This window comes from Cyanistes caeruleus, chromosome 4 (assembly GCF_971803275.1).
Source record: "Cyanistes caeruleus chromosome 4, bCyaCae1.hap1.1, whole genome shotgun sequence".
In the NCBI taxonomy this organism is placed as follows: domain Eukaryota; kingdom Metazoa; phylum Chordata; class Aves; order Passeriformes; family Paridae; genus Cyanistes; species Cyanistes caeruleus.
Window position 1 is genome coordinate 58,061,253 of NC_141704.1, and position 283,007 is coordinate 58,344,259.

General features: G+C 42.7%; 7 protein-coding genes and 5 long non-coding RNA genes across 33 annotated transcripts; 8 read left to right on the forward strand and 4 right to left on the reverse strand.

Annotated features, from left to right (window-relative positions):
- Window positions 1–947: 947 nt before the first annotated feature.
- On the forward strand, window positions 948–20,936 carry MKRN1 (makorin ring finger protein 1). Of its 6 annotated transcripts, XM_086884956.1 has the most exons (10): window positions 1,563–1,876; window positions 2,443–2,721; window positions 8,364–8,492; window positions 12,900–13,126; window positions 15,816–15,956; window positions 17,749–17,975; window positions 18,464–18,678; window positions 19,386–19,496; window positions 19,943–20,057; window positions 20,497–20,936. In XM_086884956.1, exons 3-10 carry the CDS (start codon window positions 8,371–8,373, stop codon window positions 20,707–20,709), a joined length of 1,371 nt encoding a protein of 456 aa, XP_086741082.1. In that variant the 5' UTR covers window positions 1,563–1,876; window positions 2,443–2,721; window positions 8,364–8,370; the 3' UTR covers window positions 20,710–20,936. The 6 variants fall into 6 exon arrangements, with proteins under 6 accessions (XP_086741079.1, XP_086741077.1, XP_086741078.1 ...); XM_086884951.1 differs by lacking the exons at window positions 1,563–1,876; window positions 2,443–2,721 and adding an exon at window positions 957–1,285 and having other exon boundaries at window positions 19,943–20,081; XM_086884952.1 differs by lacking the exons at window positions 1,563–1,876; window positions 2,443–2,721 and adding an exon at window positions 960–1,285.
- RAB19 (RAB19, member RAS oncogene family) lies at window positions 19,497–31,677 on the reverse strand. 2 transcript variants are annotated; one of them, XR_015285667.1, is made up of 4 exons: window positions 31,283–31,677; window positions 30,264–30,447; window positions 27,817–28,215; window positions 19,497–25,664 (listed from the first exon to the last, which is right to left on the reverse strand). XR_015285667.1 is itself a non-coding variant. In XM_023938110.2 (3 exons), the coding sequence occupies exons 1-3, from the start codon at window positions 31,475–31,477 to the stop codon at window positions 27,950–27,952; spliced, it is 645 nt and encodes a 214-aa protein (XP_023793878.1). In that variant the 5' UTR covers window positions 31,478–31,677; the 3' UTR covers window positions 26,460–27,949. The 2 variants fall into 2 exon arrangements, 1 of the variants encoding a protein (XP_023793878.1); XM_023938110.2 differs by lacking the exon at window positions 19,497–25,664 and having other exon boundaries at window positions 26,460–28,215.
- On the forward strand, window positions 31,672–53,839 carry SLC37A3 (solute carrier family 37 member 3). Of its 4 annotated transcripts, XM_086884957.1 has the most exons (16): window positions 31,711–31,761; window positions 31,805–31,940; window positions 35,113–35,287; window positions 35,390–35,504; window positions 37,518–37,610; window positions 38,047–38,130; window positions 39,322–39,467; window positions 40,029–40,125; window positions 41,172–41,256; window positions 42,315–42,499; window positions 44,896–45,037; window positions 46,213–46,314; window positions 47,909–47,956; window positions 48,684–48,835; window positions 50,545–50,610; window positions 51,411–53,839. In XM_086884957.1, the coding sequence occupies exons 3-16, from the start codon at window positions 35,187–35,189 to the stop codon at window positions 51,501–51,503; spliced, it is 1,509 nt and encodes a 502-aa protein (XP_086741083.1). In that variant the 5' UTR covers window positions 31,711–31,761; window positions 31,805–31,940; window positions 35,113–35,186; the 3' UTR covers window positions 51,504–53,839. The 4 variants fall into 4 exon arrangements, with proteins under 4 accessions (XP_086741084.1, XP_086741083.1, XP_023793890.1 ...); XM_086884958.1 differs by having other exon boundaries at window positions 31,672–31,940; window positions 35,120–35,287; XM_023938122.2 differs by lacking the exons at window positions 31,711–31,761; window positions 31,805–31,940 and adding an exon at window positions 32,013–32,287.
- A 297-nt stretch (window positions 53,840–54,136) lies between these two features.
- LOC111936968 (uncharacterized) lies at window positions 54,137–80,523 on the reverse strand. The gene is made up of 2 exons (XR_015285668.1): window positions 78,756–80,523; window positions 54,137–58,021 (listed from the first exon to the last, which is right to left on the reverse strand). It is a non-coding gene; the product is annotated as an uncharacterized LOC111936968 (long non-coding RNA).
- On the reverse strand, window positions 74,570–75,487 carry LOC147653669 (uncharacterized). The gene is made up of 2 exons (XR_015285669.1): window positions 75,404–75,487; window positions 74,570–74,696 (listed from the first exon to the last, which is right to left on the reverse strand). It is a non-coding gene; the product is annotated as an uncharacterized LOC147653669 (long non-coding RNA).
- A 352-nt stretch (window positions 80,524–80,875) lies between the features above and the next one.
- On the forward strand, window positions 80,876–142,565 carry KDM7A (lysine demethylase 7A). The gene is made up of 20 exons (XM_086884934.1): window positions 80,876–81,194; window positions 106,930–107,015; window positions 112,953–113,070; window positions 113,905–114,065; window positions 115,744–115,885; window positions 116,141–116,327; window positions 117,214–117,376; window positions 119,807–119,894; window positions 120,632–120,738; window positions 123,409–123,500; window positions 126,523–126,612; window positions 127,481–127,690; window positions 128,271–128,395; window positions 128,896–129,053; window positions 132,243–132,340; window positions 134,659–134,807; window positions 134,945–135,153; window positions 135,475–135,560; window positions 136,654–136,930; window positions 137,534–142,565. The coding sequence occupies exons 1-20, from the start codon at window positions 81,079–81,081 to the stop codon at window positions 137,626–137,628; spliced, it is 2,757 nt and encodes a 918-aa protein (XP_086741060.1). The 5' UTR covers window positions 80,876–81,078; the 3' UTR covers window positions 137,629–142,565.
- Window positions 142,566–164,050: 21,485 nt separating this feature from the next.
- On the forward strand, window positions 164,051–180,441 carry LOC111936979 (cystine/glutamate transporter-like). 6 transcript variants are annotated; one of them, XM_086884968.1, is made up of 15 exons: window positions 164,231–164,394; window positions 164,878–164,994; window positions 165,135–165,430; window positions 165,835–166,099; window positions 168,350–168,476; window positions 169,219–169,334; window positions 170,006–170,131; window positions 172,506–172,605; window positions 172,695–172,739; window positions 172,942–173,065; window positions 173,378–173,481; window positions 175,359–175,455; window positions 176,228–176,377; window positions 178,657–178,831; window positions 179,118–180,441. In XM_086884968.1, exons 4-15 carry the CDS (start codon window positions 165,907–165,909, stop codon window positions 179,180–179,182), a joined length of 1,422 nt encoding a protein of 473 aa, XP_086741094.1. In that variant the 5' UTR covers window positions 164,231–164,394; window positions 164,878–164,994; window positions 165,135–165,430; window positions 165,835–165,906; the 3' UTR covers window positions 179,183–180,441. The 6 variants fall into 6 exon arrangements, with proteins under 6 accessions (XP_086741091.1, XP_086741089.1, XP_023793945.1 ...); XM_086884966.1 differs by lacking the exon at window positions 164,231–164,394 and adding an exon at window positions 164,471–164,571; XM_086884965.1 differs by lacking the exons at window positions 164,231–164,394; window positions 165,135–165,430 and adding an exon at window positions 164,051–164,226.
- A 3,989-nt stretch (window positions 180,442–184,430) lies between these two features.
- On the forward strand, window positions 184,431–192,467 carry LOC111936992 (protein mono-ADP-ribosyltransferase PARP12-like). 6 transcript variants are annotated; one of them, XM_023938189.2, is made up of 9 exons: window positions 184,431–184,557; window positions 186,171–186,211; window positions 187,088–187,223; window positions 187,704–187,824; window positions 188,857–188,941; window positions 189,768–189,843; window positions 190,559–190,689; window positions 191,572–191,723; window positions 192,136–192,467. In XM_023938189.2, the coding sequence occupies exons 3-9, from the start codon at window positions 187,164–187,166 to the stop codon at window positions 192,414–192,416; spliced, it is 906 nt and encodes a 301-aa protein (XP_023793957.1). In that variant the 5' UTR covers window positions 184,431–184,557; window positions 186,171–186,211; window positions 187,088–187,163; the 3' UTR covers window positions 192,417–192,467. The 6 variants fall into 6 exon arrangements, with proteins under 6 accessions (XP_023793957.1, XP_086741095.1, XP_023793965.1 ...); XM_023938197.2 differs by having other exon boundaries at window positions 184,487–186,006; XM_086884969.1 differs by lacking the exon at window positions 187,088–187,223 and having other exon boundaries at window positions 184,436–184,557.
- A 6,839-nt stretch (window positions 192,468–199,306) lies between these two features.
- LOC147653670 (uncharacterized) lies at window positions 199,307–205,791 on the forward strand. Its single transcript, XR_015285674.1, has 3 exons — window positions 199,307–199,437; window positions 201,110–201,220; window positions 205,558–205,791. It is a non-coding gene; the product is annotated as an uncharacterized LOC147653670 (long non-coding RNA).
- An 18,361-nt stretch (window positions 205,792–224,152) lies between these two features.
- LOC147653671 (uncharacterized) lies at window positions 224,153–254,972 on the forward strand. 3 transcript variants are annotated; one of them, XR_015285671.1, is made up of 3 exons: window positions 224,180–224,484; window positions 227,787–227,884; window positions 252,050–253,906. It is a non-coding gene; the product is annotated as an uncharacterized LOC147653671 (long non-coding RNA). The 3 variants fall into 3 exon arrangements; XR_015285673.1 differs by lacking the exon at window positions 227,787–227,884 and having other exon boundaries at window positions 224,153–224,484; window positions 252,050–254,972; XR_015285672.1 differs by lacking the exons at window positions 224,180–224,484; window positions 227,787–227,884 and adding an exon at window positions 246,870–246,908 and having other exon boundaries at window positions 252,050–254,972.
- On the reverse strand, window positions 232,426–267,244 carry AKR1D1 (aldo-keto reductase family 1 member D1). The gene is made up of 9 exons (XM_023938234.2): window positions 266,895–267,244; window positions 250,562–250,729; window positions 246,130–246,246; window positions 241,649–241,726; window positions 239,216–239,338; window positions 237,395–237,504; window positions 236,750–236,915; window positions 235,902–235,984; window positions 232,426–232,587 (listed from the first exon to the last, which is right to left on the reverse strand). Exons 1-9 carry the CDS (start codon window positions 266,985–266,987, stop codon window positions 232,545–232,547), a joined length of 981 nt encoding a protein of 326 aa, XP_023794002.1. The 5' UTR covers window positions 266,988–267,244; the 3' UTR covers window positions 232,426–232,544.
- On the forward strand, window positions 267,244–275,619 carry LOC147653672 (uncharacterized). The gene is made up of 4 exons (XR_015285670.1): window positions 267,244–267,579; window positions 268,634–268,769; window positions 269,983–270,112; window positions 271,325–275,619. It is a non-coding gene; the product is annotated as an uncharacterized LOC147653672 (long non-coding RNA).
- The last annotated feature ends 7,388 nt before the right edge of the window (window positions 275,620–283,007 follow it).

Below are 283,007 nucleotides of genomic sequence, written 5' to 3' on the forward strand. Positions count from 1 at the left end.
TTTTGAAGCCTGTTAAAATCGATATGTATATTTCACCTCCTTTTAATTCAGAGCTGTGTTTCCCCAGGTCTGGATTCTGCATATTCCAGAAAATGCCAGCAAGCATTCCCATAGCCTCATCACTCAGGTAGTTTGAGGGCACTAAAGTAATTGTTTCAAGGAAACCTGAAAACAGAATTACCTCTTTATTCCTGTCTAGCACTCTTCCTACAGTGCAGCATTTTATGAGTACTGTCCTACTGCCTATGTTTAGAGCAAAGGCTTAATGTCAGTATTTTCTGGAGCGACTGACGGCTTGGATACGTTTGATTTATTAATATATTTTCAAGGAGAGAGGCAAATTATCAGTAACACTGCACTGACAGGCACCTTCACCTCGCCCCTGCACCCTGCACACCATCTTTCTGCAATGTGTTTAGTACTTGGCTGAAGGTTCTTGGCAGTAGGAAGCCGAGGGCACCATGTGGATCAGGCAAACAGTGGTTTCACAACCAGGATTTATTACAGAACCACGGAATAGGTCGGGCTGGCGGGACCGCAGTCTGGCCCAACCTCCCTGCTCACACAGGGTCGTCCTAGGGCACATGACAGAGGACTGCGTCCAGAGGGTTCTGCAATATCTGCAGTGAGGGAGATATTACAGCAGAAGGACGCGATGTTTCTCACCCCATTAGTGCAGCACTGGGTGGCTTAGCGCCAACTTTCGGGCTGGGCCTTTGCGGCGCCGCTGTCCCGTTTTGCTCCCCGCTCCCCGCCGGCGCCACGTTGCCGTTCCGTGTCGTTCCCTTCTGGAAAAGGCCCTTTCCCGCCGCCGGCCGATCCCGGCGGGGCGAGCCGGGCCCCATGCCTGAGCGCGGGGCCGCGCCGGGCGCGCTCCCGGCGGGGCCACGAGGGCGCGCGCGGCCGGCACGGTCCCTGCGGCCGCGCGAGGGCAGCACCGGCGCGGCCCCGCCCCCGCTGCGTTCGCGCGCGCCCGTCCCGCTTGGCCAATGGGAGCCGCCGCTCGGCCGGGGGGGCGGTGTCACGGCCGCGCCCCGCCCCGCCCGGCCGGAAGGATCCGCTCCCGGAAGTTCCGGCGCTGCCGCCGCTTTGCGGGATAAACAGTAATGGCGGAGGCGGTGGCGGCGCTGGAGACAACGGCGGGCGCGGCGGGCGCGGCGGCCGCGGCCCTGGGGTCACCCGCGGCGGCTGCGGGAGCGGCGGCCGTCGCCTTCGACTTCGCGGCCGTGCCGCCACCCTCTGCGGGGCCGGGGGGAGGCGGCTGGACCAAGCAGGTCACCTGCAGGTACGCGCCGTCCGCGGCGGGTGGGGAGGGGGAGGGAAGCGGGCGGGCGCGGCCGCCCTTCCCTGTCCTTTTCCTTTCCCTTTCCTTCTTCCCGCAGTGGTCCCCTTCCCTTCCCCCCCCCCCCCGGGGCTTTTTCCCTCACCGCCGCCGCCCCCCCCGCCCCTCCCCCCACGGTCACGTACGCGCCGCGCGCGCCCGCCCGCGGCGCGCCTCGGCCCCGCCCCGCGCGCGTCCCCGGGGGTGGCGAACGGCCCCGGCCCCGGGCGGGAGCGGCCCCGGGCGGGGCTACCGGCGGAGATGGCGCGGCCGCGGCGCCGTCAGCCGGGCCCGCCGGTGGGGGCGGTGCGGCCCGCGGCCTTTCTCCAGCCGCGGCCTCGTGTGAGGGTGTTCCCTGCGGCCTAGCGCCTGCGGCTGCCGGGCCCGGGGCGCCGGTAGCGCTCCCGCCGCCTCACCAGGAGCCGCGGGCCGCTCTTTATTGTGCGGGAGCGGGCCCGCAGTGCTCGGCGCCAAGGACGCCGTGTAAAAGGAAGTCCTGCAGCCGCGTTCCGCAAAGCGCGACAAAGCAGGAAATGCGACGTAGTTTAAAATCTTGTGCGTTTCAATCGAAATTAAAAATTGGGAATTAACTCGTGATTGACATAGCGAAAATTATTCATTAAAGCGGAGAACAGGAATAGGTCGTGACATATTGCAGAATGTGCGAAGTGGCCCTGCCTGTGTCACATCGAGGTTCTGTGTGCTGCGTCATTTCCTATCCGTGGTTTCCTTTAAACTGTATTTCTGATAAATCCTTTCTCTGGGGTTATGCGAGCCGTACTGCGTGTTTTAAAGCTTGCCAGATGCACTATTTTTAAACCTACACTGCTGGTAGGTTGGCAGGCAGAAAGGAATTTAAAACAGCGTTGGGAACGTAGGCATATATTAGTTAATATAAAAGTGATAATCCAAGATTAACATCGATGAGCGTCTCCCGACTTTTTAAAATTTACTCATATAAATAAATAAAATGACATTTCACGTGTTTGTGGGCACATAAATTCCAAGTCACTTGGAAGCAAAAAAGAACATCGCTTGGGTAGGTCGGAAGAGGCTCTAGATCTTAATGGAGTTTTTTAATATCTCTTCGGTTGCTTTTTTCCCCCCCATTTGTTTCAAAGGCAGATCGCAGCAGCAGCAGCAGCAGCATGAGGAGCCGCTGCTCGGCTCTCGCAGGGAGCTCGCTCGCTGTGGCTGTTTCGCGTGCCCTGCAGTGTTTAAAGCGTCCCTGCTCGCTCTTGCTCCACATCTGTTTTGGCTAATGCCCAGCTAACTGCTTCCCTTCGGGGCGCTGCTGCAGGCAGAGGGTTTTGCCTGCAAATCCCCGGGTTAATGTTTGATGCCGAAGATGAGGAAATGATCGGGAACCGTGCTTAGCTCAGCTTTAAGCGAGACGCAAGGTCAGTGCTCCCTCTATTGAAGTTTGCCTGGTAATTTCTGAAGATCGAAAGGCTCAATTAGGCAAATTGGATTCGTGAGACAGCTATAGAATAGGTATAGACGCAGGATCGATTTATCGAAGACAGCGACTGCCATAGTACAGAGGCAGTCAAGTTCATCAGTATCCTGCAGTGCAGAGAGTCTAGGGAACATATTTATTTGCAAACACACTCAGGCCAAGTGGGAAGCTAAAGCTACTCTTTTGTAATAGTTAACGTGCTTTAATTCGTGCTTAAACAATGGGATCTCGGCCTTGGATCTAATGAATGCCTCCATTCTTTGTTCTCTTTGGCTAATCCTGCTAGTTATCCCATTACTTGCTTTATTAATTTTTATGGGACCATTCAAGTTGGAAGGAGAATAGCTTTACTCAGGCTTTAAAATAAAATGAGCAATTTTGACTTGCCCTTCTGGGAACCTGTAATAAAAATTTTGTATTTCTAAGTTTGGTTTTGATAGGATATATTTATATTTAGGAAGATATGTTTCTTACTACTAAATTTTGTTCTACCTTTATAAATGAGCTGGTGGATTTAACAATGAGATGAAGGAGTTAAATTTCAAAATGCAGGTTTTTAGTGTAGGAGGTAGAGCAGTTTTTGTTTGAGTAATACTGCATAATTCTTTTTGTTCACGGGCTTTTTTAGTTGAATCATCAGACGGGTGACAGTAAATGCTGCCTGAAAAACTTTTGGGAGACAGTCCTTTCAGTATAAGAAGCTAGCATGTGATGGCTGGTGCAGAAATACCACTTTTTTTGTGGAAACTGGAAGGCTTAAAATTGGTACCATAAGTTCTTGTTCCTCCTTTGAATATCTGATACGATAAATAGGTTGATTAAAGAGTTTTAATATACCATTGTGATATCCTTGGGATGCATGATTAATATCTCAGAGTGAGAGACAAAGTGACTAAGATGAAGAACTTCGATTTCTCCTACACATACAGTTTTGCTCATGTTACCCTTCTGTTTTTCTTGCAGCTAAGGTTTAGAAGCCTCAGGGTAAAATATAGGAAATCATGTTTGCTAAGAGATGATGAAAAAAGTTGGTTTTTTTTACTTCTGTAAAAGTAAAAAAAAGTTTAGTAGTTTTCAAGGCTTGTGTTTTGTAAAAATTTGTAGTATTTTAATCTGGAATAAATAGCATGGTAACAAAGCTAATTCACAACTTGTTTAATATTATGACCTTTTTCACACTGATATGTTTGAAATAAAAAGAATGGTCATCCTTACCAGGTTCCTCAGTCCTTCCAGTTCAGATGGCTGCATGTTTTTATTGAGCAGTGCTATAGCCAATCTTTTTTTCCAAAGGCTTGGCACTGTTTGTTCTGTACTTGTGTTTTCCAGATGTCATGCGACATTAAAAGTCATCAAGTTGAGGTAAACAAATTATGTTTTACTTGTTTGTTTAAGAACTGAATGTAAATACAATCCATAGCAACTAAGTGGTGTACTTTGAGGGCTATTTATGTGTTTGTGCCTTGGCTGTTCTTCCTGAAAACCTGGATCGGTTTTTTTTTTTTGTTTCCATGTGAAGAGTGTGCATTAGTAAAGTAAGCACCAGGGATGAGGTGCAGGGCACAAACCTCCTGACAGCCTGCCTGAATTGCCCCTTTCATGGCTGCTCTGGTCTGCATCCCCTGATAATTTCTGAAGGAGGTTATGGAGAAGGGATGACAAGCTAAATACTGTTAAGATCAACTTTTTTTTTCCCATTTTACTAACTCCAGCAGAATTTCATTAGCCAGTAATGTGGCTGAACACCCAGGAGCTGTACTAGAGCAGTGTGCTTAGCCTCTTTGTGCTTAGCCTCTTTCCTGCTACCTTCTTCCCGGGAATTCTCGGTTTCTGTATGGCATTTGAAGAAGCTAATGATTGCAGATGGCTGTTATCCTGAGCTTCTCCATCTGCCAGTCATGGCAGTGTCTTGGGTTTGATGTTGATCGTAACTATCTAATTTAGCTGAAGCAGTAGTTTGATAAACAGATTAGCATTCCCTGAAAGCAGAAACCTGAAGAACAGAATATATCTGAATAAGGAAACACGTTGCAAGCTTCCAAAGCTATAGAAGGAAGCCTTGCCTATTGAGAAATACCCTCAAAAATCAGGATATCCTATTTTGATCAAGGCATTCATCACTAGACATGGATTGAACCTTTTTCAGTGATAAAATGCCAGTGCAGGCAATTATCAATTTTGTCTGGTTGTTCCATGTGTTGGTGTCACTCATGTTTTGTACAATCGTGCAGTGAACTGAACTGGGGAAATTATCTGGACTTGGACCCTGATGACTTCTCTGGTCTGGCTCCCCAAGCAGCTTAACCAAATTATGCTCGTATATTTGAATGGGAAGGAGAGAGGGCACTGCCAGAATAAGTGCTTTTTTGGATGACAGCATCACAGAGGCTCAGAGAAAATCCAATTATATACTTGTCTTGATCTAGTTTTATTTTTTCAGATTAAATTACATGTGTTCTCCAACTACTTGACCAAATGCAAATTTCAGATATCCTTCTACATGTCAATGTGTAAGACAGATAACTCATATTTCTCAGTTTTAAGGATGTTTTTTCCTATAACCAGAGTGAAAAGGTTGGTATCACTGTTGAGTAGGATTAAATTGAATACTCTGTGTGAGTAAAGATGCTCTCCAAAATAAATTTTGTTATCTTACCCCAAAAATAATGCACTCTATTTTTTTTTTTTTTTTTTTTTTTTTTACTTGGCCAAAGTGTGTTTTAGCCAAACACTGAAATTTGATATGTGCAGTGTTACATTCTTTGTGAACTTAATGTAAAAATGTTACCTTTTAGCGAACCTTTTAGGGTTGTGGAAGAAGTTGGGGTGTAATCCTAAGAGAAACACATTTTTTCCCCTCCCACTCCAGCCTTCTTCAAATAATGCTGAGTTTACTGCATAGGGTTGAAGGCCTTTAAAAGTGATGTGTGAGTTATAGCCTGGGAGTGGTTTTTGTTTATTTTCCCCTTTATAGCCTACCATTTCAATATAATAAATTGTGACAACTTTCATAATTACACAGAATCTGCATTTGCAGAGGATTTTCTGTCATAAACTAGGAAGGAAGGAAAGGGGTTTGGAACTTCATTTTCCTTATCATACAGTGGAAGAACCTAATTTTGGAGCTTAGGTACTTGGCATAAGTCATGTTGACCAAATAGTTTCTATCAGTTGTCTTCAGGCAGGAGCCTTTCTGTCAGTCACCTATTTCAGCTGTAGTGGTGTCCCAACCCTTTGTTGGCTCAAGGAGCAGAGCGGCTGTGCAGAGTGGTTGGGCAGTGATCTGATCCAGATTAAAAATAACCATGGGGGCAGCAAAAGGAATGTCAGGTTCCATGGCAGCCATTTCCTGGTCTGTGCCGGCTGGTGGCTGTGAAGTTGCTGCCCCAGCATATGGGGGAAGCGATGCTGTGTGGGGAAAAAGCAAAGGGTGGAGATAACATTTGTTAAAGAACAAACATTAAACAACCTGAAGTCTTTCCCCCCCGCCCCCCATCGGTGTGGCTTCCATTTCTTAAAAGCAATCAAGCCAGAAATTCCAGTTATATTCTCGTCCCATGACTTCGTGAGTGGTTGGGTTTGTTTTTTGTTTTGTTTTGGGGGCTTTTTTTGTTTGGGGAAGAGGGGAGGTTAAGTAGGTGTTTTGTGGTGGGTTTTTTTTTTTATGGTTTGTTTTTTTTTCCTTTTGAGGTGGGTCTTTGTAGGTGGGTTATGCTGGTGAATGCATGGATGTGAATTACAGGGGGTTTTGTGTGGTTTTTGTTCAGTGGTGAGTGCTGGTTGTATAGCAGGGATGAGTCTTGATTTGTTTTTGCAACACCGTATTCCTGCTGGCATGGCTGTTTGCACCTCCACCTCACCCTGCAAAGCCTCATATGGATCTTGTACTGCTTTTTTTTATGTAGGATCACATTTCTTGGTTAAGAAGCCATTTCTTGGTTACCTGATTAATTTGTCTACTGGTACAGACAGGGGATTTGGAGTGTGAATTTGAGTGTTTTGAGTGTGAATTGTAGCCTGATGGCAAGTGTCAGCTCGTGGTCTGTGAAGCTAGTTGAGGGTTTTCTTTTTTTATTGTTGATATGTTGAATACACCAGAGATGTTGCACATGAAGGGTTATCAGGTCTCTAAACACTCAACCTCGGATTTTAGTATTTCCCTAAAACTGGATTTCAGATGTAGCTCTACTTAGGTCATTTAGTGCATTGTTCACTGGCTTTATCTGACTTCTTAAAAATACAGTAGACTAAATAGCTAAGTAGAAGTGCATGCAGTTCAACATCTTATCACCTTTCCTGGCCAGGAATATAAGTGGAATCTACTGTTTTGTGAAGAGCTGTCCTAATCTTAGCTGTGGCTGCTGAAAGATGATCCCTGTCTCTTGTGCTGGCTGTGAGGCTGCACTCAACTGCTTGGATTGCCTGTTCCTCGGGCTGCACAAAGTGCTGAAAGTGTGCAACAGGAGGAGGGCAGGACTGCCCCATTCAGCAGCAATATGGGCTTAGCTGGGTGTAATCTGCTTCTCGGCCTTCCCTCAAGTGGTGTTTTGTACAAGACCTAAATCCTCACAAATTTTCTTGTTTACTAGGTCTTCATATTTCCAGTGAGTTCAGGGTTTGCAGCTTGTTATCTGGAGGCAATGTGGCTTCTTTCTAAACTGAAGTGTTGGTAAACGTTTATGGGTTCAGTTTTTACACAGGATTTTTTCCTTTTTTTCCTTTTTTTCTTGGTTAATACTTTCATGTGAATTGAAAAAGGTGTACTTGAACTTTTAAGTTTTAGTTTTGAACATACTGAATCTGAACATTTAAAGTGCATTGAATTTCTAGAAGCTTGTTCTTCTAAGTTAAAACTGAAAAAATCTTGAAAACCACTCTTCAGTTCTCTTGAATAACTGAATTGAAGATGCTAAATTAAAGTTGTTCTACTTGACATGCTAAAATTGATCAAACTGTCCTTAAAAGCTTTGAAATTGTCCAAGTTTTTCAAGACAAGTTGCACAGTATTGAAGTGGGTGCTTCAGTTTATTTGGCTCCTATCACAGGAGCTAATGTGTGTGTTTTGTCAGATGTAATTACCCATCACAATCATGTTTTTCATTCTTGAAGAGGAAATCACATTTGATTGAATTATTTATGAATCCAGAATAGATTTAAAACTTTGGGTGATTTAGGGTGTGTCTGGATTTGTTGGGTTTCTGTAAGGTTTTTGCTTGTCTCAGGACACAGGGGCTACAGGTAAAACTTAGTGCCAATCTGCATAGTCCAAGACTCTTTCCTCTTGGTGTCACAGCCCAGGATAACTTCGTTTTTACAGGTTTGGGTTTTTTTCCCCAGGCTTTTGTAAGAGCAAGTCCCTAAATGTGCGGCACAGTTTACTGGAGTAGAGTGAACTGCAGATGAAGCTGAGGCTTAATCTTTCCTCAGATGTTCTTATTTTTATGTTTATACTGGGGTAGGGTCCCGTGAATCTTTAGGGCTGTTCTTAATGCAGCATACCTTGATTTATGGAATAACAAGAGCATCCAAATACTTTTGCAACTTCAGTGCTTCTCCTTAACTCATTGTTATCTTCACTTACAGATACTTCATGCATGGAGTCTGCAAGGAAGGCGACAACTGCCGCTACTCCCATGACCTCTCCACCAGTCAGTCTACCATGGTGTGCAGGTATTACCAGCGAGGATGCTGTGCTTATGGAGATCATTGCAGGTAAAGAAATGTCCCTGGCCATCCTGCAGGAATCTTTTCACTCTGAATCCCTGAGGAGAGAGCTCAGGGAAGGGGACAGTAAATCTTAGTGCTTTCCCTTTCTGCTGCAAAGTCAGATACTTGTAAAAATAGCTTTTCACTGACTCTCTTGTGTTGCTAAATACCTGTGTTTGCTATGCAAATAAATGAGCAAAGGCAAGGTAATAACTGGTTTTTATAAAAGTGAGTTGTCAATGCAGTGAGTTTTCTGATTTTTTTATTGATAACATGAGTAGATTAATTGAAATCTGAGAGTACATTCAGACTAGCTAAATGGATGAAACTGAGTTAGACTGTTTAAGTGATCATAAAAGCCTGAACAGGTAAGAATTTTTTTTCCTTCATCTAGTCTCTTGAGGAATTGGTACACTGACACTGGAACTACCATTCTGGTTAAGTAACTGGAGTTTGTCATGTAAGTTTTAAAATGTTGCCTATGCAAAATAGCTTTCCTTTATCAAAACATACTATGAATTGATCTATACCCCTGCAATTGTAATAAAAAAATTGTGGTGAAGAAGAACAGATACTTTCCTAGTGGAACAAAGCTTTACAAGGATTTAGGAATGTTTCATCATTTGTTTTATTAAAACTTACTAGAAGTTTTAACATTCTGTCTTACTGCAGCTGTAATTGCTGTAATTTGTGATTAAACATTTGCATCATGATTTTATATGGTAGCTCATAGTTAGCTTTGCTTTCATGTTTAATAGAGGGTTACTATATCTAAGAAAAGTAATAAAGAAAGCCTCTCTATAGTCTTCTCTCTGCCAGGGTTGTTTTTTTTTGATTGTGTAGATCAGTGGTCTTCCAACTTTGGATCGTGCACCCCATCAATTCAATATTTTTGAGTTCCCACCAGCATACACATTTATTTATTGTTTATATGTATATATCTACATATATTACTGTACTAATGTTATGTACATTATAAAATATAACCCAAAACCAGAATTTTAAAAAGGGTGTCTCAAAGGTGAAATGAAAAATATTTAATAAATATTTTATAAGCAGTCCAAAGCAATTTTTACTGTCACTAAAAGCCTTACTAGTAATAATATTCTTTTACTGACAGTAATGTTGATTCAATGGACTTTCTTATTGTTTAAAATCTGTGTGTAACATTTTGTTACACGGTTGTTTGAAGGTCTCATTCTAAGTTCAGTTTATTTTAGTCCTTGGTTTTAATGGCAGTTGTAGCTGAAAAAGATCTTTCACAAAGATATACAGATCCAAAAGGAAGCGTATTGTTGGCTGCATGTACTAATGTATGATAAATTTAGCTAATGAGTTTCCACCTTCCCTGATGTCAATCAGCTATTAGCGCAGATTCACTGGAAGGTGTTGCATTTTTATATTTTTAGGAAATGAGTCCAAAATACACTGGAATTCTGAATTTGAAAGATTTTAAAACATGTTAAAGAAATAATTTTCCAAGTTTTTTAGGCATACAAGTTGTAAAAGGTTTTTTTGTTGTTGAAACACATGGGTAGTGTATGGCAATAAAATAACACAGTGGTGGAAATATTTCATTTTTGAAGTGTTGTCTCCATACCACAGATTTCCTTCAAAAGCAGTTATGTGTTCATTGAATGACTTTATCTTGGAGGGGCAGCTTGAATGTGGTTGGATTTAGTTGGTTTGGAATTGGTTTGGTTTTTTATTAATATCTGCTCAGCAGCATACTGGTGGCACTGACTTGTCATGACAGAAAAGGGCAGCAAGCTTGGAACACTTGCCTTTGTGAAATAAATGTGCATAACTCGATCTGTGACAATTTTTAAGTGCTTTACCATGAAATAATCAGCAAACACCTGTGTAGAACAGAAGATTTGCATGGGAGCTCTCCACCTGTTTTTACATCTTTGCTACAGTATCTTGCCTATGAACAATGCAGTGATGGGGTGGGGTGCTATCCCTGTTCCCTTACTCTGGAATCTCTTATTGTGGTCAGAGCAGCTGCTGCTTCAGTGGTTTTACTCGCACAGTTTTTTTCCATAAAGCACTGTTTTTATTAAAGTAATTGTTTACTATTGAGAAGATACCTCCTCCAGTGAATCTTTTTGTCTTTGTTAAAGCAGTAATTTGTTGAGAATGTTTCTCTACTGGTACATCTTTTCTTTGGTGTCTCACAAAAAGTAGTTCATTATTGAAACAGAATCTAGCAAGTATCATAAGCTGAGACATGTGAAAAACATCTGTACTTTTCCTTCTGCCATACAGCAAACTTCCCACACTGCAAAATTTGTTCTACTGCTTGTTCCTTCAAATCTCTAGCAGTGTTTTCTATGCGTTTCCCAACAGTATTGGCTGACAAAGGAATGCGTTTTACTTTGTCACCGTATTGTTTTCATGAGTTATTTCAGTCATTTTTACCACAGCAGGAAGAAAAAGTGGTCCAGTGGCATATGCCTTTTTGTCTTTCATTGTTATGTAACAAGCCTCAAAAGAGGTTTCTAAACCCTTATTGTGAAGTTCTGCAAAGTACTGGATTGAGTAGCATGTGATGTGAAACATCTTGGAAAAAATGGTGGGGGTTTGTCTTTGTGTTCTAGATGTTTTGATTTTCAATGCCTTGCTAATTGAGATGGCTTCATCCTTTGAGTAGCTAGTATCTCAAGGTACAGTATACATCAAGGGCACGGTTCTTCATTAAAAATTGTGAACGTAAATCCATACTTCAGATTGCCTTCTTGGTCACCTTGATCTCTTCTGTGGTTCCCCTCCCCCTGAGTTAAAGAGTTGATTAGGTTGGCATTGTTTTACTTTGTAGTGTGGCTGATGAAGAGTAGGAGTAGAAGTGTTAGCTCTGACATTTTCTTGTTGGCTTTTGCTCACATTATCAGTGTTGTCATGAGCCCACAGTTGTAGGCATCTTTTCAAGCCACTTGTTCACTTTGTCAGGGTTAGTTTAGGTAAAACAAGATCCCATAATCTGTTCATTCATTAAGTGAGTACTAGCAAACTGCAGTATGTCACAATATGCTGAAAGTGAGCAGACAAGAGGGGTGCCACTGTCAGCCCACAACCCAACTCCTCCTTCAGGGCACCTCACATATACCACACATGGGGCCTCTGAAGTATGGACTGTGAGGACACTGCCATCAACACGTATCTTAATAATAATAGTCATTTATTGTATTTTTAAAAGGGAAAAACCCCAGTAAGTTCTGGTATTTTCTTCCTGCATCCCATTGAGTTGCCTTGGGCACCTCGTATGGTGCACACACTTTGGAGGCCACAGATGTAGAGATCTGAAGGCTTCAGTTTTAAATTGGTGCTTCACAGGATTAGGATCTCTAAGCTGATATTTGGTTAGAAGCACCTCTTTAATATGCAGGAACTAACACTTCGTTATTCTTAATCTGACACAAGCTAAATGAATCACAGTCACTTCAAACTTCTGTATGATCTCAAAAAATTCCCTCCTGTTGTTCTTGAAATTAGTCAGCAAATATCTAAGACTACAACAGTATATTTGTCATTTATTTTCCCCATGTAGTCTCCCAGTTGCTGGAAGACAGATTTTTGAGGGAAATGGTGCCTTCCTATTTATTGTGGGTGGTAGGGCTCAAAGTGTTCTGACTATCATTTTCCACAGTGAGCTGAAAGAGACATTAGAAGTACTCAAATTCAGTGTAAAATCTGTATGAGGCAAGATGCTTAGACACAGGAAGATAATCATTTATGTTGGTAGGGATCTCTGAATCTGTGCCAGCTGAGGCCAGGTTGCCCAAGGCATGTCCAGTCAAGTTTTGAGTATCTGCAGGTGTGAAGATTGTGCACCTATTCTAGTGTTTAACTACTCTTACAGCAATTTTTTTTCCTGATATTCATAAGTGTAACTTCCCATTTTGGATTGGTGCCTACTGACTGTCATCATCACTGTACCTCTTAAGAAGACTCTGTCTGATCTTTCCTGTAGCTTCCTTGTGGAGTGGTTCGAGACAGCAGTGTCTGTCCTTAGTCTTCTCTTTATAAAGCTGAATTAACTCATTTATCTCATTCAGCAACATGACATAATACATAATTAAATATTATATAACATATATAATAATATAATGTATAATAGGTAACTGACTGGTTTGGGACATATTTCAAGATTGTTCTGTGTAAGTTAAGTAAGAATTGTGCTCTTTTTTCTCCAAAGTCACAGAGTATTTTGAGTTTTCTTGAGCAATGCTGACAGATTGCAAAAGTGGAAGCATTTCTCTATAAAGGGTCAGTGACTTTTTCTTCCTAGCCATTTCTGGGTCCTCCTTCCAGATACCATGTTCACATCTTCATTAGTTTATTTTCAATACATGGGGCTGCTGTCTGGAGGTATGTTTTTGTGGAAAGTTGACAAGATGTGTTTTAACTTTTTAGATATGAGCATACCAAGCCACTAATACAGGAAGAAGTGACTGATGTGAATCCAGAGGCAGAAATCTATCCATCAGTGTCCTCAGAGTTTGCATCACTTCCTGAAACAGTTGAAGAATTTATTGCTGAGATAGAAGATGAAAATACAGATCTGGCAGCAGCAGGAGTAGGAGCTGAAGACTGGGTGAATGCTGTGGAGTTTGTCCCTGGGCAGCCATACTGTGGACGTGGTAAGCTGATCATGGGATAACAGTGAATTTCCATCAGTGGAGTTCCAATGGCTCAACAGTTTCTATGTAGTGCATTTATTTTAAAGCTTTTGAGTACAGCTATTTATATTTATTGATCAGTTCAGGTAAGATTGGGATTTCCAATGTGAGTAATTGGACTGACTGTTCCATTCTGAAACCAGGTATATTTCAAGTCAGTCTCTGCATGACTGGCTTTTTCTTGCTACGTTTCTGAATGATTTGAGAATCTCCTTTGAAGTTTAGTTTGTATATAGGATGTGTGAGGAAATTAGTGGTGATAAAATTAATATTGCTACTCTGGAGAGATAATGTGCTACCTTTGTGTTTTGAGTTGGTTGATTAGGTTTGGGGTGGTTTTGCAGTCTTTCAAAGGTTTCTCAGTGGAGGTTCAGATTCCTATAGAAGGAATTGAAGCCTGATGCTTACTTTTGTGAATCTCATGACCAGAGGCTGAAAATTATTTATTCTAGTTAGCTTTCTGGACCTCAGCTTTCTAATACTGGGACAGATGACAATGAGAATGAGACTGAAGAAGCTCATCATATGGGACCAGACTATTTGAATCTCATACTTATCCATTTTTCCTGCCAAAATACAACAGTCTTCAAATTTAAGTGAAAACTAGGCTGACAGTGTTCACTTTAATATAATTTCTAATATTTGTCTCTCTAAGGCATGAGGAGGCTATGAGTACTTAAATAAATGTTTGAATTCAAAATGGACACCTTGAATCCGGAAGAGTTTGAAGAAATCATAGAGTGCTCAGATTATACTACTCCATCTCCACAGCATTGCTGAGATTCTCAGATTTGGAAAGAGAATGACTTCTCAGTATTACAGGGAGCTGCTTGGAGCCTCCTGCCATCCAGTTTGAGGAGGGTGAAGAGGAATGGTCAAGTGACACAGTTTGCTAGTGTTGTTGAGAAGTTTGATTATGGAATTGTGATCTATTATGCATAATAGATCTGTGACTTGAGTATATTCCAAAGGAGTGAAAACTTGACTACTACCTGTTAATGTGCCACCTTACTGTCATAAAAATACTTGTGAGACAAAGGATTTATTAATATTTTTAATCAGAATATAATATTTAGATAGGAAGGAGCCTCTGGATTTCATTTTGTTAATTTCCTGCTTTTGTTAATTTCCTGCCAGGGGCTTTGTTTAGTTTAATCTCTATCTTCAGAGATGTTCAAAGGCCCCTAACCTCTGGATATCCTTTGTGGTGTTTGACTCCTTTCACAAAGAAAGCCTCTTTGCTAGTATGTAATTGGATTTTTCCCTGCCTCAGCTTGCCTTATGTCTCTTGTCATTTGCACGTCTGAGAAGAGTCAGTCTCTCTTCTTGGGCGTCAGCCCCAATAATGACTGGCTGGCCCTCCACTGGAATCAATTCATTGCTAGTTTGAAGAGCCAGAGATCTTTTAAATACACACAGTCCTTAAATAAGAGCTGGTGCTTCTTTCTGAAGTCTGAAGTCATTACACAGTTAACTTAGTTTTACTAAAGCAATTTTTTTTCTAGGGGTTAGGCTTACTTTTCATGCAAACTTGTGTCAGATTAAGTTGAATAGTGGTCTCTTCTGTGAATCTTGTTCCAAATCTCTGTTTTATAGCCTTTGAAACGTGATGTATTTTAATGTACAAACACAGTCATCTGTTGCTGTTCTGAATAGTGCTACATAATGCTAATTCCCATGGTGACTTAAAAAAACTATAATTTTCTGAAGCAACTGTCTTTTGCTACAGAAATAAAAATGTGTGCAGTGTGTTCTGTAGTGTATGCCTTAAAGCAGATTTTTCTTGTCAAATTGCTGGAGAAAAGTACAGATACTTGGAAGTTTCAAAATGAAACCCTATTTGTCAAGGTCACCTAGAAGTCTGTCTGTTTAAAATTTTAAAAATTATAAAGATTCAAGTTTGGCAGTTTAACCATGCATAGCTGGGACTATAATGCTCACCTTTTACCACGATTCTCTGATTTGGGACTAAACCTGGTATCTTGAAGATGACTTCAGGACCTAGCTTAGAAAATAGTGATGATTCTTCAGTTATTCACTTGTTAGTTGTACAGATGTGCCACATTTCCATACTTGTTCTGCAGCTATTGCTGCTTGACATTCTGTAGTAATTGAGGAAGAGTAGACAGGCAGAAAGACAAGAAACACTAAATTGTGTGTCTGTTTCCTGTTACTGAAATATTAATGTGTTTAATGCTACAAAGTGTGTCCTGAAGTGCAGGCAGGAGTTGTGTGGATCAAAGGTAACAAACTGCTTTCTCCACTGGCATGAATTTAACCCTGTTGACTGGGAAGTGGGCAATGAGAAGGTGGGGCTTGGGTCCACCTACTGGTGAGCAGAGATTGGGAAAACAGCAAACAGAATCATAGAGAACAAATGTTACTCTGAGGGATGTTGAATTTGTAACTTGAGGCAGTGAAGTCCTCAGAATTTTTCTAATTGTGGTTTCAAAGAGGAAGTAAAACTGTAGCTGCTACAGTGCAGTAGCTGCAGAAGATATGCATGCTGTTCATGCCTCACAGTAAAGAGTTTCTTCTGAATATCTATTCTAAACCCACCCTCTTTCAGGTTGAATTTTAATTGAAACTGTTACCCCTTGTCTTATTACTACATGCCTTTGTAAAAAGTCCCTCTTCATCTTTCTTTTAGGCCCCCTTCAGGTCCTGGAAGGCTGCAGTAAGGTCACCCCGGAGCCTTCACTTCTCCAGGCCGAACAACCCCAACTCTCTGAGCCTTTCCTCATAGGAGAGGTGTTCCATCCCTCTAACCATCTTCATGGCCCTCAACTAGGTAAAAAAATCTGTGACAGCATTAACTGGAGCAAACACTGGCAAATGCAACTGTTGAGGGACTAGAAACTGAATGGTAGTTGTGATTTTTGTTACTTCCTGTGGAAGTGGAGACCATAGATTTCAAATGGGAGGGCAAGTGGGATTTCAGTAAGTAAGTACATATTTTCATGTTTTGCTGAGCTACCCAGGAGAGAATGTAGAGCCTAATGCATGGTTTCTTGTCACTTTTCTTGGTGCTGGTTCACTAAAACTCATGGGGAAGAAGAGATAATGAACATTCTTTGTTTGGGAATCGCTGACTGAAAATGAGCAGGTTGTCAGGTGACTTGTTACTCAGTTACTCAATTGCTTTGAAAAGTATGTTTCTAACAAACAGACTGCTCCAGGATTGCTGTGAGTGACCACTACAGTCAGAGATGGTTCAAGAAGCAGACCTTGAGACCTAATATTTTCTTACACTGATCTTCAATATTTGCTTATTCCTCAAAACTTAAGTCGCAGAGACCTGCATTTTCTTTTTCTTTGTCCTAAAACTAAGAGACTGGTACTTGCCTATTGTTATGTCTTTGCTCCATGGGGATGAAAACTCTGTGAGTGTGCAGCCTCTGATTAATTTTGAGGAGTCTGCCCTTCACTGATCCAATTATGTCTTTGGTAGTTTCTGCTTGCTTCTCCAAATCTAGTGCTTGAATAGCTTCTCAAAGTTACTTTCTTATGGCATTGATGACTCCTTTCTCTCGTAACAGCTTCTGGTTATGTAAATAAACTCTAGCTGCTGTTCTTCCTGGTGTTTACTCTGAATATAGTAATGCTTTATGTTTATCACATCTTCAGTTTCTCACTGACTGCTTTTGTCTTCTAACTCAGTCATCATCCTACTTATGTAACAATCTCAAAAGGCTGACTTGTGGTGAGGTAGGCAAGCATGTGTTTGAGGTACAGGGAGAAGTGTTCAGCAGTAGTTGTCTAAAAGGGGAAGAGAAATGATACAGATTTCAGATCAAATTAGAATTAGGTAAGGGAATTTACTTGTGATTCCACAAAATTTATGGCTAGCTTTTAAAATGTAGTTTAAATAGCCTAAATTTCAGTGTCTTAGGTTCATGTGGCTGGCTAATTGACCAGATGTCTGTTTAGGATAGGCTTTTTGGGAAATATGTAGAATGAAGTTAGTTTGGGAGATGTGGACACCACTTTCCTATCAATCCTAGAGATGCATGGGAATCCAGAAATGAAAGTTTGTTCAGGCTAAAGAACAGTGTGCTAATTAGCCTGCATACATGGAATTGCTGATGTGGTATTGCCACACTAGCATTTTGTTACACTGGATACACTTTCATTGCTTCAGCTGTGTGATTTCTGGGAAAAAACCTTTTAATTTCAGCTGATGTGAAAATTTTAGCTCAAGTGAAATTGATTCTAAAAGCAGTGAGAGATTTGTAGCCGTATTAAATGATTGCTGAACCAGAATCTGTGTAACAGTCTATTTAAGCTGCTGAGGACTAGGGCGATTTTTCTAGGTGGACTTACTAGCCTGTAAATGGATCTTCCCTGACCACTGAGACTTTGATAGTTTTCATCTTGTCTGGGTTGAAGGATGAAGAAATTGGTCTTGAAATTAATTGAATGGGGAAGATGATTTTTAGTTCAGGTTGAGGGTGTGTGAACTTGGACTGAAATGAACCTAGGTTGTTTTTATTATTCTGCTTGGGTAACCCTGAGTGTTCTTCTCCTTACAAGGGTGCTCAAAATCTGAATGGGCTGCTTACTGTTCTTAATTCTGTTCCCAGCTGCTCCTTTCTGTGCTGAAGCACCCTTGCAGGAAATGGTGATTGAAGAAGAATACGAGAAGCAGCAGGCAGATGTGGAGATGAAGAAGGAGCTGTGCCCCTATGCTGCATTAGGAGAATGTCGTTATGGAGAAAACTGCGTGTATATCCATGGGGACGTGTGTGATATGTGTGGCCTGCAGGTCTTGCATCCCATTGATGCTGCACAGAGATCTCAGCACATAAAGGTAAGCAAACAACTGTCTGGTGTTTAACAGCTCTAAGTTATTGCTTCCTAGCTCCCCTCAATCACTTGTTACTAATTCCCTTTCATTTGAAGGTGTGTGCAGGTCAGGCAGTGAATGAAATTCCGGTTGTAAACTGCACTGTTTCCTGCCAGGGCCATACTCAAAAGCAGCTGGATTCCCTTATCTGTTTTGGGAGAGCAGTCTGCTTAAAGATACTGAGGCTTTGTTCTTTGCCTAGTCAGACTGGGATGGTCTTTGAGATGGCCTTTTCATGTTTAGAAGCAGTGTCTGAAGGAATGAATTTGATCTCTGAATTGATTGTTCCCCAGTACTTGAACAATTTTTTTTTTTTTTTTGAGGATCAAGATTTTTTTCAGCCTAATCACTCTTCATGCATTATGCAAAACAGCATACCGAGTTTAAAAACCTGCTTAGACCTCACCAGGTGACTGGTTGTCTCTGTTGTTTTCTTTGTGTCTCCTTTTCAGTCTTGCATTGAAGCTCACGAGAAGGACATGGAGCTTTCCTTTGCCGTCCAGCGCAGCAAAGACATGGTGTGTGGGATCTGCATGGAGGTGGTGTATGAGAAAGCTAATCCCAGCGAGCGCCGCTTTGGGATCCTCTCCAACTGCAGCCACACTTACTGTCTCAAGTGCATCCGCAAGTGGAGGAGTGCTAAACAATTTGAGAGCAAGATTATAAAGTGAGGCACTTTCCCATTTCGATTGTGCTTTGTTACTGTGGAAGAACTTGGTAACTTGTGACAACTTGCAACAGACTTCCAGATGCAGACTGCACAGAGACTGCATTTAATGCATACTAACTTGTAGTTTAGGAGTGAAATAATTGTTAGGGATAACATTTACACCCTGATTTGGTTAATATGGGTTAAATTTGCAAAACTCAGTGGTAGTAAATACCTGTTGTTTATTTGGTAGCATGTTGTCCAGTGGTTACTGTTTGTGTCTTGGACACCTGGGCAGGAATCTGGAAACAGATTAACCACTTCAGAATGTATGCTGCTTAATTCATAACTGCCTTAGAGCATTACTCAGTTGGCAAAATATTTCTCCGTTTAAGGCTGTTCTAGAACCTACAAAGTTCCAATCAAATAAATATAGGAAAAATACCAAAATAAATTTATTTAATTCTAAAGAAAAAGGAGTCTGTGTGAAGTGTTTTTTCAAGCTTTTCTGAGACAAGCTGACCAGCTGCCATTGCCATTGAGTTCTTGAAGAAGAGAGTTTAGGTTAATTTCGTGTATAAGAGAATCTAGATTGAAAAGGTTGTACAGCAAGTATTTGAGTACAGTACCTCTTTAAAGATGGATATATGCCATGACTTGTTATATAGGAGAGAGAGAGCGCCCTGTAACGTGGAATTTTGCAGCACAGTCTGTTCATTTCCCAGGTCCTGCCCAGAATGCCGGATCACATCTAACTTTGTCATTCCAAGTGAGTACTGGGTGGAGGAGAAGGAAGAGAAGCAGAAACTCATTCAGAAATACAAGGAGGCAATGAGGTATGAGCAATGCAGCCTTTTATCAAATTGAGACTGCAGAGATAAAGGCACACAGGGAGAAGAAGGGTGTTGATGTAAAGCCCCTTTTCGCACCTCCTTTCCACTACCACGTGTGAAACGTGTCTTTGCCCATCTGCCCACAGATGCATGCACACAGTCCCAAAGCTATTCCTGTGTTCTTTCACCTCAGCCTTTCCCTTCTCTACACAAAACACTGGTGGTGTAGCCGTGAGGCAGCCCAAGCTCGTGCACTGCACAGCATTGGTGTCCCTCTGCATGCATCAGTCTACACGTTGTGTAATGATTCATTTCTGCATGTAGGTCTTTTTACTCATAAAATGCTTTCTGCTCCTGGTACCTGCAGGTACCTGGACTGCAGGTAAATGCAGTTCTGAAGTCTGATGGAGGTGTGCTGTCAGTAAGGGTTGCGGTATTTTCCTTTCCAGCAACAAGCCATGCAGGTATTTTGATGAAGGCCGTGGGAGCTGTCCATTTGGAGGGAACTGTTTTTACAAGCATGAATATCCTGATGGCCGCCAAGAGGAGCCACAAAGACCCAAAGTAGGAACCTCAAGTAGATATCGGGTTAGTGCTGCTGATTAATTGCCCTTTAAACAGACAGAGAGCACATGAGGGGTGTGCATTATATCTTCTGTCTTGATAAGAGGGTAGGGAAATATTGACTTCTCTTTTTTCCACTTCTGATAGACCTCTGTAATGGTGAATTTGAAGGAAGCAGTGCTGTAAAGTTTGTGAATGCTGGAGACCCAAGATGGAAATAATAAATTTAAAAAGCTTTCCTACAACATACTGAAGTAGAAATGTTGGGTGGCTTTAATAGGGGTGTGTAAGGGTAAATTCTGCTGGAGGTCAGTATCTCCCTGAAAGAGAAACATGATTTCTTGCATGTTGGAAAGTCACCAGGGGCATGTCAGCCTCTGGAAAGGCTCCTGCTTTGTACTGCGTGGTCACTGGGGAAATCCTTGTGTTCCATTTGCAGGCCCAGCGGAGGAATCGGTTCTGGGAGTTCATCGAGGAGCGAGAGAATGGTGATCCCTTTGAAACTGACGAGGATGAGGTGGTGACCTTTGAGCTCGGTGAGATGTTGCTGATGCTGTTGGCAGCCGGAGGTGATGATGAGCTAACAGATTCCGAGGATGAGTGGGACTTATTTCATGACGAGCTGGAAGATTATTATGATTTGGATCTATAGCACCTGTCAGTGGAGTGTGGACTGTTGTCTTGGCTTCAGGCAGTAGCTATTACCTGTGGTGTTGTGGCAGTGCCTGTGTTTCTCCTAGGCAGGCCGATCAATTCCAGGTGCTGTTGTAATAACTTTTACCCAGGGTCTGTCTCTTCCCTTCCCCTCCTCTCCCACCCCAGGAGTGTTGTTTTTCCTCTGTTTCAACAAATAACAAGAAATAAATCTTTAAAATGTTAGTTTTTGTAAAAATGAATTTAACTGTCAAACAGTTAGCTTAGGTTTGTTGCTTCATCTGTGTACCCAACAGAGTTCACCCAGTTCCAGGGTTAAAGTGTTTACAGGACTTCCACACTCATTTTGAAGAGCCCAGATACAAAAATGAGCAGTGGCCATGCAGTGGGGATGTAAATTGGCTGATGGCCTTTATTCTGTCTTTGTACCAATATTTCTGATTTCAGGCCAGATAAAAATATTCTTTCTGGAATCAGCTCCGTTCCAGCCCCCTCATGTACACGTCTTCATTTGTGACTTTTGGTCTCTGTTTACTTGCACATTACTATTACTACTGTGTAACCAGAACCAGGTGTGAACGTTCTGGATTTTTACTGTGTTTAGCATGAAAGGAAAATGTCTTTGTGAAAGGAGAACTCTCTATGTGTATATACAGATAAATGTAGAGTTGGACCTCAAGGATGGGGAGACTCTGTGTAAGTTAAAAATAACAAAACCATCTTTCACCCCCTCTTGGTGCATGAAGTCTTGTCTCCAATTGGACATGAAACTGGTCTAGTGGTCTCAGCCCAGACTGGGAAACGATCCTGACTATTGCTTAACTCGATAGATGGCACTCCCTAATACACCAGCTCTCTTTCATGTGTATGATTAGGGTTGTCCAGGAGCAGAAATCCGGTTAGCCAAGGTGGGGTCAGAGGAACACCAGAGAGGACCCTTTAGCTTTATCGCTCTGTAAGTTTTAGAACTTCATGTAAACACTTAAGCCGTGAGCTTTGCTAGAAACTCGCTGTGCCTCCCAGCTGCTTTGAGGTACTAGTGCCTCTCTGCAGCTGAGCTGGGCAGGTTGCCTGGTAAAGCTGTTCAGTTTATGTGAGTTACTGCTTACAAAGGCAGTCGTGCAGTTTCTGGCTGTAATTTGCATTGAGAAATTACTTTGCCACCAAAGCCCCAGCACAGGAATTTTAACCTTGCATTACATTATTGCTGTTTTTTATTGACTTGTGGATGCCCCGTGATCTGTTCTCCTGCTGCTCTTGTCCCCTAGACTGCCTCTCCTTTCACTTTTAAATGGAATGAGAAATTGTTCTGAGGTCTATAACGTATTGTTTTGCAGCTGCCTTTTGTAAGAAGCACTTTTCCCAAATAAAAAAAAGTAAAAAAAAATTAAACAAGAAGTCAGTCTGTTCTTTTTAAGTTTGGTGCTTCTGGTTTTTGACTTATTTTTGTGTGTGTTTCTGTAAATACAAAGGCATTTATGTCACTTACTCTTAACTCCTGCAGAACTGTGTTATGCATAATATAGAATTCCAGCATTGTTAAGAGCCTTTCCAGCAAAGAGCCTGTAATGCAAGGGAGACATTCCAAACAGACAGCTGATATATTGAAGGAATATCTGGGGCCATTAGTAAGAGCTGATGTGTATTGCTTTCTCAGAAGTCAGTCCTCCACTATTGTGTTAATTTTATTTGGACAAATGGACAACGCCAGATGCAGGACATACTCTTACCCATAGTTTCCTATTGTAATGCTATTTGGACAGCAAGTCCAAGCACTGCTACAAGCCACTTCCTGAGACTCCACATGTTTGTAGCCTGTGTGTGTTCAGATGGAAGCATTTTTTCTGCAGAAATACATGAAGGTGGAAGTAAACTTGCTAGAAGCATATTCAGATGCTGGAGAATATGATATAAAAAAAAAGTTAAAGTGAGCAGAGTAAATCCACTGCTGTTCAGTGTGGTGGTATTTTTTTTTCCCAGGGGCTAAGTAGCAGAGGGAGGAAAGGAATGTAATTTGAGCAAATGACACTTTAAACTGAAAAAAGGGAGAAAACAAAAAAGTTAAAGCCTCCCTGCCCTACATGGTGAACATAAGTTGTTACATCCTATTTGAAAACTTCATTCAAATGTGAGTTTGCAACAAAGCTGTGTTCTGGTAAGATGGAAGAAGGTAATGAACTTAGCAGCCAGAGCACACCCGTGAGCTTGCTTTCACAAGGGGTCAGGAGTGCTGTGCTTTACTCCCTGCCTGGCTGTAGGTGTGGCACCGTGGTGGCTGCTGGTGCATCTAAAGCTTCCTTCCTGTACATGTTACAGGAGAGGCTGAGAATACCCAGATGAGTGATTTGCTTTGGTGGAGCTGCCCGGGCGCTGCTGTGTTCACGTGCAGCATGACAAGCAGTTCTCTTGCTTTGAACTGAGCTGTGGTTCCTGTAGTGCAGGTTCAGGAAGTGCCTGTGTTTGTCCTCAGGCCAGCGCTGCTGGGCGCCACTTCCCGTCCGAACCGTGCTGTGCCAGGCTTGTTTCTGAGCTGGCTGCAGCATTGTGATTGCCACCCCCACCAACCCCAGACTGGGACAGCTGAAAATAGTAGGGCCTCTGAAATAAGTATGTTAGTAGGCTGCTATGTCTTTCCTCTGTGAGAACAGGAATAAAGGTAGTAGAATTAAGCTTATCATGTAAGAAAATGGAGGGTGACAACTTAGGCTGGGCTACATTCTCTTCACGGAAATCCTTAAAGGTACAGAAACTGAAGAGGTCAATGAGAGTAATGTCCAGATGGATGGTATAGTCTCCATAAACTTCCACCAGCACAATCTTAATTTCAAATCAGAAATCTTTAGAAAAAGATGGATGCTGTCACTTGAGGTGCCTTGACTTTACTCCCTAGGCCAGAATATATACATTTAGTTTGATACAGACCTTTGCCTCTTGTGGAAAGTGCAGAGTAAATGTGCTACCTGTTCTCACTGCTCTGAACTAATCATAGGAGGTAAGAGGACCTGTTACAACTTGTGCTGCTTTAGTTCAGCTGGCCTTTGTGGCCGAAGGTGGATTGTAATCTTCGAGGTTCATTTATGAAATACAAAGTAACTTTCCTGCTACTGCAGGTACAGAGGAGATTTGTTTTTGGAGGGTACAGGGTGTCTCATGTTTGGAACAAAACTCGTGTAGATGAAATTATTAATGCTGCAGCAACTTAAAATGAGGGAATCCACATGTAATCCTTTAGGATTGAGATACAATATAGGACTGTGCTGCAGGGATCAAGTAGCTACAAAGTCAGTTTAATTGGTAGGATCAGAAAGGCATTAAACTGTAGTTGTGGTGAGCCTCACTTCAGGTTAGCAAAACTAGACTTAGGAGTTAAAACTGTATAAGCAGTGACGTTCATGGACACAAGAGTAGAAAGAAAATGCAGGATTGTAAATATATGAAGTCTAGTTAACCATAGGTGTGCTGTTTGTCACTCACTGTCAAGCCAGCCAGCCCCTGCTTGGCAGCAGCTTGCTGCGACTGCATTGACAGAAGCTGTGCAGGAGCTGCATGAAGGTTGATTTACAACAGCAGCATTAGAAAAAGTGCCTTAAAAGATTTCTGAAAGCCCTGCCCATCTGAAACTGGATTCCTGTTTCAAGGTGAAGTACTCTTAAGACAAAGGGAAAGAGTGTGATATTCCAGCATTGCCTATTGGTGTAGTTCCAGTACTTAACACAGTTGCTTAAGAGTGGTGCTTGAAAATCATTTCAAGAGCCAGTTTGCTGAGCAGTGACTATTTGGGCACCTCACACAGACCTGCAGGCAAACGTGGGCTCTGGGAGCTGAGAGCCAGGAGAATGCGTGTTGGCAGCCACATGGGGAAGGGGCACCTGTTACAACAGTGCTGCTTTTGGAGCACTCACCTGGCTGGGGGAAACTTCACTTCCAGTTCCTTGTCCAAAACCACAGGCATGCATCTTCCTCCTGAAAGAAGGCTCCAGGACAGAGCGCTCCACCTCTGCTCAGCGTCTGAAAGTAGTCTTCCTTCCAACTATACTTAAACATTAACTAGAATGACTAGGTCAGAACCTCAGCCTTTGTAACTGAGAGCTTTCTCCTGCATATAAAGCAAAGCTGGACCACATAGGCAGTGCTGTGTGCCTTCCACATCACAGGGCTGCTGTTGTGTTGGCTTCTAACTAGCCAGCTTCTTCACTTTGGTATATTTTAAGATATTTCTATTTTTATTAGCCTGTTCCACCAATAGGTAATGCTGGTTCTCATCTGGCCTGGCTGTGACACCAGTGCAAGTAATGTGCCACAGCAAAAACTCAAATACTTCTCAGCAGATAAGAACTTAACAAATGAGCTCATCTTCAAGCTGATTGTGCAGCTCTTGAAACTCAAACCTGTGGGGCAGTAGTAGTTTTTAAAATAATGTTGTGAACAACTTTATAACCCTTTGTACAAATGCATTAATGATGTTGTCAGGAAGCACTTGGAATTTGCATATGATGCTGGGGAACAAGCCATTAACAGAAGGCTCCACAGCAGTTATTGCTGCTTTGCCTTGTCATAGCTGGGTGTTTCCATCTGCTCTCTGATGGGGAAAGGCAGAACCACAGAGATGCTGAGCTTGTGTAACCACACTGTAATCTAGTGGTTCTCACAGTCTAGAATAACAGGCTATATACTAAGAGGTTTTTAAAAACAAGTTCATGGCTTCAAGTATTACCTCATGAGTAACAGCGTTACCAATATACTCCGAAGAACCTTGTTAGCAAGTGCTGCTCTTCACTCTGGTGAGGACAGCTGGAAAAGCAACTCTGTGGAAACCATTCAGTGTAACTGCCCAAAGGCCTCATGGAAAATGCCAAACAGAACCAACCAAAAGAGGTCACGCTCCTGGTTTAGCTGCACAATGGGTAGGTGTCCAAGACTAAGTTTCTTGGAGGAGTAGGAAGCCTGTTAGACCTGTTAAAGGAAAGGGAACAATCACAAGCTTGTTCTCCCTGATCCTGTGTTGCACAGCTTTCTGCCAAGGTCTTGCTTTGCCAGTAGCTCTACATGTGCAGAAGGGAACAGCAAGAGCCCTGTAGCCTGGCAGTGCTGGGCACTCAGGATCACATCAGCCTGCAGGAGTCTCCCTACTGAGGGTAAGCAAAATAACTTCATACAGTAGTGGTTAATTAAGATGGTAAACCAAATGAACTGTGCAAAGTTAACACTGCTGGTACCATCCTTCCCCTAATTCTTGACCAATGAAAGATTGTAACTGAGATGAAAACAATACTTTTCTATTGCAGTCTTCGGGAAGATTGTCTTGGTTTGAAATGCAACCCAAGACAAAGATACAACAACAACAACAACAACAAAAAGTAAAAATTATGAATTACAAACTACTACCAGGAAAAGAAATATTAAGCTAACATTTGACTGCTCTTGTAGTGACAAGAGCTGTAGAAACTAGCTGTTTGGAAGCTGGCTTCCCACTTCGAAAGGCTATGGTATTTACTGTTGCTTAAATGTGCAAACCAAACTGCAAGTACTAGGCTAGTAAAAATGAAGAAGGAATAAATATTTTAAAAGTAATCATGAGAAGGAGGATGCCTGAAGATGAAGCTTTCTCCACAGCATGCTATAGCAAGAGGGTAGCATAGATTACACAGCTTACACAGAGCTGAATTAACCATTGCTCTTTGCATGTAATAGCAAAGAACCTGGGCACAGAAAGCATCAAGAGTATTAGAAATATTTCCAAGACTATTATTTAATGATTCATTCTCCTTTATTTTTTTGTGCTTCTCAGACAATATTTTCCAGCAATACTTGCTACATGTTTTTCCCTATTTTTCAAGGACTTAGGAAACAGGGACAACCAGCCATTGGGTAAGCTGGCAACACCCCAGCCTTCCCAAGGCTGCTTTACATGTAACACAAACTGTGTTTTATCATTGCAGACTTTGAATTGTAGTTCATAGCTTAACAGTAACTAAGTGATACACTTTGGTACATGTGGACTGCAGTCAAAGAAACCTCCTCTGATTTTTCTTTCCTCCTCCTCCCCTGTTTTCATCTACTGGGAAAGAAACTTGCAACAGAAAAAAAACCCAAAAAACCTCAAAACTCTCACCAAAAAAACCCAGCCCAAACCAATTCAAGTATACAGAAAAGCAAGCCCCAAGTAGCAGAGCTTGCAAGTGGGAGGAGCAATCCAAAACCTTCCATTGCTAGCACCATGTTCAGTCTCCACAGCAGCAGCAGGCATACTCACCTAGGGCAGCTCTCTGGTGCACTCCATACCATTGCCTTACTTCTCTAACACAATCTAAATTTTTAATTTTATACCTAATTTAAACTATCTCACCCCTTGCGGAGTTTTACAGGAGTTGCATCCATCCTTCACACTCCCTTGAAAATCTACAAGGATGCTCTCAAGCTGCCATTGGCCCATCACACAAGCTATAGAAGGCTTTTGGCTAATATCAGCACATCAAAAGCAAGCTGAGGTTGAAAAATGAAAAAAAAAAAAACAGTCCTTTCACTGGAAGCTTTGCTGCTTGCCAGCAAGTCCATGTAGCAAGATGGAGATCAGTGCTGGAAACAATCCTGACTATTACAAAGCAAAGTGAAAGGCAACTTTTCTCACCCCAGGAACAAGTGTATGATATTCTGCCTGCTATGCCACTCCAGGTTTGTCTGGTGAGGAACTCAGGGCAGATGTGAAATCCTGCACTCTTTCACAAATGTTATTAAGCTCCTTGGGATGGGTGGCTACCTGCCTGACATCAGGAGAGCCCTTAAATGAAAGTTTAGGCAGGAGTGGGTTAGTGCTGTCCAAGCAAGTGTCAGACTTTTTACAGCTACTGGCAGAGAGGAAAGTGCTTGTACTTAAAACCAGCAACACAGCTTAGAAGGGTCAGTGCAGAACTCTGGTGCAAATTTATCTTCTGACACAGCCAGAAAGACATGGAAGGAAATAATTAAAGGCAATGATTTTTATAGTTCTCTTTGGTTAAGGCAAGGGCTGGCAGCTTCCCAAGTCCTCTCATCTCAGAAGTTCACATTGCTATGTTCAAAGCAACCTGTGCTACCAACAGAAACAATGATCTCTGGAAATACTCACAAGCCAAACTGCAAGGTAGAAATATCAAGAGAGATGGCTTGAGGCCACATAGAACACTTTCATCAATTGAACAAAACTGAATCAAACAGCCTCAGAAGAATGGTAGTTTCCAAGTTCTCCTTGAAATCTCTCTTCAACAGGAGCACTGGGTCTTCTCCACACTTGGACTGGCAATCACTGGCCTGGAGTCAAGACTGAAGCTGTTTGGAGGGTTCTCCCCATGAAGCTGTAAGGTATTGCGGGCTATCAGCTCCTTAGCCATTAATGTGAACACCTCTTCTATGTTTTGAGCTTCTTTTGCTGATGTTTCCAGCACAGCCAAGAGCCCGTGCTTCTCTGCCAGGGTGCAGGCATCTTCAAACAGCACTTGGCGCTTGTCCAGAGAATCCGATTTGTTCCCTTGAAAGAAGGCAAAGAGATACTTCAATCACTTAGTCTTTCAAAAATTTATTTTTAAATGTGATGCATGAATTCAATTTTGTTAAACAACAGATTTATGTTAGGAGTAAGATTTACTGGATAGAACAAGATGTGAGTACATCAGAGCCACAAATACAGACTGTGATTTAAAACTGCAGGAAATAATATGATAGCAAATGAGATGAAATCCAAGAAAAAACTAAAAATCTGTGTTCATCTAATTACTTAGTGGAGGTAGTGGAGGTAAAGGATTATTTGGAAGCAACTGTTGGTCCTGTTCCCTAGTGGTTTTAAATGTTAAGTAGCGTTTAAGTTGAATATTTGAAAAAAGAAGTCTTTTAGAGTGATGTAAAAAGAAAGACAATAATTCAGATCAGATACCTTAATGCCTAAAATATATACTTAAGTTGTTTTTGCATGTATAAATTAAACTTTAACTTGCAGCACTTTAGTCAAAATCTATGATGAAACACCTCAGATAAAATACCTTTGAATGTTTAGGCAGTTGCAGCATATGTGGATTTATCAGTTCTAGTAGCTGGCTGAAGTCTGCATTTGTAGTTTCAAGACAACCCTTCATCAAATTCGTATCTTGAATATATAAACTAACTACCCTCCTATAAAGCCCCTTTTAGTATTTCTAAAAGAAAAAAAAACGAAAACCAAACAAAACCAACCTATCCCACAAAAAAAAAAACAAAAAACAAAACACACACCAAAAAACAAACAAAAAAAACCCAGCCAAAAAAACCCCGCCTTGAGGATTATTTGCCTTCTTAAAAGGAACTCACACACCTTTTCCTCCTTCAGTTCCAGATAGGAAATCTAGGTTTCTTAACTCCTGCTATAAAGGTGTATAACATGACTAAGTATAATTAAATGTATAACGACTTCTCCCAGTGTAAGTAAAACAAACCGCACGAGCTTTGGAAGAAAGCACCATGTTGGATCCTTAACAAAAGCTTTATTTTTACTAATTTTAGCACTTATCTCTCTAAAAAAAACAAACAAACCAACAACCACCACCATCCCCCACCACACAGAGATAAGTCAGTCTTTTTCTTTAGATTCATGACAGAACTTGGAAAAACCCGGCCAAAGCGCAGTGATTTACACCTTCCCTGCCCCCAGCTCCCCACACTGCGTTAGATGCAGGTCAGAACTTATCTTTTGTTCCTTCCAGAGGAAGGACAGGAGAAACCTCCGCAGCACAAGCACGGAAGGTGCTGGGAGCAGAGGCGGCAGCTCAGGGGCCCTGCCTGGGGCTCAGCGCTGCTCGCAGCACACTGCAACAGGCTCAGCCACGCCAATGGAAATTAGGGCAATAAAGGCTCCGGCGTTTCACCACACCCGTGCTCTCATTTTGCAGCTTCTTCCTTGGGCTCAGGAAGAGCAATAATAACCATGAAACCCAAGGGAAAGGAACCGCGGCTTCCTACCAGCTCCATTCCCGGCAATTCCCAGCCACCGCTTTCCTCAGAGGCAGTTTCCTGATGCTAGTGGAATGCAAGCAGACTACTCCACGCTCTGCAAAAGCCATCTCCCCATCTATTGTCTTACCTGCTCGGAATCCCATTACAGGGCAGTGCGCACGCATATCAAGAGAACAGAGAGGAAAGATGAGAACCAGGAGCCTGTGCATTCCCCTTCACCTTGAATTATTGAGCTGCTGCGTTCCTGTGCATCAGGAGTATAGGGTCAGCCTTACTGCAATTCTAACCGCAACAAAGTGGTTCCTGCCTCCAGCCTGGCAGCAAAGCTTGTTGTGTTATTCCAACAGGAAAGGAACATCTGAAAAAAAAGGCTTTGCTGTCTGCAATGGGTTTGGTCCCATCAGGACCAGACTATGACTTTCCAAATTTTTTTAAGCTTAGGCTGAATTGGCACACTTTGTGATCTTTAAATTAGAACTGAATTCTTCCTTAATGCACAGTGTATAGATGCTTCAAGTAGTGGTAGGAAACGAGGGAGATTCTATATTCATATTAAATATCTACATAACACAGTATTTAAAACCAAAATCCTACCAATTAACATCATGACCAAGTTTGCAGCACCATACTTTTCAATTTCATGAATCCAATGAGGAATGGATTCAAATGTGGACCTCCTAGTAAGGTCATAGGCAAGGATGGCCCCGTGGGCACTCCTGTAATAAGACTGGGTTATTGTCCGGAAGCGCTCTTGACCGGCTGTGTCCCACACTTGGATCTGTAAGAGAAAGGACAGAAGTTGTGAGGAGCAGTGAACACCACTTTCCTAGGTGCTTGCCCTCAGCATCTGATGCCCTTTGTCTAGAAGGCAGCCATTCCTGTCCCAGTTCACTCTATGACACCAGTGTGCTTTGCCCCTCTCCACATCTGAAAAGCCATTTACAAGCCTGGAGAGTCAATCTACATGGACCAAAGAGAAAGCTCCAAGGGTAAACTCTGCTTTGAAAAGAGGCCAAGAAACCCATTTTCAACAACTGTAGTAAAAGATACAGAACATAACAGCCTTTTAATAGCAAAAGAAGAAGAGCAAAGAACCCTAATACAGGACTGGGCAGAGTAAATCTATATATAAAGGCCAGGCATCCTGACTTTCATCTCCACACAGAGGAAAATTCTAGCTGACAATTTTTTCTGGTGCTTGCCTTGGAAGTCTTCTTCCCTTAAATTAAGCACACATCAAAGTGGAGCCTTTGCAGCTTTGGGGGTTTTCCCTCCTTGGTGTCCCAGCTCAAACCCCCCACATGTCTGGAGGGAAGAGACATCCCCCCCAAACTCTACAGCCGTCTTCCAAAGAACTCCCTGCAGGAAAAACACGAGCCAGCTCCACAAGTAGATACAGAGAAGCCACGAGAGCAAGCATGTACCCAAATTAGGGTGACTGCTTCCCCCAGGGCATCTTCCCGAGAGAAAGCTGCACTAGGAAACACCCCTGGTTTGAAAAGCTTTTGCCAGCTGCCTTCAGCAGGGCCGAGCAGGAGATGCCGTGCGTCCCGCAGCTTCCTGGCACCTGCACGGGAAGGACGGCACGGCCGAGGCGCTTTAAGGCCACCGACCTTCACTTTCTTGCCGTCGATATCCATCGAGCGAACGGTGAAGTCGACGCCGATGGTGTTCTGCTGCTTCTCGTTGTACTGCCCTGTCTTGAAGCGGTGCACCACGCACGTCTTCCCCACGTTGGAGTCGCCGATCAGGATGATCTTGAAGAGGTAGTCGAAGGCATCGTCCGCGCCGGAGCTGGGGAACGGCATCGCGGCTGCCGGGCGGGCCTGCGGCGAGGCGGGGAGGAGGAGGAGCCGCAGGCCCGAGGAAGGAGCCCCGTCGGGCGCTCACCTGCCGGGACAGGTAGCGCCGTGCTTCCGCGGAGCCGGCGGGAGCTGTAGTCCGGCCCCTGCCCTCCCTTCCCCTCCCTTCCCTTCCCTTCCCTTCCCCGCCGCCCCGCCCCGGGCTCGGCCGGGCCGCGGGGCCGGCGCCGCTCGCTCCCGCCCCGCACAGGGGGCGGGCAAGGCCCGGCGGCGGCCGCGGCCGGACCACAGCTCCCGGACTACAGCTCCCGGACCACAGCTCCCGGACTACAGCTCCCGGACTACAGCTCCCGGACCACAGCTCCCGGACCACAGCTCCCGGACTACAGCTCCCGGCGCTCCGCGGGGCCGCCCGGAAGAGCCGCCTCCTCCCGCCGACTTCCTCCGGCCGCGCTGGGCGCCGCGCACGGTACGCGGGGCCGGGCGGCTCCTCGGGGCGGCGGCTGAGGCGCGGAGCCGGGGCGGCGGCGGCGGCGGCGGAGGAGCCGGGCCCGGCCCTGCCCTGCCCGCTCGGCTCCGCTCCCCGCCCCGCCGAGGACGTGGCCCCAGCGCCGGGAGGGAGCCGCGTCCTCCTCATCGCCCCCTGCTCGGGCTGGGCTGGGCTGGGCTGGGCTGCCCGGGCCTCCCCGGCAGCCCGGATCGTTCTCGGAGCCTTCAGGTGCTCGGGGCAGCTCCTTGTCCTCCTTCCCGGCCAGCGTCCGGCTGGGCATCCGCGGTGACGGACGGTCTGCTTGTGCTGGCTGCGGAGGGCCCTGGGTGGGTTTGGGGTTGTGCCACTGTTCTTCTGTCTGTTTGGAGACATGGAGTGTCGGGGGTTATTGGTTTGGGTTTTCATGGCATTTTCTTTGTGGGTTTTTAAAAAATTATTACTATTTTGAAGAAAACCCGTCGTTTGTTTTGCACTTTGGGATGTTAAGGCTGCGCTTTCCTGCCGGCTTTGGAGGGCATTAAGAGTGTTTATTTTGAACTTAAGATGTCTTATTTTGACTTTAAGTGAAAGGATAAGGTAGGACAGCGAGGAGAGCTTAACAAATAAGGGTGAAAGCCTATCAAAAGCTTACTCAAAATACCGGCTTGCTGAAGGTAAATAGTGCTAAATAGTTAGGCAGGGCAGTCCAACACTCTAAAAGCACTCTTCTTCCTTTCTTAAAGGCATGTGCTTCACTGTCTTGAGTTCTTTGGGTCATCCTGCTGCTGAGCTTTTGTTCCTCCTCCACCACAAAGCTACTGTGGTGTTCTCATAATAATTAAAAACTAATTTTAAAGAAGAAACTGGTTACAGACTTTTCTAGCCTAGTAAAAAATGCCAGTTTTGAATATAGAAAGGGCAGGACGAAGAAAGAGGGAAAACAAGATCTTGCATGGTTATCTCAACACTGTGTAAGTGTCCGGTGCCAGGTCTAGAAAGATGGCTGAGATTGGGAAGCTCTGAGGAACAGATTGTTTCAATAGTAAATGCTGTTTAAAAAAAAAAAAGGTGACTTTAAGGTCAAACCAGGTCTTAACTTTAAAAGGACTTAGTATCTTGGACAAATAAGATCTATATATGCATATGTTGACATGAAGCAAGTAAATCTTGTGCTTTGGGCTGCAAACTGATTACCCAAGGAAGGAAACAGCACATTCCCCACAGCATTGCACAACTGGCAGTGTTTTGCTTTCCTCGGCACAGCTCTGTTATCTGCTGGTGGGAGGGGAGGGAGAGTCAAGGAAGCTGTTGTGTTTGACCAGCAGACCGTGTGGCTCACAGGCCTGTAAGGACCATGGAACTGGGACGCTGGAGTGCCTTGGCTTCCCTACTCTGTGTGGGGGGCAGCCCTGAGCTGTAGAGTTACTGCTGCCTGACAGGGAGTAGCGCTGTATGGCACTCGTGTGGGTGCTGTCTGCATTCACTGATGCTGAGAAATGGTCTGGTACCTCAGGTGAAGGTAGGTAGTATGGAGACTCCTTGCAAAGTTGCCTCTTCCAGGGCTGGTGTTGCCTTCTCACAGCTCCAGTTGTAGGCACTTTTTCTTCCTCTCTGTGAACCCAAGCAGCCTAGGCACCTGTCCCTACAAGGAGGTGCTGGCACACGAGGTGCTGTGTGCCAGCTGGAGCAGTGACAGCGTGGCTCAAGAGCTCCTGGGCTAGGTAGAGGCAGATGGTGCCAGGTCTTGTGCAGACTCGCTGCGTTTGTCCTGGATGAGAATGGAGGTGTTCAGGGGTGGTGTGGCATAAATGTGGCTCCAGTGTCTCAAGGCTGTCATAGCTGGGTCTGTGTTACTCAGAGGATCTCCACGCCACTCTCAGATGTGGTGTCAGTTTCCAGGGTGGTTCACGTGTCCAGCAGTAGCTGGGTATTGCTGTTGGTCAGGTGTGTGTCATCACTCAGAGAACAGGGAAGGGAGACTGCCTGCAGTGAAAGATGTCTTGATCAAACCTTTAAAAGGTGGAATAAAAAGTCGATGTGAAATAGAGGGTTTTCAGCAGCAGAAGTTTGTATGAAAGACTGTCTGGGCAGTGACTTCTACTTTCTCCAAGCACGGTTATGAAGCTGAAGTTGAAAAGTTTTCTGTCAGATGTGCAAATAATTACAAATAGTGCCTGTGGGTACAAAATGACACAAAGGCATTATATTCTGTTTTATTTCAGTGCTGATCCTTTGGGGGAACAGGGGTGGTGCTTTATTTTACCTCTCAGCATTCAGAATGTTTGTGGTGTTGGCATGTCTTCTGAAATGTGTGGAGAGATTCACCCCCTCACTGCCCAGTGGGGCTGTTTCCCAAAACCTGTTAGCAGACATTGTCCCTTGGCCATGCCAGCACAGCTGGGGGATTGGAGTGGTGTGATGTGGAGCAGCATGAGTAAACTGTGTGTCTGTCATGGCCTTCCTCCAGCACTGTTAGTTTCTATTTGTCTCGAGGTTGAGGCAGGTGTCACCCATGCCCTGCAGGTAGGAGCAGGAAGGTGTGACGTGTGTGCTGCACTAATGAGTTAGGGACAGATGGAGCTGTAATCTCAGGCTTGAGAATCCTTGAGAAGGATTCCAACTGCTGGATTTCAGCACTGTCCTCACAGTTACTTACCTTTTTCCATCTATGCAAGTCCTCTCCTGAGTTTATTCCTTCAACAGCGTCTTAGTGAGGCAGTTGGATCCCAAACCTTTCTCCAGCCATATCCGAATGCTGCTCTTGTGGCTTCATCACCTGCCTGTGTCCAGCTGGGTAGCAGCAGCAGCTACTCTGTAGTGCACCTTGTGTGTAAATGGTGCACAGTGGTCTCTAATGGGAGAATGCTGGAAGCTGGTAGATCCAGGGGGTGCTCCTTTGGTCCTGGGCACTGAAGAAGTGTCTGCTAGAAGAGAAACAAAAAAGAAGTGCCGTGAGGGAACTGGGAGAATGGGAATAACAAGACACCTTAAGCCATAGAAGTTGCTGAGGAGTGTACAACTGATGAGATGGGTAGTGGTGTGAAACAAGTTAGAAAGGCATGACATAGAGTTCCATTTGGATTCAAGCTGTGTGAGGAGCAGAGCTGTACTTCATACACCTGTTTGAATTCAACTATGTTTTCTCCTCCCTTTCCACCTTCTTCTCTTTCAGTGAGCAGAAAAATGACTTAATCACCATTCAGCCCTCGTGGCTAAGGCAGGAGCAGGGGTAGGGCTGCCAGGAACATGGCTGTGCCTGGAAGCTTACGGAGGCAGCCTGCCAACAGAGGCCTTGTGTCCCACTTCACCCACCATCATATTGTTGTGTTCCTGCTGACCTTCTTCAGGTAGGTTGAGTGTACCTCTGCTCAGATATTTGTGTTTCCACCCTTTCCTCCTTGACCTCCAGAGGAGATTGGGCCAACCTGTGTTTGTGTGTTTTCTGGCAGTTATTCCCTGCTCCATGCCTCCAGAAAGACATTCAGTAATGTCAAAGTCAGCATTTCCAACCAATGGACTCCTTCCTGCCTAAACAGCACGGCCCCCGAGCTCCGGCCATATGAGGTAAGGACACAAGGGAGAAGGAAGTGCTAGGAAAGGTGGGCAGCTGCCAGTGGGCTGAGCTTGTGGAGCTGAAGAGGCCCCTTTAGGTGTTCCTCTCTTCTCAGAATGTGAGTGGAAACTTCAGGTGTTGGCACTGTAGTTCTATGGATCACCAGGCAATGCTGAAATCTTCCCCAGTAGTGCCCAGAGAGAAACTTCTCAAGTAGCTAGAGTGTTCCAATGGAAATGGGGGGCCCAGAAGAGTCTGCAATAGCCAGTAGCATGGAGGAGGGAAAGAGGACTCTTCCTTTGAAGTGTTGGAGGCAATAAACCAAAGCAGTTAATGGGCTTACAGAGAATTCTGTGAAATCCTGGCTGTGTTTTCTCTGTGGCAGTGGTGTTGCTGCCATCCTCTTAAAAGGATAGCAGGACTAGGAGAGAAAGCTGTCTGACAGTGCTAGCTGTTTATCCTAAATTGATAATGAAGAATGACATTTTGTCTTGCATCTAAAAGGCCTGATTTCCATGCTAAACATCCAGTACCCCTTGTCTGTAAGATCCTGGTTTCAGTTAAAGCAGTGGGAGTTTTGGCAGTGCTTGCTTATAGGAAAGGAACTTCTAAACTGCTTGGTTCTCACAAATGGGAATGCAAGAACTACCTCCTGGTTCCTTCTCTGGGGTTTTTAGGGCTGGTTTTTTGTAGTGCTTTGTCCTGATGCTTTTGAGAAGTAGAAGAAATCTCACATTAAAAACTTGGTCACAGGCCATGAGATCTATTAGAGGTAGGAGTTCCAAGTCAGCTGCTGGAGCGTTGCCTGCATTAGAAATCATTATTTGTTTGAATGTTTGACAGAAGGAACAGAAGGATGATAAATGCAGACTTCTTGTGATGAGCAAAACCAGAAAATTTGGCTTGTAATGTGTTCAGGATTTTATAGTATGGCCAAAAGGAGTGAGCATCTCAGGCATGCTAAAATGAAATGCAAGTTGTTTATATTTTGTTCTTTAACTAACATTCAAACAGCTATTATATTTTGGAAGCTGCTTTGATTATTATTATTTTTTTTTTTTAATATATAGATGATTTGGTGTTTGCTGGATGATGAGATGCATGTGTCTGATCAAGAAAAATGGTCATACTGGTCCTTTAGGTATCCATTTAGGTTACATCTGTTAAACTAAATGGATGTATCATTAGTGTTGTCTGAACAGGATGTTCTCCTGGAGAGGTAGAATCAAGCTGAAACTAATGGCACATCTGTAGGTTGAGCTTGGATTGGGTTTGTTTGTTTTGTAATGGGGGCATGGTGGGAAGGGAATGATTAACTTTATTAATTCTTCAAGTAATCCTCAAAGCTTGCTATTTTTTTACCTGATGTCACTACTCTTTCTCTGGGGACAAGTGAGACTTTTTCCCCTTTTTTGATCATATTGAAACTAAAGTGAAACTCAGGGTAAGCACAAAACCCAACAACATTACTGATTGGAGTTTGTTGTAAATTATTTCCAACCAGTCTATTTCTTCCCCTTGTTCCTTTTGTGCTCTTTCTTTTCTGTTTGTTTCCTGTCATTTCTTATTTTGGCTGCTGTCACAAATACTTTAAGGGAATTATTAATTTAGTGAAGACAGCAAGAGAAGTACAGAAGAGATGCTGCACATAAAACAGAATATGCCTTAGTTGTATTATTCATTAAAATGCTCATCAGTGTTTCAGAGTAAGAAGCTGTCTAACAGCTGCATGCTAGTTAGAAGAAGGGTTTGTTTTGCCACTAATTTGTCTTGATCCAGGAGAAAGGAGCATTTTTCACTTCTGGTTTGCTAGCTTGCATTTTAGAAGTGAAGCAAAGTGTCAGTGGACGTTTTCTGCCAGAAGATAGTGCCAGAATTGTTCCTGATTTGATAACTGAAGTGTTGGAGAGATGGGAGCTTGCTTGGGCCAATGCTGTTCTGCTTTGGAGCGTGGGTTTCCATTGAAAAAGAGTAGAATGAGCTATGACTCTCCCTGTTTACCTGTCAAAATTTTCCCTCTGTAGCTCTGGAACAGCAGCCATTTATTTCCAAATGCAGAAGAAGCAACTCTCTTCCTGGGGACACTGGACACCATCTTTTTGTTTTCCTATGCTGTGGTGAGTAAAACTAACCCCAATCTGCTCAGCTTTGGTTGCCTCTTACTCACACCCACAATAAGAAACTTAGTTCAGAAGCAAACTCTTCACTCTTCCAGTTTCTGTTAGTTCTGCCCATGCCTGTCACCCATGTGAAGATGCTTGTTAACAAACACAAGTGAAATACTCTTACTTCAGAATTTCTTACACTTCTGTCACTGGGGAGAACTAGTTCTGTCTCTCCAAGAGTTCTCAGCTATTTCTTTTTTTTAAAAAAGAAATGTAATAGCAGCTACAATCAGGGTTTCTTTGGTGGCAGGAGAAGTGGTTATAATCAAACTGTAAGTTGGTGTAATAGCAGTGTTTGGATTAGTATGGCCTTTCTATGTAATTTTAATTCTTACAGCTGTAAGGTGCAAATCCTCTGGCTGTATTTAATGCTGTGTTTTGTTCTCAGGGTCTCTTTGTCAGCGGCATAGTTGGGGACCGCCTGAATTTACGCTGGGTTTTGTCTTTTGGCATGTGCTCCTCTGCTCTGGTGGTAAGCTGGAACATAATAGTGGGATTTAAAAATCTGCCTGAGGTTTTCTGGTTAGGGTTTATTTAATGCCTGAGGGTTTCTGGTTAGGGTTTTGCTGTATGGGAGAAGAGGCTCTGTTTCTGTGTGAGCTGTAGCTGTCCCTCAGTGTTCTCAAAGCCTGCAGGTCTAACTTGTTGCAGGGTGCAGGTACTTCACTGTCTAAAGCATTGAGCATAGAAGACTCTCCCTTTCCTGAAATGTCTAGCTCTGGACATTGTGTTAGAAGGAAATTCCTAAATTTGGGACACTGTTTAGAGACTTGATGAACAGCTTTTGTTCAAGATTGGTATATTTGGGCTTTGAGGGACTGATTTGTAGTATAACTTAGTCTCATGGACCATGTTTTTTGTTATCCAGGCTTTTGCTTCCAAACACAATCTTTGCTCTGTTCTTTAAAGGACATCCTAACAATACCAGGCACTCATTTACTTATTTTATGTAATTGCAAGGAGCGTATGTGTCAAAAAGAATGTCTGCTTTAAACAAAAGGTGTTTTGTGTTCAAGTTCAAGCCTTCTCAGATAAGTGTAAATCAGTTTTATCTCATGGTTTTCTGGTTATTAAAGCAGTGGTAAAATGTGTGGAGTGTGTTTTATTTACCCTGTGGCTACAAACCCCACTGTGCCCTATTGGGCTCTGCAGACACATGACTGCAATTGTGCATCAAGCACGCTGTGCCACAATGTGTCTTTATTTTGAGTTAGAGCACTTGGTAATTTGAGACCTGGCTGTAGCTTTTGTGTTAAATTGGTGAAGATACATGACCTGTGAGGGTTCTGTGTTCACAGAGAGCCTCACAGATTAGGGTGTCAGTACAACAGCAGATCAAAAGGCTGCTGTATTTTTAGTGTTGTCATTCAAACTATTTGTGTCATCTTCTCCTCTCCTGTTATAACTATGCTGTTTGGGGAGACAAAAGTCTTTTGGAGAGGAAGTGTCATGACAGCACATTTGTCTCTGGAGTCAGAGCTGTGCTGGCTCAGCAGAGGGTGCTGTGAGCCCTGTACTGTCTCAAACAATGCCAGCCTGGCCTCTGCCCTGGCCCCTGCATAGCTCCCTGAAAGCTTGTTCCTTTTTTTAGGACCCCACTCCTGCCTGTCTTTCAGCAGTAGCCTCAGGGTGTCTTCTCTGTTTTCCCTCTGCTCTTCTCTAGGTATTCTCCTTTGGCACACTCACAGAATGGTTGCATTTCTACAACAAGTGGTTCTACTGCTGTCTCTGGGTTGTGAATGGCTTGCTGCAGTCCACTGGCTGGCCCTGTGTGGTTGCTGTCATGGGAAATTGGTTTGGAAAAGCTGGGTAAGTTGAGTTTTCTTCAGTGACTCACTTATCTGACCTGCTGAGTCCCAGACTGAGCTGAAATTCTCAAACCAGAAAGGACAATTGTTAGATCGTAATTAAAATTAGGTAGAATGAAATATGCCGTACTTGCTCTCTCTTTCTCTCTTTCACTTTTTTCTGGAGACACAGGACAGCCTGGTGTGAACACAACTGTGTGTGTTAAAAGTACAACTTCAAACTTCAAAAATCCCATGGAGCAGAGTGACTGAATTTTAATTTTCATAGGCTCTACTCTCACCCTGGGGTATTGCAGATGAGCTCTAGTCATAGTTTGTAACCTTGTTGCCAGCTCACTCTGCTTTTACACAGATGTTTCAGGGTTCCTGGCTTATCTATTTGGCATCTCCAAGTTATTATGTGTTTTTTTTTAAATGAACTTCAAGTCTCTTTGAAGTGGTCAGGGAAAATAGTGTAACTTTATTCCTAAGTTAAAGTTCACTTAAATGTTTTGGTTTTGTCTTGTTCTTACTGCCATCTGTCCTCACACTGCCTGCTTCAAATCTTTTTTCCCTTCTGCAGGAGAGGCTTTGTCTTTGGACTCTGGAGTGCCTGTGCATCTGTGGGAAATATCCTTGGGGCATTCCTTGCTTCCTGCGTTCTCAAATACGGCTATGAGGTAGGTATTGCTACCTGGCTTCTAGCTACACCTGCATGTCTGAGTGGGTTATGAGACACTGGTTTCTTGTCCTGTCTTTGAGAGATAACAGCCTCATGTGTCCAATTTCATCTTCCTGAATTCTGTGGAAGTAAGCACTAGGCAGAATAGAAAGGCTCTTCCTTTCCTGACTCCTCCAAGCTGGGAGAAATGAGCCCCAGACTCCTCTCAGAGTAAAAGGGACTGATGTCATTGAGGAGCTCTAGTGTCACATTACACCTTCTTCAGATTTGGGTGGCTTCAAGTGCTCCTCAGAGTCATCCATCACAGCTTCTGAGTTGACCGGAGTCCCTGGAGCTGGAAGGGCATGGAGGCATAGCTACTGTTACTGGGAAGAGGCCAGGCTGTTGTGTGGCAGTGGACAGCTGAGAATGGGAGTGACCCAGCACATCTCATAGCACAGGGCCTCTGAGGACAGGCTGGAAGGGCTGAGCTGGTCACTCTGGACATGAGAAAGCTTAGAGTACCAAGAGCACCCTTCCAAAGCCTGGGGGAAGATTGCTGAGAAATCAGAGCCAGACTTTTTCCAGGACTACATTGTGAGAGAGCGAAAAAGCAGTGGGTATAAAGTGAAGCAGAGAAGGTTCCATTTGGATGTTTGGCAAACCATTTTCCTATGATGTACATTAAGCAGTGGAACAAGGGGACAGAGCCTGGACGATCTGTCTTTGGAGGATTTCAAGAATCTGATTGACCAAAGCTCTGAACAACCTTGTCTGAATTTGGTGCTTGACTCTTCTTTGAGCAGTCCCTTTCAGTAGAGTTGGATCTCTGGTTGTGTTGGCTCAGCTCCTTCCTCGCTGCTGTCACCTCAGTACAGATGGGCCTAGATAGGACCAAGTCTGTTCAGGAGATCACTTGTTTCCAAGTGTCATGGATGCAGACTGGGTTGTTGTAGCTGTGTTTGCTCTCTCATGAGATTGAAATGTAAAGAAACCCTCATTAGAGAGGAAGGTGTATGTGACTGAAAGTGCTTAAAAAAGAATGCTTTATTTATTTCTCCTCAGTATGCTTTCTTGGTGACTGCCTCAGTACAGTTTGCTGGAGGAGTCATTGTGTTCTTCGGGCTCCTGACATCGCCGAAGGAAGTGGGTGAGTGGAAGAGCTGTGCTGTTTCAGTCCCTTCATGGAAAGCAGATCTTCAGCCTCCCATGTAGTACTATTCATTCTGACAGCATTTATCCTCAGGGCTCTTATCAAATGGTGCTGCACCTTAGTGCATGTAATGGAGCAAATGCTTTGCTTGCCAAGATCACATTAAATGCTACCATGCATCACGTGAATAGGGTCTGGATATTTTTTAAAGCAAAATGAAACAGCCTGGCTCTAACATCTCCACTAGGATATGCCTCATTATCTGTTTTTCTTCACCTGAAACATCAGTATTTGTTAAAGAAAACAGCAGGCAAACTGATAACTGGCTATTGTAGGAGAAAACTAGGGCAAGCCTTAAGTGTGCGATGGGAAGGGAAAGTAATTTTGGTCTGCAGGTCTCCCACAGACAGATAAATAACTCTTGGGTTGGAGGTGTTTCTTCTCCGAGAAGGTGGCAGGCAAGTCAGAATGCAACAGGAAAACAAAAGAACTTTGGGGCTTTGACAGGGCCGTGGAGGAGGTTTCCCAGGTGCCTGCAAAGGCTGTAAAGTTGGGAGCTCTAAAGCTGCCATAAAGTGAGCTCGTAAGAGTGCTCTGCATCCCTGGAGGCACAGTGCAGTTCCCAGGCCTTCCATTCCAGCAGAGTCTTTAACAGGCAGCAGGTGTCTGAGACCCTGCTGCTACTCTCAGCCTCCACACTCAAGAGAGGTGGCACCCAGGAGCCAGGGCTGAGTATCCCAACCCCTCAGTAAGGGGGGAAATGCACTAATTTGTTGTGTCTTCCAACTAATGGCCAGACACTCAGAACAGACAAAGCCGACGCCAGGATCACACAGTACTTTCAAGAGCCCTAGAAGACAAAGGGTAGAAACTGGCGGCACTGCAGAACACCATCTAGAAGAGTTTCTAAGCCAAAGGAGGATGGAGGTATGGGAGAGCAAGGGAATTGCTAGAAGGTAGAATTGCTTAAAAGAAGCGAGCGTAGCTTTAGAGTGGGGAGAGGGTGAACAGGCTGTGGTCCGTTTTTCCTGTTGCTTATTCTTTGTAAAACTTAGGCCTCCCTGAGCTTGGAGCAGATGAAGATGAAGTCAGCGTGGAAGAAGATGCCAACAGACCCCTAATGGGCAATGATGATGGGGATGATGATGACCGGAATTACTCCATTCAAGCAAGTGACAATGACAACCATCCCAAGGCCATTGGCTTTTTCCAGGCTTGTTGCCTTCCTGGTGTAGTACTGGTGAGGACACAGATTCTTGAGTAAGAGCTGACTTACCTGTTGAACATAAAGCTGTCTTTTTGTATTAGCAGGATTTGCTCCCGTCACTGTTAATAAGTTGACCATATCTTGTAGTGGCTGACATCTGACGTGTCATGCTGTTAAAATGTTGGGTCTGTTATCCTTGTTTGCATGGATGGTGCTGTCTGGGTGTGTGGTGTGTGTTGTTCTTCCCATCTGCTTCATGGAGTGCATTTAATGAGTCAGTGAAGGGCAGCAGGGATCCTGCCCTTCCTGCTGTGAAGTTGCAAGCGAGGCCAGGAGCAAAGGTGGTTGTAGGATGCTTCCTTGGTAAGAGATGCTTGCCCTGAGGAGTGGGATTCTCACTCCTAACTGAGCATCACGCAGAGCTCTGTGGCACTGATACTGAGATTTGGAGGTTTTCGGTAATCTTAAAGAATAAAACTGGCCTGAAAAGCCTGAATCAGCATGATGTAACATCTGGCAAAGTGTGTAGGGTTTTTATGAACAACAGGAAACAAGGCCCGGTGATGCAGTTTCCACATATCCTTGTCTGTCCCTTGGAAACTTGTGGTTCTGTATCAGCAGTATTGCCCAATTCATGTTCAGCTGAAAAGTTAATCTGTCATTAAAAGCAATGTTAAGCTTCTGCACCAGTGGGCTGTGTGCCCCCTGAATACTAGAACCTGTACAAGAAAGGGGGCAGAGTGGCTGCTCAGCAGAACAGTGGGAGCTGCCTGGATTTGTCATGAAACAGAACTACTGAATGGGCAGTGTTGTCAGGTATCCTTAATGAGCAAAGCAGTTGGCTCTTGAGATTAAGGCAACAGAAAATCTAGAAGGGATGAGTGCATTGTCAGTGTGTTGAGTGCAGGACAACCACAGTCCCATTGTTAAGGCCTAAGCTGAGGGATGGCAAAAGAAAGCAAACCCATCTTGAGTTCTTTCCTGCTCTAGCTAAGTGCCTCACACAAAATGTTAGCGATGATGTCTGTCTCAGTTGATGTGTGGCTTTTTTCACTGGCCTGAGCAAAAGGAGATGGCAGCAACAGAGGTTGCTGGCTTTGAACTTTGGGTTTTGGGGACAAGTTCCACACCCTAATCCTGTGACCTGAACACCTCTGAGTTTTATCTGATGTCAGCTTAGTGCCCAGCTAAACAGGGATACCATGTCAGACTGGTGAGAAACCAAATACTGAAAGAATCTCCAAAGCCTTGTCAAGATTCTACAAAGAGTTTATTTGACATACTTTTTCTGTAGCTCTTCTCATCTCCTGCTGAGTGATATGGTGGAAGAGTTTTAGTACAGACAGCTTTCCCCTGAGCCTCTAGGAATTCAATGTTTAATCATTCAAGGCAATCTGGTAGACAGTTCCTTAGTGTGTTGTAATAAATATCACTTTGTACAGTGCACTTTTCGCACCCAGAGGCAGGAAAACCCTAACAAACATCCCCATGTCTTCCATGTATGGTGGAAATGAGTTTGTGTCCTGTAAAGAGTGAAAAAGCATTACTAATACAGCTAAGAAGTCTGTATCTAATAATATAAATTCAGAAGAGGTGATTTTGTGGAGTTTAATGTATAAAAATATCTGCTTTTTGAAATTCAAAGTCAAGTGTCCATGTGCACAGAGCCTCAAAGGCTGTGCTTTAACATCTTTGTCCTTGTTTGCCTCTTCTACTGGGTTCCTTGAACTGCTGTCTTTACTGAAATAGGGTGTCCTGTCCCTCTGCATGCTGGGCCAGCAGTCCCTGAGAACTGATCCTTGCCACACACATGAAGGCTCTGAAGGAGGAGATCTGCTAGCTAAGGACAAATTGAGCCCAGCAGCCAAAAGGTGGTTGTCTCAGCTGTTTGGTTTGGAAGCCTGAGCTCAGCTTTGGCCAAACCTTTCATCCTGTGTCCTGGAATACCTGCCTGGGGGATTATGAGTGAAGCTTTCTCTTCTGGTGCTGTAAGCAGATGAGCCTTCTGAGCAGCACAAGATAGCACAGAGGAAACACTTCATATAACTTTTCTCAGCATGATGCACAGATGACTAAATCTCAAGCTTGTTTCATGTCACGTGGCTGGCTCCCTTCTCTTCAGAAGGTGAATTAAATTTTCTTTGTTTTTTTGAAGCCTGGTGTCATTTCCTCTCAAGATTACACTGAAAGTGTTTTAACCCATTGCATTCAGTGATAAAAAAATAACCTCCTTGGCAGTGATTTTTTTGTATTCCTGGGTTCCCTTTGATGTTCAGCATTAAATTTTCATGATGCTGCCTTCTTACATGAAATTCAGAAGTGCTTTCCCCTGAAAGCTTTATCTGGATCCAGAGCTTTATGAGAATAAGCAGAAATGTTGTTTGCATTTCTCAAGTGCTAACTGCTCACTGGCCTTCTCTTTGTTCCAGTACTCCTTGGCCTATGCCTGCTTGAAGCTGGTGAATTACTCATTCTTCTTCTGGCTGCCCTTCTACCTCAGCAACAACTTTGGATGGAAAGAAGCAGAAGCTGACCAACTCTCAATCTGGTATGATGTGGGAGGAATCATAGGTGAGTGAGCAGGGGAGTGATGTCTTGCAGCTTCCTCCGTAGTGTTTGAGGATGAAAGACAGTGAATGCAGCCAGAGCAGTTGTATTCAGTGGGATCTAGCTGTTCACTGAATGTGGGAAAAGTCTAGATTTGTATGTGGCTGCTTGGCTTTTTTTACTTGAACACAAAGTGTATGACACTCTAAAGAGTTAACATATAACTGAAGGGCACTGCCATACTCTTGAAAATTACCCCCAGCTGGCATTTTTCTTCACTGGCTAGGACTTCTTGAGAAGTGCTGTGTGCAAAATGGGGCACCTGCTTGCTACTTCCTTTCTGACAAGTACCCTTGGGGAAGATTTAGATCTGGACTTCATGGGTTCTATACTGTCCAGTCTGCCCCGTGTTTCTAAGGACAGACTCATTGCACATCTCAGCAGAGCAGGCACTGTGTTATGTTCAGAAATTAAACATAATTGCTCTTATTTCTGCTGGCTGCAAAACCTGACCATCTTCCTCCAGAATGAAATAAACTTACTGTATATGTGTTAGACTTCCTCTCCTGTGCTCAGGTTCTAGCTTTATTCCCTTGTCCAGTTAATAGACATCCCTGTTTGGGTCCATTCAGGGTCTGTTTTTGCCTCTGTGGCCTTTTCTGCATTAGGCTTTCTCAGCATTCTGGCTTTTACCAGCAGAGCAGTTCCTGCAGAGGTACCAGTGGTACATAAGGTGATTTTTATTGGCCTTTGGCATTTGCTGCGTTCAGTTGCACCCACCCTAAGTAGGTGAGACAGCAGAGAATGTGAGGCCCCTGTGTGTTAATGTTTCCCCTGGGAGAAAGAGCTACCTTTTCTTGTACTTTCAGTTAAAGGAACCAGCCACAGTGTTCAGCTTGCTTAATCCAGGACTGTGGTGGTCCTGTAGGAGAAGGGAAAGGAAAGTAGAAGCATTGGCTAGAAATAATAAATTCCCAGTAAAACAGTATGAGTAGTTTTCTCTGCTTTATCTGAGACACTTTACTCTGTCTCTGTGTCTGGGGCAGTAAGGGCAGGAGGCTTAGCTCCCAGGATTTTAGAGGGAACGTGTATTGATGAGGAGGCCAGAGGCCACTGCACTTAGTGAAACAAGCTTTGTTCAAGGTATCAGCATCCTGGGCCTGACAGGGATTTTTTTTTATTATTATTTTTTTAAACAGGTGGGACCATCCAGGGCTTGATTTCTGATGTGCTGCAGAAGAGAGCCCCTGTGCTAGCAGTGAGCCTGCTCTTTGCTGTGGGCTCTCTCTTTGGATACAGCCGTGAGTACGCATGTGCTGCATGGGGATAAGAGGTTCATTCAGCACCTCCTGCAGAGAACCAGAGTACAGCCTGTTCTCATTATGTTTTCTGGTCTTGAAACTGCTTCTGGATCAGAATGGTGCCTTTTGGTCTATTTTGCTCAAGTGTGACACTGCCCAGGAAGAAATCTGTTCTCTGGTTAATGGGGTGGAAATGAATTCTATGAGTAGCTGGATTTCCCTGTAGCACTGAGTTGTGGTATTGATCCTTCTTCAGTGTCAGTGAGATTTTTGGCATTGTCATTGTGTCAACACCATAATTGGCAGAGCAAGAAATCTCAGGTGCTTCCCTATACTATAAGGAAGGAGAATCTGTGGACAGATCTGTGCTGGAGTATATATGCACTACTCAGAGACAGAAGCTCTTAGACTTCACTACGTACACTTCTGAAAATGGTGCAACTGGAGAGTTTCTGCCTCTTTTATGATATAGTTCTTGGTGTCCAGCTTTTGAAAGGAATCTTGGGAAAACAGAGTGTAAGAAGGTGGGAAGATGTAATTTCTGTGAAACTTCTATGAAGCACTTCTAGAGGTGACAGGTCTTCAGACAATGTCCTGTGGTACAGAGTGATTTGACTCACTGGGATGCCATTTCACTTCTCTGTGTGTTCCTCCAAAATGGGGCAGTGGTCCAGACAGACGATTATAGACCACTTTGAGATCTCTGGGTAGAAATCTCTGCTGGATCTGGACATAAAAAGCATGGCTTTTGGAAGCATGCAGGCTTACTCAGATAGTCTTGAAGTAAGGTCAGTAAGTTGTTACCGTTGAATAGCAAGGATTGGGTTTGGTGGTCTTTGTAGGCTCTTGTGCTAACTCATTGCTTTGAAAAGTGAATTGGAAGTAAACATGAAATTATTGCTGATGTGGTTTGAAGTTTGTGACTAGGCAGCAGAACAGCCAGAACCCCAGGTGCCTTATGCTTAACTCAGAAATGTGCTACTGTCCAAGCAGATACAGAAGCCTCAGGTGATCCCAAGTTCCTGTAGTGTGAAAATTCAGCGTCCCTCAGCCAAAACAGGAAACCTTATTATGCCCATAGTGTGTTGCACATAAGACTAATAATGGCCTGAGAATATGTGAAGAGTGTACACCTTGCTTTTTGCAATAACTTGCCATGTGTAGGCCCTGGGTGGAAGGGAGAGAGAGTTCAGGTGATGCCTGGAAGTGAGGAAAACCAGGGAAAAGTGTCTGAAAGGCACTGAGGGACTGTAATGGAAAACTAGCTGCATGTACATGTGCTGTTGGAAAGCCAAGGGGAACCTGTAGATGTTCAGACATGGCTCTGTAAGGAGGAATTAGGATATGGGGGTTTGCATGTTTTGCTTTATTACACAGCATTGTTTGGGAAGTTGCTGGGTTACTACCTCCAGGTCCAATCTCTGTACTTTAAAAAGAGTTTTAGAAAATGGAGAAAGAGTGAAAGGGTTGATTCAAGTGCTGAGTACTTTATGATGAGGGAGTTTGAGCTGAGTCTGACTTCCCCAGAGAGACAGATGAAGGATTCTCTTACTATTCAAGTTTTATTTACACTCACATGGACTTTCTCTTGCAGGTTCCCCAAACAGCAAGCCTATCAATGCTGTGATCATGGCAATTACAGGTAATTTCTCAAAATCCACTGTTATGCTGGTGGACATCTAAATCCATTGCAGAACAATCAGTAACACCAGCCAAGTGGTGGCAAGGTGTTAGTGTGTGCTGCCATCTCTACTGGTTTTGCAGAAAGAGTGAAAACTGGGTCCCAGTTTCTGTCACCTTTGGAAAACAGCTGTAGGAAAACTGCCTTATAGAGGCAGTTACAGAATACAGACTGTATAAAATAATGGCCTGGAGCTGAGGAGATCTGCCTTGGCTCAGTATGATGGAGGTGGATTGATGCAGTGATCTGGTATGTGAGGAAGTGGGTATATGACAGAGTCATGAACTGCAGCTCGAACTGGAGGGTGTTTGTCAGAATCCAAAATACCCTGTGTGCTGTGAGAAGTCACAGGCTTTTTGTGCTACCACACATACTGTGCTGTGTTATGGAGTTAGGCCTGCATGAATAGAGCCTTTCTTTCTAAATACTCTTACTTCAGAACTCTCTGTCCTGTTGTTGTGGGTATTTTTTTTTTTTTTTTGGCTGTTTCTGTGTGACTGCTCCAGATATTCGGGATGTTCCATGACTCTGTTTGATATATCCCTTCACCTGCAGTTAGTCTCTGAGCACTGTCCCTAGACTTAATTCTTGTCCTGAGCTTTCATGGTAGAAAATCTGTGTTTTGAAGATGTTTTGTTGAGAGTCTGTCTGAGTATTTTGCACCAAAGCTGTTTTCTTGTCACTTCAGGATTTTTCATCGGAGGCCCTTCTAACATGATCAGTTCTGCAATTTCTGCTGACCTGGGGCGTCAGGATCTGGTGAAAGGCAGCAGTGAGGCTCTGGCAACAGTCACAGGAATTGTGGATGGAACAGGCAGTATTGGTGCTGCTGTGGGCCAGGTGAGGGTACCAAAGGACAAGAGAGGTCTGGGGAAGGAAGAGAAGCATCTGTTGTGGTTACAGATGTTAGTGCATTCTTCAATCTGAAGTTGTGTGTGGGGAGAGAGAGAGGGTTGGGGGTTTTTAAAAATGATTACTTAAGAACCAACCAAGGGAACCTGTCTGTTTTAACAAAGTTTCCAGTGGAAACAATGTAATTAAGAATTAAACTAAGTATTCATAGTGCTAATGTTAAGGCACTTTGATAATTCAAGTGAATTTTACAGACTTTCATATCCTGACTTTCAGAAAACTTTGCAAGGAGTGAAAAAATATTTTGAAGTTTGAGATTTTTTGTTTTGAGGTGATAGGAAAACCTCTTACAGAAAAGTGTATCTGTATAACTGACTAAAATTTGAGTACCTGTTATGAATGTTACAGTGTTTATGAAGTGATGTAAAATTTGCTCTTATTTGTGCTTTCTCTTTTTATCTGTGGATGTCTTTTGCACCTTGTAAATCCAGCCCCACTTGCTTCAATAGTCCATACAGTGTGCTGCCAGAGGTCTGAGGAGTGGTGTGTTGCGGAGGAGGAAGCTGACAGTGTGCCCACTGGGGATGTTTTCTTCTCAGATACAAGTGTTAGCTACGTGAAAGAACGCAGTGGTGCTTTGGGGAGGATTTAGTAGAGAGATCTGAGCCAGTTCTACTCCAGACATCCCCAGTGGTGGTAAAATACCAAGGATGCAGGCAAGGCATGCGAGTTTCTTTTCCAGAAAGAGACTTGGGTTTCTGCTTGCCATTGATTGCCTGATAAATACAATCATTCAGTCAGTGTTTCGTAGGATAGATGCTGCTTATCTCCTCTGAACACGGAAAATTACAAGTGCTTTGAGGACAAATATCAGTGCACTGTTGCACTCTGTGTTCTTCTGGCATCATCTCAGTGTTTTTGTCTTCCCACACACATACCATCCAAACTCACGTCATCATAAAAAGTGGGTCTTTGGTTCTGAGAGATTCCACCTGCCTCCCCTCCCAACACTGCATTTATTCCAGCAGAGACAACCGCGACGTCATTCCGGGGGTGTGTGAATAACGGCAAACGCACAATGAGCATGTTAGAAATTCAGATCCTGTTTTGATGTACCCAGTACTGAAGAAGGGAGGCCCTTGTGCAACATCTGAATATAAATCTGCTTATAAGGGATGCATTTTCTTGTGTGGCCTGGACTACCCAATTGAGCCAGGGTGCAGCTCAGAACAGTGTAGGCTCAAGTGTCTTGCCTAGATGAAGGGTTAAGTATAAGTAGTTACTGGTTGCACAGCTCTTGGAAATGTGCCCTGTATAATTTATAAGCCATTCTAGAGCATTTAGTTCTCATGAGAGTACTTACATCCTCTTATGTCCCAGTGTTCCATGCAAAAACCTCATACTCAGCACAGTTTGTCACCCTTTGAAACTGTAGTTCAGTTCTGTCTTTGTGCTGTTCTGAGTTACTGTAAAGCTTCAGGATGGTGTCTCTGCTTTGCTGAAACTGTGGGTTTCATACAGAAAAAGGCTGCTGTCCTGAGTCATCTCTTCTGCCAGGAAAAGATCAGTTGGAAGATTTTGTCATCAGTTCTGTGTGGAGTGCCAACAGCCCACAAAGTCTAGAAAATGAAAGTGTCATGCCTGAAAGTCATGCTTATCTTCCCAGTTTGAATAATGTTTTTTTCATTTCTGTTTAGTATCTAGTGTCCTTGATCCAGGAGAACCTGGGATGGATGTGGGTCTTCTATTTCTTCATTTTAATGGTAAGAAATCACTTTTTAAAAAAAATTTAAAAATTCTTTGTCAAAGCTCTATTTGCCATAAGATGTTTTTGTGGGAACCTGAGAACTGTGACTTCTGATACCATTCTCAAAGTGGCCTGTAGTGTGGCTTTGCCTCAGGTGTCTAAGTCAAATAGGTTAATTTTGGATCCTTTAAAGTCACGTTATCTGACAGGAACTGAGATCGTAGCAGAGACACAAAAATACTTGCCCAAAAATACCTGTATGCATTTCCTGAAGCTCACACCACCTGACTTCCAAGGCAGGACTTCTCCCTCCTTCATCTTCATGATATGTAGTTTCTAATATTTTCAGAGAGCTGAAATTAAGCTGCTTGCTGGTTAGACAGTATTAGAACTAAACTGGAAATGCCTTGGCCCTGTTTTGCTGCTGGGGCAGAGAGCTGTTGAGGCCCTGATGTGCTCAGCATCACCACAGCGGTGAATGCTGCACAATTTACTTGGTCTTCTCTGCTGGAAGTGCCAGGAGATATCTTTGCATCTGTGCTGACAAGGGAGAAACCCACTTTGTTAACCAGCAGAGGTGGTGAAGAGGAAGGTCACTGAGGAGCTGGAGAGCTCATCTTTATGAAAAGGTGATTATGACAGCTGAAATTGTATGAGCTTTCGGGCAAGCTCAGTCCTTCCTCTGCTGTGCCACTCTCTCATTGCTTCTCTTAGCCTGTGTCTTCCTGGGGTGGCCTTGGATGCATGTTGGAGCAGGGGATGGCTGCAGCTCTGGTTTCTCTGTGCTAATTGTCCTGGATTTGCTTCTTTCCACAGACAAGTTCAACAATCCTATTCATTTCACCGTTGATCGTGAGGGAGATCAGGTTGCTGCTGCATGAGCGGCGCCTCCGAATGCTGGCAGAGTGACTTCTGCTCCCCTCTGCAAGGACTGCTATATGGAACTGACAGCTGGGACACTCATCAAAACTCTGGGAGACCTGTTTGTTGCATCCTCCAGGTTTGGACTGGTTCAAAACGACTCCACAAGGCTTGATTGACTCGCCTTGGGTGAGCTCAGTCGTGAAGCACCAAATACCTGTCCTGAAACCACCTGTATCACAGAGCTGCTGACCTAAGCCTGACAATGCATGGGACTGATGGATTGTCCCAGCCTCCCAGACTCTTCCAGCAGTCACACCAGGGTCTTCTGTTGGGTGTCTTATTCCTATACCTTTTCTTATTTATTTCTGGATGTGCTGACCAAAGTCAGCGGTTTGAAACTGACGGTTTTTAGGAGGCTGTCTTGCAATAGTGCTGGTAAAGTCATAGAGTGCAGTTCATGGATAGTCCTAAATTTCAGATCACCTTAGCTTTCAGAAAGGGCAAAAATAATTACTTGGGATTTATGCTGTCCAGTTGTTTAAAAACTGCTGTTGCTAAATCTCTTCACAGATGGACCTCTGCTATCCCCTGTCTCTTAACTGTTACATATTCCAGCAGTCACATGAAGAAGTTACCTCTGTATTTGTTTTTAACATTTTTTAATAATGTTACTAATCTCTGAGAAATGAGATTTCTTTTAACTGTTGAAGCAGACAAATAGTGTGCAATACTTTCCTGTAATCTCTGAAATAAGCCTTAATAGGTCCTTTGTGTCTAAAGGATCCTTGAGTGGCTTCAGGGATCAGTAATGGGACACAAATACTTTCACTACTTTGTTTATTGAACCTGACCAATACTGACCAAAATGGGTGTGAGGTGACCTTCTGAATGAAGCTAGTGTCACTGACTTCATACTCCTTGGGCAATTGCTCATCTCTAGCAAAGAAGGATCAGAATGGAATTAAAGGAATTTAAGGGACCTGGCTGCTCTCATACCCGGGCTTCCAGACAGGGACTGAAGTGTACTCATGGAGTAGCATTAAAGAGCAACTGCTGCTGTCTGGCCTCATGCTCCTGTGGCTATGGCTGCATAGGGGACCTCAAGCTCCAGGGTTTGGAAGCTTGAGTTGTACCTTGAAGGGAAAGGTAGATGCAGGTTTACCTGCAAGCACTAAAAACAAGTGGCTGTGCTTGGTGTGGTGGAGTTTGAGTGTTTTGCAGTACTGTGGTATAAATGGGGTGACCGACTGACACCTCTAACATCTGTTTGTGATCTTAATGGGATCACTGATTAACTTCGCAAAAAATTGATTTGTGTTTCTGCCTTGAGATGTTTCATTGTAATAGGTCTGTGTTAACCTGCAGAACTTGTGAGCAAGCACTCTGTCTAACTAGTCAGCAGTGCCTGGATGGAGGTGGGGAGCAGCGAAAGTGTTTGAGCTGAGAATTTGAAACTTTAAATAGAAACAGTTGCCTTTTCAAAATGTACATTAATTTTATTTTATTTTTTAATTGATGAATGTCAATTTTTAGCCATGTGTTGATTGTAATGAGTGGAACATCATTAGTGCCTTACGGTTTTACAGTTTTGAATGGTTGCTTGGTGATTGCTGCTTCTGTAGTTATGTCTCCATGCACAGCTTTGCTTAATGTGGAACTCAGTTGCCCCGTTTTATACTTTTTTTGAGTCTTTTTCTCTGAGTGGAGGTCACTGTTGCATCCTTTTACTACCCCTCAAAATATTTCAGTGCTTGAGGAAATGATGCCATTAAGCTGATATGGGACCTGAGTCCTTGACTCTTCCCATTCCCATTCCAATTTTTGCCTGTATAATTAGAGCAGGAGACTGAGAATCTATCATCCTGTTCTCACAATTATGCCCTGGGGTTAGTGTTCACATCCCAAGCTATTCATTAGCTCCTGTACAAATAGAATGAAAACTCCCTGAAATTTAGTTCTAAAATTGATGGTGGCACCGTTTGCCCCAGCCAAAGCGTCTGAGAATCTCTGGTTTCAAATTCCAACCTGGATGAACTTCTTGTCTGCCTCTCTGGGCAGCAGATAAGCTTCTGATGAAAGGTGGGGTGGGAAAGGGACGTTCCTGGGGTTGGGGGGAGGAGAAGCCAGCCCCTGTAACAAATGGCTTCCTGTAAACAGTTCTGTCCCCTCTTGAGAAGTGTCAGAAGTGATGGAGCGCCAAGCCCAGGGCGCTTTGGGGCCACCCCCAGTTAGTGAGGCGTGCCTAAGGCCTCGGGATTGCTGCTGTTGCTGTTGTCCTGGGTTTTCAGTTCTGTGTATTTCTCCAGGGTGCTCTGAGGGAGAAAGGTTTTCAAACTGGTCATGTCTGAACTGACCTCACATGAATAAACATACTTTGACTTGATCTGGGCTGGTTCTTCTGTGTGCTTTATTCCACTCTCCTCAGTGCAGTTCTGAGCATCCTCCTCTTCCTCACAGGTCTGGCTCTACCAGCTGCTTTTCACTCAGCTGCTGTGAAGACCTGAGCCCTTACTAGTGCTGAAACCATCCCAGCCTAAAAGGGGACCATGTTCCCAGGGCTGTAGTTTGGCACTCTTCCTGATCAGGCTCACAGGAAGTTGTGTGAGAGTTCCCTAACAGAGGTGCCTATAACGATGTAATTAATGGTCTTAAATAAAGGAATCAGACTGTCCATATGCTTGGTTTTATTAATTTATTTCTTTGTTGATCTGCATGTAAAAGTCAGGTGTTCTTCCCTTGGAATTAAGTGTGCCATGTGGCTGTGGGCCCTGCTGTGCCTTCTCTCCTGTGGCTTGTTCCATTAAACATGAACCCACGTCTTTGCTTAGCTGTGTTTAAATGGACACAGTGGGGAACATAGTAATTGTGTTTGTGTTTTATAGTTTATAATAAATTCTGAGTCAAGCACAATACCAGACCACTGGAGAAACTCCTGTGCCTGTGTGTTCTGGTCTCTCAACCCCAAGTATTTTGGTGGTGCTATAATGCTATTCCTCAAGGAAACTAACAGTTCATGTTTTTACCCCTTTTCTGTGACTTTTTTCCCCACCTACTCATCAGGAACTTTCCAACCTACTCTAGAAGTACTCTGAGGAAGGAGTAGAGCTTTGCTTGAGTATCTGAAAATGCTGACAGTACCAAACAGCATCACCATCACTGTGACTGTGATCTCCAGAGCAGAATGTGTGGACAAGCAAGAGTAGGAATTGCTTAACTTCAGAAGTGCAAAGGAAATGCATAAGGAATTGATCTCTGTTTCAGACTGAAAATCAGGATGTGACAGACTGACCAAAATGATACCAAAAGAAAATGTGTGCTTCAGCCCCATGACACTTGTCTGTATCAAGGAAGGGCCTTGCAATAGATGCCATACAAGCAATGCTGCTGTGTCCTGGTTTTCTTGGAAGTCTGGAACCCAAAAATTATGGATGTCTGCCTAGTAGGTACCACCATGCTCTCTAAGGCAGGGAAAATTGAACTTCTGCTCTAAGTGCTGGGCAGCCTTACAGAGCATGTGAGCTGCTTGTCCTCACCAAACCCAGGAGAGCAGCTTTCCCTTCTGCAGGAGAGTGGGAGGAGAAGCAGCAGTGTGTTTGAGGGGTTATTTTCTCTCAGAGATAGGAGAAAGTATTTTGAGGTAGCCCTACAGACCTCTCCAGTACAAGCAGTGGCTGCTCAGGGATGTTTTGGACACGCTGCTCTTTGGTTACTCTCCAGTAGTTTAACCCTCTATCCAGCTGTGTCCGAAGTGCTCTGCCAAACCTGTTTGAAATTTCTCCCCACTCTTGTTTTCTAGGTTCTTTTCTAACTGGAATTGCCTACAGGGATCTTTTGGGTTCTGTATTGCAAAAGTTTTCTAAGGCACAGCATGCCCACCTTCCTGCATCTTTGTCAAGCCTTATCTAATCCTTTTAGTAAACAGCCTCCCGCTCGCAGCAGCCTGTACATACAAGCTCTTAGGACTCTGTGTGAAGCTGGACTGGGGCTCCTTGTGCTATGTGCATGCCCATGAAAGCATCCCCCATCTCTGGAAGTGTTTAAGCCTGGGTTGGATGGGCTCTGAGCAACCTGGTCTAGTGGAAAGTGTTCCTGCTTACAGAAAGGGGGGGATTTGAACTAGATGAGCATTAAGGTCCTTTCTAACTCAAACCACTCAGTGATTCTATTAAAGCCTCTCTAAATGAGAGTTGCTTAGAAGACTATTTAGTACAAAGATTAATTTAGGCAATTACTGGAGACATTTATTTTGGTTCTCCTGCACTGGTGATGATATTTCTGTACATTTGGATCCCAGGAGGTTCTCTTGGAATGTCTCCTTTGACCAGGGCTATGACAGCACGCAGTTGCAATAGGCAAGTTGGAATCTACTGGAGCAGAGACAAGCTTTGTTACACTCTTGTAAAATTAGACTGCTTCCAGAAGACAGACTGCTGCTGAGAATAGAGAATTCCAGGTAAGCTATTTGGTGACAATCTATTTTGTTTGGGAATAGATTTTTAAATGGCTGATGACAGTTGGCAGACTTCTAGGTGAGTTGGTGAAATCCCTGTCATTTTGGTCTTCCCCCATTGGGAAGCAAAGAAAATCCCCACAACACCACCTCTTGACCTTGAGGGCCACATAAGTAACAACAGATTCAGAATGTGCCAGTGGAATGACACTGCTAAGGAGGAGCTTACACGTGCTAATTAAGTCTTCTTTCTTTATAATGCAGTTAGCAAAGTATTGGGGATTTAGGATGGGTTGATTTCTCTGGGCTCCTGGATCCCAGCACTAGCTCAGAGAACTCCTACACCAGGACACCTATGTCCTCACTCTTTTTCCTGTTTGTCAGGTGGGACCAGCTCACTCATCTGCTCTGGGGTGCATGGCAGAGAAAAGGATGTTGGGCTGACAAAAACTGGTGCTTGCCTGCAGCAAGTGTTAAAGATGACAAAGCAATTGGGTTTCAGCCTATGGCACTATCCAGCTGGCAGGATGGGAGTGTTTGAGAGGCAGCAGTTTCATCAGGACTGGCTCAACTATCCATTTACCTCTTCTTCAGCCTCCTTGCTCTCTGCTGTAACTCCTGCGTCCTTCTGGGAGTAAAAAAGTTTCCATTCTTCCAATCAGTAGCAGGCTCATCCCAGGACTGATAATCAAGTCATGGCAACAAGTAGGGCAGACAGCAACAAGCAGCTGCTTGTTCCTGTTGAATGCAAAGGAGCTGTTCCATGGGGATGGATGCAAAGCTGGGAGCAGTCCTGTGTCAGCATCAGGGACTTGGGAATCAGCCCACACCTCCAGAATGTCCGTGCTTGTGCAGGGCTGGGACAGCCTCTGCTGGAGAGAGCCTTGTCTCTGTTTATCTCTTAAGCCCCCCAGCCCATTTTAAAACCCTGGTTTGGTCCTGTGTGCTCAGGTGGCATCAGGGCTGGTTTCCCTGAGGGAAGGGGGAAGGGGAACACAGAGCTATGGCTCCAGCCAGCTGGGTGCCAGCCTGGTTGTGAGGGAATCTGGCCTTTGCTCCCGGATGGCAAAATCCCATCTGCCTTATGCACCTGTTTCCACTGCACTTTGTCACCTGCTTTGGTCACTGTTTTTCTCTCAGTTGGATATGGATCTCTGCCTGTCTTCAACCTTATTGAGGACAATTTTTTCAACTGCCTTCACTTACACAGAAAGGGAGCAGGGAGTTTTTTTGGAGGGTTTATCATAAGACAAAGACTGAGTTTTCTGACTCTTTTCTTTGCTCTTCTCTTCCTAATTCCACTATTTCACCTCAGTTTACCTGATTGACCTTGGATGTACAGGGCCATTCTTTTACTGCCCCCAGTCTTTGCTCCAGCCTTTGTGGTAGTTTGTCTCCAGAACTAGAGAAAGAGACGGTATTTTCTGTGCTAACAAAGTGAGCATTGTTGTAATGCTGTTGTAGAGTGGGTGGATGTGATTGCCGACAGATGTATTCCTTCTGCTAGGGTGTGGATTAAGGCTCAAGGTGACTTTGCTCCTTCATAAATACACTGACTTTCCCCAGGGAACTGAAGGAGCAGGACTGGGAGGGGAGAACGATGATAAATGAAAGTGTGGGAAAGAAATGCACTTACATAGGCCATGCTACCTAAGAACAAATGTGTGCTCTGTGAGGAGCTCTCACCTTTGCTTAAGGTACCACGCAGTGGGTTAAAAATCCCAGGAGGATGCTCAGCTGACAAGTTGAGCACGGCTCCCTGCAGGCTGCTCTCCCAGTGTAATTGCCTGGGTAAGTGGATTAGTGAGCAGCAGCGTGGCTTGTTCGGGGTTAGGCAGGCTCTGAGGGAGCCAGCAGAGCCCTGGCCCTCACAAGAGGACAAGATGCAGGCAGTGTTTGCCGTGTTGCTCTTTCCAGTCAGACCTGTTTGATTCCCAAAGCTGATGGTCATTGCAGGGGGCTTGCTGGGGAGAGTCCCATGGAAACAGTTCCTTTCAGAGCTATCACTTGTCCGTATCTGCCACAAGGTGGGTATGGTGACAGCAAATCACATCTTGGGACACTTCTTTGCCTTTGTTGCCATGGGAATCGGTGTCTTCCACAGCTCTGCCTTCTGTGAAAAAAAGAGGAGTATTGTTACCTCCCCTGGCTCACCCACCAAAATGTTCTGAGGACGAGAGGGGGGTTGTGGTCAGCCACAGAGCACCAGGAGGAAACCTCAGTGCTGGGGACAGGCTGCAAGGTCACTTTGCTTAAACTCTCAGCCGGCAGTTGCCACACCTGCGCTGTGGCATGGTGATGCAGAGCACAAAGTGAGGCACACTGGCCCAGGTGGCCCTGCTCCACCAGCCCTGGCTGTCAGATGCTATCAGACCTTGCCAGAGTAACAGGGTTGGGACCTGCCCCTGCATCCACTCCATGGTTAGATAGAAGAATCTGGGTCATGTCTGACGTGCCAAAACATGACATTGATTCAAAAGCCTGGCATGGCCCAGAGATTCAAGAATGGGAAGTCAGGTGGGGTCACCTGCCTTTGAGGGAGTTGTAGGGTATGGGCAGAGGTGTACCAGATTTGTAGGAAAGCTACTGTGTTTTGTTTCCCTTCCTGGGTGACTGAGTAGCCCCAGAGACGTGGGGGGCACGCAGCTGGTGCTTCTTTCACAACCAGGAGGTGATGGCGCCGCAGAGCCACTGAGGGGACCCAAGGACTTGCCACAAAGCAGGACCCCAGCTGGGTTCCTAACCCAGGATCTGCATCTCTCCTGTGCTTCAGTTCATGATCAAGCCCTGTTGAGTGCGGTAGGGAGCTCCCTGTGTTTGTACCATACATCTCATTCCTTCCTCATAGCCCACGCTTGTGTCATGTCTCTAGAATTGCAGCTGATCTCTATTTTAGTTACACCTCTGGTGTGGATTCCAATACCCATTGAAGAGGTGTTTATCTGCCCAAAACTCCTACGTAATACAGTGGTGGTGTTATTTCCCCAGTACTGAGGAACTGAGTCAGAGGAAGGCTAAATGACACATCTGAGGTTACCCAAAGGGGCTGAGCACTGCTGGGAACTACATCTGGAAGTTCCTCTCACTGCTGCCAGAGCCCTCACCCTCTTCTTATGTGGCACTGGATGTGGGGCATTGCCAGGCTCTGCCCCCAGCCTTTCATCTCAGCCTGAGCCCTTGGACTCTGAAATGAGCCATAAATACAATCAGCCCCTTTCAAGGGGAAGGAGTGATTTATCTCAAGCTCTAAACTTTTGGCAGTGGAACTAAAAGTAGTATTTGAACTAGTCTGTGCAAAAAACCCCACAATCACTATCAGGTGGTTTTGCTTAGACTTTGATGTTTGTGCTGCTTCATGCTATGCAAAGATACTTTTTAATGTTCAGCCATTCAAAGTAGATGTGGTTAAATGTAGAAATATAGATAAGAACTGTGGAAGTTCTCGAGCAGCAGGAAAATACCAAAGGAGTTTAACCTGGGATGAAAAGGAAACTTACAGCAAGTGTGTGCAAGTGCTATGTTTTTAAATATATATATCCATAAATACCTGTGTAATAAGCTGTCTTAAGAGAGTCATTCAAAAATGCAGGAAGTTTCAGTTTCTAGAGATCTAAGAGATGTGTGTTTCTGTATTTATTCTTTTGCATATGTATGAGTATATACACATGTATAAATACATTAAATGCTCACACTGTTGTAGCTCAGTTTTTCTATATTTTTCTCTCTCCAAATGGTGTTGCTTATTCTCTGAGGATATTCATCCCAAAATTCACTTTAACAGAAATGGGTTTCACTTACAACTTGAAGCTGTTTTTGTTGCCTTTGACCTCTGCTTGTGAAAAGGCTTTCTTGGAAGTAGTCAAGAATATTGCAATAAAATGACGGGATAAAAACATTGAATAATAGAGGGTGGGCAACTACTGAGTCACCATGAAATTCTGCCAATGGAGCTTGCTGAGCTCCAGCTTGGCTTGGTCTGGCTACCCATGTCTCACTGTTGAGTTCTTCAAAATGTGCCACTACAGACAGCTGATGCAGCCGGCTAACCACAGGGAAATGGTACAGCTTCAAAGCTCTGGGAATAATAAAAGTCATGTCTGCCTCTGTCTGCTTACTCACCCTTGAAACGAGCTGGTATGAAAGCAGCAGAGAGCAGTTTAGGCTCACAAACAGAACGACTTGTAGGCTGTGATGTGTTAGAAATTAGTCATGTTTCAGTCTGTGCTTCTGATTTTGCTCAGCAGTTGTCTGCAGAGCCTTGGTCTCTGCCTGCTGTCCTGGACATTGGGCAAGACAGGAAAGGTAGGGAGTGATGGGGACAAAGGGAGACCTCTGGAAAGGAAAACTAAGCCCTCTGATCTGGCCCACCACGTGTGGGGAGTGCACAGAGCAGCGCTGGTAAATGGCCCTCCATGCCAGCATCGCCGTGCCATTGCCTCTGGTCAGGGATTTGCACAGCAAGGACTAAGAATTCCTGGTGCTGCCAGCAGACAGCAGTGATGGAAGTTGGGAAGTGCGTGGATGTGGCGTTTCTAGGCACTAGGGGATGCTTTATTGGCATGGGGCTTCTTGTTCGGTGCCTTCCCCCCTGTGGGCACCTCTACAAGGTCTTTTACCTCTGCCAGAAAAAAGGAAGGGAAGGTTGCTCCATTGTTCTCAGGCTTCACACCAGGTTCCCCTCCCTGAAACTGTGGGGCCAGTGGGGGGCTGCTTTCTCTTTCATGAGTCTGAAGTGTGTTAGTTTGGTTTTCAAACACCTTCCTGCAGCCCTTCCTTATTGTACAGCCATATACCTCTGCTGGCAGGCAGTAAACCAGCAGTTAAACCCAAATCCCTTTCCGGTGGGCGCCGTGAGCCCCCTGTCCCCCCTCCCCACTGCCTGGGATCAGCCCTGCTGTGCTGCTTTTGAAGACAGGCCTACAGAGGTGCCTCCACCATGGCCTCAGGGCTTGCTGGAGGTGGGTTCTTGCTGGCTGCTGTGCCCAGAGCCCTGTTTACCCCTGAGTGCTGCAGACACCAAGGGACAAAGCCAAGCCTTTTCCTGCCCTTGTTCTGTCCCAGGAGCACATGAAGGCTGCTGCCATTTCCACTTGCTGTCCACATGAGCTCCATGAGGACCCATCACACGTGGGATACCAGCACTGAGGCGAAGTGCAGTGAAAAACAGATGAGGAAAATGAACCCAGAGTGGCACCTCATTGTCCTCACCCTACAAAACGTGGTGTTGAGTGCTCAAGGAGCACAACAATGTTGTGGTACTGCTGGTGCCACATGGGGAATGTAAGAGGCTGATGTGATATGAGGGATGTGCAGTGCTGTATTTTCCATGCACTATGGGTGTCCTGTGCTGTAAAGCCTGCTGAGACAGCTGGGTGCAGCTGGAGCCCAGTTCTTACCTAATGCTTTTTTTTTTTCTGCCCAGTACCAGGTGGCAGGGGACACAACCAGAGCAGTGTAACAGCAGCAGAGGGGATGCCCACCCACCTGGTGTGTTCCCCTGGCACATCAGCCAGCAGATGTGGTGCTGCACGATCCCACCTGCAGCTTGCAGCTGTCACAGCAAGCAAACCTGGCTTCCAAATAAGAGCTGAGCTACACTGACAAATCTGAGCAGAAGGGCAGTCCCGGTGCAGTGGCTGTGTTTAATCCATAAGAAACCACCTCCCAAGTGAGGGCAGCTCCCTGCCGTGGGAGCCTGCAAAGGGACCTCCACCTGGGGGGGACCCAGTGCTGCTGGCACAGCCCAGAGCCCTGTGTTGGGTTGGGACTGCTTTAATGTTTAACAGGCACAGGTGCACCTGTGCAGAACAGCAGGAGGCTGGTGGCAGTCAAAAGAGAAGGGGGGTTTTACAGCCTGTGCTGCAGGCACTTTCTGAAATGTTAATGTCACATCGTCTTGCTTCCACTTTTCTGAAACGGTAAAACCCAACTCGAGTAAAAATCTTCCTTTGGAGCTAATGAGAGTCACACGTGTCAGTTCTTTTCAGCAGCTGGGAATTAATACAGGATATTTTATCCTTTAAAATGCTGGGCAAACATTAACTAATCCTCTCAACACCCTTCTGGAATAGGTAAATATTGCTCTCTCCCAGGTGCAGAAACTAAAGAGGAAAAGTTATGTGATTTGCTTAAAGCCACAGAGGGAATCAGGTGGGGGTAGAGATGGGGGGAGCTTGTGTCTGTGCTCAGGTTCATTACAGGTGCTACCTCTCAGTGTTCTTTTATAAGCTCAGATGTAGTGGGGGGAAAAATATGCTGGTGTCCCCTTCACAGTACAAGAAGTGAACCAGCTGATGCATGAACATCCAGGATCTGTGAGGAGCGTGGGCAAAAGGAGGGGCTTTTGGAGACAGGGATTCCAGGGAGCGCATAGCTCTGTAAAAGCCATCTCACTGTGAAGGCAGTTAAGTTTCAGCCCATCACCATCAAGGCAGGACTTAAAACTTGTTTCTTCCAGGCCGAGTTTGCCATGGATGCAATGTGCCATGGATGCAATGTGCCATGGATGCAGTGTGCCCCTCAAGGGCTTAGTCCCAAGCCGCCTGTCTTTAAAGTGGGTGATAAATGTTGTCTGTAGAGCTGGACTTGTTATCTTTGGGATTTACATCCCCGATAGGGTGGCGGGACAGCCCGGTGTTTGCAGACCTGGAGGAAAGCTGAGTGCTCATGCCGAGGAGGGGGCTGCTGCCTGGGCTCAGCCTTCCCGCAGCGCCTGCTGCTGCCCCTCGGGTCAGGGCAAGGGTGTCTGTGGGGCAGCAGTGCCTGGTGCTCCACAGAACCACAGGACACATCCCTCCTTTTCTTCGCGATTTTTAATGGCCTTGTAGTGAGCAGCTTCTGTCTTTGTGCTTAATTGCACCACGCTAACCTCTCCCTACTCCCGTTCCCAGAGTGTGTTTGGCTCATCTCCTCCTTGCTTGTTTTCTCATCTCTGACCTGGCCAGGGCTTTAGTTTACGGTGACAGACAAAATTGAATGGAAATGTTTGTGTGTGAAGCTGCTCTTGCCTGCAAAGGTCACTTCTGTGCCTCCAAATAGTACTGGGGTTTACCAAGTGTTTGCCCATCAGACTGCAGCCACGGCCACTTCAGGGCAGTCGCCATCCGTGGGAAAGCCCTTGCTTGTTATCCCTGATCCTGTTTCAGATGCAGTCTGAGGTAAGGCCATGTAGTAGCGATCTATGTGATGGGTTGCCAGAGAAGGCTCCTGTCTCTACTGCCTTGTGCCTGGGCTCTTTTAATTAGAGACACATGGTTCATTATTTAAAAGAATACGCTTTGCTGGTTGTTTGTTAGGATCTTGTATCTGAGAGTGCTGCAGCTTGTGAGCCTTAAATAAAGCTGTAGGAAGGACACTGAGCACCTGGGGAAGGGGCTGCTGCAGAATCAGAGCCTATTGTTCTCTCCTTGAATTGTGGGGAAGCTCTTTCCTCATGCTGGCTTTTTACTCGGGAGCCAACTAATACACACGGCAGTTTGTTTCTCTCTCCATCTGTTCCAACTTCAGTTTATTCACGGCTCTGTAGGTATTGTACACTCAGCTGCTTTTTTTTTTCTTTTTCTTTTTCTTTTTTTTTTTTTTTTTTTTGGATGGGAGAGCCTCGTCTTTTCATGGTTCACTTACTCATTTTGTAGGTCTCTGGCTTCCTTGTCAAGATTTCTCTTTTGTTGTATTAATTGGTCTTAAATCTGTAGTCAGGTGCTGCACGCGTGCTTCCCGTGTACACCTTAACCATCTGCTGAGTTTCATCTCCATGGCACCCAGGCCAAATTCCAGCTCTGGCAATGACAACCTGCCTCCCTGCATTTTTCCTGTGCTTTTAATTGGCTTTAGCTCACTTATTTTCTGTTTTATTTTTTCCCCCTGTCCTAATGCACCCCTCCACTCTGTGGCACGGGGAGGTGGCCTGGGGTGGTGAGGGGCTCCAGGCTGCCAGCACCCACCTGGAGCCGAGATATCCAGCACCATGGAGGAGCAGCCGTGACACAACATGATGACTGGAGAGTGAAACGGAGAAAACATTGCACTGGAAACAAGATGCACATTTTCAGCACTGAAAGCAGTTGCATGACTTTCAGAGACACACAGTGCATTTTGCATCTCCCTAAAGTTCTTTCAGGGAGAGAATAGGTAGCTTTCTGAAACTGGCGCTGTTTCTTCCTGCCAGTCCTTCTGTCCAAACAGATCAGCTGTAGTCCCTGCAGGAGGGCAGAACAACAACTGATAATGTTTACCCTGGTCTTAACACTCCTAGATTCCGATACTTTCAGGATAAAAGCTGATGTGTCCGAGTGATCCCAGAACGTATTGAAGCTCCAGGAGTCTGGCTGGTGCTGTCGCCTGGCTTATCTGGCACTTTAATAGCACAGCAGCTGTTAGCTTTACAACCGGGTTTTGGGAAGACCAGACTGGTGTCTGTGTTTGGGAATTGCTCTGTGCAGTAATGTGGTTTTCTGGGAGAGAGCAGGTTCTTGCTACTATCTCCCTCCGCTTTTAAAAAAATACTTGAGTCTCATTTTTATTGAAAAGATTATCTAATGCTCAAAACTTGCTTAAAAGCATGGTCTGAACTCCTTATTCACTTTTTCTATTTCTTCCTAGCCTGGAAGCTTTCTCCTCTTTGGTAATCCTGTTGCTTCCAGTGACAGCCCCAGCCATGGGGGTGAACCACTGGCAGGGCCCTGACTCACCTGTGCTCTCCAACTGCAAGTCCTTACTGTCACAGCCTGGCTCCAGTTGTCACACTGAGAGCTGTCAGGGCACTCAGACAGGGGGATGGATGGATGGATGGATGGATGGATGGATGGATGGATGGATGGATGGACAGACATCCCAGAGCTGCCAGCACTCATTGAGAGGGTGGGTCCCTGCTGGGGATGGTAGAAATACCTGCCTCTTATCCAGCCTTTTATAGCAGGTAAAATCTTCCTGATTTAGGGCACAACAGTAGTAGAGACTGGATTGCAGGCAGGGCAATGATGAGCACCATTTTTTACTTCAGTGGGAAAACATTCATGGGATTTCAGATTCCTGGTGGAGGTTTCTGCAGCTTTGGAAATACCAAAGGAAGGATTTGGCATTTTGGGAATATTCAAGTGAGTACTGCCACATGAAGTTACATCCCCTTCTGGTCTTATGTAAGCCAGTGGAAGGGCTTGTCCTTGCAGAAGTCTTCTTGCCTGCCACAGATCTTCACTTGAAAGAGCATTAAGCTGCCTGTGTTCCCTTTCTCCTAGAATCACAGAATTGTTTTTGTTGGAAAAGATCTTTAAGATCATCAAGTGCAGCCATAAACCTAGCACTGCCAAGAGGATAAAGTACCTGTACCAAAGTCTGACCTAGCAAAGCAGCATTGAGCACGGAGGAAGAGTGGTTCTTATCAATGAGCGAAGCAGTCCAGCTAGCAATAAACCCAGGTTCACTGGAGAACCTGCAAGCCCAAATCCAACAAAGTCCTTGCAATATTATAATATTATTTGTCTTGTGAGGTCTTTGTGAAGATGATAGCCTGCTCAGCAGTGTTAGGCATGCACATATGTGCATATAGGAAAGTGTCAGCCCTGAAGTAGAATCCAATTCATTGAGGCAGGTGGAAGGGGCAGGAGAAAGGAAGGGCTGTGGATCCCATTTCCCTGAGAGGGCATAGGCTGATTATAACTTAGATTTTAACGGTATTTGGAAGCACAGAGATGTGGGGAGGATTCCCTAAATGCTGCTTGCTGGAATGCTTTGTAGCATGACCTTTGGTGCATCTCTGAGTGAATAAATGCCTTTAAGGATTTGGTCCTTTACTTGTGAGACCTGGGCCTTCAGCACTAACTCTTTGACCCTGAAATGGACTTTTAACCATGGCAGCATCCTTAATTTGCTACAAGGTAAGGCTTCTAGATCAGCAGTGGACAGGGTCAGCTTTGATTGTTTCAGATGTGTGGGTTGGTTTACCAGTGTAGTGGGTCAGCACTTCACCTGTGTGTATCCTGACACCCTATAGCTCTAATGTCTATAGTGATGGAACAGTTTGTGTACCCTAGCAGATCTATCACTGCTCCTGTGAGAGAGAGAACTGGGTTTTCAATTTTACAAGGAGGTGGCATGGCAATGAGGCTTTTAAACTCAGTGTCAGAGAAGGAGTTGGCATAGCTGTGAGTATTGTCCCAGGTGGGCAGCATCCTGCCTTCCCCATGGGGATGCCTACAGCAGTGTGCAGAGGTCCCCCCTGGTTAACAACTCTGTCAGTGCTCCCTTCTCCCTCCTCTTTCCCTGTTCCCACAGATCAGATCAGCCCTCTGTGCCACAGCCTGTCATCTGATTTATGGGAGCCATAAACTGCAGAGCAGAAAGAAATAAAAATACTAAACACTTAGTTTTTTAAAAGGCCAACAGCACATTGAAGTCTTGGTGATAATTTGCTCATAAAGAAATATTATGCTTCAGATCATAATCCCAGGCTGCAGATGGAGGCTGAGGTCTGGCCTGAGTCTCTCACGCTTAGGCTGTAAAAGGAAGGCAATGGGATGAAAAGAACCACATAACATGTGGGGATTCGGCTCTGTTCTCTTGCTGTCCATCACCTCCAATGCCTGGGAGGTCTTGTGGGGTAGTGCTGATGTTCTCCAGAAGAAGTCTATCCTCTGTTGGAAGGACAGTGGGCTCATGGAGGGGATGAGAGGCAAGAAAGGAGGGGAGAATAATAATCCAGGAGCAGCAGTCAAACAGCTGAGATTTATAGGCCGTGTGCAAGTGCTCAAGTGGTGAACTCAGGGCTGTTTCCCTTGGACTGTGCAGGAGGACTCACCTACATCACCTGTAGTACTGTCAGCATGGCCAGCCAAATGCTTGTTGCTGCTGCATGGGCAGCAGTTGCCTTTAAAATTGTTGTTGAACACTGATTTTTGATCAATGCAGATGAGTGTCTCAGTTTCCAGAGGTGAAAAGCAGCCCTCTGCCTGTAAGAGCAGAGAAGCAGTAGGTATGTGAGCAGGTGAGACCTTCACTGGTGTCGGTGTTTGACTACTAGAGAGGTCTCCCAGCTGCCCCAGGCAGGGGCCTTTTCTGGGTGGATGAAATTCCTTTCTGGTTTGGTTTCCTGCTACAAACACTGTCTGTGTCTGTTTACCCACTGAGCTTGCACTGGGGACAGGCACCTGGTGATTAAAAGCAATGCATTCTTCAAAGGAGATCAAGGATTCCATGGCCATTTCAGGGCATATTTTCTCCTATCTGATCTTCTCCACCTTATCCTGTCAAAACCACCTGTTAGTACACTGCATCTCAAAAGAATCTTGCTACAATGCTGGTAGGGTTGCAGGAGGGCAGGGAGGTTTTCAACCATGGGTTTTATTTTTCTTTTTTTCCTTCTGTCCTTTCCTTATGTTCTGCTGGCAGGAAGGCTGCTGGCAACACTGACTTGTGTCCTAGACAACACAGAGCTTAGTAGCCTTTCTCAGCTCTTCTTCCTACACAAAACTCTCCTTTGAAAAGAAACCTTTATTTCCCAGATACACTTCCTAAAATTTGGTGATGTAGGGACACTTATAAAGACATGGGAAGTGGGAGGAAATAGTAACTTATGGGTTTTTCCTTAGTTTTTTCCTCTAATAATAAAAATGAACAGATATTATAGGAATTCTATGAACTCTTTTCTGGGATTCATAACATTAATGAAGCCTGCTATTCCAGCTCTGTTCCAGATGCAGCCTTAGCAGTGTTGAACTATGCTCTCCCCAAGGCCTGCTGGCCATGCTGCCCCTGACACTGCCTGCTGTGCAGCTTGGGGTTTGCAGTGAGTACACGCTGCTAACTCACATGCTGCTTGGCAAGCCTGTAACTCCTTTTTCACTGGGCAATTACTTGGCCAGTCTGTTCCCAGCCCATGTGGATGCCTGTTCTTCCTCCTCCCCAGGGCCAAGCTTTGTACTCCCGTTCCTGTGAATCATGAGGCTGCTGTTGACCCAAAAGCTGAATTTCTCAGGGTTGTTTTGTAGCCTCAGTTGCTGAGAGTATGATCATTCTCCCAGGCTACATTTAAAAGGTTTTTATAACTCCTTGAGAACTACTGAGTTCAGCCTTGCTGCATCTCAAAGGCTTGCTGGCGGTCTCAGCAGACACATGTTAATAGTAACCAAAGGGGCAGGGTACTGCTTTTCAACAAGTACTTTCTTAATTAAAATAAGAAGGCTTTAACAAAAACAGATCCAAAGCATAAGTAGCCTGGTTGAAAAGGGAATCTGAAGTATTTAACTTCCCCCACAAAGATGGCACTCAGGCAGTTCTGGGGTGGTCCTGGGCTAAGCAACGCCTGTGCTCCAGTGGCAGGAGCTCCTGTGCTCCTCGTGCAAGCAGGAGGGCTTCAAACACTCTTCATCAAAGGCATGAGTCTAGTTTAACTCTCCCTGGGGAAAAAAAGAGTCACTTTTACCTTGTAAATTAATCCAGTCATGAGTGTTCCCTCCTCTGCAGCCCTTTAAAGTATTGAGTACAGCAAGTAAAATTCCAGGAGAGAGGGCTCACAAGCCATTTCTCCTCTAGCTGGAATAGGGAGTTTATTTTCTTGGGGAAATCAAAACTTCCAAAACTTCTGGCTGCCCCCATCTTCCCCCTAGTGTTTCCTGAAATATTTAACAGCATCCTCTTTGCATGTTTCCCAGAGACTGAGTTCCTCTTTGTGGTCAAGGTTTCTCTTCCCTCCTCCTTAGTCACTGAGAAGCAAGGACCTTGTTAATATATCTTTGCAGGGAAAACAGATGATCCTGGTGGCCAAAATGCATCATTTCCTCTGGTTAGTGGCTGCAGAAGTGGAACTTCATTCCTTTCTCCAATTGTATTTGCTTCTGCAAACATGAAGGAGAAGGGATGATTTCTACAACCAGACAAAACATCCATTTGTAAGTGTGGTGAGTGTTTAGTGATGTCTTGTAATAGCACACAGAAAGGAATCATCTCTGAACTTCCTTCCCACCAGCCCCTGCCTTTGATTAGAGATGACAGGTGATGTGTCTGTGCAGGTTTGGCACTAGGCACTGGTATCATGTGAACAGCAATGAACATCTCACTTCTAATAGGGCTGAAATAGTGGCCCTTTATGGGTCACAGTAAGCAATAGCAGAGTGTTCTCAGCTGATGCCAGAAGCGGTTGATAAATCACTGATTGCTCTGACAAAATGCTTAAAAATGAAGAATGCTTCCAGGAACTTTACTTGGGTGTTTTAAACTCTGACCTTCACAAGCATACATACTTACAAAGAACAATCCATAGATACTGTTCATTATAAAGTATGGACATAAATCCACTTTAAACAACAGAACTGAATGCTCTCTAGACATCTGACTTGGATAAGGAAGCAAGCACACCTGTGCATCATCCTGAAATTCTGTGTAGCCTTGTCTGTTGACAATCAGGCTCCATGCTGTTGCCCACTCTGGTTTGGGCAGTAGCTGAACAGCAAATGAAACCTGTTTGGCTCTTTTACTTGTGAGTCTGCAGGGAAGCTGAGGGTAGCAGAGGACCTTTGGTTGCTCTTCTGGTGGGGAGAGACTTATAATTGCTGTGTAGCCTCTTCTCACTGGGTAACTTGATCACTGCAACAGATGTATGCCAGGGTGGCAATCCCAGGCCAGGCAGGATTCAAAGCATGCCACCTGCTCAGAAACTCTTGATTTGATTTTGTTTCTGGTGCCATCCTGCCCAGTGATACCTTTGAAAGACTGCAGTCAGCTGCATCAGCATCAGCACTTCTCTCCCAGGTTTGATCAGCAGTGAGCTTCCACCTTCCTTTTCATTGTGTCCTTCTTGCAGGTCCTCTATGTGTATCCTCACTGCATCCAGTGGGGTGACTACGCTCCACATCTGCCAGGGTCACTTTTCCCTCCAAAGGAAAGGCCTGTCAGGAGCAGCAGATAGAAGACCAGCCCTGGGAACTCTGCATTTTTTGGAGGTGAGCTGGACTGTGTGGGTTTAATGGCCTTACAAGAGCAGCAGTCCCCCTGTACACAAGTCCCAGTGCTGGAAGATACAGCCCTGTTGCTCTCATCTGACTGTGTGCTGCCACACTGACTCCACTACCCATCTCTACTTGTCCAGTGGCAAAGTGATTAATTTTTCAAGTGACATCATGTATTGAGCACTTTCAGTTGGAGCACTGGAGGTGTAATTACATTAAAGTACAATTCCAGCTGTAGGAAAGACACTTAAAATGTGCAGTGTAATCTTCCTTCTTAACTGAGCATTTCCTCCTAAACCTGGGGACCCTTTTGAGCACCACTTGAGTGCAAAACTGTTTTGTCACAAGAGGAGGAAGGACCTTGATGGAGAGGGATGCAGTAGCTGAGCAGAGGTAGCTCCTCAGTCACGAGGTGGTGAAGGAAGCATGTCTCATGACCCAGAGAGGTGCAGTGGCTGTCTCTGAGCAGATGGGCAGTGGATGCTTTCTCTGCATGTCTCTTTTATTCCTAGGAAACCTGCACAATATGCTTTTCAAGTCTGCTGTTCCAGAAGAGCAACTAAACACGTGCTGAACTTTGAGCCTGTGAGTGTTGATATTAATAAGTTACAAACTGACCTGAATGCTTTGCAGGAGCCAAAGGCAGCCTGGGGGAAGTTCTCTGCTTTTCAGTAAGAGGCATTTCATCCCAATGCCACCAGTTTCATTAACTCAGGCAGCCCTTCCAAGCTTGGATTTCAAAATGGCTCTCGTATTAGTTCAGCTCTGGGCTGATGCAGCCAGTCCTCCAACTGCTGAAATGCCACTCTGCAGGAACACCAGCTTGGTGCTGGCTTGGGAGAAGAGAGCTGCTGTGTCCCTTTTTAGCCTGGGGAAACAGCAAGGGGTCATGGAGGAGGCATGGACAGAGGCCAGGAGCTCTGCCACCAACCTGCTGCCCAGCAGGTACTTCCCCTTTCTTTCCCAGGTATTTCCCCTTTCCGGCAGTCTTTCCATTTTCTCTGTCTTTTTGAAGATGAAGGCCTTTTGCCCCTATCTGGCTTTTTGCTTTATCTGCCCTCACAGTCTTCTCTGATTTAGTGGCTTTGGGAATGACTGTCTTGCTTCTACAACTTAGATGTTGCTGAGGATCTCTTGTCCATCAAACCCAGTATGACTCCTGCTTATAAAGCACAAATATACTTTACAAGATCTGCTGAGACTTCACTGTGAAGCAGGAAAACTCAAAGAAGGAAGTAATGCTGTTTAGATTCAAGGTTTCTAACTTTTTTTTTAAAGTAGGAATTTTAGACTTTTCTTTAGGAAAAATGTATTCCTGAACGAAGGTTGTCTGGAGACCTCCCTGTTGGTGTCCTTAGAAATTTTTTGCAAGAATTTATTTAGAATTTATTTAAAATATTCCAAATTTTCTCACCAAATAAGATGAGAAATTGCACTTTGGGTAGAGCTTTCCTCTTTAATGGCAATCCTTAGAACCAGAAAATGTCAGAAACTGTTTTCCCAGAAACAAGACTGAGAAATGGGCTTTTCAGTTGTATGTTGCCTCCTCACCATCCCTGTCCCTTGTGGACACCCTCAGGCTCCACTAGCAGCACCCCTACAGTGTCTTGGTTCTTGCTCCTGGACCCTGTTGCTCTCTGTGCCAGAGCTCTCAGCACTGTTGCCCCAACAGCGGAGCAGGAGCGTGCTGGGGCTCCTTTGCAGCCCTAGGCCGCGTCCCTCAGGAACAAGCTTTTCCCTCAGGTTTGGACCTTTTCTCTCTTTCTTTGCTTATGTTCCATTGGCCATATTGTTCAAATGACACCTGGATCATTGCAAGTATTTCTGTGCATGGCTGAGATTGGTTGTGTGAGCAGTGTCAGTGGAGAGGAGCGAGACAGCTGAGGGTGCTCGGGGCAGGGACTGCACAAGCCGGAGTGCTGAGTCCAGGTGAGCCATACCTGTGTGGGGCTCTCTCGCTGGAGCTGCTCCACGTGCTACAGCTGCCAAGGGACCAGGGAGAGCTTTGTCCTTTGGGCAGTGGCATGGGCACCACTGGGACATCCTGCTCCCTGCACTGGAGAGACCTGGCTTTCCCCTCCTCTCTGTCCTGGCCATTCCAATGCCGGTGTGCAGCGGCAGTGGGAGGAGAGCTACCAGTGCTGCAGCTGGGGACTGACCCCTCGGGAGCGCTTGGCAATTACAGCTCTGCCCTGAGACAGAGGGTAGAGGCAATCTGGATCCTGCCACCAGCCCTGTAGGACTTGGGGGGTCGCAATGCTGCAGCCACAGACGTGGCTCGCACAGGGGGTGCCACAGCTACTGCTTGACAAAGCATTGGAGGTTTGACAGAGGTGTCTGTGCTGCTCCTGAGGCTGGGAGGGATACAGGTGGTGTCACGGGTGGTCCGTGCTCCCAGATCTGCTTCCTCATTGTCCCCTCTAGCCAGCGGCACCAGCCCCCACCAGTGACGGGGGGCTAGGGCAGCCCTCACACTCCCTTCTGCAGGACCCGGTGACCATTCCCCATCTCCCAGGGGCACCACAGGGTCAGTCTCTGCAGGGAGAAAAAGGTGCTCAAGAAGGGGCCGCCGAGTGCCCCGTGTGCGTGGAGAATCCCCCGTGACCCGTCCATCTGTCCGCTCTGCTCTGCACCCCCTGCTCCCTACCTGTCCTCTGGGGCAGGAGCAGCGTGCCAGACGGGCACGTACGGCAGGGCCAGGGCAGGAAGCTTTCCGCGTTCGAGGGCTCCCTTCAACAAAGCCGTGTCTGTCCCGCTCCCACTGCTCCTGCCTGTGCGGTTGGGGACGGGGGTCTGGAGGAGCACAAAGGAGCCCAGACAATAGGGCGAGCGGGAGCATTCCTCACACCCATGGCGGCAGGCGAGCGGGCTTTGTGTGCAGCCGCTGCCTCCCTCGGCGGCGGGGGCAGGCGCTGCGGCCGCCCTGCGCCGCTCCTTTGTTCCCTCGCTGCCTGCCAGGGGTGAGACAGGCAGGTGAGCGCCGCGCCAGGCAGGGGGCTGGCGGCGTGCGGCGGCGGCCGCATATTAATGGATTTTTCCAGCCTGTCGCTGGATCTTCGACTTGATTCATGAGGCTCCTCCGTCGGATGCTGCCGGCAGGGAGAGAGAGCAGGGAGACAGCTATTGTCTGTCGGGCCTGGGGCCCTGCCGGTGCTGCTCCGGCTGCTGCCACAGCGCCAAAAGCTCTTCGCACCTTTGCCCCGCCGTCCTTCCCTGCCGCCGGGCTGTCCGTCTGTCCAGGCCGGTGCGCGGTGGGACTGTCTGGTACAGTCGTGTCCCTGCGAGGCGGAGCTGAGCTGGGGGGAAGGCAGGTGGGCAGCAGGCAGCTCTCCGAACACCCCGGAGTGCAAGGTGGCTGTGTCCAGGCACGGCTACATCCAAAGAGGGCTTGTGCAACTAAAACCACTTCCATCCGGTGCCTTAGTGACACCAGGAAAATGCTTTTGGTGGCTTTTTAAAATTATTATTATTATTTTTTCATGGCTGCTGTAGATGTCACGTTACATTTTATGGTTGGCTATAATTTTTGAACAAAGCAAACAGGCAGCTGGTGGACAGGTATAAACCAGGCAGCAGTCAGCCTGTCTTGAAAAGGCTGATTCAGGTACAGTATTTGGTAATGTTCATATGGGAAGGGCGTGGATGATAATCCCAGAGAAGAAAACAAACTGGACAAAGTGCACTCCATCTTGCTGACAAAGATCTGAATTGTACATGATGGGGTGCAAATAGGATTGTTTGCACATTCAGCTGACTCGCTCTTCTCTTTTCCCCATCCCTGAACATAGGTGGTGCCTGAGCTCCTTGGGGAGCTGTCTGAGTTAGGGGGACAAATGTGTATGGGGGAGGGGGGTAAAGGAGCATGTGGAGGAAGAATGAGAGCAGAGAGGGTGCTGATTTCAGGGGCTACAATAGAAAGGCCCTGGCTGATGGGGTAAATGCTCTGGGAATAGGGTTTATCGGACTGAATATAGGAAGCTACAGATAAGCTTGTCTGACACGTTTCCTTTTATATCCCTGATATGCAGTTTATCCCACTCTGAACTAGACATTGGTTCTCCAGAGCAAAATAAAGGTCCAAGGTCTGATTTCTTCCCCCCGCCTTCTTTCTTTTTCTCAGCTGTCAAGGAATAAAGCTGAACTGAGGTAGAAAGGAGCATTTATTCCCAGTGGGTAAAGAGAAGAAGGCTGAAATGAAGGGTTTTCTCCAATGATAGCACTCCCTGAGCAGCAAACTCCACCTCTGAGTTTCCAGTAAATCTATTGGGAGTACAAAGCAAACCAATCAAGAAACGTCAAGGTGTATTTACTGTCCTATTAACCTGGTGCCCCATTCCCTCTCTGGCACACAAAGGTGCATCCCGATGCTGTGTGCTGGGGAGGGAGCATGGCTGTGAGCCCAAATGGCTCCCGACTCCTGCTCTCCAGCCACCACAGCAGGGAAAGGAGGTACTGGAGGTGAGCCTGTTCTGGGAATAGTGGTGCTTGGGGGCTGTGCCAGTCCTTTGTGCTGTCTGCTCTCAACGAGGCAGAAATTTAATTCTTACAAGGAACTTGCACACGCTTATCTGAAGCTAAAGCCAGAGCAGCTTCTGTTAAAGATCACCTAGACTTGACTGCTGTCAAATACTGGCTGCAATACCGTATTTTACTGAATACCGTATTTTACTTGGTGACACATCTAGAACTTTCAGAAAGAGGTTTTTAAATATAAGTTTGTCTTTAAGGTTTTTGCAGGTGTCTTTTTTACTTTTTTTTTTTTTTTTCTTCTTGTAAAGAGAATTGGTCAATCATAGAATTTTGACAGAAGTTGCCTCTTATTCTCTTGCTTCATAGTCCATGGCCATCCTGAAGAATAAAGGAAATGCTGATAAATTAGGTATATTCCCCATCTAATGTTACTCTACACTGTCCTCATACATGTCCTGCCCCTAGTTGCTCTGTTAACTTGTCTCTGCTTATAACACTCGGTACATAAAACACAACTGGGCGCTTTTCGCTCTGATTAAAATCATGCTGTGCAATAGGAAATACAAATTAGCTCTGGCCTTTGGGCTCCTGACAAGTTTCCAGCGCTGCTTTCAACACCACAGAGATTGTGTAACTCCATCTGTGCGTGCTCTGTGTGGTGACGTCTCCCCCTCCGTCATGAGCTGGGCTGGCTGCCACTCATCCAGGTTCAGCTGTTAATACTTCAAGCAGCTTTTAGAACTGAAGGAGGAAGAGATGTTGCCAGCAGCTGGGTGAAATGCAGAAACCAGCTTTTCCTTGCCAGAGGACTATGTGGGCACGGTTAAAAGGAGGAGGATTTCCTAGGTAATTCCCCCAATCTTGATGTTTGTGCAAATTACCTCCCTTTTGAATGAATGACTGGGGAGCTCAGCACAGGAGAGCCAATGCTTCAGTACAAGATTAACCCCTGGAGGAAGAGCACAGTAGCCTCTTATTCAAACTACATCTTAAGTTTGTGCTGCCATGAAGCGCGCAGCACTTTCCTGCCTCCTCCAGAGATTCAAGCCAGGCATGCTGTGTTACATCATTTCAGCGTTGCTCACAGAAGGGCTGAGGCTCCAGCTATCGTGTCACGTTTTCAGCAGAAACCTTTTAAGTCTCGGCGACTTCCTCTGAAGATGCTGAAGCAAACAGTGCCCAGACCTGTGAGTGAATAAGTTGCAAATGACATCGCCTGTTTGAAATGGTGCGTGGGCACGACATGGGCGAATGTTCCCTGCACTGGGTGTTTTCTAAAGGTCTCTGAAGCATGAGGCATGACTGAATGACTTCTGTTTTCTTTAAATGATGAGTGGGAGAATTTTGAATCATTGGTCTACTTTTATTTTTGTTAAACGTGTGTGGGCTGACAACATGACTCAGTATTTTCTCTGCAGATGCAAAGATCATACTGCCAATTCTGGGTATATTTCAGACAGTTTCCTACAGAGAACTGGAACACTTTTTCAGTCCAGAGCTTTGCTTTTCAGCAGCCTTAAGCCTTGATGTGAAAGCTTCAATATTGATGTGAATATAAGTGATTTTTAAAATGATTGTTTTGCCAAAATGTACATAAATACACTAAAGAAATGACCAAACATGGGGAAAGTCCTTCTTGCCCCATGTTTTCCCAACAGTTTATCTATTTTTTTCATGGCTATCAATACCTAATTTTTCTTTCTGATTCTCCCTAGCCTGAGTTGCTGCTGGGCCAACTCTGTGCCTGCTGGATATCATCTCTGGTGTTTATTTGGCTGTCCATGCCCTGCTGAGTGACAGCCACCATCCTGTGATGGATGGTTGTGAGTTCTCCCCCGCTCCCAAGAGACAAACAGGCTCTTTTGTGGGTACCCGTATGTGGTTCAGCCACAAGTACCAGAAAACTCCCCTTGCTCCCCTTCTGACAAGCTCCCTGCCCTGTTCTCACTTCTTTATCCTCCCTTTATGCCATGTGCAGCGTATGGCATGTGCTCTGTGAGATACACAAAGCTTGGCATGGGTTTTGGATGTTTTTATTGTGCAACAATGAGTTCCCTCTTCTCCCATACCCTCTTCTCTACTAATGAGCAGTGTGCTTGCTTGTGGTTATGTCTTTGGTAAGAATATGTTTTTTGCTAAGACACTCACCTGTAGTCATAAGTCAGCATTCTAGAGCTACCACTAAACCACTCTTCCCTGCTGATAGCAGCCCTCAGCCCTGTGGACCTTGCTGAAGGTCTGTGAATGGCTAGAGAATAACTCATTAGTAGATGGAGGATGTTGCACAGCAAAGGTTGTCTGTGAAGATGATGTGCCAGTAGATTCATTCTGTAGGGCATGCAGAGTGAAATGAATCCCATCCAGTCTGCTTATTTGATTGCTAACTTCAATCACAGAAGAATTCCCACACTCAGCCCCTAGCAATGGCCTAATGTGACCTGTACTTAGCACCATGACCCAAACCCCACTATGATCCTGACTCCATACTGGCCCATACAACACTGAGTTGTACCTGACCTACATATGCACAAGCATGTATTGCAGTACTAGGCAATTTTATCATCTTCCTATCATTCTAGTTCCTCAGTCTTAAGATCTTCTTCCTATTCCTGGCATTTTCTCTACCACTGTACACCCATGGCAATATTTCAGCCCAAACTTAAGCATGAGCATCCATCATCCCTACAGAACTCATTGGAACTTTGCAGGTTTATCTCATGATAAGAAGCAGGTAGCATGCTTTATAATTTCTCCACAATCCTCACATTAATCAGGAAGAATCCTATACTTTAAGCCCTTTTTATTCTCATTCCAGCCTTAAGGATAAACTGTCATCCAGCATTCCTTCAATCACAAGCAAAAGTTCTGTGCATTACTGAGTACCAGCACCCAGGCTTGCCCTGAAGAGCAAGCAAAGAGGTGGTGCTCTTTAGTCCTTGGTGCCTCAGTCTCTAACCCTGACTTTAGTGTCTGAAGATCCAGTGCTTGTTACTTACAGTCCTGTACTTCTGAGTGCCAGAGCCACTCACCCCTGCCTGCCCCACATGACTGTACTTCTAACATTTTTGCTGGAATCCAGGCACGGAGATGGAGGCAGCCATTGAGACTTGCTGTACAAGCTGTAAGTTGTGTTTTGCAGAGGTTGGGCTTGATGGAGCAGAGCATGCTTTGGTGAATTTTAGGGTGGAAAGATTATATTTGGGCATGGCTTGAAGGACTAACTGGCTTGGTCAGCTGCTGAGGGGATGGTAGGCTGGGTACAAGATGGGGCATGGGGGAGTGTGCTAATGGGTGAGCAGGGTGTCATGGTCTGTGGCACTGATCACTCTCCTTTCCTAAAACAAGCTTCATTGTTCCCATCTTCTTAATTCTCACTGCCCTTCCACTGGTTCTTCATCACTATCTCCAGCCCTTTTCCTCCAGCCTTTGGATTTCCAGAGCTACCAGCTACTCTAGAGCTGGTTCTTCAGTCCTCCCCAGCCCTCTGTCATTTTTGCCTTGCCTGTTTTTGGCAGTCAGAGCTCAGCCAGAGGCCAAGCATATGAACCCTATGTTGCCTATTAGAAGGCAGTCTGCACACTTTATTTCACACTGGTATGTCTTGCTGGTTGGGTATACAAGAATTGAGAGTGCTACAGCCTCAGGTGTCTTCAGATATCATTGTGTAGCTGTGAATAATGAGCTTGTTTCTGAAGAATTTTTGGGATTGGCTTTTAAACTTGCTTCACTTCTTTACATTGAAGGTAAGTATTGCATTTTTTGTTTCTGAACTATGTTTGGTAAGATTGCCATAGAAAAGCTCTCCAAGTTTCTGGAAAGAATACTTATTCAAAGGGGTTTTGTAATTGTTATGGTGTGTGGTCCTCAGCTTTCCTGAACTTTTGCTGTGTTACATTCAAGTATAGTCTAGTGTTGTTTGAAAGAAAGGTTGGGAAGAGAAGAGTTGCCAGCAGGTCAGACTGAGTGTGATAGAGCTGGTTTATGACACTTTTTTTGCAACAGATGAAGTATTCCCCACCTGGTTAAGGTACAGCAGACTGAATCATTAACACACCTTGTTCTGAAATAAATCACCATGGCAAAAAGACATTGCTTGTGGCAGTAGGCAAAGTGCTTATTAAATAGCAAGCATTACTTTGCATGCTTAAGACCACAACTACTCTCTTTAAAAAACAAACAAATTACTTTTTTTTTTTTCCCTATAATGAAGGCCAGTGAAGGGCAGGTCCCCACAGGGTGCTGAGACCAGCCTGTTTCCTCATTCTTTGCACTCTCACTGCTTTCTTCTGTGTCAACTGAAAACTTCCTCACCCAGCCCGTGGCGCTGGACTCACCCTGAGCCCAGCCAGGTCTCCTCCCTATGTAGTGCACATCAGGCAGCCTCACCCTATCTCTCCCGGGAATACCCACCCAGTTCCCGTGTGCCTTATGCCTTACCAAGGTGTTCAGCAGGTTTGTCGTTTGCAGACACTTCCTGATACACAACAGGCGTGCGTTTTTACAGCCAATTCGGATAAAGACATCACTCCAGCTGGTAACTGCAGCTTCCAGATAAGACTGACCCCGTGACAATGTAAGAAACACCCAACTAAGGAGCAAGAAATTGTCCCTTCTCCAGAGCGGTTACATAGACCAACACTTTGTTGCACAAACACAGAATAACAACTATAACTGGAACAGTTCTCTTGGTAGTTGTTACATTATCTGTAGCTGATTCTGCAAGAGTTAGCAGGCCCCCCTACCATTAGAATGCAACTTCCTACCTGTGTCTTTGAATCAGATTAATAAATGGAAACAGTATTTTTAATGAAAAAAGCCTCTTGGTGTGTATTATTTCCTGAAATTCTGAAATTGTCGTTGTTGCCTTACTGATGTTTCTTGCCCCTAAAAATTTTTACATCAGATTTTTAGAAGACCGATGTGTCTGTGGACCCATTTTGAGTTGCTGAAATACTGAGGTGTGGAAAACCAGAGTATTGAAACATCCAGAAACAACATTTTTCAGGTCAGAATCTTCTGTACTTTCTAAATAGGTCAGGGTTTGGTTTGAGAATCTGGTATTTCTTGAAGATATCCTTTACACTTCCTTTATTTCTCTGTCTCATTCTCCAGTCACAGAGCCTGCATGCTGGATTTATTTGTTTTACATTTCTTTGCTGTCCACTTTGCTGCCAAATCATCATCTCGTGTTGCTTGTCTTATATAAATGTTAACATTAGCAAGCTTCACAATAACAGTCTGGGAAGGAAACATTTACTTCTGAGCTTCCCTCTGCCAAACAAACCTACGGCATTTGCTTTTTTGTGGCTACTGGTGGTTAAGGCCATGGGTTGTAAAATTATAATGCTGTAGGCAGTGTCTATTACAGTTACGATCACTCTGACATGCACTTCAACGTATTTATTGTTTTGCTTTTAAAAATGAGGACCAGGCTCTTAGTTCCCTCATACAGTGTAATCTTCAGAGGTCCTTGACGGGACCTTGCAGGGAAAAAAACCAATTCTGCTTTAACACCTACTTTTTTGTTATCGATGACACCTAATGAAAGCATCAGTGTTACTTTCGTGTCCTGAAAGAAAGGGTGATGGCACGGAAGGAAACAGTGATTATCACACAGGCAGGGAGCTTGACAAGAAATAAACCGCTGCAACCCCCAGCTGGGCAGCATGGAAGGACTGCCTGTCCAGGCTTCCTAAAATCAGATGTGCCTCTGCCCCGAGGTGCCTCCGGGAGAAAGCACCGCTGCACGTCCCCTAGCCATCCTCGTATGGAATTAGCTTGGTGAAAACATTTTTCAGAAACTGAAGCAAACGAACGCTAGGTCATTGATTGTCTGTGCCCCGCGCTGGGTCTTCAGGTGCTGAACCACATAGGGGAGAGTTCGGCAGGAGCCGAAGGAAGAGATCTGCATGGGCCGCCGTGCCGAGGCTGAGGCCCGGGGGGTCGGGAGGTGGCAGCACGGGCACTGCATGACCCTTGCTCTGAGGGAACTCTGCCGGCTCCTCAGAGGGGTCTCCGGGCCGGACGGCTCCGGACAGAGCAGGGCAGAACAGGAGAGGAGGGGACACGCCAGGCCGGGCCAGGCCAGGCCGCTCCGGCACCGCCGCCGCGCTCGTTACATAACTGAGGGGGGGGGGGGGGCCGGCGCGCGCCGCGTCCCGCGCCCGCCTCCTCCCGTGTCCTCGCGGCACCCCCGCCCCGCCCCCTCCCCGCGTGACTCTGTGGGGGGCGGAGCCCAGCGCGTGCCTCCCCGCGGCCCGCCTCCCAGGTGGGGCGGCACGTGCGCGCCCCGCCCCACCCCGCGCGCTCAACGGGGAAAATCGCTCTTTCCTCTCCCGGCCCGGCCGCGCACGCTCAGTCCCCGCCGCTTCGGGCGGAGCGGGGCGGGGCGCGGACTGTTCCGCGGGGCGCAGGCGCGGCGGGGACGGTCGCCGGGCGGGGCGGGTGGGGCGGTGCTTTCCCCCACCCCCCTCCCATCGCCGTCCCCATCCTCCTCCTCCTCCCGCCTCCACGGGGGCCGGGTGACGCACGTGCGCGCGCCCCCGCGCGCTGTTGTCCGCTCGCTCCCGTGCCGCCCGCCCCGTGCGCGTGCCAGCCGGCGGCGGGGGGCGCGCGCGGCGTGCGGGGCCGGCACGCGCGCTGTTGTTATTGGCGGCGCCGCCGCGGCCGCGGCGGAGGGAGCCGGGCGGGGGGGGGGGAACGGGACGGGACGGGGAGGAGCGGAGCGGGGCGGGCGGCTCAGTCAGGGAGTTCTTTAAAGATGGCCGGAGCGACGGCCGCCGCCGCGACCCCCGTGTACTGCGTGTGCCGCGAACCCTACGACGTGAGCCGCTTCATGATCGAGTGCGACATCTGCAAGGACTGGTTCCACGGCAGGTAAGGCGCCGGGAGCCGCGCCGGGGCCGGGCGGCGCGGCGGGGCAGCCGCCGGGCGGCACCGGGCACAGGCGGTGGCAGTCGCCTTACCCCCTCCCCCCGGGGGGGACAATGGCTGCGCGGCGGCAGCACGGGGGGAGCGGCGGGCGCTCGCCCGGACCGGCTCTCCCCCCGCCTCCCGCCGCGGGGACAGTGCCGGCGCCGGCGGCCGTCCCCGGGCACATGGGTCCGCGGCTGTGAGGGGGCGGTCGGGCCGGGCCAGGCGCGGGGGGGGGGGGGGCTGGTTACGAAAGAGCAACAGATGCGGGGCTGGCGGGGCCGGGGCCACCCCGAAGTTGTGCCGACTGTGCAGAGGCGTCGCGTGTCCCCCCGCGCCCCCGGGGGGGTCTCTCCCGGGACAGGGCGGTCTCCCGGCGGAGAAGTGCGGGCGCCGGGGCTGTCCCCGGCCGGCTGCGAGCTCCGGGCTGCCCGTGCGTTTTGTTCGGGGGCCGGCGGAGGAGGAGAAAGAGGGTCGCCCCGCGCCTCTCGCCGCTTTGACGTTTCCAGCCTGGTCCCGAGCGGCCGCCGCCGCCGCGCGTGTGTTTTGCGAGCAGAGCGTGTGAATAATAAAAGGCCCGTCGGCCGCCGCTGCGAGCGGGAGGAAGCGGCGGCGGCGGTGGGGATTCACGGGCAGTTAAACAAAGGAGCAAGTTGGGGGCCCGCGGCGGTGGCGGCGGCGGCTCGGCCGGGCCGGGGCTGCGGGGCCGCTCGGTGCCGCCCCCGCCGTGCGGGGAGCGCCGGGGAGCGCGCGGCGCCCGTGATTGACAGCCCGGCGTTTAAATACCCCGAGCGGCAACAACAACAGCGCCGGCCGCCCGCGCCGCGCCCCCTGCCGGCCAGGGCCCGCACCGCCCGCCCCCGACCCTGCCCGCCGGGCACGGCGCTCGCAGCGCCCCGGCGGGGGCCGTGTGCGGGGTCCCAGTTGTTTGGGTTTGTTTTTCCCGTATTTATTTTCCTATTTCTTCCCCTCAAGCGGCAAAAGACAAACGCCGACAAAAAGTAGGTTGCGTGTCTAGGTGTTACTTAACAGTAATTGTTACACACGGGTGTTTTCTTGCCACGTTTTAGGACGAAGGGAAGGCTCGCAGCATTTCGGATGTTTACTTGCGTGTAGGTCGAGGTGATTTGTTCTTTGTACATGGACTTCTCCTTGCTCGAACTGCAGTATAATAGAAAGTGCGAAATGGGCTTTGTAAACCATAAAAACCGGCAAAGCAGGATTGTTATACCTTAAAAACAACCTCTCATTAATATTTTTAACTAGACTGCCAGTACTGTTGTAGAGAGCAAGACACACAACAGCTCTTTTGGCTTACAGCAGCTTAATACAAGTTTGTCAGAACTCGGTCACTGCCTACAGTAAAGGTGCAGGCGTTGCCTGAAGTATTTGTGCAGTTACAGGTTCTTTTCTAAGTCTTTTTCTGATTTTGTGTGGTTGCTCTTTCAGAATGTCCTGGCAATTGCTCAGGTTCCATCCAGGCTTAACTTAAATGCCAGCCTTGTGCGTCAGTATTGCTGGGGTATGGGTGAACTAAATTTCTGAAATTGTTATGAGGAGGAAAGCGTTGCCTAATCCAGAGGTGGGACAGACCACTTGGTAGCTTTCTTGGATCTCGATCTGCAAAAAGCCCCACACTGGTTCCTGTGATTGAACTCTCCCATGTAATGGGTAGAAAAAGCCTGCTAGCACTGAATTGCCTTGATAGTCTGAAACCCTAAGAGTGGAAAATAAGCAAGCAAGAGATAGCAACAGCCATGCTGCTTTGGGATTTAGTTGCATGCTCATGCAGTCTCATGACTAAGGGGCAGGTTTTTGGGAGACGAGGTTGCCCCCTGCTAGCTGTGGTCTGCCCTGGGAGTGCCTTTCTCCTTGCTTTAAGAGTGTCTGAAGACTGTTATGTAGCTTGTGCAAGAAAACACACGCTCTCAAATCTTTAAGTTTTTGGTAAACTTCTTAGTTTCATGTTTTCTTGATTTTTTTTTTTCTTTTTTTTCTTTCCCTGGCCTGTGGAATGGGACTGATGTGTGTTCTATCTTAAGAAACATGTAAACCCAGGCTGCGGTGTGCTAGCATGGTACCAAGTGTGTATTACTGGATCATGGACTCTTCGCTGCCTTCCTGTGTATGGTCAAGAGAGCTCCTGAACAGTACAGTGGAGGCCATACAAAGTCTGTTCTGACAGATTGTTACTTCGTCCCTTTAAAATTTTGATGTGATTTTTTTTTTTTTTTTTTTTCCTGTGTGTTCTTGCACTCTGTTTTCAAATGATTTGTACTTTGGTTTGCTGTATCAATAGATTAGTATTATGAAACACGCATTTTATTGCTTTTGGCAAATATTTGTGTTAAAGCAAATGTTCTGTTGTGCCTGGCAAAGCTGCGAACCTGCATTGTGGGTTTCAGTTACTCTCTGAGTGGGCCTAACATCCAGTCACAGTCTGGTGTAATTACCCCTTCTGAACAAAAGAGCGTAACGCGGGTGCCTGTGTGCTGTTTGAGGCTTCGTCGCCTTCCTGAATGGCTTGTAAGTGTGCAGAGACTACAGAGCTTTAGATGTGACAAACTGTCAGAGCTTTCAGATGGGAAAATCCGTTTATATTTTAGACAATTTCTTGTGTTTTCCCCATCTTTTTTATCTGCTTTAAATGAAAATGTCACATTAAGCTGATTACCCCATTCTGACTTGTCTAGAATATACTCCAGCTAGGATGTAGCATAAGAAGTCCTTTATGCTTCTCTGTGTGGTCAACTTTTTCTTGGATGTGTTCTGCAGCTCTTGAAACCTCTTTAATTTCTCGGTTTCTTCTTCAAATTATATGTATCATTTTGTGATACTTCTTGTGCTATCTCTGCCTACCTTCGTTTTTTGATGCATTGTTTCAGTTAGGTTAACAACATGCTGTCATCTTTTCTTGTTTGTGTTTTTTGCTGTGATGTATTCTGTGCATAAGTTACATATCTTTTTTTAAACTGATTTTACAGTCAGCTCTGTTCTTGAAACATGTTTGTGATGTTTGCAGAAATCCTGTTGAAATTTTTGTCCTTTTTTCTGTCCATGATACATGTACTCAACTAGATTTATATGCATTGTATAGGTGTGACTTATTTCTGTAGACTAGATCTCAGGTCAGAACAAACTGAAGTTTAGGCATATAATTCAGTTTTTGTCTGCACAGTGTAATGTTGTCTGTGATATTTCAGGAGTAAAATACTGTAAAATTTGCCTTTTGCGGAGGTTGGCTTTGTAAAGCTGCACTGGTCCTGTACTAGTTGTAAAGGAGTTTGGAGAAGTCAGTCAGGTAAACTATGAATATATCCCTGTGAAGCCTTCTGTATTGCGCTTTTCCAGGGATGTTTTGTTTCTCAACAAACATACAGTGAACTTATAACATCTCAATGATGAATAGGTTAAGAAATTATCAAATGTGTGCATGTCAATTACAGATCTTTGCCTTTTGAAATGTCTGCAACCTTTCTAATCTTCTTTATATTACAAAAATATGTTTGTTTTTTTAGTTAAACAAAGGAAATGTTTTGCTCTTCAAAGTCAGAGTTTATGGGGCATAAGAAGGAGAAAGCATTTTTTTTTTTTTTTTTTTTTTTTAAATTCAAAATTAGCAGTTTACCTGAAAATTTCATAATGGTGTCAACTTGGTTGTCTTCCCCCTCAAGGAGGATATTTTTATGTTTACAGAAATAAATATTTAATTTGAGCAGCTTAGAGGGCAGTCAGGGAAATACAGCACTAATCTGTATGTAGTGTACGTATGTACATGTTTCTGTTGCAAAGCAAAGCCAAATTGATTAAATTTATATGGAATTGTTTTTAAATAGTTAGCTCTTGCTCTCAGGATTAGTTCTGTATTTTGTATAGTCTTAAAAGAATTAACTTTGCCCTTTCCTACAGCAGTTCATTGGTGGTATTTTGCCATTAGGTGTTTGATGTTTTTTACAGCTTTGTCGTTCTAAGAAAACATTTAATAACATCATTTGAAAAGAAAGGTGATTCGGGTACCGTTTGAAGATTATCATTTAAACTGCAGATGCCTTGAGGCCCTTTTTCCTCACATGGAGGAAAAATTCAGTGCCAAAGTCACATCTGAGCGTAATTCATGTAGAATGTATTTTTTCTGATATTGTATAGATTTGAACATGTCATTGTTTGGTCTCTGAAGAAACACAAAACTTCTCATCCACTCCTTAATATGATCTTGATGTAAAATCAAGGTTTCCCTCTTAGAGCTGTTAGGTTACGTGGTACAGGTCTGTCTGAACGCAGTCATTTGTACTCTGAAGGCAGACTTTCTCCTTAAGAAAAGAAGGAAATACATGTGCTATAGTGACTACTTTTCCTGAATTGGTTCTTTGTTTTGGAGCTTTATACATGAGGTTCTGCACGATGGGCTTTGCCAACTCTGCTGCTGAAAGAGGCTGTCCTGCTCCTGGCTGCATGCTACTATAATTCCTCTTTTGCTGGTTCAGTGCTTGCCTGATTGGTAAATCAACTCTGCTCAGAAAACTGACAGAACCCATTCTCTTGCTGGGTTAGCTTTTTGTTGTGCTACTGAGCCGAGTGGGCTTGTCAAAGGCTAGGATGAGTCCCAGAGTGTTGCAAAACACTTGAAGGAATGTGTTGTTGGAGATGATACTGGTGGGAAAAGACAGAAGAGTCACTCATTTTTCTTCCTCATTGCCCATTTTGGGATTGATAGTTCATCCCGTTTTGTAGAGCCCTGTTTTTGTGTCTCAGTCACTATGTGTGATTCTGCCCAGACCCAGTTGCTCGTCTAGTCCAAGGTCCAAGGGAATCGAGGCATTGCCAGTGCAGCTGCAGGAGCACAACCCCACAACATCATCTGTTTGCAGGCGTAGGTGAAGCTCTTTCATCTGTCTGGGAGTTAGAGGACAAGGCATGGTGATGCTCATGTCAGAGAATGTGGAGATTGCAGAGTCTGTTACAAATGTTTTCTGGTGCTGACCTCTTTACTGAAAATTAAGACCTTGTAGTTAGAAACATTCAGGGACCTGAACTGAATCAACAGAGCTTTGGTCTGGCACCAGAGAACTTTCAAGCTGACTTTCTGGCTCTTGTGATGTGTAAGCCTTAAATCCTTCATGTGGCAATTTGGTGGATCTTAGGGAAGTGTTTTAGACCTCAAGGGAAAGCTGATGTGTTTAATTTTACTTTTCCTTGGCTTAGCCATGTTTTCTCAGAAGTAAGATGGAAGTCTCAACTTCAGTCCAATGAGCTGTGTACCCTCTGCCAAAGTATTAAGTAACTTGAAGTGACCTCAAGCTCTTCTAACAATACAAAAGCTGAAACAGTTTTGGTTAGACTGAAAAGAAACTAGTTATAATAAGGATGCTAGACAAGCACTTGTGTGACTGGGTGTCTGTTTCCAATTCTTTTATAGTCTTCATTTGGACAAACCATTTTTTTCCTCTTGGTTCCCATCTCTGAAGTGGGAAGTCTTATTAATATATATTAAAGTTAGGTGTGTTCTGCCATAATAAACACCGAAGAGTTGCAAGTATTCAAATTGCTTCAATTTTTTGAAACTGCGTAATAACATGTAGAATAGTGTGCAAGTTTTTCTCTTTATAGTTAACTTGAAGAACTGGCTTTATTTGAAGTAGGTGTACTTTGAAAGTTAACACTCCTTTCCTTGAGATTGTAATTTCGTAATTTTTTTCATTTGTTCTGGAATAAAACATAATAGATGTTTTAGCTTATGCCTTCTGATAAAGTAACTAGGACAAGAAGAAAACATATTGTCCAATAAAAATCTGTAAGAGAACTGAATAGTACATGATTAAACTTTTTAAATTAGAGTCCAACAAGATTCTAGTGAGTTTCTAAACAGTTATTAAATGGTAATAGTTCTAATTTCTAAAGCAAAATTAATTATTACTTTTTCAGTGTTATTTAAAAGATAGAGGTTTAGATAGGTAATTTAAACACTACGTCTAATTTTCTGTAATATTATAGTTGACCTATATTTTTGGTCTAATTGCTTTTGTTTTGGCCATTCTTGACTGTGCAAATGAAGGCACTGTAAGTATTTGTGTAATTTTACTGTGAAATTTTATTGGTTAGTTAATTTATGATGATTTTATATTCCAGAATGTCATTTGTTGATGCTCCTGAAGCACTTCAATATCTTCCTTTCCCTTTATGTTTAATACATAAGTAATTTGAGGAATTAAAATGTTTTCAGAAGGCTACGTTTTGTGACTTCTGTGTCTAAAAACTGGAGAGGTGAGAAAAGTCTGGTTGGGGGATTGCTGCTTGGTACACCTAATTTCTGTATATACCTACTAGGTGTTACAGTGCAGAATGTGAAATATATTCTTTTTATTTTAAACTTATCTTTATCTGTTGATAATGATGAGTTCTCTTAGAGCAACACATTGGCAGTAAAATGGTTTAAGCCTTACAGTGGAGTATCACTCTGTTAACTGCCAGTGAGCAAAATCACATTAATTTTGTTTTCATTCTTCATTTGTGGTTTCTAGCTTTTCTTTTTGGGGATAGTTTTCATATTCATTAGCAGTTTTTTTTTTTATGATCAGTGCAGTTTCTATGCACTTTCTGCATCTTTTGAAAGATCACGCAATAATACAGTGTCTCCATTCTGTTCCCGTGACAGTTTGTACAAGTTGAACTTACACTCTTCATGTAACTATTTGTACTTTCCCTACATTACTGTGGAATAAAATACCATTGTCTCAAAACAACTCTGAGTAATCAGTAAAGATTTCTGTAGGTACAGTGCATATAAATGCTCCAATTTTACCTTTGTCTCATTGCTCAAGTATGAAAATTCAATTAACAGCATTGCTATTGCTTTATTATCAACATATGAGAGGTATTTTAGTGAAATATATAGCTTTTAAAGAAGCTAAGCTATTTTTCATTTTGTCAGTCCTTTCTAATGTATTATATCATTAGCTCATGAATACACAGAACTAAAAATCTATGGAGTATGAATCGTCTTGAGATGTTTGCTGTGTGGTGGTAATATGGATTTATGTGGCTGGTAACCCTCCTCAGGTCAATTCTGCTTTTGAATGGAATTAATATTTAATACTGTTTTCTCCATTACTTCAACATTAACTAAAGTAGACTTCAAAACTGGTGTTTCTGTTTGAAAATACTGAGTTCATTGTTGCTCAAGCAGGCATAAATACTGATGTTCGCCACAAAAGCAAGAAAGGTTTTTTTTTAAACCTTCCCACATTACTCTGTCTTAAAAGCCAGTTGGAGTATGTATGATTGGTCTAGATTTTTAATATATTGTGGTCTGAAATCTATTTATTTTCATCTGAAACTGTCAGCTGACATGGCAGCTAGGCTGGGAAATTAATTTCATAAATTTAATTGTGTTTGTTCCATTTGCATGAATACTTTATTCACTTAAAGGCTCTTAAAGGACTTCTCATGAAAACAAGTGCAAGGAAAGGTGACTCTCTGAGAAATGGAATCTTTGATATTGAAGATATGTGATTACTCTGATCTGTCATTCTTGCCACTTACTAGGCAGTATTTTCTAAAGAGAGTGACATTTTTCTTTTGGAATATTGATGCTTGCCAATAAATAAAGTCCAAATCAGATAAATGAAGAACAGCCAAAGAAATTGCTGTGTCTTATTACCCAATAGTACTTGTAAAACCTCTGGTTGTCTTGCTCAACATACAGATTTTTAATTTTGTTTCAATAACAAGAATATTTGGATCTTTTCACTAAAGGATTACATCATGCTGTTGCCTTGCAAAACCTGGTGTTAAGAACAAACAGAAGAAGAGAAGTGAGGTGCTGGAAGTTAACACAGAGTTTTCAGAGGTACTGCTGGGCACCTCTCTGAGGTGTGGAGTGCTGTACAGAGCAGTCTAGGAACAGTACCAAAAGCAAGGTAGTGGTGATAATTGGGGCACTGTGCTCAGGAAAATATTAAGTCTGCCCCCTCAGCATAGTGTTATCCCTTATTTCACAAAGTTGTGTTGACATATCACAAGCCCACTCTGTCCTAGGTATTTCTCTGTGCTTCTGTTGCTTATGTAACAGAGGACCAAAATCATGTCAAGAAAATTGGTGTGCACATGTAGCCTCTTAAAGCTCAAGCTACCTTCTGACTACACTATTTGTCTGCCCAGAGGACACATCAGTGTGAGGCGAAGGTGAGCAGCAGCTTGCTGCCTCTGATGCTGAGTGAACAGCTAGGACATCTTGGGGCGTTCCTTTGCATCTCCTAACACTGCAGTAAAATGTGCTCCCCTGATGGAGTGAGTATCACGGAAGTAGTTTAGAATGCTGTTCTTATTCTCGCTAAGAACAAATGGGACAGCTGTAGTATTGAGTGATTGGACTGATATTCTTGCTGAAAAGTGCTTATTTAGCACTTTAGAACTGAGTGAAAGCAGATGCCTTGGCTGTACCTTACACTTCCAACATGGTCAGCTGGCTTGTGCTTCAAGCATCATGAAACTGAATGATCTAGGTATGAACTAGGGTTAGGAGTATCATTTGAGTAGATCAGAAATTGCACATGCAAAGGTGCAGCTCCTAAGGCCTTCTGGAAATGTTACCTCCTGACTTTTATATTTTACCAGTAAGGGCAGATTCCAGTTCCTCTTGAGTTTTTGGAATTGATGGCTCAGCTAGCATCGCCAGTGAAAATATACTGTGCATTCTATTTCCTGCTCCTTATTTGACTGTGGAAATAAAATTATTGTCTAATGAAAAAACACAAACCTTTCACTTTAGAGAAATTAAACCTTTTTATTCCTGGTTAGTTCTGATACTGAATAGATCTATCATTATAAGAGAGAATAAAATCTTGTATATTAGTGAAAGAAGAATATCACTGGTACCAGTGTTCAGCTTCTCAATGTCAGGTGCTGTTACTTGCATCCTATGATGCTTTTCATACAAGTGGTCTTTTCCTGAAGGTAGTTCCTTACATTAAGGAAGAGATCTGACATTTCTCTACAACCCTGTTTGCTTATTAGCGCTCTTCTGCCTTTTTTCTTCCCCCCAGCATATGAATGTCAGTGCTCGTGTTGCTTGGATCTTTGTTTTTCATAGGGTTGCACTGTGTCTTAATTCTCTTTCTTTGATTTCTGAAACAGTGATGCTATGTGGGGACTGGGACAAGGAAGTGAGCCTATCGTGAAAAAGTGGTAAAACATGGAAAAATAAAGCTTTAGCCTTTCATTGTGATCAGCAAAATGATTTTGAGCAGACATCTTGTTTGTCTGGACTAAACTTACATAAAACAGGCATGGGTACATTTACACCGTGTGATTAAGAGAGAACGGCAATGAATTCCTTGCTGCTTTTGACACACGTGTGCTGAGAAGGGAAGTGGATACATCCCTGCAGTGTGTGGTGGCAGTTCTCAATGCAAGCTACATGGAAAATTCCCGAGGAGTTGCTAGTGGACCACACAGCCGCTTTGAAGCAGTAAAGTCTCTATTTGCAGCTTCCTACTCCATTCCAGGGCAATGGATAGTAAACTCTAACGTGATTCTCATGCCGCATTATTAAATGCTTTGAATAGTCTATTTTTCTGGGGTGGTTTTTCCCCCTCTTTTTCTTTTTTTCTTCTACTGTTAATAGGGAATTTGGAGATAGAATGAGCAGATAAATGTGTTATATAAATGTGCTGGTTAACCTAGTAAAGTAAAATTCTGTTTCTTATGCCAACCTGAGGAAGCTGGGCAAGCATCTTTCTAGTGTGAACCTATGCATTGCTCTGAGCCCCTGAGAAATTCATCAGCTTTCTATGGAGCTTGTGCACCGCAATACTTTGGAACAAGTTTTTTGTTAGGAAATGTGCTCTATCCCCTTAATATGCTTGCCATGTGTTTAGAAGAAAAACTGTAAATCTCTAAATGATCATTGTTGGAAACATACTGACTGTATGCCAAGAGGATGGGAATAAAGTAGATACTTCCTTTTCAAAACTGTACCAGACACAAAATAATTGAATGGAACTTATGGTTTTCAGGTGTCTGAAAAATTGGAACTGAGATCAGAAGATTTTTCTGTTCACGTGGGATATCTACAATGGGGATAAACAGCCTGGTACAGAAGAGTCTTGTAGGTGAAAAGCTGGATGGAGAGAGATCTAAGGAAAGACAATGCAGGAGAAAACTATCAAAACAAAGAATACGTGGAGAGTATTGACTTGTTCTGCAAGAGTGTGACGTTTTAAATTTGAACATTAATTTGTGACTGAAAAAGGCCTCTGTGCTAGAATATCTGCTGCAGTGACCAGTCATTCTGAAGTGATATGAGGAAGATCCAAGTTCTAAAGCAGCCAGTGGGCTTGGTGGTACTTGTTGATACAAATGTGTGGTTGAGTTTTTGACTGGGTGGAAACTACTTTATGGTGTGCTGAACATAAGGACTGATGATCAGCATTAATTTAAATTTAAACTGTAACATTCAGTATCTTTCTCTAAATGGAATCTAACCTGAATCAGCTGCACAAAGTCCAATTTTAATTACTGCATTTTCTGAAGATAAATACATAGTTTGATGTTGTCTTATATAAGTCTGTCTTGAATTGATAAAGGAGAAAAGATGTCCTTTTAAAGAAAGCTGAATCCAAGTGTGTATTTAAATTGACGTACTACAAATTACATTGTAAGATTGGGGAATTTTCATTCCCCAAACAGCTTGTGGGGTTTTTGTTTTTGTCTCAGAGTTTTTTTTTTGGGGGGGAGGGGTGGAGGTGGAGTATTTTTTTGGTTTATTGGGGGGGGGGGGGGTGTTGTTTTTTGGTTATTTTTCGGATTTTTTTTTTAGTATTTTTAGTTTCAGTTAATTTCATGGCCAGTGCTATGTAATATAAGCAAACTTATAAATAAACTTCTGTAATTGAAGTGTAAGAAAATAGCTTAATACTTCACATTCAGCAATATGTCAAACTCATTAAAGGCTCTTTAGAGATCGTTGACCTCTAAATCTTTATCTAGGAAAGACTTCTAGTAAAAGATTATTCTTCTGTCAAGTATTTAGTACTTTTTGCTAATTATCAAAGAACCACCTCTTTGGCACTTTCACATTATGTTAGTGGAGGTTGTAAAGAAAAGCAAAACATCATTATTACTTTCAAGCCAGAAAAGCAACACCTGTTAAGTGTTACTTATACTCCAGAAAGCCTGGCAGGTATGAGACAAATTTCAAGTCTTTGCCAGTTCCTGAAATATTTAGGGAAACAGACAGTTCTTCCTTTTTTAAAAGGAAAACAGGTGCATTCGTAGTCCAGGGGATAGACTACTATATTTCTGTAGGAAGTGCTATTAAATCTGAACACTAAAAAAATGTATTAGTATGTCTTAAGACTTGGAAAAGGTTGTGCTGTAATTCATGCTCACTTTATCTATTTATTCACTAATGTCAGGAGCAGGGATCAGAACTTAAGATAATCTTGTCAGTGTCTGAGGGTTTTAACCAGACCCTTATGCTTGGGTCATGTTACATTCTGTTCAGGGCCCATAATTCCTGGATACTTTTCTGTAGAGTAAGAGGTCCTAAGTGGGGAAGATAAAGGGTATCTTTACATAAAAAGTGGGCTGGAGTTGAACATTCCCCTGAGATGTGTGGGCTTGAACTCTCATAACTTGAATAAGCACTGCAGCTATCTCAGCTGGAAAAACAAAATAACTTCTCCCTTCATAACAACATCTTAGTGCCCAGCACTTTGACAGTATACCTTAGACACCAGGGAACGTGGCATAAGTTGAGTGGGAGCACAGGGTGAGCACAATAGGGGGTGCTTCTGGAATTTTCAGATGAAGTGGTGAAGTGCTGGCTGCGTGTAGGTACTTCTGAGGTTAGCTTTCTTCTGAATTTAAGTAGACTTTAGGGGACAGCATCTTTAACTGGATATTGTCCTAGTAGCCACATATAGATGAATAATTTCTTCTTTGTTCTTGCAATTTCTTTTTTTTCCCCCCTGTTCAGATGGATTTCATATGCTTTAATCAGTAGCCCTTGGCATTTGCCCTGTCATTGGGCATTACTGAGCAATGTCTGTTACCTTTCCCCTTCCAGCTGGGCAATTTTCACTCGTTGATATTTACACATAGTGGTAAGGCTGGAAATCTCCTCCCAAAGACTTAATTTTGTGTTTCTTCACAATAAGTGAACCCTAATATCTCCTGTAATTTTTACTGGAGTAGTAAATCAGTCTTCATCTCCAGGGGCCCTTTTGCAACAGGCCCTCTGCTTCATGCTTCATATTTTTCCTGTGCATTTCTCTGAACATTTCTGTTGGAATCATGTGAATTTTGTCCACTATGAAGGAGATGGTATTTTAAGAGATACATATATGCACACTACACATACACTGATATATGGATAAAATCTTCTTTTTTCCCATATAAAAACACTGGAGCTGAGTAGCACAGACTGTGAATTCAAGGTTACCTCTAAAAGTATATGTCTATAAATTTAGATTAAAACATGTGGATTTGTGCTTTTGCAAATACTTTAGAATATTCTAAATAGCATACGATAGAGCAAAAATGGTTTTGGTAACCTGGATCTGAACTCATAAGAATTTTAGATTAAAATCTGTATGTCAAATTATATCCAGAATAAAAATAATGGATGCAGATACATCAACACTGAATTTTAACTCCACCCCCAAACTCTTTTTAGCTTTGTTCTTCACTATTTGAAGTTTCCACATGGTCTGGAAATTACTGTGCTTCATTAATTCCATCTGAAGAGGATTGAGCAGTTAGATTTCTGTAGCTAGAATAATGTGTAAAAGTAACTTATTGATATGTTATGGACTGCATAGGTTCAGTTTTGACCAGTGTGCCCCTCTGGACCTCTATAAGCAGCTGAGAATCCAATAAAGATCTCTAAATTATATGCATTATCTAGTTGATTGAAGGAGCATTTTCTACTTACTGCTCTGCCAGCCAGCCAGCCAATGTAACATCTGATATTTAGACTCATTATCTGTGTATCTGAAACAGTTTGCTTGTATCATAGCTTAAATAGAAGTTAATGTAATCAGATACTCCATCTGCTTTTGAAACGAGCATGGTGAGCTCGAGATGAGCCAGTTTGCTCTCAGATTTCTTCAGAAATGAAGCATCTGTCTCTCCTTGCTATTTACTGCAAATCTATTTGCCTTATACAAGTAAGGTACTTCAAAGCTGTAGGAGCCATCGTATAATTTTTTGTGTTGTGATTCGAAGATGCAGAAATTATTCAGCTTAATAAATAGCTTGCTAAAAACTTCCTAGCAATGTCTGAAAAAATATTGCAGGCTGGAGGAAGAATTACTCAGTTGAGAAGATAAATTGAACAATGTCCTTGATTTTTATTTTTAATTTTTTAATTTTTCTTAAAGGAGAACTATTTAATGAGTTGAATTTTGAAGGCAAAAGAAGCTTGTTTCAGGTACAGCTGTAGAATCTCTGAATGCTACTGTGAGTGTTAAGTTACTTAGTGGACGGCTGCAGGAGGTCTTTAAAACCAATCTGGGTAAGAAATTTCTTAACCCAGTTAGGTGGTAAAGTGTTTTTGGTGTAAGGAGCCAATTTAAAGGTGTGTAAAGCAGACTGAAGCCAAGTTTGCTTTTGCTGCAGTCTGTAAAAGAAGCAAACATACAAGAAATCCCAAGAATAAGGGATTTGCAGCAATGGAGTTTTAAGGTTGTGCTAATACTGGTTGCTGGTGCTAGAACGTGGGAAACAGAAAAATGTGCCTCTAATCTTGTTAGCAAAAAGTCCTATTTTCAGATAATTCCTGGCATCATTTTTCAACTGAAGTGGCACGGTTTAAAAACAATCATTAGTGTCCTAATCAATCCCCTCAGGCCGGGAAGTCATTGTGCGTTTGTTGTTGTTCGCCTCCAAATCTTTTTTTATCACTTGAGAAACTTGAGAGCAAGACAGATCTGATGGTGTCTACTGACAGTGTTACTCAGGATTTCATAAGCTTTGCAGACTGTGTATTGCATAAAATAACAGTGCTGATAGTACTTGTCAAGCTTCACAATCTTTTTAAACAGCTCATCTTTATTAGGCAACATGATCTTTCTAAACAACTCATCTTTATTAGACAACCGGAATAACCAGCTTGTACTGTAGGAGTCTGCAGTCCATGCACTTTGTAGATGAGGAACATTCAACACTTCTAGCTGTTGAGAGGGAGATGGAGCTGGTGAAGACATAGCAAAAAATTCCCAAATGGATTAAAAAATGCTTAGAGTGCAGATGGCTTAAAAGAGGTGGTTGAACTAGTATTAGAGACACTTGTTACATAAAAATGATATAATAAATGTTTTTTTTGTGAGACTTAAGTGTAGGTAATTATGGAATTTAGAAGCTGCTGAGAGTATGCAAGAACTATTAGTGACATTTTTGTTTTTATCGGTCTCTAAAAAACACAGGTATTTTCCCACTTTAGAGTGGTTCTCATGTGTCTCTCAGACTAGAAGGTGGGAATTTAGCTGAAGGTTTGTCCTTTTGATCCTCTCCTGCTTTATGGAAAAATGTTTGATGTGGTTTAGAAATGTCACTTCCAAACTGTTGGGATTATTTGTTTTCTAATTCCTGTTGTACTTCAGTGCATTAGTGGAAAGAGTGTTTTGTAGGCAAATAATATATTGGTAGTGGCATAATGTCATACACCTGCTGGGTACTTGCCTCAGCTACTCCTGTAGCTGGAGCTATAGATAACTGGTCTCAAGGAGCTGATTAAACACCCAATCAGAGAAGGACTGGGATGCATAAAAGAGGCCAGACTAGAACCATCTTAATGTTGTTGCTAAGAAAACCTTGGTTCACATATGACATCTAGTGCCAATGTGCGTGTCTCTTGGACTTGATAGTGCCTCTCTTGACGTTGGGCAGGGTGTATGGTTAAAGTTGAGGAGGTTTTTCAGGTGTAGGCAGGGATGTTCCCTGCAGTCTGATTGGTAAGCTCTTGGCAATTTATCTGTTAGGCCAAAGTAGTTCTGGGTCTTAGTGAATAATGAAGTTCCAACAGTAGGCCTTGCAGGTCTAGTGACTTCCACTGCTGAGAGGAGCAGTCCTACCCCCCAGATCCCTCCCTCTGGGTCATACAGTCCTCTTCCCTCTCATGGATTGCCTATGACAGTTGCCCAACCATGCTGTAATCTGATTTGATAAACAGGCAAAAAAGACTGGCTAGGTTAGTTTCTTTCAGATTAGCGAATAAAAACATGTTGCCTTGTATCCAGGCAAGTAACAGGGCCCTTGCAAGGAATGGGAGAGGGAGTGCTTGTTTGGAAGGGAATGGGTAACCTGCCTCTTCCAGCAGCTGCAAGCCATTGAATCAGTGCAAGCTATGTCATGTAATTGCTTCCTAAGACTTGTCATTTTTGATTGAACCTCAGTTTCTCTTCATCGGCTGTGTTTTTATAATTCTGTTAATTTCTGTCTTTTTCCTTCCTTTCCAATGCCCTCTCTCTTTGAAAAAGTAACTAATATATCTGTTCTCTGTATAAAAGGCCCTTGCTCTACTTTTTAGGAAACTGCACTGGAAATGGAACTGAAATTCCTGTTGAGTAAGTCAAAAGACTTGGTTGGGATGCAAGTAGACCTTAAAACTATATAATATGTAATACTGCATTGAGATGGCTAGTGAGAATTGACAGGAGCCTATGCACAAGTTGGAGTTGAAAAAGATTAGGACAAAAAGCTAAGAATCTAGAATTTGAGGCAGGCAAATGAGTGTAGACTGTATATCATAGAATTGCGAAGGTCAGAAAGATCATTTGAGTCTAACCATTAAGCTGCCACTGTCATGTTCACCACTAATCCATGTCCCCAAGCACCACATCCCCACGTTTTTTGAACACTAAGAGATGGTGATTCCATCATCCTAATTATATATGTGTGTATATATAAAAAATTCATATATATATATATATATATATATATATATATACACATATATATAATTAGGGACATGTAATAAGCAGCTATAATTTGCTGTGTTAAAGTTGTCGTAGTTGCTTCATTCCTGAATGAGTGAACGTTTAATTGACTTGTATACTGATTTCCCTTTTCCACCCTCTTGTTATCTCTGTAGAGCTTCGGATATTTCTTCCTTGTTTCTACTGGGGAAATAATGGTAGCAATTTTCAGTAGTAGTTTGTTCTTCAGTAGGATACAACCACACAAAGGTGCTCAGTTAAGATGTCTGTTTCAAGATGGGTGTGGAGGCTGCTTTAAATGGTTGAAGATTTTGTAGGGTTTTTTTTGTTGTTGTTCTTGATTGTTGTTTTTTTTGTTTTGCAGAATTGAGACAAGAGTGTTAGTTATACCTTTAAACCTTCTGATTTGAAGGCATTATTTTAAAGTACTTAGTTTTTGCTTATTGTAAGTACAGGTGGGTTTTTGGTTTTTTTTTTTTTTTTTTGTTTGGTTGGTTGGTTGGTTTTTTTTTTTTTTTATAAGGACAAGTAGAATAACTCTGTCTGGGAATTGAAATAAGGCAAATTACCTAAATAAGATGTAGTTATGTGTCAGGGTAGTTTACTAGGTTCTGTTTGATCTTAGGGGGGAAGAGGTTAACTGTTGACTTGGAGTCTTGAGGAGGAGATAAAAATACATAATTGAAGAACTTTCTTAAACACCTAGAAAACCTTTGACATTAGTGTATACAGAAGCAGTTATTCTCTCTTTTTGTTTCTCCCTTTCAATGCCCTCTCTCTCTAAACCAAATAGCTAACGTGTTTTCTTCTGTATTTAGGGGCCACAGTACCTAATACTGCCATTACAGACTCTGCATTATAACCAGAACTGAAATTCGTGCTGGCTGTGGTCAGATAAATTGGGACTTCAGTGTTCCTAGAATTAATTGAAAGCCAATGTTAATCCCTTTTCCTGCATCAGTTGTGGGAAGGACAGGATAGTTCTCATTTATTTCCACAGGCTTCAAGCAGGCAACTTCACTAAGACACAGTGCCTGAAGTCAGATTGGACTATTGTTCCTTCTTCTCTTTGGTGTGTCAGTCTGGCCATGCTTGGAAAATATATGGAGAAAGTGGAGTCTGAACTGCTACAGAGAATCTTTCTGAATTCCTGATCAGTGTGCTTTGCTGCACATGTGTAGGGTTACACAGATTACTGGTTTTAAAGTGCTAAAAAGAATTTGTTCATGTCAGAATGTACATTTTTTCTTTCTTCCCTGCAAACCTTGTGTCATGATTCACTTGCTGGTATCATCTTGGTTCTCTCAATAGTTTCACACTAAAGTAAAGCCTTCAGCTATCACAGATGCATTTAAAACGTCTTTTTATTCTCTGCTCTTACTGACAAGTTGTTTAGTCTTGAGGTCTGCTGTAGTTTTCTTAAATTTATTTCTTTGATTATCTTGAGGCAGTTTATTTTGCTAAAATCTATGCTAGAAGATTTAGGTTCTTCAGACCTTCATTTCTGTAAAACAGTTTTTTTAAAAGGACCCAAACAGAATTAATTGTATATACTGTTTTAAAGCAGCTTGATGCAATCAGTCTGGTTGGGAAGAATGAGTAGAAATCTCATTTGGCATGGGAACGATGAAGAATTTGCTATATGTTTAATAGATGATACTAAACAGAAGGAGTACATCAAAAGTACTTCAGTAATGTTAATTTGGCTCTATCAGGAAATTGTCATTAGGAAAAGTTACTTCTCATAAAGCTGCTACACATAATACGTGATGGTGGTTGCCATTGTGAATTAACCTGGACTGTGTGTCGCTTCCTGGAAGTCATACATTGTAGTGAAAAGGTTGTTTGACCTCCATGTACATTTTTGTACGAAAGGCTGTTAGGATTTTCTAAGCATGTAATTATTTGACTCCAGTTTGAACAGTCATTTGACTTCATTTTGTTTAAATTCCTAATAGTTACATGAAATGCTTGTGTAGAAAATCAGCTTTCCACACAATCTTTTCACCAATGATTAGAAATAAGAACATGTTGATTATGCCAGTTATTCAGTTGTCAAAGTATTTTCTAAATGTAATGACTCTCTCTTACCTTTATTCTAGCAATTTCAATAAATTGAAGTCACTGTACTTAGAAAACAGATCTAGGGGAAAAAACGTGTCGCATTTCAAAACCATACCAGTTTGTTTTCAGACTGGACTGGAATTGTAGAATGGAAAAGTTAGTTTACAAATAATGTACATCACTGGTTTTTTTTCTCTGAGATTTGAGGTAATATGATTATGTGGCTACTTTCACAATGCAGGTGGAAGGTTTGGTGTGTTTGTAACTGAATCTATTTCATTATGTAACTTGATAGCTTTGTTCCATTGACTGTAATTTTCCTATTAGGTTTCTACATTTCACAATCCATTCTTTAGAGTTAAGCTTTCATTGACAAGATGTCATATACTGATTTTATTTATTATAACCTCTGTGCTTTGAGGGAATGAAAAGCACTGTTACTTGAGAAAGAAAACCAGTATATATAACTTCTTTCTCAATAGAAAAATGTGCAAGAGTATTGCCATTAAAAGTGTTTTCTGAAAGGACAGCACTAGCATCACTATCAAACTTTATTTCAGAAGGTGCAGGAAGCCTGAGCCTTTGGAAGGTCCATTGGAATTCAAAATAGATCGTATACCTGTTTGCATGTTTGTGTTACTGCAATACCTCATTTCAGAGAAATATTGCATCATTTAAAAGCAGTAGGGTTGAATTACATTAGGGAAGTCTAAACCTATGTAATGAACATTAACATTTTTAATGTGCAATTTGATGGTTAATCGTAAGTAGACCAAGGCCTCTTAGGACTTTTGAAGTATCAGAGCAGATGTGTCTGAGCAATCAAAGGTCAGAGTTTTACATATATTATGGCATGCAGCATTACTGTTCTTGGGATTATTATCTATGTTAAAGGATGATGCAATATTGAATAAGTTAGTATATTTTTAGATATTTTGAGAGTTGGTCTTACATGTCGTTTTTGTGTTCTTAAGAACTTGGTAGAATGTGTGTGAGTGAATGTGTACAAAAACTAGGTAAGCTGTTGGGCCAACATGCATATATTCTATACCTATTTTAAAAACCTGGGTTTTTTTGTTTGTTTGTTTGAGTTTTGGATTCTTTGTTTGGGTTTTTTGTTTGTTGGTTTTTTTTGTTTTTTTTCCTGGAGAAAACTGGTAACTTTGAGAGAGGGGAAAAATTGCTACAGATAGAAAAACAGCTATTTTAAAAATAATTTTAAGGTACAATTATGCATATTCTTTGGGTTGTGTTCATATCAATTGCTCCCTTTTAAAAGGTATTTTCTTTTGCAAAGTGAATATGGCAAAAACAAAACCTCGAATATTTTTATGCTGAGGTTTTCTTTTTTTTTTTTTTTTTTTTTTTTTAGTTTAAGGCAGTAATTCAGTGTCTAGTGTATAGAAATTTGTTACTTTTCAAAAATTACTTAATTTCTGAAGTAAGTCCATTTAAGTTTGTTGCAATTCCAAAACTGTTACTATGATTATGGTAAGATGAAGAAATAGTGGAGGGAAGCAGAAGCTTTCTCGTGTTGCTTGTGGTTTCTTTTGGTCTGTTTTGTTTTCTTTGGTGTAACTGCATGCATTTTGAAGAGTGGTGCTGGAGGGAAAATCCGTCTAGCGTAAGGTCCAGGTTTTAAAAGCTCACAACATTTACTTTAAGTTTTAATCTCTTCTTCAAATAAATTTCATGTTTTAATCTATTATTGTGCTATGGGATGGTATGGAGCTGGTCAACAGTATTGTCATGCTGACTTTGTCTTTCTATTCCAAATTAAGCATTTTAATATTGTCCTGTAACAAGTGGCAGATGTGACTATTTGGCAGTGAAATCTTTAGTTCTTCCATTGTCTTAACCTGTAAATATTGCCTACTTGGCATCCTTTTCCCACTTGGAAAGCATAGGCTTAAATTAAATGACTAACCAGAATTAAAATCTCCCAGACTTCCTACCCTGTACTTTTATTTGCATTCTTGGGATGGAGTAGGAGAAGCTAATCTTTGCATAACTTGCAAGCTCACTAACTAATTTTGGCAATAATTACAATAGATTTTTTTGGGTTTGTTATGCTCAAACAGATTAGGACTGAAAATAGCAACTGCAAACCTTGTTACAAGTAAAATGAAAAGTTTGATGTAATGCTTGCCTACTTTTTAGAGTTATTTGCTCAGTGTATTAATAGAAATAACTCTCATCCTTGGTGATTTGAAATTCAATATTAAGGCCTGATGGTAAAAGGTATATTATCAGCATAAGATTGCTAACCAGTAAGATTGCTTCTTACTGTTTAGCAAAAATTTTTACAAAGACAAAATAGAGATGAAGTAACAGAATATTTTCTTTCATCTGTCTTCTTGAAAATTATGTTGTTATATATTTGTTAAATAACTGCGTATAAGTGTAACGTGTACCATTTGATTTTTTATTTATGGACTCTTACCATTAAGGTTTCTAAAACTCATCTGAAAAAGTGAGTTGAGTGGCAGTTTTTTTCTTTTCAATCAGCTTATTGAACTGACTTGTCATGTGTCTGCCTGATGGTTTAGATCTGGTGAGAGAAACAATGGAAGCCCATGGCCAGGCAGTTGGAGGAAGGAGGGTGGGACCTTTTTTCAGCAGCACCAGCTATGTTTAGTTTAATGCTATGAGAAACTGTGGTAATGACTTCAGTTTTGGGACAACTAAGGCTGTCCTGTTACTAATGAATCTTTGCTACCTCCTGCATTGAGTTGTTCCTGTCCCCATCACTGTTAAGAGACAGCAGAGACTCACTATCTATGTGTCTTGGCTGTTCTGTGGATGACTGGAAACTGAAAAAGGATTTTTTTGGCTATCTGCTCTGTCAGATAATAGGAAACATGCCTACATCCCTAGGAATTGTCTATAGCCCTTTATTCTTGGTAACAGGGAACATGCTTTAATACTCCTAGTATTTTTCCACTCTTCCAGAATTTTTGTTCATTTCTTTTTTTTCCTACTAGATGTCAAGAACTGTGCTGTTTTCCTCCTTTTACGGATAAAGCCTGCAGTGCTCACTGAGGCATATCAGGGAAAGGTTGTGGGTGCTGGTGGACGTGAAGAGCACGTGCCGAGTTCTTGCTCAGAAACAGGATGGTAGAGAAAGAAGAAGGTTGTCTACAATGATTATTCAGGGAGAATATAAGAGAATATTGCAAAATGTAATTTTTAGTAATTTTATAGGTTGGAAAAGATGCAAGATTTTGTGCTTAACTAAATGTACTAGCAAGAGCCCCTAACCTGCATTTTTGCTGCACAGTAACCACAAAAAAAGTCAGACTGTTCAGGTCAGACACTGGGAAACCAAGAGCTCTTGGGACCTGAACTTCATCTGTCCCAATAATAAGTAAGAAACTTTAAAAACCTGGCCTAGTTTTGAGCTGTAAATCAACATCTAATTGTAAAATAATATCTATCCAACAATATCTGTTGAAGAAGTAGTAGAAATGCCTGTGATGGCCTGTCTAGTTTCCTCATCTGCTAGGTGAAGCTTAATAGGCACAAAGTATCATGCTGATGTGGAAAGGAGTGGAAGCTTTTGTGGGAGACTTCCTAACTTCCTTCTAGTGCATCTAGAATGATGAGCCTGTAAGACAGTTTTGGACATGCTGCTGAAAGAGGTTGAGAAGGACCTTATGGAATTGAAGCAGTAGAGGGAAGGAACAGAAGAGGGAATCCAAGACGATGGTATCGTATATACTGCCTAGCTTCTTGACAAAATAGCTCTTTTCATTGTTGATGGTGATCTGTTTTCTGTCATCCTTTTATTAGATCATTGAGAATTGCTTACATCTATTAATTTTCAAGATTTTATTCTTAGTATGCCCTTATACAGGAAATATCAGAATTTTCCTAGTAGGAATATCTTCCTGGTTTAATCTAGGGATTAAACTGGGAAAATGGGCATCCACATTTCATTCATTTCTTGACTTTTGTAGTGATCTTTTTTATAAGTATTTCCTTTTACATTGGGAATTTTATATAATTGTAGAGTATGTTACATGTACTGCTTGTTTTAATAAAGTATTTTTTAAGTAGTCATGTACCCTTACAAACACTGAAAATAAGGCCTTTGAACAAGAGTGCTTTGGATTTTTTTCTTAAACCGGGATTTTTTCAGTCATACCAGCAAAGGCAGTTAAGCGATCTCTAAAATGTTGTGCTTGTGGTTGATAACTTCAGAAGCAGGGAAGAGAAAAGCCAGGCTGGATTGAGAGCAAGCAGGTATTAGATGCAGAAGGTACAGCAGCCTGTGTGGTGGCTGACATGGATCCAGTATTTATTCACACTGTGCTGCTGTGGGAGAGATGTGCCAGGTGCCTTGGATGGCTTACAATGTACAGCCATGCCGTCACCAGGAATAGTACTTACAGTAACTGTCCTGGACTTCTGCACGCTCCTTGTACAAGACATTCCACCATAATTGTGAAATAGTTGTTTAATCTGTCATTCTGAATTATCAGTACTCATCTCTTAAAATCTAAAATAATACTGGGGAACAGCCTCTGCAGGACTTCCCCCTGCACTGTGAAAGAAGCCTTATTTGCCCTTTATCAAAAAGCAGAGGTCAACTGGTACTTGTCAGATGTTGGAGTCCTCTTCTGATTGTTTTTGATTTACACTTGCTGCTTTTACATAGCTACAAATGTAATGATCAAATAGAAAGCTGAGACTAAATAAAAAACATGTACATGCACCTTCTAGTGAGACTTAAGTTGGGAGAATGGGTTCCTTAAACTTACAGTAGCAAGGGATTTCTTCAGATGCCAGGGATGGGCATGTTCTTTTGTGTGAAAAAACTTCCCAAATCTTCTGCTACCCCCTCTTGACCTTCCCTTGATGCTAGATACCTTGTGAAGTTTGGAGTGTCTGACCATTCATTCCAAGGCTGATGTAATGGAATCTGTTTTTAACTTTTTTCTACCTTGCTACTCCTTCTAGAGCATTGCAAGTGAAATTGGACCTGGTTAGCCATTCACCTGCATAAATAGAATTAAAGGTGTATTTTTGCATAGTCTTGTACAGCTGGTTTTTTTTTTTTCTAAATTAATGTATTTTATTGTTTAATACTGTAAGCTTTCCACTGTTCCTGAGGGTTAGTCTGTGACCTCCCTGTAGGAGAGGAGCAATTCAGAAACTAGGTAGTATATACTCAACACATTTCAACCCAAATGGATTGGGTTGATTGCAAGGTGAAGGGTAATAATATTTCATACAGGAAAATGTCAGTGGATTGGGAGTATTGCAGTGTTTGAGTATGTTAATGTTTTCCAGGCTCTCTGCTACCTCTTGGTGACCTTGTTTTGATGCTTGAGGTCTGAAGTTGCATTTACCACAGTAATTGATTGCTTGCTAGAAGCCAGAGTGATTAATGTCTGATTCATCTGTGTATGTTGGAGAAAGGGATGCAGGGAAGCGACTTGTAATGGCGCTGTGTGTGATTGATGTGCTCTGTGGCATCCTTGGCAATGCTTGTTCTTGCAGGTGCTGGTACCTCCTTTGCCCTTTGCTTCAGTCAGGCATCTGCTGCTGGATTCGCTTCTGTGATCTCCACTTAGTGTTTTGTGTTTCCAGTGCTGAGTTTACAGGATAAATAGTAGACTGAAAATGTTTGCTTCCCTTATTGAATGGCTATTCCAGACATTATAATATCATTCCAGTCTCAGTACACAAAATCCCATGTGCCTTCATGAAAGGTTATTGAGTTAATCGTTGGTACTAAGCCTGAAAATAAAGCAGAAATTCTGTTATCTGTAACATTCAAAAAGAGACAATGGAATTAAGATTCTTAAACAGAATAGGACAAATAGTTGTCAAAGCTATTTTTACTGTATTTTTATGCAAAGTTCTTACTGTTAGCAAGATAATCTGGTTGGAATGATGATGAATGTATCAGATAAACATCAAGAAAAAGGGAAGGGAATATATGAAGTGCAAACTTGATCAAGATACAGTTCAACATAAATATATTTAGCTGTTCAAAAATTACAAATTTAGCTAAAATAATGAGATTCCTAAAGATGTATAAAACCAGCCTTTGGATTTGGGGCTTTTAGAATGTACATATAAAAACAATTTTCTTATAATGCATAGGATTATGAGTCATTCATCTATTCTATAAAAAGCAAGAGAACACAAGCAGAAGGAAATGGGACATGCATTTTTAAAGACTGCTTCTGCCTTCCTTTTTGTTTATATGTCAGCTGGATTTTCATGTAATAATGATTCTTGTAGCTGTGGTCTTAAAGCAGATGCTAAATATTGCAAGAATTGCGATGAGCTGAGTTTTGTATTTAAAATAGTATGCATATAAAAAAAGCTAAATAATTTCTGGGTTTCATGTGGTATGTAGGGAATGGGGAAGTAGAGCTAGCTGAATCTTTAGAGGGAACTCAGAATACACTTCCCGTTGATAGTTATGTGGGAGATGCTCTTCAGTTTCAGATTGGATTTGCTCATTGTGCTTTCAGTGCTAGACTGTTTCTTGTATTGTTTTGGCAGCATGTACTGACACTTGCTGGAGCGTGTCAGCACTTTTGGCACAAGGCTGCTGAGGAAAAGACTTTGTGTAGCTGGATCATTTCAAAGCCTCAGTGTTTAAACACTCATTACACTTGATATGAAATGGGTTACGTGACTGGGGTAGTGTTCCAGTTATGTTGCTGGAGTGCATTGAGTGTACATACCTAATTTTGGTGTAAATATTCAGAGTTGTACTCTTTTTTTCTGTATTAACTGTAAAGTCAGCAATTTTGTAAGTGTCAGTGAACTTTTCAGAGAATGAAGTGCTCTGCCAGGATTCAGACCAGAAAGCAGGAATTACTTGTGGGTTTTTTTGCTTAAGAACTTTGTGCAAAAGCACATATTCTCCAATTAACCCCTAGTGTTTCAGCTTCTAAGGAAATGTACTTCATTGACTTTAAAATTGTGTTGTTTGGGTATTAACAGAATAGATGCTTTGTCATGACTGTTGTAAAGATTTCGCTTTTTGTCAAAATAGTCAAAATCACATTTTGACTGTTTTATCTGGAAAAAAATATGCACTGAGAAAGCATTACATCTCTCAAGTGCTCTTTAAAATACATGCTGCTATTTTAAACCAAAAACAGTTCTACTAAGTTATTTGTGTGGTCACTTGTGTAGCTTGTGAAGTCAGGTCTATTTTAAAGATTTCAAGAATATTTAGGAAGTATTTTTCATTAATTTGTCTTGGTAGGTGGGAGTCGGTTATGTGCTTTTTGCAGAAAGAAAAAGACAAGGAAAATACCCATTATATCTTGTATAAATTAACAGCAGAGAAACCTCTGCTTTATTATTTTTTTTTTTAACTCATAGCTTCTATGAGAAAAATTGCTTGAATGGTTTTGTCTAAACTGTTTTCTGTAATTAGGATCAAAGTTTTTGGGGATAATGGTGTATATATTGTAGATTTGCTCGTTTTCAAGAAATTTGATTCTTGTTTCCTGTTTATGATTTTTTTTAATGGCATTCTGTGTTCAGTGATAAATTCTTAGTCAAAATTTATGTGGCAACCCAGTAGCTGAGATAATCTGGTATCTCATTATAATTTTGTAGAGTAAGCACGTTTTGATAAAAACCTAAGATTTAATTATTTTTTAGCTTGAAAAATAAACTCTGTGTGCATTCTCATTAACATGTAAAAAATATTATTCCAGCTGCGTTGGGGTAGAGGAGCACCATGCTGTTGACATTGATCTATACCATTGTCCCAACTGTGCAATTCTCCATGGACCTTCTCTAAGTAAGTATGAGTTATTCAGATTTCATCTTACATGTTTAGACTGTTTTCTCTCCATGTACAACTGCAAAGGACTGTTCAGAGGAATATTCAAGATGAGTTGGATTATTTAGAAGGTACTGGTTCTATGTGACTAACTCCGAGCTGATTAAAAACCTGCAAAACAGACAAACCATCTTGAAATGCTCCCTGATATGGAGATGTAGATAGAATAAAATATAAGGCATGGCTGTAGATTGGAGAAATCAAAGTGCACAGAGTTAGAAAACAATCTGGACTTGGCAGAAAGTGAGAAAATGAGAATTAGGGAATCATAATTAAAAAAAATAAAAAGGAAAATATGAAGGATGGTTACAAAGTTCCTGTATTTTAATTATTAAAGTTCCAATAAATACCTAGGAAGGCAACTTTGAGAAAGTGTTTAAATTAGGTGTCTTTCCTTTCTTGATGGTTGTAAGTTATGTGCCACAACAGTCAAACACAACTTTTCAACAGTGAAAGCAGAATATGAACATCCTGTGAGTGCTGTTTGTGCTTTTTTTGTTGTTTGTTAATAATTTTGTTGTTTCCCCCCATTTATGTCCTTGAAAGTTACACAGTTCCAAATCTCAGGTTGCTAATTTATAAACAAGATTCCTCCAAGGTCAGAATGGGTTGCGAGCAGAGTCTGATAGAGAGCAACAAGAGACATCTCTTTGGTTCTCCTTTGAGTAGATAAATTTGCTGTAGAGATCTGCAGTGATAAAATGAAACGTAGCTTCTCTTGGTAACTGCTGAAAGGGTACTGCTTTATCCAATTCCCTAGGTTTTCTCCCATGTCTCCCCTTCTCAAATGAAACAGGGCTGTAAAAAATCTAAAAATAAATTTCACTTTTCCAACCATGAATTAAATTTCCTCATTCAGACCTGAAAAGCATTTATAAGCAGAATGGCTTTACCCTCCAAGCACTGAGCCATGGTAATTTGTGTTTTTTAATGCATGCTTGTTTGTGGGTTTTGTTGTTGTTGATTTTGTTGGTTGTGTTTTTATTTTGGGTTTTTAATTCGGGGTTTTTTTTGTTTCCTTGGTTCATTTTTTTTTTGTTAAGTTTGGGAGTTTTTTTGGCTTTTTTCTCTTGAAGACACCATATAATGTTTTACAGTCGATGCTGACTGAAGATAAATAGTATTTTCAAATCTGAATTTACTTTACATTTAGAAATAAGTTTAAAACCACCCTCAGTGGTAGTCTTGTGGAGTATGAACAAAGTGAATGAAGAGAACTAGTAAGTTCAAAGTAAACCAAAGTAAATCAATTACTGATTTAATTAATACATGTTTCGTGATATGTAGCTTCTGTAATATGTGAGTTCATGGTCTGTTAGTTAAAATATAAGATAAATGCTGGTCTGTGTGCTTGTAGTTTTTAGTACTCCAGTAGTCATTTTCAGTTCCAAATCTGCATGTTTGTCTTATAAATCAGAATACAAACAACAGCTATTTTTTCCCTTAACTTTCTGTCTCTTTTTTCTGTGGAGTAGAGGGACTAGGAAGAGGAGCAGATGAAAGATCATATCAGACTTTTCAAAATAATAAACTAGTAAATTTGAAATTTCTTTTCTTTTCTTGATTAGTGAGAACTAGTCTGCTTCACCCTGATGGCTGTAAATAACCTTTCTTGTAATGTAAGTGCTGTCTCACCTGCAGCAATTAGACAGTGAGATAAGAGGGATTCTTGTTTTGGAAGTCTTTTCAAAAAGACAAGCATCTGTGGCAAAAATTATCCTTGTTATTTCATACTGCCTCAAGTGTGTAGATCATCTAGATTTAGTAGAAGCTTCAGACATGTCAGTTACCAACCCAAACAGAGGTGATATAATTAAATGTCTTCACACTGAGTTTCATTAATTGTTCTCAGCTGTCAGAATAAAATCTATGGTAGTTTGTGGTTTGGGCCCTACTTCCTTCAGTTTTTAAAGCGACTGATAATGTCTCATGACTTCAGGTGTTGCAGAAATGTTCCAGACTCTTTGTCTAAGAGTTTACAAAGAGACAAAAATTCAGCTGTTGAAGAGGGCAAGTATATCTGTGTTTTCAACAGAATATGTAATTAAATGAAGTAGTAAAAAAAATTTACTTAAAATATACAAGAAACACATACTTTACATTACAAATGGGTGGTTACTTTCAGTATCCTACAAAATTAATTGTGTAAAATTTCCAGTAATGAAAAGAAAGCTACTGCATAGTTAGATGGAAAGATGAAATTAACAAATCAATTTATTCATGTATTTAAAAAAAAATCCTCTTCATGATTTGAAAGAACAATTTTACAGGACCTTTAGTAAACAGCCATGTGTATAAAATGCTAAATAATGAATCCTAAAATCAGAAGTAATTCAAAAAGAGAACAATTTAAAGTAATATACTATAGAGGGTTTTGTTTTGGGTTTTTTTTTAGATAATTTGATTTAGAGTATTCATATTCATTTTGTTAGTTTCAAAGTTTTCTCAGTGATCCTTAAGTGTAAAAATGCTCTGTTTGCATGAATGCTGTGAGTCAGATGTGTCACCAGCTTGTGGTGCTCAGAGCTCTAAGAAAGCACAACGTTCAGTAAATGCTAATATGAGTGTAGTTGTCAGGGCATCCCTTTCTTTTTCTGGTTTTGTCTTCTCACTTCTGTGACTACCCTCCAACCAGCATCTTTTTGTTTGTGGTAATAATGCCTGTGCTTGGTCTGAGCTGAGAATGAGATGTTGTACCAGGCCTTGGCAGGGTATTCTGTGATTTACTGGGTGCTCCAAACAATTTTGCAGTTTTCCTGTGCCAACATTACTCTTGTGTTTTTGGTCACTGGGAATCTCCAGTACTTCTTCCAAGACTCGGGGCCTCATTGTACTTGTGTACGCCTCTTGATGGTCTCCGTTTGAAGTCTAGCAGATGGTGGTCTCTGAGGGAAACAGTCCAGTAGTGTGAGAAGACAGGGAAGAGTGTTTGCCTAAGTAGAGACAGTTATTGACCCATTGCTTTGAATGTAGGAGGAATGTAATAATAATAATAATAAAAAAAGTAATATTCCTACTTAATTTTTATGAAAACTTCCAGCAGACTCTTCTTTTTTCAACCTCCCTGCAATTAAGAACTTGTAGTTCTTAGTGTTGTCACAGCAGGTTTTACCTCAGTTTTTAGAAACACCAAGGGTGAACACTGGTTCTTTCCTTAGTTTGAGCTTTTAGGTTTGGTTTTAGTTTGGTTTTTTTTGGCAGTTGTTTCTGTAATGTCTTAAGGGGTTAAAAAAGCTCTAGAATGAAGGCACACGTTAAGCAGAGAGTTTTCATGACTGTTTCCTCTTCAGTGTTCTCTTCTGAAAGGATGATATACGTTGCCAAGTACAAGCAAAAGTGATTTTATTTTCTGATTTGTAAATGTTGGAAAGACAGACTTTAAAACTATGTCTGTGCTATAAAATCTCTTAAGCAGCTGTATCATCTTACAGTTTTAATGAGCTGTTGTAACAGCAGTGAATTTATGGGAAACTACTCTGACGAAGATTAGTATTAGCCACTAATTTCTTGTATTATTATTTATGACTGAGAAAATAGCTTTGAAAACTTAATAAACCTGTCTTCATTATTTATGAAGTTTTACAGTATTTGGATAGTTGGTTCATTAAGCAGCACTGGTTTGCAGGTTAGCAAAGATCTATAAATGTCAGTTTATTCTCTTAAAAGTCTTCTAAAGGGTCTATGTTGTCATGTCTGTGGGAAACAGCACATCAACAGAATTATTCCCTCTTATGTGGAATGACTATAAGACGTCCATTATTCTATATAACCAGTATAACCAACTGTTTTTTCTGGAGAAGCAGCAATTTTTTTTTCTTTTATTAAAACTATTTTCCCCCTTCCTCATGCATCCTCAGCTTTCTATTACAGTGAGCTGTGTTTTCAGTATTGCTAGTGCTTTTTTACATTTTGGGTGCATCATGACTTAGGTAAATTTAAGAATGAGCTCTTCCATGAATTTGTATTACTACAGTGGTTTTGCTGGATGTTGTATTTCAGGCTGTTTGGCAGACTACTGTAAAACACTGTTTGTGTTGACAAATAAAATTAGCTTTTTCCTCTTCTGAGTTTCCTCAGCATACACAACTAAATTTGTGTTTAATATTAGTGGTTAAATTATAGATCTGGTGTCAGTAAATCATCTTGGGGCAGTCTTCCAGTAGCAACTGTCTAGCTGTGGAGCAGAGTTTGGCTTTTTTAGGAAAAACTGAAATGCAGACTTTAAGTTACTGGACCCTTAGTGGGTTTCTTAGTACAGTAAGTGATAAAGTTTGGAAGTTCAGCACTCTTGGAGTTTGTTTCCCAAATGGTGAGATGGTGGTCCCTTTTGGAGGGGCACCTCTTGATGATTTAATAGGGCTTCTCAGCCTGTTGAGAGTTTGAGGATGAGAAATACAGGTTTATTTGTACAGAGGGGAAGTGCTCTAGAGAGCAGTTTACTAACAAACAGATGATGCAACCAAAGACTTCTGTTCAAGGCTGTAAGCTTGTGTTCTTTATAAATGAAGAAGAAAAATGAGTGGTTCAGGAAGCCAAATCAATGAAATATCCATAATGGAATGATTTGTTGTGAAATTATGAAAATTTGAAGACAGGCAGTTAAGTTAACCACAATATCATAAGTCACTTTCTCCTCTCCTTTTGACTCAAGGTCAAAAAATTCAAATGGGGAGGCTACATACAGCTTACAATGTTTTACAGAACAACTTTCCAATATGTAAAGGGGGTGTATAAAAAATAAGGTGGCTTTTTACTGAGGTCTTTAGTGATAGGACAATGCATGATGGCTTTAAACTAAAAGAGTGTAGATTTAGATTAAAGAAGAAATTCTTTACTGTGAGATTGGTGAAACACTGGCACAGGTTGCCTGGAGGAGTGGTGGGTGTCTCATCTTGGAAGTGTTCAAGGCTAGATCGGATGGGGCTTTGAGTAATCTGGATAGTGGAAGGTGTCCCTGTTCATGCCAGGATGTTGTAAGTAGATGAACTTTAATGTCCCTTCCACCCCAAACCATTCTGTGATTCTGTGAAAGTACATACACTTTTATTACACATACTGTTTTTTCATTTGGGTATCTGTCATTTGTCATGGGGAGATCACCACAAGTTTTTCTGAGAATGTCTAGTGTTTCAATTTCCTTGGGCTTTAAAGTATAAGGAGTGGTTAGAAACACAATTTCGCTACTATTGAGCTATCAGATTCCCAAAATAGTAATAAAACTTTGATTTATCCTTTGTTTTTTATTAATATGCTGTAGCAGTGCATTAAAGCTTCAAACTGTTAAGAAGTTGTATGTTTTGGAGTGCAGTGCTTTTGTTACATGTATTGTAAAGATCACACCTGCCCACAACAGCTTGCACACAAAACTGTAGTAGAGTCATAAGAGGTAGAAATGATAGTGAATAGCAGTAACATTATCAGACTGGATATGGGCATGCTTATGGGGTGTGACAGCACAGTGGGATTAAGTTTTATCATTGTGTGAGTGTGTAAAATGAAGTCTCTGGCTATTCAGGAGGTGTGGTTCTTTTGTTTATTAAAAAAAAAAAGTCTGAGCTTTAAGAAATTAAAGTTCAAATGTTAGTTTTGTAGCTGGCTTTTGGGATTTGTACAGCTTTCAGACTGCACCTGTTTACTTGTTTTGGACTGGATGTGGAGTCTTGTATATAGTGTGCACTGAGATTCTTATATAGAAGGAGCTATAAAGATACAGAGAGTTATTGTGTCTTGCAGATTTCATTTGTTGGAAATAGGTAGAATGTCACCTAATTAAAAAAATAAGCTTTGTTTTCACAGTAATGTGATTGAGGCGTGTCTGTCTCACTGATGGGATGATTGCTAATCTGAGATGTCTGATTTAACTAATTCCATGTTTAATCTTCCTGAAACTTGTAGTGAAGAAGAGGAGAAACTGGCACAGACATGACTACACAGAGCCAGATGATGGCTCCAAACCAGTGCAGGCTGGAACACGGACCTTTGTTAAACAGCTGCGGGCTCGCTCTTTCCCAAGGTACAGAACCTTCCTTACATATTTTGGTGGGAAAACACAGTGAAATGTCATCTGTCTTAGTGGAATTGACTAACATTTCTCTGCTTCATATAGTGAAGGTTGAGGATGACTTGCTCCTTCTTCACAATTCTTCCCAGTGGATCCCTGTTTCAGAGGGATACATTTGCCTTTTCACGCAGTAGCTGTTCAGTTTTGTGCTGGGATGAGTTGTCTGTTGAAACTGCTGCAGGGTGGTCTGAGAGGTTTTGAGTTTTAGGGTGTTTTTTTTGGTTTTTGTTTTGTTTTGTTTTTTGTTTTGTTTGTTTGGTGTTTGTGCTCTTACTGTTTGAATATTGTCTGTCTATTCCTTTAGTTCTCCGCTTCATTCCAAGTAACATAAAACATTCACATGAGCTGATGGTCTGCCCATTCTTGTGTGCTTTAGAAGAAAATGGAGAAACATGATTATATTTTGATCCTGAGCTTGGTTGGCTATCTCGCTGAAACACAATGACTTAGGATTCTTTAGAGCAGCTGGTGGCTGTTAGCAAAATGTACTTTAATGAGTAATGCCTTCTCTTAGAATTCCTTTTCCCCATCCTTTTACATTACTCTCTTCGGTCATACAGAAGGACTATGAGTTTCCAGATAATGCATTACAGTAAAAATTTCTTTGCTTGTTGAGGTTGTTTACTTGGTCTTTTAGTTAAATACTTAATAAAACAGTACTGTGTGTTTATTTTAAATTCAGATGTAGCCATTCATATCTGTCCTGCACCAAACTGAGACTTTTTTTATTTCAGTAATGCTTGGAGGATGCTTTTCTGCTAATACTCCATCCTTTCTTTCTGCCAGTGCTGATGAAGTAATTTTGAAAATGCATGGAAGCCAGTTAACACAAAGATATCTGGAGAAACATGGGTTTGATGTTCCCATTATGGTTCCTAAATTAGATGGTTTGGGACTCAGACTTCCTCCACCAACTTTCTCCGTTTTAGATGTGGAACGCTATGTAGGTAAGAGTCACTCTGGAGTACTTATTAAAATGTCTTTCTCCTGTCTGTAAACTAAAATAAATATTTGCATGATTATAAAATAAATATTTGCATGATTATAAGAGCTTCTAGAGTGCTAAATGTTTAGTCTAAATTCAAGACTAGCGGAGAGTAAAATCAAAACAGTGGTTTGGAGGGGTTTTTTATTCTTCTATTTATTTTTTTTTGTGTCTGTGTCTGTTTGGTAGATGTGTGGTAGGACTATAGCCTTATGTCTCAATTTTCAAACTTGTTAATTTTAGTGCAGGCTATATGTGGAATGCTGGGGTTTTTTTCTGCTACATGTATACCAAGGATAATGGGAATTGAATGAATCACTCTTAGGATTAATAAATTTAATCACTGGTTAGGCTATGACAAAACTTAATGTTTTGGACTCAGTAAATTGGCATTTCTTAATTAAATCTTCCAGAAAAAATTCCTATCTTGGCATTCTTTGCTGGGAGAGGCTTCCCAACAACCACTTCTTTCTTATCAGATCTCTTATCAGTAATTGTGCCAGCCTCATGTAAGTGTGCAGTACAAAGACTGAGCCAGCTGCAGCAGGACATTTCCTGTAACACATGGTAGAGATGAGCGTGTTCTCATGATCACCTGATGTAATGATGTGTGCTGAAAGTAGGTTTTCTGACCATCAATATTTTACAAAGGCACGAGAATATGCAGTGTTGTCACCATTGTGATGATTAATAGTAATGTGTGTTCTGCCTTAAAAATTAATATCATGGTGATATTTCTGAATCTTTTTGTCTGGATTACTGCCTCTTTGGATTCAGAGAGAAACTTGATTGTCTTATCCTTGTACATACATTTTGACCTGCCAAGTTTTCCAGTTCAGGGAAAAAATTGGAATGCCACAGATGTACCTTCCTGTTATTGAAATTAAAAATAAGAAAACTGAGTAAGTACTATTTCATCTGGAATTTATCAAGATGATACAAAACTACAGTTTTAAAGTGAATATGTTTATAATGTACATCTAGGCATGTTTCCAGCATTCCAAAATTAAGTGTCAAATTTGGCCATTGTGTAACTAAAAGGACATAAACCAATTGCTGTTATAGTGGTGGTTTTATTCCTTTTTCTTGGCTTGTCTAGTTCTCTAAATGTATCACTTCAGAACACATGGTGTGTAACCCTCTCTTTATTGTCATCAGAAAAGAAACACACCCATGATAATTATTCAGTGAAATTACTGCATGCTTGCAGCTTGTGCATGTATGTAAGGAAGGTGGGGGTTTGATGATGGTTTATAAGAAAAGTGAGGAAGAGATCTGCCTTGATAACTTTCTTCATGCTATTCTTTGCAATAGCAGACATAAACCAAATTTTTTTTTTTTTTAAACAGATGCAGCCATTCTATACTACTTTTTCTTTTTGGTTAACCACAGGAAAGTGGATTTATATTTAGAGTGTTTTCAATTCTGTCCTTAGCTGATTAGAGTAATTGAAGTTAAACATAACAAAAAGTTGGTTTATACTGATCTGTCTCTCTTCCAAGAGAATAATGATAGTAGTGGAGTTTTGCTGCAGAAATGTTTTAATAAAGATTGGAAAAAAGTTAATTTTCTCTTAAATATCTGAAATGTCTTTTTTCTGTGAAAGCCTTAAGAAAGTCACACTGTTTTTCTTTTCACAGGTGGTGACAAAGTGATAGATGTCATAGATGTAGCAAGACAAGCAGACAGTAAAATGAAGCTCCATAATTACATTAAATACTTCACAAATCCTGACCGACCCAAAGTATTGAATGTGATCAGCCTGGAATTCTCGGACACAAAGTGAGTATCAACATCAATTCTTTGAATGTAGGAAGTGGTTTTCACAGAGCTGAACAATATGTGTAGGAATATAATGCCTGTAGTGGGAAAGACAGGAGGAGGTGTATTTTATGTAGACAGCCATTGTCATGTAATGTAGGTATAAAACATATTTATTAGTTCATAAGTAATGTCTTTGTAGGAAGCTGTCATTTAAAAAGAGATACGCTTACTCCTGCTTATATTAACAGTTCTTTTTTGTTTGTTTTTTAAAAGGATGTCTGAATTAGTGGAAGTACCAGACATTGCCAGAAAGCTTTCGTGGGTGGAAAATTATTGGCCAGATGATTCTGTCTTCCCTAAGCCTTTTGTTCAGAAGTATTGCTTAATGGGTGTCCAGGACAGCTATACAGATTTTCATATTGATTTTGGAGGAACATCAGTTTGGTACCACGTTCTCTGGGTATGAATACTCCTTGATTTACAGAATCACAGAATTTGCTCTATTGGAAGGAACCCATCAGGATTGAGTCCAACTCCTGGCCCTGTCCAGGACATGCCAAGAATCACATCATGTACCTGAGAGCATTGTCCAAATGCTTCTTCAGCTCTGTCAGGCTTGGTGCTATGATCAGTTTCCTGGGGAGCCTGTTCCAGAGCCCAACCACCCCTTGGATGTCTATGTCTGTGTGAAACAAAAGTTATTCAGTGTGTAGCCTTCTGTTGTGGCATTTTCACCTGCATGAAACCTTGTGCTTGCAATGCTAAGGGAGGAGCTTGAAAGGGAATTACTGATTCTGGTGTTGCATTTTTATGCTTTTATTTTAGCATGCTTTTGGTGACTTGTAGGCTATAATTGGTTGACTGATGACTTTAGTAGACTTGTGGGTGATACAGTGAGGTTTTAGTAGGGAAAAAAAAAAGATTGAATTAAAATTGTTGGCATATTCAATTTTCTATTCTCACAAATTTGACCATGTGTATGTCATAGAAGAGGCAAAGTGGTTTCATCTTCCATTTTCTCCTTTGGTAGGTGTGTGCATATCCATGAACTGTTTATAAAAACTGGATTGTTTTTGTAGTCCAGTGAAAAGTTCTGGTTGGTTTGTTTGCTTCCTTTAGGTCATAAGACACCACCTGGTTAATATGCTGTATCCAAGCTCTGGGTGAATTGCATTTGTGAGACACTGGGCTGGGAAGCTTGAACATGCCATAGTGAGAAGATGGAATACTTTAGGTCAATCTGTTACTCTGTTAGGAGTGACTCAGAGGTCGTAGTGTACCTCCAGGAAGTAAAACATTAATGTAGGAAAACATAAATTTATTTATTTGGTATATTTATCTAATAGGGTGAGAAGATATTCTATTTGATCAAGCCCACTGATGAAAATTTGGCTCTCTACGAGTCCTGGAGTTCATCTGTCACCCAGAGTGAAGTATATTTTGGGGACAAGGTTGACAAGTGTTACAAGTGTGTTGTGAAGCAAGGACACACTTTATTTGTTCCAACAGGTAAGATTTTACTCTTGCTATTAGGACTTAGCATGTTTAATCACCAGGAATTATGATTATTATAAAATAATTGCATTATCAACATTGGGTATCCTCTAAAATTATGGATGAGAGGGAATAATAAAAAAACTAGAAATTTAGATTTTCAAACCAAGTAATTAGCTTTTAAGACTGGCTGACAATCATAACAATTATCAGGGAATGAAAGGGTATTTGTTACCCAATTAGAAGACAACAAATTAAAGTTGAATTTGATTATCAGGGAAGTAGTTCCAATTAATAGAGCACAGATTGTTCTCTATTTGATAGGTATCAGACTGAATTCTTACCCTAATTTTATAATACAATTTTATTTTTTACAGATTTCACTATTGCAACGCCTACTCGGCCTAATTATTACAAAAAACATCACATTGACTTCCTATGCTGTAGGCTAGAGTATTAAGAATACAAGTTGGGTGGGGTTTTTTGGTTTGCTTTTATTGTGAGAAATGCCGAAACAATTCAATTTCTTTAATAAAAGACGAAAACACAGAAAAATGCTTCAAAAAAAGCCCTCATGCTGCTCAGACTCCCGAATACTATAAGCTTACAAGTCTTTAATAAATCAAACCATATTTTGCCAATAAAGTGACTGCCAGATTTTGGTATTTTTGCTTATCCAACCTATTCCTATAAATGCTTTTTATTATTTTATCATTAAAAATTTGTACTGTTGGGTACTGTGTTTTTTTGGAGGGGGGAAAGAAAGCTTTGAATACATGGAGTAGGGAAATGGTTTAAAATTCTACTTCTGGAAGAAGCCTTGAAGATTATGATCAGTACTTTATTCCATCCTGCACTTTCTAGACTACTTCATTTTTCTCATAGCTCAGTTCTGTTCCTGTGAGGTTCAGGGATTACTGTTATAGTTCACAGCTTGTGCAGAATAAGTACTATCTGATGAGGTCCTCTATGTGCTCTTGACATTCCTGAACAGCCAGAGCTTTTAAAACCATGTATTTCCAGCAAGAGATAGCTGATTGATGATAATTTCTCATGTGTACATGTATTTCAACATGTGTACACATAAAAAGATACTTTCAAATGCAAATATATATCTACACATGTGCATGTATGTGTATAACACATACTTTTTCACATATATGTAATGGAGTACAGTGGAAAAACCTGTAAATTAAATTGGATTTCAAGACAGGTGTTTAAAAAATGGGAAATTCTTTAAGACTGAGTAAAGACTTTGAAAAAAACAAAACCCTGATCTCTGGTGAAAACCACTTGCTGTGAATAGCATCAACTGGGAGGCTCTTTAGAATTATTTAAATATTATTCAAGATATTCTGTGTGGTCTACACCAAATTTTTATTCCTAGTTATGTAGGCCTTGATCAAAAGTGCAGCATAAAAATAGCAGGCAGGAATATAAAAAAATTAAAATCTTAAGTTGATGCAGGTATGCGACAAAACTGCCTGATTAGCTGAATCAGGGCATGAATTTAATGCTAGTTTGTAATATTTTGTTGTTTGTGATTTGGTCTGATCTTTCCTCAAATTGGGAAGCTGTGTTTGTCCATCTTGCCTACACTCAGTGAAACCATGAAGTAGTCTGTAAATGCCTGGCCAACTCATGCAAAATCAGAAAAAAGAGCTTGACAGAGAGAGTCTACTTGTAGTTTACTTACCTTAAAGCTCCACAGTATAAATTCCATAAATAACTGTTTTTAATCAGGAACCTCATGTAATGTGTTCTTTTGTGTACTTAGTTAAAATTATCCAGTAGTAATTAGCTAGATCAATAGCATAATGTTGGCCATGCTTTACCATGTTGAATAGTGGATTTCATAAGGACAATATTTCAATTATGTGACAAACTTTATAGTGTGTCTAGACTGGGTTTTAAACTGAACATAATTTCACTTGACTTAGAATGACTGTATTTAGAATAATTTATGGGGCCACTTCTGAATTCCTACTTGAGAAACTTCAGTATTGCTAAATGACTTTATGTTGTGCAAACAACCCAGTTACTGTAAGTAACATGTAAATATTGAAAGACATATAATTTTGTTTTATTTTTATGACTTGACCTTTTGTTCAGTATATTTTTCCCCTCCTGAGTTGTTTATATTTGTGGATTGGAGTGAAAACTTTTGGAATTTTTACTTGAAAAGTTGGCTTTGCAACCTTACCGCCCCCTCCCAGTGATAAATGTTTTAAACTTAATTATTTCAGAAAGCTACAGTTCCACTAGATTTCTGAAAAACTGTAGTTTACATGTTGTTAAAATTTGGATTACTTGTTCCTAGCACAGAATACAAATCTGTTTGCTTTTTATTCTTTCAGGAGCAGCATTTTTACTTATATGCGTATTTAAAAACAGTCTCAGAATAATTCATACGTATGTATTGAGTTTCACAATCTGTCATTGCAGGCTGGATTCACGCTGTGCTCACATCTCAGGATTGTATGGCTTTTGGAGGAAACTTTTTGCACAACCTCAACATTGGCATGCAGCTCAGGTTAGTCTCAGCTCTTGCTGTACTTGTTCCCCAGTAAGTAGGATATTCTTTTCATAGAGATTCTTCTTCATGCGCCTAACCAGGATCAAATTGGTACAGGCTCTCTAACAGATAATAGTGGCATTTTCAGTTAGAATGTATCAAGCACATTCTCTTATTTTACTTCTGCAAAGTTTGTTTCAATAGCAAAATGAAGGCTGTGCAAGAATTTAAGTGACTAAAAGGAGGAAACAAAAAAAAAGAAAATTCTACTTTGGAGATTAGTGTAAGTGAGTAAAAGAAAACTAAGCAAGCCCAGGTGTGCGACACTGAGTTGAAATGAGCATCCTCAAGTCAGCATTGCTCTAAGGGCAGCTGTATTTAGTTTTTGTCCAAGATGTAGAGCTGTCTTCTAAACATATTGTTTTTATTTATTACAGTGGAATCCCGATAAAATTCCATCTGTTAAAAGATCACACATTGGGTTTGTATCCTAGTTTTATGAAGTCCAACTTTATTCTTAGAAGTGCCGCAGTCAAACTTGATAAGGTCAGAGCCTGAATGAGACCAGAGTTCAATCTTGTCTGTGGTCTTGTTGGGGTTTAACTATGTGGTACTTGACTTCTTTTATTTATCATGGCCATGGTTATTTTATTTCATTTTATTTTGGACATTGTGTCAATTTGAATGATTACATAGTTGAATAATGAATTTCATAATTAAAACATTCATGTTTTGTAATATTTGCATTTATTCAGGTGTTATGAAATGGAGAAGAGGCTAAAAACCCCGGATCTTTTCAAATTTCCTTTCTTTGAAGCCATCTGTTGGTTTGTGGCCAAAAACTTACTGGAAACATTGAAAGGTAATGCTTGTTTTGTTTTAAGAGATTCACATGTATCTGCTTTTAGAATTCTTTTTCTCTTTAATGATAATGGACCATAGCATCAGTTTTGTTTTTTTCTCCCAGGCTTCTTTCATATCTTTTAAGATTTTTAAATAGCTTTTGATAGCCTTTGAGCAAATAGTTAATGAAATGATCCCACTAACTTGTGTCTAAGGGTTTCTTTGTGGTGGCTTCACAGCCAAAGAAGGAAATTTTCTTGTACTTCTGCAATTTTCTTTGACCTTTCCAATCATAGTGCCTGTTGTCCTCTGCTCCTGGTTTTGAAAGGAAAGATGTCTGTGAGGGCTTTTGTAGGAAAGATCCATCAGTTCCTATGAGCTGTGTTAAATCTCTTATATTAGTGCTTATCCAAGAGGTGTCTCAGCAGCCTCCACTTCTTAACAGCTGCTGTTCTCCAAACTTCCTCATCCACTCCGTAATTACTATATTTGTACCCATCTATATTTGTGTTTGAGAGGGGGCCTATCTGACTTCACCTTCTTTTCCTCAAGTATCTTGCCCTCTGCCTGCTCTGTTTAATCTTAATAATACAATATATTTCGAAAGACAGAAGTCAACCTTCAGGGGAGGCTACTGAATTCAACTTCTGTTTTGGAAGAACAGAATCCCATGTAACCTTTTCTGATGTGGAAACAGTACAAGTTTTTGAAAATTAACTCTTCTCCTTTTAGCAAATTAAAGCACTGAACAACCCTTGATTCCTAAATGAGCATTTAAAGTCTCAGGGTGACCCTAGAGCAACTCAGAAATCTTACCAAACAGAACAAAATTGCTGAAAACTTTTCCTTCCAAAAAGAGTATTTTTATCTTCAAAGCTTGCTTTTGTTTGTCTCATTCATGCATATTTAATGTTTACAAACTTGTCAGAAGCCATAGGGGCTGTGTTCCTGCTGGAAAAGCAGTGGAACATGTATGTTTCTGTAAGATCTAGGTGACTATAAGCTGTGTCTGTTCACCCCACTCTTCACTCTCCCCTTTTTGTCATGTGACTCCTTGGGAGCCTCTTGTGGCTTGTCTCATGTTATGTTTAATCTTTGGTTTAGCAGATGTTTTTGTCACTGAACAACACTATGACCTATAAACATCATAAAAAATAAAAATGGATGTTTCCATGGCTAGGGTGAAGTTTATATTGGATTTTGGCATCAAGACTCACATGAATTAGGTGTTTGCTAGTCAGAATCCTTAATTTTATGAGTAAAGGATGGTGCCAGTTTGGTTTTGTGGGATAATGGTGATGTCCAACTGTTACCAGTACTTTTTATGAAATTCAGGTCAGTAACCAAAATCAACACAGCATGTCTTTCTGCTTCTCAATATAAAATATAAATATAAAATAATATAATACATATATAAATATATATAATATATATAATGAATAATATTAATATAAAATGGTAACAGGGTCACAAACATTATGATTTTGACTTTCTGTTAGAAGAAAGTGTTTCATGATAAGTATTATTGCATTCATCTAAATATTTTTCTTAATTCTGGCAGTTTCAAAATAGGCTATGTGTGCTGTTGTCAATGTATGTTGTACCCATTAATCTGAATTACTTTAAGTTCATGCAGTTGTTTCTATTGCATCTAAAAAATTCAGCCTGTGGTACTCCATTTTATTCTTAAAATTTTATAAACTGAGTCAGCTAATGGCCAGGGAGATTTCTGCTGCCATTACCTCTCATACCCTTTAACAAGTAGGAGGCCTTTGAGAGAAGAGCAGCTGTTTACTCACAGAACCTTCATTTTTTTGCCAGCTTCCTAATACATTATCCATAAGAATAGTGTTTCATTAGTGTATTCTTTAAAGGGATTAAAATGAGCCTAATGGTTCTAGTGTTGATCCACTTGCTATTGACAAGTGGAAATATTTGTCAGGAACATGAGGAGAGGTTTTAATCTACTTTTGGCTGTTTATGGAGGATTTGTCTTTTCCCTTCTTTTTTTGCCCCCTTTACTCATGCTTTATCATGAAACAAAAGACAGAATGAAAAAGAATTGCAATCAGTTGGGAACACCAGCTTCCCTAAGAAGAGAAGCTTCTGAAACAGAGTGGTTTCTACCCCCTGTCCCTTTGATTTTGGGAGTAAAAATGATGTAAACCGTGTGAGGGAGGACTGTGATAATTGGAAGAGTGACAAAAAATGTTTGGGAAGTAGAAATATGCTAGTGTGAGCCATTTGCATATGTATGGAGATAAGCAATGCAAATTCTAATTTAGAGATACATCCCACATCCTGCTGGTCCTCTTTGACTAAAATATTTCTCAATGAAATAGAAGTGATTTCTTTCTTCAAATATGTTATTTTTTTGTTCTGTATTTTAGATCTGGGTTCTTTTTCCCTAAATGACCTTTAGTATGTTGTAAACAAGCCCTAATTCATACAAGCACCAGTTAAAGACAAAGGTTTTATGTAGAATCACTTAAGGGTTGGATTTGTTTTTAACATGGTCATTCTTGTTACAGTATGCACATAAATGCAGAATGCCATGTTTCATTTGCATGCACAATTTTTCCTTTACTGTGCTGATGCACAATGACAACTTTATTGGCTGAAAGGTAGGTATCATTCTATTGTTTTCTGTCTTGAAGTGTTTCTAAATTGGTTTCTGTATCCTTTTTAGAACTGAGGGAAGATGGTTTCCAGCCTCCAAGCTATTTAGTGCAAGGAGTGAAGGCTTTACTTACTGCTTTAAAATTATGGATGAAAAAGGAAGTAAGTATAAATGATTTTGTTTGCTGTTTTGGTGAGCTCTGTTTTGATTTAGAATTAAGTAAAGATTTATGCCCTTTTAAAGTTCAAGATTATTTTTATCTGTTAATGAGTACTGAAAAAGTCTATTGCAAGTACATACTTCTGGTTTGGGGAAGAATCATAATGACAATTTCATATTCCATCATGCTAATAAAGTCTATTAGACTGTTTAATAAGCTCAAGTATTGTACCTGATTGAAGTAGAATCTTGCTTTACCTCAGGATGGGATAAGAATGCCAGAGGATAAGGTGATAAGGTGGGGCTTTTTCTAAGGAGTGTGTTTATATGGTCAATTAATCCTAGTCTGAGGCAGTGGAGGGATGAAATGCCATGGTGTTTAGCGTTTTCTATTTGTGTCAGTGGCGTGGAAAGCATATTTCAGTTACACCTGCCAAAGAGTCAGTTTAGATTCAGACTGAGGAATATTAACTTCAGTTGGATACTGTCCTTGCTCAATATTGATTGACCCTTGTAAAACCATAAGTGTGCCATCAGGGCTGGATTTACTGGTGCTCTTCTGCCCAGTAAAGCTTATTTGTTTCAGCACAGAACCGGGTCTGGTCTAACTCCCTGTGTTTTTTCATGTGCCTATGCTAATAAGCCCTCTTGGAACCAGTGCTCCTGGGAAGTGCTGTTCACTGGCAGTTTGCTTCTGAGGGTATTAATTGTAGTTTGTTGCTGCCTGTGATACTGCCTTGTTGCAAGCCAGACTTGAACTGACTCTGTGGGAGCTCTCTGCTCTTCCTGCCCACAATTTCTACTTGTAGGATAATTATTATGCAATACGTATGATAATTGCATAATGCTGTATCCAACAGTATGAGCTCCGTGGAAGTGAACATGAGGTGCAAATGCAGAAGTGGCTTTTAAGTGTGGAATGTGCTGGGATCCAGCCTGTGTAGCATTACCGATCCCAGATGAAGCTCTGCCAGCCCTCGGAGTTGGTTCTCCAGTGTCTCTTGTTCTCTGCTGTTCTGGATGAGTGCTAGTTAGCAAGCAATGTCACAGTGTTAACAGGATGTTGGGCCTAAGCTGTTAAACCTTGTGTGAACCCAAGCCATCTCTGCATCTGTGGCATGGATAAATAAGCAAGCCAAGTGATCAGGCTACTGAACTGAGATCAAACATAGCCTATATAAATCCTTATTTTGATTTGAAATTGGATCCAAATTCCTTTTTTCTAGATTGCCACAGTGTAGTATTGTAGCATTTGTGTTCTGTCTAGTAGGTCATTAAGTATTTTGGAATGTGGAATGTGATATGTTTTCTGCTTCTCTGTGGAAGAAAAATCAATTGCACTTGCTGCATTCTGAACGCTTATTAATGAGACCTGTGGGTATTCCCAAACCACTGGATGAACAGACAGCCATTGTGAGGGAGGTGCAGAGCATCAGTGATTTAGCCACAGTGTTGTCTGCATCCCACCAGCTATCATGTTTCATACCTTGAATCCATTTTCTTCATTGCATTTCATTGCATACTTTTCTGGCTCCTGCTTCATCCTTGAGCCAGTCTTGCTTTTCAGCAGACCACATGTGTAATAGGTTTGGAGTTGTAGGCAGGTGAGGGCAGGAGGAGCTTTGTACATGCTGATGATCTGCTCATGCTGAGGATTTCAGACAGTTCCTGAAAAATGGCAAATACGTTCTTCTCCAATGAGAACCTCTCTCGCGAGCTTTCACGTTTGTGTCACGGAGTATGTCTTTTCAACATAGGTGAATTATCCTAGAGGATTGTTTTGTGCCATTTTCTAGAGAATTTCAAACTCATCTTCTTCCAAGAGAGGGAAGTAGGAAGGATTGAATGGTCCTAAAGTGACCAATAACTTGATGGAGAAAGTATACAGTTTAGTGACAGGGCTGCTGTTTTTTTCTCCAGGGTGAATGTGTAGAGGTATGATACATTCAAAGAATGAACAATGGGAAATAATAGCAGCTGATTGAATCTTCCCTGTGGAATTAGGGGCACTGAAATGAATAATCATATCATGATTATATATTGGTGTTGGGTTTTTTTTGGGGGGGAAGAAAGCATTTGTTTTAATGACTGAGCGGAAGAAGCCAGGTTCAGTGAAATGCACGTAAAGTACTGAATTGCTTCTAGCAATCATTTTGCTGTCGAATCTCATTTTAGAAATGTGGGTAGCTGAAAGTGTTTGGGATGTTTTTCCATTGAAATAGTTGGTTACAGGAATTCATGTCAGTCATCTAGCCTGTGTGTTAAATGATATTTTATCTGTTTAATTCTAACTAAAAGTGTTCTGATTGACATTTAAACCACATATGAAATATTTTGCTAAATATAACTGTAGAGTATTTGGACTTCTATTGTGTGTGTGTGTATATGAAATCTGTCTCTGATACGGTTTCAGAGGGTTAAAGGGAACATAAACTCTTACAGCTTTCTACATTTTTTTATAAGGAATAGGGTTTTTTCTGGAGTTGCATTCTCCAACCTATTAGATTTTAAATAAGCTAAGAAGGTAATTTTTAAGAATTGGATGTCAGGAAGATGTCTAAAAAAATCTGCATCTTGGTTACTCATGATTATTCTTGATTTGCTCTTGAGATTGAATTTTTGTCAGGGTGAAATACCCTTTGTCTTAAGGTATTTTTAAAGTTACGACTCTAATGAATGTTGGAAATATTGCTCTATGCTGACCATGGTAAAGGGAAAGAAGGTGATTACTGCAGTGAGGGTAAAAAAAATTAGTGATCATCAGTATGGCTTTGTGTCATCTCTTCTTTGGATTCTTGGAGACATTGAGGGACATGTGGTGACTACTAAAGCTTGGACTGGAAGCTACTGTGTGTGTATATCAGTCCTGGCAGTTTATTGTCATTATTACAGAAATGAATCTGGGTTTTATTTTACTTTTATTGTTTTCCCTTGTAGTTTTTTTTTATTTCATATTATTTCTGCTTTTATCTGGGGGCAAAAAAATCCCAAACTAAGTATCTTTTCTTCCCCCTTTGCATACAGCTTGTAACAGAACATGCCTTTGAAATTCCAGACAACATTAGGCCTGGGCATCTCATCAAAGAGCTTTCTAAAGTGATTCGTTCTGTAGAGGTAAGAATAGAGGCAACCCTAAGTAAGCCTTCAGAAAATAAAACTTTGAATCAGGGAATTCCATCATAGTTATGCTTCTGATTTACCATATTCACCTTTTAATTTATTTACCATTCATTTAATAATAGAACATCAAGAGGAAAACTGTTTGGAATACTAAACTATGGGTATTTCAGATAAGGAAAATGGATAGTGAGTGCTTTATGTATTTTTTGTAAAAATTAAAACTAAATTTATTTTAGATTTTAATGGTGAAATTATTTGTAGGTTAGTATTTCTAAAATGTAGTTACTTATAACTACTTAAAATAATTATTGTTAATGTGTTTTTAAAGACTTTAATTTGATAGGAGAATGGAATATGCACAGACTATCTACTTGTTAGTTCTGGTCCAGTTGTCATCATTTTGCTCACTCTTCTGTTTGTGGCTGTGTGTTATTCAGTCAGTGAGGGAGGGTTTCTTTTTTTTTTCTTTTTTTTTTTTTTTTTTTTCTTTCCCGTACCAGTGTTTTATTCCTTTATTCTTCAGTGATTATTGATTCTTGAAAAGTTCTCACATCTCCATGTGAAGAGAATGGATCTGAGGGGATGTGATCTGTTGTGTACAATACATGTCTACCCTGTGCTACCTTCCTAAATAAAACTATGTGTTTTGGTGGCACTACTCTTGTGGAACAGCATAAAAGCAGTAAATGAGCAAGAGGTGCAGTAGAACTAAACTTAAATCCAAGTGAAACATGTAGTTATTTCTCTAAAACATCTAACAATTTTCCTTATAATTTACATTTAATTAGATGAATAAGAAGCAGCACTTAAATATGTGGATTTATTCCTCTGAGACTATTCTGAAAAGTGCTTTTAATTACAGGAGGAAAACAGCAAATTAGTTAAAACTCAGGGAATTCTTGGTGTGTCTCCAACTTCACGATCTTCACATGAAACAGCTTCCCCTCACCACTCCAGACGAAGGGTGAGGAAGCTGCGAGACCATGCTACCAAAACTCCTTCTAATCTGGACATCCTGGAACTCCACACTAGGGAGGTACTGAAAAGGCTTGAGATGTCACCATGGGAAGAGGCAAGTATCAACTTATGTGTAAGGAAAAACAAAACCAGAGCAGTTTCCTCATCTCTGTTGAAAAGAAAATGGTTTTAAGATGTGTAAGAATACCGACTGGAATGCTGTCATATGAGATATGGGTAGATTGTTTCAGAGTGTATGTCAAATGTAAATTGCTTTGAGCTAAGGAAGTTCTGCTTAAGTCAAATTACTTTCCATTACTGATGTTTTGCTGCCCTTTAAATCAGTTCTGAGATACTAATATCAGGGAGCACGTACCCAATCTAGCAGCTGCTGTAGCAGTTCCAAGCCCAGCTTCTGGCTTGCCTGAGTCTACTGATATTTCTCCAAAGGAAACATAAAAGGAGTATTATGGGAAAGTTGTATTTATTTCAGGTGCTTCAGGAGAGTATAGATGATTCAGGGAGAAGGCACAGTTGTGAGTTCTTTATGTCCAAACCTGTTTTGTCTGAGCTTTTTTCAGTTGGTTATGGAGGTGGTAACCATCCTAGTAGTGAATTTAATCTTTTATGGAGTGCAGAAAACCAATTAAGTTCATAGGAATAAATAATAAGTAAAATTGCTTTTACTTCTTTAGGATATCACAAACTCAAAACTGAATGGGAGGTTTAACAAGCCCTTTCAGCCCTCTTCTACAGTACCTGAATGGAGAACAAAAGACAATGATCTTCGCCTTCTGCTGTCAAATGGAAGAATAATTAGGTATAAAGGATTGTTTGTGAATACTTTTCCCTGGTCATTATGGTCTGGAGTATGCTAATTGTTAATATTTCTATTTCTAGAGCTCTGAAGTTCTTAGCAGTAAGAGTCACATTAGGAATACAGAAGGAATGTCTGTGTCTGCTGTCCCCTAGTGGAGCAGCAGTTAGGGAGTGAAGAGGAAGGGATTCTTTGCATGTTCCTTTGTTTTACAGCATTTCAATCCTTACTCGGTGGGGTCTGTACTGAAGGGAATGCTTCAAAGTAGAAAAAGTTGTTTTGTATCCACCTTTGAGAGTTGTTCTCATTAAAAGTACTCTGGTGTTAAACTTTGTATCTTTATGGAAATGACATTGCATAGGAAGTAAATTCGGATGAAAAGATGAGCATAAGAGAATATTAGTGTTTTACCTTGAGAGTGTGTTGTACCTGATGAAAGGAAAACAATTGCTTCAGGTTTTTAAGAATAAAAACTGACTTTTTTTTTTTTTCCTTACGAGAAGAGATGAGAGACGTCCATTTACAGATCGAAGTCTTTACACTGCAGACAGTGAAGATGAAGATGACAGGACAAGGTCGAGAAAGACGGCTGTTAAGGTAGAAGACCAGCCCTCAGGGTTTGAAGGAGAAGGGAATGCAGATGCCCAGAAGCCACTGAACAGTAAGATTTTCTCCAAGTCGTATCAGTTGAACATTTTGATGGTCTCAGTGAGGGTGTAACTACCATTTGTAATATTTCAGTCAGACTAACTTAAGTATAAAGAGGATAAAGAAATAAATCAGAAGAGTAGTATTAGAAGTTACACAAAACATTTCTTAAGTATTATCTGTCTACTGAAGAAGCTAAGAGTATAGAGATGAAAAGTAAAACTCGCCTTTTTATGTTAGTGCTCTCTTGAATGCTATGTACAGCATTTTTCACAGTGGAGATTTAATTGATGTTCTGGATGAGTATTTGTTATTCTAGATCTGCTTCATAATCTCAAAATTATGATATGATTTTGCTTTTAACACCAAAATATACCTCACTGTGAAAAGCTCATCCCGTCAATTCACTGTAGTTTCAATTCACTGAACGATGTAGCTAATTTTAAAAAACTACTGAAAGATGTAGCTAATTTTAAACTTGTCTTATATTTTACTTTTCCTGTTCATTTTGACAATTTCATAGTTGATCATACAGTTTTATATGCTTTACTAAGGAATTGCTTTTTTTCATACAAGTGATAAGACATAATTTCACATAAATAAAATCTTATGCATTCAACCTTTGTAATCTGCAAGGTTAGGAAAGAATTTAGGTAACCTGTAAAACACTTTAACTCCACTTTCCAGTGCTTTAAACCACCCTTCACTAGGAGGTAATCTTTTTGGTCTTTTGGTAGCCTCCTGCCAAATATTCAGCAGTGGTGATCACACAATGTATTAGTAAAGTATAAATATTGAATGCCTGTTGCCAATGCCTATTTTATCTGTGTGCAGAGAGAATTAGTCCTTGACATAGCTGTTCAGCTCTCTGCTTAATTGTAAGTCACATCCTTTCACATAGAGCTTAAAAGGGCTCAGAAGGTGTGCACTAAGAAACTGAAGTCAGCACTTAAAAGATGGTAAGACTCCTCTGGAGACTTACAGTTCCCTGAGTTTCCTGTACAGCAGTCCATAACATTTGAATCTGCTGTCAGCCTGAAAAAAATATTTAATTATTTTCATTAAGAAAGCAAGCTATAATCCCCGTTGACTGTGCTTCCAGGCGTCACAGAGGACAGTATTAAAAAACCTGCACATGAAAGAAGTCTCTCTTGGGTATTCTTGAAACAGGGCAAGCAGTTTGTTGAGTTAAGGCTTACTGTAGTGGTTTTCCACTTCCAAAATTAAACTAAGTAATTCAACTAAATTTTGCACTTGAATCAAAGATTAAGTCATACAGAAAAATGGTAACTTTTCTTCAAAATTATTGCTCTTACTTGATTCAGAATGAATATGTCAGTGAATATACAAATGTAGTAAATGTGCTTAGAACTAGAAGTGAATGTTGAGATTGTTCTTCCAAAAATTGATCACTCAGTACTAGTGCTGATATTTTTAATTGATTATTGTCTTCAGCCTTCTCTGTTACCTATGTCTGATTATTTTACCTTAACTGAGACTCTAGAGAGAGAGGGGAAAGGCATTGTCTGCAGAGAATTCCAGAAGAGGAATTACCTGTTCCTGTAACAGCTGCCAATTTGCATTTTTCTTATTGGGATTGAGGCCAAGAGGAATGTTCACAGACAGATGCCTTTAAACAGATCAAGCTCTGTTGAGCTTTGTGTGCCAAGATCCTGGTTTTAAATGGTGACCTAGTATTAGCAGAGGGACAAAGTTCAAGTGCTGTCCTTAATTGAGCAAGATAATTTGTGTGGATGAAGGTGGTTTGAGATTTTTCTTAATTCACAATGTCTTAGGCTGATCTCACAGATAATGACTACTCTCATTCACCCAATTTTGGGAATATTTCTCTTTGTCTTTGGAGGCATACAGAGACATATATTTTCTTGGGAAAGATAGTAGTCTAAAGGAAAATTCCTTTGTTCTCTAAAATTATGTTTTCTGTATTGTTCATGCTGTTGCTTATCCTAGAATCTTAATTGCCTTTTTGAAATAAGTCAAAGGCATGAGTTATTGTCAGAAATCCCTTGGGTTGTGTTGAGCTGCAGTAATTAAAAATATTAATTTTATTGTTATATGTTGAGCATTACTTTATATAGCTTCATTTCCTATGCAGTGGTGTTGGTCATTTAATGTGCTTGGATATTGCTCGTGGTTCTTTCTAATACTATCTTAGTTTTAGTTAGTCTTCTCTAGCTTTTGGTCCCAGCTGTTCAATTTACTCACTTTCTGATGAGAAGTCTCTTTTAGCTTTCTTCTGCTGCTAAAAGTGATTATCACTGTGCAGTGTTTAGAAATTAGTAGTATCCCTTGAAGTATATTTGTTACCTAATTGTGAGCTTTGCCACAGTCCTCAATAGGAGCAAAGCTCAACTAGAATTGCTGTGTATACATAGTTACAGGTACATCTCTTATTATTGCATAATTATAGTTAGGAAGAATTGTGTTCTTTTATATAGTTTCATATAAAACTATGCTGAAAACAAACCAACATTTCAATTTTACTTGTCTTCGATCTAGAGTTAATTTCTGATTTGTTCAGCTTTGCTTTCAGCATTGTTTTATATGAAACTATAAATACTTTAGAAATGATATTCCTTTCTTTAGACCCTATTTTCTTGAGACACGGTCATAATTTTTTTACCCTATTTTGCTTTTCTCCGAAAAACTTGTGCTACTTGAACTGCACATTGTCATCTTTAATGAATTTGTACTTAATCAAGATTTTTGCCAGCAGCCTTGACACAGGTATACATACTGCTCCCTGGCCTTGAGCCTTGGAATCCAAAGACTCAGAAATGTATTGCCTGCTTGTCATTCTTTGGGACAAATGCAGTCTTTTAAGGGTACGTGCTGGTGAGAACTGTTCTGACTCCTTCCAGCCGGTACAAAAACGCAGAAACTGCCCAAGGTTCCATTTCTGGAGTGGGTGCTCTGTGGGAAGGAAGAAACATAAACTCCTGTTGCACCTGACTTCTCTTCCTGTCTTCATCTGCTCAATTGCTTCAGGAGGCTATTGGTCAGCAGTAGACAACTCATTGTTGTCCTAAGCAAACTTGTGAACCAGATCATTGTGTGCATTTGCCTTTGTTTACAGACTGTTAAAACCAAAATGTGTTTCTTGGGTTTTGCTTCAAGAAATAATTACTAAATTTTAATGTAGTAGATGTTGTGTCTTATATTTTAATTCTTCTCTCTGCAGTGTTTTTTGAAAGTGTGAAATCAGAACTCAGGAATGGATCCTCAGAGTACTCTGATATTTCTGATTCAGAAGAATCTGAGCCTGATTGCACTACACAGGTACCTCTAGAAAAAAGTCTCAGAAATTAATGAAGCAATTAAATATAATTTTGCTCACGTACATCAGATTTATCTGGTCAAAGTTTGTGTTAAAGCAGCATAACAAAGTATTTAATTATTGTTCTTTATTTAATTATTTTATTAATAATTAATTTATTTAATTATTGTTGAGATTAATATCTCAAACAATATCCTGCTTCATTCTTCATTTATTCTAGTGTTGAGAAAAAAGATAAGATATGCTATCTTGCCAAATTTTATCTTCTTTGCCATTGAGGTGGGTTGGCAGAGGATGAGCCCTGTTCTGGAATAAGCAAAGTCTGAGAAAAGTCAGATCCTAGTTGCTTTGTTTCTTTGATAGCAAGTCTAAATTTCATCATTCAAATTATGTGTACCTACTACACAGTTTCATTTTAGAGCATGGTTAATAGGAAACAATTTTACAGGTCTTCAGTTTTATAAACAACCTGAAGTGGCTAAATCCTATTCAGGGATTTTAGACTATTGGAAATAGATGGGAATCCTCTGTTTGAGGGTCTAGATTGTGGTCATTGCTTCAGAATTAATGAAGTATGAATGCATATATGTACATATGCATATATATATATAGATATTTACAAACATTTTTTTAATACAGCTTTTAAAATTATGACATGTGTATGTGTCTATAAATACTCCGGTTATTTTTTCATTTGCAAATTGAATTTGTCCTTAGTAATTAAAATTTTTATTAGTGGTAAGGTGAAGTGATTACTTCACATTTTTGCTTCATGCTTCTGGAAGGCTAATGCCTTGGTCTTTCTTTCAATTGTCAGTCTGTTGTATGATTTTACAAGAAGTCTTCAAATTCCTACTTTTCCATGCTGGTCAAGATTTTATTTTGATACTTGCTGTCTTTCATCATTACCTAATCTAGATGTTGGAGTAAGTGATAGGAACCTTCATGGTGTGGTATCTTCTGGTTTCCTAAACTGCATTGCCAGCAACTTTGGCTCAGAAAGTTTCCTTTTCTAAGGCACAGAATCAGTAGTTACTCAGAAGTGATGTATTTCATCTTTGGAGGAGAATATAGCCAGTTTTGTATGACTTTGTAAATGAGTGAATGTTTTATATTTATGTAATACTTACTCTTTTATTTCCATATTCTCCTACTTTTTAATTTCTAATAGTATCTAATGGAGTAACTTTTCTGTATGTTGAAATTTGCCTTTTGTATATAATAACATATCCAAAATTTATTCTCTCACTAGCACCTGGAAATCCTTTAAATGTTTTTTTATTGTACTGAAGAGAATATTAACAAAATATACCTTTATTACTAACACTGAATCATAGTTATAATTTAATTGCCCATTTGTGTCACTTTCTAAGGGTCAAAGTTTAGGAAGCTGCTCATGTGAATGAAACTATTGTATAAATATACCTCTTAGTGATAAAATGCACTTCATTCCAGTTCTGGTTTTGATGATGGGGATAATGCTATGTCAGTCTTAAAGGATTATCACTCCTCCATGTTCTGATCTTCTGTTTTCAAAACCTCTGTTGAGTGTCACATATATGCCTTATCTTGAAAAGAAACTTGTGATGTTCTCTGTACTTGTTAAAAATACATTAGTCTGAATTACCAAGATGGAACATATGTACTGTAGCCCTTGCTTCCTGTAAAGGCATATTGAGTCACATATGGTTGCCCCACCTTTGAGAAACTCCTGCCCATACAAGCTGTAATCTCAGCAGGAGCTGAAAAGCCCTTTCATTCATGAAATGAGGCTGTGCCTCTGTAAGAGTGGCAACAGCTGTTGTGTCTCTGTTCTCGTTGTCTTCTGGATTTACCTGAGAGCATCTGTCATTCATCAGAGATGGTGCTGTTGAAAGTTTTATTTTGTGAGAGCAGGAACCAGAAGCAGTTTTCTGAGGCAGACTGTGTCCTATAATATATAATAGGCATCAATTCTATCTGCTGCTTGGAACCATATTTCCGTATTTTCTTTTCCATATTTTGAATATTGAAGATAAGAATAATTCTTTCATTAAAGAGAAAGCAGGGATTTGTGTATGGTGTAATATGTGTGATGCTTTGTGAAAAATGGATTTTGGAGATACTTTCTGTATTGTGGAACATGTACTTACCAGTATTTCAAAATTTGAACGTATAGCATCTCAGACGCTGTATTCTGATTAACTGCATTCTGGATACTGTAAATACAAAAAAAGTTGGACCTTGAAGCTTTTGAACTCTTCACTTAGCATAAATTAAGGTAGAGTCTCCACTTAGGAGGTCTGCTGACCATTTTGCATACGTTTTCCTCTTGTTTCAGCAAAAGGATTCCTCCACAGAGGAGTCAGAAAGCTCAGGTGATGAAGAGAAGCAAGAAGTAACATCAAATTTCAAAGAGGAATCTAAGGTCACAAGAGATCTTTGTCAAAATACCCAGAAGCCATCCAGAAATGAAACTCCCAGTAAAAAGTAAGTACATTGTGGGAATTTTTTATAAACTGTTAGATCTTGTAGCATGTATTTATGGTTCTACTTTATAGCAATGTAAATTCAGTCCTTCAAAGGGTTCTGTTTTGAACTTCTTACTACTCTCTTGACTTTCCTAGGGAATGTCCTACCTCGACAAGTACAGAAGAAGAAGCTATTCAGGGCATGCTTTCTATGGCAGGATTGCACTATACTACATGTTTACCAGGTCATACTCAAAGCACAGACTGCACAAATAAAAGAACCTCTCTTCAGGAACACAGAAGCTACCCCAGGAGTCGGCATAAAGACAGACAGCCATCTCAGAGCCACAAAACCATAGAATGTGGTAAGTATCTGAACTAAGGACACTGCTGCTCCCTGCATTTGGACACAGTGCTCAGAACAATCACTTACAGTTACATTTTTATGTAGCTATTAGATTAGTAGCTTTGAAATAAATCAGATGGACAATCAGGTGTATTCTGTGATTTTGCTTTGTTGGTGGGTTTTTTTTCTATAAAAATTGAAAATGAGCAAACTTAGCTTGTCATCAGAATAGCCCTTCTAAATATTTCCATCTTAAAGTTTTGTGACATTCTTACAAGAATGGGAAACTTGTGGCTAGATTGAATGTATTAAAATTTGAGCTTGTTGAACTTCATTTTAGGTAGGTCTGTGAAGGAGGAAGAAGGAGACTTGGGAACTTCATCATGGACTAGACACCTGAATGAAGCTTCGAGGATTACCCCTCAGGTAAAGCAATGATTACAACATATTGAACACATTTTTATATGAGAAGAGATTATGAAATTGTAAGTACTGAAGGCATGGTAGACAGGTCTTTACACTCTGTATATATGACAGATACTTCTGGTTCTGGTAACTTGGTTATTTTTGTCATACATTTTTTCATTGCTATTTGAGTCAGGTTTTTTCCTTTCAAATTCTTTTCTCTCATAGTGCCTAATACAGAGGTGTTCAGGGCAGTATCTTGAAAAATAAAAAATACTGCATTAAAAATGTGTGAGTTTATATTTATTCTAACTGGGGAAGCACTTTGTTGTTTATTCATTGTTATTCCCAGCCAGAACATCAGAACAAGTGAACATGTTGATAGTCTGTAAAGATAATTGCTTAGGAAATTGGTAGTGCTAAACCGATAGCTTTCAACAGCTGGCAAGTAGGAATATTTTTGTTTTCTGGTGTCCAGATGGAATCCAGCAAGAAATAAAGGGTTGTGTCTTATACTCTGAACTTTGAAAATATTTCTGAACTTGTCTGTATTAGAAGTATTAGAATAATTAATTAACTAGAACAACTGAAGTTGAAAAAATTGCAGCCATTAAATAGCACTGTTTTTAACTCCATGCTTTGTAGTGTTTGCTTTGTAAGAATATCTGACTATATGGTACCCCTTTACATCTGTAATTCCCAATTTAGGATTTATTCTTTCATCAGCTGAATATTGAAAACAAATTACCGATTAAAGTAGTAAGTGATAGTGATATGGCTTGTTATAGTGGCTGGTTTAATCAAGAACAATTGCATTTGTTTTGGTCACTGCAAACTGAAAAGGAAAGGTAGAGGAGTTGAGTATGTTAGTATGTGTACTTGAACTGCAGCATTGCCCTTAGGTTTATATGGAAAAGCTTGCACAGTGACAGTGTTGTCTGTATGTTATCTTTAAGAGGTATCCTAAAAGAAACGATGGACACATAAAATGGTCAGATACCGGTGGAACTGAAATATCTGTTTCAAAGACACAGTTGTATAATTGGAAAAATTGGAGTGAACCTGTAGCCAGAAGCTACTAACTTGTACATCTTTCTTCTCATTTCTGTACTAGGATGCAAATAAGACTCAAAAATATATCAAGAAGGAGGGTTCATCAGAAGCCAGTCTTAAGGTTCAGGATAACAGAAGCATAGTCCACAGCAACAGCCTGAGTTTTCAGCATGGCAAATACACACGAGACTCCAGCCTGATGCAAGCAGAATGTCAGCTGAGTGATGGCAGCCTTAGCCCTGACAGGCCCTATGGTGAAACGTCCTTGTCTGTACCACTGCACCCAACAAAGAGGCCAGCATCAAATCCACCCCCTATCAGCAACCAGGCAACAAAAGGTAATGCTTATCTCCATCCCCTTGCCAAAGCGGGCCAGGGGAGGGAAGTAAAAGACTAAATGCAGAAACTGAGTGAAGGACAGGATTAGACCTTGAGGAAAAATACCAAGTGAGCATGCTGTGGTGGAAAGTCAAATTCTGGCACAGAATATGGGGAGGAATTAAGAGAGATCTAACTGACCTGGATCAGATTTGCATGTTGAAATGAAGGTTTAGAAACTCTTAACACTTCAGAAACAGTCTGATGAGCATATTATGTAGGTTTTAGTTTCTGGCTTATATTCTATAATTTACTCAAGGGAATAACTTGAGTAAAATTCAGGAAGCTCAGATTAAGTTCTCCCCTACTACCCCCACTACCCTTCATAGACTGGAAATATTTGTAAATAATATACTCATTTTATTTATGATAATTCTAGCCAGAGTTTAGAGAAAACTGTTCCTGGGGGTGGTTTTTTTAAAAATTATTCTGGTTCCCTATTTGTTTTTCAAACTGATTCTGGTGAAACCTTCTTCAGTTTGAAAGCTGGGTTTCAGCATTGCTCTACAATGATTAAAATTAGCTCTGAAATTCCTGACTGAAGTCCTTGCTTGGGTTTTTAGGCAAACGTCCAAAGAAAGGAATGGCAACTGCTAAACAGCGCCTTGGGAAGATCCTGAAGCTGAACCGGAATGGCCATGCACGCTTCTTTGTTTAACGTAGCTGCTACTTCTACTACTGCTGTCTTTCCTACACAGACCAGTATTGAGGGCAACAGAGCCTGGAGCTGCTGTTACTCCCTCTGCTTGAAGCAGACTTGCATGTACCATAGAAAACACTGCCTGATGAACAAAAGAAAGAAAGAAAAAGAGAAAAGAAAAAAAAAAGAAAAAAGAAAAAAAAAAACAAAACACACAAAAAAACCCAACCCAATGCTGCATTTTCACTGTGCCACACCTGCTCAGCAATAACCATATGGGAACGGGGAAATCTTCAGAGAGACATGGACTGTGAGAAATAGTCTCTCATCAGGGCTTGATTATCATTTGTTGCTGGTAGTTTCTGACCTAAATTAATGAGGGGAAGATGATGAAGGTGGTTTATCAATAATTTATTTCTGATAGATTTTTCACAACTTTAAAATTCATTTAAGAAACTATTTATTTGGAAGACTTTTTCTGTGGGGGGGGTTTATTAATTTAGATTTAATAATGTGAAAGTTTTAAATTGTTTTGATAATGTGTGTTTGGTGCAGTGGAGAGCCACATTAATTGTGATTAGTCTGGACTCCTAAATTTGATATTCAGGTTATAGTCTTAAATAGGGATGAGATGCATTATTAATTATTTTTTAAATTAAGGCATAAGGAATCTTTTTATTTTTTCCTGCTTTTTGTAAGCTGTTGGCTGGGCTTCTGTTGACTTGCAAGTTGCTTATTCTCTGCCAGCTTGATTATTTTTTGACCTGTCCTTTTTAATATCAGATTTATTTATTTAATGGACTAGAAGAGACTCCTAAAGACAATAATTTTCTTATGTCAGTCCAGTAGCTAACTTGTTTTAAACAGCACCTCTTTCCTCCAAATCTGAGTACATATTTTCCTCCTGATGATCTGTCTGTGATGATTTTCTTCTATAAAAAGACTCCCTGAAACTGTATTTGTTGAAGTTATTAAGAGTTGGTACAAAGGAGGAAGATCCAATATATCTTTTGGAGGAACGGGGACATCAGTTACGATAAATGTTTCTTCAGAACAGTTGCTCTCAAATAACTCATAAGATACTCATTGCAGTCATAAGATTTGGCATTTTACTTAATGTAGCATGGAAGAAGCATTAAACTGTTGTTATTGTATGTTAAACACATTTTACTGAAGAGTCGTGAAAGCAGGAGAACGTGTTGCTTTCAAAGCTGGGCGAGACAGCAAATTAAAAGTCTTAACTGGTCCATATATATATAAGCATTTAAGTAGCTTACTGGTATCAGAATGATTGTTTGTGTCAGGCTTCATACAGAGCTGATAGCAAATGCCAATTCTGAATTATTGTAAATAATTTTGATTTCAAATTTGTATTTTTCTGTAATATAAAATTAAATATTTAACTTTTGAGGGACGGGGATGAAGGCAGAAAGGGGAATACTTTTACTTGATTCTGGAAAAAGGGCATTTTGCAGGGTCCAGCCACATGTAAACATTAATATGCTAGTGACAACAATATTGTTGGTTGGTTGGGTTTCTTTTGGGTTTTTTTTTGTAAGAGTAAAAATACCCCTGCATAGCTGTCTAAGACATCAAATTAATTTTAATTTTCCACACCAATTTTTCCTTCCTCCATATCCTATACTGGAATAATTTTCTCATGTAGTTTAGAAACAAAGTCAGTTTTATTTTCAGAATATTTGTGCAAAGTTATTTTTATTTAGGCTAGATTATGAATGCCTCTAGAAATTTGTGGAAATAGTTCTGATGTCAGGTGTCCTTTATTGCTGCAGGGTCGGAACCAGTTACCATTGTTACCCTGTTTCTAAATGGAGAAACATCAAAATATAGTGCCACTGCAAAAAAGTCAGGTAGCCTTCATAGCTTTACTTTATCTGGAGCTTGAAAATTATAGTTTAGGAGTGTTTTTTGCAGCCCTACTTTTACATTATGATGACTTGACTTGTTTTGTGACTTGTATGGGTGAATTTTTGAACTTTTTTTGTTTGTTGATTAATGTTTCACAAAACCAAGTTTTTAGTATTTTTAATTTTTTTTTTAATTTAACACAAGTTATCAACCTTTAGAATATTGGGAATGGAGGCAGTCAAGGATTTCTAAAAAGTAGAAGATAAGCTAAGAAGTATTCTACAGGTGCTGAAAATGACTATAAGGACTTGCTGTTCTCAGGTGCTATGTTTTCTAGATGGAAATAGTTAAAAGAGACTATTTTAACTGTCTTCTAATATGTTCTCACCAAAGTAAGTCAAAGAAATAAACTATATTGTCAATATTAGTTAAAATTATATACCCATATAAATTTTCTCTTCATTTAAACTTGAGCAAATCGTTTAATGCCTGCCAGGCTGTGGAAACTGTTTTAGCTTTAGCATATTGAACCAGACTGTTTCCTTCCTGCTGGCTGTACAATTTCTAATGATAGAAAATTCCAGTTTAGGACAGCAGTCAAGATTCAGAGCAGAATAAAGTATGAGTTCTCTCTCCTTAAAGAGAGATTTTTGTCTGAAGTAAAAGTATGCCAGAATAGAATCTGGAGTAAGGAATTTTAAAATACAGAGTATGCTTTCTTGTACATGTGATTGATTTATAGAAAGTCCCTTTTCTGACCATCCACGCTATTTATCTGTATCTTACTGTTGAAACATAGATATGGCTGGACCCATATATATTATTTCTTCTTGGTTTTATCCTTTCTTTTACTCTAATTTTCTACTTTTTTTTTTTTTTCCCAAGTGGCTCTCCACTGTCATGAATTTATGTAGTAGTCTCTTCACAGACTGTCAACAGGCAGAGGTTCATTCCCATTTTCTTCAAATATCCATGCTTCCAGCAGAAGTTAAATCTGGTGTTCCAACTCAGAAATAAGTAACTCAAAACAAATTGCCATGTTGAGCAGTATTAAAAAAAAAATAGGAAAACAACAAAGGGGAAAAAATAAATCCCCTGGTAGCTCATGAAGAGGATGTGGTGACCTCACTTGTTTTGTGTACTTGTACGTAGAGATGTATTTATTGTGTTCTAGCTGAAATCACTTCTGCACCAATCTTTCTGTAGATGGACTGAACTTTGTGTTGTTGTAGTGGAGAGAAAAAGCCCAATTTTTTTCCTTGCTGTCTCACTTGGGGTGGAAGAGGGAGGGAGTAGGGGAACACTGGCTGGACAACAGCAAATTACGCCTGCTATGGTAACTTGTTTTCAAGGATTATCTTTTTTGAAAAGTCAGAGAACTCACATTTGGCATAAAACTCAATTTTTATTTTTTTTTAAATTTTTTTCTAGGCAGAACAATAGGAAATGAAATACTGTAGGGGTTTTCCCACTCTCTTAAGTTCTCACGTTCCTACAATTGCAAGAAAAAGAAACAAATATGAAAATGGAAAGACCACCTAGAAACTATATCAAAGACTCTTCCAGCAACTTTCCCTTTTCTTCTCCTCCTGTACTTGCTAATAAACCCTGGCTACAGGGTAGCCTTTGTTGACCTCTGAGGTAGATTACCTATGCAACCTATAATACTCTACATGAATTAATTCTTAAAGAGAATTGTGGAAGGGTTAGATGTTGAGAGTTAAAATTGTTGTTTTCTGATCACGGGGGGGGTTTGAGTATTTTTATTTTTTAATTTTTTTTGGTGGTTGAAGTGTTTGTGTTACCTTTGGTAGAGATGTAAGAGAGCACAGTGTCATGACCACATTTTAGATGCTTCAGCTTTCCCTGGGCTTTGCTCTAAGGTGTAAGCTACCTTCACTCACAAGACCATAAAGTTGCAAGTGTTGAAAATTTTTACAGGATTTCAAAGCCAGAGCTGGTTAGAATCTCACCTACCCCCTTTTTGGTAGCTGTGGAAACAGCAGAGCTGAAACTAGAATGACCCAGTGACTCGTGCCCTCTTTAGGCTCCACATGCCCACCTGTCCCTTCACACTCCCACCAGGACCCCCAAGCCTTGTGTCTTTCCAGAATGTCATTCACATAATACTTCCAGACCATTAAAAGCTGTTTGTAGTTGTGGGGCTGAGGGAGCCCAGCACTACTTTTTGACAGAAGAAATATAAATGGAACCAAGGGCCTTACTGTTTATCGTTAAACAAGATGAAAAGCTGCAACATCCATTTTTCCAAAAAAGAAACCCAACAAAAAAACCACCCTGGTAACCCTCTTTGTGGGAGAGTTTGAATGATAAGTCATGCAGTGGATGGGAAATGAAAGTAGCACTGATAAGGAGATGCATTCTTCATAAGGCTGCATTTCTGTTTGGAAAAGAAAGGACTTTTTCTACTTTTAATATAAATTAAGCCATAAGAGTTTCATGCTGTGGGAAGGGAATGAAAGGGATCACTTTAAGAGATTATATTGATATGTATTGTCACTTCTGCTGGGAAATGTCTATTGCTGCCAATGCTTTGGTGAATCTTTTCTTTTTTTAAAAAAAACAAACATGGAATTTGAAAAAAAAAATGGGGCTAGTTCTTGGCTATATTTACTAGTTTTGTAGTAATGTTTTGCTGGCCCATTTGTCTTCCCCCCTTTTCTACTCTCATAGTCTAATTTCTATCTTTCCTTCTTAATGTTTCTGAAAATACTAGCTTGTCTGCTCAGTAGGGGTCGGTGTATGTGTGTCTTCCTTTTTACAGAAACGCACTACTGTGTTAAGTATTGGCTGGGAAATGGGATGCTGCAGCTTTAAGAGCATTTTTTCAATTCATAACAGTATTTCCCATCCTCTTTTGCCTGCAGGCAGGGAAAGTGTATGTACAGTATTTATTTTGTTTTGATTTTACTTTAAATTTGTAAGTTTCTATAAGTAGTTCACATTGACTATTCTAGGGGAGGACAAGTGGCTTTGTTTAAATTTGTATTTGATATTCATAGTTTCCACTTTCTGTACTTTAAAATACTGAAATTAAAAAATTGTATGCTTATGTTTTGATTTTAGCACTCGAAAGCGTTTAATTTCTTCAGACTTCTGCTCATTTACTGCAGTGTAAATACAGTAAAATGTACAGAATATCATCAAGAGAGAAATGCTTTTCTAGGTCCAATCTCTGTACCCTTTGCTTGACACATTTTAAAGAAGAAATTTTGTGGAGAAATGTGAGGAAATATTCTCATACCATTTTTTTTTTAACATTTTTTCAAAGTGCAAATTTAATTTCAATCCAAGTATGTTATGTGGCAACTAAATGCATTTTGTGAAGATGTGTGTGTTCTTTTTGAATCCTAATATAAAAAGGAGATGGAAGTGTTTCTGATTCATCGTATTATCAGATCTAGATCTGTAAGAAGGTTGTCAAATGGTATTTTTGTATTCTTGCTCTTGGCTTTTGTTCAGGTTTGTCTCACGCTACTGATGGTGGACTCAACTCTTGATTTGTTGGTTGTTTTATTTTTTTTTTCTTTTTCCTTGAAGCATGTGCAGTTTCTGGAAGAGCTTTCTCTTTCACACTTACATATGCTTAGCTGTACTTGCTTTGGTCCTGGAGGACTTCCCTGCTGATTTTTCCCTCCAGACATCATCATCATCTGTTTTGCAGCTGCCTGTGGCTCCCTATTTTGACTCCTGGGGCAGTGCAGTGTTTGCATGTGGGTGCTTTCCTAGGGAGTGATGCCAGCATTGCTGCCCCACCCTGCAGCTTGGTGTGAAGCCTTCTCCTCTGGCCCACTGGCCTGCTGCAGTGCTGGGTCATTCATGGGAGCCCAAGAGAAATGAATGATGCACCAATGGCATTGGAAGAATCAGGTGGCAAAAGGGTTTGATATCAGCATCCTGTTCAGGTTTGCTTCTTAGCCCGGCTTCTAGTTTACAGAGAATTTATGGTTGACTATAATGACTTGAAGATCTGTTCATTGACTTAATTGTGCCGGGTGCTTTCCAGGAAAAGAACAAGAATGCTGACCTCATCAAATCATGTACTGCTTAATGGAACAGTTAAAAACCCATGACAAACTGGGAAGTTTTGTGGCCTAAAGTTTAAAGCATGATAGTGCTGCAGATTTGGGGAGCAGAAACTTCTGTGCTGTTTCAAAAACAAATTTCATTTGAGTGGAGGGAAAAATCATGAGTCAAGTACAGAGGTTGATGATGAAATATTTTTGCATCCAGATATCTGTTCCTGTTGTACTTTGACACACCTTTACATCTTTTCAATTAATGTGTTAAAACTGATTTTAAAATTTGTTAGCCCAATATTTGCCAAAGATCTGAAAGAGCTGTTTGTCTGTCAGAGCAAGTGCATATTTTCAAAGGGTCTTAATCACTGTGATTGAAGAGCAATGCTACAACCTATGCATTTCCATCAAACACTCTTCTGGATTTGTCACACTCAGCTCACTGCACAGTAATGTTTTGGTCTTAAAGTGATAGACTTAAGAGAGCTCCTCAGTGGGCCACAAGTACAAGTTTCATACCCATATAAAAACCTACACAAGCAATTTTACTGTTTGCCCTTTTGGTTTTTTGCCAGCTACACTTCAGAGATTTTTTTTTTCTCTCAGCTGTTTAGTGGATGACAGGATAATACACTGGAAAACTTGTGAAATATCTCAAGCGCTGCTTTAAATGCTACTGGATAGCCTTCAGCAGCTGGAGCCATATTTTCATGAAAAGTCAGAGTTTCTGGTCTGCTTTTCTGTTTGCAGAGAATGGAGAAATACTTACCTGGATTATTCTTTCCTGAGGGACAGATGGATTCAAAAAATTTCAAGGCTACCAAATCCAGCAAAACAATTTAATTTCTAAAGTCAGGGAATGAACAAGGTACCCTTTTGGTATCTGAAGACTAAAGTTACTGATTTTGGTTTTTAATCAACAGTATTCTGCTGTGTTTGAGGTAAAGTACCCACTTGTAAAGTGCCTACAGAGTGGCTTTTCATTTCTGTACATTTAGTGAAGTTCAGCTCTCTTCAGAGGGTTTGTCCTGACCTGCTTGAGTTGTGAAGCTTTTGTAGTGGTGGCTCATCAGTTAACATGTTCAACCAAACCTTTTCTAGTTTGTTTTGTTTAGGTGGAACTTTGGATTGATGATGGAAACCTGACTAATAGCATGAATAGGGTGAAGTCAATCATGCTGAGTGTTAGTTTCTGTAGAAACTTAGTTTTTTTCTTTGTATAGAAGTATTTGTCCTGGGAGCCCTTGAAATTACACTTCTAGTGCTGGTAAGTAATGTCAGCTGTCTCAAGCCAAAAGTTAATGAGGACTGAAACTGTAAAACCAGAATGTTATTGTTCCTCCTTCTGATACAGCCAGGATTGTTAAACACCTTGGTTTCTACAATGGTAGTGACTGAAATTTTTACCTGCAGAAAAAACAGCTGGTAATAAAGACAGTGAATAAAATCTGTCATTGCCAGAGCTTGTAGTATTTCACCTAACAGCTGGCTAATAGCAGAGTTTTCTTTGTCTAGACTAAGGTCTGATTTCTTGAAAGCCAATTATATTCAGTCTTTAGAATAACTGCTGCAAATTTTCAAAGAATTGTGTTTGGCTTAATAGATCTATTTATCTGTACTGCTTCTGCTGTATTTGCTTTGGTCTTGGAAAAAATACTCTACTTTGGAACATATAAGTCAACTAAAAAAAAAAAACCAAAAACCAGTATACAAAGAGTCTGCTTGTTTGTGATGCTTTGCCCCAAAGTTTATCCCTTGTAAGAAATTTTTGCTGAAATGAGTTTGAGTAAAGTTCCCGTCCATACTTGGAGAATGTGGTATCTTTCTGGAAGTATCATTTGCCCATGAATCATAACACTTGGTGGTAAGTCATAAAGATACAAGTTGTCTTTTTGTTCTGGTTAAGCTAAAAGCCAACAAACTCTAGAAACTGCTACTCTGATCTCTTCAAATAGAATGTGGGCTGTGGAAATTTTGGTTTAACATGGCAACAATTTCAGCTGAGTTTTAATTTGAACAAGATACTAAATCTTGTGCTTCATTCTTAAGTTGATTTCTAGTTACAAAGGGTTTTTTAGTTTTTTACAAAAGGTCTTTGAATTGTTCTGTTACAGTTCTGGCCCAGTAAAAATTTTCCTGTGCTCAACCAGCCCTTGTAGAAAGGGTTTTAAATTCCATCATGATACGGTTACTGAGCAGAGCTAGTCCCATGTGTTAAAGCATTGCACCTCTTGCAGGAGAGCATTCAAAGTGCATTTGCCACGCCAGCTGTCCTCAAAGTAATGTCAAAACTGGTTGTTCAGATGAGGTTCCTTCTTGAAAGGAACCATTTTGCTTCCAAGTTTGTTCATATTCAGCGCAGGTCTGCTGGGAGTGGGGACAGGAAAAATCTGTGAGCTGTGCAGTGCACTACTGCAAATGGAGTTGATTGTATTGCAAAGACTGCTGGAGAGCTGTGCCTGTCATTAGGCACCACAGGTGATGCTGAACTGTAGTCTTGGGAGGGAAACCAAGCGTTAAATGGGACATGGCATGTGAAGGATGCCTTTTTCCCCAGGCTTCTGCAGTGGGTCAGAAAAGAGGAATTGGCGAGATGCTTTGGGAAGACTCAAAAACACTGTATAGCATAATACCACTTCTGGTGCTACAGGAAGTTGTTTTTAGACACTGGCTCTGTTTATGCATTTTCTTCACTATTAAGAGGATTTTACTTTAAGAAGTTCAGTTTGTAGAGAACATGAAAGATACTTTCTGTAACACATCCCAGTTCCCTTATGAATGAGGTTTGTACTGAAGTGTCTGGAGAGTGGGAATTCCTGTGTAGTGCTCATGTTCTGATGTAAGACATTTCCTCCATGCAAACCTTATGTTCTCACAATACAGGGCCACTGCTGTGCCCTGATAGCTTATAGACTGTTTTCAGTAATGTTGCCACTAATTTTCTGTTGTCTCTAATCTCAAAGAATATTGAATGGTATGAAATGTCAGCTACCAAACTCCAGCAATATTAGCTACAATTAAAGGAATGTCTTCACTAATCCTTTTAAAAATTACACATTTCAGTAGACACCAAAATAGTGCTGTCAATACTTCTAAAATACTTAAATTCTTTTCCCCTTAGTTGGGACATTCAGACATTTCTGTGTATTTTTTCTGCACTGATGCTAACTCTCAGTATGTTTTACAGTTCATGGCTTGAAGAAAAAGCTGAGTTGCTAGTCTGTGCTGCACTGTTGTGGTTCACTGAGAAGGACTAAAAGATTGGGAGTGACACAAAAAATAGATCACTAATCTGTAAAACATTCTGTGGAGCCCATACCTCCAGTCATTAGCTGAAGCACTAGAGCACAGGTTGTGGTATAACTTGATGTCTTAAAGATGTCACGTTGACTAATCAGATCAAAATGTACATAGTGGTGGAGAATAGAAAGGAAACCATATATATATAAAATTAAGTAATTTTTTTATTAATTAGCTACAGGAATACTGGATACTGGATTTTTCACTCTCACCTGCATGAAGGAATTGAACTGAATAGTCTTAATACCTGGAAGATGAAGTTGATAGAAATCACTGCAAGTAACAGGGCCAAAATAGGATTGGTTTCTGACTAGAAGCACAGCTGTTTTGTTTTAGGGAAGAATCTGCTTAGATTTGCACACCTTGTCTGCCCTTTATTTCTAACCAGTTCATATACTGAACATGCATACCATAATTCTGGTTAATGCCTCAGCTGATATAGTGACATATCTTTAAAATATGTAGCTGTTCTTCTAAGGGTTTTCAGGTGATGCTGCAGTTTGCTCTTTTGGAGTCCTTGGTCAAGACTTAGGATGATTCAGACCTCCCAGTGCTCTTCTGGAAAAAAGTGATCTTGCTGGTCCTAGCCTGTTGTGGGAAGGAGGCAAGATGACCCTCTCTACTGCCTGGGAGTTGCTTTCTCCTATGCAGGAATTCTTTGGAGGAGAAGGCTTTGGATTGTGCTGCTGGATCTAAACTTTTGTTTTGCTAATGTGCTGAGAGGTTCAGGGATGTTCTGGTGAGGGAAGGGGTCAGAGGAATCACAAGTCAGCAGAGTGTTCTGACCCTGCCAGCCCCTGTGGTGCAGAGCACGGAAAGGGTGGGATCCTGAAAGACATCCTTGGCTTCCCCCCGGTGTGTGGGGGCATAAGTGACAGCCAGACCCAGATCTGACCAGCCTCACCAGGGTGATCTCAGGGAATGGCTCCCATCCCCAGCCGCTGCCTCCTGGGGACTGCCACCAGATGGGGAAGGGGTTTTGGAGTTCCTCTGGTGGCCTCCTCTTGTCCTCTGCATGGATGTCAGGTCTGCAGAGGTTAATAATAATAATAATAATAATTATAATTATAATGTGTGTGATAAACACAACAAAAAAATAACCTGGAATTATCCAAGCTGTACCTGGAGTAGAGTGAGCTTTCTTATAAATGCAACCCCTGAGGACAGCTTGGGTTTTGAGGGTTTTGAAGTGTTACTGAAGACTTACTTTTCCAAACAAGTTTTTCACATAAGCTACTGGCATAATATGAAGTGAACCTCAGTTCTGCAATTTTGGAAAAGTTCTTTCTAAACCATTGTCATTTTGGTTTGTTTCATTCTTCATTTGTTACTTTGAAACTGAGTGGAATGTAGCTTTGTCCGATGTTCCAGTCACATAATAATGTAGCAGCTTTGCTTGGAAAGCCCTGGTAGTGGCACTGAATCATCAGCATTTCTGTCACTGCAGTAACAGGATGGAAGGAAATAAGAGAGACACATTTTTCTTTTGTATAAAAACATCTAAACTAAGCATCTCTTGGAGACTTGTTTTAAAACTCTGGATCTCTCTCTGCTTGAATTTCTTTATCAGCCACCAAGAAAGCTGGGCTATAATGGATCCAGATTCTGGCTGGTTTTGCAAAGGATCTGAAATGGAGGATATTTACTGACTCTAATTTATTTTTTTTCTATTTAATTTCTCGTGTTTTGACTTGTATGCTGTTACAACCAAGTTTTTGCAAGTTAAAAATCAAAAATCTGATAAATCTTAAATTGATTATTTATTTATTTTCTTTTTTTTTAGTTTTTAGTTTTCAGTTTTTGTAACTGGAAGCTATAGAATCTCAATGAGCATTTTAGAGATCTATATTGATTTTTACTTCTTCTTCACTTAATTTTTTTGGCTATGTTTTGCTGTGTTTCTGCAGTGAAGTACTGAGTCCTTTTCACTGCTGTGACTCTCATGTGTAAACTAAGACATCTCTGGCCTTCCCCTCTACATTTTTCAAATTCTCCAAATCTTTGGGGATGTTTCTGAGTGCAACTCTTGCTACCTGATTTTCATGTCTCCTCAAATGCTATTGATATTTTAAGGTACTATTTAATGACACAGTGTGAACCCAAAGTTTGGCATACCTGTGAACAGCTAGTAAAACTCAAGAGCCCAAAGAACTTTCAATCAACACCATCAAATCATCAGCAATAACATCAATACTTGAGGAATTTAAAAAGTGCAACTGTAAAATGTAGAATAAGATTTTTCTCTCTTCAAGGTGTCATGGCAAGGGACTTTTAGATTGCTTTCAAACATAGAACCTGCATAATTTTTATTTTGCAAGGTGTCTTAGAGGTATGCAGAAGAAAAGATGCATATTTGTGTCCATGTGTATGTAGTACATTTTATCTATGTTTTTTCCACAATTAGGGATTGACTTCTGAGGTAAATACTGTCTCCACAGGGTCAGGCTGTGCCCCTGCTGCATGGTGTAATCCACTCCTCTTTCTCTCTCTGTGGCAGAACCTGAGCAAAATCTGGGGTTTGGAAGTCCATGGTTTGCACCTCATATATGGAATAAGGGACAGCAATCCTGTGGAAGCAGCAAAGGGAGGAAAAAAGGAAGGGATGCTGAATATTGTGGGGGAAAATGAACCCTTTGATATTACTTAGGTTAGCTGTTGAACAATTCTGTGCCAAGTCATCAAAAGGATGTCCTGGACAAAACATTTCTAAAAGGAGCCTTTCCAGCACAAGATGGAAATAGCTAATATTTCTAATTAATAGCTCTGCTGTGAGGCATCTTGGGTGTGTACAGAAAAGGGGCAGGATTAACAAGTTTCTACTTGCACACCCTGAAGAAAATTGCCTGGTGCCTCCTTCTGAAATTTCCCAGTAGGTCAAGTTGGTTTCTGATGGCAAGGCTCTGAGCAAAGGCAGATGTGGTGCCAAGGTTACGTTTCTACTACCTGGCTGATGGATTGTGTATAGTAAATTAATACAAATTCATTATACATGTATTCACATATTCATATATTTAAATATCTTTATAAAGAAATCAAAAGGTGTTCTGCAGTGCTCTAATATCATATTCTAATGACCAGCCAGAAAGGGAGTGGAGCCCATTGCTAGTGACAGTCTTTGCAAAAACTCTTACATTGTTTTCTTTCCTCCCTCCTGTTTCACTTGGGTGTTACTGCTTGTCTTTTGTGATGAATCCTTCCTGGGATGGCAGCTCTTGGATGCTGGATGCTTGTGCAGTGCCTAACAAAGAGAATTAGTTAACACCTTGGGCCAGGATTAATTATAATTCAACTGCCTGTAGTAATTTTATCCATGCTATTTGAATAGAATAGAATTTCCCATTCTATCAATTCCATTCCAATCTCAGAAGATGCTAGGGGTAAGTCCTTCCTTTTTCCCTCTTGCTCTCCTTCAGACTCAGCATGGATAATGCTTCAACAGACATAAATGTTTAGGAAGGTTGTATTTCCTTGGCTGTGGGTCATACAAGACTGGGAAGCACAGCAAATGAATTAATTCTCTGCTCAGAACAAAATCTGACACCTGTGATTTTTATGAAAAGTCCCCAAATATGAGGGGTAAGGATGTGTTCATGCCTTTTTGCCACATGTGCAAGCAGCGAGCAGTGAAAGCCTTTATATCACTCCCAGCACATGTGGCTCACTTTACATTTCCGCTTTATGCGTTTCTTGAGGATAGAACAGAAGAAAAGTAGAAAGTATTGTTTTCATTCGAAAGCTGTATTTTTATCCATGAGCTCTTCCCACAGGGAAGTCAATCCCGGATTCCTGACCACCAGGAGGAGCTCGTGGCACAGCCTGCAGCTCCGAGCCTGTCAGGATTTCTCCAAAGAGGGAACTTCAAGTGCGAGCAGTGCAGGGGCAGCCAGCCCCTTGATGCTTGCAGTGCTTTGACGTAGGAATACACAAAATAAAACTACACCTGGAAAAGGTGAAACGAACCAAACTCGAGAGCAGGTGGGACAATGTGCCATGGGCAGATGCTGGGAAGTAACAGAATGTGATTATTCATCATACTGTGAATGGCTTCATTTATACAGAGAATCCTGGCCTCAAGCTTTACTTCCAAAATCTGTCTTTTTCCCCCTGGTAAAAAAAAAAAATAAGACGAGGTGGCATAAAGACCAGCTGGCAGCCAGAAAAGGGGAGTGTTCCCATGGTACAATGCTTTTTAAAGTTTTAGTAAAGCTCTTTATAGGCGAGTCAGTAATGCCACTGTTCACTAATGTGAATGTTCCCAGTTATCCAGGGTAGGCAGAACAAATTTGTAAGTTAAAGCCTGCTAGTTTTTATTGTGGAAATGATGCTTGATTTCACAAAGCACAGAGCTTCACTTTGTGGCTGCTAATTTTCTTCTGTCGGTGACAAAGCAGGACAGAGCCACCAGCATTGAAATTGATGAAGAAATTATTTTAACAACTTTCTGCAAAACTGCAGGATGAATGAGGAGAACCCACTGTCAGTCACATCTGTTCTGCTCTCTGTCTATTTTTGTACTTGTTTTAAAATCTAGTATTCAATATTGCCTCAGGATTAACCAGTTCCCTTTTCACTGAGGCAAGAGACTGATGTCTGTAACCCAGTGACTGTGAGTACCTTTCTTTTTGCTGGAAGAAATTAGTACTGAACAGAGCCTTTTTATCATAGCTGTGCTCTTATCAGACCATCTCCCTTTATATTGCTTCCTTCCCCAGCCATTGTGGAAACAGACATCCTGCCCAAGGCATCGAAATCCGCAATCTGCTGCTTCTGCTGTGGAGCCTCTGGATTTTTGCCAGCAGCCCCTTGAGGTGGTCCCAGATGTGATTGCTTTTTCTGTGCTGCCCTGGAAATATCCGGTAAAAACAAAGGACTGCACTCACCCCAGTTGCCGCCTCGGAGGCCAGCACTTCCTCTGCTCTCAGGGATGTACAGTGGGAGAAGTTAGGCATGATGTACCCCAGAGAGACCATGACTAAAATGGCAGGGTCACAGTCAAAGGGATATTCCTACAATAGAATAAAGCCAATCTTTTTATTGCATCTCTCAGCTGGTCCTCAAGTTTACCTCCAGTTCCCATGAACTTGGGAGATGTGTATGGGGATGTCTTTCCCACAGCATTCTTCTGCAGGGAAAATGCAAATTCCTGGCACCTATGCTGTGTGTGAAAGGAGATTGGGTTTTAAAACTGGTTTCCTTCAGTGGGGAAAAAGAAAATAAAGACAATTCTATTTTTATTTCAGAGCAACTTGGGCTTAAAATAGTCACTGCCTTAAAATAAAACCAAAACGCGTTTTTGATTCAGTAGCTTTTTTGGGGAGAAGGCTAGGGGACAGAGGAGGGAAACAAAAATACCAATTCATGACAGTTTTTGTGGCTTGGACCTGTGAGGGGTTTGTGCTGTTCTGGTAGGCTTGGAGTTTTCAGTAGGTCCTGTCAATCAGAAAAACCAACATTGTAGTCCTGGCTGTTGCTGTCAGTGGTTGAAGATCCCCACATGAAGGCAGAGCAAATGCATCTTCCTGACGGGTTTCCTTTTGTAATGTGTTACAACCTTTTACTTTTCACTTGGTTCTTTGATCTTCCCTGCAGCTTCCTTGCTCCAGGTAGCCTGACAGAGTTCCCCATGCCTACTTCGCTCCATAGGTGTTTGTGCATGCAGTAAAACATTCAGAAGGATTTTAGACCAGTTATCAATTTTTAGGCATTCAGTCCTTGAGGAATCATGTGTGAGAATCCAGTGCAATCTTTTCTGCGGTTTGTTGTTGTTGGTTAAAGTATGTGTTGAGTGTCACAGAAAAGAAAGAAAGAAAAACTTCAAGTATTGGGATCCATCTTGCAATCTGTCACTAAAATGAAAAGATTGGAGGGAATTCAAGAGAAGAGAAGGGAAAAAAATGGTTCCCAGTGAAATCTACATATGCCATGCCTCAACAGCTCTAGAAAGCCATGTGTTGTTCAGCTGGGCTGAGGAATTGTTACCACTGAAGGCACTTTATTGCTACTTTAAACTATGAAAAACCTCTGCTCTGCAACTTGTTTTCCTTACTGAAAGGACTTGGAGAAAGTTGATGTTGCACTTGTCCCTTGGACTTTGCAATGTCTTTCGGAGGAATGTTTATGTAGACCCTGGAATTACAATGGTTTCTCAGGACTGCGACTTACTGCGTTATTCTCCCTCATGTCTCCTCAGCAGTCTGCAGATAAACCCAGCCAGCTCTCTGAGCTATGGCTGTCCTTGGGGCCCTGTGGTAAGTTTGTCATGTTGGGGATGTGAGGGCATGTCCAATCTGGCCTTCAGGTTTATTTCCAGAAATAGAAGTGTACCTCTGTGGCATCTGTTCTGTTAAATATTGACTTTCCATCAGCAGTGTTAGAGGTAAGGAACCTCCCTGGGAAAAAAAATCAGCTCATGGGGATTTGCATGGTGTTTCTATGACTTTTTTAAATTTTTCTTTTTTTTTAATTTATTTTTATTTTAGTTGTTTGGGATTTTTTTTTAAGTTGGGACAGAGAGATGTTTTGAAGCATCTTTTCATGCAAGGCAGGAACATCAAAAAGCACAAAGCATGGGGGCTGGTACTCAGTGCTTTGTAAGCAAGACTGATAAAGCAGAGCACCTTAGTGACTGAAGGTCTGGGATGCATTTTAAACAGTGCCTGCCTATTTGTTGTTACAATAGTTGTTGCTACAAAATGCCCTGACCTTGCAGACTGACAGATGGGTTTTTCTTAACGCTGTGTACAATGCCAGCTCCAGCCAGAAACACAGCACCTTCTGTAAGCAAACAACCTGAAATAAAGGGCCAGAGGTGGGTTGTGAAGAGTCAGGGAGCTTGAGCCCAAAGCATGATGAAAACTTCCTCATGAGAGGAAAGTGCAAGAACTAAATCTGATGGTCCATGAAAAACTGGTGATAACACATAATGGATGTGCAGCCAAGGAGGAGGTGAGTACATTTGTGCATTTGCACAAATGCATTTGCATTTTGCAAGCAACATAACACCAGTCTACAATTGCTGCATGTGGCACAGTCCCAACTCTTGCGTCAGAAGGAACTCTGTAAAATGCTGTTAGGCGAGATCTGTACCTGTCCCCCTACCTATGGTGTGAGCTGACTGCTGGCCAAGGGGAGCCCATGTCAGCTGATGAGAAGGGTGCCTTTCAAAGGGCTGATGCACCACTTGATACCCATTTATTTCTGAGCACTTCTGCCAAGGCTTCCATGAGGAAGCAGGGTGTGTGTGGAACCTCTTGCCCCATCTTTCACAGATGCATGTTACCCAAACCCCAGCAAAGGAGGGACACCGGAGCAATGCTGTGCTAAAGAAGCTGACTGCAGAAGGGACCTGTGCTGCACCCCCAGGTCCCCAGCCTGGCAACCTGAGAGTTGGCTGCAGCTGTTTCATTTCCAGGAAAGAGGCTGATGCTATTGACCCAGAGTATTATTTGCCTAATGAAATACAGGGAACTGAGGGGTGGGGGCTAGATGTGAGCATCTGCAGCTTGCTGGTTTTCCTCCCTCTCCTTCCCTGGAAGTGTTTTGCAAGAATGCCTCAGCACTGCCATGACATGAGTGCTGATGGCTGGTAGAAACATCGCTGCTCCAAGGGTGTCATATCCTGGAATGCTCTACACTGGGGCCTGCAGCCCTTACAGGTGTGAGCCACGTGGCTGGAGCCATCCTGCTGGACGGAGGAGCCACAAGCACAGGACTCCAAGGACCTTGCACAAGATGGTGTTTTGCCAGATGGCCTCAGCCCTTAGTGGTTCTAGAGACACTCTGTGCCTGTGACACTGAGCCCTACTGTCACCTTGTCTTTGTGTCCCAGTTGGAGCGGGGATGCTGCAGGGACTCGGCTGTGAGAGCAGACTGGCCTCAGCCCTTGCTGCTGGACCGGGTGGGCTCTACCAGGGCTGCTCGTTCCAGCAGCTATTGAAAGCAGAGGGGGAGGCAGGTCATGTATCAAGCTGATTTCTGGATAGTGTGGCATCTTTGTCTGTTAGAAAGCCCAAATGGATTTGCAGATCCCAAAGAAAATGCCATCTGCCTCATTACTGAGCTGCATTCTGTTCCTGCTCTACCCCCCAGCTATATTCCCCAACAGGGATTTATTGTTCCTTTTCAATCTGATGTTTTAATCTCCAATTCCCCTGTCTTCCTGTGGCTGCCCCTGTTGATTCCCTTCCCAGAGCTGCCGCTGTTCCTCGTGTCTCCCCTGCCTTTCTTTGCCATTTGGAGTGGAACACATGAGAGGGAGTGTCTCTCTCAGAAGCAGCTTTACCTGCCCACCCCTGCTGTCTGCCAAAAGAGGGGAGCTGTTCTCACACAATAAATGAAAACACCACCACAAAGTTGCACAGGTCCTGCCCTTCCCACAGCGCTCATGTGAGCCAGACATTAAACACCCGAGCTGGTGTTCCTGGGCTTTTCAGGAGATCCCAAAACCTCGGGGGGAGTGTTTGGGGGGGGTAGGGGGGTGGTAGGTAGCATTTGTATCTGTGCTTGCCCCGAGTCCTTTGCAAGACAACTTGGTCCAGAGCAAAATAAGGAAGGAGAACTTACACATTGCTGCAGCATGCACAGAGCATGGCCAGGGTCTGTGCTGCCTTCATGCTCAGCAACTTCTTGCTCTAAAGAACCTACAGCAAAGCAGGAAGAAAAATGGCCCTGTCTGCTTCCTTTGCAGAGATAAACAGTTGGTGGCAGCTGAAAATGAGGCATTTAGAGACAAGGCTGCCTTTTCCTGCAGGTGGAAGCTGTCTGGGAGGAAAGCCCAAGGCATTCTGCACTTGAAGAGCTTCTGGAAGAGCCCAACAATTATGTATTTCAGAACATGTACTCCTAGATGAATAACCGAAATATTTAAGGCTAAGGCAACCAGAGATGTGGCACAGCAGGGACCCAGTGTTTGCACTCAAGTGCCAAATCTACACTCCTCCTCTGTGTTGCAACATCTACGGCGTGTGCTGTACAACAAGTCCTTTCTGTCCCAGAAGGGGCTGTGGTTCCTGTGCTTTGTCCTGCAGTGCCTATTTTTCAGCTTTTCCTGCTGAGAGGATGCAAGCCTCCAGTGATGCCATCGGCTGGAAGCGAGCGAGCGGCAGCGTCGCCCCAGGATTGTCCGTGTTGGCGGCACACGCCAGGCCTTGTGCAGCTGCAGGGCTCGGTGCCAGCAGCAGGGTCTCTGCCTGTGCTGCAGAAAGCCTGATTCAGCAGCAAAATCCTCAAGCTGTCTCCAAGGTCTCCTGGAAAAGCCGTCTGCTGGCATCCCACTTGGGTGGGAGCAGCCACTGGTGGATGTACTTGCTGGCTCGCTCCGTCCTCGCACGCCGTGGGGACGGGGCATCCCCAAAGGCTTCACCTCCAGGATCCCGGGCTCCTCACTTCTTGAGGGCATGATCAAAGTGCAGTGTGATTTCTTCCCTTCCTTAACCTGGAGGTCTTTACCTGAAGCTTGCTGAAACCTGTGGAAAGGCTTGTTGGCTTCCCCTTGTCTTAGGATTGAAATCGTGGCTTTCTTCTCCATCAGCTACATGTCTGTAGCATTCTGCTGCCACCCTTTTCAATTGCATTTCTCAGGATAAAACAAAAAGAGTGTAGGGGAGGAAGGGGAATTAAACCTAAGAAACCTTTTCCTTCACCTAAAAGAGCACTAGATGGCTGGGGAGGGATGAGAGAGTTACAGGCATTGCCAAGACTCAGTGATTTGGTATCCTCTGTACCTGCTACTGAGTAACCACCTGTTAAGCAGCAATAGTTGGATGCATGTGGGATAATCTCTTAATACTTCTCCTACTGTCTTGTCTCCACTGATATGCAGGATATGTTGCATCTTCTTTCTGGATGTGCTTTATGAAAGTACAGCAAGAGGCTAGATGTGTATTGCATGTGGGTACAGTTGCATAATGCATGACCCATTGACCTGGGGCTTGGATCTGAGCCGTTTGATCTGGAACGGCAACCTTTCCCCAGCTTTTTTCACCAAACTGATATTAGGATACCTGCTGGGGGCATCCAGAGAGACACTGGGAAAGGAGAGGGTGATTGTTTGACAACCTTGCTCATTTTGGTGAGTCCAGGGAGCAACACTGACCATCACCTCAAACCCTCTTTGTTTGTCCCTGGATCTCTCCAGAGCTCATCCCCAAAGGGCCAGGTCAGCTGTTATCAGAGGCTGCAGTGGGGTGGAAAGTGACTGGCAGGGACTGGCAGCTCCTGGTAATGCTGGTGAAGACTGGGGATGCTCAGCTTCTGCTGATTGAAAGCAAACACTCTTGGTGGCCCAGAGGGCCAATTCTGAGCAGGGCTGAGGAGTATTCCTGACATCTAGTTAACTCATCCCAGCTGATTATGTTTCAGTCCAAAGCTTTGACAAGTGCAGAAGCCAGAGGTCTTGTGCCTCTGAACCTATCTTTGTGTGGCCATAGAGGCCTACATGGCTCACCAGCACTGTGGCAGGGAACCAGCAGTGTATTTGCTCCCCTTGGAAGTGTTTTTCCATCTCTGGAAGGAGTGCCTCAGCTGGTGCAGACTGTGCTGGTCCCAGTGACATGTGGAGGCGGTAACATGCTTATATCGATCACAGCATGCTAGTTTATTTTCTTTCTCCTTAGATATTTTGTAATGTCCTCTCAATTCAATTGCTAGTATTTTTTATAACTGCATTTCAGCAACTGCATCAATCCAGAATTTGTATAGATGTCTTGAATTTCGCAGTGTTCTCACTTGCATGAGGCACCTCTCACGAAGCACTGATGTGATCACTGCACTATGAGGCAGCCAGCACTGCTGACAGTGCTGCAGCCCCTGCCAGAGCAGTGATCCTCCTCAGGAAAATGGTCCCACCTCTTGTCCCACCTCTACCTGGCGAGCAGTAGCTGCCCTGCACAGTCCCCTTGTTCTCCTTGTCTCACATGGGAAGTCAGCTGGGGACGGAAGCAAGCAGAGGTTTGAGCTGCTGGAGCCTGCACAGGAAGGACTCCCAAGATGGAGCCATGTGGAGATGCCAGGAGCTAGGGATACACTGGCTGCTGTTGTTTTAAGGCATCCAGGAGGGGAGCTGAATTCAGATCTTCCATGCTCCAGATGTGACTCCTTGGTACTGGCCTCAGTGACCCCAAATCCAAGCGCCTCAAAGGGCTACAGCCGTGTCCTGTAAGGGAAAGTCCTCCCTTCCTCTCTCCATGCATATTCTGCATCTATGCTGAGCTACTGTGACATGGGAAAGAAAATACATGGTATTTCTTCCTTTGTGCAGCCCGCAGCAGAGGCTTGCTGGGCTGCCCTGGCTCAGCGCTATGCACAAAGGAAACCGCCTCCTGAGATGCCCCACAGGGCTCAGATTTGCTTCTGAAGCAGGAGAAGCAGTGACCTCTGTTTCTACATGAATAATCACAATTGTAGTTCCTGCCCCTCCACTGATGCAGGTCTTTATTAGACCTGACTGGGTCCATAACCTCTGTGGCTGCAGGTTCTCCCAGCTGCCGGCGGGCTGTGTGAAGTGCTGTTTGTACTTCCTTCTACTCGTGCTGACCTTACCTGCCGTGAATGATGCAATCGTGTGGACAAGATCAGAGGGAGGTTCAAAGTCCTGGATGGAAAAAAGGAGAGAGGGGCTAGAAAAAAAAAGTGCCAAAAATAGAGTTTCCAAGGCTGGAGGTCATTTCAGTGTGGGGGCTCAGGGGACATCAGAAACATGCCAGAGCCTCCAGATTGGAGGGGAAAATCCACTTGATGCCTTTCATTTCCTGTAGCTCTTTGTGCTTAAGCAATCACAACTTGCAGCAATGTTGAGTCCACAGACTTGAGGGAAACCCAAAGAGAAGTGAACCTCTGGGGACTGGTGGAGCCCTGGCTGCTGGAGAGGGAGGGGTGGCAAGGACCATCACCAAAGGCCGCTATGAGCAGACCTGTGAGGGTGAGCTCCTGGAATCCTCTGGAGTGACAGATGACATGGCTGTGGGGAACAGCCACAAGCAGAGGGTGGGATGTTCTGAGAGGCCTTTGGGAGAAGCTTCTCCACAGGATGGTGGTGCAGCACTGGAACAGGTTACCAGGAGAGCTCAGGGACTCTGGAGAGGGTTTAAGACTTGGCTAGACAGAGCGAGAGATGATCTGAGCTAGTGCTGGTAACATCCCTGCTGCTTATGGGAGATGGGGCCAGAGGCACCCAGAGATCCTTCCCAGCAGATCCTTCCATGACTATACTGACATTAAAATTGAATAAACATGGCCTTGTGTTGACTTAACCTTCCCAGTGAGCATGTTGATCTGGTTTTGTTGACATGCTCATTCCTAGAAACCGATTCTCACTAAATACAAATGAAAATGGGGGGTGGCCTGTTTGTTACCTGAAAAAATAGAAGTTAAGTGTTTGATTAGTGTCCCTCTGGCTCTGGGAAGCTGGCAGGGGCTGCACTGCCTGAGATGATATTGTGCCATATTATATAAAAAGACATATGCTGTCTTTTTACAAGTCACTGCTGGTCCCTGTTACCCTGGACAGACCAGGACGTGTGTTCCTGTGCTGTCTCATGGGGAGTGAGGTAGAGGTCAGAGAAAACCCTTCTTGGTCCCCTTTCTTCCATCAGAAGCATGGAAAATGGTAAGGAATTAATCTGAAACTTGGTGGACTAAAATATAAATCCCCATTGCCTGAAAATTGCTGGATAAGAGCCAAAAAGGCCAAACAAGGAAACATATTCCTTCCAGCATAATTGTGTATTTGGCTTATATTTTATTAAATGAGTAACAGCTGAGCAGAAAGGCCAACAGGGGAGACTCCCCCCACCCTGAGGTATGTCCAAGGCAGAGGTTGGGCTGTGTGTGAGTGTCAGGTACCAGAGTGGATGATTTAGCATAAAACACTGAGGTTTAATTGTGGATTAGACTATGAGTAGCAATCAAAGTGAGTGACTAATGCAGGTGTAAAGGGTTGTTGTTTTTTAATGTTTAGATTTTCATTTGAATTCCTTGAAAGTGGGAAGAGAGGGAGCAAACCCAGGCACTGAGGTCAGGTCTGAGGGGAACTGGAGGCCTGAGGTGATAAATCATCAGCAGTGCAGTGAGATTAAGGGGGAAACTAATGTAATATATGAAGCAATACAGAAAGAGGAATTTTATTACTTCAGTCAGCTCTCAAAGGATTCCATTCCAGATGGTTAAAGCAGGGTAGATGAGGAACCCCCATCGATGGGGCCCACCATCCGACAACAGCAAAAGCAGCAGAGGGTTTCTTCTCACTCCAGCAAGAGTTTCATCAGGAGAGAGCTGTGTCTATAAAAGGATAAAATAGCTGGTATTAGTGGGAAATTTTCCTTAGTGAGGAAAGCTGGTGATGAGCTTGAATTGGCATTTTCCCCCACTAAGGAAATGTGTCTTGTTCTTGCAGAATATTTATGGAGAGGTTTAGGGATTAGTGTGCAGCTCTGAAGCACCTCCTGGCTCTGCATGATGGTGCCATTGGGCTATTGCTGATGGGAATAATGGCCTTGCTAAAGACCCCACCATAGCAGCCCTGCAAAGCAACAGCCCCAGGGATGAGTAGCAGCTCCCACTGAGCAGCCTGAGTCTCTCAATCTTGTTTTTTTTCTAGATCACCAAGCAGTGGCTAGGAAGCAATGCCCTTTATAACCCTCAGTCAAGGCCTGAGGTTAAAACAAAGTCCTGGTTCATGCGGGAATTTTCCCTGCAAGAGCTGTTGAGCATGGGCACTGCCCAGCTCCAGGTCAAAGGCAGACAAACCCCGAGGCACTGATGCAATGCCACAAACCATTGGAATGAGGGAGGATGTTTCTCTATATGGATTTTTTTTTTTTTTTTTTTAAATTTGAGGCGCTTGAGAAGAATTCTCATTTGGGGAAAGTTTGGCTGTGCTTTGCTACAACGTTAGACTTCTCTGTTGGGTGTCTTCTGCTAGAAACGTTTAGATTTATTTTTGTTTGTGTTCTGTCCTACGCAGCTAAGAAAACAGTTTTGAATAGGACAAATTGTCTTGTTCCAGGGAGGAGGTCTGATCTGGAGAGTGAAAACAGCTTGCTACTTGGAGGACTGTCCACAAAAGAACGAAGCTCTGAGGACACTTCCCTGTACTGTGCCCCACTAGCGATAATGTAGAGCCAAGATGCTGGCCTCAGGAAACACAACTGTGTGAGACAGTCTCTTGTTTAAGTGTTCTGTTTCCTTGTTTTCCTAGGATTCATGTGCTCCAGTGCCTGGTGCTCTGGGTGTTGTTGCTCCTTTGGATCTGATGGGCTGGGAGGCAAGTGCCTTGAGTATTCCCTACTCCTGCTTGTAAGAAAGAGGAATCATTTTAGTTCATCATACAGTGTCGCTAAAGGACATGAAATGATTCACACAAACACTTCTCAGTGTTAGAACAGGAAAGAACCAACCTTTATTCTCTGACTCTAGTATTTATAGAATCTTGACAATGACCAGGGATTGGATAATTAAGTTACCACCTTCCCAAGCACACTGGTCATGCAAAACGTCCATCAAAAGACGTTTCTTAGAAGGAATGTGATAAACAACTTATGTTTATAGAACGTTCATGGGAAAGTAACTAGAACTATGAAAACATTATCAGAAGGCTTTAGTTTTCAGGGTGACAATACAGGGATGCTGCTGCACTTTTCTGACAGTCTTTAATAGCTGGTGCTGTAGAGGAACACTGGAGTCTTTTTTTAATCAGGTGTGTGTCTCTCTAGATTTGTGTTTTGCGTGTCACTGGCAACATGCGAGGAAGAAATAGTCATGAGAGGGCCAATGTTCCTGCACAACAACATTAATGGGAAATCAGTTCTGGACACATAAGTTCCTTGTGGCAGCTGAATGGAGAGTTATAATTGGATGCCTAGAGAAATGAGATGATGTTGTATGATCTGTGCATGCATCCTGGAAATCAATCAGCACTATGGTTATAAAATATCTCCATTTGTAATATCTGCTTTGTCAGACTGGTGATAATGAAGAATTTTAAACTTGGTGTAGGAAGGAATTCTCAAGCCAACAGCAATTTAGCTGCTTGAAAACCTTGGTCTTGGCTTAGTCCAATTTTTAGCCAAAGTGTGGATTCACCACTTTTAAGTTCTCAATTAAAAGGTCATCCTCACACCATCAAGCAGTCCAGACTCACCACACCATCAGCCATCAGTTTTCCAGAAAAATTACCCCTGTCTGAAGGATAACTGGAAATGCCTAAATGAGATTATGGAAGTGCTGTGACCTGAGCCAAGAGCAATTTTGCTGTCAAGTCAAAAAAAATTTCATTAAGACAGAAATGTTAGGAAATAGTAGTCTTTTGATAGACAGTTCACAAGATGATGTTTGTGAGACTCTGTAGAAAGAGAAGCCAATGGAAATTATTTTTTACATTTACACCTAAGGCAATTGCATGGATTTATTATTACATCTGGGGCTGCAAGCCTGAGCCTGATTTATTAACTACTGTCCCTTTTGGTTTCTTATCCAGGGTGGCAAACCAGCTGTGCAGTGCTCAAAAGAAGTTGAGCTGCATGTCTTGTCCTTTCAGCCTCTTTCTTGTGTTCATTTTGATCTATAAACAAACATCTCTCAGGTCTCCTAAATAGATTTTCTGATTGAGTTCCCAGAACAGACCACCACCAGCCTCATTAAAGCTTATTTATGTTACTTTCATGCATGAATAAAAAAAGCTCCCATTCACTGCTGATTTTATTTTGTTAGATTCTGTGCCTCGTGGTAGACATTGAATTGGACTGACATTTTTGGCACCAAAAAAGAAAAAATAGTGAGACTACAAGGAATAGTTTGACCCCTGCATCTTTTGCAGTTCGAAAAGGAAGGGGTTAACCTGTTCTTGGCTTATATGATATTGATTGAGGACACAAAGAAATGCAGCTGTAAATATTTAGGAATATTCTCTAGTAGCTGGGTTGTTTTTTTTTTAGGGGATAGGTCATTGAAGTGGAACTCTGGAGGTACAGCCTGTTTTCCCAGGGATGCCACCCGCTCCCTGCGTGACAGGAGGAGAAAGGTCACTCGTTGTTCTAGGTCTCAGCTCCCAGCTGAGAATGATGCTGTCTCCCTCCTCTCATTTTCTAGCTTGCTTGTTTATCTCACTAGCTTTTCATCAGAGTAACATCCACTCTGCCTCTGTGCTGAGCACAGTGGGTCCTGCTCTTGGCTGGGGCTTTTAGACACCACTAGGAGTAACAGATATGATTCTCTCTTTACGTCTGTCTCCTCCCTCTCCGTCCATGCTCCAGTGCTTGTGAGGTAAGATTAACAGCTAAAAAACCCCAAACCAACAATAAAATCAGTGTAAATGGAGAAGGAAAGATCCAGTATAGGTGATAAATTGTGAGATAGGTTTGAGTGGTGTTTTTCTCCAGCCCTGCTGACTGGTGATCTCTCTCAGGTAAAGGTACTGCATTTTGGGACAAGAAGGATTTGAGCCTATCCTTTAAGTCAAAGGGGTGAACAAAAAGCAGCTTTGCCTGTTTCCTTTGCGCTAAGCACATTGTGAATATTCTTAAGCATTGCCACAAGGATTAACATCCCTGAATTTTAATGTGCCTGGTGCTGGAATGTAGCTGGAAAGCAGAGCAGGCAGGAATGGTCTCTCTGGGCTGTAGGCTCTGCTAGGTGACTCTTTGAAGTTCTTTTCAATAGCTTTCTGTTACTCAATATTTTTTTCTTTTCTGCCTTTTTTCCTCTTCCTTCAACCACTTCTGGAACAAGTACTGATACATTTCACGTTTCTCAAATTTACTGGACTGGATTGTTTTATCTCCACATACTTTTGCATGGCAGTAGTATTAAAATAATTTTTTTTTTTTAAAAAAAAAAGGGCATGGGGACAGAAGTACGGAGTTTGGTGTTTACTTTGGATCATTAACCTGGTCTGTAAATTTGATTTGATCTCTCCTTTTTTTTTGTTCCTCCCTTGCTCTTTCTTTTTTCAGAGCCTTCAAAGAGACGCAGTCTTCTGTGGCTTCGGGATCCCTGCAAGAAATGGGAGTCTGATGGATTGTAAATGCACCTGCTTTGTTTAAAACCCAGCCAAACAGATAAGTGCACTTTTAATTATCTCCGAACGGTGCTTTAGACATAGCTGTGCACAGCATCTCTCTTCAGTTTGGTGAGGCTCTGTGTTTCACCCCTGCAAATGAATGCTGTGTGGGTCTCATTTCAGCTGAGAAAAACCAGACACTATTGGTATTTCACATTAAGGTAATTAACTGGTGTCTGAAGGAGCTGCAGCTGAGGGGTTGGGAGGCTCCCAGGGGTCTATCCTTGCTCTTCCAGAGCCACTGTCGCCAGCAGCCCTGTGAGGTTTTGGGACTCTGAGGAGGAACTCTGCGGGACCAGACGAGGCTGATGTGACCCATCTGAGCCTTAAAGACTCCTGTGGGACTCATTAGAGGTTTAATAACTAAACTTGGCTGGTTTGATTGAGAAGATGCTTGTGCAGGCTTGGCACAATCTCAGAGAAACCAGCTTGTGCTGCTGGCAGGAGAAAGGGCTTTCTGCATGTGTTTGTCATATGTGTGCAGAGAAAGTGATAACCCTGCTTCCTCCCAACAGCTTCCAGGTGGGAAAAGAGCTGGGGATGGGGGAGAAAAGACCTTGGTTACCCTGAGTTTACACAGGGCATGCCAAGAAGTATCATTGGTGAGTGGTAACAAGAATTGTCCCCTCACAGTAAGGGGAACATTTTTGTCTCTTTAGCAAGAAGGCAGCTTCTGGCTGCTTAGGTCTGCTTCTAGAGGTGACCACTGTCTCCTTCTGGATACACCACTGCAATTACTAAATTATTCAAGAAACCCATAAAATAGGGTCTCATTTTGTCTCAAAGTGTAACTTTGCAATAATATACAGCCATGGGGTCGGGGCAAATATTCGCCATAATGCAATTTACTGTATTAGAATAATGAAAAAAAAAAAACAATAAGCATTGAAGCTGAGTGCATGAGCTTATTATTGTTGTTATTATTATTATTGTTGGGGATGTGTGGCAGGAGGCCGGACAAGAGCCACATTATTTACTCCAGACTTGTCTTGCTTGCTCTACCAGGGATAATTACAAGTGTGAAACGTCTGCCTTGCTATTAGGAAAACTACAGACAGGTTTGCTACAGTAAATGAGGCTGTAGCAACTAACCTGAATTCATCTTACCTTCCTAAGCAAAAGGTGAGTTTCTTGGTGAAGTTGCCAATTTAGAGAGAGACAGGAGAGACAAGGATGGGAAGTGGGAGGTTGCTGCAGTTTGTGAGAACTAAATCTGGATCAACTCGTGATTCCTGAAGTGTCTGAAGTTCCCTCTTTTCTAGGAAAAGCTTCACTGCTGCTGTTATTACCAAGGACTTTTTTATATGAATAGAAGAAATGGCACGTCTGTTAGTAATGAATAAGTTCTGCCTTACAATTGTAATACTTATTCCTGACTTTTCAATACTTTGAAAGCAAAGAAGCTTGACACTATATTAAGAAACACTGATAAAACGGAGCTCAAGTGAGAAAATCAGGGCTAGTTCATTCAGCAAAGGTGGAAGTTAAAAAAGCTTAAACCCTCTCTGTGAACCAGCTAACACAGCTCAGTGTTTTTCTGCCCTCAGAGATTCTCAAGGTATTGGTTGTTAAGTTTGCAACTTTAAATTCGTTTACTGCCTGTGAGCCAAAATCAATGTTATCCCCATATTAGATCCCATTAAATTAACCCTAAGCTGGCCAGTCCCAGTCTGGGCAATCTGACATTACTCCAAATCAAATTTGGGAATCATCCTGAGGTGTGGCTGGCATGCAACATGTAATGTTTTGTGCTTCCTGGAATAAGAAGCAGCAAACACTCAAAGTGTCTCCTGGGAGCTGTACTGATGAGAGAGGTGATACCAAGAGTGTTCTATGCACCTGTGCTTTGGCTGGTGCTTCCTGCAGCTGAGGAGAACAGATTCAACAGCTCTTGTCTGGTTACTGCAAAAAAATTTTGTCCAGAAAAGAAGATCCTTGGATCCCTAACTCCTTGTCTTACAGGTGAGCCTTGAGGACACCTGAGAGACTGTAGCTCCTGAATGCATGACCTTCCCCTGTGATTAGAAGAAAGCCATGGGGAAAGACAAGAAAGAAGAGGCCATCTTCCTGAGGAAAAAGATAACTTTGCTGCGAGCTTTCTCGCTGCTCATCGGCAGCATGGTTGGCAGTGGCATCTTTATTTCCCCCAAAGGAGTACTGAAAAACTCTGGCAGTGTGGGATTCTCCCTGGTCGTGTGGTTTTCCTGTGGGCTCTTCTCCATGTTTGGTGAGTGCTGAGCTTTGGCAGCCTTTGCTTAAACACCTGGCAGGTGAGGGGAGCCTGTGCATTTTTGTGTTTAGAAAGTTGGGAGATGAATAAACCCAAAATTCCTGGTTCCTACTGCCACAAAGGTTTAAGAAGTCTGGGAATGATCACTAGGAGTTTTCAGTTCAAATGATTTCCCTGGGGCAGTGGAGAAACTTCCAGCACTTATGGTCTGTGAATATCAATTCATGTACAGTCCAGGGCAGGGGAGTGGCAGTGATGCAAATGGAGACAGCCTGGTGTCTGCCAGGAAAGCTGGGAGAGAATGAGGGAACTCCTTCTGTAAGGTAGAAAGGAGATGTAGGCACCTAAAAGGGAATCTGAGTGCTGTGCTGTTCTTTTCACAGACACTGTGAAGAGAGTAGGGAGTCCCAATATGCCCCATGGGACCCCCTTTCTGTCAGAGAGACAGAATTCTGCTGGAGCAGAATTCTTGGGGAGCTGCAGGGCATGCACCAGCCCAGAGCAGGTGTTGGGTGTCTGTAAGAAATGGTGTGGGTATGTCTGATGCTGCCCACTTTCTGTGTGTTGCTATTGGCTTGATTTCTGTCATTTAATACCAGTCTTTTCTCACAAAGCATTGTCTTTTTGATGACAGTTTCATTCTAGTTCTTTTGAAATAACATAGCTCTTGTAAGTTACAGTGGATAAAACACATGGCTTTTAGTTTCTTTCATTAACTGCATAAGGTCACCATCTCAGAAACTCTCTGAAGGTGCTATTAGGACAACTGTAAGTTCTCCCAGCCCAGGAGAGAAATCTGACGCTTATTACAGTGGATGACTTTAACATTCCTCTTCTGTTGTAACTTACTAAAAAATAAAACAAAGAAACAAAAAGCCAAACAAAGCAAAAACAATAAAAGCAAACAAAAAATCCCCAAAACCAAACAAAAAAAACCAAACAGAAAAAACCCTGCCAAAAAAACCCCCAAAAACCCAAAACCAAACAAACAAAAAAAATAAACAAGAAAGGAAAAATAGTCCATGTGAAAAAAAAAACCACTTTGACACTGTGGCTTGTACATGCAGGTTTAGAAACTGGGACATTCAATTGTTAGTAGGGCAGTAAATTGTTCTTGCTCTCAGCATATGTGTACCAATATTTCACATTGCAACCTTTGTGTGGTTGTTTGGTGAATTATTCACTTCTGCTTAAGGAAAAGCTGACAATATAATGTGAGTATGGTTTCTTCTAACCAATCAGAGCAGTAAATGATAATGTGAGTGCTGATCACACAGCCAAGCTCTGCACTTGCAAAGGTTTCTCCCTCTACAGCATCCTTTGATACACTCTGCTGGAAGAGCCTTGGGAGCCTCTTTATCAAGTGATTGCATTTTGTAGCTGGATTTGTTGGTTTGTTCTTCTCTTTTATCAGCTTGATGACCTCCCCTGATCATTTCTCTGACATTTTTTTGCATTGTATTTAAAAGGCCTGCTTTTCTTTACTCTTTTTTTTCCCTCTCAAGTGGGGCATATATACAAGTCCCATTGCATGAGTTCAGCAACATATTTACATGCATGGTTGAAGCCTTTAAAGGGACCACTGGAATAAACAAGATGAACTGTCTGCCTATATTGGGTGCTTTGAACAGGAGTTCTGCACAAATTTACCAACAGGGAGGCAGGAAACATTGAGGCTGTCTCCATCCTGCATGACCCGAATATGTCATGACTGCCATTGGACTTGGAGGCATGGTTATGTCACCACTGGATTCAAGGGAGGGAAGGGATTTAGGTGAAGATGCAAGATAAGGACACAAGAATGTTGCCTGAGATCAAAAACATGATTGGAAGGACCAGTTCAGCCATGGCCTGTGGTTGAGCTGCTGTAGCTGCTTTGTAAGCACCATTTCACCAGTCTAACTGTGAGGAGAAGTAAGAATCCAGGGCATCTTTCAAAGAAAACCTCTTGTAGCTCTGTGCAGCATTTCTCTCATGCACCTTTATTCAGAGCTTCCATGGAAATGTTGTGACATTAACCACAAAATAGAGAATTTCTTTCCACCTGACAGGTAAGCCAATTACTTGAAAAGTTCAAACCACAGTAGTGCACAAAAATAAGGAAAAGCAGTTCTGTTAAACCTCTTTTTCTTCCTCTCATTCACTAGTTATTTTAAATGGATTTGTTCAATCCCTGAAAAAATCACACAGAAAAGGGAAAATCCCTGGGATTATTTACTTGGTACGTTTTTACCTGAACTTTTCCAGGTGCCTTGTGCTATGCAGAGCTTGGAACAAGAATCACCAAGTCTGGAGGACATTATATCTACATTTTGGAGACACTAGGGCCTCTGCCAAGCTTCTTATTCCTGTGGGCAGAGTTTTTTGCTATCAGGTAAGAGATTTGGTTTGCTTGCCTCTTCATGGATGCAGTGTTAATTTAAAATACCAAAAGTTATGGGGCCAGGTAACAGTCCAGGCAGTTTGTAAACAAAAGAGTAGAAACAAGATGAATGATTTTTAAAGATTTTTCAGTGATAAAGGGAAGAAGACACAATGTGGAAATAGTTAGAAATGTTAAATATGTTCTGTACTTGAAGAATATCTCTCTTTTCCCCTGGCAGCTCATATCCCCCAAGAGCTGTGGTGTATTTCAGACAATAGGTGCCAGATTTATTTCAGGTCTTCTGTTTTCAGTGTGAAACTTTTTTGGTTTCTCCAGATTTGGAAAGTGGAGACAACTTCCTGGCTTAGCCCCAAGTCAAATAATTTATAAAATTGTGAACCACTTATTTTTTTAGCATTAAAAAGGAAGTCCTCCCCTCTCAATAACCTGTATCCTTCATGTAAGCTTAGATGAAGCAGAACATATGAACTACACTCGCAATGCTCAGTATGATTAATCTCAACTTTTGCTTTCAAGTTGGAAATTAATCATTTTGCAGCATGTGGTTTTTAACCCATTCACTGAGAAAAACCTATGAGAAAAACTTGATGGGAATTCACCATCTGCATGGGTGAGAGGATTAAGCCAGGGGGGGAAACTTGCTCCCCTTCCCAAGTTTTGTGCAGTTTTACTTCATGCCATTTTCCAGCCATCCTCAGGCCAGATTGTGCTTGGCTCCCCCCCACTCCAGGCCTGCCAACAGTGCTGTGGTTTCCCTGGCATTTGGTCGCTACATGCTGGAGCCGTTTTTCACCCCCTGTGCTGCCCCTGTCCCTGCGGTGAAGCTCGTCTCTCTCCTGGGCTACTGTAAGTACTAACACCTATGGGATTGTCTGTCCTGGCCTCTCTGCCCTAGACAAGGAGCACTTATGGGGTGTTATTTCTGGGACAACTGTGGGGGAAGGGTCCTGTCTTACCTCCTCAGCTAACCAAAAACGTTCTGATTCAAGGTGATGGTGTTGGGCCACGTTATTCTCTAGGAAGGGGAATGGGCCTCCCTGTTGACTAGCTGGAGCCCTAGGCAGGGAAATTTTGCCAGGTGTGGGAGCAGAAACTCTCAATGTGTAATTGTGCAAGAGTCACATGAGTTGTGGGTGTAAGGCTTGAGGTTTTGGACTCGTCTCCTGGTGCATCCAGCCCATGAAAGTGTTCTGCCTGCTCCAGACTGGTGTGGGCTGGCACAGGGAATGCTGTGAAGTCAGCTGCTGAGATGTCCCACACCTTTCCCCCAGGCAGGTGTGGATTACCCAGAAGGAACCAGGTTCTGCTCCCTTTTAGGAACATAAGTCTGCCCCTTCTTTAAACACTGTATGCTGGACCACACCAGTGTTTTCTGACATCTCTCACCTCAGGCATCCTCTCTAAGGCATAAAGGTGTGCCTTTCCCCCAGCAACCCCAGGACAGGGAGAGCTGCTGTGTTTTTTCCTGTGTATGTTGAGCACAGGCTGCAGCTGTAGCAGTGTGGTTTTCTCTCCAGACATGGTCCTCACCCTCAATTCCTGGAGTGTCACCTGGAGCGCGCGGCTGCAGACAGCTCTCTCCGTTGTCAAACTCCTGGCTCTTGCACTCATCATCGTGCCAGGGATGATGCTGCTGGCCCAGGGTAGGTGTTGCTGCATGGCTGAGGGAGGGTGCTCGATGTGTCCCCCATCATGGCTTTTATCAGTCCCAAGTGACAAGTGTGGTGTTCACTCAGCTGGCAGGAGCTTTCTCTGTCCATGTGCCAGATGTGAATTATCTGGGAGCTGAGACCGGCGTAGCTGGCACTGGGCTGATGCACCTGGTTGGTTGGTTGGTGCTTTCTCCAAAATTTAGTGGGTCTTAGCACCAGAGGATGTGTGATCCTACCCAGGGTCATACAGACACCTTTCTCTGTAGATGGTCTTTCTTTGGAGTCAGACTTGCCTATTTCCTGTGTAGCTCAAAATCTTTCCAAAGCAGCACATATTTGATGGACGTTTAGGCTATGTGCCAGCATCCCCTGTGCCAGTCACAGCTGTGAGTTACCAGCCCTCAGCTGAGCCCTGGTAATGGTATCTCTAACCCTTCTGTGGCATAAGATAATGTTTTTTACCTCCAGATTGAGATGGGTGGTAATTTAGTGAATTGACAATGAACTTTTTACAGGATTTCATGCCTGCATGCAGTGGGGGAGAAAACCCTGCCAGTAGCATCTTCTGTGAATGATACAAGAGTATTGGCTTTAATCCAAGCCTCAGTTTATAGAAAAGCCCAAGGCATTCCCACTCAAGGGATGAAGCCTGCTCCCTCTTCCTGCTATTACCTTCTTCTGCAGAGAAAACACCACAGGCAGTGGGCTCCTCGTTCATGTTTCTTTCTGATGTCTGGAGCTGGCTCCTTTGAACATGCAAAGCTCCCCTTGGGCTGGCAGCACTACTGAACTAAAGGACTGCCCTGCAGCTAGGAATCCCGAGCCATTGTTGTTAGGAATGCCTTCAAATGACAATCTGGAGCCCTGGCACCCCTCCTCTGGAGGGGAGGATAAGTGCAGGTGACATCTGGAGGGAGAATTCAGCAAGAGGCTCCAGTATGACAGGTTGTATTTAATGTGACTCACAGGGGACTGAAAAGTGCTCATTAATGCATTGCAGGCAATAAATCCTTTTCATGCACCATCACTTACCAGCTATAATTTTAGAACATAATAAAAGTACCCCAATAGGCCCACTCCTATATTTTGGGTTAGTTTTCTTCAAACCTATTTTCAAATTGATGGTTTTTTTTGTTTGTTTGTTTTTTGGTTTTTTTTTTGCTTAAAAATCAGTTTTGTGTTTTTGAATAATTTGTCCTGATTCCTCTGCCTTATGCTGCTCTTTTTTTTTAAAAAAAAATTGCATTTCTGTCCTTTCCTCTGCCATTACCTTCTCTTTGGCTCAAGCTTATATTAGAGACTGGCTGGGCCAGTGTTTCAAACCCGAGTGCCCAAATCTCATCACCGAACTTCCTGCAGATGCACCTCCACAGAAATGGCCTGACTTTCTCCATGTGCTCCATGCCATGCCACACTTTGCCTGGTGAAGCCCAACCAGGCAAGCTTCTCACCTCTTAAAGAGAGTTTATTATGGAAAATTGAACACAGATGTTGAATCAAACCTTGGGTTACCTGGATTTGAAAATGTTGGGATGCAATTCTTTTTGACTCTGTTCAAATGAGAGGCCATTCAGCATTTCTCGCTTCCCTAATTTTTTTTTTTTATTTAGAGAAAATCCTGACTTTTTTTTTCTTTTTTGTTATCTTTTGTTTTGTTATTTCAAGCAGACAACTTGAAGGAAAATAAGGAGAGTTGGTAAATATCTGAGACACCTCTGCTTTGAAAATTTTATTTGCTTCGCCCTGTGTGTCCTTTCCTGTGGGTGAGTGGTGGTGGGTCAGACTGGCAGGTCCCTGCTCCCATCCCCTCCTCCAGCCTGGTTCCCATGCTCTGGCCAGCACAGGGCTGGGGTCAGTGCTCCAGCAGCAGGAACAGGAGAGAGCACAGTGAGAGCTGAGTTAGCTGCCTCGCTGGCTGCACCACATCAAAGGGCAGTGTGTGTCCAGCTGCTGAGGGGGCTGGGGATGGAACATGGGGGTCAATCCAGCAACTTAATTTTGGGCCTAAAGAAATGAGAGGACAGCATGGATCCCCTCACCTCCATGATCTCCTGTTCCCACAGCAGGGTCTGTTGGAAACAACTAGCTATTGTTGTTGCCCTTCCTGAAATGCCTACCGTAGCTGGACAAGGGATAGATTATTTTTTTAATTTTTTTTTTTTTTTATGTCACTGTAGGAAAGTAAACACATCAGCAACAGCACTGAAATTAAAGTAATGAAATGAATTTGAATACCCTGCTCCAAGGAAATCGCAAACACTCTTCCCAGGTCTGGGCAAGAGGTACAAGGGATGTTATCCTACAGGGAAGGAAGCCTGTCTCTGACATTTTCCTGCTCTCTGTCCCTTGTTTGTCTCCTCTGCAGGCCACACCGAGAACTTCCAGGATGCTTTTGACAGACAGTCGCTGGTTCTGGATAAACTCCCCCTGGCTTTCTATGCAGGCATGTTCGCATACTCCGGCTGGTAGGTGCCATGGGAGGGCACTTCTCGGGCAGCAGACAGGTGCCCTCAGCGTGACTCAGACTCTCACCCCGTCTCTTCCCATCGTGCAGGTTTCAGACCAGCTTTGTGCGTGAAGAGTTGGTCAAACCTGAACGGTAAGGCTGGGAGGAAGCTGCCCTGGGTTACCAGCCTCGGGGGTCCCGCAGCTTTCCCAAGTGCAGTACAGGAGGAAAAAGTTTGTGGGTTCACCTGACTGCAATCGATTGTACTGCCAGATAAAATCTGCAGTAATGCTGTGCATAACAAGGAATAGCAGCTTGTTCTTTGTGTGTGTGTGTGTGCTCCCCTTCCTTCTAGAAATATCCCCCTGGCTGTCATCGTGTCCGTCATCTCGGTAATTGTGGGGTACATGCTCACCAATGTCTCCTATTACACGGTCCTGGGAACACAAGATGTTCTGGCTTCTCCTGCTGTGGCTGTGGTGAGTTGTCATTGCTGTTGTTATCTCCTCAGTGTGGCAAGTTTACGCTGTGGTCATGGCAAGTCTTTCAGAGATGGTTTTCCTATAAGATGCTTTATTGCTTTGTAATTTCCCTGGATTACAGGGCAACAGTAAATTCTTCTTGTCATGCCTAAACCATAATGAAAAAGTAATCTGCAGATGACAGTAGAAAAAGTGAGATTTATGACTTCTATATTGCTCCTTCAAGGGAAGAACTTTTCATTTTTTTGACCCTGATGTCACCTAGAGATCACCACATTTTCCCTGAAGTCATGTTTGCTTTTCCTCCAGAGCTTTGTGCAGCGAGCTTTCAAAAGCCTGATCTCCGTGGTGCCTGTCCTTGTCGCACTGTCCTGCTTTGGAACCATGAATGGAGGAATCTTCACATTTTCAAGGTCACATCCCTAAGGATGTTATGCTTTTGGCTTACTGAATCAGAGGGGAGTGTCACCAACCTGTACAACTACCCATCCATACAGTGGCATTTTAGCCACTCTTGTGGGAAAAATAAGGCTTTTGACTCTCAGGTTGTCAGGTACAGGATGGTCCCTTTTGGCTAAGAGTCTGTTTTTTCTATTTCTGACCAGGTCCAGACTTTGGTGTCTAGGACTGGTCACAAACAAAGATTTTTATCTTCTCCCCTACCCTCCAGTTTAAATCCCCAGTTTAAAGTGAAATGTTAATGTTTCTGGTGAACTAAAGGCTTTGTTGATGTTGGCAGCTGCTCAGTGAGACTGAGTCTTCTTTCACTGGGTTCACCCAGCTGTGCTGCTGGAGGGCATGGGGTCCCTCTGCTGTGAGGCTCTCTAGGCAAACTCTCCTTTGAGGACTTTGCTTTGAAGTCAGTGAAATGTCATAGAGATGGGCTATTCCTAAAGCAATAGTCAAGGTTCAAGAAGTCTTGTTATAGCAATAAGAAAAGCTTTGTTCCATGGAAAAATAAACTTGCCAGCTTCACTGTCTGCCACACTCTGTGTCCTTATGGGAGCCTTGAAATTGGAGAGGAGGGCAGACCTTGTGAAGAAGTATGTTGTGTTCGTCCTGTGAAGCTGAGCAAACCCTCTGCCATGGGTTCTGCTTCACAGCTTTGACTGCAAAGGGAAAAATCAGTTGATCTGAAAGGAATATTTCGTAGCCTGAAAGCTAATGAATTATCTGATCCACTACCCTGAAGTCCTGTGTTAAATACAGGTGTGGATGATCCTTCCCATTCACTGCTCTAAATAATGGCTTTCTTTGAGGATGAGAAATCTCTGGACAGCACAGAGGTTCTTAATGTCCCCTACTGACCTTCTCTCCCCCATCCTGGCATCATTACCATAATCACTGCAGAAAGTCCATATAAACACTGATGGGGCCTCCCTGGCTGCCTGCCAGCCACACCCCTGCAAAGCCACAGAGACAGCAATAAAGCCAGTTGTACACTTGTGCCCCAGCTGCTTGGGGCCCTGCTTCAGCCCAGATGATGCTCTGGCATGGTTTGTTTGAGGATATTAAATTTATAAAATTGGATGTGATTGTCTTCTCCGTAATTGCTCTTTCATGAGTCAAAGGAGGGATGCAAGCAAGGAACTCTCTGCTCTGATTTTGTAGTTGTTCTTGTGTGTAGCTGGTCTCTTGGCAGTACGACAAACTTTATTTTCCAGCAGCTGACCAGAAGATTGGAAATCATCTGTCATTTGAGGAGATTGCACTTTATTTTTTCTATATATGTACATATAAGAATAGAGATTTCAAAGCTGACAATCCCCTTTCATAAACTCAACAGTTTCTCTTATATAGGATTAAAGTTTGTGACCCCTCCACTTCCTTTTCATTGGAAAGATTAATTCCTTTTTTTGATGGCAAGAGACTTTCTTCTTACTCCTGTTTCCAGTCTGGGCTCATTCACGGTCACTTCGGACTTGCCCAGAGGTCCCTGCTAATGAGGCACCCAAGGGGCCACTGCCAGTGTTCTGATGGGCTCTGAACTGCATTGAACTGGTCTTGGGAGAGCTATGGGAACTCAGCCTCGGTTTTCTTCCAAACGCCCCTAAAGTGGAGCTCTGAGCAACTTGGTCTGGTGGAAGCTGTCCCTGCCCATGGCAGAGGGGTGGGTTCCAACCCAACCCAAGCTTTCTATGAAAGTGCAGATAAAGGCAGAACTGTGGTCTTGAATAGCAGATTTGTGCTGGGGAAGGCAGCGTGTGTCTTGATGCCTCAGGTCAGTCCAGATCTCATTTCTAATGTGGATGTAGAATGTTAATGTAAAGGGCTCCTTGTCTTTTCCTAGGACTCTGTTTGTGGCTTCCAGGGAAGGGCAGTGGCCTCCTCTCTTCTCCATGATCCACATTCGAAGGCATACCCCCCTTCCCGCTGTCATGTTAATGGTAAGGAGATCTGGATGTGTGTGACATGCTCTGTTCTTTTGCTGTCTTGGCTTTCTTGCAAGGAGTGGATAAACTGAGGAGTTTTAAAGGGTGTTGAGACATTAAATTACCCCCTGAAAAATAAAGAGGGCAGGATCCAGGAAATGGCTGCAAAGTATTAAGTCCCCTTGAGCCAGCAGTGGTATCCAAATGTACAACCTTGAAGTCCCTGCCTTGTAACACCTTTTTTAAAAATACAGTCCCTACTGTCTGCCACAGGTGTGCTGCTTGATATAGGCTTATGAGAACACCTCTGCCAGGCTTGGCTATTTGGAAACTGAAAATTCCCAGGTGTGGTGGAAATGCAGGGAATAAGCATTTGTAGAGATGATCTGGTCTCATGTTTTGGTTTGTTCAGGGATTTTTTAATGGCAATGGTTCAGCTCCATCCCAACAGTGCTGCAGTGCCTGTTGCAGCTTGGCTGACCTGCTGAAAACTTAGCAGATGTCGTTGTAGATAGCCTGTGTACCAACAGTGCAGGCTTTTGGATCATGCATGTTTTAATTGCCCTGGCTTGGACATGAAGCATCGAAGATGCTGCTGATCTTGAAATGATCACTCTTTTCTGTAGCACTACAGAACAGTGCCTTTAGGTCTTTTGCCTTCAATCTGTGACACTGTTTTGTAAAGTTCTCTGACCTCCAAAATGTTGCAGCTGTGATGTAGTTGCAGGGGGGCTGGAGGAGGTGATCCACAGCTTTAATGACTGTATTTCATGTTCACAATGCTCAGTTCCCTTTGGTCACTGCCATGGTGTGCATTGGAGACATCTACCATCTACTGAACTTCTTCAGCTTTTCCCGATGGCTCTTCATAGGATTAGCCACCCTCGGGCTCATCATCCATCGGCACCGTCACCCGGAGCTGCACAGCCCCTTCAGGGTAAATGCACAGCACCTACCTGGCAGCCTGTGCAGGCCTGTCATTCCTCTCTTTGATTTGCTAATAATTACAGCATTACATGGCTATGGCTGCCTTTAGGCTCTAAGGGGTTTCAGTCCCTGATGCTTAGTAATGCCTGTGGGGAGCTCCTGAAAGTGGTTGATGTGCCCAAACAGCCAGATGTGGTAAATCCTATAAAGCCAGTTCTACACCGAGTCACCAGATGCATCTGTTAGAAGACTGCTTGCTACAGGGGACAAAGTTTCAGGCTTGGAACTGGGAGATGTGTGGAGAGCGGTTCTCTTGCTCATCTCTTGTGGGCTACAAGAAGGGACTTTTGCCTGGATGTTATTTCAGTGATAGGTAAGTCTCAGCTCTAGCTGAGAATCAGGAAGGTGTCAGGCTTGGGGGAAAAGGAGCATGGGTGGAGGGATCCTGGGAGCAAACCTGACTTGGGAGGAGTCATCTGCTGGTATGGAAATACTGTCTCATGTAAAGCAATGGGCCCCTCTTATGGTCTCTTTCACTCTGCTGTGTGCTGGGATCCCCCTCATGTCAACAGGGGATGCTGGAGCTGGTGCTGGAGCAGCTTTCCTGTGCTTGGGCACCTTTTCCACTGCCAGATAATGAATGTGCAGAAGGCATTAGGCTGGGGGGGTGCTTGAGGTGGGCTCAGTTTGTTCCTGACTCTGGTGGCCCCTGCATGGTGCCTCCAGCCAGAGCTCCTGGGGAAGAGAGGGGACCTCCGGGGCCACTGGGCAGTCAGGAGCTCGGGGGACAGAAACACTTCCTGCACCTCGCAGGGCTCCCCTCTATGGGCTGCGAACATCCTCCTGCAAAGTTCGGGGCAATTTTTCCTCTCGGTCTTTGCATTTAGCAGAGATCTTGAGGCTTCCCAGTTTGTTGGTTGGCTGCACTCATGTACTCCCCCAAAACCAAACTGAATAAGTTTTTAGTTTTTCTTTCAAACCAAGCTTCTCAGGGGAGATTTATTAATGGGTGGCACTGCTGATGGTTTCAGATGCTGAGATTTTGCCCTGCTTTTCTTCAGACAAAGATTCAGACTTCTAGCGGCTCCTAAATGCTGGTTAAGCGGGGGAGGGAAATACTGGCCTTTGGGTCAGTTCGGCTGGTTTTCCCTGCCTTTTCCCATGTTTATGGGATCCGTGCGCGGGTGGCGCGGGCACGTGCTGCGCTCTAGTGGCCGCGCGCGGGCTGTCCCCTGTCGCTGCCCGGCGGAGAGCAAGGCGTGCCACGCGTGTGACAATGCTGGTGCTTAGGCTCTCCGTAGCATTTTGAGTTAGAAACGGCGAGAAAACACCGGGAAGAGCAGGGAGCAGTCGGCTCGCACACCTCTCAAGCAGATGTGCAGCGTGTGTGCATGTAGGAGTGGCTGGCAGGGGGTGCTCCGGCTCGGAAGACAACAAGAGCACCAAAGTTTGATGGCTGGATGGCTGCCATACCTAGAGCAACTGATCTCTTCCAACTTGGCATGTTGAGCATCCAAAATACAATCTTTATTACTGCTAAAGATTGTCACCCTATATGACAGCAGATCCTTCATTCCATCAGCCGTGGCAAGGAGTTACTTGGCTGAGTTTGGATACAGAAACAGAGGGAGTGTTTCACAGTTTTATTATTTATTGCAGTCTTCCTATTTGCTCTCCAAATAAACCAGATGAATTGGCTCACCCAATAGGGTATGGCTGAAATGCTGAGTGCTGCTTTGATTTTCACCATGGTGTTGCTGAATCTGAAGTTCTTGGCACAGGTACTACAGAGATGGGGATAGGGAGTCTGGTTTGTCTTGGTTTAGTCACTCTAAGTCTCTGGCAAACTGGAGGCGGGTCAACACAAGTCATGAGCTTTAAAAGCAAAGAACAGTTTGATTCAAAGTGTCACTTCTTTTTTGGCTTCAAATCTTCCCTCAGCAGTTGCCTTAGGTGGCAAGAAGGTTTGTGTGCGTGCACAGGAGCAGGACATTCACAGCCATGGGGGTGTAGGTGGCTTCTCCCCCTGCTTGGCTCCCAGTCGCAAGTGAGGTTTAGATTTTGGTGCACATGAATATAGGAGGCATGCACCTCACAGGGCACACTGGGCTCTGAAGCTGATGCAGTTGTTTGCAGTTTGATTGTACAGAAGCATTCTGTGGGACAGGATATGATTCTTCTCATTTTCTTTAGAAGGAGAAGTGAATACAATGTGGGCTGGCATATGCAGAGTCTGATTGGCTATAGCCACCAGTTTTCCCTGATAGTCTTCTCTGCTCTTTTCCCCAGGTTCCCCTGTTTGTTCCTGTCTCTTTTACCATCATCTGCCTCTTCACAGTGGCAATGTCTTTCTACTCAGACCCTGTGAGCATTAGCATTGGATGCACTATGGTTTTGAGTGGTTTTCCAGTCTACTACCTCATAATTCACAGGCAGATGTCAGACCGCTGCCGCAACCTGTTCTGTAAGTATGCACTTTCAGTATTGTGGACCTAAACAAGCTCAAGGGTTGGGATGCTGGTTTGCTCTTGTCATTTCTGTTCCAAGCCTTGCTTTCTTTTGATTTGCTGTTGGATGGAGGTACATCAGTAACCACTGAATAGAAGAAAGCATACAGCAAGAATAAGAAACAGATACTGTGATTTGCCAACATAAAAGGCTCCAGCCATCAGTGCTGATGCTCTGATTTTCAGCCATATCTCAGGATTTCCTCTGGACTAAGCTTCCTTCCTTTTTTTCCACGCTTTCAGATTATCTGACACATAAACTACAGTTACTGCTGGAAGTTGTCCAACAAGAAATCAAGACTTACTGACAAAACCATCAGAACTCACAGAAGACAATAAAGATCTACTTACACCATTTTTGACACCTTTGATTCTACCATAAGCAGGCCATGCTTTTATTCTTTTTTAGTCAGTGAAAATGAGGACAACTCTGAGCCAAAACCTTGCTGCAAGTGTTCCTAAGCTTGCCAATAGGGATCAGATCCTGCCCTTTCATTTTTTTCAGGAGAGCGAACTAGTTGTCTGAAATGAGCTTGCTTTGCCTGCAGTGTCTTTGAAACCAAGATCCTAATTTATCCCAGTACCGAGTAAAATTGAGTATGTGTGTGTACAGAGACAACATTTTGTTTTCCTAGCTTGGCAAACAGAGGAAGTGGGCATGTTGCAGAACTTAGAATCCAACACATGGAAGCCAAATGCAAGTTTCAAACAGAACTATAGCAGCTTTGTTGTGGACAACGGGAAGGGTTGGGGAGAGCGAATTAGAGATAAGGCAGATGAATTGGAAAGGGGAATGCAGGGGGATAAAATTTTATTCACCTGAAAGTGCAGATTGAGCTAATGAGAAGATATTTGAAATTCGAGTATTAACAAAGTAAGGTCAGAATTATTTGTTTTGATTTTTATATAAGCAGAATGAGGTTTTTTTAGCTTTGAAATAATCTTTCAATTTTGAATTTTACTTTTCTGAAATTGCATTTTAAAATGTACAAATACGTTTAAAGAAACCCAAACCAAACAGTTAAATATCAACTAGAATATCAACAGAATAGAGTCCTGGTCCCTCCCCCAACTTCCCAGACCCACTCCTCACCAGTGAGGTTGAAAACTCAGAATTTGGCCTAGCTCCAGTGAGATAAAATTCCTCTTTTAATTAAACAGGACCACTGATGAGGTTTGGGCAGATTCCTGAATAAGTGCATCTTTTGGTGCTGTAAGAAGACATGAATAACTTCACATCCAAGCTTTAATTTGCCAGTTGCACATGACTTGCTGATTTAATCCATAGATGCTCATTTGAACTAATGGCATAAGAAAGGTTTCCATTATTGAATTACTTTGGTTTACATTATTAATGTGGCAATGTTATGTCCAGATAAAACAGCAATTAGCTATTTACAATCATGTAATTGTTAATCAGTTCCTAAAAGACGGGAAGTAGCATGCTGAGATTCCTCTAATGATTGCTGGAAAGAGGAACAGCAGAATGTAGTGGAGCATTTTTTAATCCTTTGTATCAAACATTTATGTACTCAAAATAAAAACAAAGTACCATTTACAAATCCAATGTAATCTACTAAAACGTGTAAAATTGTGGAACTAAAACTGGGTTTTTTTCAAAGCAATTGAGAATTATTATTCTTGTAATGATTGTTTCCTGTTCCTGTGCTGAATTAAGCTGGGACAGCAGCAGTGTGGTTACAGGGCTTGTTTCCCCACTACCCTTCCACAATTTAATTTACCAGCTGCTGGAGATTGCCCAACAGGAAATACAGTCTCACATGGGAAAATCCTCACAGCGGAAAACCATCACAACCTACAGGAGAAGGTACTGGCTTTAAATGATGAAATGGATTCAAGTGAGATCTGGAAATGCTTCCAGGGTCCCAGACAAGAGCCAGCCCCTCCTCATGCCAGGCTTTGCTGAAGCTGAACCCCCTGGTACAGCTTCCCACAGCACCCCACTGGTGGAGCAGGACGCAGTATGGGTGGCTGGGGAATCAACCTGCAGAAGACCTTGCAGAACCAGGTGAGATCAATCACCCCAACATTTCCTGAGTCCACCCACTTAGGTACTGGTACAAGGCAAACGTCCAGCCTGGATGGGTAAGAAGGTTTTGGAGGAACTTAGGAACAAAAAAAGGATGTGTCATCTTTGGAAGGAGAGTCAGGTCTCTCAGGAAATATTTAAGGGGGCTGCTACAGCATGTAGGAAAAATAACAGAGAGGCCAAAACTCAGTTTGAACTTAAAATGGCAACTTCTGTAAAAGACAATAAAAAATGTTTTTACAAATATATTAATGGTAAAGGAAGGCTAAGACCAACCTTTGTTCTTCATTGGATAAGGGAGGGAACTTAGTAACTGCAGATGAGGAGAAGGAAGAGCTTCTTTGAGCTTCTTTGCCTCAGTCTTCAGTGGGAAAGCAGCTTGCCTTTAGGACAACTGTCCTCCTGGGCTGGGAGATGGTGTCAGGGAGCAGAATGGCCCTGTTATCCAGGAGGAGGCAGTCAGAGAACTGCTGAGCCACTTGGATGTTCATCCGTCTATGAGCCAGATGGGATCCATCCCAGGGTGATGAGGGATGGATGAGGGAGCTGCCAGATGAGCTTGCAAAGCCGCTCTCCATCATTTACCACAATCCTGGCTCACTGGTGAGGTTCCAGATGACTGGAAGCTGGCCGTTCACAAAAAGGGTGTGAAGGAGGATCCTGGTAATTATAGGCCAGTCAGCCTGACCTCAGTACCTGGTAAGGTAACGGAGCAGTTTATACTGAGTGTCATCACTTACAGGATGGACAGGGGGTCAGACCCAGACAGCATAGCTTTAGGAGGAAAGGCTGTGGATGTGTCTATTTGGTCTGCAGCAAGGCCTCTGACACTGTCTCCCACAGCACACTCCTGGAGAAGCTGGCAGGCCTTGGCTTGGACAGGAGCACTCTGTGCTGGGTTAAGAACTGGCTGGATGGTCAGGCCTAGGGAGTGGTGGTGAATGGTGCTGCATCCAGCTGGCTGCCAGTCACCAGTGGTGTCCCTCAGGGGTCTGTGCTGGAGCCAGTCCTGTTCAGTGTTTTTATTGATGATATGGTTGAGGGTATTGAGTCCTTCATTAGTAAATTTGCAGATGACACTAAGCTGGGAACATGTGTCGTCTGTTGGAAGGGAGGATGGCTCTGCAGAGAGATGGGATGAAGTTTAATAAGTCCAGGTGCTGAGTCCTGCATTTTGGCCACAATAACCCAGTGCTATGGGATGGGGACAGTGTGGCTGGACAGTGCCCAGGCAGAAAATGACCTGGGGGTTCTGGTGACAGCTGGCTGAACATGAGCCAGCAGTGTGCCCTGGTGGCCAAGAAGGCCAATGGCTCCTGGCCTGGATCAGGAATAGTGTGTTCATCAGGAGCAGGGAGGTCATTCTTCCCCTGTACTCAGCACTGGTGAGGCCGCTCCATGAGTGCTGTGTCCAGTTCTGGTCCCTCAGTTCAGGAAGGATGTTGAGACGCTTGAGCGCATCCAGAGGAGGCAACGAGGCTGGTGAGGGGCTGGGAACACAAACCCTGTGAGGAATGGCTGAGGGAGCTGGGGTTGTTCAGCCTGGAGAAAAGGAGACTCAGAGGTGACCTTAACACCTATCACACTCAGGTGGGGGTCGGTCTCTTTCTCCAGGCAGCAGCTGACAGAACGAGAGGACACAGTCTGAAGTTGCGCCAAGGGAAATTTAGGTTGGATGTTAGGAAAAAGTTCTTCATGGAAAGGGTGATAAAATACTGGAATGTTCTGCCTGGGGAGATGGTGGAGTCACCATCCCTGGATGTGTTTGAAGAAAGACTGGATATGGCATTTGGTGCCATGGTTTAGCTGAGGTGTTAGGGTTGGGTTGGACTCAACAATCTTGAAGGTCTCTTCCAACCCAGTGATTCTGTGATTCTCTGTGATTTGGGGGATTTTACACATCTTAGGGTAGAAGCATGAGGTACTGCCAGCCTGGTCCCAGGCTGCAAGACCCATGTGAGCGCAGTGTGCATGTGTTGTAGCATCAGAACTCCCACATCAAACCTTGGAGCCTCTGAAATTGCAACAGAGCTGCTGTGTGTCACAGAGGGACAAAGGGTGAAATGGTTCTTCTTTGTCTGTTTCCTCTGAAGAGGAAAAGCAAACAAGAATTTAAATTCCTGGGAGGAAACTAAGCGACGCTACCTGCTGGACCATGGTTTCTTTATAAAGGATAAATCATTTGACATATGTCAGGAAACCACACTTGGGTGCCCCTGCTGACTGTGCAGGAATATGATCTTGCAGGGCTATGCATAGGATGTTTGCTCCAAGACCTATTCCATTCCCAGACTCTGGAAATGCAGACAGATGTAGTAGCATGGTTGAGAAATCAGAAGTTCAACAGCTCCACAGATGACGTTGCAATTAAAAGTGATAAAAATAAAAAATACAATGTTCAAGGTATCAGTTTACAGTGATCTCGAGTTTCCAGTTTGTGGACAGTTGTTTGTTTTTAGAGCAGATGGTGTCCTGCTCCCAGCAAAGATATGTAAGCATTTTCTACCAAGTCAGAACGCTCCTCCTAAAGCTGCTGTCTCATGTCTACTTAGGCCTCAGAAGGCCTAAGAGCTTCAAGAATGGCCAGAAGTGAGAGTTCAACTTCATAATCACATTTGTGGTGTTGTTTTTTTTTATTTTTTTTTTATTTTTTTTTTTTTTTGTGTGTGTGTGCTAGAGGTCTTTTGTTGCTGTTGGGTTTGTTTGTTTTAATGCTATGTCTATAGAATGAAGTCAAAGTGCATACTTTCTGAAAACTCAGAGATTTATGTGTTTCAGTCACTACTGATCTGGTGTGACTGGATCACCAGAAAAGAAAAATCTTCTGGGCAGTTCAACTGAACAGAATCTGAGGGAAAAAAAAAAAAAAGGCCAAAGAAATGCTTTTGGCTTAACAAGTTTGCATGGTTAAGATTACTTGACTTGTTGTTAAGCTTAATACCTCAGAGGTCTGCTGGGAAGCTCTGTCAGCTTTTGAAAGGCTGGAGGTCAGACTGGAAAGCTCCTAAGCCTTGTCTGATTTGTGTGGGAAGAGCAGAGAGCAGGATCAGACTTCAAGGTACAGGAACACAAACATCTGAGATGGTGCAGAGCTCTGAGGGCTGAGCGAGCCTGTCTTGCAGGGCTCTGTGCTCAGCACACACAGGTTTGTGTGGCTCAGTGTGGCTCTGCTTGCTGCAAAACCCCCACCAGTGCCATCACTAACCCTGGGGACAGCAGGATGAACGATGCATCCGCTTTCTGCACCGAGATTTGGGGGGGTCAATTTACAATGCAAATAAAAGCTGTTGGATTTCCAAGAATGATGTTCAGCAGAAGCTGCTCATTATAGAAAGAAGAAGGTCCTGAACATCCCCAGCTACTGGAAGGCTGTGAGGAATTTGCTTTAGGTAAGTGCAATGACAGGAACCCAGAAGCAGGGATAAACTCTGCTGGTTCGTAGTGATGTTTATTTTGCAGCTGTATCTGCCAAAGCCCAGGGCTGTGCCTGGCCGGCCGGCTCATACTTGGCAGATGCGCATGCGTCTGTCGCAATAACCAGAAGGAAATGTTACTCAGCCCCACTTCCTCAAGGGTCTGTGGCAGAGAGGAATCCGTGGTCCTACGGCGAGAGGCTGCGAGGAAGACTGTGAGGTACAGATGTGCTGTGGGGAGCTCACAGGGAGCTCTCACAGGCCACCTGTGGTTTACTTTTGAAGGTGTTGCTGCAGCCAGGGCACCTTTGCCATGCAGAGCAAGGGTTGAGCAGGCTCATCCAGCCTGGCAAGCACAAGGCTGATGCCTTCAGCTCCTGAGGGTGGTGACTGGGCAGCCTGAAGACAGAACTGTGCCAGGCAAGTGGCACATGCTGGGCTCTGACAGCCTTCCCAGGGTGCAGCTGAGAAGGGAGGGTTGGACACACAGGAAGTTCAGGATTTCATAGCTTGTGGGCTTGGCTTTACGGTCTGCTGAAAGGTTACCTGCTTGCACTTTGTCATACTGTAAATTCTGTTTGTATCTTCATTCATCTTTTCTTCATGTGTAAGGGAAAAGCTAGCATGAGGCTGCTTTTTAAGTATGAACTTTTCTCTGTATAAAGTAATTCCCATTAAGATATAAAAAGTAAATGTACAGTTGCACAAGACCATGTAGTGAGATCTTCAGTAAAATGGAAGTGTGAATGGTAGTGAAGGACACTACCTGTCTTGCTGGTGAAATATTTCTGTCTGCTTTTTTTAAGTGTTTCACTCTGTTTATTTCTATTTGTGGTTAGCTGGTGAAAGGAGAATCCCAGCATGGAGAGAAATGCTGGAAAGTGAAAAGGGAATCAAGTGGCCAGCAGACAGTTTTGCCAGCTCATGTGATTAGGGCAGACTGTGAGCCCCAAGTCCCAGCAGGGAAGCTGGAAGGGGTTAGCAGGGGTCATCTGGAGTGGGGATAGAAAGAAAAGAGAGGGGAGAACCAGTGGAAAAAAGCTGTCTGGAAACATCATCTCACCCCACTTCCCTGATTTCCTTTCCATTTCCCCTCTCCCCACTTCCCCCCTCAAATGCCACCCTTTAAATCCACAAACTTCAAATTCTTCAGCCGTGCTGGTAGCAGAAGCATCATGGTGCTGTGCAGAGGGGAAAACAGGGACAGCCATGTCCAAAAAATCTCATGGTTGTGTTGGATCTCTTGAACGCCCTGCAATACAAGAGAAGAAGAAGAATTTGGAGCATTTTTCTAGGAGCAGGCCTGGCCAGTGTTACTGTGTACACAGATAGTGCTGGAACAAGGTCTGTCTGCAAAGGAGACCCGGGTTCTTCCTCACTTTTTGTCCCGGCAGTCCAGGACTGCCACGCCTTTGTTTTGTGGACCTTTGCACTGTAAACAGCTCTATGAGGGAACTGCTCCTGTAAAGATTTCCTCTCACTGGCCTGCTCTGAATACCCTTGATCCTGCTAAAGAACAAAGGGCATCAGAGCTGGACATGTGATCATTTACAGTTTCTGTTTCAATATCATGTTCAGATTCTTCAGGCAGCTTAGAGCAGCTCTGTCACAGACTCTTGGAAGCTCAACGGCTGGCGGCTTTTGGCTATGGATATGTGATCCATGATAGGTAATGTTGTAGGGGCAGTAAATCGGTGAGATACATTAAAAAAGTGTCGTCTGAGTCCAAAACTGGGAGATTAAATGAACAGTGATGCACAGCAAGGATGCTAAGTAAAATCCTATGAGTTGGAATTAGCAGTGACTACCTGCTTCATGTTCTTCTCTTTGTAGGTGCTGTGTCTAGGATAGAGTGCAGAGCAGAGACTTTGCTGGTAAGTAATGATATCCCCTACTCCAAGTGAGAGCTGCTCTCTCATTCCCTATCCTCAGCAGGGAGAAAATAGGATGGGAAAATTAATCATTTGAGATAAAGCCAAGGTGAACATTGGGCAAGACAGACTTGACTTGGGGGAAGTTAATTTATTGCCAATTAAAATAGATTTAAATTGTGAGAAAAGAAAATTAGATCTCCTACTTCCCCTCTCCCATCCTGCTGGACTCCCAGGTTCAACTTCACTCCTTCATTCCTGACTTTTCTACCCTCTCCTACCAAAGGATCACAGAGGGGAAGGGAAATGGATTTTGTCCTCAGTCTCTAAGATTTGCCATCTACACCTCCAATGTTCTCATAATTTCCCATGCTTCAGCATGGTTCATTTCCCATGGGCTCCAGTCCTTCAGGATAAATGTGCTCTAGCACGGGTTCTTCTCCATGGACTGCAGCTTCCCTCGGGGCCTGTCCACAGGCTGCAGCATGGGCTTCTCCATGGGCTGCAGTGTGAATCTCTGCTCCATGGATCTCCACAGGCTTCAGGGGAACAGCTGTCTCTTTGTGGGCTGCAGGAGAATCTTTGTGTCAAATGTACTTTCTTAAAGGTGTTTTTTAGGAAGATATATTTTAGGGAAAATCAGTGGCCCAGGTCCAAGCCAGAGCAGTCAGGGTCATTGCTGATTTTTACTGTGGTGTTTACCATGCCCTGTAAACATCCAAATACCAGTTCCTCAGTTCTGGGGCAAACCTGCACTTTCCAGGAGGGGGTCTCCTTTTTTGAGAAGTGAATAGATTTCTGATCAGACCAGAGATACTGCACAACTTGGCAGCTTTGGAAAAGACATCTAGTTTGATCTGGATTTCTTTTCCAATGCAGGGCAGAGCAAGCAGCCAGGTGCCCATCTGCTCTTCTGCACTTGAGTTGTCTCCTGACCCATCTGTCTGCTCCTGAAATGGAATATGTTTGGTATTGGCTCGATGATTCCAAGGAGTGGATTGAGTACGGGAAAGAGGTGAAATTCATTTGCTGTTCATGCCAAAAGCTTTTGTTAAGCCATCTTTGGAGAGTTGTTTAGAGCGCGTTGTTCTGCAGCTGGTGTGTTCTACACGCACCGCTGGGTGCCCTTGCAGTGCTGCTCCAATGCCTGTGTGGAATTGTCTTTTTAATTGTCCCTCAAAGCAGGACTGGAACTCTGTGAAAGCTTTCAAGGGACTGGCTTTGAAAGTGGGTGCATTTTCCAGAGCTGACAAACATCATTTGGCTGGAGCTGACCACACAGGCTGAAGGCTGCTTTGTTGCTGTTGTTAGAAGCAGCTGTGCTCAGTGGGGTACCCCTCCACTGCTGTAGAACAAAATGCATGAAGCCATAGAGACTTATTATAAAACATCATCCTGTCACAGGGGCTTGGGGAAAACATTGGTATTTCCCCACGGTGACACCTAAACCGAAGGGTGGTTTCTAACATGTATAATTTCCTTGTTCTTTCTGCAGCACCCAGATCATGCCACTGCCACTGTAACATCTGCATTTCTGGAGAAGGAATATCTAGCTGACAAGAATGGTGTTATTTTTTTCAGGGCTGGTTCTCAGAAGTATAAGTTAGACTTTGCAGGTGAAGTATCTCCTTGTTTTAAGTTCATTACACAGAGCATCTGGCTTGAATGTTTTCACACAATGTCTGTATCTCTTCAAACAGCTCTCCTTCCTCCTGCAAATTTTCTCCAAGCAGAACTTGAGCAGTAGGTAAATTTCTCTGCAGTTTTGGGATGCTCCACTTGGAGTTCTCACTTGGGCATCTGTAGTCAAAAAAATATACCTGGAAATATTGTACATTCAGAAGAGTTGAGAATAAATGCTTCATGGCACCTTGGCTTACACATTTGGGTTTATACACCTGAAAAGGAGGAATGAGAAATGAGAAAAAAAAAAACCAAAAAAAACCACTGAAAAATCAAAAGGTGAAGAAGTGAGCCTACGGTGAACATCTTGCAAGCTACTTACAGGAGAGAAAGAATTGTGCAGCAAACACAAATTTAGGGCTGGTTGCACAGAGAGAGAGAAATGGGGAAATGAGAAATGCTTTTCTGTTTCTAATTTATTTACCCGTCTTAAAACTCCTGTTAGCTTTCCAAACTTTTAATGTTTCCTGGCATGAATAAAGAGTGGTACTTAAAGGACGAAACAATGGATAATTAGCCATGTCACATAGCATGTTCTCTGTGATATTGTTACAGGACTAAGAAGAGAGGGCAGGCTTCCCTTTTAGCACCATGGAGCAGCCCTGTGCTGCCAGGAAAGCCAGGTTTGTGGCCCCATTGCACTGAAAATTCTTTTCTGCTGCAGGCCTGCCATCAGATATGGTTTTCTCAGGCCAGCAGTCTGGATGTGAATACCAGTGCAGGTGCAGTTAGTGCTTGGTTGCCTTCAAGTTTCACAACCTGTGCTAATAAGTGGTTAACCTTGCTGATCTCCAAGTAGGAGCAGTGCAAGAGGGAATGAAGTTTGAACTGGGGTGGGTGGGATAGAGAGAGCTCCACAATGCAATATTCAAGGCTATCTCCTCTTTTATTTTTACCTAATATTTAAGAGCCTGTCCCTAGACAATGAATTATCTCATTATTGAGTTATTGTGTTTTTCTTCAAGACATGATCCAAACAAATCTGCTCTTTCAAACTCAAAGAAGTGTTATTCGACTGCCTAAACAGCCTGAAGGTGGACAAGATGGAAGGTAATGCACATTCACTGTTTAACAATGTCTCTAGAGGACAGCACCTGTCTGCTAAGAAGTTCCTCCTACCTGCCTAGAATGCTATTTTGTATTTCTTAAATTCATTTCTATTCCTGAAATGAATATGTATTTATTAAACTCATTCTTTTCCTGACTGGTTTAACAGTACATTTTGCAGTGACAGTATTTGTGAATTATGCAATGCTTCTGTAAAGCTGTCTGGAGGGACATTTGGTGGCAGTCTCTGGCAGCTGTGAGAGACCACTGGAGTAGATCTGCTCTCTCTGTGAGAGGCAAGGCTGCATAGGGCTGACACAACTGTGCCAGGAGCTTTTATTCCTTGATTTATGCCCCAACACTGATAAATAAACTGTGCAGCTATTAGGAGTGAGGGACTGCCAATCCCAAGAGCTGTGGTGCATATGGATGTCATCCCTTGAAAAGCTGAGGATAAACTAAAACTCGGAACAGGCAAATCCACTGAAATGAAGTGAATTAGGGGCACTTACTTTAGATACCCTATCTTACGGCTTTTTCTAAGAGAAGTTCACCTTAACACATCTGCTATAAATGTTATTTGTGGTACTGATTTATTTTAATAAGAGCCGTCTCTGCTTTAGAAAGTCACCAGAAGACAGTGCATGTGAAGCTAAAGGTTCAAATAAAGTGCTGGTTCAACCTAAGGTGTGTTCATTCAAAAAGCAAACACACTGTAGCTCCTGAATGGATGCCTGAAGGGTGCTTTAGAGCCTGTGGTTAAAGTCTCCAGAAGGGGGATTTGGTTAGGACTATCACCAGCTGACTGGCTCCTTTTTCTATTCTGTAGCCAAAACACGACTCTCTTGCATCCTGTCTATCCTCCACAGTGGGACAAAACTGCTCTACCTGACATCGGGTTCAAGGTAGGACTTTCCAGCTCCCCAGTGGATGGGGAGACCTCTGTCCTGTACTGATTTTTCCAAGACCATAATTCAAGGCAGTTGAGATGTTACCAGCTTTTAAAAATGTATCTTGTAAAATAAGCAACTATGATGTGAAACATGACCAATAGTTTAATATTCAGAATAGACATGCGTTTCCTGGGAGGCTCACTGAGATCCCCTATGATGCCATACAGGGTAAAAAAGGCCATTGCTGCTCATACCTGTCCTTTGCACTCTCTCAAGGCACTTCATCCTCTGACAAAGCAGATTAATTGCATCTGAAGGGGGCATTTCTTCTCTCAGTTTGGGGCAGGATGTTACTTGCTGTAGTAAAACTGCAGCTTAGCCCTGTAGGGAAGGAGCTAGAGTGTCAGGTGAAGCTTTCTCTCTGCTTCAGCCTGAATATTGCTGTGTGTTTCAACTTCAGTTTACTCTGAACTAAAAGTAGTCCAGCTGTGGAGGTGTGTCCTCTAAAGGAAGCTCTCATGGGATTGCACTGATTTCCCTCAGTCGGCGCCTGGGCTTCCCCATGGGGAGTGATGGTAAAGGAGGGTTAACAGGAAAACCAGGAGCAGCTTGTGATTTTTCTGGTAGGGCTTTTCAGCAGATGTGAGAAGGTTGATGAGTCCTTTGGAAGGACTGGGAGTTTATACTCTTACTAATACCTTATTTTTAATGTTTTAAAAATTTTCAGTTGATACAGCTCAGTTACGATTCCCAAGAATATAGAAAAATCAAGAGTCTATTTGAGAAGACAATGAAAAATTACTGCATCAACCAACTCCAGAGGATCCAGAACCCAACACTTTGGGACATTTTTCAGTGGTTTGTATCTATTTTATTTCATTATCCTTACTGTATGAGAAGACTGGTATTTCCTGATCAGTTGTCCTCTATAGACTACATTTGGAGCCGCCAAATTCAGCAGTCCAGCAGAGGCGAGGCTGCCGTGTATCTCTCTTCCCAGGTCTGGCTGGTGGCCCAGATTTATGACTGCCCCAAAACCTGGGTCTCTGAGGCTGAGGCTTCCCTGGGGCAGTCCTGGAAGGAGACTGGGGCACGTCTTTCTGTGACTGGGCTGTTAAGGTTGCATCTGTGTTCTTTTGTGTGTGTAGAAATGGGCCTTTTATCCCTAGCAAGATGTGTGTGTGATTCCTGCTAGTGTTATTCAAAAAAGCAAATTATTTTCCTTCATCATAACTGAGCTTTGGTGTTTCAGGTTTATTCTTTTGGTTTTAGTGTCTTCCACATAGGAGTTAAAAAAAGAAAGAAAAAAACAGGAGAGGTATTTTTTGTGATAAAGGGGCAGAGATTATACAGTCTTCACTGTGGCTTCATACAGCTCAGTTTTATAATCATATTTTTATATTCAGGATTTATGTAACATGGGAACTGACCAATTCCCAGTCAAGAGATGTTTGTCTCTTTACTCTCTCATGTGGTATGAAGTTGTGGGTGACACAGTCCACAGTGATGCTGAGAACTTTTTGTTTTGCTGGCAGGAGCCAGCTGTGCAGCAGGGTACCAGCAGAAGCGCAAAGCAGGCAGTAACCCCACTGAGAGTGGTGTCACTGTTCCTCCACAACCCAGAAATAGGAAGAGTTGAGTTGGGAAACTCTCCTTGTTTGAACCAGGATAACAAGTAATTTTGTTGTTTGTTTGTTTGGATTTTTTGTTTGTTTTTTTTTGGTTTTATTTTGTCTCTAGGCAAAAAGAAAAGATGAGGAAGCTCCATCAATTGAAAGCGGTAAACGAGAGGCTCCTGTTCCATGGCACAAGTCCATCCCATGTGTCTGCCATCTGTGAGCAGAACTTTGACTGGAGACTCTGTGGGACTCATGGGACGATGTATGGAAAAGGTACAAGTGCAGAAGGGTGTAGGGGCTGTAGCAGCAGGGACTGCAGAGCCCAGCCAGGCTGGGGGATGTGGGTGCAGAGTGAGACACCCATGTACTCTTGCCTTTAAGGCACCCTCACCTGTGTACATCACCCAGCACCCACAGCAATCCCATCCCAGGAAGGGCTAAAACCACCTCTCTTTGCCTCAGGTACCTGCTCTTGGACAGGTGTGATGGGAGGTGGATGGCGAAATGCAGACTGGAGTTTGTCGGTACTTTACAATAAGCCAGTTTGGGAATTCCTGGCAAGAATGTTCCCACATGTTGTAGGGCTAGCTGGGGCTGTTGAATTGCTGGCTGCCAAAGTGCTGTTATCACGTGTTTGTCCCTTGGCTGGTGTATTTTCTGACCTGCAGCTTTTTCTGCTCCCTAGGAAGCTACTTTGCCAGAGACGCCAGCTATTCCCACGAGTACTGTTCCTCTCACAGTGGGCGCTACAGAATGTTCGTAGCCCAGGTTCTTGTTGGAGACTTTGTGCAGGGGAACCCTGAGTACTGCCGCCCTCCACCCAGAGCCAAAAATTCAAACAGACTTTATGACAGCTGCGTGGATGACCCGACAGATCCTTCCATCTTTGTCATCTTTGAGAAGCAACAAGTTTACCCTGCCTATATCTTGGAGTACAGCACTGAGACCAGCTGTGTGGTCCTGTAATGAATGGTGGAATGTCCTTTGAATTCACGCTGAATAAATTACTCTTCAGTACATTTTTTTTAATGTTTGTTTAATTTTAGTTGTAGCTTTAGAACACTTTGTAATGCAATGAACTAGTACCAATCCCCTGATGGCTTTGGGGGCATAGTTTTTTGTTAGGGGCGATTTTTTCCCCATAACCAGTGCTAATCTTTACCATCCACCATCTGTCTAGCCTGGAATGGGGACATACCTGCCTTGCATACTGTGACACCTGCTGAGGTAAAAATGACCTTGAACCACTGATATGTTCACCTAGGGGTTGATTCCTGCCTGTAATGGTGCTGATATGCCAAAGGGAGGCTGGGCAGGGAATGTGGAAGGAAAAGTGAAAGTACCTACATCATGGTGGTCAAGAGAGGAATTATGGCCTGCCTTTCAAGTAAATAACAGGAAACTCCTGCATCCTAAAGGCTTTGTAATGAATATTGGCAAAGAACTTTGCTTTGTTTCCTGGTCACATTGCTGACATCTCTTCTTACCTTGTTCTGCTGTGTCAAGTCTGCATGTCTCTGTAGCACTCACTCCTTCCTCTGTCCACACTGGATTTAGGTCAAGAAAAGCAGGGATATGGTAGCTGCTGAAGTTAGATTCCCCCAATGCCATGACACCAGCAACAAGGAAGTCCATGGTGGGCTGAATAAGGGCACACAGCAGTGTCCCACCAGGGCTGTGGAGCCAGCTCCTGCAGCAGTGAGTGGTGAGACACAGGGGCTTTGTGAGGGCTGGCTGCTGGCACGGCCACCTCCTTGCCACCCTGCAGGCTGACACTGGTGGTGGCTGTTCTGGATCACCCTGCTACTGCCTGGCACTCCCAATGATGGAGAAGTTCCCTGGTGTTGTGTACTCCAGCTAGGATGGACAGTGGGGAAAGCTTGAATTATGGCATAGTACTTGAAACTTGGTGGATAATGGGATAACATTCGGGATGACTGATAGCATGGAAACAAAAATAAATGGCTTATTTTAAAACAGTTGTGATGTATAAGTTGTAATTTAGAAGAGGAGTCACAAATGGTTCACTTGTGTGTGCCATAGCTGGGAGGAACCAAGAGGAGGGCTGTGTGTAGGATTTCATCAGCTTTCCTAAAGCTGCTATCTTCAGGCTTAATCAGTGCCTTTAGAGAATTTGGAAAGACTGCAGTAAGTCCCTAAGATGCACTAATTCATGCACTTCCATGTCTCACTGCTTTTGCAGAAGCCTAAAGATTGTTCTTTTGCAAATTAGTTATCGAGTCTCGTCAGTCACAGGTGAGCAGAGAACTTTCCAGGTAGTCAGGAAGTAAAAATGAAAGTCACTTGAAGTGGATGAGAAGGGACTGAATGGCGACCATTTTCAGCTGTCACCCTGCATTGGTCCTTGCAACATTCCACAGATTTCCTCCATGGCTTCATCAACTTAAGGGGGCTTGGACATACAGCCTTTGGGCAAGACAAGGGCAGGGAGATGGAGGGTTTGGGAAGAGTTTTGCTATTATACAAAATACTCTGTGGAATTATGCCCATGTATAAATCATCTTCCCCCATTCTTCTCCTCCATGACAGAAGAAACCACTCATCATGTGGGAGAGAGTTGTTTCCAGCAAGGTGGTCTTCAGAGTATGATAGCCAAATTCCTCAGAGGCAGGAGAAGGTAAGGAAAAGCCTGCCGAGAAGCAGGACAGCCACAGGAAAGGGGGGGGTGTTGATCTGAAAAAGAAGAAACCAGGCAGAGAACAGAGGACAGGTGCAAACATGCACAGTTTGGAAGAAAATGAGATTTTCCAGTAAGTCAAAACTATTTCTGACTGCAGGGAGAGTTTCTCACAGCCTCCATCTGCCTCCAGAATTAGGTGCTGGGTGTTACATTGAGAAGATCAGGCAGGATCTGGCGTGAGCAGCTCCAACAGTGTGCAGTGGTGTGGCACTGCAGGTGCTGGAGTACTGGATCTGACATGGAAATTCTCCTTGAGGAGCCCTTTCAGGGTCACCCTCTGGACTCTCCCTTTGTGCCACTGCCCAAAGGAGCAGTTCTGCCTCCAGGTGGGTGCTGCTGCTGTTTCCCCTGTGCCACTGCTGGATGGGGGGGAACAGATGCAGGGCATTCACTTACTTGAAAACTGACCTAGCCAAAAGCCCCACAAAACCTAAACCCAAAATATGGTGTTCAGCATGAACGGTTTCCAGTTCTGCTTGTGTCGACACCAGCAAAGAGCTGAGCAGGCTGCAGCATGATTTTTAGCTTGCATAAGATGATCCTGAACCTCTAACCCAATAGATCTGGGAATCTAAAACTAAAAGGCTCAGGGATATTTCTGCCAATGAGGCACTGAGAACAGGATCTGCTAGTAAAAGTGAAAAGTAACTTAATCTACGAATACTTCTTCATGGGACTTCTGTTCAGTGTCATAAATTTGCTAAAGCTTCTTCCCAACCTGAACCTCTGGCTGCCTCTGCAGCACCTGGGTGCCTTCAAACTACTGACCAGAAAGCATTCCTCAGCACCCTTTCAGATGAGAAATGCTTGCAAGCCATCAGCAGCATGTTGTGCTCGTTGGCAGACACTAAGCATGATCTACTGGCTTTTCATTCACTTTTTTTTTTCCTGAAAATAAAATAAGATCTGTTGAGAAAGGGTTGTTTCTGACTCGTGCATGTGACTGACAGTTTCACAGTCACCATGCTGGTGATGGAAAAGGTCTGGCCTGAGGAACACTGTGAGTAGCCAAACTTTTTCTGAGGGGTTTGCTTCTTCCAGTGTCTGCCAGGCTGACAGGGGATGGGCAGGTGCTGGAGTGTGCTTGTTCTGCAGCAGCAGCCTCTCTGTGTCATCTCCCGGACAGGCTGCAGCTTCTCCAGTAATCCCTTTAGCAATTGCTTTTCAGGAACCAGTAACAATTCAGAAGGATCAATGGATGCATTTTGTACTCACATAAATAATGTATTTTTTTGATTTGCTCAAATGTACTGTCCTTGTCTCTGCCTGCAAGGATGTTAGCTCAAGTGATCTTCCCATCATAAGGTACTTCTAATTGATTTTATTGTGGTTCTCTTAGGGCTTCACAGCATCCCTAGCTTTAACACAGTTGGTTACATACTCATGCAACTGGTCTAGGCTTTATATTAAATAACACCTCAGCAAGTTTTCAGGCTTTCTTTTCATTTACTGGTGCCAAGTTTGGCTTCTCAGCATTTTTAAGAAACCTTTTTAACAATTTTGACAGAATTTATTACAGGATGATTAAACTGCAGAAACCTAATGCTTGATTGAACATGCTGAATGACATATTATTTTCCAAAACATTCAAACTGTTAAAAATCAACCTGAGCCCCATAACCTGGCATGACCACTGTATGGGTGCCAGGTGAAGAAAACACAGATATTGTTCTTGGCATGACATGCTCAACAATTGCATTATTTAACAAGGCTGTTTCTAGATTGAGGGAATAATGAACTCAGATCACTGGTAATGATGGGGGCTGAAGGTTTGGGGAAGGGCAGGAGTCTTTAGTTAGGGGCCTGTAGGAGACAGGTCTCAGGAAACAGCTTTTTCTAGTTGTTCCTGTTCTTTTTCAGTGCCTGTTGTCTGGCTTGTTGAATCCTAGGCGTGATTTCCCAGAGCAGCTCAAACTGTCTTTACAAGGTTACTTTTACATCTAGCTTACAAATAGGAGCAATAGGGAAGGGTGACCTGGTTCTTATCCATCTGTTCTTAATAAGCTTAGATTTCCCTTCCAGATGGTTTACAGTGATGTCAGAGGGCCCATTAATCGGTGTTCCAGTGTTCAACTAAGAAATACTTGGGAAATGTCTGCACGTGATTTCCCCACCACTGGAGAAAGCTTTGTCTTTACTCACTCTCAAGGAGTTTTCTTTCAGTGTGTGTTCTGTAAATATTTTTTCTTGGTATGTATCTTCAACTGTGGTCTCCTTAAATGTATTTAATTTTCAATATAATTTTCTATTTACTAAGTCCAAAGAAGGTGTTGGAAGTCACACTGGTCTCTGCTTAAACAATTTGCTCATCCTTTTATTCTTGCTTCTTGCAGGCTCTTTCTGACTGCATTTTGCAGTCAGATAGACCCTTGCAACTTCCAGTTTGCTTTTCTGTTAAAAATTCCTGCAGGTTTTTGGGGCTTTTTTACTATGTCCTGTAGCATCCATCTCAAGCTGTGATCCATTCTGCTGTCCTGAAACCCAGCTGACCTTTGTTTTGTCTCACAGCTCAAACAAATTCTTCTAACAGTCTACTTTCATATCCTTTTTCCTCTTTGATCCTCATACTATTTAATACCTCATTTTAGCAGTGACACAACCTTCACATGACTTGACTGAAAGTCCTCACATCAATCCTAATGTTTTAAAAAATCCCTCTTTTTTTTTTTTTTTTTTTTTTTTTTTGTAGGGTTTTTTGGTTGGTTGTTTTGGTTGGGTTTTTTCACTGAGCAAGTCAAATTCCTTACTAACAGAATGTCGTCTGCACATTTCCTTACTAATCACAGAAATGTGATTAGTTTCGTTGCATGAAGCTGTAGGCTACTAACTAAGCCTAAACTTTGTGACAGTGCAATCAAAATACAGTTTTACTATCGGGATCTTCTCCACCTGCTGATATATCTGAACAGTCTGAGGAGTAACTCCATGAAGTGTCCTGATAACTGGCTTTTCTTTTCCTTCCCATATTGACCTCTGGATTGGTTTTCTTTTCTTCCCCTCAACTTTCAGTTCTACTTGTTCCTGTTAACATGTGACATCTAGGCAGTTTCCTGAGCTGAAACATAATTAATGACACTCATAAGTAATGCAAAAGCTTCATTACATAACTGGGAAGACAACTTGCAGGACTCTTCTCTATCTAAATGCCATCAACCTACATAAAAATTAACGTAATCCTCTAATGACTGTGAATTCAAGAAGATTGTGAAAGTTGTTGTTCATCAAGAGAAGCAGCTCCTTGCAGTGGCATGAGCTACGTGGACTGGATAGCTAGGTGATCTAATACCACACTTGTGGAAGTTTTATTAGGGAACCTATAAATAAAAATGTGCCTTTTTATTAGGCAAATTCAGAAGTATTGATTTCTACAGGTAAAACATGGATAACAGTCGAATTATACTATTGTTAACTAACCAGGCTCAGGTGTTTTCTCAGTGCCTATTCTGTGGGCTGGCACACTCAGAGGGCAGAAAATGGCATGCCTGGGTTTGAGCACAAGCAAAAAGAAAATCCAAACCTTTTAGGACTTGTTTTCTTCCCTGAGGATTTGGAAGCTGGACAATTTTCTGGGCTGTGATATGATGACAACAGTCCAGGAATTCCTGCAGAGTTTGGGTTTCCCTCTCAAGACTACCATTAAGCAAACTGCCAGAAGCTGATAATCTTTTTCTTGTTCCTCCTGGTCCATTTGCTCTCTGCATGTCTTGTACCTTGCCTCAGAGTCTCCCCACATTCATTTTGATGCATTCTGTAGCATCTCATAATTTTACTTATATCACTCATGAGAGGACCGTGACAGGTTGGGACCTGAATGTTGTTTCTTTTCTTAACCAAACCAGAGCCTTTCAAAATTTCTTTAATCTATTTTTTTTTTTTTTAATATGTTGTGTGTGCATCTATGAGGAAAGTGCTTTTTTCTTTTGTAAATCCTAACTTAGAGCAGAAAACAGTGCCAGAAAGCTCTCCTATGCACTGCCAATTGGACCATTTGAGAACCATTTTGAGAGCTGTGGTGATGTTTTCTAATCCTGCCTGGAAGGGCTGAGGAGAAGGCAGCAAGCACCGCAGACTGTAGAGATGGATGGGGCTGTGGGGATGCACCACACCACCAGTCCCCAGCTGTGTGTGCTGTGATGAGGAGGGGGCAGTCCAGGAAACAGCTCCTGATGGGAGGTGGGGTTCAGCTGGAATGCAGTGGGAAGTTCCAAGTTGTAGGCAATTACACCTGGTTAGCAAATAAAATGCTGTTCTGCAGGTCCTATAAGCCAATTTTTTTTCTGATGGATAATTCCTTTTTTTTTTTCCTTTTTTTTTTTTTTTTTTTTTTTCTTTTCCTTGCTCTAGTCTCCAAACTACTGTGCTCCTGCTTTAAGCCCTACACAGTCAGAGAAGGCAACTCAGGCTGACCAGACTGGCACCCTCCAGTTTCAAGCAGATTGTTGGCAGTATGAGATCAGCTTCAAAGGTGAAGTATCTGTTTGCTTGATGCCTAAAGCAGGTGGGATGTGACTGGTGCTGCAACGCTGCATGTCCTGCAGGGGCAAGGCTTGCAGGCCAGGACACAAGATGAGTGAAAAGCTCTTTTTTGATTTTAAGCAGTCAGTGCTACAGCAGCATGGAGGGGAGTGTGGGGAGAAGGGGATTCTCCACTAAGCAGGCACAAGGATAAGTGCAGGTGTTGGTACAAGGAAGGATGCAGCCGAAGCAGAGGGAAATGCACAGGATGGGAGCTGAGGGTGAATTTGGGAAGCCCCTGAGCATGGCTGCAGGACTGACTGTGCCAGTCTGGATATCTCAAAGAAGCAAAGTGCTCCTTGAAACAGGGCAAAACAAGGCGACGATTTTCTTCAGCTGTCAGACGTGCGGGTTCAGAGTCATTGCGATTGACACTGAAAGTGGGGACAGCACATAATAAAAGGAGAATACAAACTAAGCGCGCCTGGAAAAGAAGGCGAGCCGAACTTCCCTGCGTTGCCGCCGCTGCCGGGCGGAGAAGGAGCCCATGGAGCGCTGTCAGGACGCTTCCCGGAGCCGCCAGCCCCTGCCGGAGCCTTGTCCCTGTCCCTAGGTGGCGGTGCCCGCCCAGGCCGGAGCCTTGTCCCTGTCCCTAGGTGGCGGTGCCCGCCCAGGCCGGAGTCCCCGGGGCGGAGGAGCCAGGCCAGCCCCGGGGCCCTGAGGCGGGGACGGCTGAGGGCGAGCGGGGCGGGGCCCGCTGGCCCAGCCCGAGCTGAGGGCAGCGCGGGGCTTGCGGGGTCCTGCCCTCATGGACACCCGCACCGCGGCCAGGTCAGTGCCCCCTCCCCACAGAGTCCCGGGTCAGTCGCTGCTGCTGAGCACGGGGTGCGGATCAGTGCGGACAGGGACCCACCCAGCAGGCAGGACTGCAGGGTTACTGCAAAAGATTTTAGCGTTGCTAGAACCTCATCTGCCTCTTTCGCTGCCCGTGTCCATCGTTCTGCACTGTGTCCATCACTGACGCCCGCTGCCCGGGGTGCTGGATGGGCACAAGCACTGGGTTGAGTGCAGAATGCAAGTGAACATCTCCCTCTCATGCCCAGCACCCAATGCCAGTCACTCCCTTCCTGCTCTTCTTACCCCAAAATGTAGGAAAGACGTATCAGGACAAGAGGTGTACCAGAGCCTGTCCCTATCGCTGGGCGAGAGAGGTGCCCAAACAAAATTAGAAGCAGACTTGTAGAGATATTTTCCAAACTGCTCTGCCTGCGCGCAACAAATTTTGGCTTGGAGATCTCCTGCGCCAGAGTTGGTATCTATATATGTAATAACCCCAGATGTGTTTTTCTTTCACTAATTATTCCATCACTTTTTAAATCTGTATATAATTTTAGCTTCCACAACATCTTGTAGCAAATATTCCCACAGCTGAATGGGATATTGCTTGAGGGAGGCTCTCCTTTGCCTTGCTTTGAACTGAGCACCTGCTAGCTCTGTTTAATAAAAGGGGTACAGATATTCTCCCAGTGCTTTCTTCATCACCTCACACATTTTTGCATTTTTTTCTGATTTTCCTCAATGCTCCCAGGAAACACAGCTCTGAAAACAGGCTGTCTTTACAGATGGCTTGGGAATTTGTTGAAAACTCATTTTAATTTGAAAGTTCTGGCGTGTGAGAAGAGCTCACTTTCTGCATACTTCTGCTGAAAAACAAATGCCAGAAAATCACCTGCTTTTCCCATCAAAACTATCAAACCAGGAACCATCACCATCTATAAGCTCACTTGGAAATAGCTCCAGAGCCTGGATTTGCACTTTCTTCTTCTGGGGAGCCTCTATTCCACCTCTGAGGGCAGTCAGAGGAGGGTGAAGGGCATCAGGGAGCAAGGAGGGTGGCAGTGCCGGGGTGAAGGGAGGTGACATGCGCACGTAATCAGATGGCACTGCAGTCACCAGCGGTCCTTGGTGGGGGACACAGAGAGAAAAGATTGACATGAGAGAGACCCTCCAACCTGCTGTGGTCCAGGCACTGCTAAAGGGTGTTTAGTGACAGGACAAGGGATAATGGCTCTAAACTATAAGAGGGTAAGCTTAAATTACATGTTAAAAAGAGATTCTATGAAGAGATACTGTGAGGGTGGGAAGGCACTGGAATAGGATGCCCCAAGAAATGCCCAAAGAAACTGTGGAAGGTGCCCCATCCCTGGAATTGTTCATGACCAGATTGAGCAGAGCTTTGAGCAGTCTGTGGAAGGTGTTTCTGCTCGTGGCACAGGATTGTAACTAGATGATCTTTAAGGTCCCTTCCAACCCAAACTATTCTGTGGTTCTAAAATTCCCTTAAACACATTTAGAGGCACCCTGATACAGCTCAGAGATAAGCCCATGTTCTGACTGGTTTAAATCCCTGGCTTTTCCATGTAACTGGTATAGATGCTAAATCCAAATGACACCTCTGTGGCCCAAAGCCAATTGCTAAAAAATATCTCTCTCCTTTGTCCAGAACCAGGTGCTGCCCCTGTAACTTCTGCAGATGTGGTGTCATGGCTTCAGATTCATCTGTGCACTTTTGAATTTCAAGTGGATTCACAGAAGTATGGGAGAGGCTTCAAAGGTAAAAAAAAAAATCTGTGTATTTACCTCTTGACATACTTAAAGGAGAACTAACTGTCATGCATCTTCTTTTCCAAAAATAAGCTTTTTTTTTTTGCTTGAATGTGAAAGCAATGAGGGAGTATTTCATGGGGTACAGACAGTATCCATTAACACTGGAGGAAGGGAAGGGGAAGGAAGTGAAACATAAAGAGAATGGAAGCAGTTTTTGTGAACTAATCAAAACTGGTGGCTCTCTTCTAAGTAGGAACTTTTTAAAGTGATGTCTCTGTCTCCTTGATATTATGACATGCTGAGCTAAGATTGTAAATGTGGGAACCTTCCTTATATGTTTGTAACTAGGAAATAAAGGGCTGAAATAAAGATACAAGTATGTTGAAGGGGATGATACTGGATAATTCAAGATCAATATGGTGTCCCTCTTGTGCACATACCTTGTGTGTGGTTGTTGTGTGCATTGTAATTTTACTTTCTATATGAAATCATTTTATCCTGGTGCACAGTGAGCATGACATGCTGGTGACTCTGCTTTTCCTTGGGTGTGTTTAGCCTTTTGCATGGCTAAAAGGCCATGCATTTAGGCCTTTTCCAAGCATAAAACCTCTCTCCTTTCTCCCCCAAACTGCTGTGACCATTGCCTCCAGGGAGAGGAACAGGGAAGGAAAAAGGTCAGGGGCATAGTAGCTAAAGCCAATTATGAACTGTATTTGAGTTTTTCTGGTACATATACATCCTGTGCAGAGTTTAAAAAGAAATCGTGTGCAGTGATGTTTGCTCATGATATGTTATATTTGAAGGAGGTAAGCTGTGGAGGCAGCCTTGATTAAAACATTAAAAAGTGTGTATGTCATTCATGTCTAGAGGAGATGGTGTGCATTGCCCTATAGTATCTTCCAAAACTAGTCCAAGGGAGCAAGAGGTAGGTAGGATGTTTCCTCCTCAGGTCTGGGGCTCAAAGAAGCACATGGCTTCTCTGGGGGCCTCATTCAGCAGCTGAAAATAAAGTGAAGTTTATTCAAGGCAAGTGAGCTGTAAACAGACCAGGGAATCAGTGCTCTGTAACCAAGCACTCCCTGAGCAGCTCCTTCTGGCTTTTACCTTCTCATAGCTCTGCTCCATCACTGTGCTCTTGTGAGTGAGTGTGTGGAGTTGTTATCCTTACATCTTCCCTGGTGATAAAGCTGAGCCTGAGTCATCCAGCATAATCTGTGCACGTCACTGCAAGGGAGCTGGTGAATCTGGCATTCACTGGAGACACTGCCAGGCTCCTGAGGCCTCTGTAGGCTCTGGGCTTCCCCAGCCTCTGAAGCATCATCTGGTGCTGCTGTCTGGTGGGCAGCACCAGCTGCCAGGTTGTGAGGAGAGGCAGGAATTTTCCTGAACATCTCTGGCAAGCAGCAAAACTGAGAGCACCTGGGATGGGGATTGAAATACTGGGTGCTGTGGCACATCAGCGGAAAAAGAATAAGATGTAGTGTGAGTAAGGCAGAGTCTAGAGGCCTGCAGAAGGACTCTGCAGCTCAAAGAGGCCTGGTTTTGTCATAGGCATTTACACCACTATAAAGGGATCCAAATGTTTGCTCACTCCACTTGGAGTGAGGCACAGATAAAATGATGTCCACAAACCTCCCCAAAACTTTCACAGGCAGCACTTAAGGTGTTTGTGTTTTCCCTGTGCTATCATCACAAATCACAGAGAAGATCTCTTCTTCCAACACCAGAAGAAGAGCTTGTGCTGGTTGGAGGTCAGGACAGCAACCTCTAAGGCTTGGTGGCTTTGGAGACAGTTTCTATGTGAAGGGAAGAAAGCATGAAGTTGGGATAATCAACTCCTCAGGCAATCACCACAGCATGAAAAGGCTGCACAGATATCTCCTTACTGATGGCAAATTCCTGAAGCAGAAGCAGCAGGCAACAGATGAAGGGTTGGATGTAGGAGCAGCACAGGAGGATAATCCCACTGTGTTTCACAATGACATCTGCTCTCCTGGGCAGCATTCCCTGGGAACAAAAGCCTCCTTTCTCATTTGTAGTGCATTTATCTTCTCTTTCAAAAAATAGTACAGACGCCTGAATCTTCTGTGATAAAAAACTGCAGAAGTCCTAGTACTGCAGTAAGTGGCAGTAGGAAACAGAACAAGAAAAGGTATGGGGTGTTATGCTCATTATTTTCCTGACTGTGGAAAATAATGTCTGTTTATTGAGTCTTCTCCTGCTTCAGAGTGACTCATTGATCTGCTGATGTAGACTGGGTGCAGGTAGGCTGGGTGGTGGGTTTGACAGCGTTGGCAGGCTGTCACTGTGGCAGGCATGCTGCGAGGGGAGTGCTCTGAGGAGACGTCCCAGAGGCCTGGGGACTGCCAGGGCAGCTTCCCACTTTCTGCTGATGACGAGTTACATGGCTGGGGTTGTTCAAAACAGTCTGATGGAGATGGAAAAATACCATAATGGGATTTTTAGAGCTCTGTTTTATATTCTTCTATTAAGGCTGGTACAGGTGACAAGGTGGAAGAGCAGGTCCAGCTGAGGCATACATAACCACAGAGCCTGGAGAAGACAATTTTGGTTTGACACACAGCCTGCTGGTCATCTGGGAAGATCAGAGAATAAGGTTGACATCCTGTTTTTTGGATGCTGTAGCCTAGAGCAGGCAGAAGAGTGGGACTGGAAAAGCAGAGATATCAGTTAGGGGGAATTTATGCAGTGTTGTTGGAACAAGCATGGATCGAGTCCTATAAGAGTCAAGAAAAGTAAAAGAGAAGAAAATTAATATTCTGGTGGGAGCAAAAGCGGATGTTTATTATCTGTTGTGGTTTAGGTGATCTTTTCATTCTCTGGTTCCTCTCCCAGTTCAGGAAAGGGATACTTTAAATAATTTCTTCGGGTCTCAACAGGCATTGCATGAACAATTTGTGTCATGACATTTTCTTTTTATTTTTTTGGGCTGAAGAGGCCAGCATGGCCTGGCTGTGGTATGGGAAGGTAATGTAGGGATCATACTTGAAGAGCTGTTGGTAATTTCTTTATATGGGTCTAAGTTATGATATTGTTAGGCATGTTTATAGGCACATAGGTAAGCAAGGAAGGAAAAGCTAACGCTTAGCTGAAAGCCCAATGTGATGCTTCTTGCTGCAGAGCTGCACTATAACAATGGACTTTTACTTGTAGCTTGCATTAGTAAAAGAGAGCAGTTTATACTGAATATAAGAATATGCAGAATATAAAGACAAGTTTTCTAAGGCAGTCCCTGAAGCATGATCAGGAGACTCTTGTGGAAAGCCCTTGAGTTTGTTTATCTTGGTCAAACTTGTTTCAAACAGTCAATCAGATGCTCCTTCACATACATCATGTTTCCTTCAGACTGGGACCATCCAGCACTGCCTGAACTAGGATATGAGGTAAATAAATATCTTTTCACAGCTGCACACTAGGTTGGGAAAGGTTGTAGTCTGTAACAGCTTGCATCAAGTTAATGTAAAATACATGCCTGAGTCCAGGAACTGGTGTTGTTAGTTTGCAAATATGTTACTCCAAACTCTGCAGCTACAAGAGGGACAGGGATGTTGAGCAGAAGAGCTTTGTAGGGACACGGTTTTGTCCATTCACACCATGGTATTGTATGTCTAAATGGCCAGTGCACAGAAATGTCTGTTTATCCAGTGTACCTTTTGTTTGACCTAAATGACAGCTGATGGTCTGATCTGGAGGTTGAGCCTCAGTGTTCCCTATTCACAGAACTGTTTCTCCTTTAAAACTCTGTCATGCTCTTGAATTTCAAATCAAAGCATGAGCTTTGGGAGACCATCAAGTCATTTAGTATTGCTATAATAAGGTTTAGGTCTTGTGTGTTTTTGAAACATCAGGCAGAGTGATTATAAATAAAGTTGCTTTGATGACTCACTACAGTAACACCAGGGCTTGTCTATGAGGATGAGTCAGTGCACGAGAAAGATAAAATGTGCACTTGATATAAAACAACATTTCACCTTCCCTTTTCCAGCTGGACACCTGTTCTGAAATCCCAGAGTTGTTGCACAGTTTTGCTTCAGCTTGCTTAGGATTGCAGGTGCTCTCTGGGCAGAAGAAATGTGCTCCTCAGAATCCAGTAGCTCCTTTGTATTAATGGACAAGCTCTCAGAGGAGGAATTTGGAGCACGCTGGGACAGGAGGGAGAATGAGGGAAAGACCATGAAAAAGCGGGAGAGTGGTCTGAAAAATCCCAGGCCACGATTGCACCCCTAGTGGGTTTTGGCCAGGTCCTTTGGGAGGGACCAGGGAGGTATAACCAAAAGTGTTGTAACACCTTGGTTGGTGTTGTGTCAACTTTTTTTTTTCCAGCCAGTAGGAAATAGAGGCAAACTGAAAACCTGCTTCAGCAGACAAGGATGACAGAATCCGCAGGGTCTGGAGGACTCGAAGCCTGACACTTTGGCAGCATTTCCAGCTGTTTGTACCCACTTTACTCTATTCCCCTGGGTGCCAGAGGAGCCGTTTGGATGCCATTCTTGCAGCGTGAGGGTGGTTCTCCCTTGGGAGAAGGCAAACCCTCTTCCGTGCAGCCCCGGATCCCAGGTGCATTCCTCGGGAGCCTACAGCTCCGATTCTCTGATTTACAATGGAAAAATAGCCGAATCCAAAAGTGGGAGGGGACATGAAGAAAAGGGGTTGGGGCCCTGTGGAATTAGATCTGGGTTTATAGAAAATTTATGTTTTAATTAGGAAAACCCAGCTACTGGGAAGATTTTTTATTACAATGATGGCTATTGTAAACCTGGGGTTTATACTTAGGGTGCATTCAAATTTTGTTTTGTAAGTCTGGTTTTACATAAGCAATTTTTAAAACTATCAGAGGCTATGACCTTTTTCAGGAAAAGAAACAGCAAAACCATTTTAAGTTGTTCATACCCTCCCTGTTGGTAGAACAACATGAGTTGGGGGAATGTTTTCTTTACTGTTTGGCTTCTTGCAGCTGTAATGTTCTCATTCACAATGGAGAAGGCCAGAATATTTTTTTTTTATATTTTTTTTTTATGAAATCTGAGAGGTTGATTAACCACAGCCAGAGGAGCGAGCGCACTGTTTCCCCAGGGTATAGATGACCTACATTTAATCCTGTCCTTGAACTGAACCTAAAGCTGCCTGTTTTGGGTACCTATCACTATCATTTCACAAATGGAGAGAGAACAGGACAGGATCACTTGGGCTCAAGGGGAGTAACCAGAGATGCCAATCCAGATCTAAAGTTTTCCAAGGAAGAAAACAGCATCAAAACTGAATGTTCCTGGAAAAAAAGAAGTGGTTCCAGTTGGCATGAGCATTTTCTACAAATTCAGAAAAAGCATTTAGTCAAAATCCTGTTGGGTTGGCTCTTTGTTTTGTAGGTGTAATGTGTAGTTTTACACATTTTCTTGTGTCTAACTTGGTCACGATTGAACAAAGCATGAGAAATTAGTAGATAGGTGTGATTTAAAGGCCAGTGATGGGATAGGTATTAAATGAATTTTAAATTTATCTAAAATTGGTTAAATTAATTTTACTGCTCTGATAGAGAAGGGAACTGAAAATGTTTCAATACATCCAAATAAGTGACCCCTTCAGTTCTCCAAGAAGAAATATACTGCATTTGTATAAAATGTAGTCTGCTTGCTGGCAAGTGTTTTGTCAGAAAAACTGTGGTCTGAGACCAAAACCTAGAGTTATTGCTATTGAGACTTAGAGTTCAGGGCTGCAGAAGAGCATGAGACAGCAATATTTGACCTGTGATCTATTTTCTTTATCCCTGGATGAGATGTGACTAGCATCTAGCATATTCTTTTCATTCTCTTCTTCCACATCGTGACAATTTTTTATTTTTGCATTAGGTCCTGTTGTACTAACAAAGTTTCTTTTAAATATATCTGAAGCACAGTGTTTTCATGTAGGTAAAAAGAGCACATGGAAAAGAGAAGCCAGGGCAGGAGGGGAATGAGTAGCTTCTGTTCCACAGTATGAATCCATCTGATATGTCTGCTGTCTGTAAGCAGAGTTTTGACTGAAGGACTTTGGTGAGACTCATGGGAGTCTATGGAAAAGCTGCAAGGGCGTGGGCTGTGTCTGCATCAAAATTCTTGGGGAGTTTCCAGAGCGCAGGGAAAATGCTGTGCTTCCTACTGTGTGGGTCTGATATCCTAGATCTTTTGTAAGCAGTAAAGCAACAAAAAATCAATGATGAAAGCTGCTAGATCAGCCCCATGTGTTGATGCCTTAAAACAAGCTCAAGCAGAAACACCTGGCAAGGATGGTTTTGGAGCTACCTGGGTAGGAAAGAGAAGAAGGTGCTTGTTGAGGAGTTGGCTGCCAAAATGCTGATAATAGGTATTTGTTACATTGGTTAGGCACTTCCTTACTTGTGTTTTTTAATGATTCTCAGGAAGCTACTTTGCTTGAGATGCCCTTTGTTCACATCAACTCTGTCTTTCCAGCACAGATCACCACAGCATGTTTGTAAGTGAAGTTTTTGTTGGAGATTTTGTTCGAGGAAACCATGACCACTATTGCCTTCCAACCAAACCTGAAATTTAGAAAGACCTTTGAACAGCTGCATAGATAATGAAAAAAGTCCTTCCATCTTTGTCATCTTAGAGAAGCACCAGACTTACCTGGCATATATCTTGGAGAATATACATTCATCCTTATAAAGGTGATGTCAGAGATAACAAGTCTTGCCTGGAAATTCAAAGTTCACCTTTTTTTAACTCTGTGTTGCTTATAAGAACCTCATATCTGACACTCAGCTGTACTGCAGCTGTTTCACTTACAGAAGGGAAACTTAAGTGTGGCTTACGGAATGGCTGGGTCCACTATGAGAGTTGTTTTCCTTCTAAACAGGCTGGTAGCAGTTAAATCATAATAAATAATATAACCATCACAATGTGGTGATGATTTGGATACAAGTGCAATGTAGATTTAAATGTGCCTTGTGGTTAATTTCTAAAACTAATTGCTTCCATGTACAGTATGGTACATAAGTAGATGTTTTTTAGAACATACTTGGGGAAATGAATATAGAAATGGGGAAAATGGAGTATAAAAAGCATGTTTGAGGGGTGACTCTCTGGACTTGTTTTTCCATGGAGAGAAGATCATCAGCATCTTGTCAGTGTAAGAAGAGTAGACAATAGACTCTGAGCTGTTTTTGTCCTGTGGTTTGGCTGCTTTGAATTTTGTGGCAAGAAAAGGCTTTTAGATCATATCCTAAAGGACTGTTACATCATGTTCCCTAATTTCTCTGCTAGTCCCATTTGGTTATCTTGCAATAGGAATCATAAGGACTTCAATTCAGATGGGAAAAAAAAAATATTCCTGGATAACAAAGAAGCAAGTGACTCATTGATCTTCCTCAGTTTGCCTTGGCTACTGATCATGTCCTGAAGCCAGAATGATGAGACCCATCTTCACATAACCCATCTGTGAGAGTGGGGAGATGTACCACAGCCTGTAGTACTGCAGTCCAGTCATACCGCAAATCAAGACAACAGTAATCTCTCACTCTTCTTGAAAAGAGTGAATTTGTTATTTTGAGCTGTCAGTATCCTCATGAACTTCAGCATAGGCTGAGATCTTACCTTAAGGTGCTTAGACAACCTCCCTCCCAAAGTTTGAAGGATGAGTGCAAAACCTTCCTTGGATTCACAATGGATATTGTAGTGGTGCTCTGTCTGGCGTTGCCTCACAGGTGTGCAGCAGCCTGCTGTGTGCCTGGCCCTCCCATCTAGTGGGCAGTGTTGGGATGTCGAACTGGGTCTGCTGGAGAGCAGTGGGGGTGTCACTGCAGGCAGCTGATGCTCAGCCTTTGCTCACAGCAAGGGAAGAGACAGTAATTTAGGACTGAGGTGACAGTGAGTGCTCTTGTACTTGCCTGAGGGTCGGTCATGGGCCAGCTGGAAGCAGCTCCCTTAAGTTCTGCCCTGGTGCCAGCCTGTACACTCAGCCACTGCCCATGGGCAGCCCTGGCCCCTGTGGGTGTAGGAGCACTTCAGCAGGGCACCACAGCTGCTTTGAGTCATGTTCACTCTGCTGGGAATGAGGTCTCCCACTCCTGTCCAGAGCTGAGTTTGGGGTCATAATGTTAGAAACACCTGAGTGTTGGTGGCCCCATTGTGGCTGGCCACTGGGAAACACTGGGAGGAGTTCTGCAGCCTATGCTGGTGGGGAAACCTTGGGAATGTAGGAAATTGATACTACAAGATGTCGGGGGAAGCCCATAACTCATGCTGGGGATGGAGTTTGCTTTTGTTCTCTGATTGCTCTCAGGACTTCTCACGCTCTTTTTCTGTGTGAAGTCTGCCTGTTCCCACTGATAACACCCTGTCCCAGACCAGAGCTTCCCTGGGCTTAGGTCAAGAAAAGCAGGGATATGGTAGCTGCTGAAGTTAGATTCCTCCAATGCCATGACACCAGCACTGAGGAAGTCCATGGTGGGCTGAATAAGGGCACACAGCAGTGTCCCACCAGGGCTGTGGAGCCAGCTCCTGCAGCAGTGAGTGGTGAGACACAGGGGCTTTGTGAGGGCTGGCTGCTGGCACGGCCACCTCCTTGCCACCCTGCAGGCTGACACTGGTGGTGGCTGTTCTGGATCACCCTGCTGCTGCCTGGCACTTCTACTGAGAAGTGCTCCACTGATGTGTGCTGCAACTGGGATGGATGAGAGACTGTTCTGCCATCTGAACTTTCAGCTCTTTTCATGTTTTCTGTAGGAAATCCCCAAAATATATTAGCCCCTGGACTGGACTGTTGCATTTGGTTTAATTCCACTGTCTTATTTTTTGAGGGGAGTTGGGGGATTTGAGCAGAAACTGAAGGTTTTTCTTATACAAACTAGTGAGCTCATCAGGAGCTTCATGGATGTAATGGATGTGGGTCTCCTTTGCCATGTCTAAGCACAGGGCTTTTTTGAAATCAGGAGGTAAAGATGCATTGGAAGAGGTGATATTTACTAGACAACTCTTCCAGTTGTTTATAAGATTGTTCTTTTAACTTTCCAATAATCAGCAAGCCAAATCCAAATCTGTTCTTGCTCCTCTAGCCCAGCTATCCTGCCAGGTGATGTTGGGGCTTGCTGGGGTGTAGGTGCTTTGTGTTGCAGTGTTACCAAATCTCATGTTCCTCCCCCTGAAGTGTTCCTGTCTGTTTGGATAGCCAGGATTTCAGTTCTGTGCAGTGATAGCCTGAGGACCCTGTTTCAGCGCTTGAGCAGTTTCTGACCGATGGCTGGAGATGCATGTGTGGGTGTCTGAGAGGGACTCGTGCCATTACTGGGTACAAACATTTTCTCTGTAACACAGAACACCCCTAAGGCCTTTTAGTTAACTGCTTCCTATCACTGACTGTGCACACACACATGGGAGCCTGATATTAAGTTTTTTATGGAAGTCACTTTTTGGATTCCCAGTTTAACAAAAACATTCTGCTTTGACAGGTTCTTAACAGAGCATTGTTAGTGAAAGCACATGTATGCAAACAACTCCTTTCCTTACTGCTCTGTTAAAACTGGTAACTCAAAATCCAGCCACTTCATTTCATGTTTTTCTGAAGGTAAGGAGAGAGGTGACTGTACTTTAATTTCAGAAAATGCTATTGCATAGAGCATTTTGAATCTTTGAATGTTCCAACACTTCTTTGTTAATGAAATGCTGGAGGACTGAATGTAATATCATGCTATTTGCATCTTCCTTGCTGTCTGGCAAGCTTTCACATGAAGGGTATAACACCATTAGAGCACACTGTCCCTTCACATGGCCAAGTCCCAAAGGGACCATTATAAATTTACGATTACATATTGATTCAATTATTGTGTGACAAAGGTAAAAAGTGACTTCTGTTCTTTGTGCTGGAGAAGGAAGTGAAGGAGGTAGACTTTGACCATTACTGGGGAATGAATACCTGCTGGGCATACATATGCACATGCATATGCACAGCTGGCTGCAATGGATTTACTGGAAGAGGATTTGGAGTCTGACAAGTAGGTAGGATGTTGTTTAACTACCAGGAAAGCCTCATGTATCCTAAAATGATTACTTATTTACCCACCCCACAAATAGTTCACTGTGTCCTTATACACAAAGAAATTACTGTGATAACAGTAACTGTTTTCACTGGATGGGATTTATAACCCTCTTGGGAAAAAATAGCTATTGGTCCCTGTAGGTCTAGGTAAGCTTTCTGCAGGTTTAGGTAAGGTTCATAGAAAATGTTCCAGTTTAGTATTGGGGTCTCATGTCATGGTGCCGCTTTTCTGGCACCAAGTGTAGGTTGGAAGTTCAAAAAACACCTTAGAACAATTAACATTTCCTTTGAAATATTTCTGGGGAAAAAAAATGAGAAGAAAAATACTTAAGGAACCAGAAAGCGAAGCAGAAAGAGAAGCAGAAAGAGAACGAAAAACAGTGGCCTTTATGTGGATTTCAGAATCCCCTTTTCATTCTTGGAATTGTGGTTTTTTTGTTTTGTTTTTTTTTAACATGCCATGATTCCAAAGCCACACAATCAACAGTATTCCAGTCGTCTTTTGTAGTGAAGTGGCAGTCATAGCAAGATTAAGGTAGTTTAATATTATTAATTTTTAATTTAATTACTATTCATTATCAAATACTCTGTTGTTTAAAACAGAATTGCAGCTCTGATCCATATTTTTCTCTTGGATGGAGTTAACTGTTCAAGGTGAAATTAAGCTCTGCCGGTTGAGTTTTGTACTTTAGATGAAACCAGGAAAGAACAACACTAAATCCCCTCAAACCTTTGCCCTCTCAAAATTGCTAGCAGGTTAGAAAGCTGACTCAAATGTTGGGTTTGACCCAGAAAGCTGACTCAGGTGGAATTGCTGAAGGTCAAAGCCTTTGCCAGGATGCCACCTGCATGAACAACACCACTTAGATGTTCTGTCTTGTGTGAATTACTCAACTCATTTGCTGGTATTAAAATGTAGGTGTTGAGATGGCTATCACTGATACCACCAGCGTGGGAAATTCTTTGAATATAAAGGCTGGATCTCCAAAATTGAAATTTACAGCAGCAAATTTTAGATTTCCAATGACCCTCCCTAGTTTTCAGAAAATAAGGAATTAAGTTTTTTAAAGCTGAAATTGAATAGAAAAAAAAGTCTCATGAAGCAGCCAGAAGCATTTATTTGTGTGGTTCCTTGACACTTATTATTTACAGCTGGTCTCCCCCAAGGAACCTTGGAGACAGCAGGTGCCTAAATGTGAGCTGGACTCTGAGGTCTGAGGTACATCAAGCACATTCATAATTATGTCATTGTGGCTGTTTTATAAGAGTTTGCTTTGCCATCAGATGCTGTAATATGAGCATGAAACAACACCTATTTTCAGAAGGTACAGGGTGTGTAAAGACAAGCACCTAAGATAAGCAAGACAATCTAAATCTAAATACCGAATCTAAATGTCAGTCTTTAAAAAATGCATCTCCGTTAAATATACCAAAATAATGCTCTTTAAAGTGCATCCCTCAGTCTCTGCTGTTGTTCAGGTTGGTTCATTGTTCAGAAATCCTTGAATATTCCATAGACCAGAGGCTGAGATTCAACTGACCATTGCACAGAAAAGAGTGCAGGGTCTAAATAAATCTCAAATACTTTTAATATACCAAGGATCTAATCATGCTTCATTTCCTTTGGTGTATATACTTGAAATTTTCTTTCTCATCCCACTAGTTCCAGTAAGCCTGTCTGTTCTTGGTGTGAATATTCTCTGTACCCTGTTTATTTCTTGTACAGGTTACAAATGTGTTGTCTTTACACAGGATATTTCAACACACACTACAATGAGTGTTGAGTTTTTTCAAATTTGAACATATTGCAAAAACACTGCAATTTGCTAAATTACTATGAGTTAATTCTACACAATTTTTTTTTACTAAATTCTGAAACTACTTTAGTTTTATAGTAGCATTCTATGACCACTAAGTACGTAAGCATGTGAAATTCTTCAGCCCTGACAGAACACCCCTTTTAGCTGAAGAAATTGACCATTCAATTTTTAATTTTTTCCCCATTCTTCTTACCAAGCATTTAACAACATGCAGACCTTAATAAATGACAGAGACAAACATCTGTCCTTAAATAGCAGCAATTTCTTCTGCCAATAAAGTTGGTTTTCTTCCCCTGCATTGAGCCATGAATTGGCAACATGAGGGCTGGGCAAGCAGAAGACAGCACACAGAGAGACCCCCATTTATTGAGACTGGGGATCACCATCTGGTTTTCTGCTCCTTCTACAAAATGAGTCCTAATAATAGTAGGGGGGAGGGTGATGTGTGCTCAAAACACAGAAAGAACACAGTGTCCTTTCTCTAGCTGATCAGGTCTTGTAATTTTTTTATTTTTTTTTTTAAATAGTATTTTAAAATACTCAATCCCTTTTTAGGAGGATGTATGTTCTTTGCCTCTTTAATTGCTCTTATTTTGCAAAGTTGAGTGAGAACAAGTCCTATGGCTTAGGTCACCCTCATCTGGATATTATTTCCTAATGCTTCTGACAAACAAATTAGCGAGTACCCCCCTAGTGAAGGAATAGTTCACTCTACATTTAGTGAACTAATGGCTGTGTTTGCTTCAGTTTTCCCTGTTTGGGCAAGGCCTTCAGAAGTGATACTACTGATCTGAATTCCATGTGCCATTGAAATGATGGCTCTGGCCACTTTACTTGCCAGTTGTTTCAGCTGCTTAGCAGAGTGACAGTGGTCCATCAGATCCTCGCTGTCTCTGAAGGGTTTTGAAAACTTAGTGGTTCATGCCTGTTGACCATACCAAACACACTTTAGTACCTGCTGGTCTTTCTAGTTGCAATTTCCTTTAAAAGAAAACAAGAGGTTATCTTTGTGTTTCAAAAAGCCTAACCTGTAGTGCACCTAGTCTATCTTCCACACACAGAGCTCTTCCTTTTATTTTAGCTCCTCCCCAATCTCTAGAACTGGGGAGGAGCTAAATTCTAGATTCTAGATTCTCGAATTCTAGAATCTCTAGAATCTCTTGTCCTCCCTCCCTTCCACTCACCATGGTTTTATTTTCTATATTTTCTGACCATTAAAAATACTAATTTTATCAGATTTATTCTGAGACTTTGTATGTGATCATAGGTACTTTTCTTTCTGAAAAGTTTTGAGTAAACATGTATTAGGTAAGTACATATGATGTGAATGTTACTGCATATTGACACAAACTTTTCTCTAAATGAAGCCTGATCAATTTTGATTTGCAGTTTTATTAGTGAAAAATGCATTTACTGGTACACTGTTAGGATATTACATTTCTGTTTGAAAGAATCTGAGAGTACTTAGGATAAATCTCGAGATACAGGTATAAGTCAAAGTGTATTTCCTTTAAAGCCTAGAAGGGGTGGATGAATATCCTAACACATAAAAGGGGATTGTGACATACTTGACCTGGTTTGGGAAATAAGGTTTCTGTTTATAGCTCAGGATCATCAAAAGCATATTCTCCACCCAGGGCCTCCTTGCTCTCAGAGCAAGTTTCCCAGAGAATGGTGAGGGAAGAAATTTCCATCTTAACTGTGGACCAGCTCCCACAATGCAGCCACATCATCTCATTTCCTTGATCAGAGCTGGAGCCAAACCATTGCTCTCTTCCTCAGTGGGGCAGGAACTCTGTTTGCTGCCATCCAGACCCATAGCAGTCTGCTAGCAGCAACAGTTTTCTGGGGAAAACTCTGTGGTGCAAGCAGGGCTGTCCCAGTGGAAACAAGGCTGCCCAGCCATGAGATGTGGAGCTGGGTGCAGGGAACCAACCCTTCAGACCTGGGGGCTGTATTAATGAAATAGCCAAGGAGGGCATACAGAAAGCACCTTCCTCAGTGCTTCCCTCTGTTCCCCACTACCTCCCCAGGGCTGGCGTCATGGAAGCAGCAGAAGAGAGTACACCAAGGGCTTGTCCTGCTGTAGTGTGTTTTGTAGGAAAAAAAGGATAAGACAAAACAGACAACAATAATTGCAAAATATCCCTGCTCTGAAATGAGGCAAACTGCCAGAGAGTCTTATGCAAAAATAAAATAAAAAAAATAAATAAATTCTGGAGATTCAGCTCTCCCACATAAACAGCTTCCTTTCAAAGTCAGAGTCCAGGGCAAACAGGCACACAATTCATATACATTCTGTTCCCTGCTGCTCTTGCCCAGCAGCCTTTAGATATCAAATGCATGCCACCCAATCAGTATCAGCATCATTTCTCTCATAGCTACCACCAAGTAAAACAAGCTTGAAATTTAGCAGAATCCGTTTGGTTTGAGTAATTAGTTGATCTTTCCCGGTTCTGTCTTCCCATGCAGGAGGTAAGGAATTGTTATCAGAAGGTGATGCCTGCCAGAACACAGGGTGCCCTCTCACAAGCAGGACTTCAGCTCCATTAAACATCCCCACGCCCTCCGAACAGAAAACTCAGTGTTCTGTATTCTTATGGCTTGGAACAAGCAAATATTTCCTCACAAGCAAACATTTCCTCCTGTACATTTCTAAAGTGATCTCTCTTGCACAACAGCACTATGCATTCAGGCAATTCACTCTAATTATTGCTTTGTAACATTTTGCATCTGCTTCTGTTGAAGCAGACTACTAAAGTTGTTAGTATGTTTTCTTGAGTTGTTTTATTTTTAAGCAACTTGTTTTTGTCTCTGTCTGTCAACAGCAGCATTCTTCATTTTACACATTTTGAATTTACTCTTTTTCTACAGTGTGTCTTGATACTGCAGCTCAGCTCCAAACTGGAACCCACAGCAATCCCTTGACAGGCTGTCACACTTTCAGGTCATCCCTAGTTTCAGGTTTTCTTCCAGACTCATAGGATTTGTTCTTGAAGAACAAATAATACAATTTAAGCCCTCTCAGAAGTGTTACAACTGCTAGTGGAACTTTTACAGGGTTTTCTCAGTGTGTCAAAGAACTCTCCAGATGCAGCCAGAAGCAGGCTAGAACATGTGGGTGAGATGCTTGAACCCTTGGAATTACCTGTTGTCACCCACTCCATCAAGGTGGGGATCAGACTCTTCTCCCAGGTAATAAGAGGAAAGGACCACAAGTTGTACCAGGGGAGGTTTAAATTGGATATTAGGAAAATTTTCTTCACCTAAAGGATTGTCAAGCACTGCAACAGGCTGCCTGAGGAAGTGGAGGCATATAAGAGTTGTCTAGATGTGTCACTTAGGGACATGGTTTAGTGGTGGACTTAGCTCTGCTGCTTTAACAGTTGGACTCAGTGGACTCAGAGGTTGTTTCCAACCCTAATGATTCTATTTTGGGTTCCATCCCATTTGTAATAAAATAATGGAGGTCCAAAAAACCCACAGAATAAAAGTATAGTACTTTAGAAAGTGTACTGTAAGTTTATTTTTATGGTTCCAAATTAAATTCATTTTCTATTAAATGTTTCAATCATTTAAAAAAAATAACAGAGTTGTATCCAGCGGAAAAACTGTTGTCTAATATATCTCTGAGACAATTTCTCTTGAAAACAGTCTACCACAAAATTTCTGATGTTTGTGTTCATAGATCTTGTCCTGATTTCTTTCTTTCTGGTTCATCAGTGTATTTTCTCAAGTGTGAATTTGTTAGATTTAGTGGGTTCTTTCCTTTCTAAGTTGTACCAGTGATGATCTCAGATGGTGCTACCCTGCCACAAACCCAGGCAGACTTGTGTTGCAGTAGCAGTGGCGTGCTGAGACTGGTTGAGGTGCCCAAAAGGATGAGGCCACCTGTACTCTCCATTATTCTTCTGTTGCTGTTTGAGAACATTCAAGTCACCAATTAAGCAATTAGATACATATCAGTATTTGCTTGGTCTTATCTTCCTGATAAAATACCTGGGCAGAACCAGTTTGGACAAAAGTCAGGGATTAAGTACCTCAGGTGAAAAAGCTGAAGGTATAACTGAAGCAGTGCCATTCTTTCATGTAGCTCTGTGTGACTGTGGCATTGCTGACAGCAGCAGCCAGCACTGTTACAGTGCTCTAAGCAGTAAGGCACACTAAGCAGAACTCCAGTGATGTTACTTTGCTTCATAATTTTCAGACACAAGAAGAACAGAGGCACCTCAATTTTAAGATTCAGCTTTGGGAAAGTATGGCTTTGAAACTGCCAAACAGCAAAGGCGTGAGTTGCTGAGTATTGGTGGGATTCCATGCTGTTCATGACCAGGGGTCTCGAAGCCTGCCCTGTCCCTGACAAGTGGTGTGTCCAGAAGGCTGCGATGAGCCATGTCTCTGGGGCAGAGAGGGTTAAACCACTTTGAACAAAGGCTTGATTCTTGTCTTTTCTTTCTCGAAGGGAATGAGAGAAAGAAACAAAAGTAAGATACAGAAAAAGCTGTTGTGAAACAAGCCCATTGCTGTTCTCTGAAAAACAAGTATGTGAAGATTCATTTTTAGGGGCGTGCTGAAGCAGCGGGGCATTGGAGGGTGGCCACAGCCACTCTTCCTCCAGTCACTGCCTGCCAGTGCCAAGGACTAAAATTGTCTGGCATCTTAGAAGAGGACGTGGTCCTGACCACAAAAAAAAATGTCAACTGCACAAAACCACAAGCTACTTCCCACTCCAAAGCAAAATCTTTAATTGTAGCTGTTCCTGCAGTAACTGGGGGATGGCTGCTGTGTGAAGAGGGCTCCCTTCTGTCAGCATATCGAGGGGCTGGAAGGTGTTCATCATCTCAGACAGGTGTTTGTGTAAAAGAACATTTTTTTCATGACCAACTGAAAGGTCAATTTTCAGCTGACAATTGAAAACTAAGCAAATGAATCTAGGGAAAGCAGCTGCTAATGTTTCTATGGTTCATAGCAGTGTTGACAAATTTTACCACAGACGAGTCTATTGATTCTGCACTCCTTGTCCATCAAGAAAGTAGCTATTACAGAAATTTTTGGCATTGATTTATTAAAGGATGGTTATTTAGTATTTGGAAATCCAGAAAAGCAAGAGACTGTACTTCTTGAAGCTGGAGGAATGGTATGAAACTGCAGTGTATTGCTGTCCCATGGTTGCCAGTGTGTGCATCTTAGCATGCAGCTCTGGCACTTTCTTGCAAGTGCACCAGAATGTGCTGCTAAATGGAAGTCTAGAAACAGTAACTAAAGATTTCAAATAGTCCCAGACAAGACCACAAAAAAGAATTTGGAACATAGGGAGCTGTGGACTTTTATGTTTCCTCGTATACATATATATATATATATATATATATATATATATATATATATATATATATGTATTTTGAAAGCTATTAAATGAAATCACACTCTATTAGGCAAATTCTCTGAGAACACAGAGGAATATATATGTCTTTGAAAAAAAGTGTTTGTGAGCTTACTACATCACAGCTTTTAAAATTACTTTTATTCTGAAAGTGCTAAACCCCATAAACTTTAAATGAGACTTTGCAAAACAGGTTTCGATCTTTTCAATCCAATTGCAACATGTTTTATTTGAATACACAAAATGAAACATAAAATGATGACTACAATTATTCCTGGAAGGTATTAAAAAGTTGATCTGTATGCATAAATTGAATTATGGCTCTGGCAAATGTGCACTATAAGCAAACAGACACAGTATAAACACTTCATACTCCTCTAACATCTACTGCCAAGGTCCTCTAATCATTTTAAATCAGTTCAGACTGTTGTTGTGAGATAGCCTGCCTGTACTTGATCACATATGCACAAAAGTAGGAAGATAAAAGAAATTGTCAAGGGGACAAAAGTGATTTCTCTAAAAACTTAGCGAGGGAAGGCCAGAAGCAAAGACAGTGAAGATGGCACTGGCTGCAGTCTCGAGGACTGGTTGTTCAAATTCCTGAATGACACAGAGAAACCATAGGGGAACCCAGCTGCCAAGAACTCTAAAGGCATTTCAACAGCACATTTGTGAAGTGCAGTTTTGCAAAACACTTATAAACTGACCACACTGGGCAGGTTTTCCTGGGATTAGCAAAAAGAAATGGTCTTGCCATGAAAACTGCTGCTCTGCCAGACGTGATGTTCTGCTACGAAGTGTGGTTTTCCTCGTGGAATAGATGCTAGAGCGTTCCTTGGATATTAATGTTGTTAAATAACAACAATAACCACAAGGAAGCAGCTCTCTGACATGGAAAATTTCAATATTTGCACAGAGCACAGCTTGCTTCAGTGAAAATCAATGTTAGAATACCAGGGATGAAGCAACCCTGCAATAGTGTGTGTTGTGTCCTCCAGGCACCCCAGGGAAATGAGGAGTGTGTGTTTTGTTGCTATGCCAGCTACGAGTCAGCACTGAAAACATCATTCTAGTAAATAATGACAATTAAAAAAACAAATGGGAAGGTGTATCATGAAGTGGGGCTGCTATTTTGACCCAGATGATTGCTGTGGGGGTAAATGGATTCAAGGCTTGTAGATAGATAAATCTCGCAGTAATGAGGAACCACCAAACTTAGTGGCCTGCACTATCAAAGCCTCTTTGCTTCTAAAAAAGTAACTATGTCATGTAACTCAATGTTGATCTTGTTGCTGGACTCTAGGGCTTGATCAGAAAATAGATAATATCTCCCAGACATAGAATTTTAATAACATGGTGGGCAGTTTGTGAATAATAAGGCAAATGACCTAATACAACTTTTTACTTTCAGTCTCTATGAGGTTTACCCAGGGTCTATGTGCTGTTGGCAGCAAATGTAGGATGCACTGTGAAGGTCCAGAGCTGGAGAAGAGGTTTTAGCTCTATTTTCTCCTATGTCTTTGGAGCCTTTCTCTCTAGGACATCTTCCACAAACCATGTCCAGAGTGCCAGCTATATGAAAAAGAAGGGAGATACTTGGAAACCATATGCAGATGGCCTGAACCAAGCTAAAAGTGAAGAGAGAGGACAGACAGCCTGAGTAGGTGATGAAGCATATGTTCTACAAATCCAGACTGCCTTAAGCTAAAGCAAACAAAGCAAGCTGGGGAAAGTTACAATGGTTTAGATTTCCTAAGTACAACACTTTTTATTTTGAAACAATTTTCCCTTAAGGAATAACCTTTCATTTTAAGTTGGAGAAGACTGACAATTCTTCCTATGAAAATTTTTTCCTTTTGCTGGAAAGAATTTTTTTTTTTTTTGTTTGGCTAATCCAAAACATTATTTTCCCCTCTCATATTCATCACCCACCTTTCAGTATGACTCCCTCACCATTTCAGCCCATTACTTGCTGGTTATGTCAATAAAAATAGATTTTCTGAAATTTTTCTCTTATTTTTGCTCAATAACCTGATATGGCAGTTTGTATGCTTTAGAATTATAACTTTCTCAGGTGCTCAGATGACATGAAATGGAAATGACGCCTAACTCAAGCTGCTCAGTACCAAAACACGGTGTTGCAAGGAGTATGGTCATCTCCTTGAGACCCATCCCCCTGTGCTAGTAAGCTGTAAATGTCCAGTTCAAAAGTTTGCACTCCAACAGCTCAGAAAGCTTCCAAATGGCCCCAAGAAAACCTGGAGGTCTGTGGTAAAAGACCTGGCCACTTTGTGTGTTATTTAATGGGAAGGAGAGTGAGTGCATCCTGACTGGGAGGGTCACATCCCTGTTGGTCAGAGCAAGAGGCAGAGACTGTGATGGGCAGTAAAAGATTTGTTTTACACATAGGTACAATGTTTTGTACCAATAAGGACAGCTCAGCCCTGCTACAGATTGCTGGGGAGTGAGGATCCCATTCAGGAAAGTCTTTATGAATAACCATCAAAATGGTATGGCTGCTTCATCCTGGGGTTGGATACTCTTCTTTGGTCCTGTCCAGATTCTTCTCTGTATTTCTTCTATGATTCATAAAATATTTGTTAGCTGTTTTGCCCTCTTCTGTCATGAGTTAACTACAGTGGTAAAATCCAAACTCGCTTCTGAAGCAATTTTCCACCATTTCCTCTGAAGCAGCATTCCCTGACTGTTAGCACTCCAAGCCTCTAATCAGAGGGAAAAAAATAACAGCTGAAAGAGCAACTAAGATCATATACACAGGCAGAGGAAATCCTCAGAACTTATAAGGACCCTGGGCATCTCCTGAAACTATGGCTTTCAAAGAGATTAGTAGGATCATGCCTTCACACCTTGTGTTTATAACCATCCCAAATTAGCCTATGTGCTGCCTTCTCCATTTCTGGGAGCACATCTGTTCCATCTCAAACCTATCCCACTATCCACACACAGAGTCTTCAAAACCTTGCAATGATTATCAGTTCTCATGAAGGTGGGAACTCTCTGATGATGCTTGAGCCAGGACTTTGCTGGGCATAAGGTCAATGCACAGGGAGATTCATGAGTGCCAACGCCACAGAAGTGACTCCAAGAGGATTTAGACATGCACATGATGGTGGAGGTCAGTGCAGGCAGGGAAGTGACATTGGCTGCAGCCCTGAGAGGAACATTATTTTGCTCTTCTGCCACCAGCAAAATGAATCACTGTGGTAAAGTCTGAGATCCATTTGTGCCTATTGCTGGGAACAGGAAGAGGAGCAAGTAAATAAGACTGGATGTGTTATGGCTAGCTGTCTTTCGTTCTGTTTGATCACTTGAAAAGACAGATGACTGCTTACTTTAGGCTATTAGGCATGTTTGTTATACATAAGGATTCATGGACTTTCAGTTATGGTTTTTTTTAAAAACCTTGCTAGAATTATAGTGAATATTAATTAAAATTCTGTGGCTCTTTTGAATGAAAATGGCAGTATCAAGGCACTGGGTAAATGCATTGCTCTCTACATTGTGCTAGTATAATGCTTCCTTATATTCAAGGACAACACAAGCTCATAGAAGAGAAATGTGGGCAAATAACATGCTAATCAGTGACAAATTTAAGCATAGACACATACATAAATAAAATTTCATAACTGTATGATGATTTATTACCAAAGCCAAAATATTTCCAGAGGAGTAGTTTTCCACTGGAGGAGAAAATTCTGTGAAGCTGTAACAACATAGCAGCAACTTTTAAATCTTGTTTGAAAGAGGAAAATTTTATTAGAACATGAAAGGCCAAGTAATTTTATTCTGTGAATTACTAGAAATCCAGAAAACACTTAACTGTGGGCAAATCTTAAGAAATTGTCTCAGAGCTTGTTTAGAGAAATTTATTCACAGAAAGTTCACACTGAACATCACACTCAGTAACTAGCAAAATACACTTTTTAATTATGATTACTTATGGCATAGAAAAAGAAACAAGTGGGGAAAAAAAGAAGGATATTGCTTTGCACATAGATCTGTTTTGTGTAGCTCCTTCTGTCAAGACCTATGTGGGGGACTGATCCCAGCAGGAAAGCAATCTTCTGGAAATTACAGCAAAGCGGAGTGTTTCTCAGATGGGTGGAAAGTCCCATCTTAGTGCGTAATGGTAGTTACAAATAGGTGAGAGCCATGCTTGTAGGATCCTGGGAGTGCTCTTTGGTTTTCCTGCTATAAACAGGAGGCATTAAAGACAAGCAAAGTTTAACTTTCCTGATAAACTGAAGCACTGAACTCAGTTGCTCAGAAGGGTGCAAGAGTTCCCTGGCAGAGGCTGTTGTGATTTGTCTAAACTGTATAAACTGAGAAAGCTGTGAAAACACAGGTTTAACAGAGCTACCGAAACCTTGTGCTAGGACACCTCCTCCAAAAATGTCAAGGAGAGCAGATATTTTTAAGGTCAAAAAAGGGTGGAAACCAAGATGTTCTACAGTCTTGCTTAATGCTCCGCTCTGCTTATTGGCTGGAGAAGTGATTTGGTTAAAAGGTGGTGGAATTTTTTTTATTCTTCTTGCTAAAGGCCAAATACTTAGCCTGTGGATTTTTAGAGGGAAAACCTTTATGCTTTTCTGAAGAAGCAAGGTAAATTTGAAATAGGAGCCTTCCTACAACCAAAACATGAAAGTTTAATTTATTCTGAAAGTAGGCTGAGCTTTCTTCTGACAGCTGTGCCCCTTGAGGGCTCTCAGGTCCTACTGCCCACCACAGCCCCAGATGCAATCCTAGAGTCACCAAACCTGTAGGATCAAATGTCAGCCCTGCAGTGGTAGGCACTACAACATCCAAGGCCCTCACCCTGCAAAATGAGATTTTAACAGATCTCCTTCTGCTCTCCTACATTTGGGAAGATAACTCACAAAATTATATGAGAATGGCCTGGTGCAGAGCATGGATTTAAGCCCCCTGAATGCACAAGTAGGAGGAATTTGGACTTGTTAAGTGTCATTTATCCCAAGCTTCTCTTTTTGCTTTTTCTTACCTGCCTGCTTTAATTTTCAAGGTCAAAGGAAAGTGCAAATACAAACATCCCAGCCCCAGAGGCAGAGGATGTATGTGAGGTGTTCCTGTACTGTGCAGACTTTACAGGATGAATTTTCCCACTGTCTCCTGGTTCTGTGTGGGCATATCCCGTCCCCTGCCCAGGTGGGGGGATGTCACAGCCCACGAGCACGAGCTGCTCCGAAAGGCAGGAGCAGCAGAGCTGTGCACAGGTTATTTCCTGCAAAGCTGCCTGGTGAGCCAGTCGCTGACCCAGGCTGGCTCCCTGCTATGAACTTCTGCTTCCTCGACTTGGGAAATACAGGAAAGGCAAGGGAGAAGGAGTTACTTTACAGCAATTCCTGCAAAGACTGTGATTCATTTATTTGTTCTTCTACGAACGCCCTAGCCAGATGACTAAGGCAGATCTGCAGGCTGATGACCCAGAAACAGTAGAGCTAAATTTCACATGTGGTGGAAAGGAAAAGTAAGTTAAAAGCCATATACAGACTGTTATCTTCCTACTTTCAGTGGTTTACCTCCCAGTACAAGCCCTGGCCTACACCAAAGATAGAGCACAGAGATTTGCTCAGGGGCTTTTCTCTTTTATTTTCTACCTCTTCCTCATCTCGGGGTGGGGTATCTGAGGTTACCTACACCTGTGGCTTTTGAAATTAGCAGCACATAAGCTCACCACAGCTGCTGGATTCCTCAGGTGGCATGACTGGGGTGGCTTATTTCCTTTTCTTGTTGAAGTTCAGGCTGCTGAGATGGAGGTTGCTGGGTTTACTGCACCTTTCTTTTCTCTCAGGAAAGACATTTTTCCTTGCAGGGCAAGTGGAAAGGAAAAGAAGGAGTGTCAAGCATAATAAATCTGTTTTGATAGCTTGGGCTGCTGAGCTCCCACTGGGGAGGCAGGAATCTGTCTCTACCCTTATCAGAGGATGTGTCTGTGAGATGGCTGTGGTGACTTCTGAGGAACTGAAGATTGACTGGATAAACGTAGGTGGAAAAGTGCTTCTTGTTGTTGCTTCAGGTCTGTTTGTGAAAGACCTTTCTGTGAACAGAAAGCATCAAGCTACACTGCAAAGTGGGTGTGAAACAATCTACTGCAGACTAACTGGTTAAACCCTGCCTAGTATCAACCTGGTGCTGATATCAAGATAATGCAAAGGGCGTCAGTATTTTGTTTGAATTTTAAAATTTGTTTTGACTGCAGTGAAATTCTCTGGGAAGTTTTCTGTGGTGCCAGTTCTGGGTTTGGGCTGTTGAGTTGCTCTCAACTCGTGATTCTTTAGTGCCAGTGTTGTACTTCTTGGGGTGCTCTGGGTGCCTGTGGGACATGATGTGCCTCATCCCAGTGCCTGCTTGTGGAAACAAGTGGCAAAACTCTGTAGAGGACAGGATTCCCAGCCTGTGTGTGTGCAAATCTGTAGGAGTCTGCAATCATAAATACACTCAACCTCTTGGCTGAAAATCTTCAAATATCTCTGTTTTCTGGTCTTCCTTTTGGAACACTAACTTTTTTTTTGTTTGGTTGTTTTTTTTAAGGTGCTTTTATGAAATACATCTTGAAAGTATTAATCCCCAAGCAGAACATGACCCTAGCACTACAAAAATCCCTTTAGAGTCCTCAGTCATGTAATCCTGTGTGCAGCATACAGGGCAAGATGGGAAAGTTCTTTTCTTCTCATTGCATTTCTCTGTCCTTGTGACTAGGCAGTATCTGACATGGAGGTGTTTTGCACTGACCATTGCAGGAGCCACTACCTTCAAACCCCAATACCCTTGTTTGACCCTCTAATAAGCGTAGCCATGATTTCCAGAAAGTGGCCCTGCACAGTTAAAAATTCATCCAAAGATCAATATTATGCTGTTGGATTTTCTCAATTTTTTGAATATTTCCTCAAATATATGAACATTTTCTTATTCTTGTACCATGATATAGGCCCTAAATGTAGAGGCTAGTGTAGCTCCCTTATTATATTGTTTGTGATAGGAGAATATTGGCTTCTCTCCATACCACATAGACAGGTCATTCTCCATAATCTACCAGCTGGCTTCCTCACCACCATTTTTCTAGTCTTGATTCTGCCAGAGAATGAATTCTGTGGGGCACATCAAACCTTTATTCCACACAAAGTTCATAAACATTCACAGGGTCAAAATTACTAAAAGGCAGTAATTTTGCATGTGTTTTCCTAGCGCTTCCTCTCTCCTAATTAGTTTTGTTTTGTAATTTTTCATGGTTAGCACAGTGTATCCAAATTTTCATCATAAATGCTACTGGAAAGATGTACTTCACATTCAATATGTTTTAAGTGCTGGGTTTTCCCAGAGCTTTGAGATATCTTAGGTGAGTGACCTTTCCCTGGAGGTGGGCCATGTCAAGGCCTCTTTCCTCAATGAACAGAAGGAATCCAGAAAAATGCAGGCAAGCATCCAAGTAATCTTTGCAGGGAGTGAGAGTGTGTGAAGGGAGCCCTCACTCAACAGTCAAGTTTGATTTAATTGTTCATACATGTGGCGAAAAGAAACTTGGAAGAGAGGAGTGAACAAGAACATGTGTTTAGCTGCAAAGAGGGTCAAGGAATAAGATTTGGAGGAGGAAAAGAAAGTCACAGAAAGTCATTCACTGGTGTCTGTGGAGAGCTGGAACTATTGGGTGAGAAAGAGGTACAAATCAATGTGTTAATTCAGTTGTTTCTGTTGTATCTCTGTGCAGCCTGCTAGGGCGTGTATTTGCTTGAGGGATACTGCAGGGCTTGCTGTCACTGTAGTAATAAATGCCAGACATGCAGTGAAATTCACATTTACTCATATTATGATGGAATTGATAGTCATATGATCCTTTCCAACTCAGAGGATCTTCTCTGATAACATAACTGATGTTGTGTCCAAAAGAAACAGCAAAGAGAGCAACTCTCATAGCACTGGGATGAGCCATAGTACAAAGGGGGAAAAGGTTTGATGCCTGTTCTGTGATTTCCCATCACCATTTACCACAGTGAGGCCTGGACTGCAAGTGCCCTCCTTTCCAACAAAGTACATTATGTTCCTCAGCTATTTCCACATTTTACCGTGATGAGTGGCTCATGCAAAGTTGAAAAGTTCAGTGTAGTGGATGGAGCCAGATGCCTTCCATGAGACTGTAGGGCTTGGTAACTGGATAAGGTGAGGCATGTAGGTTAAAACCCCCATAAAGATTTGAACCTGACTTCCTGCATCACTTCTCAATGCTCTGAGTGCTGAGGAAAGGGAACTACAATTCCCCCCTTCCTCCTACCGTGCACTCTGAATGCACACTTTTATGGCCTCAAACTCTGGTACACCCAAAGACCAATTCTGAAAACACAGGGCTGTGAGCCAAGTAACTTGGTGGTCTTGGGCTGAAAGGTGTAGATTGCCAAGGAAATTCATGACTCCTGGTGTGCTCTAAATGCCACAACTAGAAAAAAATTAGTAGAAATCCTAAATCAATGCTTAACTTTTCTGCTTTGTTGTTTCTCCTACTCTGTTCTGGGAGGACTGTTCTTCACAGGGGACCAGAGAGATAGCATGTTGAATGAAGGTGTGGATTTCTGATCCATGACTTAGAAGAACCTTTTTGAATGTTGGAGATTCCTCTTAGAAGTGCCTCAAGTACAGATCAAAATAGCTAATAACATGTAAAGGCAATCTCCTCATAATCCTATAGAAAAAACCCCTGAAAACAAACCAGGGCTGCAGTCCCACCACAGTGGAGAAGCAGGGATTGACTGCAAAGTATGCTGCCAGACAGCTGGTTTGGGCTGTTCTGGACTGTCTGGGTCCATCGCTGCTGAACACGTGGGATGGTGGGATCACTTTTCTGGGAAACCTCCCTATTTCACACACAAGGTGGAGTGTCACCCTGTCGATGGAAGCTGAGGCAGCGTCATGAGGAGCAAAGTCATTTTCTGAAGGGGTCACCAAGGTGAAATATCCTTGACTAGCTTTCCTAAGGGTCTGTCCTGGTTTGGGAGGACAACACTGGCCAGGTTAATTGGGGGAAGAGAAAACTTGGGATGAGTTTCCTTGCAGTGAGGGCATGGGGCCTCCGGTTTGTGTGTCTGTACCTTGTGTCAGCAGAGGCACTCCTGATTTTTATGTGCTGAGATGTCAGTGGGGTCCTACCCGATGTCCTCAGCACCCTGCCCCAGTACGGACTTTGGTTATGTGTGAGGTTTCTCTGAGACATGTTCTAGGTCATCATGAGCTCTCATTTGTCTTTTAATTGAGTGTACATTTGTCCTAGAGCAGAATTTTGCCTTTGCTGTTTTCAGTGACCTTGGACTGATCGGAGACCTCCATGCAGGTAGCTCTGCAGTCTACAGAGCAAAAACTGAGCAGCTTCCTCCAGTAGTGCCACTGGTGTCCATGTGTAAGTGTTTATATACACGTGTTGTCTTCCTTTCCAACTCCTTCTTTCTGTCCTCTTTTTCCATTTGGTTCGGCTTTGCATTTTATTTGCAATGTGTTGCCCTGTTGTGAGTATTGCTCATGCATGTTGAGTTAGGGTTCCCCAAGGAGTCTGTCTGGCATTGAAAAGTAAAGTGTTTTTGGCTTTTGCACTCTCAAAGCCCTTTATTATAAGTGGGGGCTTTTGCTCCGGGGTAGTAGGATGTTGGGAAGAGCTGAAATATGGCACTGCTGAGAATCAATTAGTGTAAAAACTGCACTAGTACCCAACTACGTGCTGATTACTCTGTCCCCAAAGGCAAATATGTTTGCAGTTTAGGTCACAAGTGAAGTAAGCCTGCTGAATCTCATTCTAATATGTCACTCTCTTATGGACTTTCTTTTCCACCCCAGTGCTTACCTCTAGACATGTGAATTTTCTTGTTGAGAGATGGTAAAAATGTTTTGGAACAGCAAATCACTCCCTTCCTCTTCTCTCAAAAAATATGGAAATCATCTTGCAAATACCAAACTGATTTCTTTCAAAGTGTTTTGGTTTGGCAGATAGCAACAAGGAGACTGTGGCTTTACTCGAAGTAGAAAGGTGGTATCTCATCTTAAATCTTCAAATTTGTCTTACCCTACACAAGGGATCTGATTTTGTCCTCACTGCTTGCTGTGGAGATTGGAGAACTATCTTTCACATCCCAGGCATGTGATTTCTTTTCCTTCAAGAGTTGCTGTAACACTGGCTTTGCTTCCACACCTAAACAATTCACACAGTAAATTGAAGAATCAGCTCTGATTCTAGTTACGAGATTATCTTAATTAGTTAAGGAATGTATCAGCCTCTCTGCTGTTGAATACCTTTGTACCTCCCAGGAATGTGGTAATGGTTAAATTTTCTGCCAGTCTGGAGGTGAACAGCTTTTGGGCTTTGTTGGATTCCAGAAAATAATTAAATGAAGAAGCATCATTAAATGAAGACCCTGCTGCATGCAGCTAAAGGCATTGCCTTTTGTGGTCACCAGTCCTCTCTGACTGTTTGCAAAACTCACGCTCTGCCCTCATTATCATTACACTTTGACCAGGAGAAGAGATCTCGTTTATGCACCCAGGCCTTACTGGCAGGCAATGAGTGAAAACTACAGGAGGTACTTTCTTACTTTTCCTGTGTCTGTTTCTGTCTACCCAAAATTGCATCCTAATTCTGGCTGATGGCTTGATATGGCCACTTGCCCTTTCCTCCACACTCTTGTAAAGTCTCTTGGCAGCTTTGTGGTACAAAAATGTGATATAAATACAAAGGGCATTCTTTAATGTAGGACTAAAAATGTACAGTGTCCATCCCACTTTGTCTCTTACTATTTTCCTTATTTCCCTTGCACAGCATTAGGGAAAATTGGATGCATGTCCTTTCTGAAATAGATTCCTATTCCAGGTGCCTACTCTTGGGGAAGAGGAAGCTCTGCCTCCCCGTGGGGGAACAGATTCTTCTCCCTGTGCAGTGTGGGGTGGGGTGATGTCGGCACATTTCACGATAACCATGCCAGTGCTTTCTTGTTGCTTCACCAGCTAAATGTGAGTGTGCACATGCCCAAAGCCCCGTGCTCTGCCCTGAGCTTGTGTAACAACAGGGAATGCCAGGTAAACCCAGACTCTAAAGAGCTGCTGTGGCAACTGCTGTGCTGCTGGGGATGTTAGCACATCACCCGGGTTTCTGCTGACCAGACCAGCTCTTAGTCTGCTAAAAGAATCTGAATTGCTGCATTGTTTGTTGTCTTTGCTGTAAAGTAACTTGTGCATAGCTGAAGCAAACACCTTTGGTCTGGATTTCACTTCACTTTGCAGCATACAAAGAGTCACAGACAATTCAGGTTATTTACCCTAAAAGTGAGTAGATTTTCCAGTACATGATTGGGTCTATTCTTGTCAGGTGTGAGTGCTGTCAGAGCAGGAGGGGCTGGAGCCCCCTCTGTCCATGCCTGATCCTTCCAGTTAGAGCAGGGCTGTACGTGATGTGTTTCACACCAGGCAGTGAGGCCAGTAAGACTCTGAAATGTGCTAGACGGAAGCAAATCATACTTGGGGCTGCAGCCTGGGCTTTTCTCTCTCCTGTGCAGCTGCTGGTTGAATGGGTTTCCCAAGTTCCCACCTGCAGGCCATCTAAGCCTTTTCTCTGTAGGGCAAGTTGGAGAATAATGGGGTGCAAAGGTCTGAAACCGAGTAGAGTGGGGGAAAAAAGTAGGCTATATGTCAGTAGCAGTTTCATAACTGATGGAAACTAGTATGGGAGCATTTGCCCCTGGGAAGAGGCTGAATCTTTTTTCATCAGATACAAATGAGGCAATGCAAAGGAGGAGGAGGAGGATTCTATTAAAATTAGAGGGGGGAGGAATTTGATGGCATGACTTGGGCAGGAGAAACTCTCACAATCTGTCCTGCCTTATTTGATCTGTATAGGTCAAAGATTTGATTATATGGTATTCCCTGTTAGAGAGGTTCCAGCATATTGTCTTCCTTACTCACATGTACAAGGTCACCTGTTTTATTAGAATCTCCAGTGCTGCTTATCTTCAGGGAGGGAGATGCCTGGAAAGAGCAGTGAGCTGCAAAAGGGGCTGGTGTGATCATTTAAGCTAAGCACTAGTTGACATTTGCAGTTGTAAGCAACAAGAGCTTTGCCAAACCTGGCCTGAACGTTGGCTGCAACTGGATCATTGCACCTGGTCAAGTTACAGTGCAAAAATTTGTACAGTGCTACTGTTAAGCAGTTGAGCCTTGTGAGCTCTATTTAGGGCTTGTACTTATGAAGCAACTGGAATAACATGTTGGGTATGGTGGTAACTCCTCCTCTCTGGCACTTGAATTTAGACTTGGATTTTATTCAGTTTTTTGACCAGGATCTCAGCTGTTTGCAAAGGGGCAAAGCAGGACTTGTGATAGTGGTTCTGAGCACCCCTGGGCACAGAGTTCCACCTGACCTTGGGATTGTCCTTAGATCAACACCAGGAGATTTCTAATATATCTGAGGAGAAAGAAACATCTGCCCCACTTTTGTTTTTTTGTATCCCCCTCTGGTCTAAGTGGGTATAAATGATATAGAATAAAACGGGAATTGCTCTTGGGTAACCTCCAGGAAGCAGAATTCTCCTTTGTTGACATAGCTTTATGAATGGATTTATAAATGCTCTGTAAACACCACCCCCACTGAAGGAGTCTGACTGTCCCAGTGGTGCCCACTGAGCTCATCCAGGGATGCATTTGCACTTGGTCCTATTGGGAGCCTTCCCTGCTGCTCCTGTGAAGTGGTCATCCCTGTTCCCCTTTGTCTCAGCTCTGAGGAGCACACCATGACCATACAGACGAGTTTCCGTGAACTGTATGCTCTGGCATTTTCCTGTTCCAGTCACTCCAGGGATAATAAATAGCAATGGTAATAAATAAAAGCAGATGCTATAGACTGAAGCTTATGTATGACACATTTTCCAATGTACACGCATTCTAGTACATGAAGTACTCTCTCTCTCTGAGTGTATGGTTTAGTTTCTTCTCTGATACCTCTCCAGTGGCAGGAAACTGGGGTGCTTGGGTGCAGGAGGGAGGCAAAGTAGTCTTCTGCAGCTGTGGCTATGGGCAGATTCACCTATGGACTGCAAACAAGTGGTCTGAAAAAGAAGTCGATGCTGAAGGAGTCAGTCTTCCTTACCCTGGTGTACATGCTTCTGCCTTCATGTTTATAAGAATTTTTGAGTGGACAGAATTTTTCTTAGGTTAAAATCAGTTAGTGGAACATGAACGTAGTTTAAGGGACTTTTAATCTTATGAGATGAGGACCTCCCTGGTTGTAGCTGCAGGTCGTGTATGCAATGCTAGTTAATACCACTCTTGAATAACAAGTACAACGTAATACAAGTGTCATACACTGTGTTTTACTGAGGTCCTCAGCTGAGGGGGGTGTGTGTATAGGAATATGAATATGCTTGTAATGCTCTAGGGCTTGAACTAGTTCCATGTGGAGCCAGCTGGGATGTACCTATGGAATAAAGCTCACATGTGCAGCTGCAGAGCACGCTGGTCAGAGTTAAACGGGCTTCACTGCATGAAGCAGTGCACATACCTAGTCCATGTCAGCAAAAATATGTGCATATATATCAGATTCAATTAGTTAACCACTCTTGAATTCCTCTTACTTGGGCTGCAAAAGAAAATGGTACTGGTTTGGACCACGTGACTCCTCTGTGGTCTCTTCAAACTTTTTCCATTCTGTGATTCTGATTCTGCCTCACACCTACTGAAGTGGGATGTTTTGTTTCAGATTAAGTGAAGAATATTCTATTAAGTGAAACTGATTTGGCTTGTACTAGTGAGCTTGTTTTTAGAAGAAATCTCCAGTTTTATCAGTGGTCAGTTTTGAACCTTCAGTGTTCAGCATTGAAGCCTGCTAAGCCAAAACCAGAAATTCAATGAATTTAATAGATTTGGTAATCAATAACAAGAAGAGACTGACAAGACGAGAAGAAATAAATGTCATGTTTTTAATGCTGATTTGAACAAGCTTACATGAAGACGAAGCACCAAATGTTGAGTCTCTCTCAGCAAAGCCTAAGAGCACTGGCTGGCTGTTCAAACCCACCTTTTTTTCAGTATTCATCATTGAAGGGATACTCTGGATGGTCACGCCACCTGTGGAAAGTTCAGATTGGACAAGTGAGCTCCTTGGGTGAAGCAAGATATCAAATCACTGCAGTCATCCTGTGCCCAGAAAACTTCTTCCTTGCAATATATATGTGGCCTTCATGGAAGGCTCTTCTTATTCAGGAGCTGTTCTGCTCTGAATAACTGTCCCTCCAGAGCTGGAAGCAGCCTGTGTATTTAAGGAAAGGACAGTGAAGGACCATTTTTCAGGCCTACAGATTGCATATCTTAAGAAGGGGAAAATCAACAGGACTCTGGATGTCAGCTATTCTCATTATTTAACTCAGGTGAGAAGAAGTGTTTTAGGAAAGGGGGATGGCTTCACCATGTGTGCATTGTGGAAAGGGAAGACTTTTTTCAGATGTCTAGAGAGACCCCTAGAAATAAAGGTTATGTGTGAAGAGGTGGAGACACCAGACTGTTCTACTTTGTTCTACTTATGCCCTCAGAGCTGGCATGAACAGGTCTGGGTCTGGTGTGGTGCTTTCTCCAAGCAGCTGCCATACCTAAACTAGGTCTGGCTAGCTCAGCCTACATACAGATATTCTGCCAGCATCTATGGTGGCAGAGAATTTACAAATAAGCTTTGTGATGACCCAGTTCAAGGGAGAAAGGGATGGCCATGGGTGCATCCTAACAAAGATAGAGATGTTTCAGGCTTTGTTTTAGAAACTGCATGCTCAGGGAAGATGCACAATCCAGGATCATTATAAAAGGCAAGAAGAAAATTCCCAGGGTCAGCTTCGGGTGAGAAAAATAACACTGTGTTTGCCCATTATTGGCAGACTTCGGAGAGAGGTAGCTGTTTTCTGTTGTGGGTTTTCTTATTTGTTTAAGAAGATGATGCTAAATCACAAGCCCTGGCTTGACAAACACTTTCCATGAGCTAAATGAAAAATTTCTGAAGAGCATTCTCAGGTGCACTGTGGCAGCTGGCTGCCTTGTCTTACAGCACAGCACAACAAATACTGGCATTTATCCAGCTGTGAATCGTTCCAGTCTGGGAAGGACACATTTCACAATATTGAAGTTAACTAACTGGAAGGCATCAAACATTTTGAATTGGTTGTGTCAAAACATTTCATTCCAGTATTCAGCCAAGATCAAGTGTTTACACATTAACAGATTGAGTTGGTTGGAAAAAAAAAACCCAAAAAACAAAACAAGCCGCAACACTTTGGCTTGTTTGACTTCAATATAATTTGATAATGTCTGAGTTGCCAGTGTCATTATCTCTACATTTCATCTATCGAGCATGCTTGCTAATCAGATCTCACATATTCAAAAGTCTGAGTCCTTTGAGTGAAAATGATTCACTTGGAGGAGTAAGTGCAGCTTGGCATAACTGGTAAGGAAAAACATCCATAGCAGAGAATGGGAGCATAAGATAAATGAAACAGATACATTAATATAAAGCTTGCCCTGCATGATGCTTCTAGATTTCTCCAAGAGGAGAAGAAACAATTTCAGATTAAGATTTTCTGAAGTACTCATGTTTTTATAAAACCTCCATTTTCTTCTCAGATGCTTAACTTGCTAATCATTCCACTGATTGCATTATCCTGTTTGTATAGGCTTACTCATACAGTCAGAACAACAGGTTTGCACACAGTAGTACCCTTTCGGTAGCTGATAAGGGGAAGAAGCAGAGAAAATCTGGATTTTTCCATTCCTGCTGGCATATGCATCGCAGTAGTCAAAGGTTTTGCATGAAGTTGACTAACCAAAAGTCTTTCTGTAACGTGGTTTGACTTTTTCAGATACAGATTGCTGGATGGAATAAGAAATACATTTAGGCTGGTAATTTGTCTGATGCAGTGTCAATTCCAGACACTTCAGTGTGGTAACGCAAAGTAGGCATATATATCTATATATATATATAAATCTATATATCTTCTCCTCACATGGCAACATCACTTTTCTGATAAGTCATTTTTCATAAGTGAGATCAGATTGTACTTAAACATTTTTCCCCAAACATGGAGCTCGTGTGAAAACTAGAGCTGCCAATGCCCATCCTATACATCTCGTTTCCTTATCCTTGGTGGCCTCCTATGACCAAATTCAGTCTAATAACGCAAAGCATTTAACTTAATAGCTTTTTAGATCTGTGGCTTGGAAAGTTTTTGTCCTGTGGGCATTTGCAGCCTTTAACTTTGCTTCTGGGAAAGGCTCTTGCATTTATACCAATGTTACATATCGTGTATATAATCTTTAAAGTTTAAATGATGCTATAAATCTATTTTGCTATATAAAACCAAACTGTGTCAGATACCAAAACACACTTAAGAATCTCCTAGGCTATTTGCAAGAAGCCTTCTGGAACTAAGTACTGCTAATTGATGGAAAGCTATTTTAAGAAACTAAAGCTTCAGAGCACCTGGCTGAGCTTAAATGTGAAAAATGAACTCCATTATGATGCTTTTAACTTAGTGCATATTTTTGATCATATTTATGCAGCACAGTAAGTGGTTTGTTTGTTTCTTTGCAACATCTCCCTGTATCTTTTGAGCAATGGTCAACATTTTAGAGTGCTATTGATGCTGTTATCAATGCTTTTCATTTCACGCTACAGTTTAGCAGGACACAGATAATCCAAGGTAAAAAGAGAAGTGCGTGGAAATTAACCTCTAGCATTTGGCTACTTATTGAGTGCTCTGAAAGGGGGAAAACAAAGTTTAGCCATAAACTGTAGATGCTTTTGAGCTGAAGGAAAAACAAACAGCCTCGTCCTCTGGAAAAGGGGATGTCGGGTAGGTCTGAGCTTTCAGGTGAAGCAAAACTATATTGAGTGGTAAGCTGTAGGTGACAAGCAGCAAGAGATCAAGCCTTGTTACTTCTCAGAAGAGGTAATTAGGAAGTGGTCTAGCAGTCAAACACGCTTCCTGTTCTTCTGTTTTTCTTAGAAGAAGGTACAACTCAATTTTATTTGAATTTCAGCTCCAATATCCACACATCTAGGCAGGGGTGATGCTATGCCTTACCAGTGTCTGAGACCACCGTTCCCATATAGCAGAAAGAGTTTAAGGAAATGGAGTAGAGATGGAGTAGCAGGATACTTTCTACAGTGACTGTAGAAGGGTGGGCTTTGAGAACCTGAGCTGCAGGCAAATACTGTATGCTTATTTTTGCAGTGAGTGAGCATATTCAGGTTGCATTAAAATTCTCTCATGTTTAAGCCTTACCTTAGAATAGGGTTGTTTATGCAAAAGTTAATATTAAAAGGAAGTGATTTTTTTTTTTTTAATTCTCTGAAAGAACAGGAATGCTCTATGAATATCTAGGATTTCTCCTGTACTTACATTAACAGTTCCACATAACGAACATTTTTGTTCAAGGCTTCAATTTCTTTCATCTCTTTCTCAGTGAGGGAGAAGTCAAAGATCTAATGGAAAAGATGTGAGGATTGTGTTACCATTTCTTGTCATAATCAACTTTCATACGTTCCAGATTCCAAAAGCACAATCCCTCCTTCTCCCTGTACCTCTCCCACAAACCCATGCTTACTTGCATTTGCAGTAGTCTTGAGGACATGAATAAGCCCAGTCACATTTGCCTACACCTTTTTTGCAAGAAGGGGAATGTAGTCTGGCAATGCTGAGCCACCAGCTTTGAAAGCAATGTATTTCCAGGGAAAGTAGGGAGCAGCGTGAGTACTGAGTGCTGCAAGGGATGCAGGAACAAAATAATCTTATTTTTGGGTGGCAGTCAAACCAAACGCTTTCTAGTGGTGTGTTTGTGAACCTTTCTGTCACTCTTGTGTGTAGCAACCCTTCCCTAGCACAGCTGTTCCATACCTGAAGATGGGGCAGAACAATCCTGATCTCCTGCAGCCTTGGGCTGCTGACCTTCTGAGTTACCTTATCTTGCTTGTGCTGCTCACTGCAGCAGCTGGTGCTCTGGGACACACCACCAGCTGGAGCTTTAGCTGCTCCACAGGGTTAAAAGCCAACATTTCCTCTATGCATTGCTCTGTTATTGTCAGATCTTGTTACCATTTAGTAGTGGGGACAAAAAGCATCAAATGTGGCAAAGTTTGCCATTGGTCAAGTCTTACAGATCTCTGCAGAAAAAACAGGGAAATTACCTTCTATAGGGGCTAAGCCCATGTAATTAGATTTGTCCATGTACTATTGAGGTATGAATTTACCTGGAAATTCTCTCTGATGCGTTGTGGATTGAAACTTTTTGGGATCACCACCACCCCTCGCTGGACGTTGAAACGCAAAGCAATCTGTGCTGCAGTCTTGTTGTACTTCTTGCCAATGGCATTCAGCACAGGATCCTTCAGTAAAGGAGGGGAGGACACATTTACCCTGGAAAAAAAGTGCGAAGGAAAAGAAAACAAAAAACCTCCTCATCTTTAATGTCAAAACACAGAGGCATCTACTTGTTTGTGGACAGAACACTGCACCTTTTGACAAGCAGGGTGAAAGACAGGAGAAAAGCTTTGGCTTTTAGGTTGGCGGGTTGTCAAAGGCAACTTCCTATGCGATCTCCTAACGTTGACTTAGTTTCTCCTTCCTCACCTAAGCCTCACACATTCCCTGTTCCAAACACTTGCCTTCTGTTAGAGGAGACCTAAGGCAACCTCCTATGCAGACACCTGGTATTCTTTGATGACAGCATGCAGCAGGAGTGTTGAAAGTTTACTCACAACAGTCATATTTAGACACTGAAGTTCAAAACTGCTTTAAAAAATGGGGGCAGAGGTATTTTGCATGGAGATACAGCAGTGGACAACTATGTTTCCCTGGATATTGTCTTTCTATCAGAAAGTAAAATGGGGACTTACCATGATTCATCCCTTGAGGTTCCCAGTGGGCTGTACCCAACAATAACGATGTCATGTTGTCTGCAAAATTCTAGGAGTTTCGGCTGGGTGAAGTAGGGATGGCATTCTACCTACATGAGTAACATAGAATGATTAATCAACAGGACCAGAAACGGAAGATATCCTCATATTTGAGAGAGCTACAGACCAGGTGATGCTTTCAGGAAAGGATAGATGTAAATTAGAGAATAGGGAACTTCATCTGTGGTTGCTATTCAAATTGTACATTGCTGGGTGACTGAAATGAATTAATTTTTGTTTGTTTGTTTTTTTGTGGACAGCAGATTAGCATCTGCAAATATAATTTGGCTGCAGGAATCTTTTATTGGCCTGCAGTGGAAAGGTGTCAATAAATGGAGATTATGGAGGTGAGGCAAGGATGAGAAGGATGAGAAGGACCCATCTCATGTGGGTCAGCTCTCCATTTCTCTGCCTCTTGCATTCAGGATGACTAATCTGATGTTGTTTTTAGGAAAGTGTTGGCATAAGCTGTCCCAGTTAGAAAGGTGAGGTGGGTATACAAAAGGTGAGATTATGGCCTTGTTGTGAGCTCTGCCCTCCCACGTTGCAAACACTGCTCTCTCACAGGCATGGATTTTCTGGCTGTGATCTCAGACTCTGGGAAATGGATGTCTAAAAGGTGACAGAGCAACCACTGTTTGCAGTGGTTGCTATCTGGCAAGTCTGAAGCTATCTGGCACTTCTATGCTTCCTGGCTAGCTGCCCTAAGATGGGCTTAATCTTTTGCCTGGTTTTCCTCAACCCCAGGAAGCATCAGCAATGCTCAGTGCAGTTGTAGGGACACACCAGAAACAGCAATTGCATTTTGCACCCGCTGGGCACATTAATACCAGGGAAGGGTGCTGGAATTTCCTATTCTCTCAGGTAGCCTTTCCCTCCAGGCCAAAAACAGAAATGAAAGCTGTGGCCAGCCCCCTTGCCCTGCCTCATGGCCGTTTCAGCCCTCCAGGCCACGCACTGGGAGTGGGAAGTTGGTCCCGGTTGGTCCCTGGCCTCTTCTCTATTACTGCTAATGTGGATATTTGTTTGTGCCAGATGAGTCAGAAGAGCTTCCCAGAGATTTCTAGGAAATGCAGTGACCTGCCAAATGCTAGAGCCAAAGGTACTGGGCACTCAGATGGGTCACTGCCACTTGTCACCTTCTCAGAGCCCTACTGCTGTAATTTAACTCGGATGTGCCTGTCATCCTTATGGGATTGTTAGCTCGGGCCAGTCACGTAACAGGGTCTCCTTTAATTGAGTGCTTTCTCTATCTCTTACAAACGTCTTATACGAAAAGTACAAGAGTACAGCAAATTCAGAGTCGCTTCTAATGGCTTTTACACTTGAGAAGCCTGGAGTGACTCAGGATCTGTAGGGTTGCGCTGGTGTCAGTTAAGGTGGACATGGCTTCATTGAGGACTGGTTAGCTCTGAATGGCTTCCTTGGGGATGTTTGGACTTGAAATAAGGTACAAGGCAGAGGTCTAAGATCTGCTTTGGCTCAGCATCCAGTCTTGTTATGGAGCTTTGACACAAAGGCATCAGTTTTACAGTCCTGGAGCAGAAACTGAGGAAAGCAATTGCTCCAGAGCTTTCAAATATTGATCTTTAGCCTAGATAGGAAGAGTAATATTTTTAAGCTAGAAATGGAAGTATGGAGGGCGACATCTGTGGCAAGGTACACATCACCTTTCTGTACATGGTGGCTTAGGCTGTGTGTTTGCATTCCCCAAAGGGCAGTGGCAGCATGGCAGGTGCTGCCCTTGGCTTGAAGTCATACCTGGTTGCTGACAGGTTTGTACTTAAGTCCTGGCTTGTTCATGATCATCTCCAGTTGCCTGCGGTTGAAATTGGATACTCCAATAGACTTTGCCAAGCCTGCATCTTTACATGCCTCCAGAGCCTGCAAAGAAAGCAAAGACAAGAGGAGTCCCACATGTTGGCTTGATTTCTTGGAGCATGCATTTTAGAGAGAGGTGGAAGATAGACCATTATTGAGACCCTTTGCTGCAGCAGAACTAAGAGCTCTACTGGCATGAGGGCTGGTGTTGTCCAGGCAAACCAAACTCTATTCCTGTGTCGACCTGTTTTCCAGACCAAACCCTAATGTTTTTTTGCCTCCTGTGAGGGTAGAATTTGTCTGGAGAGCAGAAAGATTTAACTCAAGATATAGATGCTTAAGTGCCAAGCAGCTGCTTTTAAAGAGCTTTGCTTACTTTATGCTGCTTTAGCAGTGCCCCAAAGCTGGAGAAGGAAAAGTGAACAAAACAGATTGCTTTCCTGATAAGTCAATTCACTCCTTTTGATTGTAGGACAGTTTTTCATATGAAGTCTTTATCCAGTGAAATCCCCTAAATATCTGGCAAGGCACATCACGCAACCTTCACAGAAAACTTCAGTGCAGTATCAAGCAAAAGGGGGAAAAAAAAAGGTGGATGGGAGAGAGGCATTCTAGATGTTTTTTCACTTTAGACAAATCCTAGTAGCTGAGAAACTCTTATGAATACTGGATATGAATATATTCCCTGGTCTTTGTTAGCTTCATCTGCTGGGTTGTTAAGGGGAAAAGGGGTCCTTTCCTATGTTCTTCCCCTTTGCTGCCCAAAACTCTTCACACAAATAATTCAGTGACTGTTTGAGGCAGAGCAGACCCCAGCATGGAGCTGGATGCCCTTCCAGGTTTTGTTATTCTTTCTGTCTCACAGGAGCTGAAAGCAGGGAGGTAAGAGGCACTGTGTGTTTGATGACCTCTAGTTGGCCTCATATGCCTTCTATCACTCAGTGACAAGTCAGCAAATACAGTCATCTGGATTAATTTTTGATGGCTAGCACCACACTGAGAGAGGGAAATTATCTGGATTGAGTTGAGCCATTTTAATTTAGATTAATGCTGCAATTTTCAGGCAATCCCCACCACCTATTTTTCTCTTGGGTTATTAGCTGAAGAGAGTGGCCTGCTATAGCATAATCTTTACATTAAACACCAGCTCAAAGATAAAAATATAGCAGTGTTTGGAGAGCTATTGCTTTCAACATCTGAGCATCCATTCTGTGAAAAGAGGGGAATTAACTGCATTAGCCAAATTCCAATGTAACATAAATAGCTAATGTGGAAGTCCCCCTTCCCCGAGACCCAGTCTGGATGGCTCAACTGACAAGGGAAAGTTCAAGCCCTCTCTGGGCTCTCTCCCCCTTCGAAATTTCACTTAGAATTTCACCATTCTTCATCTTTATCTGCTGTACCTCGAGTAGAGCTAAACTGGGACATGACTATCCAGATCTGGACAGTGCAAGCTGAAGTGGAGCACGTAGTAGCACCTCTTATCTCTCTTGGTGTGAACTGGATGTAATTAGTGATGCTATTTCATCAGGCCCAGTGCAGAAAGAGAGCTGACCAGCTCTGGCCATGAACTAAAGAGGTGTCCATGGCTTTGAGAGGCAGAAATGTGAGGAGATTGCTAGTTTCACTTTCTGCCTCTCCCAACGTCCTGAAAACCAAATGACATTAGGCCTAATGAGACTTGTGCCTGAAGGACTAGAGCACGTCACAAACAAGTGTAGGGTGCAATCTTTCAGGCAAATGCTACTTCCCTCCAAGTTTTCTTACCAGAAAAATCTTGTGTTCCCATCTGATAAGTAAATGTAGAAGTGAGTGAACTTGTTCTAGTGGCAAGTGATGGCAAGGTCTTGGGCTTTGTTTTTCGAATTTTTTGGGTTTTTTTTTTTTTTTGAGTGGGGAGGTGTTGGTACTTTTTTTTTTAAGTAGGGATTTCTTTGTTGTTTGTTTGGGGTTTTTTATGGTGAGCTTCAGGGCAAAATCTGTTTTTTCCTGCAAGTGAAAAGATTTTACTTTTTGCAAGATGACCTAGTCTCTTCGGAGGACTCCAACTTTCTCTTTCTGTAAAGATCTGATAAAGGGGAAAGATTGGTAAAAACCTAATGATAAAAGCTTCAAGTAGTGAATGTAGAGTGCACTTAAAGAGGGAATGTGGATGCCTGATGTTTCAACAATGTTTTGTTATAAAAATAATTAAATTATAGTAAAAAGAAACATGCTTAAGGATAGAAATAAAATTTATCCATGGAGATAGTAGAATTCAATCCATTTGCCCAGGCAATTTGCTTCAGTTATGTTTATGAAAACCACAAATAAAAATGAAGATGAATATCTGTGGATTTAAAGCATATATGGATGGATGTTGTGTTTGCTTACCTCCCAAGTGGCACATAAGTCTGTCTCATGGTAGATAAATTTTCCATTTTCATCTTTTGGGTAGAGTGCATCTCCAGGCTGAAAAGAAAAACCATACTGCTGTGCTTTAAAGAAAAAAATTCACTCCTTAGAGCAAAAATTTTTCATGGACTCTGTTTCTACTAGTAAACAATAACAAAAAAATTGAACAGTTTTCTGAAACACCCTAAGTTCAGCAGGTCATTCATGCTGGGCTGACCACATCCTCATATGCTAGAACGTCCTTGGATACACTCCTGAACTGTCACATGAGAGTACACTCAGGAGTTCCTGGATTGCCTTGTTTTTCAGTAAACTTTTGACCTTTATGTTATGGCATCCAAAAGACTTGTCTCCTTCCAAAGGGCTGGGTTAGAGTACCAGCCTGTATTCTCTTCTACTTCTTCCCTCTTTTTTTTGGACCTTCCCTTGCCTTCTGCTTGTGTCCTATTCACTTGGGAACTGGACTAAGCTGGTACTCTTCCCCAACAGCTGGAGGGTCCAAGAACTACTAGCAGTAAAGGGGTATGGGCATAGCTGACCTCTTTAGTGCATTATCCACCTTTCTTTCAGCACCAGAAACTCTTTCTCCCAATCTCTATACTCTGTAGGCTTCAGAGATGATTTATGAGCTGATATCTCGCAGGCACAGCTTTCTCTTATTTGCTGGTTGTTTCATTGCTCTTGCAAGCAATGCATTAACACCTTCCTCCCTTGTGTCTGATCACAATTTCACTTTTGTGTTTTGCTGGGGTTTGGTTTTTCTTTTTTTTTGAACAAAAACTCTTCAGTGATGTTTGGCATTTGATCTGACTTCAAACTGCTACATTTCAAAGGCCTGGGTACAAGATGTTGACGTGGTGACTCCTTGGGAACATGCAGCTGTGACTAATATGATCAGTAACTATCACCTCCCAATTCAGTGGAGTTCAAATCCAAGGCATTTAATGGGAAAAGTGAGGCTAAGGAAAACACAGCCTCAGATTTCATAGGACCAAGGTCTCAGTTACAGACATAAGCCTCTCTCCTCCAAATGTGCTGATTTTCCTCAGAGAATTCCACGAAGACAACTTGTTGCTTTTGTTGCCCTGTCTTGCTGGAAAAAAAGAATATCTTGACCAGAAAGAGGTAGGTGGCTGTTGTGTGCATATTTTTTCTATTAGAAGGCAAAGTGTTTGCCATCATAATGTGAGGTGGAAAAGCTTTATTTGCAAAACCACCCCATAGTATTTTGGAACAAACCATTCATCCCATGATACCCCAGCATACTTTCCAAGGACTGCAAATTCAACATATTAAACAGTTGGACCTGTTTAATTTTAGTAAATGAGTCTGAATTCAGGACCTTTTTACTCAGTCCCACTTCTAATTCACTAACTCCTATTCAACTTTTTTTTTTATAGTGGTCAATAGGCAGCAGTTATATCAGCTAATTTACCGTCCTCCCATTTTCCTCTATCATTTGTGATTTAAAAATTAACCAGGTCAGAATGAATGGTGCTTGGAGATAAACTTCTCTTGACTGAGATGTAGTGTGAACTACTGTGGGTTTCTACAGTGATCAGCTCTTCCTCCTGCCTGCAGAGAACTCTGCAAGATGTTGAAATGCCGTAGTCTCTGCTCAATAGCCTCCAGGCAAAACTTTCTCTACCAAGCTATCTTTTTATGAAAGGGAATTTCTGAATGGAAGACCTGCCTGCAGATGGATGAAGTGCTGAGAGAAAGGCAGTGTTTTGATGGTGGCAGGGTGGAGGTTACAGGGTCATTAAAAAGGTCTTTCAGGAGTTGATCATGTATTTTAGCTCTGGGTTCTCATGAGCTACACCATACCAGTCATTCTAGAAATGCTGATGTCCTCTCTTGCGGTTTCATCTTAATGTTTTACACCGGATGAAAGGTGGCTTTTTACCATGCTGCTGCATGAGCACTGAAATCAGTGTGACAACACCGTACAGCCACTGCCATTATGCAGGGTCCCATCTTATCATGTCATGTCCGAAGTCTGGAGGCACTCCAAAAGATACCAGACAGCTTACTTGCCAGTTTAAAACCCAGCAGCTGTTAACCACTGAGAGGAAAAGTCCTGCTCCCATCATAGTAATTTTCTCACCAACACATGCAGAAAGACAAGTCTGCACATCCCCTTGCTTTCATAAAAAGGTCTTTGACAAGCAGGCTTTCTTAAGAAAACAATTTTAACAACCTGTGGATGCCTGTCCTATAAATAGAAGGGCAACAGGAAGTCAAATAGTGATGCCAATGATCTGTTTGAGTTATTCTTTTAAAATTACGAGACACATGAGACTTCTTCAGTGTAACACTAAAATACCTGCTTTCCTGTCAGATGACAGAATCATTCAGTTGGGATGGATTTGCAGATCATTTAGTGCACAAGTTGATGCTTACTGATGAATCAGTTATCTGAGAAGAGTCCCCTAAAGAACCTGCTGGTTTTTTACCCCTAAAATACCCAGGCAGAGGGAGGACATGTGGTGGCCTGTTTCTGCTGTTTACTGCCCTGCTAGGGTGGAGGACCTGAGCAACACTGCTGAGGGCTAAAGGCAAGGAAGGACAAAAGTCCTGAATGGGAAGTCTACATGGGGAAAAATACCATAGGTGTTTTTAGCCTACAATAGGTGTAGGCTAAAGTTGGTAGGTCAGAGAATATTTTCACCCCACATGGTGGTCATTCTTGGGCTGTTGAAAAGCAGCGGGACTTTGCTGAGTGGTGTTCTATGAAACCATAGTTCTCTTACTCTGCCTGAAAGCCCCATGACATATTGCTGGCTGTGCTCTGCAGGACATGTCTCTTACTGTTTTCAGGGTGCTACTGTAAGTTCTGTCTTAAGTACATCACTGCTTCCAACCAGAGACTGCTTTTGCTAGACTTCTGGGGAGGAAAGCACCAATGTTTGAAGACTGGGGGGAGTAGGAGTTTCTTAAGAGTTACACCTTCATGCTCCTCATCAAAGGCAAGCATCACAGGCAGGATGGGTGTATTTGTGAGAGAGGGAGCAAAGAAAGGAAATCTGTCACCACTGTAAAAGGATGGGGTTTTTTAATTTTGTTTTTGACACAGAAAAATGTATATTTTTCAGGAAGAAAGTGACTTATTTTTTTCTCTTCTCTCATGAGAAACATGAATGAATCTCTAGGTCTGCTACTCCTTTAACTACTCAAGATTGTTGATACAAGCCTCAGGGAGTCAGATGTACATTACTTTAAAGCCAGCTGTCTATATCTTTATATTGTGAGACAATGACCTTCACTATGTGGGAGAATGAACTACTAAAGAATACAAACACAAGAAAAGGGAAACAGGAAATTGCTAGTGGTGGGAAATTTTCAAAAATGTACCCAAAAGGATTCCATACGTGTGACTGTATAAATAAAATTTTAATATCAGAGTCTGGTTACTTCTATACAGGTCTTAATAGGATATGGCCTCCTCAGGGGGGAAAAAGGGCTGCAAGTGTAATGTGATAGCCTCATTGGTAAATTGCTTCCTATCTGATAGTTCTGGTAATTTGGAGTCTTGCAGCAAAATATGATTTTAATAATCAGAAACCTTTCTTGCAAAAAGAGGCCAATTTAGAGCTCAAACCTTGCTCAGAAACAATTAACCAACTAATTCACTGACTCTCTTCTCTCTTAGGAGAAGGATTTAATTAGTTCAAAACCACTTAAATGTTTTGGATGTCATTCTCCTCATTTCATTTGCCTTTATATCATGTACTTGTAGAGGAAAATTGTAAAGCAAGGTACAAAAAGCTGTGGAAACTGAAAGTGTGTGGACTTGCAAGAGGGAGGCATGGAACTGTGGTGTGAGCTCCTTGCATTCAAAAGTTTTGCCTACAAGTTGCCCAGAGCCTGCAGTACGAGGGAGTATCAGACTTGAACATTTAAGAATAAGAGATGGACAACCCATGTTTGGCACCAGCTGGGATCTAGTGAAGCTGAGTGCTACAGTTATGGAGATTAAGATCATAACCACAATTTGCCCAGCAGCTTTGATCTGGGACAGGGTAAGGAAACCAACTTGGTGACGTTTTTACCTTTCCCTCTCCCCCTCCAAACTTTGCCCCTGGCCTGTTGCTGCTTTGTATGTCCTCTTTCTTCCAAGTCACTCTCTCATCATGGCTCAGAGGGGATTCAGACACATGTACTGCTCAGCTATGGTAATTTTTCAGAGTAGGAGCTGCTCAACCACAGTTGGGAGACCCGTCCTTCCAGCAGAAAGTCTCCACACAACATCTCCCCTGGCCGGTTCTCACACCACCTATAAGCCTCTCTTTGGGTGGGTAGTGCACAGAAATACGTGTATGCAGTTTAAATCAAAATATATGTTATCTGCCAAAAATGCTATTGACAACATAGGCTGGAAGCTGCAAGAAATTTGCTAAATGGAGCGTATTAGTTGAAGCTAAGTTCATGCACTTTTTCCAAGCATTTTTTCTCTTTACCTTGAAAGCCATAGGCAGCTCAATAATGTAGAGGTCAACATAGTCCAGCTGCAGGATCTTCAGGGTTTTCTCCAGAGTGGGACGCACCAGCTCTGGGGGGTGGCAGGTATTCCACAGCTGGGGAGGCAAGCACAGGCATTTTTGGGTGCCAGGAGGAGCAGTGAAGCCCCCCCAACACACACTCCCTCCCTCTTGCTCCTCTGACAGAGCCCATTATGCAGACTGGAAAGACATTGTGGTCTCCATCATTGCAAGGCAGAGATGAGGGCCTTGCCTTGCCTTCTGTCAGAGCCAGGTACAGAGGTTAAGTCAGGAATTCTTGCCAAGGACTGAAGAAGTGTTGACCCAGTAAAGGCATTATAAATTTTTTTATTACAACACAGGTTCTTCTGAGCTGAGTATATTGCAAACTCTTGCTCAATGAACTTAGGCAGATTCCTTTTGTTTTCCAAGCATATGCTTTCACTGAAAAACTTTGTTCCACAAGGAATCTGTGGTCAGTTTTATGCCTGAAGGCAGAATCTTGGATCATGTGAGTTAGCTATTGAACAGCCAAGCACCCAGCGCTAGGAGAGCCTTCTGGTTTTCTCCTGTGGCCGTGGAGCCTGAGAGACTGCTTGACCTAGGGAAGTTTTCTCTCATTCCTCAGTCCTCACAGGAAGATGAGTTTGCTGTAATGCAGGTGTGAGTAGTTAAAGCACATTCTTCTGGACCTCTTTAATGCAAACTGCTTCCTTTCAGGGCTATGCCCCGAGGTTGCTATGGAGTGTGCTTAGCTGGTGAGTGTTCAGGACTATCTCTAGCTGAACTCTGCTGATGCAAGTCTCTTGCAAGAATAAAACCACAGCATGGTAATTAGTAACCTAGAGCTCTTTGTAAACTGATTGAATTTTGTCGATTTTAACTGCTGCAGAATTAACACACAATAGAAGGTTTAAAGTGCTATTTGAATGCACACAATAAGTTGGGCTATTTTCTTTTCTTCTTTTTTTTTTTCAGCTTGCAAAACCAAGTGTGTGGAGTCTTATTGAGGTTTTTATCACTTTTGTTGGTTGGAAAAGCATGCTGTTTGCTGGTATGATCATTGTCTAGTCTGTTCTGCAACTAAAGCTCACAGCCACTGCATACCAAGGTGTAGAATGAATTTGTTCTAAAGACTCAAAACTTGAATTGTGATTTAAAGGAGAAGATGTTGATTATAGGTGTTAAAGGGCATAGCCTGTGTAAGCTTTAAGCTATTCCCCGGGAAAACAATCTGCTCAGTTCTGCCCACAGAAGTAAGGACATGTTAAGCTGTACTGAGAGCAGGATATCTGACCCTGCCCTAAGGTGACAAACCAAAATATCTGGAAATTCACACTAGGCTTTTCTTAACTGTATGCTGCAAGATGTGAAGAGTTTAGGATCAGCAGACAGTGGTAAGAGGTAACGTGTACTACAGTAAGGAGACCAAGGTCCTGCTCTGAAGAGTTTTAAGTTGTTCCACTGGATTTACTGAAAACCTTTGAGCTATGTGTTTTTGAAGCATTTTATATGCAAAATGAGAGTAACTTGTATTTAAGTAAGGAAATGACTTTGTAGACCCTTCATGTCCAGTTTGTTTCTGTGTTTTAGAAATTTGGCAACCTGATATATATTGGCTAGAAGTAGTTTTTCTGAGTGCCCTTTCTAGCCCTGTTCTCTTGAGCTCAGCATTTGCCAGTGAACATATTTCCCTCTAAAAACTGCAGCGGTTCTGAAGAACCAGCCTTTAAAAACAGCAAACATTTGTACTATGTCAATACATAGATGCCATGGAAACTTGAGAGTTTCATAACTGTTTTCATGATTTGTACAAGTTATTGTATTATCTACCTAAGTAGAACCCATGTTTGAGCAGTCAAAGCTGCCAGCTGGCTTTGGCATTTTAGGACACCACATTTCCTGGAAATGTTACTTCTAGTTTAATGAAAGAAATATCCTGGGATGAAAGAGGAGACCAAAAAGGTCTTGCTGTATAAGCCAAGTGAGATGTTGGCAGTTGATATAAAACCTCTAAAATTTCTGGATGCTGAGCTACTCTGCCTGATCAGGCAGCCAGCAGCGGGAGCCAAGTGCAAGTGCTGATGATTTCAACTGGCAGATGCAGCGCGATCACACCAGGTCACTGTTCCAGTAACGCTGCCACTCAGCAGGGCTGCTCTCATCAGTCCCTGCTGATGGATCAGCCTTCCATCTGCAGTATCTCTGCCTAAGGAAAGAGCTGCACAAGGGGCTTGAGTCTGAAGGCTCTTGGGAATTTCCAGTACTTCTGATGTCAGTAGGGCAGAAAACATAACTAACTACTGTAGTGCCTGGTGCTTCCAAGAATGGTCTGTGTATCTACCATGTTTCCTAGAAGATGCAGCAGTTCATATCAATCAGTTACTGATCCATGCCTGAAGTATCTACTGGGTTGAGATTTGACTTAAGTTTGTGAGATACCTAAGTTTGTGAGGTACTAAACTAAACTAAAGATACATAAGGCAAGGGAGATCCATTCCCATGCCTTCTGGGAAGTTCAGAGCTGCTGTGAGACCTTTGAGTGAAACCTGTGAAAATCCTAGATTGTGATGGATTGAATTAGTTGCAGAGTATTTTCAGTTTCTGCCTTTGAAATCTTTCAAAGAGTGTAGAAAAGTTATAATGGACTATCATCCTGAGCAGCTGATGTTTTGTCAAGCACAAACAGGACACAACTGTAAGATAAATCCATTTGTATGTCATCTCACAGACACATGGCAGGCTGGGAACACAGGCATTGGCTGTTGTGGTACTGTGTGTTGCTGCCCTGTGACTTGCAGGACCTGCAATTTTCCAAATGACTCAGTGTTTAAGTAGTGATTATCGACTAGGAAAATCATCTGGTGATCAGATTAGACAACTGAATACAGAAAGGCTTAATGAGTAAAGGAAGTTTGAATATTTTACCAGGAGATGTACTGTCACAGAGCCTAAAAGTTGATATGGGCAAATAAACTGCAGGGAAAGCAGTTGAGAAAGTTAAAATACTCAAAATTGTTAGGACATCTGGTTCTAACCTTTTGGCACAACTTGGTGGTTTTGATTTGTAATATTACTGATAATTTGCAGTAATGAAACTATAAAACTGTTGAAACCAAATATTTTCACTGATCCAACATATTTGGCATATGACAGACTGAGAAATTCCCCTGATAAAGACTGAGAATTTGAGAACGTGAGGCTTTTCTCAGAATGTCAAGGTTGTTATCAGTAGAACCAAGCAGGAAACTTGGAAAAGAGGTGCATATTTTACAGATTGAAAATTGCTGTACTTGGAAATTGGTCTACAGCTGCTAAAAATCCACTTGGTCTGCAAACTATCCAATCTGAAGCTTAGTTTTCCCAGATCATGGAACTTAACTAAATTCCTCACAGTAAGCCAGGCCTCTCATCCCATGGGATTTTTCACTCTAGGAACAGTGGTGTTTATTTGCAAGTCTGTTGAGTAATTGTGGATTACGTCTTATTTGGGAAAGGAGAATGGGAAAATATTAGGCTGATGTGTTCAAAGAAGCACTGCAGGAAGGACTGTTTGAGGCCATAAACTCCCTTAGAAACTGGATAGGCACCATCAGTCTTTATTCTGCGATGTGCAATGAGCTGTCTTATACCTGGGGTAATTCATTGTAGTTGTGACAGCTTTTGTCAGACACTTCATTGGACAAGGGATTTCATTGTTTTAGGAGACAGCCAAGTTATAAGAGTTAAGACCTGAATGTATTAAATATATATATATATATATATATATTTATAAAATCGCTCATGCATTACTCTAGCTTCATTGCTCTAGAACAGAACATCTTCTCTCCAAGTAAGTTGATTCACATCCTAGAATGTTTTAATGGCAGGTGATACAGTAACTAAGGGTGTAGTTTGATGAGTAATTTTCTGGCAGTAATACCAATATAGGCACAGCTTGCTGATCTCCCATACACAGACACTGGCATGCACGTGCTTGCTCCCACCCCTTTCATTGTGCAACCTCGTGGCAAACCTGCGTAGGGAATTGCTCTAACAGTTGCAGGATCATTGTCCAGATGGGGCTCTGTGTGTGGCAGCACGTGTGGCACAGTAACAGGTTAGGCAGCACTTTAGGCTGAATGTAGCCATTGGCTTAACTTGAAGGTGCCTACTAACACTAAGCAGAAGAAATGTTGCATGGTTCCCACTGCTATCAGAGATTTAAACAGAGAAAAGCTGTAATTCCTGTGCCTCACTGCAAACCTAGTGTTCATAAAGATATGCAGCAGTCTGGCAGTGCTAGGAAAGAACAATAAAGGATGTTGGGTCTGGAAGGAAGCATTCCAGATGTTGACCGCTGGAATTCTTAAGAAAGACCATTCGCGGAAATCCTGGATTTAGTGTAAATAATCATAGTGCAGGTTCTCACCTTGCCACAGTAAAATATATCTTCTCGCTTGATCTTCCCTTCAGCAATCTTCTCCCGGATGGCTTGTCCCACTTCATGCTCGTTGAAGTAGACAAAGGCACCGTCGATGTGGCGGTACCCAGCATCGATGGCAATCTTCACTGCCTCCAGACAGGAACCTTTGGGAGTCTGATGGGAGAAGGAAAAGAATGAACATAGTGTCAGCCTACTGCTTATCTCTGCTTCAGTGCTAGAGCATCCCTGAGATATGCGCAAGATTTGTGGTGTAATTCATCCTGAGTGATCATCCCTTGCCTCCCCAGGCAGCCACGTTCCAACTTCTAAATAAAAAAGTGTTGTGCACTTTTTCTCAAAACTGCTGAGCATGTGGGATTGGACTGGGAAAAGGCAGCAAAGCAAAAAACTGTCTCACTGTCTCTGTGAAAGAGAGAATACTAGTGTCCTCAGGAAGCAGAATTGAATGCATTTGATATGAAAATCATTTCAGAATTTCTTATCTAGAGTGCAAGGGCTTTCTTACAACAGCTGTTTGATAAAATCGCTTACTCAAGGGGGAAGATGGCTTTTTGGTTGAGTAGAGCTGGTCAACCACCTGCTGATCAGAAGCTGTTTGAATAACCTGGACCTTTCAGCAGTGCAGGAATTTGGATTTGACTTTCTCTCCTCAAATCAACTTACAGCTGTTGGTATCACAATCTGAAGGTCAGGACTATCTACTGGTATTCCCAGTTCTGAACAGATGCTTTACTGTGTGGTTAAGAAACAGTAGTTGCTTTAGAGTATATTTGTATGTATTTTACTGCTTCAGTTTAAGGTGAGCCAAAGAAACCTCCTAATAAGTGACATTTTTCTACTGTGTGTTGCATTTATGTTTGCTCATCATTGCCAAAATTCAGAGTAAGCTTGTTTTTTCAGAGCAGTCATATTTTCCATATTTTCCATTAGCCAATGTAGCAAGCAAAATTACATGTAGGCCAAACTAAGCAAAAAAGAATAAAACTGGTTACTGAAATTATTTGTCTGGTCACTAAAATTGTACTGAAAACAACTTATGGCTCCTACACTTTTTTTAATGAGAGAGCAGCTCTAAGTGGTGGTGGCCAAGGGTGTGGAGCTATGCTGTTCTCCCATCCTTTTCATGGGCATTGCTCTGCTGCAACAGGGACATATGATTCACTTTAAGAAAAACTGAAATAGGGCAAGTAAAACTGCTGTGTCGTGCTGCTGTCTGTCAAAAACAAACAGCAAGAGTTGGATTTTGCTATCTGCAAGTGCAGGGCCAAGACCACACTGCTGCTCCTGTGAAGAAAACAGATGCCAGAGGCATCTGGAAATGAGACAGTATGAAGAGAGGATGTCAAATTTGTTGGTTTTGACAATGCCAAGAGAAGAAGAGAAGCAGGACTTGCAGTAAGTGTTGTTGGAAAGGACCATTTTTCACCATAGTAATAACTCTCCTTCCTCTCTCTCCCACCTGTCCTTTTACAGCTGCCACTGGCCTGGCTGTCCATGAGTTTATCATGAAAGGAACAGCTTCTCTTCCACCACCCACTGAACTAAAGGATGTGAAACTCATAGTTGCTATAGCATGCTTCAGTGATTAAGGACATTGCCTTCCCTTCCATGTTCATGAAAGAAAAGACTTTGAAGGACTGCTGAAGACACCTGGGGTTGTCTTCATCCCTGTCTTTCAATCCCAGAACTGTAGGCTGGTGACAGATCATTCTGGGATAATGGGACCATATTTCAGCCTGCTCACTCAGTGTCCCATCTTGCCTGACTCTGAGAGGCACAAAATGGACCAGCTTCTGTTTGGCCTTAGGAGGAACTTTCTGCTCCAGCACGCAGTGCCTAAAGGTTACTTAAAATGCAAAGCTGCTCACACGTGCCCTGATTTATTACAGACCTGAATGAGGGCCGAGAAGCAAAACGGCACAATTTGGCACTCTAGAGTGTTTACAGCAGTGATGATGCAATGCTGTGTGCTTAATTGAGGGAGACAATGAAACACTTGTTTCAGTGCTCTGCTGCTTTCATTGTGGAAGCCTCCCAAAAGCATGCTCAGCCCCTGTCCGTGCCCTTTCCTGGTTGTCAGTCGATGTAATGAAGACCATGGCAGCTACCAGCTTTTCAGGCACACTTTAATGGCTACTTTTTACTTGGGGCATGCTGGGCAACGTTACAGAAGTGCCAGGCATGGAGCAATGACAACCTCCAACATGTTCTCTGCTTTGTCCCTGCCTGAACCTGCAGGAGAGGATTTGAGAGAGGCATGAAAGCTCTGACATGAGTATTACAAGCCTGTGGTGACTGATGACATTAACCTCAGACCTCTGCCCCAGCAGTGAGCCACACGAGGCTGGAGTCGCAGTTGCAAAGCTCAGGCTGACTACCACAGAGCAACAGGGCTCAGCTGTAAGCTCAAGCCTAAGTGATTATTAGTTATCTGAAAGTCAAGTATATTTCCAAAAGTGCTATCAGTGTTTTTTCTCTCTGAAATGTGATTTTGCAAACAGTGTGTCTTTCGGATTTCTTCAGCCTGTTTGACTTTTGCCATTCAAGTGTATGAAAGCAGAACATTTAGACGACACTGATGCATTACCATAATATAGATTTTGAAAAAAAATTAAAATGTCTTTTTTTTTTTTTTTACTTTTTCCATATGTTGAAGAGACTGAAAATGGGATATGAACCCAGTACTAGAATTTCCCCTCTTCACACTCTTAAGAGATTGCACGAACACAGCTTCCTATTATTTCCTGATGCAGAAACTCTACCAGGCAAGGAAACGCTGGTTATTGAGTTGCATCTTTAGTCACCAGGGCCCATTTGGTCAGTAAGAAAAGCAGAAGGAATAGGTGAGAAAATGTAGAGTCTCACATGTAAAAGAACAGCAGAGTTTCAAACATGGAAGAAGGGTAGAATAGAGGGAAACACTTGCAGCTACTGCATCTGCTTTTGCCTGAATCCGTTGACGTGTTAGAGCTCAACTTCTGTGAATTTCTTAATTTTTTATGTGGGACTTACATCTGTCCAAATAATCTTGTGAAAGACTCCTCCATCTCAAGGAATAACCTTATTCTTTAGGGGCTCAGGGTGGCTTTTTTTGGATCAGGTCTTGATTACCGATGACCGGAGATGGGTGTACGTTACATATATATATAAATATGTTTTTATTGCACTAGTCCATTTCATCTGATGTGGTATATTAGTTCTGACAGATTCTGGTCTAAGGTGCTTCATATAAAAATGCAAAGCAATCTAGGGAACAGTTTTTGGAAAATATTGCCTCTATTGAACCATCCCAGCTGGAGGTCTGAGACATCTGTGAGTCTGGAAACTTTATACCATATGTTTATTTTCATTCTAATGGAGAAACTATCATTTCTGGCATTTCACATATTTAATCCTTCCAAATCCAGCAGTAATGGGCTGTGGTAAACTGTGCTGATGAGTTGCACAGGCTAGTTATGTTGTGATATCGCCACTTTTTAGAAGTGTTGCTTTAGGTGTTGTATATTATTCCATTATTTCCTGACAGACCATACCAAAGTTGGGTGACTCAGACCACCGCTGCTCATCCATCTTTCCATCAGAGAAGGCACAAACCTGGATCTTTCCCCTCTACTTTGCTGCTCAGTCTGAGGTGTTTAAATCTCTTCTGTCTTTCACTGGTCTTCAGTAGTGACCAGATCAAAGGTTACCAACTGAAAGCCAACTTTTATTTAAGTGCAGATAGAAATTTGTGATGCATCTATGCAGTATAAGGGTCAGCACCACTTATCACAGCAACTGATGGAACCACACCTCCCAGGCTGTTTGGCCATGGGCAGCCACCTTACTGTACTCAGAACCCCAGACCACTTCCCTCTCCTTCCTGCGGGTTATACTCCCTTAGTACATTACCTAGAATGCAGTTGCCTATGCTGCCAGCTCACTCCAGACAGGGCTTTATTCTTGCACCATTCCTGAAAGAGCAGGGCTCACTTTTAGAGTAGTACAAATAGTAGATGAGGTAATAAAATGTTTCTCTGTCATAAACCTTTATGCTTTGTTAGTAGTAATTCAGGACTCTCTAGCTTTGGCCCTAAGACAAATCTCTGCTTCTTTACTACTTTTTATTTAAGCATAGATAAGAGGTGTTCTTGATCCTTCACCATAATTAATGTTTCAGCTTCTAATCAGCGTGCCTTGCAACTATGCTACTTTGATCAAGGACTCATTTTAGAACTGGAGTTTTATAACCACTTGTGCACAGTAAGTCAGATATTTTTCTTCAGCGCTTTTGCAGACAGTCCCTAATTTATGCCAAAGAACCATATTAAATTTATCACATGTTTTATGATAAAAGAATAACTGCTTGGTTGACTAGGAGGACTTGCTCAATCACTAATAAATTTCTTCAATAGCATCTGTGTTATTTTTAAGATCATAAAGTTTAAGGAAACAAGAGCACAATTATTCCCTCTATCAATCAATAGCTTGTAAACCGGCTGATTTACCATCATGCATGACAGATTTAACTGGTATCTGTTTCCTTCAGGCTCCATGATAAATAAATCCAACAGAAGGGCTGGGGGAGCAGACTCTGATATGCACCTTCTCTGAAAGAAAGGAAGCAGCAATTTGGCTCCTTCTCCACAGATGAAGTAGCCAACTGGCCAGTTACCACTTTCTGTGAGTCTGAAAAAGCAATGTTCTTCATCAATTCTGTCTATCTGAACGGGTCTGCTCTCTTTTTCCTCTGAGACCATAAACTTTCCTAATTTTTAATGTTTATTCCAGACACCTTCTGTCACATCCCATTTTGTCAAAAACTATTCTCCCTACCATGGCAAATGGTTCAGCTTCAGTTTTGTTTGTGAGTGCACATGACCAAGCCACAGGAGAATGTTTTTGTGCAGGCATACCCATGAATTTTTCTCTTCCCACTCAAGTAGAACAGTATTTGCTCAGCAATGTTAGTGGTTGTCTGACTTATTACTGTTATTTAATGTCACAGTTCAGCTACCCTCCAATTCTTTTGCTTTTTCTATAGCATCTCTTTCTGGTCAGCAATTTCCATTGGCTTTCCAGCTGATTAAGAGGGTTGTTTCCAAAGACAAAGCTAACAGGACACACTGGCAGTAGATTATAATCTTGCAAAACCATGTGAACTGCTACTGTAGTCACTGTTTTTATGTCTTAACATCAGTATCGTCATTTATTCTTTATTAGTGTGTACGGTAAAGGAAAACAGTCTGACTCAGGCTCCCAGATTCTGCTCTGCCCTGTTTTATAGGAGCAACTTCACAGAGTTGCAGCAGTGTCAGCAGCACATGAGTGCAGAGGAAGCAGCACTTGAGGGAAGAAGCCCTTTACATTAGTCCTGAGCATCTCACCTGTTTAGTGCAATGCTTTGCAGTCTCTCAGCTGGGAATAAGGACCCTGGGAGAAAAAGCCTTCCTGATGTGTTAGGAGACACAGGGCAATCTTCTGGAAAAATCTGGGTTTAGCTGCAGCAGAATTACACAAGACATCCAAGCCATGGGCCAAGTGCTCCAGTCCAAACCTATAATTTAGGATGTGGTGCCGCTGTTTAGGAATCTTAGTCAGCTAAATACAGGAAGGAGAAAGTAGGTACATTCCTGGGCTCAGAGCCTCCTTCATCAGAGCTCGGCACTGACACACAGATTCTTATGCAAGTTTCTAGAAGCCCAAATGCTTATTTCCATTTGCCTGTTTTCTGGACAAACTGGCAAAAAGGATTGGCTTAAGATGTTAAGAACACAGCATAGAAAGCATGTGTACTGAAGGCCCTGCAGGAAAGCACAGGTTGAGTTTACAAAGCCAGAGGATATTGAGCCACACAAGGGTACATTCTTAGAATTGTTTAATCTTGTAAAAGAGAAGCTGTACTGTACACCTCTTTCTTGGAAAATGCAACCGCCAGCACATCCCTCTCTCTCACACACAGGAAAATCTGGCTTCCATCCCCCGGAAGCATTGGCAGCCACCATCCAGGAAGCAAAACCCAGCAAAGGGTTCTCTGCAAAAGCAGGTAGAGCTGGGAATGGGGGCAGAGAACACAGCTAAGAGCCCCAGGCTGCTCTGCTGGCCCAGAACTTCACTTTGTCACGCACTGTGTTGACTTGGAAGGTGGAGGACATCAAATATGCGCAGAGAAGATGGGAGGAATGGTGTCACTTGTGGTCTTGTGTCACACCATGAATGAAGGTGGAAAAGGGGTGCCTTTCTCCTCTAACTTGATGCTCTATCAGTGACCTGAAGCATGGGGTTTGTCCATACAACAGAAATTAGATTGCATAACTACAGATTTAGCATTTCTAGAATTCCAGTGACATTGTTATTCTAGGATTTAGCCAAAGCTGTCTTCAGGAAAGCCTTATTATTGTAGCTGGCAGAGGGTGCTGGAGTTATTTTTAACACTTGATTGCAGAATCCTCGGTTTTAGGAATGCTGCAACTTTTCACTTGGTACAAAATCAGTTAATGCAAGGTGAAGCTAAAGAGCTGCCATACCTTTCTGCTGGCAGCTAGAAGATTAAAGCAAACCAAGCACATGATGTGCGCACCTGGGACTCTGTGCTCACAGTGCTAGTGGGGTGGACTGGGAAAGTTTCCTGAAGAGCTGGAGGACACAACAGCCAGCTGGCTGGCCCTGGAAAGAAGGATCTATCCTGGAGGGTGGGTGCTATCAAAATACCCTTCAGACAAGCAATGCAATCACAGGGATGTATGAGGTACAAGCGGAAGATAAAGCACCAGCTTGTGCAATAAAAGAGAAGAAAAGGTTGCCCGTAGCTCTTCTGCTTCATTCCCTAGAGTTAAAGGGGAGAGGTTTCTGGCGCCAGTATGAAGAAGTGTTTGCAAAGGCAAATGTAAAACCTGGGGAATTCCACCACCTAGTTAGCTGAACCAACAAGAGTTGGCTTTGAAGCCTAGAGAGGCATTTTCTGCACAGTGCTTTCAAGTTTTGACAAATCTGGCCTCCTAGGTCAACCAAAGAGACAATCCAGACGTTAGCTTCCCACATGAGCTGCAAGAACATGCTTACACTTTTTTTTGGAGAACTGTGGGGAATCAGGGACACATAGGAGTGCACAGCCATATTTATCGTATGGAGTCGGTCAGGGACATTTTATAAATGGAGCTTTGCCTGGAAAATTGGGCTCTAAATGTTCTTGCCAAAAACAGTATCTTTCAGTTGTGGTAATCCCAATTACTCACTCATAGGGGTTCAGTTTTTCCCCTCTTCAACAATGCCAGTGATTCCCTGTCTCATCTTCTGTAAAACAATCTGCTTAACTTTTATTTAGATAGAATGGTTTTCTCTGTGGCTTTTGAGCAGGCTTAAAAACCCCCAGCATATTTAGAAAGCCATAGGAAAAGAGAAGAATAAAAGTACTATTTTTTGGGTGTCAATATTTGGATTAGTATTATTGCACTGGTAACAGCTAACTTTGTCGTTTTTGGAAGAGGGGTATATTGAAACAGCTAGTGCTTGTCACTGCAGCATGCAGCTATGGGATGGAAAAGGTCTGTTCTCTGTTTGGTTACTTTTCAAATAAGAATCCCTGTGACTGGTTTTGAGTAGTGCTACTGTCCTAAAAGCTTATCTGGATTAACTCTCTATTAGTTTTGGATCTGGACCGGTTAAACACGATTCTACACTGTGTCATAAACAGACACGTAGTTTGGTGGGTCGTGTTGGCACCTGGTATCCACCATCCAAAAGTTGTCCTGATTCCCAGACAAAGTTGTCACCTCCTAACGGCGCCCTTGATCTGGGATCATTTTCCTGTGGAGCGCTCTTGCCGTGTCCAAGTCTGCACGTGTTGGTACCGTGCTTGGGAGCCAAATGGCATGAAGCAAGAGCCAGCCCCTCTGCTTGGATTAGGCATCACTGCACAAGGCCAGGCAATTATCTGGTTGTTAATAGATTCATTTTTGCAAGTCCTCAGCTCTGTGTGAGGATAGCTCTCTTGGTCCTGGAGCAGTCTGAAAATGTTTTCATGTAGTAGCTGAGATGTCATTGTAAGTTAGACGTACTATCATTTAAAGAAAAAGGGATTTTGTTTTAGGCATGCTGGAGTGGCTGGGGGGAGGGGAAGAAGTTGTTCTGAGCACAACTCTGCTCCTTATAGCAAACTAAAAAATTCACTATTTTCCAGGACCAGCAATTTTGTGTCCATTTTGCTTAGAAGTCCTCCCTTGGTTAATGAACCTTGTAGCTATAAAGTTAGTCTTTCATTCACACTCATCTACAAGGCTGGGCTCTTCTTCATTATGAATTTTACATGTTGGCCACTTCAGTAAACACATTTTTTAATCTGCTACACATGATTAGACACTAATTGTATTCACAACTGGAAACAGGAGCCATTAGCACAGAGCAGAGATTAGTAATACTATCACTATGTTTTCTATTAAGCTTCCAGTTTCATGGAAATGAAGAACCACAGAGATTTCATCAGAGAAGATACATGGAAGTAAAAGAGCATTTTGTAAATTCAGTGATTTCTTAGAACCATGGGTTTTGTGCAAATCAAAGTATTAGGAACAGAGTTTGTGTCTTCAAGAAAGTTGCATACAAGAATCTTTCCTCCAGGTTGACAATGTGATAAGCATTTTATCAAGTTCAAATCTGGTTAAAATACCGTTCTTACACAAAAGCTAGGATTTTCTGAGTCTGCCACATTTCAGGAAAAAAACATCTACCTCTTCTAATTACCTGATTTTTCTAATTATATGACTTAGGGTTCCTTTCTTAATGAGATAAAGATGCAATCTTGGATTTATGTAAGCCAAAAATGTTCCATTGTATAACACAAGATTACAGAGAGCCAGTAGGAACTAAGGCATCAAAAGGCGGTTGCAGGCAGAGAAGACAACAAGGCTAAACATGAAGAAGGAAGTGTTGAAGACAAATAAATGGAGGAAGACTGCTCCAGTGGCAGAACAGAAAAGCTGTATGGTTGAGGAAAAAAGGAGAAAGCAAGACAAATCAGAGGTAGTAAACATGCCACTTGAGCATATAAAAAAGGGAGTTTTAAAATGTGTCACACACCAGTAAGCTTTTAGCAAAAGTCATTGATGAAATCTGAATTTGTTCAGAGACCCTTTTGATTTAGTTTAACCTTCTAGTGTGTACCCTCACCACTTTGTTATAAGGAGTTTGATCTGTGAAAGCACTTTTTCATGTGTGAAACCACTTATTCCCTTGGCATGTTGACCACCTCTGTAGCCAACAGCAGGGATGAATTAAGGCAATACTAGAGCCCAATCACTGCAGTTTCTTGACTCCTCAGACAAGCTCTTGCCCAAGAGCCAAGTTGGTCTGTTGCCTGCTAAAAGCTTATGCCTGCTGCTGTACCTCTTCAAGGCATCTGGGCACCAAATATCAAGAAATCCTTCCTTTATCTGCTCTTGGCAACTGGGTCTTGCCAGTAACTGACTTAGCTAAGGAATAAAATCTGAGCAATTAATCAGTGAGAGCATCACTCAACACCAGGATACCAGCCACTAAAGGTATGCCATCTGCAGTCTGTGCAAGCAAAATCGCCTGAGTATGGTTTAGTCCCTCAAGCACGAAACTAACTGAGTCACGACTCCACGAGCGATCCGGTGGCAGATATTGGGTTTCAGGGTAAATACTGTTCAGTGTGAAGGCTAAGCTTAGAGTTTACTAACAGGCAGGCAAGGAGCCCTCCAGGACATGTAGCAGATCAGGCAGAGTTGTCTTTCTGGGCTGCAGGAATGTATCTCCTTCCCTTCACCCCTGACTCAATCTCCACTTGGACATATGGTTTTAGGATATCCTCAGAGACAGAGGGAGCATGAGGCTACCCTCTGAAACATCTCAGAAATCCCAACCCTGAGAGATCTGATGCTGCCACATGTCGGCCAGCCGTAGCTCCGCTGCTCCAAAGTGCTCCGTGAAGACAAGAACTGCATGAGGTAATACTGCTGCTTAAAAACCAAAGAGCTTGAGAAAGCCAGTGGTGGTTACCAAAAGGGACTGTGAAGGGACACAATGTCTTTTGGAAATGCTAGAAAATGTTAGGAGATATAACCCGGTAGCTTTAAAAAAAATTAATTTTGTTTTAGGAATTTTATTTACTTCTTAAGTTCAAGGCATAAATAAGGCTTTGTAATCAAATATCCCAGCTGACTTCCTCAGCTCTGTTCAAATCATGTTCCCAGTATTTTACCTCGGAAAAAAAAAATAAAAATCCCTGGCCTACATCTGTGGTAATTTCATGTAGGTTCATAAAGATCCCTTCATTAGAGAGCTAACTTCATACTCAATATTTGCTGAGTTCAAACACATATTCATGTGTAATCATTTACATTAAAAGGACTGAGTTATTTTCTTTACATATTTATTTTAATAGCATGTCATGGGAAATAAGATAAGGCTGTAAGAACACTTGGATGTCAGAACAAGTCCTGCTCTTGTCACTGCATCTCTCATCTCTTTCAAGAAAAAATCCAGAAGCCACGTTTACCTCAGGAGGAAGACAATTGTCTGAGTCAGAGTAGGAGAAATTTATAGGTGAGAAATCAACAAGTGGAAGCTCAACAGTGTCTGCAGAGATCTCAGGTGTCACTTCTCCCAGGAACGCTCAATACATGATTCATTTTGTAACTTTGTGTCAGCCTAGGTGACTTTCTTTACAAATTACCTGAAATCATTGCTGTCTGCAGACAACCCTGTTTCAGAAGCCAGTGGTGGCTTTCCAGGAGGAAAACGGGCGGGGATTAAGTTATGTGTAATTCTTCCCTCACTGCAGCTCAGAGGTCCAGATCCCATCATAGGGACAAATCACTTATTACCTCTTTTGACTTAACAGCAGCCTATGGCAGCTCCAAAGGCAGGCAGCTTGCAGCAGGAGTGCCAGCACAGTTAAGAGTGATCGAAAAAGTTTGTGCATGCACATCCTCATGTGAGGAACTTTTTGACATAAATGATCCTATGAGAGCATTAGAGCCTGTTAGACCTGTACAATGAAAAATTACTCTGTTCAGCTTCTAGCTTGGGTGTAAAAAGTAATTCAGGGTGCCAAAATAGTTTCTACTTATCCAAACCAGATTTTTTTAACTTGGTCACTCAGACTGGATCTGGGAGCCCTGGATGAACTTTTCCTCCCCCTGATTCAAACCAGCAATTTCTTCTTAAACAAAACACAGACTGTCTGGGCACTCACAAGGGTTACTTTGTGGTAGTTAAAGATTTGGGGAAATGGGTCTCTCTTCGTCCTGGCTGGATGCCATACCAAGCTCTTCAGCATCCAACACTGTGGGGCTGGTGGGCAGTGCACTTTCCCATGGGGAGGGTGCTCCTCCTGCTCCAGCCTGTGCATGTTTCCTCTTGCCTCCCTCTAGCTATCACCTACCCCACAATCATGTTATTTCCCTGAGCTATCTGATATGAATTTAATCCCCAGAGGCTGAGGAGGACTGAATCTGGTTTCTCACCGCCCATGTGGATTCCCTTACCAGTGGGCTATTCAGGGAAAGGCAACTGCTACCTCCAAGTGCTTTAATAATTCTTTGATTCCTCAGCTTGTACTGCCAGTGCCCAAAATGAAACGCTTTGCCATTTGTTTTGCCTGAAACTATTCCACAAAACTGCTTCCAATTTATGAATGGATTTGGCTACCTCAGAACCTCATTTTTAGCTAAGTCGCAACTTGCCAACAGCCCTCACCCAGTGCTATTCTTGAGTGCTTTGCCCAATCTTATGTTTCAGAAGCAGCGCCTGTGTACAGTGTGGTTGCTACAACCTTCTCTCCAAGCCCTGTCCTCCTTCAGTCAAAACAGGAAGGCAGGAGAGGAGCTGTGGCCAAGGCCCCTTGACCTTCCAGGGAAACAGGGAGTATTTATGTGGAGACACTGGACTGATGATCTTAGCTGTGTTGACAGGGATGAGTTATAAAGTGAAGCAGGCATAAGTTCAGTTTTAACGAGGCATAGGATTTCCAGGATTTAGGAGTGTTTTTAGCACCTTTCCCCTCTAAGACTGCTCGTCCCCACACTTCATCTCTGTCCAGATGGGTACCAGTACCACTCGATAGTTTGTGCTGGGAACTAAGAATCAGTGCTGGCAGGTGGTGGGAGCCTGCCATGGACAGGACTGGTTCTGATGTAGCACAGGGCAATTCCAGGGGCTCATCCAGGGGCCTGTCCTCCTCTACCACCGTCCCCTATGGGGCTGCCCTCTCCCTCCTCCCCCCCATCTATTTAATACCCTGGAGAATTGGGTCAACGGCTTGGGGGCCCTCAGGGAGGGGGAGCTGGACACGATGCATCTGCTGGAGCCTTGGCAGAGCTGCTCCTGCACTCACAGGGCTTTGCCAGAAGGATCCACAGAGCCAAACAGAGGTAGAATTGGCCTCAAATTTTAAAGCTGTCTGGAGTGCACTGGTAGGCCTGATTCACAGCTCCCACCCAAACCCATGAGGAGAAGGAACATTTGGGGAAGGGAGGAGAGAGCAGAGGAAGGAGTCAGTGACTGAGATTTCCACTTTTTCAGTTGAGTCCATCCTTGGTAGGATAAACAGCCTAATTTTTTATGTAGGGAAGAATCTAATACAAATCATACATTTCCTTCCTTACATGAAGGAGAATGCAAAACAAACTTCAACACACTGAAATCTGCCTGTAAAAGAAAATTAAGCTTAATAGTTATGCAATTATTGCATTCCTTTATTTTAAAATAAGGACAGGAAGCACCAATTAAACCTGCAAAAAATATTTTTTGTGCTTCTCTTGATAAATAACCCAAGTTTATGACTAATTCTATTCTGTGACCCAGAGAAGACTCCTTTCTTCCTGTTAGCAGATGAATTGATAGCCAATGGATTCTTTGTACTTTCTTGCTGTGGTAGGAGAGTAAAGCAAAAAGAAACCCCCAGCGTTGCACTTTTTAGCCTCAAAGAATTAGCTGAATTGTCATCCCAACCTCTACCCAATCAGAAGAAAAGCTCTTACATCTAGGGAGAAAGAGCATTCAATTAAAATGAGTCTGATTATCAAGCAGAGCTTTTCCACAGTGGTCCAGCTCTGCTCCTGTTGAGTGATGTACTACTTTCAGTCAGTAAACTTGTACAGGAGCCTTTCTGTCAATAGATGTATTTTTTTGGGGGGTATTTCACAACCAGAGAAGCATGACTTATCACCCAAAGTTGTCTTTGGGAGAACAATTAAGTTATTTAAGATGAGCACGGCAAGCTGCTGACACATTTCAGAAGGCACTGCTGTTCAGTTTATGCAGACAAAGCCTGAAACGTGAAAGCTGGCCTCCTGCCTTTGTTTTCTTCTAACCGACTGCTGCCGGAGAAGCAGATTTCCCTGTTCCATGGCTAACTAAATCTGCCTGGTTGGCTTAACCAGTGAGCACATTCCTGCACTTCAGGAAGAACACTCCGGGCTCATTATGAGCTACTGGGCTACAGCCTGACGCTGAGAAAACAGATTTGTTTTGGACAAGCTGCTCTGACATGGAGGTGCCAGGGTGAATAACCTTTGGGGGGGGGGTGGAATCAACAAACTAATATAAAATCAAAAACCTGTCGTCAAGAGCAAGATGAATAATCTGACAAATGAATGGCTCTGTATTTTATATCAAAGCACAAAATAACTGGAAGTTGCAGGGATCTGACTCATGAGCAGAAATAGGGTGCTGGGGCTGGCTTGAGCTGTCGCTACCACCAGCTGCCTGCCCCCACCACTGGAGAATGGGTGGCTCAGATGCTGCTTCTTAAGCAATTCAGCCACAAAAGGCTACAGCTAAGCATTTTAAGAGAAACGTGTCAGCGCTAGTTTATAGCCTCACTGCTTAAGATAAACCTTGAAACTCCTGGGTTGCCTGGTCGTGGGTTGCCACAAAACCTTTCAGCTGTTGAGGCAGGAGGAACAGGACAGACACCTCGCCAGGCATCCCGCTGGAAGTTGCACCAGGCGCAAGTCAGCACTCGGCAAAGCAGCATGTCCCAGCCAAGTAGCATTCCGCTGCCACAGAAAGGAGTTGACAGAAGCCCCCACCCCCCTTATCAGCAAAGCAGCCTTTTGGAAACGGGCAATTTTTAAGCCGTGACCTATTTAAAAGTCCTGCCCCATCACCGACCAGCAGCACAACTCTGCTACAAATCCCACAGCAGGCTGCTGCCGCTGCGTTTCCCCAGCTGCTCTCTGTGACAAGTTCCTAGACTCAAATAGCAGTTCTAATCCTAGCGTAAAGCTCCAGCCCGGCTCCGCAGATAAACACATTGTTTCACCTGGTCTTCTGCGAAAATGAGTCTGTGGCAAGTGCCTTATCACTGCTATTTTCTCTACCTCTTCTCAGCTCCTCCTCCCACCCATAACTTTCTAACGTGTTTATCGTGAAGAAAGAGAAAGCTCAGAAAATCAAACTCCTACAAAGGCAGGGGGAAGGAGAAAGGGTGGTTGGATATGTGCACCCGTCCCCGCTGAGGGTACAGTTACACAGCGCCTTCAATTGCTCTAAATTGGAGTTGCCGTAGCAATGCCTGCCCTGCCTGCATTATCCTGTCCTCCCCACCTTCTGTTAGCAGAAAACAAAGGACGTGTATGCGAAAAGCAAAAAGCCACTACCTGGGGCTGATCCGGCTGAAAACCAGCCCTACCTAACAATGATTCGTTTTGGCTCATTGAGCTCCATGCAGAGGCTCGCTGTACACCTCGAACCACAGGAGGGCAAAGGATGGAAGCACCAGGATTCTGCAGGACGAAGAGAGAAGAAGCAGATCTGTTGCTCTATTGATTTTGGGACAGCTGAATTCCTGCAGAATAAATTATTAGCAGGGAAACAACAGTGCCGAGAAGCTGCCTCTGTAAGAGGAATCCCATCCAGCTCCTCTCTCAGCTCCGGCAGGTTACTTGCCACTCTGGGCTCCCTGCCTGATGCCACGGTGTTGGGCCACGGCTTGTCCGGGCTGCAGGCTGGAAGTGTGGCAAGGTAGGAGCTCTTGTGCTGGCAGCTGCATTTTTCTTAACTAGGGCAAAAAATTGCAACTTGAGGGTTGGGGGCATGATGTACACGTCTGGAAAAAGATGCTTCAAGTTCACTCAGAGCTATTTTGACACTGAATTATGCAACATTCTGCTTTGCAATATCAAAACTCCTGTTAGAGACCTTAATTTTGTTTCACTAACCGTTATTCAAAGAATGCACTAGCTGAAAATATCTCCCGAAAGTTTAGTGATGTGGGGGATGATGCCCAGGCTCTGAAGTCATGAATACCAGCGCAGTTAACCAGTGAGATCTGCAGTCCTGAGGATGTCTTACATCCTATCTGCATCACTTGTGCATTGCCTGAAGTTGTGTTTGTTGAAAATTCGACACCGTTATTGATGCATTTGTGGTTGGTAAATGACTTTAATCAAGAGTTTTCTTTAAAAAGGTACTTTTAAATACCATGTGATATGTGGAGTCATACACACATGCACATACACACATTGCATCGCAGCTATTACACAAGAAGGGTTCTGGCCACGGTGCCTCTTTTCCAACTCTTCAAACAAATAAAAAAGAGAACTGATGAAAGATCAGGCAGTTTAGGAGAGCTTTAAAAGGCAGTGGCTTCTGAACTGCCTTTGCGCTCCCAGGTCCACAGAGAGAAGAAGCATCAGGTGTGCTTCCCCAGCCTCCACGGGTGCAGCCGACCGGCACGGTCAGACGGGATGCCTGCCCGGCGCTAAACCCAAGGATGCAGAATATTTGAGAGTGGTTTGGCCGCTGGCAGTCAGCTGTGGGAGCCACAGGAGTCAGGATGCAGGAATTTGGGTCTTTGTTTCAGGAACATTACTTGGAAAGTATCGGGGGCAGCCGCAAGACGGTCCGAAATCCTTCATCTTATTTATCTACGCTCGGCGCAGGGAGCAAGGGAGGGGAACCGACGGCACCGTCCCTCCTGGCTCCGGGGGGCCGAGGGCTCCCTGCCGTCTTGCCGAGGGTCCCATCCCTTCCCGACCCGGGCACTGCACGGCACCACCCCGACTCCAAGTCCCCCGCACCCTGCCCGTGCGCCCAGCGGCGCGGGGCGGTGGGCGACAGTGACAGCTGCAGCGCACCGCAGGCTGGGCGGGATCATTATTTTATTATTTCTTCCCACCTTTTCCTCCTCTACGAGCCGCGCACTGCCCGCACCGCACATGGCAGAGCCAGGTCTTTAACTTGGCACGGGGAAAGGAGTAAAGAGAGAGGTGGCCGGGACGGGAGGAAAGGAGGAGGGTAGCCGCGGCTCGGGGGGCTGCAGCGAGGGCGGCCGGCACCTGCCCCCGGACTGCGGCGGCGCCCCCGGACTTACTTTTTGGGGGTCGGCGTAGGTGCCCAGCCCCAAGAGCGGGATGCTGTTGCCGTCGCTTAGCGGAATGCGGTGGCTCTCGGCGGTGAGGTTCATCGTGCCCGCAGGTAGGGCCGCCCCGGACCCGGGGCTGACTCCGCAGGGGGGTGGGAGCCGCCGCTTCGCAGCCCAACCTCAGCCCCTGGCACCGGCACCGACGTCTGGACGGAGCGGACCGGCGGTGGCTCTGAGGGGACCGAGGGACGAACTGCTCTCTCCCGCCGCCGGGGAGCGCCTTTTTGGGGGGCTGAGCCACGTGTGCCCGCGGCTGCCCTGCACCGCGCCCCGCCGCGCACCGCCCCGGCCCCGCCCCGGGCCCGCGGCCACCGGCTCCCCGCGCACCGCCCCGCGCTGGGACGGCCCCGCCGCGACCCCCGCGTGGCCGCCAAAGGCTGCTCCGTGCAAGCCTCAAGGGCCCTGGGCCACCGGCACCTTGAGCGGCTCGGGGCGTTGCTACCCACTGGCCAGGGAGCACTCGGGCTGCCCTACCGGGAGCTGCCGGCACCGGGGCACCGGCTTCTCGAGGTTTGGGGGTGCCAGGTCTTGGAAATTTTGTCACAGAGGTGTAGAACAGTTTCCAGCTCTCCTTTCCGGGGCTTGAAACCCACTACTGTAGAGGCAAGGAGGGAAGGAAGGAAATCCCAGACGGGTGAGTAGTTTCTCTGCCTCAGCATGAGCCCCAAATTACAGTGAATGGGCTCAAGTTCCTTAAGGTCTGGTTCTGCTCCACAGTGGGAAAAAAGTACCTATTTCCTAATGCTGATAGCCCAGAAGGAGACAATATCCTTTATGAAATTCATCACACATCTCTTACTGTCTTTTCTAGTCCCCATAGAACACTAAGGGCCATGCTTCTACACCACTCTGCATATGTATCCTGTCCTGAACCACCTGCTTTGTGACATCTATGTTCTCCACATTTGATCTGGAAGTGTATGGTCTTTTAGGTCTTCCTAGACCAACCTGAAATTAAGCCTTCAGAGAACGTTATTCCTCAACTATAACAATGGTCTTTGCCTGGCAGATTATTTTATCTCCTCTAATTCCCTACATGGCTTTCCATGCATGGTAATAGTTCATCAGATTATGCAGTTCCAAGAGGGGTTAATGGATCCATCATGATAAGTTATCTCTTCAGCTCTTGAAATCAACAGGTGTGCACTGGTTTGCATTTGGGGAAAGGGCTGGTCACTCCTAGGGCTGAGAACCTGCCCAGAGAATAGCCTACCATGAGACCCTTTTAGTGTTACTCATTAGATACCTGCAAGGAATCTAATTTCCTGAGATGGAAAAACTGCCACTTCCACATTTAGGAATGTTCCAAGAAGTTCATGACTAAGTGCAAGTCAACTAATCCCAACCCAAAAATTTCTAGACACTTGGGATGTCCTGCAGGACAAAGGCAGGGTGCTGTGGTTGAATGTAAATCGCTCCTTGGAAAGTGGACTGAGTGTGACTGAGGTATTGTGAGAGACTGTGCTTTATCTGGGCAACGCAGTGCAAAGAGTGTCTGTAAGGAGGCTGGGTTCCATCTCAAGGGGGGGAAGCTGAGGCAAACTGCAGCCTGGATGTGGGCAGGCTCATCCTGCTGGACCCTGTCTACAAGTTGCTGCAAGCTGTGGGTGCCTGCAGGAGGAAGGAAAACCAGTGGCCATCTCCATGCCCCCTGTTCACGTGTACTGATTACCGCTTTCTTACTACAGGAGCAGCTCTGACATCTCTCTGTGCCAAGCACAGTCCATAGGAGGACAAGTTTATGCCAGCTGCATGTCTAAGCTATAGCCATCATTTTATTGTATTTCCAACAGAGGAGCAAACACATGGAGAGATGGAAATGGGGTGAGTAGAGGAGAGTCTGATGTGGCAGAGGACATCCAGGGACCTCTTTATTTCCAGTCCCATTCTAGCATTTCATTAAGAGGCTCTGCTGCCCAGCAGCTGATTCCTATCCCTTAACTTCTGCTCCAAGTCCACTCCACAACCTGCTTTTCCATAATTCCTCTCAATCCAGCATCTTTTGGGGAGTTTTGAGGTGCAGTTTTGGCTCATTTGCATTGGGCTCGGAGCACATCCAGTTCACTCATGTGCTCTGGCAAGAGAGCAACGCGTGCCCGGAGCTGCGCATGATCCCAAGCTAAGCAAAGCACGGCTGTGTCTGCACTGCCTGTCCTGGGGAGAAGAGCAAGTGCAAGGAGCCTCTCTGGCAGGAGTACACGAGCCTGACATGTGATAGCCTTCAATGACAACTGTGAAAGAAGGATTGATGGACTTGCCATAATTCGCAGAACGGGGAGCTTGGGCAGGAGAAGGACTTGTGCTTCTAGGAACAGGCAGGCAAAGTGGTCCATCACCCACAAGGCAAGCCAGCCACAACGGGCACGAGCTCCCAGCACTCATCACGTTAACAGGCAAGTCACCTCACTTCCAGCTTCACTGCTGGGCTGGTCCTTACAAAACTAGCCAGTGTGCTTGCCCCAGAAATTGGAGAGAGGAAGAGGATTTTACAAGTCCTTCCCTCCACTCTTGCACCTTAACTGACAGCAAATAATATGAACACCTCTTACACATGAGAGTTTTAAAGTCCCATAGCTGCTCTAACTTCCTACCCTACTGCTCCACTGCCTTTCCAGATTTTATATTAAACCCCAGAAAATAAATAGGGAATTGATTTCCCCCACCCCCCCCACCCCCTTTACATCCAAGTTACTAACCAAAAAGAACCTTATTTATGGAAGCTAGAAATACTAGCAGGTTTTCAGTTGATAATGAATATCCTTTAAAGAACAAAGCAAGCCAAATAATGGAGCCTGGAGCCTGTCACATGTAATTCTTGTTAGCAATAATTTCTGTTAGCTGTTCAGGGAAGCGCAGTTCTCAATTTCAGAGCTTAAATGACTTAACCAGACTTTTTATGAGGACACGGTATCTAGCAACTCTGACTGCAAAACAATGCAAGTTTCTAGAGGCAAAGCGTTGGCTGCTGGTAGTTGTCGATCAGTAACAATTCAGGAGCTTTTATAAAATGCAGATGTGATCTTAGTTCTTTCTCTAGGAAACAAAGCCAGTGACATTTCAGCCTGGCCTGACTAGCAAGTAATGAGTGCTGCCATCCTATCAACACAAGTTTGCCTTCTCTAGTGAAGCTCTTAAATCACACAAAAACACCTTCAGAAGCAACTAAGGTAGGTTTGTGATTCATGTCTTGATGGTGCAGGGTTTTAGCATTAGTCATCTCAGACCTAAGTAAAGAGCAGAGATTTCAAAAGCAGCATCTTATATGTGTTCTGTTCCTCACCCCCTGAATCTCCACACAAATAAAGTAGATTAAAAAAATAAAAAGTAAAATTAGATCTAAGTTTTTTTTGCAGGAAAACTGGGTCAGACATTTGAGGATTCTTGCTCCTAAAAACTTGCTGAAATCTCAGGTAAAGAAAGTACTCAACGGCCTCTTTACCTGGGCAAAACTGGCCAGGGATCTTTTAAAGTAAAGAGGTCACCTTTTTACTCATTTTATCTCAAATTGCTAAGTACCCTGGGAACAGGAGAAAACATGTGAGGCCTTTAAATATAGAATCCCCAGTTCTTGGAAGGAAGGAGAAAGAGTCATTGATTTAGAAGGACTGGCCTTGTCATAATTTAGATTTTATGTTTTCTTGGACATTCATGGGTTGCTCCCCCCCTCCCTTTTTTTTTTTTTTTTTAACTTGTTTTGGACAAGAGAACGTGTCAAAAATAGTGTTCACCTGAATCTTCTTGATCTAGGTGTGTTTACACATTGCAGATTAGATCAGTAAGATTCTAGAGGTGGGTGACCTGTAGTGCCTAAAAATGATCTTTTTTTAAAAAGGAAAATTGAAAGTACTTTTATAATACTTGTATTTGTTAGATAAAAAGTGCATGTTGCTACAGTTTCTATTTTCTGTATGAGTCGTGTTCCACTCTGTGTAATTATCTGCTAGAATGTATACTCTGCATGTGTTTTTAGTTAAAATTTCTTAAAACACGGTCTTAAAGTCTGCATATTTTCAGCCTAGTCCTTTAATAACTCACATAAAATAGCATGTGTCCGTCCTGCATGTGGAATATCTACTTATGTATTTTCAACTGTTTAGCTTAGAGATTTTGGTAGCATGTGTCAAGACTAATATTTATTTTCTGTTTTGCCATTACCTATAATAAAGCAACACATATAAAGGAAAGCTTCTAGCTTCATTTTTAAACTCCAATAAATAAGGTGTGTGTGTGCTTAGTAGAGGGCCTATACATGAAGTGTGATTGCTTTTTTAGTTCTTGCTACTTCTGCCACAAACGATATAAGCTGAACTGGAGAACACTTCTCTGTTAAAAAAAATAAAATAAAATAAATTGTAGCATCTTTTATTCTATTTTCACAGATTATCACAATAATCATCCATATATCCCAATATACTTCTCGAGGGCTCCTGATGAGAAGAATGGTCTTACACTGCCTTCATGATTCCTTCATTTAGTGACCGAGGGATTCCTCATATGGAAGCATTTGTGATCTTTTCCCTTTGGTGATGTTTGTTGCACAATGAGGCTGGACTGCCAGGATAACAGCCTGGGATTTGTTGGGAAGTGTGATGTAATGGGAATTCCTAGCAGTTTTTATGCAAACACCTTTTTTCCCTGGCTCCCACTGGTGCATGTAAACTACTCGGCAAACAATGGAACACTTAAGTGACATTCTCTTTTTTTTTATTGCAATAACTTTTATCTCTGCTAAGGACTAGTTCTTGGTAAATTCTTCTTTGAAAGACCAAAGATTGCCTTCAAACTTTCAAGACTTACTGCTTGGCAGTGATGGAATTATGATATATGTACACTTTTAGGAAAACTCTTCTCTGCGAGTCCTGCGAGAAAGTATCTGTTGTCCAAAGACCTCATCTGGCCTGACTCTTCCAGCACTGGTACAGCACTTCTGGATCCCCAAGGAGAGCATGGAGAAAATGTGCCTACCACTTGTGCCTATGGAGAGATTTAGGAAAATACTTGATGGCTGGGTCACTTATCCCTTCTGCTTCCTATAAATGCTCTGTGGCTACAGCTGTGATAAAAGGGAAATTCCAGTGTATCCTTGATGCTGTTCCATTGCTTCTAGTAACATTGGAAAAGTGAAGCCACTGCAAGCCTTTGATCACTCCTGGGGTACAGGAAGAATGCCAGCAGCTGCTACAGATTATGCTCCCACCACTCCTGTGCCTGTGGGGATTTGCTCACACTGCACCGAGACACAGGGGCTTCCCCAGGGACCAGTGACCATCCTGGTCCTTCCCTGTCTCCATGCCACCTTGGGACAGGTGTAGAGCCCCGGGCTGTGGCATCCCCTGGAATGCCACTGCCACAGCCCTTGTGCTGCATGCTGTGGGGTGCTCCTCCGGGGGAAGTGGCTGTGCAAATAGCCAGGGCCTGCTCAGCAGTTTAACCCCACTCTGGTTTGGGTTGTAGTCACTGAGGGAAGCTGTGGTAAATGCTGTACCAGAAGCAGCAGCCACACAGAGACTAGGGGAAGTAAAACCTCACAACACAAGAGCCAAATTAGCCAGGCTGTTTATCCACCACCATGTTACCCTTGGCACAACAGGAGAGTGTCTGGCATTACCAGTACAACCCCCTAAAATGTGCCCTTTTCCCTTTAGTGTCCACTTCAGGAGCTTGAGTTGCTCCATTAGAATCCAGGGAGTGTTACTTATGGGCTGAAAAATTCCTGTGGAGGACGAGGAGCTCCTTTGGAGGATCAGAAACTGCTGGGAAAGGGAAAGAGATGCTCAGTTAGAAAAAATAATCCTCCGAATTCTTTGGAAAGGTAATGCTCTAGTCCTGTACCATTGTCACTTATACAGGCATTGTCTCACGAGCCTGCTCTCTTTTGGGCACTGTCTTCATGCTCAAGTTTGGTGTTAGCAGGGCTTGCAGCAAACTGAGCCAGTTTATTTCCTACCCCTGACACTCTACTGATATATCACTTTCTTCTAGAACAGTATCTTAGATTTTTCTCCTGACTGTCTGCTCTGGCACATGAGTGACCTGGGAGCTGGTGAGCGCTGCCTCTCAGATCCCCAGCCAAAGGTCAGTAGCTGCATGGTGGCCTCCGGATTCCTCAGATACCGACCCCTGTCATGTGGGGAGGCATTAACCTTTGGCCCTGAGTAAGTGTCCTCATATCTCACCTCAGTTAGTCTGGCCTGCTATTTGATCCTGCCCAGTATAAACCCCTTCCCTTTGGCATCCCACACATCTAAGCCCCGTTTTGATGATTTCCAGCATGCCATCCACCTGATGCTGATGGGAGATAGCCCGTGTGTTGCACCCAGGACTGAGTAAGCTGTGGCAGAAGCTTGGGAAGAGCTGATTGTCTGTTCACAGTCCCTCCTGCCTCCCAAGGGAGCAGTGGTGGTGGTGGCTCCCGCTGTGTAACCTCTCTTCCTCACCCAAAATAGGGACAGCTACCGTGGGAGGATGCTGCCTGTATGATGCAACCAAGGTGTTTCGAGAGTTTGTGGTTTGGGGTTTTTTTAACTCCTGATTCATGGGGAGGGAGTCATTGAGAGTCCCTTACTTCAAAACAGGCTCTTGGGACAGAGTTAGACTCATCACCAGATCTTAGTATGTTCCAAAAATATGAGATTTCTCTTGCCTCTTTTTTTAATGTAGAGCTTGGTCAGGGGTTCACCTCAGTGCACGACCTCTGTTCTTGCCAACTCCCATGTTTACTTGACATGTAACCTCTCACAGCTCCCTTGGGTCCATCTCAGGGCTGTACAGGCATTCTTAGTTCAGCTCTGATGAATGATCATTTTACTTCCTTGCAGTGGGTAAACAGCTGTTTTCCATGTTACCTGCTTTAGGAGCCTCACTGGCATGTTGTTTCTTTCCTTGCCTCCAGCAACAAGCAGACACAAGTGACTAATTGCAGCAGGGCTGCACCAGCACCTTCTTGCAGTCAGGACAGTGTGAAAAATGCACATCATTTTCATACAGCACACCACATGTCAAATGCCTGCAAGATAAAATAACAGGGAGAAGGCTCTTGCAGTCTCTCGTCCATATCTTTTACTACTTAAAAGAATGAAAGCAGCACAGGCTTGGAGATGAGGGTCCCAAAGTGGCCAGTCCCCTTTGGTCACAGCACTTCCAGCTTCAAGCCTGGGAAGCTCTCCCTTTGAAGTAAATCTCACTTGGGCAGGAACTGAGGTCACGAAGAGGAAACTATTAGCTTGTAAAGAGAACCCCACAGGTAAAGTCTGACCTCCTGCTGTTTTCTTTGCTTGCAGGTATTTTCCATGGACACTTTAAAAACAAATGGTATTGTGGGTTTTGCTAGTGCTACCTGCTGGTGGGCAACGCTCTGTGTCAAAAGAAACAGGAAATTTAGAAGAGTAGGCTTTAAAACATCACATTGATACATTTTAGCCTGCCTGTATGCTTTTTAAAGTGTGCCAGAATGTTTTAAAAGGCCAGATAAGCTCATCTTTGTGTGGGTTAGTCCTTGTCCTGGAGCTGGCAGCCCAGGAGGCGGGCAGTGCTGGTGGGAGCTGAGTGATGCTGCCAAAAAACGTGAAGCCCCACTTGAGCATCCGTGTTTTATGAGTAGAGGTTCTATCAGGGCTGGTGGGATTTACAGCTATGTTCAGCTCTTCATTCCATGTTTTGTACCAAGGTGCTGCACGCAGACCACAGGGTGGGTTTTTCCTCAAGGTAGGCACTCAATTTGCAGTGGCCATTTCTTTTGTCTGCTTTACAGATGGAATTTTTTTTTTCTGTTTTCTGCTTTTTTTTTCCCAAATTGCCACGGAATTTTTGACATTTGCATGTACATTGGCAGATTAAGAAATCTCCTGATGCTTTGTGAGACGTGCTTATCATATTCTGCCAAGCTCTACCAGCCTAACACTTCCATACCACCTTCCATGCCACCTTGCCTTTGAAATGTCATTGTCAGGTTTACTCAAGTCTGTGCCCAAATATCTACATTTTATGAAAGTCTCATCCTTCTGCCCTTACCACTTTTCCATGCCTTTTGTCCTCTTGTGCAATGAGGCAACATGATGTTAGCCTCCTCTCCAAGGCGTTGTGTAGCATCTCTGCAAATCAAATGGTGGTGATCCAGCTGGGGATTAAGAAATAGAAAGACATGAACAATTCCTTGTTTGCTTAAGACTGGAGAACTGTTGGGGCAGAGCTGGAGCTAGAACCCAGAATAAATCATGGGACTGCCTGTCATAACAAGAAAGGGGAGCTTCTTTTTTTTGCAGCAGCAGCTTCTTTTTCTGAGATGATTTGTTAAACCTCCTGTAATTGGTTTAGTAAACACTAATAGGTGGGAAACAAAACAAAATGTTCTCTTCCAGCTTTCATAGGCTGCGTGGTATCTCTCACAGCCACATCGGATTAATGGTGGCTGTAGGGTAGGATTGTATCATAAAACTTTTATTAAATGTTTTAAAGCCAATTAAAGAGACATTGCCAATTTGAGCTTTCTAAGTAAATTTTTTCCATTGTAGTCAAAATGCCTTTGAAGTGATAGATCCCGGAATTTTTAACCATTTAAGAAGTAAATTGCTATATATTCTCTGCTGATGCTGAGCCAATACTGTGACAGAAATTAAACTACTTATGCACAATACTGTTGTGGGCAGACAACGAATAAAAAGATCCAAAGCAGAAATTCATTCTTCCTATTTGCTTCATTTACAGAGATATTTTAAATCTTAATTGAAGCCTCATTAAGTGACATTTTAGACAGGAGGGTTTAGGTTCTCCTACCAGTTTGATGATGTGTCTTTCAGATAAGCCTTTCTTAAAACCCTCAGGTCTCCAAATGGAGAAAGGAGACCTTTTGTGAGTGTAATACTGATTATTAGAAAATCCATATGTCTGAATTCTTGAATTTCATTACAAATCAAGCTTCCATTTCAGGTATATAGTTCCCCTTATTGTAAGGCATAAAATGTCCTTTTTTTCCCATGGAGGTCATTCAGCCTACATTTCAAGGAGCAAGCAGCCTATGACAGGAAAAGGATCTGCAGGGCTCAATGTCTAGGATAGACAGGAGATGCAGGAATGTAGATGCAGTCACAGCTTGCTTCCCTAGGTAGCATTGTACTTGCAGTCATGTGAGAAATTTGAATGTTTTGATGGAGCTCAGGATGCACTTGGCTTTCTGGGCTGCAAGCTCATGCTGCTGGGTCATGTCCAACCTTTCAGCCTCCAGTACTTGGAAGTGCACCTCAGGGCTGCTCCCTATCCCTTCATCCTTCAGCCTTTTGTCATACCAGGAGTAATTCCTTTCCAGTTGTTACTGTGATTAAAACACCAGGAACCTTGATATTTAGATATGAGCCTGTCAGGGCACATCTTGGCCTGTTGTAGCATCCTCTGAGAGCTGAAAGAGTTACCTACAGTGCCTTGGATGTGGTCTACCTCTGTCTGTGAAGGGGCAGAAGAGGCTGGGGCAGAAATACCTTTCCCCCCTGCCTAATCCATTTCCAGGGTGCTCTTGGTGCACATCCTCAGCTCTGTGTGTTGCAGAAGGCTGGCACATCCCCACAGTGTGTCTGGTGATTTCCTGCACACTTGCAGGGCTGATGTGTGTATTTTGGGGAGCCCATCAAGGCTGGAGGTGAGTGGGCCCTGGCACAATGTCACCCTCCTGGTCTCACAGCTCATTGCTCACCCGCAGCTGGGACCTGACAGGCTTTTTTTGTCTCTGTTTTGTATAAATCTTCGTCACTGTAGCACTTCATCTGATGTGACTAACACGCATGGTTTTTCTCTGCTCTCTCCCCTGAGGAAGGTGGGGGGAGAATTAGTGTGGGCAGTGCAGTATTTCTGCTCCAGTCTGGTTATTTTAGAAACAAACTTAAAAACATATGTTCATTTCAGTTCGTTTATGTGACAGAGACAAGGTTGAAGAGATATGCCTGGAAAGTGTAGCTGAAGCCTCCCTAAGGGCTGTGTTCAGGGATCATGTTACACGGAGTTTATTGCAGGCTGGTATTTAAATTCACTATAGCCTGCCCTATCATTGTATTTTAAAGGTTCCTTTCTTTTACAAATCTTTTCATTTTGTCTCCTTCTCCTATTTGTACCTTTTCCATTTATTGTTCTTTTCAGGACAATTTAATTTTTGGAAATATTCTCTGTTCTGCAGAAATCATCATCTGTACTATAGAAACACATTTGTATAAACCTTGATCGCCCAAATTTTCTCATCTAGATCCTCATTGTGTTACATGTTGTGTGTTTGCTCCACAATTCCTGCCTAAATTTCCAGTCCTGTACCCTTAAAATACTTGTGTGTTAATAAGGCAGCAATTGGGATTGGCAGGACATGGTGATGGAAGATTTCCTCATGAAAAAGTGAGGATTGGAAAGTCTGGTTTTCATTTTTCATCAAAGCAAAAGGAGAGTTTTGTACATGATGGTGGGAAGAAACCTGAGGAGGGGAGATTTCAGGAGATAAAAGCCTGTCTGCTGGGGAGGGAGGTGAGGGAGCAACTGACTTCAAGCCTCAGCTCAGCTGGACCTGGATGTAGACGTGAAGCCCCTGCCTCTGTGAGCTTGCTGGCTGGGGCTGCTTCCCTCCTGACCAATGTTTAAGGATGTAGAAACTGTTTGTAAAGTTTGTATTTAAAAAGGGGGCAGGGGGGGAAAAGCAAATTGGCATTTTTTGGAGGGATTTTGGTAAAATCTTGCATGTTGATACTGGCGATACTCTGGGAACTTGATTTGCAGGTCCAGAGAGAATCTAAGTTGTGAAGGAAAAAAGCTGAGATTTTTGGTAGGAGCACATAGTTTTGAGCATTCCTTTTGACTTTTCCTCCTAATAATATTGGTGGGGAAGTGGTTAATTTTGATGGGAACAGGATCAGTGTATAAACCATGATAAGCCTTCCCTAAATGAAAACTGGAAAATGTCTACTGAACAGCTTTTGAAATGTCTGGATGTAAATAAAAGGGATCAGAGGCCTGTTCGTTGCTCAGAGAATGTATTTGACTCTAAACTAATAAATTTTCCCAGATTTTCTTTAAAAAGTTAGTTAAATGAAAGGTCAGCCCCATTTGTAAACAAAGCTGTCTGAATTTATTGTTAAGTAAAAGCATCAGGGGCTTTTGCAGTACTTTCCTCTGTGGCTGAGTGCCGGCACAGTTGCTTTTTAGAAAGCTTAGTGCATATGATTCTTTTTTATTAGAAAATAAACAGAAAAGACACTCCAATCAGTAGCTTCAAAAGGTCCTTACTGCAATATCAGTGTAAGAGCTGTGCAATAGCCTCCTGATGAAATGGGAAAGCAGACAAATTGTTTTCAGGCACTGTGGTAGAAAACTGAAGCTCTGGCCAGCTCAGTGAAAAGTTTATGAACCTTCTGGGGAGTCTCTGCTACATTTTCCCAAGCTACACTGATTTTTTTCACTGATTCTTTGGAACCAGGTGAAAATCAGTAGTTTGGGGATTCAAACCAAACAGAAAAGAGGAGAGAAGGACACTCTGAGGATGTGAAATCTTGTACAGACACCTGCAAAAACCAAAGCAGCTGTTTGCTGTGGTGCACTGTGCTGTGCAGAGCAGGAGGAGTGGTTGCCTCACAAACCTTTGGGTAAGGACATCCTATTCACTCTCCCCCTACCCTGTGGCTGATGTTGACAGTGCTGCCTAGTTCTGTTCACATTATCTGCCCAAACTAGAGATCTGTGAGGCATGTGAGCACCCTGCAATACATCAGGGAGATAATTTCTGTGTAGGGACCCAGGCTGCATGAACTCAGCAGCTGCAAAAGTGGGACTGCCTCTCCAGCTATCCCTAATTGTTTTGCCATGGCAGTGCCAAGTTCAGCATGGCTCAGATCCTTCTTTTTGGGCAGGACCTGTAGCAGTGGCCACATCATTGAAGTTTAGTGTCTGAAGTGCTTCATATCCCATGCCTATGCCTCCTTAGTTTTTTATATAATGTGGCTTGTGCATGGTATCATTTTACTAGAACAAAGTTTCTTAGGCACTGCTGTAACCAGAGATACCCTGACCTTACTGTCACATGCTGTCTATTTCTTGTGCCAAAACAAAAAGGTGAGAAAATAGAAACTAAAGGGATAGAGCAATTACCATGTATGTATTTGCATTTCTCTCTCCTGAGCCTGTAAATAATCTAGTTTGTGGCAATGTTTCTGTTTGGAGTTTCTGCCTCATTTCTGTTTGGCAAACATCTTTGGAGAGGCTTGGGAGGTTTTATTTGCTTTTTCAAGGGAGAGAGAAAAAAGATGAGGGGGGGTTTGACTGAGGCTGTCGAGAGGCCAGTGAAGCTGCAGCACGCCAGCTGGGAGCATGGCTCACTCTTCACGTGTGCTTGGGGAGGCAGCCAGGTTCCCAGACAGGATGGACAGCTAGCTGTGAGGAAAAGGACAGCCCAAAAGGTTATGTGGTCACATGGCTAGGTTTTCCTTGGGCTGGCCTTCAACCCTCTGTCCCCTTCACCACCATTCCTAGGCAGGGCTGTCTCTCAAGGCTTGTGTAAAAAAAAGAGCTACACCCTTTTAATTGAAGCTGTGTGTTTAAGCAGGTTTATTGGAAACTAGTGCATGTGCCTGGACTCTTATTTCAGCATGAAGTGAGTTTTTTTGGTATGTCTTGTTTCGTTTTTGCTTTGTTTTGTTTGAATTTTGTGTTATTTTAGCTTAAGAAAAACAATGAAGAACAGACTGCAATTAATATACCATTTTCATACCTCCTCCAAAAAATGCATGATATAGTGTTTAAACTTGTCAAAAATCATGGTAGACAAAGCTTGATAAACTTTGGTTCCTTTCTAGAAAGGTGAAGGGGAAAAGATTTTTCCTGGACCTGGCTTTTGAAAGCAAATTCCAGTCAGTCTCTGCTGTGCCTCACTGAACCCAGGTTCCTTCCTATTATATCAGTGTGTGATGCTTTATAGCAGCTCCCAAGACTTTAGCCTGTGACCTCTTAAAGAACAAATACATGCTTCTCTGTAGAGAAACTCAGTGATGGGAGCATAAATATTTCTGGCATTTGAAATTTCATTTCAGTGTTCAAATTTTAGAAATGTATTTCTATTAAATAATTAGGAGCCTGTTGACACTGAATGAAAATCACAGGAACATTAGGCTATTGTATGGGAGAGTGACTTGTGTGTCCTACCAGGTGAGGAGACCTCATAATAGCCCAAAGCTCTTCTGGAATCCCCAGCTGAAGGGACACAGCTTTTGTGATGGCCACCTCTTAGCTCTAAGAGAGCTCATTTCTCTGAAAGGCAGAGCCCTTTTCTTGCCCACTCTGCCTTCGAACTAAGAAGCACAAAACCTAAGGGATGCTGTATGACTTCCTGAGTTTTGTGTTTTGCATGGACGGCTGGGCATTGTTTGCGCCGAGCGTTCAGATAAGAGGAGAGACTTTGCATGCGATGCGTCCCCTCTGAATTGTCCCACAGCGGCCTGTCCCACCGGACCACCTCAATGGCTGAATGAACAGCAGCTGTTCATTAACAGGGAACAGAGATCCGGCGCTGGCCATAGGAAGTAAAAGCCCTAGAGCACACTGCAGTAGCCTTGTTCTCCCTTTACAAAGCTGCTCTCTGTTAAACTGCGGTATCGGCCCTCGCTGGCGTACAAATGCCCTTCGTTAGGGTTTGCACGCTGTGTTATATGAGTCCACAGTTAAAAAGCAAATGAACAAAACCTGCTTGTGGTAATTTACTGTAATGGCACTGGAAGTCAGTTTAATCAGGGGAAAAAAATGATTTGGGTGATTATGCTCAACTGTAGTGCTGGAAGGAGCAGGACAGCCAGGCGCTGAGGTGGTGACTTCACCGGGGACTGTGGAGGAGATGGATTATTTGCAAAATCTCAGCCTGACATGGCTCTCTCAGAATTCAGCCTGCTCCTAAGACACACATGCGTATATGTTTAATAAGGTGTTAGAACAGAACCTGAAATGTTCGTTCATGTTCCCCTGCTGTGGATCATTTCAGTGACCATCTGGTGCCCCTCTTTTTTTAAAAGAAGCTCTTGCATCCTGTACATTACTTTCTGTTTACCCTTTGGGCCCCTGCTTGGCAGAGTGCCATGGAATGTGCTTGGTGTCCTGTCCTTTCCTAACTCACCAAAACACTGAAGACAGTGCGTAAGGATAAGCCATTGTGCTTCCGCTCCCACCTCACCAGGAGAGCTTCATTTTACCAGCTGTGAGAGCAGCCTTTGCTTGGAAGGTGGGAGAAGGATGTGAGAGTTTGTACAAACAGTACTTTTATTCCCAAGGAGATTTTTAATGCTTGTTTTGGTGGCTTGCTCAGATTTGCATACTTGGGCAGAGACAGCAGCCTGGTATCCAAGTGGTAGGAGAGAGATCTGGTTGAAGAAGAAAAGAATTCCTTTCATGAGTCCAAGAATTACTGACACCAAGAGCTGAATGACTTCCCAGCTGAGCCACCGTTTTCCATGTGTTAGTGCTACAACTGCAAACTTACCTGGGCTTTGCAGAGTGCAAATTCAGTTAATTTGCTTAGCTGGAAGAAAAGCAGTAACTCTACCCATTCTGAACTGACCAGTGTGGAAGTCTGTATTTTAACTTTAAGAAGAACTAGCAGCCTTGAGGTATGCCACTGGGAATGGAATTCAAGCAATTACACTGAACAATGAATTGCATGTATTTCTAGTGTGTCTGTTTGCATTGACATGATTGAGAGAGGGGAAGGAAGAGGAAGGATGGACCTGACACAAACCATATTCAGTTTAGGAGGGAATGCAGAAGAGACTGTGGTTACAGACTGATTTAGGAGTGCGTTGAGTCCCTTGAAGGAACCTGGTGTAAGTGGCTGTGGGTTGATGTTTTTCACGTGGCAGCAGTCTTGCTGCTGTGCTGTGGGCACATTAACTCAGCAAAGCTGCATCACCTCCAAGAGACACAGGCTGAGACGGCTGAGCCCATTTCCACCAGCATCACTGCATCTCCAACCCAGCTTCTGCCAGGAGAGGTATTTTGTTGAAGGGATGGAGCTGGGAAGATTCCCAGGCCCTGGGCAGGCCTTGCTGTACTGGCACAATGCTGCTCTATGAATTCTCTGATAAGCTAAAACAGCTGAACTGTTTTACGTTTAGTTTGTTTAAGTGGCCTTTGGCAGTGGCATGAGTACACTGAACATTTTAGTTGTCCCTCTCTGGATATCTTTTGCTTTGTCATGTTGATGACGTTCTCAATTTATTTAGCTAACATTTCTTGGCTAACACTATGTTGAACTCTGCTATAGGGGGCCTCTTTGGTTGAGGTACCTCCACAGCTTCTCTAAGAAGCAAGTCAGGATTTTTCTGGTCAACAAAAGTGCATTTGCATTTGTTCACTGTTGTTCCTCTTTCCTTATCTCTGTTTGTCTTACATTACCATTCAGGGTGTTCCTGCACTCGTCCCATGTTGGTATGGTGCCCAAAAGTTGACACTTCTGTAAGCTTGTAGTCTGTGTGTGGTACAAAAAGTACCAGAGAGAGCGGCTAGAGATTGCTATAAAGATCTCAAAGTTGTATTTTGTTCTCCTGAATGAAATTCCTGCTGTAGATCCTCCTACACGCTGAAATAAGGAATCTGTGTGAAAGTGTCTTCACTCCATGTGTGTTTATTGTCAAAGTCCTTCAGGCTTTGTTTGACTATTTTGATGTGTCCAGTTTCTTATCTGATGCTTTCTGGTTACCTTTCCAATTCAAGGACAAAGTCCAAAGAGAGGTTGGCATATGCTTATGGAGGGTGGAGTTGGCAGAGAAATGGTTTAGCTCTGCCCCTATTTTGATAGGAAAGTTGTCCTTGTAAAATAACCCCAGCTGGGATCTGAAAGAGAGAGAGTTTCTGCATCTTCCCTAAGTGCTACTGTCACAGTACCCAAAGGAGCATATCTCATTTTAAATTCAAGCAAACAACATGACTGTTCCCTCTGTGACACTTTGGTACCACAGACAGGTGATGGGGCTGGGAAGCCACATCTTCAGAAGGAGAATCAACTGTAGGCAAATGTCTCTCGTGACTGTTTCCATGACCTGTCCTCAAGGACGTCCAGGGTTC

Bases quoted from the DNA above. Each gene is read 5' to 3' on its own strand.
- LOC111936979 (XM_086884965.1), top strand. From the start codon at position 165,907: ATGGGGAAAGACAAGAAAGAAGAGGCCATCTTCCTGAGGAAAAAGATA. The intron at 166,100-168,349 runs GTGAGTGCTGAG...GAACTTTTCCAG, and splicing joins TGGGCTCTTCTCCATGTTTG to GTGCCTTGTGCTATGCAGAG. The intron at 173,482-175,358 runs GTCACATCCCTA...GTCTTTTCCTAG, and splicing joins GGAATCTTCACATTTTCAAG to GACTCTGTTTGTGGCTTCCA.
- KDM7A (XM_086884934.1), top strand. From the start codon at position 81,079: ATGGCCGGAGCGACGGCCGCCGCCGCGACCCCCGTGTACTGCGTGTGC. The intron at 116,328-117,213 runs GTATGAATACTC...TTTATCTAATAG, and splicing joins TTTGGTACCACGTTCTCTGG to GGTGAGAAGATATTCTATTT. The intron at 128,396-128,895 runs GTATAAAGGATT...CCTTACGAGAAG, and splicing joins TCAAATGGAAGAATAATTAG to AGATGAGAGACGTCCATTTA.
- MKRN1 (XM_086884951.1), top strand. From the start codon at position 1,107: ATGGCGGAGGCGGTGGCGGCGCTGGAGACAACGGCGGGCGCGGCGGGC. The intron at 13,127-15,815 runs GTAAGCTGATCA...TCTTTCTTTTAG, and splicing joins GCAGCCATACTGTGGACGTG to GCCCCCTTCAGGTCCTGGAA. The intron at 18,679-19,385 runs GTGAGGCACTTT...TTCATTTCCCAG, and splicing joins TTTGAGAGCAAGATTATAAA to GTCCTGCCCAGAATGCCGGA.
- RAB19 (XM_023938110.2), bottom strand. From the start codon at position 31,477: ATGCCGTTCCCCAGCTCCGGCGCGGACGATGCCTTCGACTACCTCTTC. The intron at 30,448-31,282 runs GTCGGTGGCCTT...TTTCTCTTACAG, and splicing joins TCGACGGCAAGAAAGTGAAG to ATCCAAGTGTGGGACACAGC. The intron at 28,216-30,263 runs GTAGGATTTTGG...CCTTCTTTCAAG, and splicing joins CTTGGTCATGATGTTAATTG to GGAACAAATCGGATTCTCTG.
- LOC111936992 (XM_023938189.2), top strand. From the start codon at position 187,164: ATGGAATATGTTTGGTATTGGCTCGATGATTCCAAGGAGTGGATTGAG. The intron at 188,942-189,767 runs GTAATGCACATT...TCTATTCTGTAG, and splicing joins GAAGGTGGACAAGATGGAAG to CCAAAACACGACTCTCTTGC. The intron at 190,690-191,571 runs GTTTGTATCTAT...TTTTGTCTCTAG, and splicing joins CTTTGGGACATTTTTCAGTG to GCAAAAAGAAAAGATGAGGA.
- SLC37A3 (XM_086884958.1), top strand. From the start codon at position 35,187: ATGGCTGTGCCTGGAAGCTTACGGAGGCAGCCTGCCAACAGAGGCCTT. The intron at 45,038-46,212 runs GTGAGTGAGCAG...TTTTTTAAACAG, and splicing joins TGATGTGGGAGGAATCATAG to GTGGGACCATCCAGGGCTTG. The intron at 50,611-51,410 runs GTAAGAAATCAC...TTCTTTCCACAG, and splicing joins TCTATTTCTTCATTTTAATG to ACAAGTTCAACAATCCTATT.
- AKR1D1 (XM_023938234.2), bottom strand. From the start codon at position 266,987: ATGAACCTCACCGCCGAGAGCCACCGCATTCCGCTAAGCGACGGCAAC. The intron at 236,916-237,394 runs GTAAGTCCCCAT...CTTTTTTTCCAG, and splicing joins ACCTCAAGGGATGAATCATG to GGTAAATGTGTCCTCCCCTC. The intron at 235,985-236,749 runs GTAAATTCATAC...CTTTTCCATTAG, and splicing joins GCATCAGAGAGAATTTCCAG to ATCTTTGACTTCTCCCTCAC.